This window comes from Saccopteryx bilineata, chromosome 2 (genome assembly GCF_036850765.1).
Source record: "Saccopteryx bilineata isolate mSacBil1 chromosome 2, mSacBil1_pri_phased_curated, whole genome shotgun sequence".
NCBI classification, from domain to species: domain Eukaryota; kingdom Metazoa; phylum Chordata; class Mammalia; order Chiroptera; family Emballonuridae; genus Saccopteryx; species Saccopteryx bilineata.
The window spans coordinates 3,685,318-3,960,365 of record NC_089491.1 but is presented as its reverse complement, the minus strand read 5'-3'; the positions used below and the strand labels follow the sequence as shown (position 1 = coordinate 3,960,365).

At 57.5% G+C, this 275,048-nt stretch overlaps 9 protein-coding genes, 3 long non-coding RNA genes and 1 other non-coding gene across 57 annotated transcripts in view; 5 read left to right on the top strand and 8 right to left on the bottom strand.

The window, feature by feature from the left end:
- AK8 (adenylate kinase 8) overlaps window positions 1–37,205 on the bottom strand; it is a 121,777-nt gene extending 84,572 nt beyond the window's left edge. The window contains exons 1-8 of one of the 5 annotated variants that reach the window (XM_066254615.1): window positions 37,082–37,205; window positions 34,527–34,611; window positions 28,066–28,115; window positions 25,022–25,135; window positions 17,791–17,859; window positions 1,845–1,926; window positions 600–671; window positions 311–511 (exon numbers count right to left, since the gene is read on the bottom strand). In XM_066254615.1, coding sequence (XP_066110712.1) covers window positions 311–511; window positions 600–671; window positions 1,845–1,926; window positions 17,791–17,859; window positions 25,022–25,135; window positions 28,066–28,115; window positions 34,527–34,611; window positions 37,082–37,165 — 757 coding nt within the window. In that variant the 5' untranslated portion in view covers window positions 37,166–37,205. Of the gene's footprint in view, window positions 1–310; window positions 512–599; window positions 672–1,844; window positions 1,927–17,790; window positions 17,860–18,379; window positions 18,535–25,021; window positions 25,136–28,065; window positions 28,116–33,777; window positions 34,011–34,526; window positions 34,612–37,081 lie in introns of those variants that run through there. The other 4 variants (XM_066254617.1, XM_066254616.1, XM_066254618.1 and 1 more) reach the window with 4 other exon arrangements.
- Window positions 37,206–37,726: 521 nt separating this feature from the next.
- Window positions 37,727–48,495, top strand: SPACA9 (sperm acrosome associated 9). 3 transcript variants are annotated; one of them, XM_066254613.1, is made up of 5 exons: window positions 37,727–37,758; window positions 43,471–43,684; window positions 45,986–46,188; window positions 46,939–47,086; window positions 47,982–48,495. In XM_066254613.1, the coding sequence occupies exons 1-5, from the start codon at window positions 37,733–37,735 to the stop codon at window positions 47,991–47,993; spliced, it is 603 nt and encodes a 200-aa protein (XP_066110710.1). In that variant the 5' UTR covers window positions 37,727–37,732; the 3' UTR covers window positions 47,994–48,495. The 3 variants fall into 3 exon arrangements, with proteins under 3 accessions (XP_066110710.1, XP_066110708.1, XP_066110709.1); XM_066254611.1 differs by having other exon boundaries at window positions 46,939–48,495; XM_066254612.1 differs by lacking the exon at window positions 37,727–37,758 and adding an exon at window positions 37,820–37,935 and having other exon boundaries at window positions 46,939–48,495.
- Window positions 48,496–48,977: 482 nt separating this feature from the next.
- Window positions 48,978–103,159, bottom strand: TSC1 (TSC complex subunit 1). 13 transcript variants are annotated; one of them, XM_066255866.1, is made up of 26 exons: window positions 102,961–103,159; window positions 88,823–88,885; window positions 82,747–82,938; window positions 82,426–82,536; window positions 80,666–80,855; window positions 79,196–79,381; window positions 76,891–76,994; window positions 74,975–75,127; window positions 72,900–73,044; window positions 71,617–71,771; window positions 71,234–71,307; window positions 68,435–68,610; window positions 67,663–67,778; window positions 67,198–67,309; window positions 66,807–66,925; window positions 64,682–64,751; window positions 64,129–64,233; window positions 63,315–63,873; window positions 62,086–62,129; window positions 61,299–61,468; window positions 60,388–60,570; window positions 58,503–58,613; window positions 57,455–57,577; window positions 53,930–54,117; window positions 53,686–53,847; window positions 48,978–53,306 (listed from the first exon to the last, which is right to left on the bottom strand). In XM_066255866.1, the coding sequence occupies exons 6-26, from the start codon at window positions 79,299–79,301 to the stop codon at window positions 52,793–52,795; spliced, it is 3,489 nt and encodes a 1,162-aa protein (XP_066111963.1). In that variant the 5' UTR covers window positions 79,302–79,381; window positions 80,666–80,855; window positions 82,426–82,536; window positions 82,747–82,938; window positions 88,823–88,885; window positions 102,961–103,159; the 3' UTR covers window positions 48,978–52,792. The 13 variants fall into 13 exon arrangements, with proteins under 13 accessions (XP_066111963.1, XP_066111961.1, XP_066111964.1 ...); XM_066255864.1 differs by having other exon boundaries at window positions 82,421–82,536; window positions 82,747–82,855; XM_066255867.1 differs by having other exon boundaries at window positions 80,662–80,855; window positions 82,747–82,855.
- LOC136327594 (small nucleolar RNA SNORA79) lies at window positions 94,565–94,705 on the bottom strand. Its single transcript, XR_010729781.1, has one exon. It is a non-coding gene; the product is annotated as a small nucleolar RNA SNORA79 (small nucleolar RNA).
- A 16,434-nt stretch (window positions 103,160–119,593) lies between the features above and the next one.
- GFI1B (growth factor independent 1B transcriptional repressor) lies at window positions 119,594–130,254 on the top strand. Of its 4 annotated transcripts, XM_066254609.1 has the most exons (8): window positions 119,594–119,719; window positions 125,221–125,340; window positions 125,803–125,946; window positions 126,314–126,585; window positions 127,169–127,306; window positions 128,747–128,912; window positions 129,452–129,626; window positions 129,910–130,254. In XM_066254609.1, the coding sequence occupies exons 2-8, from the start codon at window positions 125,241–125,243 to the stop codon at window positions 129,932–129,934; spliced, it is 1,020 nt and encodes a 339-aa protein (XP_066110706.1). In that variant the 5' UTR covers window positions 119,594–119,719; window positions 125,221–125,240; the 3' UTR covers window positions 129,935–130,254. The 4 variants fall into 4 exon arrangements, with proteins under 4 accessions (XP_066110706.1, XP_066110707.1, XP_066110704.1 ...); XM_066254610.1 differs by having other exon boundaries at window positions 129,452–130,254; XM_066254607.1 differs by having other exon boundaries at window positions 128,648–128,912; window positions 129,452–130,254.
- A 16,146-nt stretch (window positions 130,255–146,400) lies between these two features.
- Window positions 146,401–175,642, bottom strand: LOC136323895 (uncharacterized). Of its 2 annotated transcripts, none has more exons than XR_010729019.1 (6): window positions 175,396–175,642; window positions 167,891–168,051; window positions 167,421–167,607; window positions 166,361–166,566; window positions 165,475–165,600; window positions 146,401–150,061 (listed from the first exon to the last, which is right to left on the bottom strand). It is a non-coding gene; the product is annotated as an uncharacterized lncRNA (long non-coding RNA). The 2 variants fall into 2 exon arrangements; XR_010729020.1 differs by lacking the exon at window positions 146,401–150,061 and adding an exon at window positions 160,488–161,218.
- Window positions 150,386–166,505, top strand: GTF3C5 (general transcription factor IIIC subunit 5). Of its 2 annotated transcripts, XM_066255859.1 has the most exons (11): window positions 150,387–151,269; window positions 153,754–153,967; window positions 155,283–155,481; window positions 160,286–160,481; window positions 161,384–161,488; window positions 162,444–162,558; window positions 163,014–163,094; window positions 163,288–163,385; window positions 164,270–164,352; window positions 164,785–164,927; window positions 165,843–166,505. In XM_066255859.1, exons 1-11 carry the CDS (start codon window positions 151,117–151,119, stop codon window positions 166,025–166,027), a joined length of 1,572 nt encoding a protein of 523 aa, XP_066111956.1. In that variant the 5' UTR covers window positions 150,387–151,116; the 3' UTR covers window positions 166,028–166,505. The 2 variants fall into 2 exon arrangements, with proteins under 2 accessions (XP_066111957.1, XP_066111956.1); XM_066255860.1 differs by lacking the exon at window positions 163,014–163,094 and having other exon boundaries at window positions 150,386–151,269.
- LOC136323897 (uncharacterized) lies at window positions 151,280–154,970 on the bottom strand. Its single transcript, XR_010729022.1, has 3 exons — window positions 153,991–154,970; window positions 151,587–151,673; window positions 151,280–151,469 (listed from the first exon to the last, which is right to left on the bottom strand). It is a non-coding gene; the product is annotated as an uncharacterized lncRNA (long non-coding RNA).
- Window positions 156,197–160,269, bottom strand: LOC136323896 (uncharacterized). The gene is made up of 3 exons (XR_010729021.1): window positions 159,364–160,269; window positions 158,122–158,185; window positions 156,197–157,122 (listed from the first exon to the last, which is right to left on the bottom strand). It is a non-coding gene; the product is annotated as an uncharacterized lncRNA (long non-coding RNA).
- A 2,045-nt stretch (window positions 175,643–177,687) lies between the features above and the next one.
- CEL (carboxyl ester lipase) lies at window positions 177,688–186,081 on the top strand. Of its 3 annotated transcripts, XM_066255813.1 has the most exons (12): window positions 177,688–177,847; window positions 179,881–180,031; window positions 180,119–180,241; window positions 180,548–180,745; window positions 181,280–181,410; window positions 181,628–181,735; window positions 181,856–181,973; window positions 183,054–183,240; window positions 183,685–183,888; window positions 185,152–185,349; window positions 185,614–185,896; window positions 185,930–186,081. In XM_066255813.1, exons 1-12 carry the CDS (start codon window positions 177,782–177,784, stop codon window positions 185,993–185,995), a joined length of 1,833 nt encoding a protein of 610 aa, XP_066111910.1. In that variant the 5' UTR covers window positions 177,688–177,781; the 3' UTR covers window positions 185,996–186,081. The 3 variants fall into 3 exon arrangements, with proteins under 3 accessions (XP_066111910.1, XP_066111908.1, XP_066111911.1); XM_066255811.1 differs by having other exon boundaries at window positions 185,614–186,081; XM_066255814.1 differs by lacking the exons at window positions 177,688–177,847; window positions 179,881–180,031 and having other exon boundaries at window positions 180,237–180,338; window positions 185,614–186,081.
- A 6,637-nt stretch (window positions 186,082–192,718) lies between these two features.
- Window positions 192,719–239,269, bottom strand: RALGDS (ral guanine nucleotide dissociation stimulator). Of its 7 annotated transcripts, none has more exons than XM_066255809.1 (18): window positions 238,944–239,269; window positions 206,940–207,050; window positions 205,816–206,009; window positions 205,193–205,291; window positions 204,039–204,232; window positions 202,865–203,811; window positions 201,562–201,777; window positions 201,125–201,228; window positions 200,449–200,533; window positions 199,880–199,948; window positions 199,377–199,463; window positions 198,838–198,870; window positions 198,420–198,541; window positions 198,057–198,152; window positions 197,549–197,750; window positions 197,182–197,424; window positions 195,785–195,899; window positions 192,719–194,087 (listed from the first exon to the last, which is right to left on the bottom strand). In XM_066255809.1, the coding sequence occupies exons 1-18, from the start codon at window positions 238,959–238,961 to the stop codon at window positions 193,912–193,914; spliced, it is 3,111 nt and encodes a 1,036-aa protein (XP_066111906.1). In that variant the 5' UTR covers window positions 238,962–239,269; the 3' UTR covers window positions 192,719–193,911. The 7 variants fall into 7 exon arrangements, with proteins under 7 accessions (XP_066111906.1, XP_066111905.1, XP_066111901.1 ...); XM_066255808.1 differs by lacking the exon at window positions 238,944–239,269 and adding an exon at window positions 223,587–223,754; XM_066255804.1 differs by lacking the exon at window positions 238,944–239,269 and adding an exon at window positions 222,472–222,657.
- Window positions 239,270–241,694: 2,425 nt separating this feature from the next.
- GBGT1 (globoside alpha-1,3-N-acetylgalactosaminyltransferase 1 (FORS blood group)) lies at window positions 241,695–262,247 on the bottom strand. 13 transcript variants are annotated; one of them, XM_066255838.1, is made up of 8 exons: window positions 262,227–262,247; window positions 251,258–251,542; window positions 250,480–250,661; window positions 249,674–249,739; window positions 245,423–245,473; window positions 245,300–245,335; window positions 244,644–244,778; window positions 241,695–243,087 (listed from the first exon to the last, which is right to left on the bottom strand). In XM_066255838.1, exons 3-8 carry the CDS (start codon window positions 250,557–250,559, stop codon window positions 242,403–242,405), a joined length of 1,053 nt encoding a protein of 350 aa, XP_066111935.1. In that variant the 5' UTR covers window positions 250,560–250,661; window positions 251,258–251,542; window positions 262,227–262,247; the 3' UTR covers window positions 241,695–242,402. The 13 variants fall into 13 exon arrangements, with proteins under 13 accessions (XP_066111935.1, XP_066111934.1, XP_066111936.1 ...); XM_066255837.1 differs by lacking the exon at window positions 262,227–262,247 and adding an exon at window positions 261,954–262,047; XM_066255839.1 differs by lacking the exon at window positions 262,227–262,247 and adding an exon at window positions 261,676–261,694.
- On the top strand, window positions 262,228–273,420 carry OBP2B (odorant binding protein 2B). Of its 2 annotated transcripts, XM_066255856.1 has the most exons (9): window positions 262,228–262,291; window positions 269,291–269,438; window positions 269,676–269,745; window positions 270,669–270,846; window positions 271,020–271,159; window positions 271,445–271,683; window positions 272,073–272,187; window positions 272,717–272,945; window positions 273,302–273,420. In XM_066255856.1, exons 6-8 carry the CDS (start codon window positions 271,479–271,481, stop codon window positions 272,835–272,837), a joined length of 441 nt encoding a protein of 146 aa, XP_066111953.1. In that variant the 5' UTR covers window positions 262,228–262,291; window positions 269,291–269,438; window positions 269,676–269,745; window positions 270,669–270,846; window positions 271,020–271,159; window positions 271,445–271,478; the 3' UTR covers window positions 272,838–272,945; window positions 273,302–273,420. The 2 variants fall into 2 exon arrangements, with proteins under 2 accessions (XP_066111953.1, XP_066111954.1); XM_066255857.1 differs by lacking the exons at window positions 262,228–262,291; window positions 269,291–269,438; window positions 269,676–269,745; window positions 270,669–270,846; window positions 271,020–271,159 and having other exon boundaries at window positions 271,385–271,592.
- Window positions 273,421–275,048: the final 1,628 nt, after the last annotated feature.

Genomic DNA, 275,048 nt, shown 5'->3' with positions numbered 1-275,048 from the left:
TGTAGTTTTAGTTTTTACAGCATTTCTCTTCCTTCTCCTTCACCCTGAAGATAAAACTTGCTGTCCTGTCCCTCCCAGCCTGTCCCAGCCTCTCCTCGTCCCACCCCCACTGTCAGATCAGCTGTTCGTACGGAGCGGAGCGTGTCGGCCCAGGGCCTCCGAGCCGGGCACTCCCAGGGGCCCCGTCCCGTAGGGAACCTACGACTTGGCTATGACAAGCACATCCCGGACGCTGGGCACGGCCAGAGTCAGTGACCTTCGGACGAGGAAGGCCGCAGCGCACGGCAAACCTACCGCCTGCCGTGCTCACCCTGGTAGAAGACGTCCACGCACGGCTGGTCGGCGCTGAGGACCTTCAGGACCTTGGGGAAGGAGGGGAGGACCCCGACGATGTTCCGGTGGTGCTCCAGCAGCCTCCGCGCCGTCTCCGGCTCCGAGATGCCCGCCGGCGCCCTCAGCCGGTTCTGGATTTCGGGCTCGGGCGGCCAGTCAAAGGTGGTGTGATAGATCTCTGCAGGACAGAGGGCGCAGTCAGGTCCCCGCTCAGGCTGAGGATGGCGAAGCAACCGGGGTGGGGGGGTGAGGGGGCGAGGCCGTACCTCCGGTCTGCGGGTCGACCCTCTTCCCCACGTTCCTCTCGATCAGGACCGTGTCAGGAGCCGTCAGCACGACTGGGTGGAGGACAGAGACCGGGCGAGTCAAGCAGCGGGTCTCAGGGACCTGCAGCCTGTCGGACATCTCTCGCTATATAATGACATGAATACCAGCACCGTCCCCACCCGAGAGGTCTTCTCAGCACCGACCCCTCGGATGGAGCTCAGGACCAAGGACGGGCACACACATGCCCTTTCGGCTGCTGACAGTGCTCACGGTCGTAAACGGCACCGTGAGGAACATCTCCGTGCCCCACGCTACTGCCCCATTGCAGGTTATTCCTAAGGAGAGCTCCTCAGATGTGGGATTCCTGGAACAAGGAATCGCCAGCGTCAAGATAGAACCCCGCTTTTTCAAGAACAAGCCCTGAAATGCATTAGGTTCTCCTGTCCTGCACGGTCCCCGGGCTGCCGGTGGGCACTGGGGGGCGGACTCAGAGCGGGCGCTCCCTGGCACTCCGGCGGGCACTGGGGGGCGGGCTCAGAGCAGGCGCTCCCTGGCACTCCGGCGGGCACTGGGGGCGGACTCAGAGCAGGCGCTCCCTGGCACTCCGGTGGGCACTGGGGGGCGGACTCAGAGCGGGCGCTCCCTGGCACTCCGGCGGGCACTGGGGGGCGGGCTCAGAGCAGGCGCTCCCTGGCACTCCGGTGGGCGCTGGGGGGCGGACTCAGAGCGGGCGCTCCCTGGCACGCCGGCGGGCGCTGGGGGGCGGGCTCAGAGCAGGCGCTCCCTGGCACGCCGGCGGGCGCTGGGGGGCGGACTCAGAGCGGGCGCTCCCTGGCACGCCGGCGGGCGCTGGGGGGCGGGCTCAGAGCAGGCGCTCCCTGGCACTCCGGTGGGCACTGGGGGGCGGACTCAGAGCGGGCGCTCCCTGGCACTCCGGTGGGCACTGGGGGGCGGACTCAGAGCGGGCGCTCCCTGGCACGCCGGCGGGCGCTGGGGGGCGGACTCAGAGCGGGTGCTCCCTGGCACTCTGGTGGGCACTGGGGGGCGGACTCAGAGCGGGCGCTCCCTGGCACGCCGGCGGGCGCTGGGGGGCGGACTCAGAGCGGGTACTCCCTGGCACTCTGGTGGGCACTGGGGGGCGGACTCAGAGCGGGCGCTCCCTGGCACTCTGGTGGGCACTGGGGGGCGGACTCAGAGCGGGCGCTCCCTGGCACTCCGGCACTGGCCCCGCAGGGGCTACTCACTGACGTGTCTGGGGGCGATCCCCAGGGTCTGGATCATCAGCGCCTGCACACGAGTTTCAGGGATGCCGTCCAGAATCCAGCCCTGGCAGAGAATTTGAAAAGGTGCTTGTCTATTTCCTTCCTTCCTCCCTCCCTCCCTCCCTCCCTCCTTTCCTTCCTCCCTCCCTCCCTCCCTCCCTTCCTCCCTCCCTTCCTTTCTTTCTTTCTTTCCTTTTTTTTTGATTTTTTGGAATAAAGGAATGTGATCGCTTTATAGAAAGACTGGAACTGTTAAGACAGAAGAAAATGTTTCTGGTAGCCCCCTCCCCCAGCCTACTGACTGCTCTCCTGTTATGTTGCCTTCCGAGTTTTGTGAGGACTATGACCACCTCATACGAATTTCAAGTCCTGAGTTTCCCGTCGCGCACACACGAGAGCCTCCGCAGCGTGCTCTGCTGTCGCCACGCCTCCTCACGGCCACGCGGCGTCCCGCCAAGTGAGCGGCCCACAGCTACTACTTAACCCCACACCGAAACACTTCGGCCGCTAGCCATTTTAAGTGTCCTACATCACGCCGTGCGATGAACATCGTCATGCAGATAGCTCTTTCCACATCTTAATTTCCTAACGACAGTTTCTCAGATACGGGGTCCCGAACCAGGAACCCCCGAGGTCCAAGCCAAACCTCGCTTTTCTTGAGAATACGGCAGTGAGAGACCTGAGTTCAAGTTCCCGTTCTGTAGCACACGGGCTACGCAGGGCTGACATCGCTCAGGCGTCAGGCCTCCTGGGTACAGATAGCTCAGGAACTCCAAGTCCAGTTGTCAAAGGAAGACACAACCACTGCACACCGTACAGAAACTACTGAGACACTGAAACGAGAGGTCCAAGCCACCGCCACCGACCCAAACCAGCACTGCACTGTCTGGTACACCTCCTTCCAGCCTCCGCACACAGACTCCTCTTTTCCTGGGGGGTGGGGGGGCCCACACTATAAATGCTATGCGTAGCCTAGGTTTTTCTGGTAGACAAAAACATGCCATGAATGTTTCCCACCTCCCTAAACGGCCCTCCCCCAGGAGTTTTCCCAGCTGCCGCCAACGTTAACATTGTTGCTCACTTGGCCTCACTGAGGTTTCTGACTGTTACATGCAAAACAAAACAGGCTGGATGCTGGATGTACACCCTGATGCACGTGGCAGAGCCACCAGGTGAACTGCTGAAAGCTGACACCTTTCTCTGTGACTTGGCCACATCTCCCCAGGAAACTGCCTGGCCCTGGGGCTCCAGTGGGCTCTGTGGGTGTGCCGTCCCACGGACAGCGGCCGCTGTCAGCAGCAGGCAGCGCCCTGGCAGGGGAACGCTGCTGCCATTGCCCGGCCTGGCCTGGCACTGCTGCTTTGTCTGCATGCCTTTGATCGTTAATGAGGCTCCGCCGTGTTCCCATATGTTTATTGGCTATTTGAATTTTTTCTTTCCTGAAAAAATGCCTATTCGTGCTGGCTCTCTGCTTTCCCCTGGGGATCTTATCCTTTTATTTATTTACAAGAGCTCTTTACATAGTAAAAACATAAACCCGTGTTGGCAAACACTGCCACAGAACCCTGGAGGCGAATGACGAGGTGGCCAGTACCTTCCGCCCGCAGGTTTGTCTCTGGCCTTTTAGCTTGTGTAGGGTGCTGCTTTTACCGCATGTGTGCGCGCATCTGGCCAAACCAGCCAGCATTCTCCCTAGCGGATTTTGGCGTCAGCTGGGTATGTAAAAAAAGCTTTCTGCACCGCAGAAGCTAATAAATATTTGCTTGCACTTATATTGTGTCCTCTTACGGTTTTTCGTCTTTCTATGTTTAAATATTTAAAGGAGCCACATTTTATTCTGAAAAGGACGTGAGGCTGTGGTCTGACTTGTTTCCTTGTGGCCCACAACTGTCCCAACCTCTCCTGTGCAACAGCTTACGTGTCCCCCGCTCGGTGACGCGCTACGTGTTGGCTCTGGCCGCTTGCCACCTGTAGGCACTTGTATCATACCCACCCCACCGAAATTGTTGCTGTTTTATAATGTATTGTTATATCTAATGGGACACATTCCTCCTCCTTTGTCTTTTTTTCCAAAAGAAAAAAAAATTATCTTCCAAGTAAAGCAGCAAAAACATTTTGTCAGGTTCCAAAACAGGAACTCTACCAGTGTTCTGTGAGAACATCAAATGTATACATTTATGAAGAACCGGCATTTTTACCGTATCTCGTCAACACAGTATCTTCCACTTGCTTAAGTTGTTTTGTTTTTTTAACGTCCCTCAGCAATGTTCACATTTAACAGTATCTAAAGTCTTTTTGAGTCCCGTGAGTCAAGTTCACACACACACACACACACACACACACACACACACACAGTTTAATACATTCAACTTGACAACCGGGGAAATGAGGGAGAGCTTCAGAAGAGGGAAATAAAACCACAAATAGCTTCAGGTCTCTGCCCTGCAGTGAGGGGGCTTGGATGGAGGAGGTTCTAACATAGACCCCCGCTAACCACAGAGCCCTCCCCCCCCCCGTCGTTGTAAGTGCTGGGTTGCCATCAGGGTCGGAGGATGGGCTGACTGGGTAAGCTCAGACTCCAGGTCACTCACAACCCACAACACAGGATTTACAGAACACCGTGTGTGGACGGGGGCAAGAAATGTCTTTCTTAAAAAAAAAAAAAAAAAAAGGAACGCAGAAAAAAGCCTGCATTTCTTCAAAATTTAAATATTTAGGTTCCAACAGCCTCCAGTGACAGTTTTTTTTTTTAAGTGAAACAAATCTACAAGAGTAAAGAGTGTTGGGAAAACCAGGCGTGCTTTATTAATTTCTTAAATTATGCAGGGAAAACGCACAGCCACGGAACCCCTGGTTTCTGAACTAACGAAGCAGAAATGCAAAAAAAAAAAAAAAAAATTTTTTTTTTAAACAGACTTTTGCTCCCTCAAGTCCTTGTTATAGACCCAGCCAGGCGCTGGGCTGCCGCTCTGAAAACGAGCGAACGTCTACAGATGTGAGCGCCGCCGCGGGAGCTGGGAGCCGCGGTGCCCGGGAGCCCCTTTTCCTGAACTTCAGCTACATTCGGACCCGTCTCCTTCCTTTATTGTTGGGGAGGGGCTCGGAGCCCGCCACCTGCCCCTTCCCGGATGGGAGGCTGCCGCCTGTGTTCCAAGTCTACTTTTTGAAGCTGGGAGAAGGTGGGAGCTCTGTCCACACTCAGCGCCGAGACAGGCCTCGGCGTTTAATATTGCATTGCGGAGCGATCATTAGCATCTCGCCCATAAATTTGCAGCTGATATCAGTATGTGGTCCAAAGCTTTTAGAACTATTGAGGGGAACAGCTCTCACCGACTCCTCGCTGGAGAAAGCAGGCTTCCAATTACACAGGAAAAGTGCAGCAAAATGAGGAACATCTCCCTAATTAGCCGGGCCTCGCAGGCGCATGGCGCCGGAGTGGATCTGAGGCTTAGAAACCAGGAAGGCGGGGGCTCTGGAGTGAATCCCAGGCCACCAGCTGTCCGGGGTGCTCTTTCAGACTCAGGAAGACAGTCCCGTCCCCCAGACGCTAAGAAACGAGGTCCCTGAGGGCAGCTCTCACACCCCCTTGGCGCAGCCCCATGTTCTGTGGGGACGACAGCCACGGGGACCCTTTGTCCCTGCACCGGCCCAGGTGGGTCCACCTGGAAAGCAGGGGCACGGTGACCGAGGCGCTGCCTCCTCGGGGTGGGAGCCCCGGGCTTTGTGCCGGGAGGTCTTTCCCAGAGCTCCTGCAATTACAGAGGGTCCTGCCACTGCCCAGTTGCAAGATGGACTGTCCTTTCGAGGGAAACAGCCATTTTGGCTGAGAGTAAGTTCATGGCTGCAAAGTCCAGCAAAGCAAGAAGTTATAAATCGGTAACAGCCACTGACCACCGCCACGACGGGCCCTTGCTATGCTAGCCGTGCGGGGGGGGGAGGGGGGCAGGGGCAGGAGTGGAGGCGTCAGCCCACGCCTCATTAGAATAGACTGCCCATCTCTCTGACACTGCAGTGAGGCGTCTCGCCCACGCCAGAGCGGGGCTTTGTTCCGAGCAGGTTAATTGATATTCTGATGCCGGCGCCCGCCGTACCCCCGTGGCTTGGTTCTGTTTTATCACACATCAAAAAGGCCGTCTGCTCAGGGCACCCCGTGCACCAGCGCGGAGCTGGAGGTCTGCACAGCTGCGAGGGGTATGGGATCACAGGAGGGACAAGCACCGAGCAGATGTCACCGATGAGAAAAAAGGGAAAGGAAGGCAGCCAGCCAGCCTGGGGACGTGGCGAGGCCGGCAGAGCGCGGCCTGACGCGGCGCGGGCTGCGCAGCTCTCTGTGAACGCGAGCCTTCCCTGCCCTCCTGACTGCTATTAAAGCGCAATTAGCCATTGCACGTGGTAAGACTCTTGCCCTCTGGGTCCTCTGCCTTTTTGATGCATCGCTCCTCATCTCCTCCCCTCCCCTCCAAAGACCAGAGAGCGGGGCTCCCCTGGGTTTCCCTGCCCCCCCCGCCCCCCCCTACCCCCCCGGCCAGCTCCCAGCTCCAAACGCAGGCTCCAGAGGCGTTCTCCGGGGCCGAATACCGACTCCTCCCGGCTCCAAGGAGGCTGCCTAGGCTGAGGGTTTGGATTCAATGAATCAGATTCACTCAGCTCCAAGTCAGAACCGGGGAAGAGTCACTGGTGCATCGTGGCCCTTTTTATAATAAAATGTTACATGGTTTCACAACATACAAAAGAGGAAAAAGAAGATCTGTTATAAGCCAGAAGAGAAATGCATCTTAAAAGATCAAGCTTGGCACGTGGCCATGTCCTCAGCCGTCCCTTGGTATCTGCGGGGCCCACCCTGGCGGCAGGACCCTGTGGACACCAACACCCAAGTCCCTTATATAACAATGCGTGCTGTTGACCCTCTGAAGACACAAACTCCCAGTCATGGAGTGAAAACGCTGTGTTCTGCCCGCAGTTGGTAGAATCCATGGATGCAAAAACCAGAGATATGGAGGGCCACCTGCACAGTTATTGAAAAACACCCTCACAGAAGTGGACCCGAGCAGTTCAAACCATGTAGTTCAAGGGCCATCTGTATCCTGATGACTAGCAACATTTTTTTTTAAGCGAGGGAGACAGAGAGAGGGACAGATAGGGACAAACAGGCAGGAAAGGAGAGAGATGAGAAGCATCAATTCTTTGCTGTGGTTCCTTAGTTGTTCATCGATTGCTTTCTCATATGTGCCTTGACTGGGGGGCTACAGCAGACCGAGTGACCCCTTGCTCAAGCCAGCGACCTTTGGGCTCAAGCCAGTGACCATGGGGTCATGTCTATGAGCCCATGCTCAAGCCAGTAACCCCACGCTCAAGCTGATGACCTCAGGGTTTTGAACCTGGGTCCTCCGTATCCCAGTCCAACACTCTATCCACTGTTCCACCACCAGAGGCGGATTAAGGTTGATTGAGGCCCTGGGTACAAAAGAAAATATTGGGCCCCTTACATCAGAAAAAAAAGCGTAAAGTTGGGGTTTTGCGGGGCCCTTCAGAAGTTGGGGTCCGGGGTGCATGCCTGGTGCACCTGCCGTTAAGTCCGCCTCTGTCCACCATCTGGTCAGGCAAGAACTCTTTTTTTTTTTTTTTTTTTGTATTTTTCCAAGCCAGAAACGGGGAGGCAGTCTGACAGACTCCCACATGTGCCCAACTGGGATCCACCTGGCACGCCCAGCAGGGGGCGATGCTCTGCTCATCTGGGGCATCGCTCTGTTGCAACCAGAGCCATTCTAGCGCCTGAGGCAGAGGCCACAGAGCCATCCTCAGCGCCCGGGCCAACCCTGCTCCAGTGGAGCCTTGGCTGCAGGAGGGGAAGAGAGAGACAGAGAGGAAGGAGAGGGGGAGGGGTGGAGAAGCAGATGGGCGCTTCTCCTGTGTGCCCTGGCCGGGAATCAAACCCGGGACTCCTGCACGCCAGGCCGACGCTCTACCACTGAGCCAACCGGCCAGGGCCCAAGAACTCATTTTTAAAGGTAATCTCTTGGGCCTGACCTGTAGTGGCGCAGTGGGTAGAGCATCGACCTGCAACGCTGAGGTAGTTGATCTGAAACCCCAGGCTTGCCAGGTCAAGGCACCTACGAGAAGCAACTATGAGTTGATCCACTCCGGTGAGTTCAGCCATTGGCTGTTTCCCGGCGGAGGCCTCCCCCATGAAACCACAGCAAGAGCCACGGGGCCTGCCGGCCTTGGGAACAACAGTCGTGCTGCTGCCGTGGCATAAGAGCTGCACTAGGGAGACCTGGGACCCCTCCGTTTACCCGCTCCTCCCCCTTCCACTCATTAATCCATCGGGGCATTGATCCACCACCGCCTGCAGTACCTGGGCTTCCATACTGGAGAGCGCAGAGGCGTCTGGGGGGGATGAACTGTCTCCCATTTACTTAGCCAACAACCCCCAGCCCTGGCTTACCCACTCTTCCCGCAAGTGGCCGTTGGAGGAAGAAGGCCCTGGACTCCATCTGTGAAATGAGAGGGTTGGCCCGCGTGGCTCCTATGCAGGGGAACCGTAAGATTTACGGTCTTATGCGGACACGGTGAGCATAAACAGGTGCGCTGTGGGTAAGTGTGCAGGAAAAGGAGGCATCGACCAGGGAGAGTGGCTGTCCTGCCTCTGAGGGTCTTTGGACATTACAACACCTGGCCTGATGCCCCTGCTCTGCCAGCTCCCTAAAATCACGAGAACAAGGGGAGACCCTGGGGGAGTCAGGTGACGCAGGGGAGGCCCGAGGTCTGGCTGACAAGTAACACAGCCGCTCGGGGGACCCCCAGTACGCCTGCAGTCAGGCACTCTCAGAGGCTGCAGTGTCCCTGGTCCACAGACCCCAAACAGCGGCTCAGACCTGGTTCCTTGTTCCCAAACCGCGGATCCAGGCACAGCTCACAACCCAGGCAGCCAGCCCGGCTCCCGGCTCCCGGCTCCCGGCTCCGTCCCTCTCACCCTGGGTCCCCCATGCCTCTCCGTCTGGGCCCTGGGGCAGAGAGAGCGCTGGCCATGGACAGAGTTGTGACTCAGTCCACATCTCAGCTCTAACCTCGGCGCCTCGTCATCCCAAATTACCCCACCCCACGTTTCGGGGTCCTCCTCCGTAAGGTGGGGACAGTGGGCCCACCCGCGAGAAAACCACTGAGCCGACTGCTGAGCTCGCCGATGACGAACGTGACAACAGTGTGTCAGACGTGGGCCCCTCAGACCTCAGGTCCTTTCTCCTTCCCGGAACCACTGGAAGGGCGTTGTCACTCCCACAGGACGGAGAAGGCTGAGACCCAAAGGGGTGGCTTTGCAAAGCCGGCACCTCGGGCCCCTAAGAAGTGGACGACGGTTTGGTGGACGCCCTGGGCCACCCCTCAGGAGGAGCAGCTGTCCCGCCGTCTCCCCCCCCCCCGTGGGAGCTGCCTCACGTGGTCACTGCCCGTCCCCCTCTCCGCCACTTCCAGAGGCCAGACCCCATTCTGTTGCTCCAGGAAAAATCCAACCTCACCAACTGTGGCAAAGGGGAACGTGAGGGGGTCTCGCGTGTCTTCAGAGGAAAACTCACCAGCACAGACGCTAGTGAATTTGGTGTCTTAATTAGAAAAAAAAAAAAAAGGCATGCCAAACCAATAAAATACACATTTATATTCCAACCGATACTTATTTATAATGAACACTATAAGTTGTTGGGTTATTTGTACTGAAAGTTGGGGTAGTTAACATGTCACAGGTGACAGCTAAAGGTCATCTATTTTCGTCTCAACCCTTTCAGGTCCCACTGACTGCCGGTACCGAGCCAGCAGGGGACCCAGGTCCCCACTCGTCAGCTGTGGGCGGCTGACTGACAGTGACGCTGGAGCTTGCCCGTGGGGCGCAGGGACAGCTGCCCCCTGCGAGGCGCCCGGCTCCCGGGGGCAGCCCCCACTCCCCCGGGTCAGCACTCGGGCCGCGGGGCCGCGCCGCCCAGTCCTCCCGCCTTCGCAGCACAGTGCTCGCTGGGCCCCTCTGCTGCTCAGACGTCAGGCTCTGTCCTGCATCTCCACCATCTACTTTTCTCTCCCAACAGCAGTGAGAGGGACTAAGAGACATATCGTGACTCTGCACCCAAGGGCCAACTCACTAGCCCGTGGCCTGGACCGCAGCAGGGTCCGGCAACACCCACAAGCGAGGAACCCACGCGGGGGTGCTCACTGGGCGCCGCCCCACACCCAGCCAGGCCGCGGGTCCCCTGCCACGCCCTGGCGCAGGCCAGCAGTGTCCTGAGTGGGCTCAGACCTCCCCTCCGGTGCCCTGCAACCCTAACTGCGTCTGCATTAGAGAAACACACAGCTTCGGGCCTCCGCAGAGCTGTTGATCAATAAAACCGCTCCCCTCAGAGGCTGCCAGGGACATCTATAAACCCGTGAGTGTCAGAACAATGGCAGGAAATCCCGTGTTCCTCCTGCCCGTGGATGAAAGCCGGTGATGAACGCCGGCCCAGAGACGGCCAAGGACAAAGAGAGCGAGCAGCCGGCGCGTGGTGGCCCGGAGCGGGTCCTGCACGGTCTTGCGCACGCCCCACCTCCTCCGGAGACCCCGACTTCCAGTCTGCGCGGGCCAGAGTAAGTCTGCGGCCGGGGAGGAGAAACGCCGGGAAGAAAGGCTCTAGGGACCTGCCAGGTAAACCTGAGAGCGGAGGACAGCGTGCGACCCGGTCTCCTCCTCCGTCGGGCAGGACGGCAGCGTCTCTGTGACACTACGTGAGATACAAGTGAACTTGAGAACACAGAGTGTAAGTTTGCCTTTGATGTGCAATAAAGGAACCCACCCCCGCACTGTCAGTTGGGGGCCAGGGGTGTGACCCTGCATCAGGTGTGGTCAGACCTGCCTGACTAGGAGTTTGGGGGGGAGGTCAAAGTTCAGTGGCACAAAGCCTTGCACTGAATGATGCACCCTTTCTTCCGCTCAGGAGGGGGATTGTGTCCCTTAGGAAAGGGACCCTGGCTGCTCCTCCCACTCCTCGTGCGTGAGGAAAGCTCCTTCCCCCTGCCCAAGCGGCCCTCGGGGCCAGGCCCACTGCAAAGCTCTCGAAGCTCTCGGCTGGGCCATCTCGTCCCATCGTCTCATTGGGAGAGCGAGCAGCCCTCAGGGGCCCTGCAGACCCTGGAGCCCGCATGGCCTGAGTTACCGGGTGCTGCGAGGTCCAAGCCCCTCTCCCCACGGGTCCCTCTGCCTGCCCCCTAACTCTGTCACCAGCCCAGAAATTCAGGGGACAGCTCAAACCAGTGAAGGTGGACACAAGCCATCTGCCGCCCCCATGAATCACATTCCTGCTGCATGGGGGCGTCTGCCTTTTCGTGGGAATAAGACTCCCACCGTCTGACAAGCCTTCATAGCTGGGCCCATGCCTTTGCTCCTCCCCACAGCTGGGGAGGAGGGTGTCCACCACCGAAACGCTTCTCCTCTTCCTCTTCACCAGATATCCGCCTGCCCAACACATGCCCTGGGCCAACAGCAGGCCAGGGCAGGACCTCACTGTCCCGCGGGGCAGAACGGGGACTTATCTGAGGGCATGCAGTCATTCGTTTTGTTAGTATGTCCCGAGCTTGGAGTCTGTGCCAGGTACCGTGTGAGTTCCTGGGGGGTTCTGCAGAATGGGACAGATGGGGTCACCACCCTCCCAGAACTCACATTCCTAAGGACAGCTGTGGAAGTTCAAGTGCAGAGCAGAAGTGGGGAGGCCGTGACCCCAGGTGACAGGAAGCCCCGCCTCACCTAGTGCCAAGCCAGGTCAGGCAGGCAGCTGCCTTAAGAAGTGACTCTTACCACCTTGGCCAGTTAGCTCAGTGGTAGAGCATTGGCCGGCTTGTGGAAGTCCCAGGTTCGATTCCCGGCCAGGACACAAAGGAGAAGCCCATCTGCTTCTCTACCCTCCCTCCTCTCCTATCTCTCTATTTCTCTCTTCCCCTCCTGCAGCCAAGGCTCCATTGGAGCAAAGTTGGCCCGGGCGCTGGGGATGGCTCTGTGGCCTCTGCCTCAGGCACTAGAATGGCTCTGGTTGTGACAGAGCAATGTCCCAGATGGGCAGAGCATCACCCCCTGGTGGACATGCTGGGTGGATCCCGGTCAGGCGCATGCGGGAGTCTGTCTGACTGCCTCCCTGTTTCCAACTTCAGAAAAATACAAAAAAAAAAAAAAAAAAGTGACTCTCACCTAGACCGAGGATCGGGCAGCAGCTGCCCAGGTACAGGCGGGGTTCCCCAGGCAGTGCCGAGAGCAGGCCCCTCTGCCCTCCACAAACTGTCTCAGTCTTAGCGACTTAACACAACACGCTTGAGGACGGAGTCTGGGCAGCTGTGCCGCGCTCTGCTCTCGGCTCGGGGTCTCACCGGCAGCCATCCCGGTCGGCCACTGGGCTGCACTCCCCTCTGCAGGCCAGACTGAGCTGGCGCGTGACTGCGGCTCCGCTCTCTCCCGCGGGGGACCCGCCCGTGCGGCCTTCTCCAGTGTGGGGCTCCCTCCTCAGGCCCCGAGGAGACAGGCGCCCTCTGCTCTGCAGGGGCGGACACTGGCATCCTGTGCTGTCATCAGGAGAGTGGCACCTCATCACCTTTGCCCTCTTCTATTGGTCCTGCCCCCACTCAAGGGGTGGGGAGGTCCACCAGGCATGGACCCCAGGAGCAGGGGAACCACGGGCACCCCCCTCCCGGGGTCTGTCCACCACACAGCACAGAAGCCCCGAGTGGGGCCGGGGCCAGCGGAGCGGCAGGAGGCCCAGAGGCAGTGAGCGCAGAGGCGGGAGGAGAGGCGGAGGCTGCGGGCAGAACATCCCCCACACCGCCCGGGACTTCACCGTGCCAGGAGGGAAGGGAAGCGGTGGGCGCTCCCTACACAGAACACCCCCACACACACCGCCCGGGACTTCACCGTGCCAGGAGGGAAGGGAAGCGGTGGGTGCTCCCTACACAGAACACCCCCACACACACCGTCCGCCCCGGACTTCACGGTGCCGCCCGCCCGGGACTTCACGGTGCTGGGAGGGAAGGGAAGCGGTGGGCGCCCCCTACACTGGAGGGGGGACAAGGACAGGCTGTAGAGAGACAGAGGCTTCCCTGTGCATAGAGTGAGTTCAGCAGGATGTGTTACCACCAGTTAACTGTGCTGGGCGGAGGCTCTGGGACCAGGCAGCTGGGGACAGAAGTACAGGGGGGCTTGGGCACCTTCCGGGTGAGCCATGGGAACAGACTGCAGCCAAGAAATAAGTTTGTTCATTTTTAAAAGTGGTCCCTCCAGTGACGATATGAAGAGGACGGGGAGAGGCGGAGCCTGGCGGGTGCCGGGTGCCCAGGACGGGGTAGGACGCCCAGCAGCGCGGACACACAGGGAGGCTCGCAGCCCCTCCGGTGCTGAGCCTTCCCCCTCCGCATCCCTGGACTCGCCACCTTATTTCTCAGCTTCCCTTGGCCCTAGAGATGGGCTTCCAAAGAACTGGACACTCCTGGACTTCAAGCACAGCACGTGGCTGTCCCTCAGAAAGGCCAGTGGGTCCCCAACAGGTAGAGCCCTCCTGCCTTTGACAGGGCCAATACAAAGCGCTCATTTCTCGTTCTCTAATGCGTTTGACGGTCACTTCAAAGAGATTCTTCAAAGAGACTGCACTACACCGAAGGGGGGGGGGGCACCGACAGGAACTACGGAGTCCTGATGGGCTATGAATGCTATGAATGCATTATCTTTCCCTGAACACTATCCCTGCATCTCTTCTGTGCTCCAGATTACCGATTCCAGTCCCTGTGTAGCTAAATAACAATAATTACCATATAAATGAATATGCATATGTGTCATTTTTCTCCCTAAAAGCAAGAAAGCCTGTTTATTTTGGATGAGGGTCTGTCTTGTGTTTGAGCAACCACTGAACATAATGAGGCCCTTCCCCTCTCCTCTGCGGTCCTGTCTCCACCGGGGAGAGATGAAACGGGGCCGGGTGCCCCTTATCGTGCGGGAGAGAACTGAACACAGATGAAAGGAGACTCCTCTGTGCTCGGCAGGGAACAATGGCTCGGACAGGGTCGACCAGAACCAGGACTGTGAGGCCGCAGGAAGGGACGCGCCCGCCAGAGGGACACGGTGAGCGCCGGCAAGCAGAGAGCAGAGTGGCCAAAGCGTGACCCCGTGCGGGCATCTCGGTCCTGGGGCTGAGCGTGGGGCCGTGGGCAGGACCCCATGGGTCTCAGATTCTGCAGCCCTCACGCAGGGTGACATCCTCCCGCCTGCACTGGGCTGTCCTGAAGGTTAAATGAGATCGTGGACGCGGCACGCAGCCCTGAGCGCCCAGCCGTGGTCACCGTCCACGGGACGCGGTCGCAGCCTCTCTACACAGCGCGCCTGCAATGTGCCCAGAGAGCCGGACTGCGTGTCCCACTCGCCGGTCATCAGCTTGGTAGCACCATGGCCAGCACGGCAACAGTCATGGTGATTAGTATCAGTATCAATATTAGTATAAATGGTAAAAATTCCACCAATAGTATTAATTATGAGGCACAACGCAGTCATAGAGTATAACAGCAATAATCATTTATAATTAACAATACCAATAAGAAATGTTATTACCATTTGATGTTGGTGGCAGCTGTGGCAAGGACCCGGGTCCCCTCACACGGGGCCTATGTCTCAGGGCCCTGTGCAGAGAGGCTGTGCGGACCCAGCTCTTAGACGAGCTCAGAAGAGGTTTATAGGAGTTCAACACGTGTTCGAGAGACTGTGTAGGTCGCGAAGGGTGAGTCCGGGGCACCCAGCAGCTCACAGTGAACAGTCTGAGATCAGAGGAAAACACACTGCTCAGATCAGATTCTGAGACCCAGACAACAGCTGCTCTCCTCTCCTAAGACTGACACACACATGGCTGAGGACCACGCAGTGCCAGCCTCTGAGAACTACTTTTTGCTCACATGTGCACTGGGGAGATGCCCAGGTACCTGTCCAGAGCTGAGACACTCAATCCACTGAGCGAGGGTGCGTGTGCGTGTGTGTGTACATGTTCACATATGTGTATGTTTTTTTAAAAGTACACAAGTTCTGGGCCCTGGCCGGCTGGCTCAGCGGTAAAGCATTGGCCTGGTGTGTGGAAGTCACAGGTTCATTCTCGGCCAGGGCACACAGGAGAAGCGCCCTTCTGCTTCTCCACCCTTCCTCCTCTCCTTTCTCTCTATCTCTCTCTTCCCCTCCTGCAGCCAAGGCTCCATTGGAACAAAGTTGGCCCGGGCGCTAAGGATGGCTCCATAGCCTCTGCCTCAGGCACTAGAATGGCTCTGGTTGCAACAGAGCAACGTCCCAGATGGGCAGAGCATCGCCCCGTGGTGGGCATGTCGGGTGGATCCAGGTCGGGCGCATGCGAGAGTCTGTCTCTCTGCCTCCCCACTTCTCACTTCGGAAAAAAAAATTAAATAAATAAATAAATAAAAAGCACACAAGTTCTGGTGCTGGGCAGGACAGGACGCACACCTCACACCATCCCTCCCTCTGAACGCTGCTGTAACAGCGGGCGGAGCACATGGTTCAGCCACTGAGGACTCAGAACTAAGTCTGCAGTAGCAAGTAAGTCAGGGAAGAAGAGCAGAATTCAGAAGAGCACCCACCAGCGTTCCCCAGCCTGGCCTCAGGCAGCCTGGAACCTGAGAGGGGCAACAGGCAGGGACAGAGAAGGGCCAGGTGGGCCTGCGCCTCCTGGCTCGGGCAGCGGCAGAGGAGCGCGCAGGTCCTGACACTGCGCGGGCGCCGGGGACCCTTCCTCTCCAGGCTGGAGAGGATGAAACAGCCCTGGTGACGTCTGCACGCCGGCCCGGCCTCAGGTGCTAAAATAGCTCAGTTGCCAAGCAACAGAGCAGCAGCCCCAGATGGGCAGAGCAATCCACGGCAAGGGGCTTGCCAGGTGGATACCAGTCCGGGCACAGGCGGAGCCTGTCTGTCTGCCTCCCCACCTCTCAATAAAAAAAGAAAAAAATACATTCGATCACTGAAAGCAAAAATTATAGCAGTGCGAGCTGGGGTTTCCGGTGTATACAGATGGAACACCTAAAACAAGGACAGCATACAGAGAGAAGGGAAAAGGGACCACGTTGCACATTCTGTTTGAAATTATTCTAAACAGACTGTGAGAAAGCAAGTAATTGTTAGATCATCCACTAAAAAAAACTATACAGGCCCTGGCCAGTTGGTTCAGTGGTAGAGCGTCGGCCTGGCGTGCAGGGGTCCCAGGTTCGATTCCTGGCCAGGGCACACAGGAGAAGCGTCCATCTGCTTCTCCACCCCTCCCCCTCTCCTTCCTCTCTGTTTCTCTCTTCCCCTCCCACAGCCAAGGCTCCACTGGAGCAAAGTTGGCCCGGGCGCTGGGGATGGCTCTATGGCCTCTGCCTCAGGTGCTAGAATGGCCCTGGTTGCAATAGAGCAATGTCCCAGATGGGCAGAGCATCGCCCCCTGGCTGGCGTGCCGGGTGGATCCCGGTCGGGCACATGCAGGAGTCTATCTAATTGCCTCCCCGTTTCCAACTTCAGAAAAATACAAAAAATAAAATAAAATAAAATAGAAAGAAAGAAAGAAAATAAAAATAAAAAAAACTATACAAAGAGATATAGTAAGAAAAAAATACAATTGGTAAATTAAAATGGATAATTAAAAAAAGTTCAAAAAATTGAACTTTTCTACTTAGAATCAGAAAATGTGCTCTGTGAAAGCCACTGGTGTGAGAACAGTAAGACCAGCTGGGGACTGGGAGGAGATACTGGAAATCACACAGCCGGACCTCCGTTTTCTCATCTGTAAAACGGGGAAGTAACGGTGCGGGCCGGAGAGGGTTCCTGTGAGGCTCCGAGGAGCCCGTGTGTGCGACGCCCCCACCAGGCACCCGCTGGTGCACAGCAGATGCTCACTGTGCCTCCATGTCCCCCACCCCCTCTCTGCCCCTCATTTCGGGTTCCAGTCAACGCTTCCAATGTGTGGGGGGGAGTTTCCCACACCACCACCAAGCAGTTCTAGACACCAGCTGGAGTCTGTCCTAAGATTCAGTTCAATTCTGACGCTACCTACCCAGAGATAGCCCTAGATTCCAGAGGTTGAGAGCTCAAGCCCACTTCAGACAGAAAGCTGCCAACCCAGACGGTCACCTGTGCTTCCGACCCGCTGCCATTAACCGGAGCTCCCAGGACGCCCTCCCTGGGCTCCCTCAATCTGCTAGACTGGCTCAGAACTCAGAGAAATGCTTCACGGACTAGCTCACGGGTTTGCTACAGAACGGCCCAGCTCAGGAGCGGCAGGGAGGTGACGCCGGGCGGGGCACGTGGGGAGGGCCCGGCATGCCAGGTGCTGAGTGCCACCCTCCCTGCACCTCCCCGTTCACCAGCCTGGAAGCTCTCCGATCCCAGTCCTACTGGGTTTTTATGGAGGTCTCCTAACAAAAAGTACAATTCATTAAGTCGCTGACTGGCCAGTAGCAATTGATTCAACCTTCAAAGAGGGCACAGGAGGGCGTCAGAGGATGGAAGGTGAGTTTGGGGTGCCCTCAATTCTCCCTATGCCCCCCAGGTCCAGCTCCCCACAGGGCATCTCAGATGCTTCGTCAGCACTGGTTGGCTGCCCTATCCACCCTCTACCCCCACTTCCACAACTGTCCCCACATTGAAGGCTCCCCGTGACCCCGTGACCCCATGCACCTGCCGGCTCTTTCCTACAGGCGCCCAGATCAACGGCCCAGAGTCCACCTGGTCATTTCCCCCCATGCAGGGTGAGACCCCCACCCGCAGACTGGCCTTGACTGGGTCCCTCCCTGCAGGCCCTCGGTCACCGCTGCTCTAGGACAGGAACACATGCCTCTCATCCTCCCCCTGCTGGAGAGGAAGCCCCACCGCCCTGGGAGGGGGCCCCGGGCTGGCTCTAGCCGGCTCTCTTACCCGCTTGACGCAGTCGTCCTCACTCAAGCGCACCTGGACCAGTCTGGCGAGCAGCATGCTGGGCAGAGACTGCAGGGAAGAGCACACAGGACAGGAGTCGGGGGCTGGACGTGGGTGCTGAGCTCAGGGCTGGACGTGGGTGCTGAGCTCAGCAGGATGCGGTGGGCAGGCCCGCAGGCTCAGCTGAGATCCGAAGGCCCAGACTTGTCGACACCATTGCTCCAGTCCCTGAGCAGTGCCCCGTGGCCTCTGCACGGCCAGGCCGCCTTGCGAACCCTGCCCTGGCCCTGGCTCCACTGGCCCTTCCCTTCCCCGAGCTCCGTTCCCACCGGCCACCTCTTTGATGCCCCCCCTCCCACCGCATGTCCACAGGGACTTCCTCCGTGCTCTTGCTCACCTGTGCCCCCACTCAGGTGTGCTCCCACACCCACACCCCTCCCCCACCTTCCTCACGTAAAGCAAAGCCCCGGCCCATCCCCAGCATCAGGGCTCCGCCCCCCAGTCCCGGGCCCAGGCTGGCTCCAGTCCTGGTCAAGCTCCCCCCTCCCGGCTACAGAGCGGCTGCTGCCGCTCCAGCCAGTGTGGTGACCTGGGGCAGGTCTTGACCTCTCCGGGCCTTACACAGGAGCTGGCTGGCGGCAGGGAGTTTACGACACTGTAGTTTCTGCTTTTATCTTCTGCCCCCGCATCCACACTCCCCTCTTCCTCTAACACAGACCCCCAAGTTCCTGTAAGGAGCCTCCCTCTTCAGCTGCTATGGTTTCAGTGGAGTCAAGCGGACACGCCGATCCAGAGGAGGGCCCTGATTGGTCCGAGTTGATCAGGATCTCCCACCCCTAGCCACTGTGATTGATCCAGGGGTTGCCCGTGACTCAATCCCAGCCAGTGAGAGCCAGACCCAGGACCTGGCTGTCACGTCAGGGCAGGAACCCTTGCTTTTCCCCTTTCCACTGGATCCAAAGCCGAAAGAACGTAAGAGCTGGAGCTACAGCAGCCACTCTGCAGATCTGAGGGGGATGCAGGGGAATGGAGCCGGAACAAAGGGGGAGAGAGGAACTGAGTCTCTGACCCCCAGGATGGCCTTCCCAGAGACATGGGGTGGAAAGAGGAAGGCAGAGCAGGTAGGGAGAGGCTGAGGAAGGGGGCGCCTCTGTGGGGAACCAGACTTGTCATGGGTCCACTTGAAAGTTAGGGGGGCTACAATGACTGCTACAAAGTGGGCAGCAAGAGTTAGCAGGAGAGAGAACGAATGAGTGGATGAGTGATGAATGAGTGAATGATGTGTAGGGGACAGAGGCCCAAGACAGACACAGATGGGAGTCTAGCCAGCACTCAGTCCCGAGTTTCATTACCTCGTGAGACACCTCTGTACCCCCCAGCTCACCAATTCCTTGCATAAGCCAGTCATTCTCAACTTGGACATGCACCCCGGAAGGGCTTGTTAGAGCACCGACCTCTGGGCCCCGCCCCTCAGGGCTCCTGCCACAGCTGCTCTGGAGTGAAGCTGAAAATCTGCATCTCTAACAAGCTTCCAGGTGATGCTGCTCATCTGGGAACCACCCCTGGTGTCTTAAGCCAAGCCAACCACTGGAGAGCCCGGCCCCACACGGGAGAAGTTGCCGGAAGGAAGGGTGTGTGTCTGCCGGTGCCCGTACCCTCCCAGCTATCCCAAGAAATGTTCCCAGGCTGGCAAGGGAGGGGGGTGGGCAGGGAGCAGGCCTGCCCCTCCCCTCCTCACCACCCCCTCCTATCCTTGCCTGACCCCTCCTGTTCCCTCCTGACCCAGACAGAGCCAGTTTACATCCTGAGGCCAGTATCCTGAGATCCGTCTCCCTTCCCTGACAACACCCACCCAGGAGACAGCATTCAAACAGGTGCTGGGACGGGGGACACGGGGACATGGAGGGGGACCAGGTGGAGGGTGTGCAGAGAGTCAAACGTGGGCTGTGAGGCGACAGGTTCGGGCGGGGCACGGCAGGGGACAGGCTGGTGACTTTGAGCTGGGCCACCCTGGGTGCCCCCTGCGCAGGTCTGTCCCGACGCCAGCTTTGATGTGTCAGGCAGCAGCAGCCAGGGCTCCCAGGGTGCCGCTGCGCAGAGCCCTGCCAAACTGTCTTCCCGGGAACCGGGCTCCCCCACTCCGGAGCTGTCACGCTCCCCACCCCAGCCCCGCAGAGAACCAGGGACCCATGATGGAGCCCACTGAAGCCCCTGTTGGTCACAGAGACGGCCCAGCCTAGGTAAAGCCCCTGGCCCCTCACCTTGCCACCCATGTCAAAGTGACACCCACCCTGCCTCCTTGCTGTCGAGGGCAGCATCGGCTCCATGGGTTCCAATTAGGAGCGGAACCCCAGGCGCTAACCTGGGGGCCCCTCCCCTGGAGACTGAGCCGGTGGGCTGCAGGTCCCAGGCAGCCGGCGGCGGAGGCTCACCGTCTGGCTCTGTGCCCGGAGGCCCCTCGCCAGGATGACGCGGCCAGAGCGGTCCGTCACCAGGCCCCCCTCTCAGGGCCCCTGATGTCCCCGTGTCACCTCTGGGTGACGCCTGCTCGGGAGTCCTCGGCACTTTGATCTCCAGCACGCACCTCCCTCCAGAGCGGGGGGGGGGGGGGGGGAGAGGAGCGAGTCTGGTCTGTCAGACTCCCACCCTCCCCCAAAGGGTCCTGAGCTCGCTGAGAACTGGCCAGAGAATCCTCTCCAGGTGAGTGTCGTTTCAAAGTTGCTGCTGCTTCTCAGGGCAGCCAGAGCAGGGGCCAGGGCTCACAGAGCAGGGCCTCTCCCAGCTCTGAGAGGGGGTCCCAGGCAGTGTGGGGAGGGGGGGTGGGGGTGGAACAGGGCCGAGGCTTTGAAGGAAGAACACAGTTTGACCCTGACTGGACACTGGAGAAAGATCAGAAGGTTTTCTAAATGTGACACTGTCTGTTTAATGAAAAAGAGCTCTTATGTCTTGGAGTGTGGAAATAAATGACCACCCCTGTGAGAAAAACAGAGGCTCCGGGTCAGGGCTGGTGCTGGCGGAGGAGCGGCCACCGGCCACCGTCGCCTGGTTTGGCAGAGACTCAGAGGCAGGCCGAGGAGCGGGGGGCTTCCAGGGGGAAAGGGGAGGCTCGGGGGCGTCCTCATGAGGCCGCACCTTCCCCGGCCACCCAGGAGCAGGCGTCCCACGTGCTTGGTTACGGGAGCTTCCACCGGTTGGTCATAAGGCAGAAGTAGGGACAAAGATTGGCAAGCCAGCAGCTAAGTCCTGGTGTTTGGGACCAACTGTTACAGGAGTCATGGTGGGGCTTCCTGGATCAAACCAGAGACAGAGGTCTGAGCTCCCCAAGTCCGGGTGTGGACCAGCTCACGGCTGCCTGTTTCCTGACGGCCCACTGCCTCCTGGGCGGGTTCTGTAGAGAGCAGGTTGGGTTCCGGGTGACGGCCCGCTGCCTCCTGGGCGGGTTCTGTAGAGAGCAGGTTGGGTTCCGGGTGATGGCCCGCTGCCTCCTGGGCGGGTTCTGTAGAGAGCAGGTTGGGTTCCGGGTGACGGCCCGCTGCCTCCTGGGTGGGTTCTGTAGAGAGCAGGTTGGGTTCCATGACAGGTCACTGCCGGTTGTGGGTCAGGGACCTATTTTTATATATGCAGCCTGGTCGTTTTCTGTCTGCACTCGGTCTCTCCACGGAGGGAGACTGAACTGTCCCTGGACACGATGAGATGTGGGTGGGTCGGCTCTGAAATAACCCAGAGCAGGCGCTGGGCCGTCAGGAAACAGGCAGCCGTGAGCTGGTCCACACGAGTTCTCACATGCATCTCACTGCTTCTGGGCACCTTCGTGGTACTTCGTTAAAAACAAACAACACCTGTGTCCAGTCCATGGTCCCGTGAAGCCCCGGCGCCCACAGGCACAGCCCTGCCACATGGGCTTGGTGGCACTTGGCCTGACTCTGGGCTCTCGGCTGCGCGATGGCCCTGGAGCCCCGAGGCCTTGCAGCCGTGCGCTCTTCCCAGCCTGGAGCCAGGGCCCGGGACTCAGCAGCGGCTGCAAGAACACTTCCGGGGCAAACTGCGTGCCGGAGAAGCTGCGGGCTGCATGAAGTCTCCAGGCCCCGTATCCCGGGTAGTGCTTGGCTCTGTGGCACCTTGGACCCCCGAGGCTGGAAGCTCCCTGGCTCTCCCACGGCACACGGGTGACTAGGACGTACGGCAGAAACCATCTGGAAATGCCTACGGCGGAGACGTCTTGGCCAACAGAATTATGCGTAAGAGGGCAGAGCCCTGATTAACAGGAGAAAATCTGGTTTCTGGAGTGTCATTGTCACTTGTAAGAAAGGACTGTAAAGGCTCCAAATCAGCAGATGATCTTCAGACGACACTTAACGAGAGGCCTGGCCTGGCGGGAGCCACCTGTGACAGCGCCACACGCGGCCGCGGCCGCGCAACCTCCCCACCCGCTCCTCCTCCTCCTCGCACCTGCTCCTCCCGATGGGTCCCCTCTCCCTACCTTTCATCCTCCCTCCACCGGGGCTGCCAACCAAAGAACCCCAGCAAGACGTCCTTGAAAGCACTGTGATGCGGTCTGAAATATGCCATAATTAGCGTAATGAAACCCGGGAGGAATTTCCTTAAACTCCCTCTTCTCCGTTGAATTTTATAAACCTAATAAAAGCATCTTTATCCTGGAAATAACTCTGGCACCCCCACCAAATAAGAAAAAGTTTATCTTCTGCAGAAAATGAGATAACCACTTTCTTTCTAAGACCTTAGTCCTACGCCTCAAAGCTAGTGTCCCCTCACACGATAAGCACACATTCTGGCTCCTGCAGGTCCGTGGGGACAGGAAAGGCAGGGGGAGGGCAGTCAGGGCATCGCTGCCCCCGCCCAGAGGGCCAGGCCGGCCACGGGGGGGGGGGGGGCAGGATGTGCTCTGGATTAACTCGTTCAGAGCTGGCCCTCTCTGGGGCGGCTGACCTTGCTGAATGAGGCCCCCTCTGTTCCATCATGTTCTGACCAGCAAACTCATGGTGGGAGTCTGCTGAGGTCACACCCCGCGACTCCAATGCTGTCGCCCCACCAGGGCCCTGTCAGCCGTGTCCACGCTCTGCGGCCTCCCCGAGCCCGCGGTGCACACTCCTCTCCAGGGCTGACCAGGCCCTGGGGACAGCTGGACAGCTGGCCCATGCAGATCCTGTCCTGAGAAACGGGCCTTGGCAGACTCTGTGGACAGTTGGAGCCTGGGAACAAGGTGGTGGTCACGAGTGGCCAAGAGCAGCTGGAAGAGTGGGGACAGAAGGTGAAGCAGTTCCAAGAGGCAGGGGAGGCCTGGCGGCAGCCCGGCTCCTGACCACAGAGCCCAGGAGGGGGTGTTCCCTGTTCTGGTCCTGGGGGTCAGTGCGTGTGTCTCCCTTCAGACCCTGCACACTGGTCAGGAGAGCTACCCTCCAGCCACCATTCACTGGCGGCCATGGGGCCGGGAAACTCACCGCCAACTTCCTGGAGGAAGTGACCACGTGGCCACGGGGTAAAGACCTTTCTCAGTGAATGCAGATGAAGACAGGACACAGTGACCTCCGAGCACAGCCTCCACCCTCCGCAGAGGTGGGGGCGGCCCTGGGCACCTGCGTCACGCCTGCTTGGGACACTCACAGGCCTGAATCCCACCCGGGGCCGGGCGATTCCTTAACCTCCACAGGATCTGTAGGCTGGTAACACCGCACCTTACACACCTGTGCTCAGCAACACGAGGACCCTGCTGCTCTCAGCTGTCTTCCCTCACAAACAAGGGACAGCCGGGGTCTCGGTGAAGGCCACCCAAAGGGGGCCTACCCCTCCTGCTGAAGTGTGAATGTTTGTCTTCTGACCCCTCAGATCATATGTTGAAATCTTGACTCTCAAAGTGACAGTGCTGGGAGGTGATGAGATCGTGAGGGTGGCGCCCTCGTGAATGGGGTTAGTGCCCTCCTGAAGGGAGCCCCAGAGAGCCTCCTTAACCTCTCTGCCACGTGAGGACAAGGAGAGACGCTGTCACCAGATGCTGGACCGCTGGTGCCGTGATCTTGACTTCCAGCCTCCAGAAAGACCTGCTGTTTCCAAGCCACCCCGTCAGTGGTGCTTTCAGACTAACACACCTGCTCACGGTCCAAAGGGGTCTTTAAAAAATATTTCAAAGTCTCTATTTGTATCAAAGAGGAACAATATGATCAAGCCCTACACTTGCCTTGTTAAGAATGCCTTTCAGGCACAGGGCTGGTGGGATTTTAGAAGCAGAACTCCCACCCTGTGGGATGTGTCAGTGGGACACATGGGCTGGGACTGCCTGATCCAGGAGGGCGGCTCCAGCGGCGGAAGGAGGCGCCCTGACAGGGCTCACCGGGGTCTTCACACTCTGGGGACACCTGGGCCCCGCCCCTGAACCCTGCCAGCTCGGCCCTCCTGTCCCAGTGCCAGCCAGCGGGCAGGTCATCTATGGGCCGGAGCCCCCACCCCACCTGCACCCATGGATTCCACTCGGGTGCTCCACCGGTACCAGACAGGCTCCTCACTCCACTCAGGATCCCTTCCTGGCACTAACCCCGCACCTCCAGCCCACCAGCGTGGCTGCCTGCGCGGCCCTCTCCCCCTCCTCCGTCCGCCCACGCGGGCCCCCTCCCCCCCTCCGTCCGCCCACGCAGCCTCTCCCCCTCCTCCGTCCGCCCATGCGGGCCCCCTCCCCTTCCTCTATCCGCCCACGCGGGCCCCCTCCCCCCCTCCGTCCGCCCACGCAGCCTCTCCCCCTCCTCCATCCGCCCACGCGGGCCCCCTCCCCCCCTCCGTCCGCCCACGCGGGCCCCCTCCCCCTCCTCCGTCCGCCCACGCGGGCCCCCTCCCCCTCCTCCGTCCGCCCACGCGGGCCACTCCCCCTCCTCCGTCCGCCCACGCGGGCCTCTCCCCCTCCTCCGTCCGCCCACGCGGGCCTCTCCCCCTCCTCCGTCCGCCCACGCGGGCCTCTCCCCCTCCTCCATCGCGCCCACGCGGGCCCCCTCCCCCTCCTCTATCCGCCCACGCAGGCCCTCTCCCCCTCCTCCGTCCGCCCACGCGGGCCTCTCCCCCTCCTCCGTCGCGCCCACGCGGGCCCTCTCCCCCTCCTGGCAGGTCCTGCCCGCGTCTCACAGTGCCGCAGCCATGCCTCTCACCTACCCCACCAGGGACTGGGAGCTGAGTGGGGCTGTGGCGGTGGGGAGCCCCGGGCGCGCTGGCTGCCCCAGGCCAGTCCTACCTTGGTTTTCTGGTACTGCCTCTTGGCGCCGTCAGACAGGAAGGAATAGCCTTTCGCTACCAAGTTCTCCACGGTGAGGAGACTGCTCTTCAGGTGTTTGCAAAGCCACATGGCCTGCAGACAGGACGGAGGAAAAGAAGAGGTTAGCGCCAGCTGTCACGGAGGGAACTCCGTTAACGTGCCGGGTCCTGCCCTAACGGACTGGCCACAGGGCATAAGGATTTCTGGCTGGAGGGGGCACACTTCCCCCCCAGCACTCCCAGCCGAGGACCTCCGCTCAGATGCCACCTCTCCTCCACCCACCCACTGCCTCCACACCGCGCTGAAACCAACCAACGGGCCTCGCTGCCGCTGCCCGCGGTGAGCCTTTCCAAGTCTGTGGACCAGGAGTTGTGAGAACAGGCAACGAGAATAGGAAATGCAGGGACAGGGCCTACGTGGGGGTCACAGCCACACTCCATATGGACTTTTTCTTAAACATGGGGAGATGACCTATTCTGGCCAAACGCATGACCCCATATACAAGGAAAGGATACATTTTAAGAACTAGTCATGTAATAAAATGTTAATACCAAGCTTATACTGATGACCATTTGGGCATCCAAGATAATTCTGAGGGCCCTGAAGGTCCCCTGAGCAGGTATGCACTTCACTTCTCTCTGTCCTCCTGCCAGACAATGTGGGGGTGTCACAGCAAAGAGCACTTTGAGGCCCTCTGGATTTTACTCTATACTGTCTACCGTGAAGTTAGATTCCGTGTGTCCCCACACAGAAGTAGCGGGGGACAGTGAATTCGCCTGAAGGCTTGTAGCTGAAACACAGGGCAGGCAGCGCCATCGGGCCCCGCCTCTGGGAGGCAAAGTCCATTGCTGCAGCCAAGCTGGGACTTCACAGAAGAAGGTCTCGCTCCTGAGTCACAAATGCTTCATAAATTCCACCGTGTGATTGGAGAGGAGCTGGAGGGAGGGAGGGAGGGAGGGAGGGAGGGAGGAAAGGAAGAAGGAAGGAAGGAAGGAAGAAGGAAGGAGAAAGAAAGAAAGAGAGAGAGAGAGAGAAAGAAAGAGAGAGAAAGAAGAAAGAAAGGGAAGGAAGGAAGGAAGGAAGGAAGGAAGGAAGGAAGGAAGGAAGGAAGGAAGAAATGGAAGGATCCCCGGGTGTTGAATGTCTCTGAGACAAAAACCCTTTGCCAAAGGAGCACCCTCCCGCTGGGGCGCCTACGTCCCTTGAAGGGCACCCTCCCGCTGGGGCGCCGACGCCCCTTGAGGAGCACCCTCCCGCTGGGGCACCAACGTCCCTTGACAGGGCTCAGGGAGCCTAGTTCAGCACAGCAGCGACCACCCTGGCCTCTGAGCTCACTGTCCCCTCTGTCCTCCCCAGGAGAGGCTGGTTTGGCCAGTCAGCAGAAGCGGACCCTGCCTTTCCAGAGCACCCTGGTAGTGCTCACAGCGACCAGGGCCGAAAGCCCCGGGGATCCGGCTATGAAACAGCAATCTGGGCGGGAGGGCTGCAGAAAGGGGACAGCCTGCAGCCCGGTCCTGTGGAATAACGTAGAAAATTACAGACAGAGGGCCGGCCGGCCGGCCAGGGAGATGGGTGGACAGGTGGTGGATGGACGGAGAAATGAACAGAGCAGCCACACAAACTCTAAAGCAGGGCAGACGCAGGTTACTATGTGCAAGGACTGGCCACCGTCAGCACCAAGCCCATCAGGAGACGGCCCCACACGCCCAGGCCCGGGCAAGTGCCCAGTGGTGACAGTCCTTATGGGAGGTGGACTGAGGCTAGCTAACTGGGCTTTGAAGACAGAAAAAGTCCTATCTCAGGTGACTAAAACTGCACCAAGTTTTTGTCCCTTAAAAAATAGGATGGCTCAGTGGATGGGGCATTGACCTGGAACGCTGAGGTCTCCAGTTTGAAACCTGGGCTTGCCTGGTCAAGGCACACATGGGAGTTCATGCTTCCTGCTCCTCCCCCCCTTCTCTCTCTCTCTCCTCTCTAAAATGAATAAATAAAATCTTTTTTTTTTTTTTTTGTATTTCTCTGAAGTGAGAAGCGGGGAGGCAAAGAGACAGACTCCCATATGCTCCCCACCAAGATCCACTCGGCACACCCACCAGGGGCCAATGCTCTGCCCATCTGGGGTGTTGCTCCATTGCAGCCGGAGCCATTCTAGTGCCTGAAGTGGAGACCATGGAACCATCCTCAGCACCCGGGCCAACTTTGCTCCAATGGAGCCTTGGCTGCGGGAGGGGAAGAGAGAGACAGAGAGGAAGGAGAGGGGGAGGGGTGGAGAAGCAGATGGGCACTTCTCCTGTGTGCCCTGGCCGGAAATTGAACCCGGGATTTCCACACACCAGGCCGATGCTCTACCGCTGAGCCAACTGTCCAGGGCCAATAAATAAAATCTTTTTTTTAAAAAAAAAAGGAGCTTAAAGATTAAACCCACAGGTAGGATGGGGCACACCAGCTACAGGACAGGGCCACCTCCAAGGAGGACGAGACCGTGGTGGCACATCCACTGTGCCTTTAATCTTGTGCTGTCTTTGGACTGAAAGGAGAATTGTCACAGCGTGGCAACACGATACGTCCCTACAAAGCCCGGGAGCAGAGCGGATGCGCCCCTCTGGTCGGCTGCCCTAGTTCGTGGTCGAGACGTTAGGAGTGAATCGGAAGATGCCGTGCCGGGTTCTCCGGAAGGGCTGTGCTGTTTGACCACCAGCACCCCTACCTCGCGAGTCACCCGAAAACAACCCCCAGGTGTGCAAACACGGCGTCCCGGGGCCCCGAGAAAACCCTGGGAGGTGCGCCCCAAAACGTTCATGCTTGCCTCTGCGTGGTAGGGATGTTACATTTCTGGGCTGGTTGGTTGGTTTTTGTATTTTCTGGGTTTTCTACTATGAACACACACTGCCTCTTGCTACCAGAAGGAAAGTTAAGAAGCAGGAAGAGCTCGGTGGTGATGGAAACCCGCCCAGGTGCGGTCTCGGCCCAGCTCTGCGGGATGAGAGATCGCAGAATCACGACACTTAACATGATACACTTACGATCGTGGTTTTCCCCGAGGCTGGCGGACCCAGTATTGCAATCTTCGGCACTGTGGAATAAAAAGATCTGAATGTCACCGCTCGACATGACAGGGCAGCCTCCCGTGCAACAGCCATCGCAGGCCGGAGGTATTTATTTCTCTTCTCCCCGGATTTCATTTTCTGCAAGTGACACGGCCGTTTGTCACCAGAGGTTCCGAGATGCTCCCACCGTAGAGCCTTCTCTCTGTGTTTAGAGAGGTAAGTGATCACCCAGATGGTTTATTTTTCTGTCTCCAGGAAGACACAGTCACGGGAACTTGTTTGCCAAACTAATAAATATCAGGAACAATTGAGATTTCAAACGCCATAAAGCATTTTAAACAGGGACTTTGTCTCTGGAACATGCTCTCAAATAAAGCTGTATTTTATGTAAATTGACCTTCAAAGCTTTTTTTCTTTCTTTCTTTCTTTTTTTAAAAAATATTTATGCCCTTTTATTTAGCAAATTGTATTCCCCATCATTTTGCAGAGGGAAGTCACGGGGAAGAACCTGAAGTGTGTGTCCAGATTTATAGAACCCCAGCCAGGAAGGTCTTTGTTTGCAAATATGGGCATTTCTATGCAAATGGGAACACGGTGCTTGCTTCAGAGACAGTCCCTCTCCGGCAGGTTCCTGGTCCCGCAGAATTCCTAAGGTGGCTGCCCGAGGGCCAGGGGGCTGCTGGCCGCTGGGAAATACCAGCCTCTTAAGAAGAGCGTGGAAGGTGTGTGCAGGGGTCAAAACGCAGGAAACAGAACGTGGCGCCTGGACAGACGAATCGCTGACCGTCACCTTGATCGTGACCTTTCCCCCTAACAGTGGGGAGCAAGGGGCACAGAACCGAGGTCAGGGACAGGGGACAGATGTGCACCCCAGCTCACCTGAGCCTCTGATGTCTACGTGTAGAGCCCATTCCTGCCCAGCCACCAGGAGGGGACCGGCGTGTAGAGGACGGACGAGCACCATCTCTAGTCCGGGAGTGGACACTGAGGAGGATTGAGAGGGTCCCTCTGGGCCAGGCAGGGAATGGTCAGCACACCGACGCCCAGCCAGGCTGCTTGGGTTATTAGCCCTCTGCCCAAATACACAGCACCTTCTCGTTCTCAGGGAAAACGCAGAGGGAAAGCGCAAGATGATTCAGACTCGCTCCGCAAATACCTCTTCTGTGCTCGGCACTGGGTCGGACGCTGCCCAGAACGGCCAGGGGAGCCCTGGTCCCTGGGGACAGTCACGGGGTAACCGCATCAGACGGACACTGACCAGAGCAAGGACTGGTCCTCCTCCCTCTGCTGGCCTCTGATGAGGAGTTGCTCTCTCCTCAAGAACACGGCTGATGTTGGACACACCTCGTGGCTTTCTGCTGCTGCATGATTTTCACATGTCGCCAACTGACTGCTCTAGGACACTGTTGTTTTCTGTGCCTCCAGACATTTGTGAGTCTGGTTCATCAACCCTACCGACGTGTGACGTGCAGGGAACCTGCTTCTCTGCCACCCAAAGCCTCTCCTGTGGGTGGTGATATGAGGTGGGGGTGTGGGGCAGGAAGGGGCAGACAGGTGCCCTGGAGAACCTCCCACTGCCTGGCGCCTGTCAGGACATGCTGTGATACCCCAGCTCAGCACACGTCCGCACACTTTTCTCTCAGAGGTAGGCTTGGCCGCCATGCGTCCTGCCCCTCAGTGTCATGGACTCGGCTTCACTATCCTTTTTTTTTAAGTTAAAGGAGGGGAGATAAAGAGACGGACTCCTGCATGTGCCCAACAAGGATCCACCCAGCAACCTGTGGCTGCGGCTGATGCTTGAATCAACTGAGCTATTTTTAGTGCCTGAGGCTGACACTCAGACCAACTGAGCTATCCTCAGCACCCAGGGCCAATGCTCAAACCAAGCAAGCCACTGACTCCGGGAGAGGATGAGAGAGAGAAGGGAGAGAGGGAGAGAAGCAAATGGTCACTTCTCATGTGTGCCCTGACTGGGGATCAAACCCAAGATGTCAGCTCACTGAGCCCATGCTCTATCCACTGAGAAAACTGGCCAGGGCCTGATATATACTTTTTATGTATTGATTTTAAAGAGAGAAGAAGGGAGAGAAAGAGACAGGAACATAGATCTGTTCCTGTAAGTGCCCTGACCAGGGATTGAACTAGCAACCTCTGCGCTTTGGGACAATGCTCTAATCCACCAAGCTATCTAGTCAGGGCAATTGGCTTCCACTGTTCTTCTGGCTAAAGGGCTCTGAGTCCCTTTAAATCCTCTAGGACCTAGCAGGGCATGACCTTAACAGAAGGCTGGGAGTGTCCCAGTCATCTGAATAGCTTCGCCTTGCTGGGGTTCCTGCCCGCCTGCCCGGCACCCCAACCCATCCCCTCCCTTGATCTGGAGCCGCCTCATTCTTCCTGGAGATGTTTTCCACGTTCCTACCTTCCCACTCATCACTTCCCATTGGGACTGTCCTATTCACCCCAACCCAAGTGTTGTGCCACAGCTGAACCGCTGGTGGTATCGCTGACCCCATCCAACAGCCGGCTCCCCGAGGAAAGGGCCCAAGTCTTAGCCTCCCCTGCCGCAGTCAGGACTGTAACGAGCCACACACGCAGTGGGCCTGCAGCGGCCTCCTGCCTGGCTGTCCTCCTCACTTGCTGTGGTCACTGAGTGGTTGTCACCTTTGTCACCACCACGACTGCCTCCTGACAAAGGTGCCCTCTGCCACTTGGCATTCTCGGGCTCTAGCCACAGGAAGCAGATACGGTTGAGTCAGAGACCAGAGAGACTCACGGAATCCTGCCCAGGCAGGAGCCAGGCCCACGGCCACCTGCCGGGAACAATGCCCCACGTGGTGCGGGAACTGGGGACAGCAGCGCTGACATCCTGGGGACCAGCCACTGCAGCCGTGCCCGGAGTGGTGTCACTCACGTGGGCTATGGGGCTGACACCGGACATCATCACTGTCACCTACAGGGCCCCCAGGGAGAGCAGCTCCCAGCCCACATCCCTAGCTGAGCTCACCTGACCAGGGAACTCAGAACACCATCCTCTGCAGAGCCTGCAGCCTAGGGCAAGACCCTCAGGGTGCGCCACCTGGACGCAACCAACAGGATGGGTCTGGAGACGAGGAGGCTTGGGAAGCGTTGGTCAGGGGAGATAACGAGGACAGACTGGGCTGGGGTGGGTGCCATGGAGGGTTTCGGGGAGGGAGAGACGGCGTGCAAGCAGCTGGGAGGGCAGTCGAGGGTGGAGAGGCCCGTGCACTGAAGCAGAGAGCGTGCTTGGACCGTGCGGAGAAGGCCTGCTTCCCCAAGCCAGAGTGGGGGCACGGGGGGGGGGTCGGCCCATGTGCCTGTCTCCCCGCTGCCCCTCTAACCTGAGCGCTAACCGCAGGCGTGCGCCAAAGCTCCTCAGAACTTGGGCCAGACCCGCGGAACCCGAGGCGAAGGGAGCTGCACCCCGACAAGAGGGCTGGGGGACAGGCCAGCTCCCAAGTCGCCCGTGCATCCCAACCTGGTGCCAGGGTTCAGAGGCTGCTGGGGAGACCGCCCCTCCAGGCCCCCGCAAGTGACCCCCAGATCGCACACGTCTGTGGAAACGCTTGAAAAGGGAGCACACCACGGCCCCCCCACCCCCGGCTCCTCGCACATTTATCTGATTAATTTTCAGTTTCTTAAAACCTAACACCTTGAAACTCCAGCCCTGCTCATGAGTAATTATTTATAAACAGTGTCATAAAAGGCTGCTTGACTGCCAAGCGTAATCAACTTCTTCAAACCACTTCAAAGGAAATCAAAAAACCTTTCCATCCACAGATCCTTTTGAGGTTTAACTAGGAGCATGATTTAAAATTCACAAGAAAACCCTTAGGTATTGGAGCTTTAATACACAGCTTTCCTGGACAAACGTTTGATACGAAACGAAACGCACCATTATATACACCGTCGCCCGCTTTAATATTGCCCAGGGCTACTGTAAATGCTCGCTTTGTACCCGCTCGGCTTCTCTCGCGCCGGAGGGGCCGCCAGCCTGCGTGCGGTGTGGCTCCCCTCACCGCCCACCGCACGCCCGCTCTCTGGGACGCGTCCCGAGCCTTTTCTTCCGCACCACCCACCCGGCACCCGTGCCCCGGAAGCAGAGGGTCGAGGGCCAGGGTCCAGGTAGCACAGGCCACTGTGTGGCTAGGAGGAGGCATGACGATCTGACCCGCCGGCCCAGGGCAGTCGAGATGCCCGCAGGATGTCAAGGGGGCCTCCACACGCCTCCTGTCTTCTGAGCAGAGCGTCCCCCCACTTCTAGAGAAGTCACAGAAGTGACGTCCTCTCCCCTGCCTCCCCACTGCCTCCCACGTTCCTGCTTCACCTGCAGGTGGAGGCCTGGGCACGAGGAGGGAGACCCGGGCACGAGGAGAGAGACCCACACACACCCCTCTCTTCTTTTCACTTGAGCAGTTAGGACTTGAGCTAAAGGGCAGAGAGGTTCCCACGTCTATGAGAGCTGCTGCCCAAGGCCTAGGAGGAGTGGTGGAGGGCTGTGCGGAAGAAGTCAACCCCCGGAACAGTGGTTAGTGGGACCCAGTGACTGACGGAGCAGGTGGCCACAAACTGGCCTGCAGCTGAACCGTGCAGGTCTGGGTGCCTCGCCCAGGCCTGAGAGCAGCGGAGCAGGGACAACATGGAGAAGGGGTCAAGGCTGCACGGAGGGCAGCCTTGGAAAGCCACGGGACCCAGGTGGGTAGAAAGGGTGTGGAGGCGGCGGCAGGCGGTGGCTACGAGGCCAGCGCCCCAGATGACTGTCCAGCCAACGACGGCTGCACTGCATCCAAAAACAGAAAGGTGGCCCTGGCCGGTTGGCTCAGTGGTAGAGCGTCGGCCTGGCGTGCAGAAGTCCCGGGTTCGATTCCCGGCCAGGGCACACAGGAGAAGCGCCCATCTGCTTCTCCGCCCCTCCCCCTCTCCTTCCTCTCTCTCTCTCTTCCCCTCCCGCAGCCGAGGCTCCATTGGAGCAAAGATGGCCCGGGCGCTGGGGATGGCTCCTTGGCCTCTGCCCCAGGCGCTAGAGTGGCTCTGGTCGCAACAGAGCTACGCCCCGGAGGGGCAGAGCATGGCCCCCTGGTGGGCAGAGCGTCGCCCCCTGGTGGGCAGAGCGTCGCCCCCTGGTGGGCGTGCCGGGTGGATCCCGGTCGGGCGCATGCGGGAGTCTGTCTGACTGTCTCTCCCCGTTTCCAGCTTCAGAGAAATACAAAAAAAACACAAAAAACAAAAACAAACAAACAAAAAAACCAGAAAGGTGATGTTTGACCTTAACAATTCTGGTGAAGTGGATGGTCTGACCCTGCAAGTGATCTCTGCACACAGAGGTGCAAGATCGAAACGTAGAGATGGAATTGGCCCCAAGTTCCAGGCTCTTGAAGAGTGGCTCCGGCCGGGAACACAGGAAGGCAAGGTGGGTGGCGGAGAAGGTGGCCCTCCTGACCCCACGAGGTCCCAGCTCCATGTCCACCGGGGGAATACGGGCTCACAGTCAACATCCATTCTCAGTGCTGCCCACTGGAGCCTCAGAAAGGGGCAGCGGGGGGGTTCTCTTTGAACCACTTGGCCGAGGTGTGTGAAATGGCCCCTCGATCTGGTGGCCTGTGGCCACGCCCGAAACCATGAGGACCTGCGGGCAGAGGTCGCCGGGAAGCCCAGGTGTGCCCGGCTTACCTGCAGGACTGGAGTCTCCTCTTACTTTCTTTTTCTTAAAGTTACTCAGCGTCCATTCTCATTGGGCCTCTGAACCCCACCACGAGGCATCTCAGGCCTCCGTCTGTCTCAGCTGCAGCAGGTGCTGATCTCACTGGTGTGCTGGTACCTCCTTCAAAGCGGTTCCGGCTCCAATGAAGGAAACATCAAAGCTCCATGAGCCCAGCCCTCCTGGCAGCTCACACAGGACGGCACGAGCCTCCTCCACCAGATCAACTGAGGGGCGGAGCCTCTTCTCCCCACTCCCAGGTTCTGTGCTCTGGCCGTGGGTCCAGCTGACCCGCACTCGGGCCAAGGTGTGGGGAGCCCTGGGACTCATCGGTGGATGCCAATAACGAGACCATCAGGAACACCCAAGTGCTGCCTGTCTAGGTAGACCAGAGACCAAATTTACACGTGACAGGTGAAGAGATCACAGAGCGTACACCCCACAGGCGACCTCGCTGGGGCATGTGAAAGCACCGATAATTGATTCCATGGGCCACTCGAAGTTTCCCTTTTAATAACTCGGCGAGAAAATTTTTATTAGTTGTGCTCCCAAGGAAATTAAAGCATTTCTCAATTAACCACCAGCTCAAGCTGTCAAAACTCCTCCCACCCTGTTCTGACCTCCCTTCAGACGCAGGAGGACAGAATGGTTCACAGCTGTTCCTGGGAGGAGGAGGGAGGGGCCCCCCCCCGGGCCCTCCCCCCCTCAGCCAAGTGCTCACCGTTATCATTGTCTTGCTGCAAGTGACTGAGCATGAACGCGATGGGATCCTTGGGCTGGTGGATCAGGAGTTGCTCCAGCATGTTCTGTGGGTGCAGGGCAGACACGCAGGTGGTTAACACCAGCAAGGGCACCCACAACCCCCAGCTCAGGTGGCCCGGCACCCTGGGCATCCTGGGTGATAGCTATGAGGCCTGCTCTCTCCGCTGCACCCCACCAATACGCCTTCAACTGGGGACCCACTCCCTGCCCCGCTTGGGCCCCCGTGAGCAGGGGCACGAGGGAGGGGCTGTGTGGGTTTTCTGGGAAGGCACCCGGAGGGACGGCGCTCCTGACTCAGGGCCGGGGCCCTCTCTCCTCGGTCCCTTTGCACTTCGCAGTTCTGCACCCGAGCCTGCACAGATGCTGCTGCCTCGGCTGGGAGCCGGGCCCCTCAGTCCTCAAGTCTCGACGCAAACGTGCCTTCCTGACCACATGCACTAGGTGAACCCTGCCATAGGCTCCCACAGCCGCCGCGCGGCCCGTCTCTGCCTCTCCCCTGTCCCCTGGCTCGGTCACAGTAAGTACCCAATCCAGATGTCTGCAGGGCGACACGGCCATCGCTGCTACCAAAGTAGCTCTGGAGTGCGACAGAATATTTAGCTGCCAAAATCCTAAACAGTCCTGGGATGCCTGGCCATTTAATTCCAATGGAAAGAGCTTCCAGGGAACGAGAACAAAGGCATAGGGGTGGACAGGGCAGCTGAGAGGAGCTGGTGGTACAGCAGGGGCTCCCGGCAGCCCTGGCGATGAGCACAGGGTGCTCCGCCCCGTGAGGCAGAGAGCCCTGAGCTGTGAGAAGTCCTAGCCCCACTCCAAATCTCACCAGCAAGTCCCTTTCCTTCTCTGGGCCTCAGCTTCCTGTTACACCGCATGGCTGCATGAGCCTCCTAGTCATAGATCTCTGGTGAGACGGTGGGACATGATTTTACATGGTTCACAGATGAACAGTCCTAATTTCACTTTCAAATAGTTGCATACCTAATGTGTATTAGAAAAATACATCAGACCTATGATCTCAAGGATATTGCTCAGGACGAGAACATTACTTTGTTTTTAAAAAATGGGTTGACTTAAATGATTAAGTTAAATGAAAACATGCTGGTAGTTACATGAATCTATACGGGTGATACAATTTCATAGAATGGTGGGTACACCAAAAAACAAACAAACAAAAAAGAGTGCAGATGAAAATAATGAAATCCAATTAAAGCCTATAGTCTGGTTAGAAGTCTTGTACCAAAGTCAGTGTCCTGGTTTTGACGATGTACCAATAGTGCTATTAGATGTGATCACTGGGGGAAACTGGGGGAAGGGTCCACCCGCACTCCATACAATATTTGTAACTTCCTTTGGGTCTAAAAAATTTTTTTATTTTAATGGAAAATGTGGAAATGGTAAAAAACCATGGAGGGACACACAAATGACTAAGGACTGGACTCCAAGAATTCTGGGACTGCTCCTTCCAACAGACACTATAGCGATACACCAAGTTCTCTAGAGCAGACCACAGTGCCCCCTGGAGCTCCCCAATTCTGCCCACTGCCTGATAGCTTATAACTCAACCAGCCACTTGCTTTATAATTGTCACTCAAATTTCTCTCTCTCTCTCTCTCTCTCTCTCTCTCCCTTTCCTCTATTAGTAAACACCTTCCAAAGGAAGCATATGTTTGCTGGAGAGATGGAGACTCGTTTCTTAGTCTAAGCTCTGTTCTCCCATGTGCAGGTCAGAGGTTCAAATGACCACAGGTGTGTCACAGTGATGCTTCTGGGATGAGGAAGACCCAGAGGAGCAGACAGATGCTCTGGAAACTGGGCTCCAGCTTCCCTTTGGCCCTCAGCATCTGAGTGGCTGGACAGCTCCTGACAGCGTTTCTCTACAGGAGGTGCAGCAGGGACCCCGGAAGCACACGCCGGGGCAGGGCTCTGCTGAAGGTCATACAGGGAGTGGGGGCCTAGTCCGGCCAGGAACCCAGGAGGAGAGCTGGGAAGCTGCCAGCAATTGCTGGCCCTGAAGAGGAAGGGGCAGGTGGGAAATGCTGCTGCTGTCCACACCAGAGGGATGCTGTCCCAGGAGGCGGCCACCTCAGAAGATGAGCTTGCCAATCTTGAGCTCGGACACTCCCCACCCCGCTCGGAAACCAAGGCTGCAGACAGACTGAATTGTCAGCGTGGGGATGAGCCCTCTGGAAGCCACCTCTTGCAGCCCCTCACTTCACAGACGGGGAAACTGAGAACAGGAAGGGATTTGTTCCAGGTCATCCCGCCGGCTGGCGCAGAGCCAGGGTCAGAGGGCTTGCCCCCTTTCCCCCGCTGGGTCCGTGGGACAGGGACAGAAGCAGGGGTCCCTCGGGGTCCCGACAGCACAGGAGTCAGACACTCCAAGTTAGGCAGCCTCGTGGGTAACAAACGTGGCCCCCCAGCTGCCGGGTCGCCGCCGGCGCGCACCCTGGCACCGCGACAGAGGCTCCCTGGCCGCTGCCCAATGTCGCGACAGAGCAGGGCTGCCCGGGTCACCTGCATCATCTCGAAGATGTGGTTCGCCTCCCCGTACTGGGGCATTTCCGGGGGGATGCGGTGCGGCGCGGTGGTCGCGTCCATGCTGCGGTGCAGCGCGGTCGCTCCCTAGTAACCGCCGTCGTTAAGGGCGCCGCTCCTTAACGTCATCGGCGCGCGCGCCGTTCCCTAGTGACCGCCGTCGCTAGGGGCGCCGCTTCGTGACGTCATTGGCTCGCGCCGCGGGGCCTGGACTCGTGCTCCTCGCCCCACGCGTTCGCCCAACATGGACAAGTGTTTTCCGCGCCCGGCCGCACAGTCCCTTTTGCGTGTCCCAGCGGGGCATCTCAGGTTGCTTCCAGCTGTGGCCCCGGGAGAGCCCCCCCAGTGTTGAGACACCCGACAACAAACACCCCGAGGGCACTTTGGCGCCTCCCCACCTCCCACCAGGGGGCAGGAGGCCGATCCTGCTTCTGGTTCTGCCTACGCGCCCCGCCCTGGGCGTTAGGTTCTCTGGCCTCAGTTTCCCCATCTTTAAAATGAAGAATAAAATAAGAGGAGTTCATGAGTCCAGCCCAAGGGCCGAGGGTCCCAGTGAAAACCTCCCGCCCAACTCGTAGCTTCTGAGCCCCAGGAAACCCCGCCCGTCGGATCCAGGGGCGGGACTGTCACATGGCCCGATTGCTATGGCACCCAAGGTAACAATCAGACCCGTGGCCCCGCCTCTTCTCCCCGCTGCCTTCCCACCCTATACCCCACCCACCCCCCAAGGACCTGGGAATGGCCTGCCCCGCCCCGCCCGGGCCCCAGGCACCCACGGAGGGACTTCAGCTTTAGGGCGCTCTGTGAGTGGAGGCAGCTCTGGAACAAGCAAGGTTAAAGCTCTGGGTTTGGAAACTGGGGAGGAGGTGGAGGGGAGCAGAGAGTGCAGGGCACCACCGCTGCTGCTGCTCAGGGAGGCCGGGAGGGTGCGACGTGGTGCGGAGGTGCGGAGTCGCGTTAATCCCCGGGGAGGGGGGACCAGACCAGACAGGTGTCGGACGCAGCACTGAATTGGGAGCCCCAGCTCTTGTTGCCATTCTTAGCGGGAGCTACCGTTTGTGAGCTCTGTGTGCTTTCAACGTTGGTGTCTGTGCACGTTATGGAGAGGGTGTTAATCAATACGTATTGCCCAAAGTTCAAATCCTGATGACCTCTTACTACCTTCGTTAGCCTGCCCTATGCCTCACTTTCCTTCTCTGTGAAGCAGGGGGTGAGGGGGTGTATAGAAGGATCCCATGAGCTAATATATCTGAAATATTAGACAGTAACTGGCATCTAGTAAGGGCACACTACATAGGAGCTATTAGTATTGTCTCATTTAATCTTTGCATCAACTCTGAGAGAGGGGTACCTTCCTTCCCATTTTACACATGAGAATTTGGAGGATCAGAATGGTGAAAAGGAGTTGGCTGAATGACTTTGGGGAAGTCATTTCCTCGTTTCTGGAAATCATCAGTTGTTGACTACAGAGCATTAGAATCCCAAAGCCCCTTGAAGAGCCTCTAAATTCAAACTCCTTCCTTTTATCGATGGATAAACTCAGGCCCAAAAAGGGGGAAATTGTTGGCTAAGGTCACTTGTTAATCCAAGGCAGTGCCAGGACTGGAACTAAGTGTCCTGGCTCCTAGCCAAAGCCACCTCCCGTCAGTCGCCAGCCCTGGAGGGCATGCCAGCCCTGGAGACATGCCCTCCAACAGTGAAAGGCTGAGTTCTGCTTCCTCCTCAGAACGGCTTCCTCAAAGCATGCAAACCTTGGTAGGCTTGTCAAACCCAACTGCAAAGACAGCTGGGGAAGAAAAGGAAGCTGCCTCCCCCTGAAAGAAGAACACAACAACCAGGCCTGCAATTTGCACTGGAGAGGTTCATTTTGCTTCCTGGACATTTCTGAAATGACTTGCCTTTCTCCTCATTTATTTGAAGCCCTAGGCACTTTTCATACCAGGATGTAATCTTCTTTAGCAGTCTAGGAAAATACAAATCAATTAAAGCCAAAAACCTATTGGGTAATCATTTTTTCCTTCCTCCTTCCCCAAATCGAGAAGTACCTGCACCCTGAGCCTTTCATCCCGACTAATTTGGCTGCAGTGACTCTCGTTCAGGGGACAATCACTTTGGATAGCTTATTACAGCTCTTCTCACGACATTCCTGGCGTGCATGTCACAAGTCTCTAGGATCAAGAACCAAGTCAGTTTTTTCTCTCAGGGGCTCTTGGGGCCACCAGCCAAGGTAGCGCCGTATCCCTGGAGGACTGGCAGCCCCCGGAATCCCCAGGAGGGTGGCAGGGAGCCAGGCTCACAGGATGGCCTCTGACTGCTAGTCCTCATTGCTTTGGGACGGGGAACAGAGAGCAGTCACATGAGAGTGGAAGCAAAGTCCAGGGGTCCATGGAGGACTCAAACAGCACTCCAGGTCCTTGGTGTCACCCCCACGCACACACACCAGGACCCCCAATCACAGTCAGTCTGATGTCTGGCGTGTTCATCTGTGTGGACCATCACGGAGAGAGAGAGGGCTCAGACTTTATAAATCAGGCAGAGGTGAGCGGGAAACCCTGCCTTGCTCACTTCCCAGCTGTGTGATAGCAACTTCATCATCTGTCACATGGTGATAACTGTGGTACCCTGATCCCAGGGCCATGGCGAGGGCTTGAGGTAGGTAGAGCCTGTCCAGGGTTCTCCAAGAGGCCCAGAGAGTAACTTGCTATGAGGAAGACCAGGGCGAGCCGTCCAGGCTCTGGTTGAGGACTGGACCACCTGCGCTGCCCCCAGCCACCTCCTGCAAACGCCCCTCTGGCAGACTGTGGAGCCCCTCGTTCCTGACACCCCACTCCACTTCCCCGCTCCTCTTTCTCTTCAGCTGTGTCATTGTCTAAACTACTCTCCATTCACTGATCTTTCTGGTCCACCTCCCTCTCCAAATGGTAGGTCCTCCAGGGTAGGGAAGGTCACCTGTGTTGTTCAATGTCATATAGCGCAGCACCCTAAATAGTGTCTGGCCCACGGTAGGCACAGCAGTGTGAATGACTGAATGAACTTGGCTTAGGCGCCTTCAGTGGTCTCGAAGTGCTCTGCCTGACACCTGGCTCCCTCGGCCTTACCTGTCCACTGCTCTCTGTACTTCCCACAAGATTCCCACACCCCCACCTCTGCCGTCTTTTGGGGTGCACACCATGCCTGTGAGGCAACCCCCTGTCATCGCATGTGCACTGTTTAATGACGGTGGCTTTGCTTTGACGACCAGGCACTACCATATTCCTCGGGGCTCCACACCTCACACCTCTCATCTCGGGTATGCACGTCAGGGCTCTGGGGTTCAGGCCAAACAGCTTGCCCAAGGCGAGCAAAAAAACCCGGTGGGATGAGGATTTGAACCCGGGACTGTGTGACTCTGGAGCTCAGGGTCTCACCCAGCAGCCACAGCTCCCAGCACCCTGGGACAAGTCCAGGCTGACCACGCACACTCCCCTCCCCGAGCTCCCGCCTCTGTGCTGCCCTCTGCCTTTCCCAGGTCTCAACCCCCGGGTCAGATTGGTAAACCCTGGGGCCCCAGCTAGGTGAGGCCATTTGCCTCCATGCAAAACTTCAGGGGGGACCCCAAACCTCAGTAATCAAGAAGATAACATTTTAGCACAATATTTTTTAAAAAATCATAATCAGTGCAAACATTCATTCAGTATAAAATATCACAGATTTTTTAAAAAAGACGGGATCAGTATTACTGAGTTGCCCCTTTGCCTCAGGCTCCATGGTGGGGGGCACAGCCCCATACCCTAGCCTGTCTCTATTTTAAATTCTGACATTTTGTTCCTCAGGGACTTTTCCGTGTTAGCTTTTATTTTATTTTTTTATTTAGATTTTTATTCATTTTAGAGATAAGAGAGAGAGAGAAGGGGGGGCAGGAAGCATCAACTCCCTTGTGTGCCTTGACCGGGCAAGCCCGGGGTCTTCAATGGGCAATCTCAGCATTCTAGGTCGAGGCTTTACCCACTGTGCTACCACAGGCCAGGCCAGCTTTTACGTTTTTAAATAGAGCAGGGGTTGGAAACCTTTTTGGCTGAGAGAGCCATGAACGCCACATATTTTAAAATGTAATTCCGTGAGAGCCATACAACTCGTGTACGTTAGGCATTATCCAATAAAAATTTGTTGTCCCGGAGGACAGCTGTGATTGGCTCCGCCACCATGAACATGAGCAGTAGGAAATGAATGAATTGTAATACATGAGACTGTTTTATATTTTTAACATTATTTCTTTTATTAAAGATTTGTCTGCGAGCCAGATGCAGCCATCAAAAGAGCCACATCTGGCTCGCGAGCCATAGGTTCCTGACCCCTGAGATAGAGCATTAACTATCATCTATCTTTACCCGTCTGGATCGCTGAGTCACCTGGCACCCCCTGAATTTTGCACGGCGGTGTGTCTCCCTGGCCTCCCTCAAGTCCAGGCCCCCGTGAGCGTGAGCGTGAGCAGGCCAGGGGAGGCACAACAGAAAACCTGGATGCTGGCTAGCCACCAGGAAGCCGGGGGCCTAGGGGGTCCGGGGCCCAGGCCAGGGGAGGCACAACGGAAAACCAGGTCTGCCTTCCAGGGCAGGCGGTAAGCAGAGGGCAGACACCGTGGCTGGATATGGCAGGTGCTCCACAAACAGAGGGCCCCCACTGCGTCCCCACCCCCGGCTCCCTTCCTACTAGCCCACTTCGGATGGGGTGGTGCTGAGTGGTTAGGAGGTGGCCCCAGCCCAGCCGGTCCCCAGGGGAGCTGCGCTGCTCTGCTGGCAAACAGAGGTGCTATGGCTCCCAGGGGCGGCCTCAGAACGCTGCAGCTGAAGCGTGGTGCTCCATTAGATTTACAGTGGACCGGCCCGGGGTTACCAGCCCGGGGTTACGGGGCGCCGGGGTCAGGGCCCCTTCCAACGCGGCTCCCTCGCTGTATGCCAGCTCCTGGCCCCTCCCCCAGCCTTCCCAAGCTCTGTGCTTTACTTCCTCCTCTAGTCACGGTCACAGGGCCACCTTATGGTCTGTTCCCCTTGCTGTTCCCTTTCCTCCCTGTTGCCATCTCCTTCCTCTTGCCACAGAGACACCCTCTCGGCTCCAGCCCTGCTCTGGGCTCTCGGCACTGAGGGGCACAGAGCAGAAAGAAATGCCCTCCAGCCCCTCCTACCCGTTCTCACTCCTCTCCACCCGAACCTGCCAGGAAGCCTGGACCGACCCGTCCTCCCGACCCGTCCTTCGTGTCCTCTGGACCCGTCCTCCCCTTGTAGCATCTTACCTGGACACCCCCCCCTCAAGAGGCACAGCCTTCTCAGAGCCCTGCTCGCATGGGGTGCATCCAGGCCTGGGCTCCAGGTGTGCTGGTGCCTTGAGGTCGAGGGACAGCCAGCTGTGGCAGCTTGGAGGATGCTGGCTAGCCACCAGGAAGCCGGGGGCCTAGGGGGTCCAGGGCCCAAGCCTGCTGGGACACCCTGGGTATCCGACCCCCTCCCCCCGAAAGTAAAGGAGTAAAGGAGAGTTGATCTGCTGATGTTCCTTCCAACTCAAACATTCCACAGACCTGTTACCTGGAGTCTTTTTGCCTGTGCTTAGCAAAATTATGACATCATAGAGGGCAGAACCCACGGCTTTTGTCCCCAGAGGAGATTCTAGAGGAGCTGTGGACCGCCTGGACCACACCCGGGACAGTGAGGCACCCAGAGAGAGCATGCCCCCGGGCACTCGTGTTTCCAATCAGGGTCACTCTGCCATCAATGTGGGAGGCAGGGAGGAGGGGCCAGCAGCCAAGCCCGGTCCTGGGCCGGGCAAACCCCAGATCAGGGCCCCCGCCCGAGGTCCTGCGCTGCCCCTGCCCCTGCTTGGCCCCCCGGGAAGAATCCCACCAGCTGCAGTGGCAGATGTTTTAAAACAATTTGGCCCAAGCTGTTAAAATCAGATTGTACACACTGTGGCACATTCCTTGATCCCAGCTGTTGCTGGCACCGCAAAAAGGCATTGGAGGCTGGGTGCTTGTGTGTGTGACCCTGAGTCTGGAGAGACTAAGGACCAGAGAGATTCTTGTTCATGGTGGCAGGAAGGAAGTCATCTTTTATGGCAAATACTGTGTGCTTGGCTTGGGTCGGGTTCAGGTCTCTCGTGGACAGCCTTGGGGGGTGGGGGGTGGGGGGTCTTGAGCAAGCGTCTTGCATGAGAGGGACTCTGTCCCTTCTGTGCAAAATGAGGGTGACAGCAGTCTCTGCTCGCAGGCTGTGTGTGGGGGGCTTTATGCAGGGCTCCCCCACGAGGCGGGCTATGAGCGTTCTGCAGCCGACTGACGACTCACGGAGCTGGGTCTGGGGCGGCCCCGGGGACCTCAGCGCTCCGCCTCTCCTCCCCAGACTCCTGTTCCCCTGGAAGTGCGCACGGAACGGAGCAGGGAGCAGGGAGCAGGGAGCAGGAAGGGCCGTCATGAACGAGCTGAAGGAGTCCCTGCGGAGCATCGAGCAGAAGTACAAGCTGTTCCAGCAGCAGCAGTTCACCTTCATCGCGGCCCTGGAGCACTGTCGGGAGAACGCCCACGACAAGATCCGGCCCATCTCCAGCATCGAGCAGGTGGCCCTGCTGGCCGGGCGGGGGGTGGGCAGGCAGGTGGGCGGGCCAGGACCCCGGGAACCTGCCCGGCCCAGAGGGTCCTAGGCAGCACCAGGCCCTGGCTCTGGCTGGGACGATGAAAAACAAACAAACCCAAGGCCAAGAGAGGGAAGCACATTTGTGCCAGGACTCGGGTCCTAGCTGGTGGATGAGGGGTCCGTTCTTTCCCTCGCCACGAGAACAAAGCGGTTAAAGATGCAGGCTCGAGACTCAGCGGCTACTTTCCCTGGGCCACCGGTGACCTCGGCCAGTGATGTGCCGCTCTGTGCCCCCCTAACCAAGGGGAACGGCCACCCCTGCCAGCCACATCCCTTTAGAAAATTGTTTTCTGATTTTTTTGTTGTTGTTGTATTTTTCTGAAGTAAGAAGTGGGGAGGCCGAGAGACAGACTCCCACATGCGCCCGACCGGGATCCAGCCAGCATGCCTACCAGAGGGCTATGCTCTACCCATCTGGGGCATTGCTCCATTGCAACAGGAGCTATTCTAGTGCCTGAGGCAGAGGCCATGGAGCCATCCTTAGCACCTGGGCCAACTTTGCTCCAATGGAGCCCTGGCTGCAGGAGGGGAAGAGAGAGACAGAGAGGAAGGAGAGGGGGAGGGGTGGAGAAGCAGATGGGTGCTTCTCCTGTGTGCCCTGGCCGGGAATCAAACCTGGGACTTCCACACACCGGGCCAACGCTCTACCACTGAGCCCACTGGCCAGGGCCTGTTTTCTGATTTTTGTAACTACTTCTTCCCAGTTTTTTAACTTGAAAAATTGTAAACCTACGGACTATGGACACCCATATAACCTTCACTAGACCCACCAATCTGTAACACGTGGCCAGGTTTCCGGATATACTCCCCGTCCCTGAACTGTGTGGGACTAGGTTGGAGGCGTCCTTTCCAGCCTACCCCGCAGCGGCTCGGACATCCAAGGGCCCCGGACAGGTTTTCAGTAGGAGACCCGCCACCTCTGCTCAGAGACTCCCCAGCCCCTCTGGTGGCCTCAGGTTCAGCGAAGGCTTCCAGTCAACAGTGGTCCCACAACTGGACTCTCCACCTCAAGTGCTGGCTCTCCTCTCCCCCCCTGCCCTCCCCAGCCAGACACACCCACAGGTGCCATGTGCACAGCAGGTGGCCCGGCGACATTGCTCTGTTGTGGTTACAGCAAACACTCCTACAGCACCCACGGCTCAGGGCAGGTGTGCCAGGGAACGGGTGAGCGCTAGGTGTCCCAGCCTCTTCCCCCTCGCAAAGGGACACTTCAGAGATCGTTGGGGGAAGACACCCATTAGCAACAGATGGCGGTCCACAGATGGTGACACCAGGAAGGCCTGGTTGAGACTGAGAACTTGATGGTGCTGGAGTGGGGGGTGGGGGGAGACGTCCCTTCACCAGATAGCGGAGGGCAGGGGAAGTATTTGGCGGGGAAATGGGACGGGAATCCCCACCCCACCCCCAGTACCTCCCCAGCACAAGGTCACTCTGCCCTGGTCCGGCCTCAGATCCAGAGTCACTGGGTGGGCCCAGGTCACTCTGGAGAGACAGAACCCCCGACCCAGGAGAGAACCCCACACACACACTGGAAGGATCTGAAAGTAGGTCAGCTGCAGCCCTGTCCTAAGCACCTGAGGGACGGTCCCTACTCCTGCCTCTGCAACACATTCCCGGAGCCTCAGCTGTGTTCTTGCTATTTCTGTGCCTCACCCACTGCAGCTGACTTGTCTATGGTGCGAGGTAGGGACGTTGGTGTCCTCACATGGACAGTCACCTCCCCTAGCCCCACTGCCTGACTGTCCCTCCTTACTCTGCTGGGGACACACAGGATTTTGGTCTGCCACCTCCCCCCTATATCCAGCAGTCCTTGAAGTGGGACTGTGGCATGGAAAGTTGACAGTGAGCCCACTGCTCGAGGCATCGGCACAGGGCCGTGGGGGCCAGTGGAGGTACGGGCATGGAGCCCCGCGGGACCAGGTCCCCCACCTCTCTGAGCCTCCGCCGTCAGCTGTGAAGTGAGGGTTGACGAGCTCCCCCAGTAGCGCTTAGGTGCGGGTGTGTGAAACCAGGCCCGCGCTGCGCCCGGTGCTCGGGAGACTTTGCGGTGTTGGCTCCACACAGCGGCCCGGACGTCCAATGCCCCGGTGTTGCTGGCCTGGCGCCTGTGACCGTGGGAGGCTGAGGAGGCCGGGTGGAGCCCCCAGACGTCTGCCCAGAGAAGCAGCGGCCGGGCTGGGAGGGGGTGCCGCCTCACGGCTCGCTCACGGCGCCGGCCCTGCAGGTGCAGAGCTACATGGAACACTACTGCGTCAACTCCACAGACCGCCGCGCGCTGCTCATGTTCCTGGACCTGTGCACGGAGCTGAGCAGGCTCTGCCAGCGCCTCGAGGCCCTGCACCCGGGGACCCCGGTCACCAACAACCTCCTGGAGAAGTGCAAAGCCCTGGTGAGCCAGAGCAACGACCTGAGCGTCCTGAGAGCCACGTAAGTCCCCCTCCTCCCCGGGCCCCTTGTTGAGGCCTCGGTGAGCGGTGAGCGCAGGCAGGAGGGAGACAGGGACAGAGATGGGAGGCGGGGCTTCTGCTGAGCGGGCAGTTCAGTCTGAACTGACAGAACCCAGGGGTTGGCAGGGGGAGAGCTTAGGTCCACTGATGTCTTGAAATGACTCTGACCCAATTGGTTCGAGTGAAAACAAGGGACCCTGAAGCCCTGACAATGGGGCACAGAGCCTCTTCTGGGAGCAGCCCCAGGCACCGGGGTGGGGTGGGGGCGTGGGGGGCTTGCCCAGGCGTGGCGGGGAGGCACTCCTACAGCCTCGTTGCCACAAGCCACAGAGCAGCAGGGCATCTGGAGCCCATTCCCACGGGTGTCGGCACCACCAGTGGGGTTCCCTAACCCTGAGTCCTGCGTAGACTCCCAGATTCTCCAGAAAGCTAGACAGACACGAGGGCAGGAAAAGTCAAGGGGACAGACAGCACCCTGGAGCTATGAGAGTGGGTTTCCCCAAATTGAGGGCAAGTGGCTCGCAGCTCCCTCCTTTACACCAGGATTACGTGGGCTCTTGGGCCCCCAAACCTGCTGACCCACAATGTTGGAAACGGGGAGCCTGGCCTGGTGCATGCGCAGGGCTGACACCTCCCCAGGGGAGTCCGTGGGAGGTCAGGGTGAAGGCGCCCTGCCCGGGCTCTGGTCCCCTGGAGTGGGGGCTCACCCGGCCCAGCCGCCCCCCTGCAGGTACCCCCACGATGTGGTGAACCACCTGAGCTGTGACGAGGCCAGGAACCACTACGGGGGCGTGGTCAGCCTCATCCCCCTCGTGCTGGACCTGATGAAGGAGTGGGTGGCCCACTCGGAGAAGCTGCCCCGCAAGGAGCTGCAGCACGTGAGTGAGCCCCGGCGGCGCCAGGGGGCGGCCACGCCAGCCGCGCAGCCCCCCGGGACCAGAGGCCCCCAGCCTGGGTTAAGAAAGCACCAGTACAGGCGGCTCACGAAAGACAGCCTCAGACTCAAGGGGAAAGGCAGAGGGTGTTCCAAGCCTCCCTGGAAACCTCCCGGTGGGAAACTGTAACTGAGCCGCGTGACCTGCTCGCCCGCCCCGCCCTGGTCCGGCCCCTGGGGACACCCGCTTTGCACTGGGTGCTCCATCTCCACCAGCACCCACGGTCCCTGCCACTCGTTAACCTCAAAGGGGAAGGCCCAATATACTGTTGAAAACCTCGCTCCCTCTCTTGCTTTAAACTTCTGCTTGTCCGTGCCTCCGAGAGCAGGCCCTGTGCCAACGCCCAGGAGCCCCGCGGGTGGGGTGCGGGGCACAGGGTGTCCTGGGAGGCTGGGAAGGAGCGAAGGCCCCAACCGTCCTACCTGGTCCTCTCTGAGCTCCCACTGCGCACGCCACTGGGCCGCCAGGCCGCAGGTCCAGCCTTAGGAGACCGCACAGCCGCTGTCCCGCCGCAGTGGGAACCGAGGCTGGTGCAGCTCTGGGCCAGACGGGGCCACTCCCGCCAGCCAGCCAGGCTCCTGCAGGGCTGGCGTGCTGAGCATCCTCAGGGCGACCAGGTCTCTGCAAAGCCCACAGGGGACGAGCCCGCCTGCCCTCGCCTGTCCGTGGGAGAGGGAGGCAGCGGAGCCGGAAGAGCTCTGACCGCGGGGCTCCTGTCTGGCCGGGCAGCTGCCTGGTTTCCCCGACATGACGAGGCCCAGACAGCGTGAACCGTGTCGCAGGCTTCCGAGCACGCAGGAAGTGCTGTCTCTCTGACTCTCGGTTTTTCCCTCCACAGGGGGCGGCTTAGCTTCTGTGTTCTTGCTTCCCTGGGGGCTACACTCAAGAATAAAAGTTGTTCTACCACCTGTCTGCCCAGCTTGGCTTCCTGGGCTTTCTCTCTCGTAAGGAAAACCACGTGTCCTCAGGCCTCGGCGGATGCCAGGCAGCACCCGTTAGCACAGAGCAGCCACTACAGACAGACAGACGCCCAGCTCCAGAGGGTGCTTCCCAGAGGGTCTGCCAAACACACCCAGGAAGCCGTGTTACCCCCCACCCACCCCATACATTAGAGACCTGCCTGGACAAGGACTCCTGAGCTTCCCAGACAAAATTAAAAACTGCCACCTGAGCCTTTGTCTCAAAGGACAAAGGAGCTGCTTCCACCCGTTAACAGGGAAGACCACACCCCTTTCCAGGGCAGCAGGCGGGGCACAAAGCCAATGGAGCTCCGACCCTGCCTCCAGATGTCCCGAGAAAGAAGCGGTAAGGCCAGGGCAAATCTAAGTCATTTAAAGGCAGTTTCTTGCCTTCTCCCCCATCTCCACCCCACCCCCTGGCACACGGAAGGTGCTGGGTGCCAGCCGCACTTTGTCCTTAACACAAAACACACTGGGCAAGGCTCAGGGTCAAACAGCCCTTGAGCAGTGAGCTCACCCTCACTGGGCTCCACCTGAGGGTGCGCTAGCCCAGCGTGCCCTCCAGCCTTTCGGGACGGGATGCGGGCGCACACCGGCCGGGTGGCAGTGCAGGCCTGGCAGGCCAATGCTTCCCCTGGTCCGGGTCACCTCCCTCCTTCCTCCCACCCACACTCTTTGGGGAAAGGGCATGAATTGGAGGCAGGTCATTTCAAGGATGTGTGGCTGTTGGCCAGGTTCTGAAATTTGTCAGCACCCCCACACACATGGGACGTGGGGACCACCTCAGACCCAGACTTCAAGGTTCCCACATCCCTGGACGCCTCCCGACTCAGCCCCCAGCCCCTCAGGGGCCCACTGCATGCCGCACCGCAGAGTAGTGCAAAACGATAGTTTTTATTTGTTCACAGTTAAACACAAGCAACTGCCGTGACATTTTAGAACATTCTAAGGACAGCAAACCCTTTTGATTCCAGTCCCCGCTCACTAAGATTGTACCTTTTCTCTCGCGGTTCACGTTCATGGCGTCTGATGCGGATTGTTTGACATGCTTTTATAGGACGGAGGCGGGGAGGTTTAGACCTTTGACAAGAGATGAGTTTTTAAAATTTAAAAAGTTAAAAAAAAGAAATCTGTTTCTGTGATGGGACCTCTTTCACTGCGAGTGAGCCACTTGGGCCATGATTGAGTTATAAAACTAGATTTCTGTTGTACACCGTCCCTCCGTAATGTACTTATGGTCCACAGAAGTCTTCGGAAAGGTGATCGCTGATTCTTCCTCGTGCAGGACGCCTGGCTGCCTCCCTGACATGCCCTCGGGCCCAAACACTGCATGGGGTGGGGAAGGGAGGAGGGGTGGCCTGGGAGGGGGCTCAAACTCTCAGGGGTCTCCTCAGAAAGGCCTGTTCCAACAGGTCAGCTAGCTGACTGAGCCCAGAGGATGGACAATTTTGTGGCACTGGGGTGGGGAGGGAGGGGAGGGAGGGAGGGGTTCCAGGGGAGGTGGGGGCAGGGGCAGAAAGCTCCTCTGCCCTCACAAACTCATTTCAAGGCTGAACGCAGTCGTGGGCACACGTGCTCCCTGTCCTAGGCTGGCGTCCCGTGTTGCTCCGCTCCTCTCCTCAGGCGAGCACACACAGACGCTGGGATGGCCTGGCAAAGGCAGACACTGCACTCCCAGGCCCATCATGGCCAGGACATGAGCCACTCGGGGACAAGGGTCACAGCAACAGCCTGGAGCCAGGCCTCAACCTCAACTGGTTCTTTCACCACCGGGGAGAAGCTTGATCAAGTGCAATCGATGGGGGTGGGGAGCGGGGGCGCGGGTCCCAGAACTCTGGATGTAAACAGATACACAACCGTCTGCAGACCGGGAACATTCCTACCACTCCCTGCCGGTCAGTCTTAAAGCCTGTACCTCAAAGAGTAAAAACACAGCCGAGTAAGACGTGATGATTTGGGTCATCCCACAGGACAGCCAGCCCTCTCTCTCCTCACAGCAGACACACTCCTGGGTGGGACCGGCGGCCCCAGGAACCGCTGGCACGCCCCTGCCACGCAGCAGCTTGGTGCTCCAGCTCTGGAAGACGGGCGTCTACACAGAACTGCCTCTCATTTGTTCTCGTAAAGCCCCCCCAGCAGCAGTCTGCCTGGTGCTCGGTGGCCCCCGTGTGGGCTGGTGTGGTAGGTGCGCTGGCTTCCCCACAGTCCCCCACAGCTCCACGTCCGCCTCACGCATCCTCTCGTCACCACGAGCACTTTATCCATCCTCTGCTCTGGGACTGCCGCTCCCAACCTTCCAACAGCAGCCGTGCTGCCGCGGAGGGGTGGCGCCTCCAGAGCTGTTTCTTGTCTCCTGATCCGCCCGGGTGTATGCCGGCCTCTGGCCGAGCTGGCCGGGGGGCTGACCTTCCCAGTGTCAGTGGCTTCTGGGACCTGACTCTGGATTGTAACAGCTCACCCTGCAGGAAGGGTTGGACCGTGTCCCCCTGAAGAGGGCACACACATTTTGGCTCAAGCAACGCACCTGCCGCTCCGCCCCCACCTGCAGTCCCTGACAGCCGTCAGCTTCCACAGCTCCTTCCCAGGGGCTCGCAGTGTTCCCTCCTGAGGAACTGCGGACGAGCCCCGGGGTCCCTCCCACACACCCGCTTCTAAGGCTGGTCACTTCATCTCCAAGGATGACTCTTAAAACCGCTCAATCCAAGAAACAAATGGCCTTTGCTTCCTATGTCTGGACTTCAATCGGTTTTCTTACTCGTGACCGGTGTTTCTTCAAACGCCACAGTAACGATGTTTACACGTAACAGCGGGGCCTTGTCAAAGCTTTCCTGAGCCCACATGTCCATGTCTGACATAGGTCCGTGTGCTCAGAAACATGCTCTCTCTCCAGACACCAGCTCCGGCCCGCCTGACCCAGACCGCCCTGCAGGCTGCCTCCTACATGTCATGCTGCCCAGGAGCGGCCCCCAGCCCCTCAGTGTCAGGAGGGACCAGGACACCGGCCCTAGCGTGGGGTGGAGGCTGCCTGGCCCAGCACGTGTGAGCACCACAGCACCCCCTCAGCCCGGGCTCTGACCCCTGCCTTTGCCTTGCCTGCCGCCAGGCCGATTCTCTGGACTTCCTATGCGGTCCCCTCTCCCTCCTGAGAAACGCCGCGGCAGAACCAGCGGGCAACCTGCCGACGCTGTTGCAGGTTCACCCATCCCAAAACCAAACCGAACAAAACCTGCTGCTGAGTCCTCGGTGATGGGAAAGCCCACGTCTTCAGATTGGGAAACTTCCACCTGAGCCCAGGCTCGACCCCCAGCCCCCAGGACCCAGAGGGGTCCGAGCATGGCCCCTTGGGCTCAGCCACGGTGATGAAGCTGAGCCCACAGACACTGGGCCGCAGGACTGCCGGGCCCCGGCGCAGAGCCTGGCACAGAGACGGGCGTGGAGACCGGGCCGCAGTGCGGAGATCAGCCCGGAGATGGGCGTGGCCCCAGCCTGCTTGACCACGCCGCTTCCTGCCCTGGATCTTCACAATCTGCCCGTTTGTAAAACATTTCCCGTTCTTTACAGGGGCCTCCCTGCCTGCCAGTCAGGGAAAAGGCTCTGATGAACGCACCTGCCGTCTGTCTCTCTCTCTCTCGGGCCAGGAGGGTAAACATGTAGAGGGGGTTTCAGTAGTTATCCTGTAATGTTTGTTTTCCTTCCGAATCCGTTCATTTTCCTTTCCTAATTCTGAACTCGGCAACAAGAATGCATTCGTCTTTCCACCCTCCTCTGGACATCGGTGACCAAACAGGCGGGGACACCGTGTGGGACACCGCAGCAGCCTGGAGCCGGGCCGGCAGCTGCCCCTCGCAGGCTGGGGCCGGTCAGTGAGCCCACAGACCCTGGCCCGGGAGGCTGCTCCCCACACAGCGTGGCATCTGCTCCTGTCACCACCCTCCCGCCCTGCGGACGGCTCACTCGCCCCCACACCAGCCTGTGTCGGAACAGTACCAGCTTTTGAGCCAACACCAAATAAATACGAGGTAGTGGGGAAGGGGACAGAGCGTTCCCAAAGGGGACTACAGTCTCCCCGGTGCCAGCTGCAGCTTCCAACAACAGGCCTGGGTCCACATAGAACTTTCTAGGAAGCTTATCAGAACTGCCAAAGAATGTGAGGCGACTGAACCGCCGTTTTCTCTGCTGCTGCTTTCGATGCTGAGTTCAGAACCGAGAGCTGCCTGTGTCTCCCGGAGAAGCGTCCCCGTGAAGGTGTCGGCTTCGCACACTTTGTCCACAGAGGGCGGAGACGGCAGGCTTCCCTGCAGGGTCACCTGGCTGGCGGGAGCCGGCCCAGCTGCCTGGCCTCGGAGGAGACAGGCTACTGGGCTCAAAGAGAAATCTGGCCTCATATTGCACTGGTTCATAGGACGTGCCCATGGGGGGAACAGGAAGAAAACAAGCGACTGAGGAATGCAAACTGGCCCTCGGATTAGCACACACTGCCAGGCCACTGGGGGGGGGGGGGGTTAAGAGGCATTTCAATGCCAGCTCCAAAAACCGTTCCGCATTCAGAAAACTGTCCAAAGGACCTCCAACCCATTTCCACTGCGTGAGCTGCCACTCAAACCCCGGAAACAGGAAAGTTTTGAAACATCACCCACGCCTCCCGGTCTACGCCAGCCGCACACAGGTTAACACTGATTGGCCACCATCCTTAGCTGTGTCCGTGATGAGTCTCGTTGTAGTCCATGATACGGAGCTGCCCAACACTGTCCGGGTGAGGGGGACACGGGCGTGGGCCGTCAGGGCTCGGGGGAGGCTTGGCTTCCACACACACATCTTTGCCCGGTTCTGTCTTTAGGGCCTCAGAGAGGCTGCTGACGGCCACGCTGTCCTCATCACACTGACTCTCACTCTTGTTACGAAATAACTCTCGAGCCTTCCTTCCCAGAAAACTCTTGGAACTGGGAAGGGAGCCCACAGTCGTGGGGATGCTGCTCGAGGGCTCGCCCACGGCGGTCTCCCACCAGCTGCTGAATGGGCCTGCCCTCTGGGCCGGGGGCTTCTCCGGGCTGGAGAGCTGGCTGCTGCTGCTGCTGCTGCCGCCGCCACCTCTGCCGCCGCGGGCACTGCTGGGTCTGGGGGGTTTGGTCTCGCCGTTGCGACCAGGCGTCTCCTCGCTGTGGCCTGTCACAGAGTCTAAGCAGCTGTCATTGCAACAGTCGAGCCTGTAGGAGACCCAGGGAGGAAGGGGAAGTGCAGTTGGTGACCGTGGCATCCGTGTTCAGGGGGCATGGGACAGTTCACGTGGACTCGGAACTCTGCCAGTGTGCTCCACATTTCACGACAGAGGTCGCCGCGTGAGGTCCCATCAGGGATGTTAGACGGCCATCTTAAATATGGACGCTGCCTGGGACCACATTAAGCGACTCGGGCCCAGGAAGTGGAACCTGCAGAGGTCCCTGGGCATTCTGAGGAAAGGGGCGCCAGGGGGGGGCTCTCTCAAGGGGATGGGCACATCTGACCGGGCTGCCACATGCCCACACCCGTCACGCACTCCTCACTCTGCTGGTGGCAACAAGGACGGGGCTGGTGCTGTGTCCCTACCTCTCCTCCACGGCTTCCGCCGCCTCTGTTTTCTCATCTTCAAGCGCTCTCAGGAGGCCGTCCTTCTCCAGCCTGCCGTACAAGTCTAAGATCTGCAGCTCAAACACCTGGGTGACCCTCTTCTGAGCCTCATAGCGGCTCTCCGCAGCCTGCAGCTGTCCCCTGAAAGACACAGGCCAGCTGGCCATGGGCACCCGCGCCCCCCACACCACGCTGCCGCAGGGGCCTCTCCCGACGCCCTTACCTGGCCTGCAGTTTGACATCCTCCAAGTACTTCTTCTGCTCCAGGAGGAGGTGGTCCTTCTTGGCCAGGAGAGACTCCAGTTCCAGAACCCGCTTCTGGGAGCCGTCGAGCCTCTGGCTCTGTTGCAGCACGAGGGAGCGGTGTTTCTCCAGCTCCTTTCGATATGCCGCCTTCATCATCTCCACCTCCTGGGAAGACACAGGGCAGAGGCGTCGGGGGACGAGTGTGTGCACTGGCGACGTCGGCAGCAGGCATGAAGGAGGCGCTGGCACACTGGGCGGGGATGTGTCCGCACAGCCCTCCTGAGAGCGAGCGGGCAGCGGGCAGAGGCGCTCCCCTCGGAGCCCGTTCTCGGGCTCAACCCCGAAGGAAATCACCCCAGACATTTTGGCACAAAAAAGGATCACTGCAGCATATTTAGAAGAGCAAAAATCTAGAAACACTGTTAGGTCTAATGTAAGGGAAATAGTGAAGCAAACAAAAGGGCAGCTTATACTCGTGAGTTTTAAAAATGATACGTAGATCAGAAAAAGGATAGAAAAGCAGGTGACAAAACCATGGGAACCGTACGATCAATGGTGTGAACACTGACATTAACGAAACACCCCAGGAGAGGATGCGGCCTTTGGCAGTGGGCCTTCAGCCAGCGCCATCGCTTGGCCTCGCTGCGTCTTCTCTCATACCCCCACCCCCACCCCCACCCCCACCGGCTACGGCACAGCCGGAGAACACACCAGAAAGAGCAGGCCTCTCAGCAAAGCAGCCTCTGCAGATGAGGTGCCTGAAAGGTCATCGTGTATGCCAGGCCGATGACCAGCCTGCCACAGAGGGACCAAGCTGAAACTCCAAAGGTAGTGGTAAAACACGCTTGATAAAATGTACATTTGTTTTGTAAATTTCTTTAGGCAAGAGAGAGAGAGAGAAACAGATAGGCAGGGAGAGATGGGAAGCATCAATTCTTTGTTGTGGCTCTTAATTATTCATTGAATGCTTTCTCATATGTGCCTTGACCAGGGGGCCACAGCAGAAAGAGTGACCCTGGGCTCAAGCCAGCGACCCTAGGCTCAAGCTAGTGAGCTTGCACTCATGCCAGCGACCTTGGGTCTCAAACCTGGGTCCTCTGCATCCTAGGCCGACGATCTATCCACTGCACCACCGCCTGGTTAGGCTGTATTGTAAATTTTTTAAAGTTGATTTTAGAAAGGAATGAGAGACAGGGAGGGAGCAAGGGAGGGAGGGAGAGAGAGAAAAAGAGAGAGAGAGAGAGCAAGACTGATTTGTTGTTCCACTTATTCATGCATTCATTGCGTAATTCTTATATGTGCCCTGAACAGGGATTGAACCCACAACCTAGGGGTATCGGGACAACAATCTAATCGACTGAGCTACCTGGCCAGGGCCCACATTTATTTTTAAAAAGAATAAGCCGTGAGGAGTGGGGAGAGGAGCTCCCATAAAAGCACCCCAGCCTCAAGAATGACTAGTAAACTGGCGCTTCCTTGGCATGGGTGCGGGCAACTGAAGCTCAGAACTGGACACCAGACAACAGGCATCCCAGCTGTGCCTCACGGCTGCAGACGGCAGCACCAGTTAGGGAAACAAATCAGACCTTCGTCATAGCGACAGTAGCGAGTTATGGGGACAGAGACATGGCACCAGCCAGGCACGCCCAGTGCTCCCACCAGCCCCCACAGCTGCTGTGCCCCACACCGACCGCTGTTCCCTCCTGCTGAACGGGAAGAAGTCTACCTCTGGGTCCGGGGCAAACCCTGGCAGCTATCAGGCAATGACTGGCTACAGACGGGCATGTGACACCATCCTGGCCAAAAACAAGGGTGGGAAGCCTGGGAAAAGCTTCCGGGCAGAGAGACTCGCAGAAAGTGACGCTCTCCCTCTAATGGGTATCATGGCACCCAGCTGAGGCAACAGGAACCCCACACACCCTGCCACCTCGAGCACGGCCAGCCTCGGGCAAGGCAGACAGGACAGTCAGGCAGCCAGGGCAGCGCCTGAGCCGACTCCCTGCTGCGGCACCTCCCCTGCTGACACGATCAGCCTGGGACTCTCCTGCCCGGGGGCTTCTCCTCAAGTGAAACACGACATTACCTACTGTCCAGTCAGTTCAGTGTTTCCTGTTGCTGCTTACACCCAAAGACATCCCCTTACCTGGCGATGACGGTGAGACGCTGAAGCGCTAGGCAGGCTTGCTCACAGCCCCACAGGTCCACGGGCCGGAACCACAGGACAGCACCACAGAAGCCCGTTTGCCTACACTCCCCAGGAGACGCCAGGGGTGCATCTGAGCAAGCTTCTCCGGGGGCCTCGTGTCCTGTAGTTCTGTCTCCCCGCTCTCCTCCCCCAAAGCCATTACACTTCCAAGACGGGTGATGGCTGGTTCCCGGAGAAAGTGCCACATTCCACTTCCTTCTAAATGAATCTGGACCTGAGCCTGAAGCTGAGGAGCTGGGGAACGAGGCTCACCCCATTATAAACGCTGCGCTGCCCTGCTTCTGAGACTACTCTCTACGTTGGGTTAGAAGAGACACTTTATGAAGCAGAAACACAGCAATGTGACAAAGAAACCCACGTGCGATGGAGAAGTTAGTGACAGGAAACATCTGAGCGTTTACTATTAAAATTCCATTCCCAACTCACTCACTGACTTTACCCGAGGCTATTTATAAAGTAATGCAAAACTCCTGCACTAGGCCCTGGCCAGTTGGCTCAGTGGTAGAGCGTCGGCCTGGTGTTCAGGAGTCCTGGGTTCGATTCCCGGCCAGGGCACACAGGAGAAGCGCCCATCTGCTTCTCCACCCCTCTCCCTCTCCTTCCTCTCTGTCTCTCTCTTCTCGGAGCAAAGCTGGCCCGGGTGCTGAGGATGGCTCTGTGGCCTCTGCCTCAGGCTCTAGAATGGCTCTGGTTGCAGCAGAGCAACACCCCAGATGGGCAGAGTATCGCCCCCTGGTGGGCATGCCAGGTGGATCCCGGTCGGGCGCATGCAGGAGTCTGACTGCCTCCCCGTTTCCAACTTCAGAAAAAAAAAAAAAAAAACAACTCCTGCACTAATTAACGTAAGATCCTCCTGATGCTGGCCTTGTCGCCAGGACCAAACCACCATCTGCTGAAACTACATTCAACATTACGAGGAAGAAAACGAAGCATACCAGTACCCCCCAGTCCTGAGGGTCACATTAGACAGAGCCAGCGCCATCGTCCCCCTTCATCAAAGGGCGGTGGGTAAGAGGAGGGAAACACTTATCCCCTTCTCTGTACCAACTGCCATCAGGTGCATTCACAGACACCTGTCTTCACCTCAAAGAAACCCGACCAGACAGACAAGCTTGCATGCTGGCTGGGCTGTGCCCGTGCCAGTACCGCTGCACCAGAGAGAGGTGGGAATGGCCGCCAGGACCGCCATGCCACCTTTCCGAAGACGACACACAAAGCCAGGCTGTGACCCGCAGTAGACAGCCGCTGGGCCCCCGCGAGCGCCCCAGCGAGGGCCCGGCTCCCGGCCCGGCCTACCTTGGTGGTGTCCGAGTGCTTGTTCTGCAGCTGCTCCAAGTACAGCTCGTTGACCTCCCCGAGCACCAGCAGCTGCCGGTTCAGGAACTCCATCTGCTGCTGCACCGACTCGCTGTTCGAGAGCTGACCAAGCACAGGGACGAGCGGCGTGAGAGGCCCGACCACACACCACAGGCAGCAGCCACTGCGCAGGGAGCCGCTAGGGGCGTACTACGTCAGCGCGGGGGTGGACCCACAACCCCACGTCCCGAGCTTCCCCCCGCGTGGCTGGCACGGGGAGAGCACCAGGGGCAGGGAGCCGCTAGGGGCGTACTACGTCAGCGCGGGGGCGGACCCACAACCCCACGTCCCGAGCTTCCCCCCGCGTGGCTGGCGCGGGGAGAGCACCAGGGGCAGGGAGCCGCTAGGGGCGTACTACGTCAGCGCGGGGGCGGACCCACAACCCCACGTCCCGAGCTTCCCCCCGCGTGGCTGGCGCGGGGAGAGCACCAGGGGCAGGGAACGTAGACAGAGACGCCCTGAGAGCGTGCTGGCCCAGGGGAGATGTTCACCTGTGCCACAGCCGAGGTGGCCACTCCAGGACACCTGGAGGAGGTGGGTGTGCACAGGACCCCAGCAGGGACATCAGGGCCAGGGGACAGAGCCCCAGGGAAAACTCACCCACCCCTGACTAAGGGACTCCTAGCAGTGCGGTGAATCCCAAACACAGACGGATCACAGCTCAAACACATGAACAAGCAACTTTGCACATTATGCAGCCAGTGTGCAAAGAGAGTGCTGGCTTGCACACAGTCAAGGACTCAGGCCGGGTCACTCTGCTGTGGAGACCGTCCTGTGCGGGGGTTCAGTAGCACCCCTGCACCTACCCACTCTATTTCAGTAGCACCAAAACCATCAACAGAAATGTCTCCAGACGTTGCTGACTGCCCCCCGGGCAGGAGGGGCCCACCTGCTCCCCGCTGGGAACCCGTGACAGACACGCCCACATTGAGAGGAAGAGCATCAGCAGAGCGGGGGCGGAGGGCAGCCCGGCTGGCCCGCGTCCTACCTTCTGGGACACCTGGCTGAGCAGCAGCTCCGTGTGGCACACCTTGCTGTTGGCCTTCTTCAGCTCCAGGCGCAGCTCCGCCACCATGTTCCTGCAGTCCTCCAGCTTCGTCTGCCAAAGAGAGGCCGCGTGGTCAGAGCGCAGCGGGAGGCCCCCGAGAGCCACGGAGCCCAGCTCCTCAGTGAGCCACCGGGAAGTCATCCTCAGTTTTTTGTTTTTGTTTTTTACAGGGACGGAGAGAGAATCAGAGAGAGGGATAGTTAGGGACAGACAGGAATGGAGAGAGATGAGAAGCATCAATCATCAGTCTTTCATTGCGACACCTTAATTGTTCATTGATTGCCTCCTCATATGTGCCTTGACCATGGGCCTTCAGCAGACCGAGTAACTCCTTGCTGGAGCCAGTGACCTTGGGTCCAAGCCGGCGAGCTTTTTGCTCAAGCCAGATGAGCCCGTGCTCTAGCTGGCGACCTTGGGGCCTTGAACCTGGGTCCTTTCGCATCCCAGTCCAACGCTCCATCCACTGCGCCACCGCCTGGTCAGGCTCATCCTCAGTTTTAAAAATAACTTATGGTGGATTTCGGAGTTCCTGATTTGTTTAATAAAGGGACAAGGCCTTAGCCTCCCAGGGACCAGAGTGCAGAGAGAGCACGGGCTGCACTACAACCTCCCACGGAGCTGTGGCTGTCGTTTTTTAAGGGAAACACAGCGACATCTGTTGGTTGTCACGAGCACTACCGGTTGGAGGTCGCTGTCTCCGTAGGACACATTCCCACTCTGTGGATGACATCATCCTTTGCAATGGTGCACTTCAGGTGGTCAGCGTGATAAAAATCACCAGGCAAAAACCAGTGTGAAATAGAAAATGAGGGTGATTCCAGGGTCTGAGACTGCGCGGTGCCCCAGAGGTACACACACAGCATTGGTAGGCAACTGTGTCATTTAAAAAAGGAGTTAGCCCAGGCCACAGGCACAGTGGATAGAGTGCTGACATCACTGGTTTGAGCCCAGGGTTGCTGGCTCAAGCCCAGGGTCACCGATCCTGAGGTCATCGGCTCAACCCTGGGGTCACTAGTCAACCCTGAGGTCGGCAGTTTGAGCCCCATCAGGGCACATAGGAGAAGCCATCAGTGGTACAACTAAGCAGAATGAGTTGATGCTTCTCTCGCTCCCTCATTCTCTCTCTCTCTCTCAAAAAATTAAAGAAAAAAATTTAATGAAAAAGGAGTTAAGGCCCTGGCTGGCTGGCTCAGTGGTAGAGCGTCAGCCCGGCATGTGGAAGTCCCGGGTTCAATTCCCAGTCAGGGCACACAGGAGAAGCGCCCATCTGCTTCTCCACCCTTCCCCCTCCCCCTCTTCTCTCTCTCTCTCTCTTCTCCTCCCATCCTTAGCCCCTTGGCCTGGGCACTAAGGATGGCTCCATGGCCTCCACCTCAGGTGCTAGAATGGCTCTGGTTGCAACGGAGCATCGCCCCAGATGGGCTGAGCATCACCCCCTGGTGGGCATGCCGGGTGGATCCCGGTGGGGGCACATGCAGGAGTCTGTCTCTGTCTCCCCTCCTCTCACTAAAAAGTAAAAAAATAAAAAAAGGAGTTAAAAAATGTTGACATGTATGTGTATTGTTTCAAACAGCTACCAAGTTGTCAGAATAAACCCTCCTGAAGCTGTTTCCAGCGCTCGCTGAGCAGACAGCCAGGCGTGTATGTGGGGTGCAGGGCATCAAGGGCACTGACGAGAGGGCGCTGGAGCCTGGAACCGCGGGAGCTGGGGGCCTCAGCCCTGAGGTCCACCCACCACGGCACAGAGGGAAGAGCAACTCATCTTTGTTGAGACAAACGGGGTGCCCTGTGCCCTCTGGGCGTCCGCCCAGTGCTGGGCGCATACCTGCAGCTCCTGGCTCTGGTTGTAGAACTCCTCCCGGTCATGCTGCAGCTGTCGGATCTGGCTGTGCAGCTGGGCGACCACCGTGTCCCGCTGCTCCTGCAGCTGGCTGTATCTGGCCTGTTCTTTCTGCAGACTGACCTTCCACATGTGGATGTCCTTCTCCTGTAGCTTCAACTGGTCTTTCTAGCAGAGACCAGAGATGTCACCACATTAGCTGCCTTCCAATATGGGCAGCGGTGCTCAAGGTCAAAGACCAACATTTCATCTAGAGCCGTAGCTATGCCAGAAACTATAAGGACAGGCCCGGCCGGACAGCTGACAGCTCGCTACTGTGTAACCCAGCTTCGTTGGCTCAAGGGCTACTAAGTTTCACCTTTGCAGATAGACATTAAGTTATTTGAAGACCTTTTCTCACCCAGCAGCACTGCTGCGGCATGAAGGTCAGCACGGTGATGGATGTTCACGGAGCACTCACCCTGCACCGGGCACCAAGCAAGCACTATCACTGCTCCCAGGTTACAGACTGGGCCAGGCTTCAGGAGGCTACAGTACTTTCCTAAGTGACAGAGCCAAGGTCCGGTCTCCAGGTCTAACTGGCTTCACAACTGTGCCACAAGTTTTTAGCCATAAAATAGCTTCAGGAGAGCTGGTATCACATTTGGAGAAACAATGATCTTTTGACCCTGGTATCGTCACAGCCAATCACACAAACACACAGAAGATCAGCTGTCTCCACGTTTCCAAGAGTCGCGAGGGAGCTCAGAGGCACAGCCCACTCACCGTGTTAGCCTCAGACCGTGGAGGCCTGCCGCCCTCGCCAGCAAGCAGAGCAGGGATGGACCCGACTCGGCTCAGGGGCAGCTCTTTAGAGACAACGGAGGACCCACCCCACGCCCACCCCGCAGGCTCACCATCGCGGCGTTGTGCTCCTCCAGAGCCGCTGCTCTGATCACCCTGCGGAGGAGCCGCCTGTTCCGGACGGCGTGCTGCTGCCTCTTAAAACGCTCATAGAGCAACTGGTTGTGCAGTAAAAGCAACTGGTTACGGAGGGTGCGGATCTCATCTGAGGGAGGAGAGCCTGCTTTTGAAGCAGAGGGAGGTGGCAGAGATGCCTTTTACATATACATCAACCAAGCCCCCAACCCGGTTTGTCAGCTTAAGAAACCGATTCTCTAAGGAACACTTCACCACGCGCTTGGCAAGCGCCCACGTGGTTCCCAGCACCAGCCAGTCCTTCATCAGGAGACGGGAAGTAGTTACCACCGGTCTCCCTTTTAAAGGATCGCAAAGGGCTCAACATGGGTGAGTCTCTGAAAGCGTTATTTTTCTCCACAAACTGGAACCATATGTATTTAAGGTTCCTGTTCTCCCTTTCCTGGCACGTTTGCTGCCAAGATCTCTCCCCAGTACCGATTTCTTCGTGTGGGGATTCATCTAGGGAAGCCTGGCGTGAGGGCTGTCCTCTCTGCAGTTCTACTGCAAAGTGCCAAGTGCGTGGTATTTGCCACTTTTCAAAGATAGGAGATGCTGACTTGGCCACACGTAAGACACTCTTCAGCCCCGCGGACAGATGAGCAGCTGGGACAGGAGCAGCATGGGAGGTCTGCTTCCCACAGGACGCCTCCCTCAAGGACAGAAAAGGCAGCAAGCAAGCAGGGTCCCTGTGGGCTGAATCCAGAACTAAAGTAACAACTTTACCTCCAAAGTGGGTCCAGTCCACAGACTTGCTGGGTAAAGACAACCTAGGACGAAAGGTTTTGAACGCGAGTTAACAACGCTGGGGGTGGGGGAGGCGCCGGAGGGCACAGGGGGATGAGTCACGATGAAAGGGAACGTGGGGGGTGAACACACACGACACAGTGTACAAAGGACGTGTTGAGGGACTGTGCACCTGAAACCTGTAACATTCTGTTAACCAGTGTCACCCCAATAGACTCAATAAAGAGAGAACACAAGAGTTACGGATGGTACCTAGAAGAAACTTATCTAGACCTCTCACTGCAGCGAGGTTAGGTCACTTCCCCAGGGAACGAGAAAGTCTCAGACTAGGAGTCCGCAGAGTCAGAGGAGGAGCCTCACAGCCCATGCATCTGACCAGGCCAGCGTGGCGGGCCTCCCGCCGAGCCTGCTCTGCAGCCTGTGAGCCCAGCTCCACTCTCCCTGGAAACTGGGTGACCAGGCACACAGCGAGCCGCCTGCCTCTCGCCCTCTCTGCCGAGACACATGGGGAGGAGCTCTGGGTTGGGAAGCTCCTGTCACCCATGTTTAAGGAAAAAGTAGGGAATTTACTTGAGCTCATCACAGTGAAGTTCTTTAAAAAGAGATCTTAAACGTCACAACCTCTGTTGAATCCTATGTCAGATTACTGAAAACATGAAAAGGACCCATTCCCCAGGAACCTGCTTAGAAATGGCAGAGGATTCAACTCCCCTTCACCCTTCCCTTTGGATACCCTTTGAAAAGGGCCTCAGACAGACGTGGTCTGGAGAAATCGCAGGCGCCGCCCTGGGGGAGGGGCCGTCTGCACTTGCACTGAAAGGCTGATCTCATCTTCCACCCAGGGAACCATGTGACCAAACAGAAAACCTCTGCAGCTGGACAGCGAGGGGCGCTGACAAACACTCCTGCATCTGAGTGCGAGTGCCACCCGCTGGGCCTCCAGTTCTGAGAGCAGACGTGGGAGGGAGCCTCTGGCCTTCCTGTAAACGCAGGGGCATAGAGGGCCCTGCGTACACACTCCTGGCAAAACGGGACTCTACTTGAGGAACGGACTACGCCAAGGCTTGGCGTACGTCTGGAGGGCACACCGCCATGCACACAAAAGGGGCAGAGCGGAGGGATCTGAGGGACAGAGCGGAGGGATCTGACCAGACAGGAGGAGCGCAGCCCGGGTGCACCCCGCGGAGGGGGGCACCCCGCCCCCTTACTTGCTCAGCTCCTTGCCGTGGGCGTCGGCTCCCTGCTGGATCAGCTGGTCCAGCACTTCCAGGGGGGAGGTGGAGGGTCTGCAGTCCTCCTCGGCGTGAACTCGCACTTTCTTTAGGAGTTCCTCGGTCTTCTTGCTGATAAAATGATGAGCAGTCTTTGGCAACGCCACCTCAAAAAGGTGATCGTAGGGGGGAGGCTGCCCGCCCCCAAAGCCCCTGCGCCTGTGTGGTGGGACTGTATAAGGGCTGGGAGTGAGGACGCCGGTCTGCAGCGGGGTCTGGCGCTCCCTGCTGGCGGCAGGGCCCTGGTCAGCGCCCCCGCAGGGCAGCTCGATGGGCGTGAAGGCTTGCTTTGGTGTATCTGGCCCCAGTTTGTCCAGGGAGGAGCTTAAAGGCTCGGGGAGCATGCCGGTGCCCTGAGCACTGGAGGCGGCTGCAGGGGTCTTCCTCGGACAGCCCGCGAGCCCGTCTTGGTAGAAGGGAGAGTCAAAACCTCTTGGAAGAACCAGAGGCTCAGCATTGGCCGTGGTGATCTCAGAAAGTTCTTTAGATATTGCCGCTGAGGAGAGAGGAAGAGAAACGCCACAGTAAACAGGCCATCGGGGAAGGGCAGGCAGGGGGTGGCATGCCGCCATGTGCCACCCAGAGGGACACATACCGAGTGGCATCCCTTTGCCTACACTGGACCTGGAATAAAACTCCCAGCTTTTCCCCATGAGTGGAAAAAGTGAGCAGCCAAGCGCTTGGACACTGCGCCAGCCCCAGGGCTGCGCCCACCCCCCGCAGCCTCACGGGAGCCTGGCCACAGCATTACCTTCCTCTCGGTCTTTCTCAGTGCTGTCTTCCTCAGAGGCCAGGTCACCTAAAAACACTGGAAGGTCACTCAGCGTGACAGATCCTTTGCTGCCAGAAAGTTCTTCTAAAGAGAGAGACAACTCGTTACAGAAATGCGCCAGAAACTGCCACCACGGTCCAACTGCTCCCACGACCACAGAAAGTGCTGCACAACTCTCCCTGCTGCACGAGAAGGCCCAAGAGGGCTCTCACCAGGCCTCGGCGGAAAGCTAAGACACGATAAATACTCTAACTAAAGGTGCCACAAACACCAGCCCCCTGGAAAATAAAATTCTCCATTCTTAATGCTCAGAGAACAGGTAAAACCACACAGCTTGAGCTGCTTAACACTAGCTGCTTCCTTGCAACGGCTCAAAAGCTTTCCTTGCTGTTCCTATTAGGTCGGCCTTGAGAATTAAGCCCATGTTTCGTTTTCGCTAGACCTGTGTTTTGCCGTACTCCAGAACCCCCCTTCCTGCACATAGCCCAGTAAGAGGAGGCCAGCATGGGCTACCGCCGCGCAGGGACATTACCTAGTCCCCGGTCGTTCGGGAGGTGGTGTTGTCTGTGTAGACAGGGTCGGGATGAGTCGGCTCTCTCTTCCTGAAAAACAGGCGCCACTTACATCACACGGTAAAGCTGAGAACGTAGTCTCGAATATAAGAGAAATATCCCAAATATCTACATTTGTAGTATGTTAAGAAGTTCAAAGGTTGGCCCAAGGATTTTTAAACTGTTCAATCTCAGGATGCCTTCATAGTCTTAAAAATTATTGAGGATCCCAAGAGCTTTTGTTTATATGGTTGTATCTACTGATAGTTGCCGAATTAGAAATTAAAACAGGAATTTAAAATATATATTCATGAATTCATTTAGAAATAGAAAAACCCTTATATATAAACATAAGCAACATTTTTATGGGGAAAAAAAGACAAAAACAAAACCTGTGCTTCCCAGAACAGAAATAACTGAGGGAGGCGAGCAGAGCAGCCGCCGTTCTGCGACCTCGCTCACAGCCAGCAGCTTAGAGAAGAAGCTGCACTCTCCTGTCTGCCTCGGCCTTCACCTGCTGCCGTCGGCACTCTGGCTCAAGGGTAAGACAAAAATTCTGGGCCCCACAGATAGGTAGTGGTAAGAAGTGAATGTAAGATAACGAGACCTTTCAGGTAACTGTGGAAACCATCTTTGACAGGACACCCAGACTTGACGGGGTTATTCTTACAGGTGAGTTACAAGGTGCAATCTGAAACCATGGCAATGAACTTGCTACACTGTGTATCGTCCACCAGCCCCCCGTGTGCCCTGAACGCACCCTTTACCTATGCATGAGCCTATAGCATCCTACTTCAAGCATTCTGAAGACTGCTCACCAAGTTAGGCAAATATATTGAAACATTTTGCTGCACGATTTGAAAACTCAAATTATTACTCAAGTGTCCCAAGATGTTTCAATCTCATCGTAAAAGTTGAGGGAAGCAATCAAGCTTCTGCTGCCAGATACCATGGCTTTAATATTCTAATTTCATCTGAAGTTGAATTGTATTATTGGCCAACAAATACTGTCAGTTGTTTATCTTGATGGGCCAGGCTCAGTTCGTCATGTATGACACTAACAGCCACCCATATGCACAGGTCTGAATAACCCTCGTTTCTCAGTCAGCTGTTTTTTAAAATAAAACTGGTGCTGCCTTGGCCGGTTGGCTCAGTGGTAGAGCATTCGCCCAGTGTGTGGAAGTCCCGGGTTCCATTCCCGGCCAGGGCACACAGGAGAAGCACCCATCTGCTTCTCCACCCCTCCCCCTCTCCTTCCTCTCTGTCTCTCTCTTCCCCTCCCACAGCCGAGGCTCCACTAGAGCAAAGTTGGCCCAGGCGCTGAGGATGGCTCTCTGGCCTCTGCCTCAGGCGCTCGAATGGCTCTGGTTGCAGTAGAGTGACGCCCCAGATGCGCAGAGCATCACCCCCTGGTGGGCATGCCGGGTGGATCCTGGTCAGGCGCATGCAGGAGTCTGTCTCTCTGCCTCCCCGTTTCCAACTTCAGAAAAATACAATAAACAAATAAATAAATCAAACAAAACCGGTGCTTCACAGACAAAAGCAGCCAGGTGGCCGGGGCCTGCAGTCACCGCCACACTTGGGACACAGCGGTGTCTGTGTCTGCTTCCTTCTTCCTCACAAACTCTACCACAGGGACATGAGCTCAAGGGCCAAGATGTAACAAAATTAACCATTTTTACTGCTTTCTACAGAACTCTCTTAAGTTAGTGTTTCTAGTTTGCTTTCTTTTCCTTTCACACTGAAGAAACGTGTTGAGGAAGAAGCATGCGACGCCTACAGGGACACCGGAGCCTGCCGGGATTTGCATGAAGGGGCAGCTGTTGGCTCGCTGCTGTTTCTATAGCGCACGCTCTGCACAGGCGGAGCCAATGACAGCTCAGTGCTGCAGTGCACAGGCTCCCGACCCAGAGGGCTCCCTGGAAGGGCTCTGGGACCTCCGCATCAGCCCATCACACCGGACAGCTGCTGGCCAGTCTATTTTCAATTGTTCTGACTCACACCCATCACATTTTAGGTCACATTCTATCTGGCACAACGAGCTTCACAGCGAGTCTGTGAGCGGTCCCTGTGCCTGGGCGGGGCTAGCCGCCGGGACCAGCGCACCTTCCTGGGGGGCGTGGCAGCGGGCTGCGGGAGTGGGCCCTGCATGCAGTCATCCGGGTGGCAGGGCGGGGCTGGAGGAGGAGAGGTCGCTGGGGTTCCCAGGGGAGTTCCTTTTCCACCTGCTCAGAGACGGGGACAGAATACACACAGTCAGTGAAAGAAATTACTAGAAGAGCTGCCCAACTATTACCATGAAGGGAGCTGCTGGAGCTAACTTTCTGAGAATTTAGGCCACTCTTTTTTTGGGTCATGTTTCACGTCCTGGAAATATCAACATCAGGGTGACCATGGCAAGTGGCCCCCAAACTCACTGTTACATCTAAGAAACAGTTCCTAGTCAGAAAAGACAGGCCCACACCAACCAACCAAATCCAACCCAAGACATACGTACCAGTTGTACCAAAGATTTTACTGTAAGGGTGTGGTAAATCAGACGGGACGTTTCCAGGAGAAGTCGGAGGAGTGGTCATTCCACAGACCACAGACGGGCTCCAGAGAGTAGCCTGCGGAGTTAACGAGGCATGTCAGCCATGAGAAGCAAACACCACGTCACCCAAGGTTTACAACCATGACCAATGGGCACTTCAAACTGGAAAAGGGCACCTTATTAAAGCTTTGTCAAGAGACAAGCGGCATTTTGTAAGTCTACACTTCAAGAGGAACCCAAGTGGGTCCTGCTAATAGAACACAGCCTTCAAAACACCTTCGTTTAAAATGAGCAGTGTGAGAGCTTCCCAGACCACGTGCTAAATCCTGATACAAAGGGTCAGCATCAGCGGCGAGCAGAGAGGGAGGCAGGCGAGCGGAGGGGACCACGGCGCACGGAGGAAAGCGGGCACACGACTGGACACCGTACTTGGGGCGGCTCAGTGGACAGCCGGGTCGAAGGGGAGCTCAGAGCTGGAGGCAGCTGCCCTGGCGTGCTGGCCGACGTCAGCCGGGAGGCGGAGAGAGGGGTGGAAGTCACGCACTCTGAGAGGACAGGGAAAGAGCACGCAGTGTCAGTGTGCGGCTTTGACTATTCCGACTCTTTTAAAACGTATGATCCTCTCAACCTTCAATCACATTCTGTTCTCTGTATATATAAAATATCTGAGGGGACTCCTGACATCCAAGCACCCTGGAACTGACATTCAGTAAGGTCAGCTGTCTGGTCACGCTTCAGGAGAACCTGGAAACGGACAACCTGGATGACAGCTTCAGTGAGTGCTGCCTACAGATAAGCCTAGACGTTTACATAATCCAATCGACATTGTCCAGACTCATCCAAACCTGGCAGAGCTGCAGCCCAGGGGGCCTCACTACATGTCTGAAAAGTAGGAAGAATCCCTTATGAGGTGGAGCCTGGAAGTCAAGTTTTTCATCCATTTTCTTTTCCAGGAACTGATGACCATCAGGTCTGCTGGCATGCGATCAGGCGGGAGGTCAAGGACACAGGACTAAATTAAACTTGAAGGAGGGAGTAATGAGGAGAAAACGGAGGCAATCAAATTGTAAGTATTTGGGAAACAGCTCCTAGGAGCTGAACTAAGTCTCATTCTAGGAAAAGAAAAATAAAGTCAACAAAAATCAGCAGTGCTTTCCAGAGACAAGGTAGCGACGCAGAGAAGCAGCGAAGCCCCCTTTACCGTAGCTATTCTGCGTGTCTGTGTAAGGGCTTGTGGGGACGTCCGCCGGCCGGTGAGGAACACGGGCCGAGTTCCGGTGAGACACAGAGTAGCCGTCTTCATAGGAGGCTTCCATGGGATCCAGAGAGATTTTGGCACACTCTATTACAACATCGTGGGTTTCTAATTTCTTCCACCTGTAAAAGGCGAAGCAAGTCAAGAAATGCATATTATAATGCATTTAAATCAATCAAATATATGAGAGTACTAACTCCAGCCAACCACTGACCTATGATTACCAAAGAACAAAACATAACCACACCGGCTCAAGTAGTAGTAAAAAATTAGCCATTCATGTCACAAACCTATATCCTCCTTATCTGAAATGGTTACATCAAGTTACCAGAAACAAATCTGAAAGAAAAGTTGCATCAGCAAAAAGACTAGGCTGCGCCCTGACCAGTGGCTCAGTGGATAGAGCGTCAGCCCAGTGTATGGACGTCCCAGGTTCAGTTCCCAGTCAGGGCACACAAGAGAAGGGACCATCTGCTTCTCCCTCCCCTTCCCCTTCTCTCCCTTTTCTCCTCCCGCAGCCAGTGGCTCCATCAGTTTGAGCACAGCCCCGGGCACTGAGGATTGCTCTGTCAGAGCACAACAGCTTCAGGTGCTAAAACTAGTTCAGTACTCAAGCATCGGCCCCAGATAGGGTTGCCAGGTAGATCCCAGTTGGGGCACATGAGGGAGTCGGCCTCACTGTCTTGCCTCCTCTCACCTAAAAAAATTTAAAAATAAGATAAAATAAAAAAAAAGAGAAAGTAGGCCTAGTGTTCACACTGGCCCAGTAGCTAAGCTGATTGAAGCGTTGTCCTGACATGCCAAGGTTGCGAGTTCAATCTCTGGTCAGAGCACACACAAAAATCAACCAATGAATGCATAAATAAGCAGAATGACAAATCAGTGTCTTTCTCTCTCTCTCTCTCTCAAAAAAAAAAAAAAGCATTCAGAGAAGTAAAAAACGTGGTAGAAATGTAGCTACAATAGATGCAATAAAAACTAAAGATAAGGACATCTTCAGGGAACAGAAGAAAATATCAGAGAACCATGCTGGGGTCCCAATTGGAATATCAGGAGTTCTGGAAAAAAGAAACGATGGAGAAAGGGAAATCAAGTCCAACATAATTAAAGAAAGCATCTTAGAACTTCAAGTTTTCAGACTGAATGATGAGAAGACTCACACCAAGGGACTGCATGCACCAGGAAATGTCAGAACATTATGGAAACAGCAAAGACCATGCAGGCTCCCGTAAACACAAATGAGCAGAAATCAGAACACCTTAATTTCAACAGCAGCACTGGAAGTAAGGTGGCAATGGAATGATGCCCTCACACTGCTGAATGGGAATGACTCCCGACCTAGAAGTCCACACCCAGCCGAGAATCTGCATCCTCTCTCCAAAAGCTACTAGGGGACGTATTCCGTGAAACAAGAGTGAGCCAAAAAGGAAGATACGAGACACAGAAAACGGGACAGCAAGCAGAGCGGAGAACATGGAAGCCCCAGGAGAGTGCGCGGCACGGAGGACAACCGGTTCACATTAGCACAGACACGCCAGGGGACAGCCAGGTGGCGGCCACTGCTGGGGTGCCACCACTGTGCTGCTCTGAGCTGGGGGACAGAGCTAGGTCTCAGTGGCCCCGGCCTGGATGACTTGTCTGCCCTTAGCTTGTCTTGGCCTTGCACGGATGAGGTCCCCGCTCTCCTCCCCTGCCTGGACCAGCTGAGCACACTCACTACACCACAGGCTTCTGCTCTGACCGGCCCCTGAAGGCAGCGAACAGAATGGTCAGCTCCTCTGCCATTATTCCAGAAGCACGCAGCCTGGCCGGAAGCTCTGACTGGAGTACGCCTGACCTTGCCCAGGACTCACGGCCTGGCCCTGACTCCCCCAGAAGGGGCGCCCACACACTCTCACAGAGGGGCAGCTGGACCGAGACTCAGACACCATTATTCCTCTCGTCTCCTAGGACCCTTCATCTGACAGTGACAAGATTACCTTTTCCCGAGCCGGGCTTTGCTTCCCAACTCGTTTTCCAAACAAAACAATACATACAGCAACACTATGAAGAAAGAAAGAGAATGACCAATACAGAGAACAGCGGCTGTCTCTGAGGGGAGACAGGAAATAGGGAAATATGGCTGCCACCAGGGAGGGTCCTGTTCCGTTTTTGAAGTGGGGCAGTGGCCACACAGGTCTGCGTGTGTCATTACTAAGCTTTGCACGCCCATTTTCTATGCTTCTCTACGCAGAGCTCACAGTCAGGTGTGTGAGCTGACTGAGGCTGGCACTGCCTTCCGGGAACACAGGGAGAAGCAGCAGGAGAAGCTGCATTCCCCGGAGCTCCTTCCCAACTCAACCCGGGATCCTCCAACGGGAGCCTGGCGGGTTGTTTCTGCAGGGAGTGAGCTGGGACTTCCGAAGGCTCCACAGAGGATGGGCGTGCCTGGCGGAGCAGAAGAAAGGGATCCAGGGCGCCCACTCAGCGTCCCGACATCCCACAGTCCACTGGTCTCCAGCCACACCCTCTGCCGCCTGCCTCGCACGCACAATCACCGGTACCGCTGTGCTGGTCCTGCAGGGCCAGCACCTGCCCCCACTCCGCTAAGGGAGCGACCAGCTATCTGTCGGGGCGGGTTTCGGAGTACGCAGTTGTCACTGTACACGTCCCAGACTCCCCAGGAACTCCCCAAGAGGGAAGCCTCCGAGGTCCCGCCCTCACGCTGGCAAGAGGCTCCACCATGGGCTGCTGTGCGTTCCGTACCTCCGAGGGTCCAGTTCGTGGTCCTTGGATCCAGTCACCAGTTCCGGGTGAATCCGCACATGCTCCATCATTGGCTAGAAGGGTTCAGGTGACAAATAAAAGGCATCACCACACAACAGAACACTGACACATGCCCCAGCAGGGATGCCCCCAGACACCACGTAGAGAGAGAATCCCATCACAGAGACCGCACGTCAGGGTTTTGCTGATGTGAAATGCTTGTGACAGGCAGGTCTACACAGGCAGGAAGCAGACCAGTGGCTGTCCAGGGCGGGGTGGGGGGCTTGGGGCAGGGGGGTGGGGGCAGATGGGATTTCTTTTACGAGTTCCGTCTACCACGTGACACAAAGCCGCAAGCACCGCCGCCGCGCAGCCCCACACACCTTGACCACCTCCTCGAAGGTCTCCACGTTCTCCTTCATGCTGTAGTGGGAGCGCAGGAAGGAGACGAAGTTGCAGGGGTACATCCCGTAGAGGCGGTGAAAGAGGGCGTAGACGCTGCTATGCAAGTGCACGGCGTAGATCTCCGTCACGTGCCCTGAAAGGAGCCAGGGGGTACACTCGGCCGCTCGCGGACAGACAGACGGGGACCCGGAGCAGCCCACACACAAGTTTAGAGGACAGTTCTCGAAAACACAAACGCGAGCACAGCAGACGCCCCACTGACCACGCACCCGCGGCTCCCTATGGCCTGTGGGCACCCCCCAGGCTGCTGAGAGAGGCCTACAGGCTCTGCCAGATGGTCCTCTTCGGTCACTCCCTACGCAGAGCCTGGATACTTCTTGCCACACTGAACTGCCCTTATCACAGCACTGGCTGTCCCCAGCATCTCCAGCTGGCCTCGCCTCGCTCAGCACGTGCCCCCCCAATACAGTGCCACGTCCCTCAGCCCGCCCTCCCAGCGCCTCGCACTACGCTCGGTGCATAACAAGATTCCAGTGTTTGTGAAGAAACGTGTGAGAACCTCCTGAGAACAGTACACATGTAGTCTTAGCTCTGCAACTAAAGACTGACGAAACCACTACCCTGAAATGAGCTTCAAAAAGAGCTACAACTGGAAGAGCACTCAGTTAACCCAGCCCTGCCTGGACCCGGGGAAACCCCAAGTCCGCCATGTACACAGGCTTCTCCAACAGAATGAACGGACCAGCCCTGGCCTGGCCTGCAGGAAGAGCTGGCGGAGAGGGGGCGTCCCGCGGGCCATGTACGGAGCCACACTCCTCCGTCTCGCAGGGCCCCTACATTTCATTTCTTCGGCAGGAACAGCTCATGCTGGGATTGCCAGGGTTCCGACTCTCACACTTATACTCCTGAGACATTCCGACAGAACTGTGCTAGCTGCCGAGATGGACAACAGTCCGGTGCACTGGATACGGCACGCCACCAGGACGCACTACTTCCCCCTCTTCCTGCACACACATGAACAGGTCTCAGAGCCCACAGTGTGTTCTGTCTCAATAGGCCAGCGGACTAGGCAAGATCAACAGTCCAGCCTCCAGTTGCTGCCTACAGGGGGCGCACCCAAGCTCCGTCCTCATCTGGCTAGTGACCACAGCCAAGTCAGCTATCCAAGTGTCCACGTCCTTCCCTTCCAGCTCGCAACCTGTCAACCCATAATGACAGCATCCACCTGGTGGGCCACGACAGGTTCACACGGGGACCTTACCTGGTTTCTTCAGGCACCACGACGAAAGACGGCCAAAAATATCAAAGAAATCATGAAGGTGCTGCTTCCCTGACTGTGGAATCATTGGCAGCATGGTTATCAACACTAGGACCCCTGTCGCGAGGACGATGACGTCGGTGTCCACCTACAGAAGGAAGGGCCGAGCAAGAGGAAACGCCAGTCAGGAGCAGTGTTGGCATCAGCAGTGCGGCGCACGGCAAGGTCCTAAATGCCAAGGGTGCTCAAAGGAGAGGGTCACTCTGACTCATCACCCTGTCCCGAAGTCCCTAAGGGCTGTAGAGGGACCACACAGAAACGGACGCCACAGGAAAACTACTCAAGTCCAGCTCAACTGTGGGGTCTGAAAGGACCACTTGGCTGCACCTGGACCCAGGCATCCAGAAAAGGAGCCTGAACTTGTCTCGTGACTCCCAAGTCCTAAAGCCCCAGGACGTCCTGGTTACAGTGCTCGGAGGAAGCTGGAGAAGCTGCTTTTAACAGAACGAAGAAATGCTGCCGTGTTTGTTCATTCAACCAAATCCTAAACGATTTACTTTTATAAAATCAATTTAAAAAAAACACAACATATCAACAAGTTACACACTTTTTTTTTAAAGGATTATGACGGACATATTGTAAGAAGAAGGGAATGTGGCACTAACAAGTCTACCTAATGGCTCACCTTCACGGTATGTAGAAATCAGCAAATAAAAGACAATACAGTGACCTCTGACCATGTCTATAATTCAAATATCGAGTCATATTAACTTCAGGCTAATTGAAGACACTTAATACCCAATGGATAATGAATCACCTAGGCTAGCTGCAGCAGCTCTCCTGGCCCATGATTAAGTCATGACTGTTTGCCAAGTAACTGCTCTTCAGATTTAAGAAATAATATAGAGTGATCAAAGGCTCGCATGGATGCTAAGACGTTCATTATTCTTACTAAAAAAGAAAATAGAGTTTTAAAGAGATTTAGTTTTTCCATCAAGCACCATAGGTGCTGTTATGGAAGACAGTGAAGAGAACAGAAAATACTGGTAGGAGAATATAGAATGAGGTCCAGCAGAAAGGACCAGCACTAATTCGTGTTCTCACTGCAGGCCTGGGTAGCACCCCAGGAGTAATCTTCAAGGCTCACCCTTTTGGAAAAGATCAAGCAGTTTTACAATCTGAACTAAATGCTGTGCCTCAAAATTGGGTCATATCCTCATCAATGCAGCTGCTTAAAAAATTAAGTTGTTAACATTGTTCCTGTTTTTTCCCCAGTGTTACAAGCATGTCTTTATGATACTGTATCAATGTGACTCCTGGGGGCCCACCTCAGGGATCATAAAGCAGTGAGCTCCCTTTCCGGCAGAGACAGAAACGACTTGCACGGTGCTGTACCAGGTGAGCCCAAAGGCACGGCCAGCCCGCGACAGATACTGCTGGGGCTTCCGTGTCTCTGTGAGGCACAGGCACTTCGTGTCAGCCACATTTTCTTACTTTACAGGTAGGACACAGTCCAGGAACTGAAACAGGTTAAGCAAAGAGGCCTGAGAAGTTCCACAAGCCACTGTCAAAACTCAAACCATAAGGTTCTATTTAGGGTTTGACCCCCCATGTAGAAAAACTAAGGTTAGTGCAAAAGAGTAGAGGGCACCTTGGCGGGCACCCTGATCAGAGCCGTGACCAGATGTGCTCCTTATAAACGGTCAAAAGGGCTTTTGAGCCCTTATTCTATTATCCCAATTCCATTATGGAATTTAGACATGGGGGTTTCCCAAAGACAAACTAGTGCACTTTTAACTAAAGGAAGGTTTGACAAGGGTGACGTCGAGGACGGGTGGGATAAATAACGCTGAGCTACCCGGATGGCAAGGTCACCACACCTGCTGGGACAAAGCTATTCAAACAGTCAGTTACGCACTGAGAAAGGAGCTCAGCCCCAACTCTGTGCTCAGAGAGAAACACTCAATGCCTGCACATTCTCAAACTCTCTAGTTAAAATCTATGTGCTTGCTTTGAGTTACTTGCCATTTCAGAAATGATACAAAGCCGTTTCATTTGAACCCTCACGAACCTCGTACCTTGAGACATTTTAGCAAAGAAGGCAGAAGAGGTGCTTGAGAGAGCTTATGCTTCCAGGACGGCTGCAGCCTGACGACGTGTCCCAGCAGCGAGAGGGTGGCGAGCCGGGAGGCCACTTTGCCCACGCATTCATTCATCTTGTCCAGGAGGTGCTAAAAGGTTGGAGAGCAGGGAAGTGCATCTCAGGAGGGCGAGGAGGGGGTGGGGGCAAGGAAACGCAGGGAGATCCCTGGGAGAATGCATGAGGCTCACACAAACACAGGAGGCAGTGATGGACCCCAGGCCCCCAAGGCTTCCCTGGATGTCTACAGAGCAAGGGTTACACAGATAAAGAGATCAAATTCAAGACTTTTTAACCACATTGGCAAAGAAAACACTGCAGCATCTGGCCTTAGAGAGGACAGCCAGTCTGCACTCGCTGACCAAGGGTCTCCAAACACAGGTTTTCCTGGCAGAGGCAGGGAGGACACTCCACGGTGGACCCTCTTCTCAGGTACAAATCAGTCCCTTCTTGCCATAACTACAGGTCCCAGCTGAGGGGGCCCTGCTGGGAGCAGCCACTTATTGCTACTGTAGCCTCCATGGTTTGGCCCCAAATATAAATTGGTTGGTAGAAAAAGTTAAAATTTAGCCCAGAGTGAAAACCACAAAACATACTGTAAAAGGCAGACAATGGCAAGGCCTTCAGATTCTGGTGAAGTCACCAGTGTGCTGACTCAGAACGTCCCCAGTCTGTCGTTACAGTGCCGTCAGCTACAGACAGCAAACACACAAACGCAGGGACCTCCCAGTGCTAGGAGACAGGGTTCACCCACCAGCCCATTAGCGACCTGCACTTAGGGTTGCCTCACATCAATTAAAAGTCAAAATCCTATTCAAAACATGGTTTAAGGCCCTGGCCGGTTGGCTCAGCGGTAGAGCGTCGGCCTGGCGTGCGGGGGACCCGGGTTCGATTCCCGGCCAAGGCACATAGGAGAAGCACCCATCTGCTTCTCCACCCCCCCCTCCTTCCTCTCTGTCTCTCTCTTCCCCTCCCGCAGCCAAGGCTCCATTGGAGCAGAGATGGCCCGGGCGCTGGGGATGGCTCCTTGGCCTCTGCCCTAGGCACTAGAGTGGCTCTGGTCGCGGCAGAGCGACAACCCGGAGGGGCAGAGCATCGCCCCTGGTGGGTGTGCCGGGTGGATCCCAGTTGGGCGCATGCGGGAGTCTGTCTGACTGTCTCTCCCCGTTTCCAGCTTCAGGAAAAAAAAAAAACAAAAAAACATGGTTTAAAGAGGGGCACTTTATGGATCAAACTGGCTATACAATCACGGCAAGATCTTAAAAAGCTTCTAAAATTTATTTCAGTCTGTCAACTTTTCCAGAAATGGAGATCTGCAAACGATTTTTACATGTGGTTGTAATCTGGGAACGAGGTCATCTGTAGCCAGCAGAAGCTGGAATAGTGAGCTCTGGAGCCAGCGCGGTGGGCGCGCAAGGCCGGCTGGTGCAGTGGGTACTCAGGGGAAGCCGGCACAGTGGGTGCGGGTGCGCAGGGCCGGCAGGAGCAATGTGCGCAGGGGAAGCCGGCACAGTGGGCGCGGGTGCACGGGGGAAGCCGGCACAGTGGGTGCGGGTGCGCAGGGCCGGCAGGAGCAATGTGCGCAGGGGAAGCCGGCACAGTGGGCGCGGGTGCACGGGGGAAGCCGGCACAGTGGGTGCGGGTGCGCAGGGCCGGCAGGAGCAATGTGCGCAGGGGAAGCCGGCACAGTGGGTGCGGGTGCGCAGGGCCGGCAGGAGCAATGTGCGCAGGGGAAGCCGGCACAGTGGGCGCGGGTGCGCGGGGGAAGCCGGTACAGTGGGCGTGGGTGCGCGGGCTGGCCGGCACACCACCTGTGAGAATCTCTCATGCTTGACCCTACACCATGGCCGTTACCTTATCATGTGGCTCTTGCAAGGTAGTCAGGATGTGCAATACTGGCTGAGAATTGGTTTCCAGGTAATAATCCACCAAGGTGTTCACAAGCATTGGACCACGGTCTAGGGAGAGAAAAAGGCCGTTTCTCAGAGCTATTTCTTTCAACGTTCTGGATTCCCCTCAAATAGCTGCCTGTCACAAAATCCAAAAAATGTTTATGTGCTACCCGAGGTCACACAAAGCATTCTATTTCCTTACACTAATTCAGATTTGACAATATGATAATACCGGGTTTATTGCCTAAATCTCCATAAAAGCATATAAAATGCTATCTTCTATTTTTGTTATATCTTTAATTACAAAAAAAAAGAATCCGCCTGACCAGGTGGTGGCGCATTGGACTGAGATGCGGAGGAACCAGGTTCGAGACCCCAAGGCCGCCAGCTTAAGCGCAGGCTCATTTGGCTTGAGCAAAAAGCTCACCAGTTGGACCCAAGTTCGCTGGCTCGAGCAAGAAGTTACTTGGTCGACTGAAGGCCCACGGTAAGGCACAATATGAGAAACCAATCACTGAACTAAGGTGTCGCAATGAAAAACTAATGATTGATGCTTCTCATCTCTCTCCGTTCCTGTCTGTCCCTATCTATCCCTCTGACTCTCTTTCTGTCTCTTGGGAAAAAAAAAAAAAAAGGAATCCCTGTCTGTTAAGAATTCAGATTATATGAAAGGACATAAAAATGGAAGTTTCCTCACCACCTGCTTCCCACACCACTCTGCAGAGAAACACCCTTGACTTTGGTACATGTCCTTTCAAATGTTTCCTATGTGTAGAAGGTCCCCCTGTCTCCCCGTGTCTTCCACACAGAGTCCCCAAGTCCACACCCACAGCCCGTGCATGTCCATGTTTTGTCCACTTACTACAGCGGGCAGACCCCTTCCCATACTGGCACCCACGACCCACTTCCTTCCCTTTCCCACTCTGCTCTCTACTGCACGGCTCTATGTGACTCACTGAACCATCCATCCACGGAAGGACACCTGGCTTTCCCTAATGTTTCGCTGTATTTCATTCAAGGCTATGACCAAATACAGGTTCTTGGAGGTAGGCAAATGGTACATGTTTCTAAATGGACGCTACGTACTGCAAAAAGGCCAAACACCAATTTATTCTCCTGCTACCAATATCTATTTCTTTGATCAATATTTGACTTTTACCAACCTGGTAAGCAAAAACAGATACTATTTAAATTGTATTCCTCAGATCAAAGAAAGGTTAAGCATTCCTCATGCTAAAAATCACTTATACGACTTACAGGTGGAAGGATAGAGCTGGGATTTGTTCTAAGACGCTCGGGTGTCAGGGAGGTTAAGATGAGGTAAAAACAGCCGAGTCTTGGCACCGGGTCCATGGGGTGCCCAGGGGTTTCCCACGTCTCTGTCTGCACTGTGCCCATCAGACTCTTCTACAGCTAAGGCTGAAACACTCAGGGGCGCCCCCACGTCTCTGTCTGCACTGTGCCCATCAGAACCTTCTACAGCTAAGGCTGAAACACTCAGGGGCACCCCCACGTCTCTGTCTGCACTGTGCCCATCAGACTCTTCTACAGCTAAGGCTGAAACACACAGGGGCGCCCCCACGTCTCTGTCTGCACTGTGCCCATCAGAACCTTCTACAGCTAAGGCTGAAACACTCAGGGGCGCCCCCACGTCTCTGTCTGCACTGTGCCCATCAGACTCTTCTACAGCTAAGGCTGAAACACTCAGGGGCGCCCCCACGTCTCTGTCTGCACTGTGCCCATCAGACTCTTCTACAGCTAAGGCTGAAACATTCAGGGGCGCCCCCACGTCTCTGTCTGCACTGTGCCCATCAGACTCTTCTACAGCTAAGGCTGAAACACTCAGGGGCGCCCCCACGTCTCTGTCTGCACTGTGCCCATCAGAACCTTCTACAGCTAAGGCTGAAACACTCAGGGGCGCCCCCACGTCTCTGTCTGCACTGTGCCCATCAGAACCTTTTACAGCTAAGGCTGAAACACTCAGGGGCGCCCCCACGTCTCTGTCTGCACTGTGCCCATCAGAACCTTCTACAGCTAAGGCTGAAACACTCAGGGGCGCCCCCACGTCTCTGTCTGCACTGTGCCCATCAGACTCTTCTACAGTTAAGGCTGAAACACTCAGGGGCGCCTCCGCCACCGTGCGCGCTCTGTCGGTGGCTGTAAAGACTCCTGAGAAGACAAAAGCCGTGACTCCTGGCCGATTCTAGTCACCTCCAGACCAATCACTCCGATCGCAGACGAGCTAAAAGGAACACGACCTTGCTCACCAGAACTGAGGTTCTCTTTAATGGCCGCTGTGACGTCATCGCACACGCTCAGCACGGGGGAGTCCAGCATGGAGAGCAGCTCCCCAATATTCGCCTGTTGGGCCATCTTCTCACACGGACGTGCTGTGCCGGGTCCAGGGCGTTCATTCAAGACTCTGATGGCTCTTCATTGGTGCCACTACCAGACTGAGGAAAAGGAAGACGACAGTGTGACAAAATGGCCTCATTTCCCCACAAAACACTACATGCAAGACAAAGCAGCGCCATGTTGAATGCCACAAAAGTGTGTCCAGAACTTTGTCGATAAAAGCAGCTGGGTGCATGAATAATTCCACCCGTGACAAACTTATGAAGGATTCTACAGAACGTAACAAGCAGAGAGAAACCACAACACTGACAGCAGTCAGAACAGATTGCCACAGCAACTTAATCAAAGAACCAAATCTATTGATCTTTTTTGTTTACAGCAGAAAGAGAGAGAGAGAGGAAGAGAGAGAGAGAGAGAGAGGGAGAGGGACAGACAGGAAGGCAGAGAGATGAGAAGCATCAATTCTTCACAGCAGCACCTTAGTTGTTCATTGATTGCTTTCTCATATGTGCCTTGACTGGGGGCTACAGCAGAGCGAGTGACCCCTTGCTCAAGCCAGCGACCTTGGGCTCAACCCAGAGACCAAGGGGTCATGTCTCTGATGCCACGCTCAAGCCAGCAACCCTGCACTCAAGCTGGTGAGCCCGCACTCTATCTAGCCTAATGAGCCCATGCTCAAGCCAGCAACCCTGGTGTTTTTAACCTGGGTCCTCTGCATCCCAGGCCAACATTCTATCCACTGTACCACCGCCTGGTCAGGCAAACCAAATCTTTTATTCCTGCTTCTGATTCTACCTTGCGTTTATGGCTAAGACCATATTTATTTTTTAAATCATCTACCTAAAAAGTACATGAACTATTTGCAGAAAAAGAAATAAAAGCATAGTGTTTTCTTCTTGATAACTGTGTCAATGTTGAAAAGTCAGTACAGCCTGACCAGGTGGTGGCGCAGTGGATAGAGCATTGGACTGGGATGCGAAGGACCCAGTTTCAAAACCCCGAACTGCCAGCTTGAGCATGGGCCTATCTGGCTTGAGCACGGGCTCACCAGCTTGAGCATGGAGACACTGGCTTGAGCATGGGATCATAGACATGACCCCATGGTCTCTGGCTTGAGCCCAAGGTCACTGGCTTGAAGCCTAAGGTCACTGTTGAAGCCCAAGGTTGCTGACTTGAGCAAGGGGTCACTCGTTCTGCTGTAGCCCCCTGGTCAAGGCACATATGAGAAATCAATCAATGAACAATTGATTGAACCGCAACAAAGAATTGATGTTTCTCATCTGTCCCTTCCTGTCTGTCCCTCTCTCTGTCTCTGTCACACACACAAAAAAAGAAAAGTCAGTATAACTGGTCAAGTCACAAGACCCTAAGGTCAAACCTACTGAACGGGGTCATTCCTCTATTGGGCGCGTTTACTCCACATGCTGCTGGCTACAGGCGAGTGGCAACCTCCACACACTCAGTCCCCTGTGGTCGCAGAGCACTGCGTCATCTTCACACACAGGACAGCAGCTCGCTCGCAGGCTGGTCACATGCAGGCACGCACTTCTCGCCACCCTGGCCTCTAGAGCTCTATTTTCAAAAACAAGTAAAAACCGCTACTATGTCAGAGCAGCACTGCACATCTTCCCAAACACCATCGCATAGACTCCTTTCCTAGTACTGCAGACTGGTTCACTGGTCCCCGTTTTTATAAGGATAGAAACAGGTCAGGCTATTCGCTTGGGATCACAAAGCTAGCAAGAGGCAAAACCAGGGAAGAACTGAAATCTGAGCCCAGATCTGCCTGACTCCAAAGCCCCAAACTCCAAAAAGCGGGTTTTGACTCTCACAGCAACTCTGTGAGGTAAGCAGACGTTATCTTTATTTTACAAATGAGGATATGGATACTCAAAAAAGAATACATAACTTGGCCAAGGTCACATGGTAAAGTAGAACACTGGTCCAGTTCCCAGGCCAATGAACATATATGTCATTTGCAGTCACATTTTAAAAAAATATATTTCTTCCTATGTGTGTTTCTTTGAGTAAGCTAAACTAGTTCTCAAGAGTTAGTGTCTATCAAAATCACTTGGGATGCCTGTTAGAAATAAAATTTCCTGGGCCCATTCCAGAACTGAATTTGGGATTACGGAATCCACAGTTTAATAAGCAGCCCAGATAATTCTTATCTGGCTGATAAATAAGCCCTGTTTGAGAAACACCATGCTAAAGAGTTACAGTAAGCTCTTCCTGTAAGAAGACCAAATTTAAAGCAACAATGACCCCGACACTGGCAAGTATTAACTACTAGCATATATGTTCCTGTTTAGTTATAGCCTGGTAGCACTCACTGAGTGGCTTTGGTGAATCAGAAGTTCATTAGCTAGGGAAATCAATTAAAAAGTCTAAATGCATTATTTTAAGTGAGAGAAGGGGAGATAGAGAAACAGACTTCCACATGCACCCCAACTGGAATCAATCTGGCAAGCCCCGTCTGGGGCCAATGCTCGAATCAACTGAGCTCTCCTCAGCACCCGGGGCTGACGCTCGAACCAATCGAGGCACTGACTGTGGAAGGGGAAGAGGGAGAGGTGGGGAGAGGGCAAGGCGGGGAGAGGAGGGGGAGAGAAGCAGATGGGCACTTCTCTTGTGTGCCTGACCAGGAATTGAACCCGGGACAGCCATACGCTGGGCTGACGCTCTATCTATTGAGCTAACTGGCCAGGGCTCTAAATGCATTTTTTATAGCAAATCATGAAGTAAGTAACTGCTGGGTCACACCTATAAACAAAGTTTACAGGTAAGTCACCAAGGAAGTAAATTTCAAAGGGCTTAGAAATCTTACAATAACTGGTAAGGTTTTTTTAAAAGATATTATAAGTTTAATTTTTTTAATTTATTGATTTTAGAGAGAGAGGAAGAGAGGGTGGGAGGGAGGGGAAATGAAAAGGGGAGAGAGAGAGAAACATCAATTTGTTGTTCCACTTATTTATGCACTCACTGGTTGATTGTTTTATGTGCCCTGACCAGGGATCGAACCAGGAACCCTGGTGTATGAGGATGATGCTCTCATCAACTGAGCTACTTGGCCAGGGCCACAACTGGTAAGGTTTGTTATAAAAAAGTTCAAAACTGAGAAGAGAAACAAATTTCACCTGACCGTGAGCAGGATGGAATCGCCCTTGGAGGTGAAGACAATGGCACCCTGTCAGAGCTGCTTCCTCCTCGAGGACTATGTGAGAGCGTGCACGTCACCACGTCACCACAAGACCTGGCACAAACACGCACGCCCTGAGCGGTACTGTACACCAGCAGAAGGAACACCGGTAAAAATCTTTGGGACACCACTTTCAAGATGACTCTTTCAAAGCGCATCAACCACCCTAGCCCCATGTTCATTTCTACTTCAGGTAAATCACAAGTGAGTCTCAGATTTAGAAGTATTTTGTCCATCAGGTGTTCCCATAAAACGTCTACTTACCTAGTCTTGGTCTCATGAGATGCTGTCTTTTGTGTCTCCAGAGGACAGTCCTGTCAGAGCTGGTCCTCCAAATGCAGGCAGCCCAGAGCACACTGACATGAACTCAATTCTAAACAAAGATGGCGACCATCCAGTCAACTTGGCAATGGTCAGGGCTGACCAGCTTGGACTATCCAGCTTGTTTTTCAGTTCCTAAGTATAATTTAGGCATAAAAAGCTGGTTTCTAAAGCCTACTCTTACCAAATGCTTTACAGAAGGCAAATATATGGTTTTAACTAAAACACATTAGGACATTTTTGGCAACACAAACGTTTCTCTTTGGTTATAAAATTCTACTTTTACCCATATTTTCTAATTTTCCCCAGAAGGAATATATAAATATTGGGCTTTGTGTGACATTCTTCATTTAAGTGACCCAGGTTCAAGGATTCTAAAAGGCTTTCATGAGAGTTAAATCAAAGCTTTGGAATGAGTCTCATGATTAGAACATCTCTCCTTTTTAAACTCATTCAAATACTTCTTGAAGGCCTAAGTGCTGGGTGCTGCAGGGGAAGAGACTCAGCAAGCGCAATGGGGAGATACAGGTGCACATGTAGGAAATGGCGTGGTTCATGGGCGCACAGCGGAGCTCGAACCACACTAGTGGGGGGGAGATGCACACGTTGAACACGCTCCACAGCCCAGGAAGAGCTGCTGGAGACAGACACTTAGAGGTCAACACCACAGACACAGGAAACATCCACATAGAGCCCTCAGTCTCTCTTCCATTTTGGAAACAACAAAGTATAGAAAATAGATGAGCCTGACCAGGCAGTGGCACAGTGGATAGAGCATCAACCTGGGATGCTGAGGACCCAGGTTTGAAACCAACAGTCACCATCTAGAGCGCAGGCTTGCCAGCTTGAGCGTGGGATCATAAACACAACCCCATGCTTGCTGGCTTGAAGCCCAAGGTTGCTGGCTTGAGTCCAAGGTCACTAGCTTGAGCGAGGGGTCACTACTCAACTGGAGCCCCCTATCAAGGCATGTATGAAAAAGCAACCAATGAACTAAAGTGACACAACTTTAAGTTGATGCTTCTCATCTCTCACTTCCTGTCTGTCTCTAAAGAAAGAAAAGGGAAGAAGGGAGGGAGGAATGGAGGGAGGAAAGGAGGGAGGAGGGAGGAGGGAGAGAGAAAGAAGAAAGAAAGAGAAAGAAGGAAGGAAGGAAGGAAGGAAGGAAGGAAGGAAGGAAGGAAGGAAGGAAGGAAGGAAGGAAGGAGGGAGGGAGGGAGGATAGAGGAGACAAGAGAAGCCAAACTCTGAGTTAATACGCTCTGTATCCTCTTTAACATCACCTTTAGTGACCACACGCCACAGCACACTGCTACAGATGATGCTCTTAATACTAAGGAGCCATGACTTCAACAGCCTCCACCCACCCAAAACCTGTCCCTCTGCCCGTCTTCTGGGTCTCAGTAAAACAGCACGACCGTCAGCCCAGAGCAAACACAGAGGTGATATCCTTGCCACTCCCACCACTCTGACCCTCACGTCTAACCCGTCAGCAAACCCACTGACTTCACATCACGGTCCCTGAAGACGAGGGAACAGCACCCCCCGCCCCACCTTCCTGCTTGCCTTCCTGCCCCCTGCCACTCATATGCCACCAAACAAGAGGCTGTGGAATACGAAATTGGAAGCTATCACTCCCATTTACAACCCTTCAGTGGCTTCCCACGGAGCTAACAAGAGCCGAGCTCACGAGTGGCCCAAAGGCTCTGCACGACTTGGCCTCTGAAGAACTGCCCAGCCTCCCCTCACTCATGCCACTCTGCCTCTTCATTTCTCGGCTCTCATCTGTCTTCTCAACCCTCTCAACCCCGGAAAACTACTCTGTGCCTTTGCACTCACCGTTCCTGCCTTGCCCGGACTGCTCTACCCCACATACCCGCATCGCTCACTGTCTTTCGGGTCTTAGTCTAGACACTTGGCCAAAACCTGGATCTCGGCTTTGGCGTTGGTTTTCAGGTCTGAAAGATGAGCTGTCAACTGCCTACCTCAGCAGCATTTCTGGCATCCCTGACTGTGTGTGTGTGTGTGAGATCAAAAACTGTGTGTTCATGTTGTCACCATAGCACCCAATCTACGTGATGTCAGTCAAGTGGACAAGGCATGTGTTTAGAATTACTATTCATATCTGAATAACCAATTTCAAATAAAGGTAAACATTCTAGAAGTAACACGCAAGTTTTGTATTTCATAGGTTGAACTTATGTCAGTTTAGTATAAATGTATATTTTTAAAACCTTCGGAGCCCTGGCTGGTTGGCTCAGTGGTAGAGCGTCGGCCTGGCGTGCGGGAGCCCTGGGTTCGATCCCCGGCCAGGGCACACAGGAGAAGCGCCCATCTGCTTCTCCAGCCCTCCCCCTCTCCCTCCTCTCTGTCTCTCTCTTCCCTTCCCGCACCAAGGCTCCATTGGAGCAGAGTTGGCCCGGGTGCTGAGGATGGCTCTATGGCCTCTGCGTCAGGCGCTAGAATGGCTCTGGTCACAACAGAGCGACGCCCTGGATGGGCAGAGCATCGCCCTCTGGTGGGTGTGCCAGTCGGGTGCATGCAGGAGTCTGTCTGACTGCCTCCCTGTTTCTGGCTTCGGAAAAATACAAAAAAACCCACAAAACCTTCGGTTAATGATGTAATTTTTATATTCAAAAACAAATTCAGATTTTTCAAGTAGTTGAATATATTAATAATATGAATGTTAATAGGGTAGATTAGCTAGATAACTTTATAAATACTAATTATTCTTTGAGCCAAATATTTACAAAAGTTTTAACAGCACATGGCTAGCCTGACCAGGTGGTGGCGCAGTGGATAGAGCCTCGACCTGGGACACTGAAGACCAGGTTCGAAACCCTGAAGTTATAGGCTTGAGCGCAGGCTCACCAGCTTGAGCATGGTATCGCCAGCTTGAGCGTGAGATCATAGACATGACCCTAGGGCACTGGCTTGAACCCCAAGGTCACTGGATTGAGCTAGGGGTAACTGGCTCAGCTGGAGCCCCCGGTCAAGACAGGTATGAGCAGCAATCAATGAACAACTAAGGTGCCACAACTACGAGCTGATGCTTCTCATCTCTCTCCCTTCCTGTCTATCCTTCTCTCTCTCTCACTAAAAAAAAAAAAAAAAAAAAAATAGCACATAGCTAAATGACAGAAATTACATTTTAACGTTCATAGAAAAAATTTTAGCATTTATTACAAACAAAATAACCTTAAAAACTGCATTTAGGCCCTGGCTGGTTGTCTCAGCGTTAAGAGTGTTGGGCCAGTGTGTGGAAGTCCCAGGTTCGATTCCTGGCCAGGGCACACAGGAGAAGTGCCCATCTGCTTCTCCACCCCTCCCCCTCTCCTTCCTCTCTGTCTCTCTCTTCCCCTCCCGCAGCCGAGGCTCCATTGGAGCAAAGTTGGCCCAGGCGCTGAGGATGGCTCTGGATGCAACAAAGCAACACCCCAGATGGACAGAGCATCGCCCCCTGGTGGGCATGCCGGGTGGATCCCGGTTGGGCACTTACGGGAGTCTGTCTATCTGTCTCTCACTTCAAAAAACCACAAAAAACAAAACAAAAAACTGCATTTCGTTTCTAGTCTTTCAAGAAAAAGTCGTATTTTGGAAATATTTCACATCTTGTGAGGATTAATAAAAAATGTCTACCTGTCACCTCAATTTTAAGTCATGAAAAAAGTCCGAAATCACACTCAGCAGCATCAAGGACAAAGCTCCTTCAGCCACACATGAAGAGCATCAAGAGTATGAGGAAAACAATGTCAAGGAAAAAGTAAAATACATTCTGTACTCACATCAAATTTCAAAACAGACTTTACAAAAGCACTTTACAAAGACAATTTCTTGTTGGTTTGTGTCCAGGAACGCTACGATGTCAACACAAAGCTTGTGGGAATGACTGCTGGAGACGGGAGGGGCAGCAGCTGGTGGTGAGGGGCCTGAGGCCGCCCCCGCTCTGCCGCCCGAGCCCTCCCTCTGGAAACCATCCTCCAGCCACACCTGCCCCGAGTTACACCTGCTCTTCCAGGAAGAGGGGTGACGGGACCACGGGGACCGCCAACGCTGAGCGCCTGCGCAGTGCCACACTGGGACCAGCAACCCCGGCACCAACCTAGCAGCTGACCGTGGGGACAGGATTCATCCTGCCTTAAAATTTCAAATTTAAAATGTGATACAACTGTCGCAACAAAAAATGTGTCATAACAGTTGAGGTGTAGAACGTGTGATACTCAGCTTGGGCCTTGATGGTATGAACACCTGACCATCTGACACTGGGTTCAAATTCATAGTCCGCGAATTTCTAAGAAAGGAACTACACACAAAAAATTTTTAAATGAAAAGAAAAACTTAGAAAGCCTCCCCTATTTGTCAGAGAACAATGCTTCCACCTTTTCATTAGACACTCTACAATCTACATTGTCCTTGTCATTGAACAGACATCAATCTTTAAGACAAAAGTCCTCACGGGTTTCACAGTTCCTACAATGTCAGGGGAGGCAGCCATTGATGGAGTGTAGTCAACAGGAACCCATGGGCTGTTAACTGAATTCTGTGTGTGAAGAGAACCGACCTGACCTTCCACTGACAGAGTGCTGCTCCGCTGGGAACTCTGGCTGATACACTCACACCTACCGCTCAGCAACCTCAGGTCACCGGCAGAAATACCATTGCCTTAATCCTTAGGAAGGGCGTGTCCTGGGACTCTTGAGAACCCTCCAGGTCCTAGAATCCACTATAACAGTGGTCGGCAAACTGTGGCTCATGAGCCACATGTGGCTCTTTGGCCCCTTGAGTGTGGCTCTTCCATAAAATATCATGTGCAGGCGCAAAGGCCAGATTAGGAGTACCCTAATTAAGTTAATAATGTACCTACCTATATAGTTTAAGTTTAAAAAATTTGGCTCTCAAAATGAATTTCAGGCCCTGGTCGGCCTGGCGTGCAGGGGACCCAGGTTCAATTTCCAGCCAGGGCCCACAGGAGAAGCGTCCATTTGCTTCTCCAACCCCCCCCTCCTTCCTCTCTGTCTCTCTCTTCCCCTCCTGCAGCCAAGGCTCCACTGGAGCAAAGATGGCCCGGGCGCTGGGGATGGCTCCTTGGCCTCTGCCCCAGGCACTAGAGTGGCTCTGGTCGCGGCAGAGCAACGCCCTGGAGGGGCAGAGCATCGCCCCCTGGTGGGCAGAGCTTCGCCCCTGGTGGGCGTGCCGGGTGGATCCCGGTCGGGTGCATGCAGGAGTCTGTCTGACTGTCTCTCCCCATTTCCAGCTTCAGAAAAATACAAAAAAAAAAAAAAAAAAAGGAATTTCAATCATTGTACTGTTGATATTTGGCTCTGTTGACTAATGAGTTTGCCGACCACTGCACTACATATCATTCACACCCAAAACTAATGAAAACAATCACCCAGGAAAGCCATGCTGAGACGTAAATGCTAACTCACCAGCTCAGGTACTCTCGGACCAAGATGTCCATTACAGAATCCTGGGGAGAGGGGGCCGAATCTTGCGGCCTGGGCCCCGCTGCAGAGCCGGCTCAGGGGTGGGGTCCAGGTAGGCTATGTACAGACCCAAGCTCACATCTACGGCACAGGCTGGGTTGACAAGCTCTGCACTAATTATACAACTCGCTCCAACTAATTTCAGTTTAATTTAGTGATTAAAACCAAACTTTGCTGTTAGAACTGATTTGACCCATGAGCCCACCAAGTACTGGCCATATAACCTTAGGAAAATTAGGTGACGTCTCTGGGGCCAAGTTTTCATGTGTAAAAAGGAAACACACCAAAAGTGTGGTTGTGACAGAGAAAAGCAGTGCATTTAACAGTGTCTAGCCCTGAACAAGCAATCAATGATCATCAGTAATCCGACCAATTGCTTCACGTCAGAGACAGCCCAGTTCCTGGCAAGCAGCTAAAACCATAAATGTTAAATCCTGCAAGTAAAGCAACATCCCTACAGCAGTGCAACCAGGAACAAAATGACCAATTCCCCCCTGCCCTCCCCAAGCCAGCGGACTGAGCTGATACCTTACCTGTTCTGGGGACACTTGGTAATTCAGTTTCCAGTGCTGTCAACCTGGTGCCTTTCATGGTCACTGGAGAGAGGAAAACACATATAGGAATGCAATTTTTTTTTTCATATTTCTGAAGTGAGAAACAGGGAGGCAGAGAGACAGACTCTCACATGCACCCGACCAGGAACCACCCGGCATGCCCAGCAGGGGGCGATGCTCTGCCCATCTGGGTTGTTGCTCTGCTGCAACTGGAGCCATTCTAGTGCCTGAGGCAGAGGCCATGGAGCCATCCTCAACGCCCAGGCCAACCTTTCTCCAATGGAGCCTTGGCTGCAGGAGGGGAAGAGAGAGACAGAGGGGAAGGAGAGGGGGGGGGGTGGAGAAGCAGATGGGTGCTTCTCCTGTGTGCCCTGGCCGGGAATCGAACCCGGGACATCCACAAGCTGGGCCAACGCTCTACCACTGAGCCAACCAACCAGCCAGTGCCTTGTACACAATAATCTTATAATGAAGTGAACTTAAACTCAACTGGAGGAAGCTCAGAGTTTACCTGGTTCCACTTCCTTCCTATTCTGGCCCTGACAGGTGGCCAGGTAGCCATCTGCTCTTGGCTGGAACGAACACTTACAATCACTGGCCACACTTGCTTCTCCCTGCCTATATTTCTGATCTACTGATTACTGAAAGACTCTTTATATTGTGTGGAACTTGTAAGCCCTGCCTTTGTTAACTGTTTATTAGAGCTATAAACAGAGAAACAGACAGCAAGTGACCAGGACAGGCTCTAGAACCAGAGGGCTCGTGTTGAAACCCATGCTCTGCTGTTCATCAGCTGTGGAACTCTTGGTGATTTTTCTTAAGTCTCTGCTGTCTAACCTGAAGCTGCCTCATCTGTAAAGCAAGAAGAGTGACAGCCTCGTCCCCACAGGGCTGTGTGGGGACTGAAGGAAATGGCGCATCCCGTGGCCCTCAGCTCGGAGAGTGGCCAAGCACTCCATCCCAGAGGCCCGTGAGGCAGCCCCGAGAGGCACAGAGCCAGCTCCCCCAGGCCCATCACCTCACACGCCACGTCCCCCCACTCCCCGGCCCCACTGGTTTCTCAGTCTCTCAGCCAAGCCACTCTCACGCCCACTTCAGGACCTGCTGCCCCCTAGGTAAGTCTCTGCCCTTAAACTTCAGCTTACAAGTTCCCTCCGTCAGAGACACCCTCCCCTCCCTCCGCTCCCAGGACTCCGAGGTACCAGGTCCCCTGTCAGGTCCTCCGAGCAGCCTGTGTTTCCGCATGCCACTGACCACAACCCAATCAGCTGTGTGATCAGTCACTGAGCACACCTCCCTCACTGCACTAGACGGGCCACCAAGGAGGAAAAGTGGCCTTTCAGGACTGCGTGTCTGGCGGTTACCACAGTGCCCAGTACAGAAGGACTTCGAACCACACCTCGCTTCCTCCAACATCATCTCCTTATTATGACAAGATGCCGCAGGAACTCAACTTGTTTATACCAATTAGCATATAATAAAAATGGTTACATTATATCACATTTTGCTTAAAGTTGCAGAATCAACATTAAGTGAGGACTTTCTGTCCTTGATAGAATGACTAGTATTCTTAAATGTACAAGCCAAATTCTGCCTTCAAAGAAACACGACCTTAATCTAACCCTTCCACATGACAAGCATAAAGTATTTGTGAAGAGCTATCATTTCTCTACTCTCTTCCCCTTCACCCTACTTTCTGCTACATGATCTCAATGTTTGACATGAGTATATGTAAACACCCAGATTCCAGCTGGCTTTAGGTATGGACTGCTCACTGGACCAGACGCTCCATAAGGACAGAAACCACCCCATCCCCTAATGGCCACCCAGGGCCGATGCTGGCATCTGCCAAACAACAGGCAAATAATCCTGTTCTTGTGAGCAAAGCTGTCAGCTTCTTTGATAGCCGTTCAGGGGTGCCTGTGGGGGAGGGAAGCTGAGCCTCATACACTAGAGCAGTGGTGGTCAACCTGGTCCCTACCGCCCCCTAGTGGTGGTCAACCTGGTTCCTACCGCCCCCTAGTGGTGGTCAACCTGGTCCCTACCGCCCCCTAGTGGGCAGTTCAGCTTTCACGGTGGGCGGTAGCGGAGCAACCAAAATACAAATAAAAAGATAGATGTAACTATAGTAAGTTGTTTTATAAAGATTTATTCTGCCAAACTTAGCAAAAATCCGACATAAAGTACTTGGTAAGTAATTATTATTATATGCTTTAACTTGCTGTAACTCTGCTTTATAAATTTTATAAAGTCAAGTGACAGTGACTTCCCTACTTTATAAATCACCATTACTGTGGAACCGGTGCACGGCTAGAAAATTTTACTACTAACAAGAGATACAAAAGTGGGCAGTAGGCATAAAAAGGTTGACTACCCTGCGCTATACTGTATACCCCTTATTCTCCTGAGTGCAGAAAAGTCTGGGAACAAGCCCTTCAGTACCATCCCGGTCAGAGTCAGACCGGGGGACCGAGTGACTCTCTAACACAGTGATGGGCAATCTTTTGAGCTTGGTGTGTCAAAATTCACCAAAAAACGAGCATAATACGGGTGGTGTGTCACTTCAAGAAAAAAACCATAATTTCGCGATCTTTATAGTTTAAATAACAAAAATGTATAATTGTAATATGTAACTATTTAATAAACCAAAAACTAATTCTTTAACTTACCTGCTTAGTGACTTCTTTGTTCATCTGTCAGTCGGTTTCTTTTGTTGGTCTTGATATTATTAACTTGTGTGGGGTGCCGTGAACTAAGATAAGTGAGGGGGAGGGGGAATTCTTTAACTAACCTGCCTATTAGTGACATTTTTGTTGCTGAATTTCATTGGCTAAATCTTCAATTGAAGGTTGGTATTTTGTACACTTCAAGCCCAAGCAAGCGCTACTAACTTCATCTGTCAATCTGTTTCTTTTTGTTGGTTCTGATATTACTTAATGCTGAGAATAAGGTCTCACAAAAGTACGTAGAGGGAAAAATTGTGAGTTAAGCCATTGCTATATTTTTCAGGGTGCTAAAAGTGTCTGGTAATCGGTTCCAGGCACTCCAAATTTCCTGTTCGTAGTGGCACTCCTCTTGATTCTCCAAGCAGCACCTTTCCAGATTCTCAAGCTTTGACTTCAAGTCGACAAACACCTGAGCCCAGATGCTGTCTTTGAAATTCTGCAGGTTGCATCTTATGTAAACCAAGGTGACTGCCGCTATTTCTAATGGCGGGAAATGGCACCCATAGCACAGGCCCTCGCCTCTCCCAGCCTCCCCCTCACTTATCTCAGTAATGATGGTCAGTTAGAAATCCATGACACCCCAGAACAGTAGATTGGGTGATGGTTGCTGTGGTTATGTGGTTGCTGGTGATGGCGATCACAGGGCCCCAGAGATGCGTCCCCCCGTGGCATTCCGCTGCTCCCTGCTCCGCCGGCTGGAAGTGAGGTCAAAGATCCCCTAACGGCCTAACTGGAAGTCCCAGAACTAGACACTCTGTGCCGGAGTTCTGTTGATTTGGCTTACAGACCTCCCGCAAAGAGCGTCTACACTACAGCAAATGTTTTATCCTCAGCTACCACAGCTGGTTGTTCAGGAGCCCAGGATGAAATGTCCTTCTTGGCATGCGGCCCCATACTTCTCTGGTATGCGGCAGCATGTCATTTTAAATGGCTACACGTGTCAGTGCTAACACGCGTGTCATAGGTTTGCCACCACGGCTCTAACAGTGAAAATCTCCTGCACAGACAACAAGTGGCTCTGTTTCCCCAGGGAGCGTGCTCCAGGCACTAACGCCACGCTCCTCAACGGCACATGCAGATGTGTGTGCAGTGCGGGGGGTCAGGCTGGCCTCTCCAACAGGCATCAACGCCACGCCCCTCAATGGCACATGCAGGTGTGTGCAGTGCGGGGGGTCAGGCTGGCCTCTCAGACAGGCATCAACGCCACGCCCCTCAATGGCACATGCAGGTGTGTGTGCAGTGCGGGGGGTCAGGCTGGCCTCTCAGACAGGCATCAACGCCACGCCCCTCAATGGCACATGCAGACGTGTGTGCAGTGCGGGGGGTCAGGCTGGCCTCTCAGACAGGCATCAACGCCACGCCCCTCAATGGCACATGCAGATGTGTGTGCAGTGCGGGGGGTCAGGCTGGCCTCTTGGACAGAGAGCGTTTGCCTGGCCACAGTCACCCAATCAGCAAAGGGCTGGAATTAAACATGAGAGCCTCTCATCTTCCCAATCCTTAGATCAGCTGTGAGTCCACTGAGTCATGTACACATCTTCTTGCAATTAATCATATTTGGATCTTTTATCTGAAAAGCAGTACCTAAGCGAGGGTGAAATTAGGATATGTACAGGATGCGGTCTCGCAGCCTGCGTAGCCAACACCACTGCCGTGGACGAAGGTGCCGGCACAGGAGAGCAGAACGTTTCTGTCCAATACTCACCATGAAGGCTGCTCAACGCCCTCATATCTACACTACAATTTGCAAGGGCGATAAACCAGCATCACTCTAATGTTAGCATGTCAAAGGTTACCTGCCATTGTTAATATTTTAAGTATTTACTTACTTATTAATTTATATTTAAGCCCTGCCCGATAGAAGTACTAGAGTAGTAGACTCACTGTGGTCAGAAAAGTGAGACGCGACCTATGAATTTCCTGACCAGAAGAGAGTAAGGGAGAAGACCCTCATCAAAGAAGTTCACACCCCCCAAGGGGTATAGATGGAAACACCTGTCAGAGCAGAGCAGGGTCAATCCATGTTCTTAGCTTCAAAGCTAAATTTAAAAAGAAACCTGCCACCCTGGCCAATGGTGCAGTGGATAGAGCATCGTCCTGGGGTGCCAAGTTCCCCGATCAATCCTGGCATTGCCAGCTTGACCTCGAGGGCGCTAGCTTGACCCCAAGGTCACTGGTTCAAGCCCCAATCAGGGCACTTATGAGAAGCAATCAATGGGCGCACAACTAAGTGGAATGAGTTGATGCTTCTCTCTCTCTCCTTTCTCTCTATTCTTCCTTTCTCTCAAATCAATGGGGGGGGGGGTGAAAAAATAAATAAAAAGAAACATGCCCCCAGATGCAGCTTTTCCCTTTTCACAGTTTGAAGTGATGCTCTCCCCGGAATGCACCTAACTGCACTTCTGCAAGCAGCCTTTTTGAATAAAAATAAAGGGCAGGTTTGAGGAAGATGAGGGCTCTGCACTTTAGTATTCTGCGATTAAACAGAAGGAACACGGGTCAGTCTGTGTTCGCAGTTCACCCTCATCCCCTACGTCAGGTGCTCAGACTGATGGCTCCTCTACCTGGGACTGCGAGTAGGTGTCAGTGCAGGACCTGCACACACCTGTCCCGGATCTCTGCCCTCGACAGGATGCGTGGCGGCGCCGAGGGCCAGGAGCCGTGTGTACCTTTGTGGACACTAGTGGCGGGCACCTCACAGGCCTGTACAGAGTATCTTCTCTCAGCCGGCTACTCAGAGTTTTGGAACGCCAGTGTCAAGGGTGGCCTTCTACCCCTAGGAGTCCCAGAACTGCCAGTCACACAAAACAGGTAACTGCACAGCATATCACCTGAGATAATTTGGTACACAGCTGTCTGTGATATAAAAACAAGTGCGGGAGTAAATGAAGGCAGATTCCTTTTCACTATGCTTGTTTTGCATCCTCATGTTAAGAGACACTATCGGGCTGGGTTCTGAGGTGATTTCTTAGAGCAACATTCTTTTTTCCCCCCATAGTGTTTGATTCCGCAAATTTCAGAGAATGAACAGATAATCCCATTATCCTAACATTCTCTGAATGAAGAAAATCAATCTTAATGTATGATGACTTAAAATCCTAGTGCCAGGCCTGAAGGCAATAGGAAGAAGTCATCAATAGAGTAACATTCTATCAAGCGAAGTTGCCTTCAGCACAAATGCATCCAGAAGGGCGGAGCCAGCTCCGATTCCCTCTTCCTATCAGCGCACAGAAGGAAAGCGAGAGGGACAGGAAGTAGGATGGAGTGTGTGAGTAAAACAGCTGATGGCCAGACCTGCCAAAGCGTGTGCTCATGTGTGACTGAAATGGTCTCAGCAGGGTAGTCCTTCTCAAGGTCACAGCAGCTGGGGCAGCAGGGCTCTGGATTCTCCATTCAGAACTCTGCCAGCAGGGAGCTTGATGGACAATTTGCTGAAGCTGATATCCTATTTCAAAGGTTGCCTGCAGGGACAGAGCTTGACTTTGGTAAAGATATATTTCTTCTGTAAGTAGTATTTATGTCTTGGCTGGCTTTTTATTTATTATTATTGAGAGTGAGGGAGGCAGTGTGACACACTCCCACATGTGCCCTGACTGGGATTCACCCAGCAAGCCCCCTGTGGGCGGCTGCTCTGCCTATCTGGGGCTGCTGCTCTGTTGCTCAACAACCAAGCCATTTAAGTGCCTGAGGCAAGGCCTTGGAGCCATCGTCACCGCTTGAGGCCAATTCGTTCAAACCATTTGAAACATGGCTACAGGAAAAGAAGACGAAGAGAAAGAGAGAGAGAGAGAGAGAAGGGGGAGGGGTGGAGAAGCAGAGGGGCGCTTCTCCTGTGTGCCCTAACTGGGAATCAAACCCATGCTGGGCCAACCAGCCAGGGCCTTGACTGTCTATTAACACGAAAAAAATTACTTACCAAGAAAATACAGACAAGACAGATATCATATATCTGTCAAAAAGTCACTATACAGAGCTTCCCTTAAAAGAAATCTGAGCAAACCATAGATTTCTTTAGGTTTTAAGCTCATAAGACTGAAACCGAAATATCTATGAAATAAGGCATAGGGTTTGACAGTCAAGGACAGTGGTTCTCGAATGTGGTCCTCACACCAGCAACATCAGTATCACCTGGAATCTGAAAGAAACACCAATTCCTGGGCCTTGCCCAAGCCTCTGAATCAGAAACTGGAAGGGAGTCTTCTAGGTGATTCTGATGCCCAGGGAAGGTTGAGAACCACTAGCCCAGGGAGAAGGATGAAGTCAAGAAACGTTAAGTGTATACATATATATGTGTGTGTGTGTGTGTATTATATATGTATACATATATGTGTGTATATATTATATATATGTATACATGTGTGTGTGTGTGTGTATACACACACACACAAAAGTTCAAAGGGAAAAAAATAATGCAAAGCCTTGGGGAAAAACCCAATGGAATTCTGCCAGGTGCCAGAGGTACCAGTATAGACCAAATGCCAGGCCTGGCAAGCATTTGGCAAGTGACATACCTGAGTTCTCCACTTCTGACTTTTTTTAATGTGGCACCTAAAACTGCATTTCCAATGAAGTGTAAAGACTCTTTCATTATAAAAGTTTGACAGGATGATTTATAATACAAAGAGTACATAGGCCCCTCTTTAAGAGTTGGGCCTTTCCTACCTACTGGTTAAGAGAGAGAGAGAGAGAGAGAGATTGTTCTTAGTAAAGTCCAGCTTTACTAGCAGTAACCTTTCTAGCTCAGCAATTTTCAACTGGTGTCTACAGGAACTTTAAAACCCACAATACCCAACTGACCTCTTTTAAGTTAGATTGTCAAATTAAAACATGACAACAGCTGCCTGACCTGTGGTGGCACAGTGGATAGAGCGTCAGCCTAGGACAATGAGGTCGCTGGTTCGAAACTCTGAGCTTGCCTGGTCAAGGCACATTTGAGAAGCAAGCAATGAATAACTTACCTGAAGGAACTATGAGTTGATGCTTCTCGCCACCCCACCCCCCACCCACCTTTCTCTGTAAAATCAATAAAATCTTAAAAAAAAAAACCAAGGCCCTGGCCGGATGGCTCAGTGGTAGAGCGTCAGCCTGGCGTGCAGAAGTCCTGGGTTCAATTCTTGGCCAGGGCACACAGGAGAAGCGCCCATCTGCTTCTCCACCCCTCCCCATCTTGCTTCTCTCTCTTTCTCTCTCTCTCTCTCTCTCCCTCCTGCAGCTAAGGCTCCACTGGAGTAAAGATGGCCCTGGCGCTGGGGATGGCTCCTGGGCCTCTGCCCCAGGCACTAGAGTATCTCTGGTCACAATAGAGCGACACCCAGGAGGGGCAGAGCATCGCCCCCTGGTGGGCGTGCCGGGTGGATCCCGGTCGGTCGGGCGCATGCGGGAGTCTGTCTGACTGTCTTTCCCCATTTCCGGCTTCAGAAAAATACAGAAAAAAAAAAAAAAAAACCCAAAATACTTCATTACCTTAAAAATTAAATAAACAAATGGCCTGACAGGTAGTGGTGCAGTGGAGCACTGACCTGGCACACTGAGGTTCCAGGTTTGAAGCCCCACGATGCCGGCTGGGGCACGGGCTCATCTGGCTTCAGCGCAGGGTCACTGGACCGAGCGTGGGGCCACTGACTGGGCTGGAGACCCCCAGCCCCTCTACTCCCCCATCAAGGCACGTATGAAAAGAAATCAGAGAACTAACGTGACGCAACTACAAGTGGATGCTTCTCATCTCTCTCCCTTGCTTAAGAAAAAGGAGGGGAGCAGCCCAAACAACAGCCACAGGTGTGAATGAATCAAAATTATACCTTTTTAATAAAAATTTTTAAATTTTTTAAAAAAGATTTTATGTTTTGATTTGCTGGGGGGAGTGGGGGGGAGGAACAGGAAGCACCAATTCGTAGTAGTTGCTTCTTGTATGTGCCTTGACCGGGCAAGCCTGGGGTTTCAAACCAGCGACCTCAGTGTCCCGGGTCGGTGCTTTATCCCCTGCACCACCACAGGCCAGGTTTTTTGTTGTTGTTTTTTTTGTCAGATTGGCAAAAAAATTTTTTGGGGGTGCCAAAGAATTTTAGTAGCTTATATGTGCCAGGAGATTAAAAGACGGTTGCACATCGCCAGTCTAGAATGATCAGTCTGTGGAGTTCCTGAAGCCATCCTCAATACTTCATATCTCCATAGCTATTTTTGGTAGTGAGGGGACAGGAAGGGATATTTGGTCCATAGTTTCCCCGGATTTCGAGACAGGATCTAAGCTTCAGGGTTCAAATCACAGCTCAGCCACGTGACTTTAAACCTGTTTCCTCGCCTCCCTATCCCATCTCTGAAGGTTGCAGGATGTGTTGATGGGATCATGTGTGTCAAATACGTAACAGAGTGTTTGCCTTGTAAGTACTCAATAGACATAACCTTTTTATAACAATTATCAATACCCAACAAAATGGACTGCTGGATACATAAGGCTCGGCAATCTATCTACTCCAAGTCCTGTATTTGAAACATTGATAAAGCAAGTCTGTAACTTAAAATGCACACAGCCAGTTTGTTACTATTCTCTGTGACCCACGCAAAAGCAGCCCGCAAAAGCAGCCCGTCCAGATGACTGCAGACAGTAAGGTCACGCTGCATGTGCTCTCCCTCGTCACTCCCCACTGTGTCTTTCATCGCCAACAGAAGGGCCCACTTGTCCCTCGTTATTCAAACACTTCATGGTCTTCACTGCCATTATCTTTACACACTGATCTGTGAGTTCTAGGCCAATAACCGCCCTGCCTTCATTTTGTATTCAACCTTGGTTTTTAAGGCACTTTCCTCATTAGATGACAATCTGAATTCATTCAACCTTTAAAAACATCGTTACCTTTTACAACTTCCCTGGGTAGAGCAAAAGTTAACACTACACAAGAAAAGGGAGGAGAAAAAATTAGCAAGGTCCTGAGACTGGATAGATATATATGTGATTTTTATTATTCTCCCCCCAAGAGAAACATTAACTTAATTACTAATTTCTAATCACTATAGGCTTTAAAAATAAATCAGAAACCTGCTAATGATGGACCTCTTTCAGACCAACTTAAATGGGGAAAAAATGAGTATTTTGAGCAAACTAAATTATATTAAACACTGAGGGAAAAAAACTCAGTGTTTATGTATATAATACATATATAGGCCCTGGCTGGTTGGCTCAACAGTGGAGCGTCGGCCTGGCGTGCGGGAGTCCCGGGTTTGATTCCCGGCCAGGGCACACAGGAGAGACGTCCATCTGCTTCTCCACCCCTCCCCCTCTCCTTCCTCTCTGTCTCTCTCTTCCCCTCCTGCAGCAGAGGCTCCATTGGAGCAGAGATGGCCTGGGCGCTGGGGATGGCTCTGTGGCCTCTGCCTCAGGCGCTACAATGGCTCTGGATGCAACAGAGCGACGCCCCGGAGGGGGCAGAGCATCGCCCCCTGGTGGGCATGCCCGGTAGATCCTGGTCGGGCGCATGCGGGAGTCTGTCTGACTGCCTCCCCGTTTCCAGCTTTGGAAAAATGAAAAAAAAAATAAAAAATAAATAAAAATAAATACATATATATGTATTATAACTATATAGTTAAAGCAAAAAGCTACTGGTTTGAATGCTGAGTATAGTTTTCTGTTATGACTGCAGCTATTTAAATGACATAGAAAACTAACATAAGTAAAACTACTCTCTGAAAGAAAGATTTTTTTTTTCATTTTTTTTTCTGAAGCTGGAAACAGGGAGAGACTGTCAGACAGACTCCCGCGTGCGCCCGACCAGGATCCACCCGGCACGCCCACCAGGGGCGATGCTCTGTCTACCAGGGGGCGATGCTCTGCCCCTCCGGGGCGTCGCTCTGCCGCCACCAGAGCCACTCTAGCGCCTGGGGCAGAGGCCAAGGAGCCATCCCCAGCGCCCGGGCCATCTTTGCTCCAAGGGAGCCTTGGCTGCGGGAGGGGAAGAGAGAGACAGAAAGGAAGGGGGGGTGGAGAAGCAAATGGGCGCTTCTCCTATGTGCCCTGGCCAGGAATCGAACCCGGGTCCCCCGCACGCCAGGCTGACACTCTACCACTGAGCCAACCGGCCAAGGCCAAGATTTTTAATATGAGGAACAGGGAATCGTCTTTTCAAAATAATGGGATCCGGCCCTGGCCGGTTGGCTCAGTGGTAGAGCGTCGGCCTGGCGTGCAGAAGTCCCGGGTTCGATTCCCGGCCAGGGCACACAGGAGAAGCGCCCATCTGCTTCTCCACCCTTCCCCCTCTCCTTCCTCTCTGCCTCTCTCTTCCCCTCCCACAGCCGAGGCTCCGTTGGAGCAAAGATGGCCCGGGCGCTGGGGATGGCTCCTTGGCCTCTGCCCCAGGCGCTAGAGTGGCTCTGGTCGCCGCAGAGCAACGCCCCGGAGGGGCAGAGCATCGCCCCCTGGTGGGCAGAGCATCGCCCCTGGTGGACATGCCGGTGGATCCCGGTCGGGCGCATGCGGGAGTCTGTCTGACTGTCTCTCCCCGTTTCCAGCTTCAGAAAAAAAAATAATAATGGGATCCAAAGGAAAAGATAAACAGGTCACCACTCAACCACTCACACGGTAAGCCACCAATTTGCTTAGCTACTATAAAGCCACGAACACTTTGATTCAATCAATTCAGTCAGAACGTTTAACTGAACCCCCCATAGGACCTTAAATCACAGAAATTCAGACTTAGGAATACTCTCATTTCCAATCCAACTCTTTATTTCACAGATGAAGAGATTGAGGCTCAGAGAACTTCAGTGACTCTATTCAGAGTTGAAAGCTACCTGACTTTCAGAAAGCTTGAAATGGTAGATATACTGCTGTATCCGGCTCATCTGCATCTAAGAATATCCAATTAATTTCCAGGAGAAGCTAATTTTAGTTCATTATGGCCCTGAAACCTAGAAAAACATACCTGTACCCTAACAAACTTGAAAAGAAGACAGAGCTATACCAGATCATGTCAGCTGTAACTCAGAGCCCAAAATTCACCCTACTACAACACATCATGGGTTAGATACTATTTTTAAAAATGCCTCTGTAATAAATTAATTAAAAGAAATAGAGCCAATTGAAACTTTAAGGTACTAGTGGTCTTCAACCTGTAGTGCACATCAGAATCAGCACCTCTGATTTCTTCCCAAAATAGATATATATATCCAGGGTGCCCTCAAAGACTGCATACATCCATCTACCTATGGTGAGGTCTAACATCTGAAAAATGCTGTTAGAGATGCTGTTTCCAGGGATTTTATTATTCTGTAAACATCACACAGACAGGTATATATATTTGATTTGTCCTGGTAGGACTATTTAATTCATTTTCATTTCACAAATGAAACCAGGCGTGCACAGAATGGATTGTTACACCACACAACAGCAGCAATACCAGAGGTCTTTGCTCTTAACCCAGGGAGGAAGAGTACAATTGAGTCAAAAGACCTGAGGCACTCCCATCTAACACAAACAAGTAAGAAGGCTTGGGGCAGCCTAGGAACCTAACTAGGAATCCAGGAGCATAACAAAGCCTTTAAGACACCAGGAAACAGCACACAGCAAAGAACGCTTACATCACCACCCTTGCAGCACGTGAGGCCAAGAGTGTTTTGGGTACGATATTAACTTGAGTAAGTGTGTATTTTCCACTGACTTCTTCTATAAATACCCCTTAAGTTTGCACCAGGTGGTTAGAAAGACTCTCCTGCTCCCCAGGGCAAAAGCAAAGAGCCTCTCAGTATTTCTAAGGAGCCTCATTTCGCTGATGCAGGACTGCGAAAGGTGCATTTCCCCGCACAACCCTAAATCAGAGTTCCCATTTGCATACTGCAGGTTGACTCAGGAACGTTCAACTTAAGAATCGCAGGTGGCTGCTCGGTAAATCACCGGCTCCCAGAAGATCCCGGTTTAGACTGCCTCCTGAAATTTACAGCTCCGCTTGGCTCGCACCTTTGAATTCAGATGACTCCAGGTTGATCCCGAAATTATAAATCAAAGTCTCTCAGAAGCATATCATTTTATTTTAGAACTTTTACGCTACGTCAAGTCAAACGTTATTTCTCTGCTTCCTATTATTAAAAAGAAATTCAGCAAGGGTTTTAGTGGGACTTCTTTCTGCAGTCAATCGATCAGTTTTACACATTTAAAAAAAAAAATCGGACACTCCAGTCTAGCCCAACACATTTACACACACAACGCTGTCATCCCAAACAAAAGCAGAGGCGTGCACACAACTGCATCCCTCTGCAAAATCTCACACACACACACACACACACACACACACACGGGCGCTGGTGCACAAGCTTCGGCCAACTGTGAAGAATGACAGGCCGGCTTTGATCAGATAACAGATCAAGGCGACAGTCACGTGCGCCTATCGGGGACCAGTCGACCCCAGTTCCAGTCCTGGACACTCCTCCAGCGTCTTGACCTTAGGCCAAGCTACCCTGACCTGGTCTCTGGGCCTCAGTTTCTTCATCTGGGAAATGGAGGCGCGCACGGTGCCTGTCCGCTTGCCTGCAAAGCACCCCCCCGGAGAGCACCGCACAAAGGCGGGCTGCTGTTATTAGGAGGACCCCACCCGCCAATCCAGCAGAACACACCGAGCCCAACTCTTTCCCGGGGCAACACAAAGAGAAAGGGCTTTTCGTGCTAACAGCTCCGACTGCCGGCCCTTCGCCCTCCAGCTCCTCCGATGGCCGGATGGATGGATGAATGAATGAGCCTGCAGGGGTGGCTCTGCGAATAGCTGTCCCTCCAGAGCCACCGCCGCCGACTCCAGGTAACTGTCCCGCCGCGTCCCGGAGCCACCCACGGGCACAGCCCGCGCGCGCCACGCGGGTCCCCGCACCGTCCCCGGCGCGCCCTCCCTCGGTGCCCGCAAGCGGCCCCCATTCATTCCGCCCCCCGCGCGCGCGGCCCTCGCGCCCCCGGCCCGGGCCCCGCCCCCCGCGCCCCGCGCCCGGCCCGGCCCCGGCCCGGCCCCGCCCCGGCCCCGTGGGGCCCGGGTCCCTCCGCCGCCGCCCCCCGCGCCCCCGGGGGCCTGTCACCCCACCCGGTGCGGGGCCTGCGGAGGAGTTCACCTCCCCCCAGCCCGGGGCGCCGCGGGCCCGGCCGCGCTCCCGGGCCGTGCTTCCCGGCCTCCAGGGAGCGGCCCAGGGCCCGGCCAGGCCCGCCGCTCGGTCCCGGGGCCCCGTCAGCCCGGCTGGGCCCCACCGGAGACAGCGCGCAACCAGAGCGAGGGGAGCGCGTTCCGAGTCCCCCTTCCCGGGGTCTCCTCCCCAGTCAATGAGCCTTCTGCCCTCGCCCCTCAGGAGCCCCCCGACTGGGAGTCATGGTGCCAGGGCCGCCCCGAGAAGCCCCCATGAAAAAGAAGGGGGCGACACCCCCATACTCACCCACCGTCTCCTCCCCCTCAGCTGTTTACCTCACAGTTCCTCCGGCCTACAGGGCGCCGCCATCTTGGACGTACAGCACCTCCCCCTTCGTCGTGAAACGTCCCCGGTCAGTGGCAGCCTCCGCCGCGAAAAAGAGTCTCACAGCGGGGTCTCGCCTCTCCCTCCAGTGCAATGACCGATGACCGCAGTCGGCAGCCAAAGCTGGACGGAAGAGACCGTTCTGCTCATGCCTGATGATGCGAAGCGGTTGAGATAGAAAAGACGAGAGTTTATAAAGTGTGGGAGGGGGGGCGGGGACGGGCGGAAGGATCCCGAAAGGAGTCTTGTGACTTCGAAGGAGGCAGAAAGAAGGGCCGGCGCGGTGGGCGGAGCCACGCGAGAAAGAGCGAGGGGGCGGGGCAGAGGTCACGTGGCCCGGCCAGCGGGAGGAGCTGTGCAAGAGGCGTAAACAAGTTCTCCGGGACTGGGTGTGGTTGGGGTGGCTCCTGGGTCCTCTGTGCTTCTCCCTGGCGACTACCGTGTCCCCCTCCGGAGCCTCCGTGGCCCGCGCGGTGGAGGGTCTGCTCTGCGGCCTTGCGGGACTGGCAGCTCCCTAGGGAAGGAGGGAGGCGCTGCCGCAGGGCAACCTTGCCTTTGCAGAGTGTTTGCAGAAAGCCCAAGTCTAGGGACTGGCTTCTGCCCTCCGGTTGCTGACACTTAACGACCAGGTCGCGGCGTCTATGGCAACCACCCTCATCAGACCAGGCGGCTTCATTCATTTCTTTTCTTTCTTTCTTTCTTTCTTTCTTTCTTTCTTTCTTTCTTTCTTTCTTTCTTTCTTTCTTTCTTTCTTTTTTAAGAACTCTGATGAGTTTATTACAGCCAGATTGACAATTGCGAAGAAGCAACATCTCAACAGATGTAAAAAACAAAAAAATAATTTGCACCCCAGGGCAGGTGGCTTTAAATCAGAACCCCTTGACTGAGTTCCTGCTGAGCTACTTCCTGGGTGTGTACGCCGTGGGCCCAGTCTGGAAGCCCTCTGAGCCTCAGTCTCTCCCTCTGGGAAGTGGACGTGACATTGGCGCAGGTGCCAGGAGATAAAGGACGGGGCTAGCAGCGCAGTGTCTCCTGCAGGGGCCGTTGTCAGAGGCAGGATAGGAGCGCTGTGACAGACCCACAGCTGCGCGAGAGCAGCAGAGAGTGAGGCAAGGTCTCCCAGCAACGGTCTGAAAGGCTTGTCGAAGGAGTGGACGTCATCTGGGTCTTTTTTTTTTTTTTATGCTCAAAATATTCATTCCTAGTGTTTGCTGGGGTTATAGTTGGTTCGTTCTCACTGCAGTACAGTATTTCATGGTGTAAGTGTACCACAATTTGGGATCCATTCTAGTGTATGTCTGTGTGTTTAATTTATTGGGTGGACATTGGTTAATAAAATTATACCAGCTTCAGGTGTGCAGTTCTCCGATCCATCATCTGTGTATTGCATTGTGTGTTCATCACCCCCAGCCAGCGGGTTTTAAAGGAAGGACAGGCAGGTTTTACTAAAATGAAATGGTAGAGGTGGTTGGGAAGGAAAAGGCATTCTAGGCCAGGAGAGCCTAAGAAGCAGGAGGTTGGAGGAAGGAAAATGCTGGGTGAGTTCTAGGAAAAACAAGTTTTGTCATGGTAACCAATCGGGTCACAATGCAAGGCAGAACATGACTTAAGGGGCCTGGCGTGTGAGTGGCCAGCCGGCCTGGTGGGCTTTTTCAGAATGCGCGGAGGACCAGCCGGGTCCGGGGGAGGGCTGCTGCAGCCTGTATGGTGTCTTTGTGAGACTTAGAGAAAAGGCACCCCCCTCTGGGCCCATCACCCGGAGAGCAGAGCCCGGCTGTACTTCTGCCCTTACCCACTCCCCCCCACCCCTCCTGGGGCCCCTGAGCAGTGCACAACCTGTCCAACGATCACCATGCTGGCCCGTGGGGAGGGAGCAGTGAGCTTGAGATAAGTCACTAGTCACACACATGGTCGTGGAGGCAGCTGGGGGGAAGCCAGGCACTCCTGATCCAAACACACCCGAGTTGGAATGCAGTTCTCCATCACCGTAGTAACTGGGCGAGCCTCAGTTTCCTCACCCATAGCATCAGGGTCATAGTCATGCCCGCCTAATGGAGATCCGGGGTGGATTCAATGAGATACTCCATCGAGCTGTAACCAGTGTGGTGCCTAGGGCAGTCAAGGTCAGTTTGGTTACTGTATCAGCTGTGCTCACAGCCAGACTCGCTACTCCCAGGAGTCTGTTCATCAAGTGCTAACTTCTGTGTGTCCACTAAAGCAGAGTGGGCTTGGGGACCAGAGATGGAAGGGTTGGGGGAGGGTGCGGAGGGCCTGGGTTCTCCCACTTCCTCCGGTTCACAAACCATTTTGCCTTTGCATTCACACCTGGGCAGGGACACAAGTACATTCAAAGGTTTTTGAGATGAGCAGTTTAAGTTAAGGGGTGGAGTCTGAGGACAGGCACTATTCCAGAGCTGACCCAGGAACCCCCTCCCCACCCTCAACTTTCCTGGGCTTGGTGACCTCATCCTGCTGGAATGTTCTCCTTGGAGGAAGAGGAGTTCATTAGCTCAGGGCCCTCAGGGGACCAGGACCACATTGCTACTGGAAGAAGACAGCAATTGTTCTCTCAATACTAAGGTGACCAATCGTTCTTCTTTAGGGAGGACAGTCCTTCTTTTGTAAGCTCCATCCTCCCTTGAAAAGTGTCCTCCTACATGTCCTCCTTTTTTTTAAGGTTTTATTCATTTTATTTTTTTAAATATTTTATTTATTGATTTTTTAGAGAGAGGGGAGAGAGAGAGAGAGAGAGTGAGAGAGAGAAGGGGGGAGGAGCTGGAAGCATCAACTCCCATATGTGCCTTGACCAGGCAAGCCCAAGGTTTTGAACCGGCAACCTCAGTGTTCCAGGTTGACGCTTTATCCCACTGTGCCACCACGGGTCAGGCCTTAAAAAAAAATTTTTTTAATATTTTAAATTTAGGCCCTGGCCGGTTGGCTCAGCGGTAGAGCGGTAGAGCGTCGGCCTGGCGTGCAGGAGTCCCGGGTTCGATTCCTGGCCAGGGCACACAGGAGGAGCGCCCATCTGCTTCTCCACCCCTCCCCCTCTCCTTCCTCTCTGTCTCTCTCTTCCCCTCCCGCAGCCGAGGCTCCATTGGAGCAAAGATGGCCCGGGCGCTGGGGATGGCTCTGTGGCCTCTGCCTCAGGCGCTAGAATGGCTCTGGATGCAACAGAGCAACGCCCCAGATGGGCAGAGCATCGCCCCCTAGTGGGCATGCCAGGTGGATCCCGGTGGGGTGCATGCGGGAGTCTGTCTGACTGCCTCCCCGTTTCCAGCTTCGGAAAAATGAAAAAAAAAATTTTTTTTTAATTAAATATTTTAAATTTATTCATTTTAGAGAAGGGGGAATGGAGGAGGAGCAGGAAGCATCAACTCCCATATGTGCCTTGACCAGGCAAGCCCAGGGTTTCGAACTGGCAACCTCAGCATTTCCAGGTCGACACTTTATCCACTGTGCCACCACAGGTCAGGCTACATGTCCTCCTTTTTTTTTTTTTTTTTTTTTTTCATTTTTCTGAAGCTGGAAACGGGGAGGCAGTCAGACAGACTTCCGCATGCACCCGACCAGGATCCATCCGGCATGCCCACTAGGGGGCGATGCTCTGCCCATCTGGGGTGTTGCTCTGTTGCGTCCAGAGCCACTCTAGTGCCTGAGGCAGAGGCCACAGAACCATCCCCAGTGCCCGGGCCATCTTTGCTCCAATGGAGCCTCGGCTGTGGGAGGGGAAGAGAGAGACAGAGAGGAAGGAGAGGGGGAGGGGTGGAGAAGCAGATGGGCGCTTCTCCTGTGTGCCCTGGCCGGGAATTGACCCGGGACTCCTGCACGCCGGGCCGACGCTCTACCGCTGAGCCAACCGGCCAGGGCTCCTCCTTTTTGATATTCGAAGACTAACCTATCAATGCAGAGTCAATCCATTGTGTGTGATGTGAGGTATTTGTATCTAAGTGAGTACTTTTTTTCTTACAATTATTATTAAAAATTAATAGGCATGTAAGCATATTTACAATATAAAATATTACAAATGTTTTTATTATGAACTTATATTATAGTGTATTATTGTTGCAATGAATAAAATGTTTCTTTTAATTATGATATTGTTTTCTTCAATATTTTTTTTGTCCTACTTTTCACTGTAAAAAAGTTGGTCACCTTACTCAATACGGACCACCAGGGGCTACTGGGAAGAGGCTGGAAATGTCAGGCAGAGACACCTGCCGCCATCCCCACCACTGCCCAGTCGGGGCTGCCTGGACACTTTCCACTTCCCTGGGGTTGATCTCTGTCCCCTGCTAAATAGATGTCAATCAGACCATACCCTCCAGGCCCCCCCTGGAGCCTCCCTGTGGAGGGCTTCCCCACCTTGTAGGCAGGTGGTGCTGACTCATGCTGAGCCATGCCTGGGGTGCATTTGTCTCTGCAGTATCCTCCTTCCCCTTGCTGGGGACCATAGTGCCACCACAGGCCCCAGGCACATGGACTAGGCCTAGCTAATCCGAGATGCCCCTGACTTAGCCAAAGTGACAAGTCTGTTCTATATGCACATATTTTTAACTCGTGTAAATGGACCACTATTGATGGCAATCCGTGTCTTACTTCTCCCCACTCAGCCTTCGGTTTTGAAGCCCCATGCACATGGCTTTGTGGACGTCTAGCCAGTAGCTTGTACCTGCTGACAGTATTCCATGGTGCCATCTACCCTGCATTGTTCTCCACTCCGCACCCCCTCAGGGGACCGCCCAGGGCGCCACCAGAAACAACACCGTGATAAACATGACCTGGCTCCTTTGCTTGTGAATTTGGCTGAGAATTTCTCTGGGATGCACAAGTAGGGGTAACACTGTCGATCAGAGAGTGTGCACAGACTTACTTTTTGTTGTTGTTTTCAGGGAGTCTTTTAGCCCCATTGAGGTAGAACTGATACACAAAATATGACAGCATTTCATGGATACATCTTGATGACTTTGACTATACAGTATGCAAGTATCCATGACACCATCACCACAGCCACAGTTCTAAACATATCTCCTACCTCCAAAAATTTTGCACAGCCTTACTTTTTTATTTTTTATTTTTTGGATTTTTCTGAGAAGCGGGGAGGCAGAGAGACAGACTCCTGCATGCACCTGACTGGGATCCACCGGGCATTGTCCACCAGGGGGCGATGCTCTGCCCATCTGGGGCATTGCTCCATTGCAAGCAGAGCCATTCTAGCACCTGAGGCAGAGGCCATGGAGCCATCCTCAGCACCCGGGCCAACTTTGCTCCAGTGGAGCCTTGGCTATGGGAGGGGAAGAGAGAGAGAAAGGAGAAGGGGAAGATGGAGAGGCAGATGGGCGCTTCTCCTGTGTGCCCTGGCCAGGAATCAAACCTGGGACTTCCACACTTCGGGTTGATGCTCTACCACTGAGCCAGCCGACCAAGGCCTTGTACAGACTTACTTTTAAGAAACACCAATTGTCTGGCTGCCCCAGCCGACATTCCCACTACAAGTCCACCAAAGCACCTGCAACCCTCCCAACACTTAGCTTTGACTAGTTCTTACGATGTGTTTTCAGTACTATAGAGCTGTGATGACATGCTTGAATTCACTTCTGGGTTTCTTTATAAATGGGTGTTTTTTATCTTTTGACTATTTTTCCCCCCAGTAGAGTTACTATCTTTTCTTTGTTGATTTGCAGGAGTGCCTTATATATTCTAGAAATGAGTCCTTTGTTAACTAGAGATATTTCTAGTGTCCACCCCTCTCATATTTTCCTATTAACTGTATTGCAATTCATTGGAAAAGTGACATTCATTTTGATGTAATCATATTCATCTTTTTTTCTTTTTCTTTTTCTTTTTTTTACTTACACATTCGGTTTTTGAGTTGCTGTGTGTAAGATGGCCTCTTCCAGCCAATCTTCTGGTGTCTGCCAGCAGTCATTGATGCCCCTCGGCTTGTCACCGTCCACGGCACCGCCTGCCTGCAGAACACAGGAGGTGGCTGAGTGGTGACAAAGTTCTAGCCCACAGGTTGCTTCTTTACTCACCTTTATGATGGCGAGAGCTGGCCACACTTATTCTCGCTCAGACGGGAGGACCTGACACCAGGTCCTCCCAGTGCCACAGAGCCCGCAGCCTCACCTGCAAAGTGCTCTTACCTAAGACATTTCACCTGAATCCAACTGAGCCTGGGCCCTGTCTTCCCGCGGGCGTGGGATGGAGGAGCAGGTTAAACGGCACCGTGAAGAGGCAATAAGACAGAGCCAGGATGCAGGTCCCCCGGATGGGTCTGGATTCTTAGAGGGGCAGGGGAAATCAACGTCAAAAGACAAGAGTAGAGGGCACTGTTCTATCACCTGGGTCCTAGGATGCGAAAGAAACAGGCAACTGCAGTGCTCGAGTTGGGCAGGATCCTGATTCTCAAAAGAGCAGCTCTAGGCCCTGGCCGGTTGGCTCAGTGGTAGAGCGTCGGCCTGGCGTGCGGGGGACCCGGGTTCGATTCCCGGCCAGGGCACATAGGAGAAGCGCCCATTTGCTTCTCCACCGCCCCCCCCTCCTTCCTCTCTGTCTCTCTCTTCCCCTCCCGCAGCCAAGGCTCCATTGGAGCAAAGATGGCCCGGGCGCTGGGGATGGCTCCTTGGCCTCTGCCCCAGGTGCTAGAGTGGCTCTGGTCGCAACAGAGCAAAGCCCCGGAGGGGCAGAGCATCACCCCCTGGTGGGCAGAGCATCGCCCCCTGGTGGGCAGAGCGTCGCCCCCTGGTGGGCGTGCCGGGTGGATCCCGGTCGGGCGCATGCGGGAGTCTGTCTGACTGTCTCTCTCTGTTTCCAGCTTCAGAAAAATACAAAAAAAAAAAAAAAAAGAGCAGCTCTAGAAGAGAATGGGGGGAAGCTGCAAAAATGTGCATATAAACCGGGCATTCGACAGTATTGGGGAACTATGGACAGTTTTCTTAGGCGTGATCATGACTCTGCAGGGAGGTGACTAGGTAAAAAACATCCTGGGCCTGGCCGGTTGGCTCAGTGATAGAGCATTGGACTGGCATGTGGAAGCCCCAGGTTCAATTCCCAGTCAGAGCACACAGGAGAGACGACCATCTGCTTCTCCACCCCTCACCCCTTCCTCTCTCTCTCTCTCTCTCTTCCCCCCTCCCCCCGTCCTGCAGCCATGGCTCAAATGATTCATGCAAAGTTGGCCCCGGCCACTGAGGATGGCTCCCTGGCCTCTCCTCAGGCACTAAAATAGCTTGGTTGCTGAGCAACACAGCAGTGGCCCAGACAGTCAGAGCATCGCCTGGTAGGGGGCTTGCTGGGTGGGTCCCAGTCAGGACGCACATGGGAGTCTGTCTCTGCCTCCCCTCCTCTCACTGAATAAAAATAAATAAATGCTTATATTTTAGGAGATACAGGCTTGATCAAATATAGTGTGTCCGTAAAGTCATGGTGCACTTTTGACCAATCACAGGAAAGCAACCAAAGACGATAGAAATGTGAAATCTGCACCAAATAAAAGGAAAACCCTCCCAGTTTCTGTAGGATGATGTGGCAGCATGTGCGCATGCGCAGATGATGACGTAACAGTGTGTATACAGCGGAGCAGCCCATGGCCATGCCAGTCGAGATATGGATGGTACAGAGGAAAGTTCAGTGTGTTCTGTGGCTTGCTAAATTTGAATCCGTGACCAAAGTGCAATGTGAATATCGGCGCGTTTATAACGAAGCGCCACCACATAGGAATAACATTACTCGGTGGGATAAGCAGTTGAAGGAAACCGGCAGTTTGGTGGAGAAACCCTGTTCTGGTAGGACATCAGTCAGTGACAAGTCTGTAGAGCCTCTACGGGATAGCTACCTAAGGAGCCCTAAAAAATCTGTGTGTGAGCCCACATCGAACTGCACTGAATAGGTATGAAACTGGGAGAGTTTTCCTTTTATTTGATGCAGATATCACATTTTTATCGTCTTTTGTTGCTTTCCTGTGACTGGTCAAAAGTGCACCATGACTTTACGGACACACTGTATTTGTGGGTACATGATGTCTGCAATACACTTTCAGAACATTCTATCAAAATAAAATGTGTATGACAGAGTGTACAAATACATGCACACAGATGATACATTTGGCAAATGCTAACTATCATTGAACACAGCTGGGTGAGTGTTTGTGAGATGTTTCATCTGCATTTCTTTCTGAAAGTTTTTCATAATAAATACTTGAAAACTATTTGAGGATTGAAAAAATAATTAGAGTAGGCCCTGGCGGAAACTCTGAGACCTTGGCCATGAGGTAGGGAGAGCCTCGGTCCCGGACATGCCTTCCCCTTCCTGCACCTCTCCTCCCCTTGCCCCTCCCCCCATGAAGTGAAGGACCAGCAAGATGGTTCTTCTAAAGTGGGTCAAGTACACATCCTAGAAAATGTACCATCTCAACCCTTCTTAAGGGGTATCGTCCAACGGCATTAAGCACACTCACACTGTTGTGTAACCCCCCCCCCCCCCCCGGTCTAGTCACTTATCTTGCTAAAAAGTTGAAATGCTGTCCCCGCTAAAGAACTCTTCATTTTGGGAGACTGCAAGTGGCAAAGCTCTTGTAAGTTTGAGGCTTAGCAAAAGACTAACTTCCCCACCCACCCTCACTCCTCCAAATTGGCTATAAAGCTGAGTATTTGCACTCATCCCAACCCCCCACCTCACTTGCTTGCTTAAGTTGCTAAAGACTAAGTTTTTCTCCACACCTCCACGCTAGCTGTGGGGCTGGATTGTTTGTACTCATCCTATCCTCCCTGTCCCTCGGAGAGACTGGAGGCAGTTTCCTGTTTATTCTTTGTTTTTGTGAAGTTAAGATGTTATGCAGGGTGGAGGGTTCTCTGCACTTGGGAGAACTCTTGGGTTGCCTTGGAAATGTGACTTTGTTTTAATGATCACTTTGATTTGCTAATGACCTCACTTTGCCGTATAAATAAAGCAGATACAGGGGGTGGAGACTCGCCTTTTGCAAGCTATCTTCTGCGTAGCAAAGAGTCCTCACTAGCCCACCTTTTTTCTCTTTAAGCCAATTTTCTTAATTCCGCGACATTCCCACTCAGGACCTGGAATTACTATCCGCTCTGGTTTGTGGTACTTCACCCCTCCCTGCACCTCTGGGAACCCACCTTCTCCCTTCCGTTTCTATGGATTCGACTTCTCCAGGTACCTTGTACGAGTGAAACCGTAATAGTATCTGTCCTTCTGTGTCTGGTTTATTTCACTTAACACGATGTCTTCGGGGCTCCTCCGTGTGGTAGCAGGTAGCAGGCTCTCCTTCCTTTTTAAAGCTGGGTCACATTCCGTGATGTGGAAGGACCACATTCTGTTTGTCTCCGCCTCTGCTGGTGGCCACGTGGGTGGATGCTTTGAGTGCTGCCGCCGCGAAGGTGGGGTGCCGATGTCCCTTTGAGCACCCACTGCTTACAGAGGCAGCCCCAGACGTGGTCGTCTGGGCCCGCGCCGGGGGGTTGTAAAGGACCCCTTCCTGCTTTCCTGACGGCTCACTACCGTCTTTTAACTGCAGCCGTTCACCTTGCAGAAATGCATGGACGGATCACTCTCCAAGGCTGTGGCGACCGCCGACTGTCGTCAGAAGAGCCCCTAGGTCTCCCCTCTTTCTCCAGCGTCGACACTATTTTCTTCTTTCGTTCGGCAGAGGGGACCTCCCTGCGGGCTCACAGGTTGAGGAGAAGCAACAAAGGGGAAAATGCTCATTCTTCTCATTCCTGAGAAAAATACTTATGTCTGACGACATGGTGACTTGAAAAATCTCTGAAAGCAGCAGGTACATGCAAATCAGATGTAAATTGCATGCAAATCCTGGTGGGCGGGAGGCTGATCCCACCCAGCATGCCCTGCATCAGGACATCGTGCTAGTGCTGACCAGTGTTGAGCTAGAACCCCCAGTGTGGGAGGAGGGTTTTTTTTCCCAGATGACTGCACCTCTAGTCCTCTTTGAAGGTGTGTGGTCCCCTCCAGTGTTCTTCCTAGGGTCCCTCACTGCTTGCTTGATACATTCACTGCAGGCTCCACTTCCTGGGCCTGGAGACCAGTGCCCCACCCCAGGTCGGGAGCCCCCTGACCCGAGTTGGGGGTGAGGGGACACAGGGCCTCTCCCAGCTCGGCATCACTGCAAACTCCCCTGTTGGCTGCAACTACCCGGGCACCATGGTCGTCACCCACTGGGGACGCTCCTTGCTGGTGCTTTACTAGGGAGCTGAGGACCTGTGGGGAGATTGTCACCCCCCCTCAGGCTGGCTAGTGGACACACACACACCCACATGCTCACCGCATGCCCGCGCGCGCGCGCACACACACATGCGTGCGCACACTGCTTGTTGGGGAGAACACAGACTTGCATTCACACATCACACCCTTGCTGACCCTGTGATGTGCGGGGACCCTTTCCCCCTGGGCGAGCCCCTCTGGTTCTCCCCACCTGATTTCTCTCATTCTCTCTTTCCTTCAGCGCTTCTCTGAGGTCAACCAAACACTTTGTGATGTGAATATGCCCCATGGTCTTCCAGCAGGACACGGCCTGTCCCCCTGTTGAGACTCATGGAGGGTTGAGCTCACAAATTGGGGGAGATAGATATTGCTTAACTATGTGAGACTCACAGCAAAGGGTCAATAAAGATTATTTTTAGAGCTCCTGGCCAGGTAGCTCAGTTGGTTAGAGCATTGTCCCAATACTACAAGGTTGCTGGTTCGATCCGTAGTCAAGGCACATATAAGAATCAACCATGGGCCCTGGCTGGTTGGCTCAGTGGTAGAGCGTTGGCCTGGTGTGCGGAAGTCCCGGGTTCGATTCCCGGCCAGGTGAAGCGCCTATCTGCTTTACCACCCCTCCCCCTCTCCTTGTCTCTCTTCCCCTCCGCAGCCAAGGCTCCATTGGAGCAAAGTTGACCTGGGCCCTGGGGATGGCTCTGTGACCTCTGCCTCAGGCGCTAGAGTGGCTCTCTGGTCACAACAGAGCGACGCCCTGATGGGCAGAGCATCGCCCCCTGGTGGGCGTGACGGGTGGATCCCGGTTGGGTGCATGCGGGGGTCTGTCTGACTGCCTCCCCGTTTCCAGCTTCAGAAAAATACAAAAAAAAGAAAAAAAAAGAATCAACCATGAATGCATAAACAAATGGAACAACAAATCAATGTCTCCTTCTCTTCCTCCCTCGCTTTTCCCCTTCCTCTCTCACAGGGGTCTCAAACTCAGGCCCGTGGGCCGCATGCGGCCCGCCCACCAATTTTGTGCGGCCCGCAGACTGGCCCGCAGACTAATCCACGAAGTTTGATTAGTCTGCGGGCTGCACAAAATTGGTGGGCGGGCCGCGAGTTTGAGACCCCTGCCTAAGAGCAATAAATAGATTATTTTAACAAAGATATGTTTGAATTCGAAAATATTATACACACGCTTCTTATGAAAGGGAGGTGGGGGGGAGGCAGGACGGGCGAGGGGAGAGGGAAAGAGGGAGGGCATGGGAGGGCAGGAGGGAGGGAGAGAGAAAAACTATACACATGTCAGGACAGAGGTGCATATTCTTTTTTTTTTTCTACTACGATCATGTATCCCTTTTGTAATTCAAGCAGTAATTAGATACACTAGATAAATGATACCTACCTACCTACCTACCTACCTACCTCTTACCTACCTCCATACATATTATACATACATACCAGACAATCAAATCTTTGTTTTCCAGTTTTTGCCAGAGGAAAGGAGCGCCACCTCGTGGCGAAATTATGAATTGCGTCCTCTCGCTAGCACAGGCGCCTGGATGCTGGGGTGGTGAACCCGCAGGACAGTGTCAGCACCCGACCCCCAAGCAGTGTCAGGCAGCGTTTGCAAGCAGGGAACCCTCTACCTCAGCTGCCTGTGGTTCCCAGCAAGGAACCTGGGCTTGGAAAGAACTCCACAGTTTCCCTGAAGGACTGAGTCACAGCAGGGCGAGGCGGACAGTTGGGCGTGTATGTGGGGGTGGGGGGGAGGCAGTAGAGGAGGATGGGTCCAGGGTCCAGGGGGCTCGCTGGGAGCCCGCACCTCCACCCTCGCCCACAATGCAAGAACCACCGGGCCCATCCTTGCACTCGGGACAGATGTGCTCAGCTCATGTTAGATGCATTCCTCATTCTGTGGCCATTCTGAGCCAAGGCCAGGACCGTGCCAGCTGGACCTGGACCCTGCCACCCACCCAGCACGGCACAGTCACACCCACCCCATCTCCCACAGAGCTGGCACCCACAGTACCCCACCCCCGTCTCCCACAGAGCTGGCACCCACAGTACTGGCCTGAGATGTGTGTGTGTCCTGAGAGGGTGGGGGCTCCGCACACTACCCCCTGCTGGCCCTTCATGGCGGTGGGTCCGTTTATTCAGCCTGATCGGGGTTCCTGCAGCCCCGCAATCCCAGGGTCGGTGCTTATTGCCCACTGAGAGAGGGCTGACTCCACAATGGCCTCGCTCTCAGACGGCCACTGGTCTCACTGAGAAGCAGCGGAGTGTTTGTGACAGACAAAACAAGGCAAGAATCCAAGAGCTGTCCCCGGTAGGCTGACTTCTTCAGACCACCAGTGGCCCCAGGGGTTGTGGGAGGTCTGGGAAGGGTTTCCAGAGAAGTTGAGAGCTGGATTGGGCTGCGAAGGAGAAGACGGAAGAGAAAGGACATTCTGGACAAGCGGAACAGGAAAGGCAAAGGCAGGAGTTGGGACAGGTGACAATGAGATGACAGAAGGAGGGAGACAGCAGTTTTAACCCCAAACACCATTCTGGCCTTATTCTGTGGGGAGAGAACTGCTCTTTCTTGCCAAACTTATCCCTTCCTGCCCTCTCTTAGTGACTTAGTGTGGTTTTGGCAGGAGGATCTGTCAGGTCTGGCCAATAAGAGAGACTCTTATCCTATGGGAAATCTGGGAAAGAGACCGCTCAGGCAGAGAGGACAGCACATGCAAATATCCTGAGGCAGAAATGAATGTGATCCGGACAATGTCATCTGAGTGTCTGGATCCAACCATGCCTGAAGCTAAAACTTTTTAGCAATATGAACTAATTGTTTTGTTGTTATTGAATGAGTCTCATCAGGTTTCTGCAACTTGCACCTGAAGGAGTGCTGTCCTTTGAAAGAGCTCTAACACTGTGGAAAACACCACAGTGTGCTAATCTCTGCAGCTGAGATTTGGGTCCAGTTAGGCAAAGGGAAAAATCACTGCAGGTTTTTAAACCGCGCCACACTCATCCTGATTCCGATGCTTCTTTTTTTTTTCTCGGCTCCTGTCTCCAGTGTCCCATCCAGTTCAATCAGTCTCCACCCTTCTGTCCACACTGAACTAGGCTGCCTCCAGCTCTTTGCACCTGGTGCTCCTCTTTTTTAGACATTCTTCCCTACTCTCCTTCTCCCAAGTTTTAGCTTCAGGCATGGTTGGATCCCTACGCTCAGATGATCTCTGGATTCATTTCTGCCTCAGGACATTTGCATGTGCTGTTCCCTCTGGCATCAACTTAGACATCACTTCCTTCATCAGCTCCCTGGGTCAGGGTCTGTTTCCTCACACCCATGCCCCTTTGCATACCAAGCTACCTCACAGCTGTTTCACTCCCAATTGTAAATTTCAGGGTACTCTATCTCATCTGCTAGGCCAGGAAGGAGCTTCTGTTTGGTTCTGGTTTGAAACCCCAGCATCTGGTACCCAGTAGGCACTTAATAACCATGTATTAGCCAAGGGAGTGTTATGGACTGAATATTTGTGCCTCCTCCCCACCCCAGCTCACATGTTGAAGCCCTAACCCCCAGTGTGATGCTATTTGGAGGTGGGGCCTTGCAAGGCAATTAGGTTTAGATAAGCTCATGGAGGTGGTGCCCATAATGGGATTAGTGCCCTTATAAGAAGAGAGAGAGGCCCTGGCTGGTTGGCTCAGCGATAGAGTGTCAGCCCGCCATGTGGAAGTCTCGGGTTTGATTCCTGGCCAGGGCACACAGGAGAAGTGCCCACCTGTTTCCCCACCCCTCCCCCTCTCCTTCCTCTCTGTCTCTCTCTTCCCCTCCCGCAGCCAAGGCTCCACTGAAACAACGTTGGCCTGGGCGCTGAGGATGGCTTCATGGCCTCCGCCTCAGGTGCATGAATGGCTCCAGTTGTAGCCAAATGGGCAGAGCATCGCCCCCTGGTGGGCATGCTGGGTGGATCCCGGTCAGGTGTATGCAGGAGTCTGTCTGCCTGACTCTCCACTTCTCACTTCAGAAAAATTTAAAAAAAAGAAAAGGAAGACGAGAGAGAGAGAGAGAGAGAGAGAAGCTCACCCTCTCTGCCATGTGAGTGAAGGCACAGCATAAGGGGGCCGTCTGCAAGCCAGGAAGCTTGTCCTCACCAGACACTGAATCTGCTGGCACCTTGATCTTGAACTTCCCAGCCTCTGTGGGAAATAAATGCTGTTTACGTTGCCTAGCTTATGGTATTTTGTTATGGCAGCCGACGGTGCTAAGAGAGGGAGGATGCAAGGAGGGAAGAGGGGGGATGGAGAAGCCTGGTATATGAAAGGAACCAACAGTGACTGAATGAATGAGTAAACGAATGAGTGGGCACAGGGAGGCTGAAGTGACTTAGCCTCCCCCTTGGGACAGGCTAACTACAGGCATTTCCCTGGGCTGTCCACTAGGGGGAGGGGTGTGGGCCCTGTGGGCAGCCCTGGCGGGGATCGACTCAGAGCCTGGGAGGTCTTGGGCTGCAAATATTGCCCTACGCTGTGATACTGCCCGGGGCTGGAGGTCTGGACACTTCTCCAGGGGAGGCCTGTCTTTACTTCTAGACTGGGGTCCTGGTCGAGGAAGGGAGCCCCTGAGTTGGCCACTCAAGGGAGAAGAGCAGCTGTATTTGCTCCATGCGGCAGCTTTATGTTAGAAAACACCCCACAAATACATGCCCCAGTTGGAGAAAGTGATTGGCAAGGCAAATCATTAAAAAAAAGAAAAGAAAAAAAGGTGAAACGATCAAATGTGTTAATAAAAGCCCCAAGAAAATTTAGGAGGCACTTCACCCAAATCACATTCAGTGGGAAAAGAAAGAACCGGGGTCCACAATAGCACCGGGTGGGCATGTGCGTGTGCGCGCGCGCGCACGATGACGTCAGACGGAAGAAACGGGGCTTTTTTTTGCCACGTTGAGGGGGAATGCTTTCTCAGTGTCCTTGATTTACTCTTTGAAGTTTTCTGCATAATTTCAAAAGGTTTTAGCTGACCGTTGGCAACGTGCAACATCCAAAGAACATTCCAGATGCTTCCGCTGATGTCCCTCCAGCAAGAACAGTGACCCAGGGCTGGGGGCGACTGTCTCCCGTGAGCCCTGAGCCCCTGTGGGATCACATGGCCCGGCCCGGGTGACAGCCTCCCTTCAGGGCCGGTTCCGGTGCAGAGCCCTGGCCCGAAATCCCCTTGCTCTCCCTGTCGGACCTTTGACTGGCAGTTTCAGTTGGAGCTTCCTCTCACCAAACTCGTTTCTTTTATGAGGGAAACGCAATCTCTCCGTACACACCGTACACACCGGACTAGGAGAACATGCAAATCAGCCTAACAGAGCCCTGTTTTGTGAGTTCTTGTCTTATGCAAAACTGCCTCCTGAAATAAATGAGTCATCCCCTGAGGTTGGGGGGCCGAGGAGGTGGAGATGTGTGTGTGTATGTGTGTGGGGTGAACCGGGAATGGGGCTCTGTGCTCAATGGGATGACAGGTCCGACCCTGGCCTTCCCTGATTTCCCCCTGGTGATCGGGGACACGCTGTAGGTCCCTGTGGATCTCCCCCGTCTTCTCCGCGGCCACCAGATGGCGGCACAGGCAGGCCCTGGGACCAGAGTGTAACCTGCAGGTGGACTGGAATGGCTGAAGATCTGAAGATCCGGCTGAGCGCTCACTCCCACACCTGACTTCCTTCCCACCTCCCCGGCCAAGTCCAGGAGGCATGGATTTGACTTGTCCTCTCAAAGGGGACCTCTGAAGGACACGGGGACTCTCTAAGAGTGTCTGCAGCACCCTCGCCAAGTAGCCAGGTGCCTCCTGGCTGGGGATGTTGAACTTGGTGAAGGAAAAAAAGGGAAAGGGGGAGGGGGAAAAGGAGGGAGGGAGGGAAGGAAGGAAGGAAGGAAGGAAGGAAGGAAGGAAGGAAGGAAGGAAGGAAGGAAGGAAGGAAGGAAGGATATAAAAGAAAAAACTAAAAAAGTTTTAAGTTCTTGACACAAAATCAGATTTATAAGTACATGCTTTATCTCAAACATTAAATTTTTAAAATGTAATAGCTTAGCCATCATTTTCTGTTCAGACAAACTCTCAGAAAGTTTCTGTTAGTCAAACTTTCCAGAGAAAGGGCGTGCACCGGCCGGGCAGCACGGAGGGCTGGAGTGAGTGTAGAGCCCCGTGTCCTGGGAGGCTTTGATAAGCAAATACAGCCCGGCGCGCTCGCTATTGGCTGTCCCCTCACCGCCAGATTTTTGACAAATAATCAGATTGAAAATCAGGGAGGGGAACAGAAGAGGAAAAAGAAAAAAAACACACACACACACAAACAGAGAGAGGGGGGAAAAAGGAGAAGTATCTATTTGCACAGAGAGTCACAAGCTGACAGAGTGGAGCTGACTGATCCCAGAGCGTGGCAGGGCGGGCGCTGAAGTTCCCACCGCAGGACCAGGGCCCGCAGGACAGGTGAGTGTGGCCGACCTCATCCCGGACCTGTCCTTTTGATTTGCATGTCTGACTTCTCTTGTGTCCGGGTGGGTTACCTAGTCCCGCGGGCAGTTCTAGGAAGAATTGAGGTGGGCTGCAAACCTTTCCTGTGAGATGTAGCTCTCAGACCCCGCACCCGGGGAAGAAGGGTGGTGAGCGGCCGTTATATCAGAGCCTCCCTGAGTCAGTGTTAGGCTGACCGATATCACACTCACAACCCAGCTGTCCCAATGACCTGGGCAGGGGGCAGGGTGGCACGGCATGACACATGCTGAGGACCTAGTGGGTGTCCCCCTTGGGCACAAACCGTCCCCGTCCTCAGGGCGCTGTGAGCCCTTCTTGGTCTATAACGTAAGCCCAGGATTGAGAGAACTCTGAAGGAAGGTCCATCCCAGCGTCCCCCAGTCCCAGGCGACCTTCACCCAAGTTCCCGGGGCGCTGAGTGTGAGTTGCCCGCCATCCAGAGCCTGCCGCGGGGGGAGGGGAGGCTGTCTTCTCTGCATCCCCCCCCCCCCCCAGCCTCCAGGAACACTATGACTGTAGATGGGGACCGGTGTCACAGCCTTTTCTACCTTTTTTGGGAAGAAAAAAACCAAGTTGGAGTCTGGGTGTCTGGGGAGAAGCGCTTGTTCTAACAGGGCTTGTCCACGGGGACAGTCCACAGAATCACTGCGGGTACATACACGTCGGTGTCCTTCTTTAATGGGGAAAAAAGTCCACCGCTTTCATGAGATTCCGGGGGTCAGAGGGCGCGGGATTAATTTTCAGGCTCTGGACTCGGATCGGGTAGGAGTTGGGCCAGCTGCACCTGCCCTCTGTGGCACACGGCTCCCGGGCACCGCCGAGCAGGCCGGGAGAAGGTCTCAGTCTCAGCGTGGTGGCGGGATTCTGGTGCTCGGAGCTGGTGGGACGCTGCAGATAAGGAGCTGAGCGCGGTTCTCTTCCAGCTCAGATTCTGGGGTGGCTGTGCCGGTCTCCTTGCAGGAAGTTCTCGGAGAGCCTCAGCAAGTTCCTGGGGGCAGGTTTGATGGATGGAGACCAGGGGAGACCCTTTTCTCAAGTCTTCCAGGAGGGTGGGGTGGGCTTGGGGGCCCTCACGGAGAACACAGGACCCCCAAAGGCTCTGGGGCCAGATCACCCCCACCCCCGGGGAAATAGACAGGTCACCTGTGATGCTTCCCTGGGGGGACACAGCCACTCCGCCCTCTTCAGAAAGAAGGGAAAACCTGATGGCTTTCACCCTTCGTCCTGAGGCAGGTTTTCTTGTGGTTGGTCCTTTGTTTCCAAGGGTTCCAACCGGTAGGAGCTATTTCCTGTCTAACTCAGAGGGGCTCAGGGCTTGCCTTATCCACCCACTTTTGTTTTTACTGCGATGAAATGTCCCCCTAGCATGACACCGACCGTTTTAACCATTTTAAGTGCACCATTCGACGGCATTGGGTACATTCACGACGGCATTGGGTACATTCACGACGGCATTGGGTACATTCACGACGGCATTGGGTACATTCACGTGGCTGTGCAGCCAGCACCACCATCGTGCACAGAACTTGTGTTTTTCAGTCTTGCAAAACTGAAACTCGGTGTTCATTAAACAGTAACTCCCTGTCCCCCTCTCCCAGCCCCTCCTTTGGGTCCCTGTGCATTTGCCTGTTGTTAGATAATAATGCAGATGAGCAGAATCCAGCCGTATCTGTCCCTCTCCGGCCGGCTCGGCATAACATCCTTCATTTCCATCCGCGTCCTAGCCAGTGTCAGGATGGCTTTCTTTTTTCAAGGATGAGTAATATTCCACGGTGTGGCTCTATCCCATGTGTTCATCATCCGTCGATGGACACTTGGGCCACTTCCACCTGTGGGCTACGTGTGAATGGCGTGGCCGTGAGTTGGGGCGTACAGGGATCTGTCTGAGTCCCCGCTTTCCACTCTTTGCAGGGGGGAAAACACCCAGAAACTGATTCGCTCACTTCTGGACGTGGCATTCTCTGAACTTAGAGGGGGAAGCGTTTTGAGAAGGAACGCCTTCCAAAATTTCAAATAAAAACAATGGCCGCTCTCTGCTCTGGTCCCTAAGATGACCTGGGCTCACTTCCTCCTACTCCTACTTGGAAAGAGGTTTTTGTTTGTTTGTGTTTCCCCTGAAGCCACGGCCTTCAGACAGAAAGGAAGTCCAAAGGGTCCTCTGTGAGCTGACTCTGAGGAGCAGCGGAGTCTTACCCAACCTGCCCAAAAGGGGAACCGGCGTGATGAGTCTCTCTGTCAAGGTGGGCCCGTCAGTCCCGCGCCGGCGGTCAACGGACCGTGCGTGGGATTTTAGAGCAAAAGGGAAGTGTAGAAATCTCCGTCCAACCGTCCCTTCTGAGACAGAGGAAAACCAAGCCCCAGGTTGGCAGCTGATATGGTCGAGCTCAAGGTCACCAAATTAGACTCAGCCCCACGGGAGGCCGGAGGCGCCTGGTGTCCAGAGGCGGTCACAGGCCTGGGGCTGCAAATCCACCTGGAAGTCGGGGTGCAGGGTCACCCCCTGCTTCAGAAGTTTCAGCCGCCAAGACTCTGATTCAGGGTCCGGGGACCCTCTATCGGGATTGAGGGTTTTCGAAGAGATGTTAACAGCGAGTCTCTTTCCGGAGCCCGATACCATCACGGCCTCTGTTTTGTGAAGAAATCTTGGGTTTCTTTCACAATCTCTGCTTGTAGCTCTTTCTCAGAACAGGTTCATGGGAATCAAAACGACGTAGTTGTTAATTAACTACCGTATAGGTGATTGGTTCCTGTTTTGTTTTTTTTTCCAAACTCAGCTAACAGGGGCCAAAAGGAAGTTCTCTGGGTGCGGTGGGCCACATGGTGAGCTCATGACCCTGAGAAAGGGTTTGTTCTGTTGTCCTGGGTCTCCTCAGGCCCGAGCCCGAAAGAAGACCAAAGCTTCCCCAAGGAAGTCTGTTCTCTCACCAGAACTCTTTAGGGCCTGACATGAGGCCTTCGGGGTCTGGAAACCACACGAAGACCAGGGAAACTGGGTGATGCCCCCCGTTTGCACCGGCAACCAGCCTCCCCCTCGCTCCACCGGGCAGGCTCCTCACAGGGCGTGGATGTGACACGCCGAATGCTGGGCCAGAGGTCAAGTCCTAGCTGGACAGGCGCATGGGCCTGACCTGGCTGTGGGACCCTGGCAGGCCGCTTGCCTCTCAGCGTCAACTTACCCCTGGGACCCGGGGAGACAATCGCTGCTCCCCTTGCCCCGGGGGGGTGTCAGGTCTGCTGACCTAATGCACACCGGGGAGCACAGAGGCTCCCCCCCCCCCGGCGTGTCTGCCCCATTCCCTCCGCACTGAATGAGCGCCCACCCGGGGTCTGGTGGTCAGTCGGGAGCAAGAAGACCCGGGGCCGGGTGACCGGGTCCTGCTGCACCTTGCTCTGCCCTGGGATCGCGAGCTCATCTCTCAGCCTCGGTTTCCCCTCTCTAAAATGGGGTGGTAGCGACTTGGCAGGGCACCACGCTGCCCCCTCTACCTGTCCCCCTCCAGAGGGGTCAGGGTTAACGGAGCTGGGGCTAGGCAGGTCGCGGCTGCGAGGATGTCCTCCCGTTCCAGCACGGCAGCCTTAATGCCTGCCCTTGATCCTGTCGATTTACTAATAAAATACTATGTAAAAAAAAAAGTCCTCTTCTGATAGAGGGACAGACCACGGTGCTGGGAGGCTCCCCCAGAACAAAGGGCAAGGGGGACCCAGCTCCCCAGCCCTCCCCCCACGTGCAGGGGGTCTCCCCTCGCACTGCCCAGGGTCTGGCCTCCCCAGCGCACTCCTGAAGCCCAGAGCCAGAAGGGGGAAGGAAGGGGGTTGTGGGAGCCCTGGCGGGGGCAGAGGGGTGCAGGGGCGGAGGCAGGAAGAAGACTGTCCCTGGGAGATAAAGCTACCGCGGGCTGCCCGGCATGCCGGGGGAAGACAGCGGGCTGGCCTTGTGAGGTCACAACCTGACAGCTGGATGGGACCCCGGAGGCCTCCACGTCCTACCCCATCATCTCAGAGCCCAGAGCGGGGAGGGCCTGCAGCGGGGCCCCCGGTCCTGCCCCTGGTCCCGGGCTTGGCCCCGTCCTCACACTGTGCCTGCTGTGGGCCAGGCGCTGGGGTGATGTGGAGGGAAGGCACAGGGCGGAACTGAGCAGGGCCTACCCTCTCCATGCTGCTCCTTCTCCCGGGGGCTGAGATGCCGCAGCCAGCGCTCCCCACCGCCCGGGCGCCATGCCGGGCGCGCCCCATGCTCAGCTGTAATAAGTAAAAGCCCTTTCTCTCCCCAGCACTCTGGGCTGTGATCCCCAGGTAGCAGCTCTGGGCACTGAAGCAAAGGACAAGGAGGTCCAGGCCTGGGCTGGCCCCGGGGCAGGGTGGCCACTGCCCAAACCCCTGGTGGCCCAGTTCGGGGTCCCTGTCTGCCTGGCTCAGGGTGGTCCCCTGGGTGACTCCAGCCTGCCCTCTAATCTCCCCCCTCCAGAGCGCTGCTGGCTCGCACCTTATCGCCCAGCCCTGGCTGTTGTGCAGAGCAGCCGTGACCCTTTTCCCGCGCTTGGCCCTGTGGCCCGCAGCCCCAGGGAGGGGGGACTCCTCCTCCAAGACCTGGATGCCCAGCGTGCAGAAAAGGGAATTGCCACAGAGAGGTTAATAGTCTGCCCCACACCGCACAGCCGGTGAGCTGGGATTCGAACCCGTGAGCAACTATCTCACTGCACCACCTGAGCTGAGCCCACCCTTTCCTGTGGCCTCTGGAGACAGACCCAACCAGGATGCACATGCAGCTTTCTGGGTGTGGGGGGGCCCACAGTGTGCCACATATGGGAGACCCCCCCTCCACCTTCCTTCTCTGCCCCCAGCGCAACTGGGGGCCTGTGGGAGGGAGCAGGCGGCCCCGCCTGGGGCTTTCTAGAGGTTGGTGTTCATTTCCCAGCTAGGCGTAGGGAGGGAGGTTAGGATTTATAGTTAGCCTAACCAAGTGCCACAGACCAGGTGGCTTAAAACAACAGAAGTGTCTTCGCTCAGGGTTCTGAAATCCAGGTGTCGGCCAGACCAGCTCCTGGGGTTCTGAGGGAGTGTTTTCACGCCTCTCCCCTTCCTTCTTGGTGGCCTTCTGGACACTGGCAAGCCTTGGCACCCTTGGCTTGTGGCTGCATCAATCCAATCTCTGCTTCCACCTCCACATGGCCTTCTTGTGTCTGTGTCTGTGGCCCCTCTTCTTCTAAGGACACTAGTCGTATTGGATTTAGGGTCCCCCCTAATCCAGGGCGACCACATCTTGATCACATCTGCAAAGACCCCATTCCCGATAAAGTCACATTCACGAGTTTTGGGCGGACACGAGCTTTGGGGGTGGGGGGGGACACTATTCAGCCCAGGACAGTGGGTTCTGACTTCAGGAGGCGGCTCCGACGCACGGAGGGGTACCGTCCTCCTGACCGTCCTCCTGACGGCCTCGCGCCCTCCGCTTACAGCTGTGGGGTGCACGCGGACCATGCCACGCTCCTTCCTGGTAAAGAGCAAGAAGGCCCACACGTACCACCAGCCCCGCCTCCACGACGATGAACCCCTCTGGCCGCCTGTCCTGAGCCCGGGTGAGTGACAGCTGGCCCCTGCCGCACCTCGCTTGGCCCACGGCCCCAGGCACGTGATGGGGCCTCAGCAGCTCCTCCCCCCACTTCCTGGTCTGGGAGCAGGAGGAGCTCGTCCTCAGTGGCTGAATGAATGAATGAATGAATGCTCCGACCTCTCTGAGCCCCTGGGGCAGTGAGAGCTCACAGGGAGCTGGTTGCCAGCAGCCGCTCACCAGGACGTGTGGGTCCCAAACAGGGTCCGATCGAGGGCTATAGTCGGTGCTCTAAGAAACTGAGATCAGTCCAAGAGTTCTCGGGGGGGGGGGGTCTCCTCTTGGCCTCCAGCTGGCTCCCCTCGCTGGGCCGAGCCCCTGAGCGTGGGCAGCCAGAAGCAACGGCAAGCAGGACTCTCCTCCTGGGCGGGGAGCCCCCTCCTGGCTCCCTCCCAGGGCGCTGGCGGCTGATGGTCTCATCTCCCAACAGTGGCCAGGGACCAGGTCCCGAGCAATGACCCTGCTCTCAGTGCCCTGTTCCCAAGCCAGTACCTGGGCTGGACGGACCTCAAACGGGAGCCAGAGCCGAAGCCGGAGCTGGACCAGAGATTGACCAGGACGGTCTTAATACCAGGTACCTGGCCCAAGACCCCCCACCCCCACCATTCTCCAGTGGGTACGAGGGAGGATGGAGGGGCTCCTGGAAGCGGGGACCCTTGGCGTCAGGAAGAACCAGCAAGGTCACGGGGATGCTGGGCTCTCGGGCTTCTGCTTGGACCCCTCCTGGATGGGAGATCATTTCCAGATGAGGACTTCGGTGTGGGGGTCCGAGGGGGCAGCTGGGCACCCTGGGAGGGGGGGGCGGACAGTCTGGCCTGGGAAAGCCAAGGAGCCACAGTGGGGACCCAGACCTCTCTCACACACCGCACCCCTCAGCACGTGGGGGGAATGGGCGCCCCGTGTTTCAAGTTGTCACCAGGCATGTGTCCCATTCTTCACAGACGGTCCTGCCGTGATGCCCCAGCCCCAGGATGGGGACTCGCCCCCCTCCGACTCACCCCCGTTCTACAAGCCCAGCTTCTCCTGGGACGCCCTGGCCTCGTCCTACGGTCATAGCTACCGGCAGGCCCCCTCCACCATGCAGTCTGCCTTCCTGGAGCGCTCCGTCAGCCTGTACGGCAGCCCGCTGGTGCCCAGCGCCGAGCCGCCCCTGGACTTCGGCCTCCGCTACTCACCGGGTCTGGACGCCTACCACTGCGTCAAGTGCAACAAGGTGGGCGGTGAGCCGGCGGGCTCGCGGGCCCTGCTCTGCGTCCCGTCCCGTCCCGGCACGCTGGCAGAGCAGGCGCTCAGAGCTGAGCGCGCCCTGGTGAGGCGGGGGACTCACAACTTCGTCCTCCTCGCTGTTCCTTCAGCTCCGACCCTGTGCCCAGCCCTGCGCTAAGCACTTGATGTGCAGGAGCCCAGGGAGGCGGACGCAGGGCTAAGGTTCAGAAAAGTTGAGTTACTTGCCCAAGAGCAAACAGCAAGGTAGCTATCAGAACCACGTTCAAACCGGGCTCTGACCAACTTTGCTTCTTAACCCCTAGGCGGGATGTTCAGCCTCTGGAGAGGGCTAGGAGGGGACTTCCAGATGCCCCCAGCTTCCCTTTTATAGCTAGGAAACCCAGCCCCAGAGGGCCAGGGGCCTCCCAGGACACGGCACGTGCCGGCAGAGTTGGTGGGCCAGGGCACCTCCTCCCGTCTGCCCACCCGTGGTTGGAGCTGGGCATGGGGGTGGCGTGCCAGAAGACCCAGGCAGGGACCCCCCTCTGCAGGCACCCGGCTGTGGCCTCACGCTCTGCCCCCACCCCCAGGTCTTCTCCACCCCCCACGGGCTGGAGGTGCACGTCCGTCGCTCCCACAGCGGGACCCGGCCCTTCGCCTGTGAGGTCTGCGGCAAAACCTTCGGCCACGCCGTGAGCCTGGAGCAGCACACACACGTCCACTCCCAGGTGGGCAGCTGGCTGAGCCTGGGACCCCCCACACACATACACACCCCCTCCTGCTCTGTGCTGCTCCCAGAAAGACCAGGAGCTGTGGCTAGCGTCTCACCCTGCCCCCGAGGGTGACACGGGTCGGGGGCCCCTCACTCTCTGCCGCCCTCATCGGCGTCTCCAATACCCGCTCTTAACACCCTTCCCTCCTTGATGGACCAAGCCGGCTTCGCGCACACTGAGAAGAGGCTCTTGGCCCTGGACGGTTTCGGGGACAGCACAGTACCTGGGAGGCTCGGAAATGGCCCCGTCTCCTGGGGCTCAGGGCAGGTGTCCTCACCTTTGACGGGCCCTGGACTGAGATGCTGAGTCAGGCTCGCACGTTCATCTCGTCCACGTCGCCTGACCTGGGGCGGGAACCCTTTCTCCAACACGCCGTTCTGGGGAAGCGCTGGCACCTGGGTCGCCCCACGGGCTCGGCTGGGAAAAGCAAGGAAGATCGCTGGAGCTTGCCCCGCGAGCTGAGCGTGAACCACGGGCTGGTTCTCTCCCGCCACCTCCCCCCCACACACACACCTTTGAGGTCATTGCTATTGCTGTTCCAATGTTCAGATGAGGACACTGATTTTCAGGGAGGTTAAATGACTGGCTACTGTCACGTGGCTAGGAAGAAGCAGAAGCCAGAAGCAGGCCCCAATAATTCAGACTTTTTTTTTTTTTTTTTTGTATTTTTCTGAAGCTGGAAACGGGGAGAGACAGTCAGACAGACTCCCGCATGCACCCGACCGGGATCCACCCAGCACGCCCACCAGGGGGTGACGCTCTGCCCACCAGGGGGCGATGCTCTGCCCCTCTGGGGCGTCGCTCTGTTGCGACCAGGGCCACTCTAGCGCCTGGGGCAGAGGCCACAGAGCCATCCTCAGCGCCCGGGCCATCTTTGCTCCAGTGGAGCCTTGGCTGCGGGAGGGGAAGAGAGAGACAGAGAGGAAGGAGAGGGGGAGGGGTGGAGAAGCAGATGGGCGCTTCTCCTGTGTGCCCTGGCCGGGAATCGAACCTGGGACTTCTGCACGCCAGGCCGATGCTCTACCACTGAGCCAACCGGCCAGGGCCAACAATTCAGACTTTTAACCTAACCACTGCACAGCCCTAGGGAGCACACCCCGGGATGAGGGACATATAATGTGAACTCCCTAAAAAACTCCCAGACCAGTTGGTCCATCAGTCAGTCAACCAATGTGTGTTTTGTTTGTTTGTGAACGTTTCAAGGAAAAATCCCACAGGAGGCCCCTGGGAGGCAGCAACGGGGAGCCCTGAGCCCTGCTGCTCCAGGCCACCCCAACAGAGTGTCCTGTTCCTCAGGGGATCCCGGCCGGGTCCAGTCCTGCGCCCAGCCTGGCCGTTTTGGGTCGTGAGGCCCCGCCCGCGCCTGACGCCCTGGGGCCTCGTTTCCTCCGGCAGGAGCGCAGCTTCGAGTGCCGGATGTGCGGCAAAGCCTTCAAGCGCTCGTCCACCCTGTCCACCCACCTGCTCATCCACTCGGACACGCGGCCCTACCCCTGCCAGTTCTGCGGCAAGCGCTTCCACCAGAAGTCCGACATGAAGAAGCACACCTACATCCACACCGGTGAGGCCGCCAGCCCAGCGCGCCGCACGCCCAGCCTGTGTCCCCGGGCAGAGCCCCTGGGAGCCCCCACCTTTCCCTGAGAAAAGTTCCTGGCTTCAGGACGGTGGGGTCAAGTTCCACAGGGGCGGAGCGCCCCTCCAACAGGAGTGCTGAGTGCACCAGGTTACCTAAGGTCACTTAAGGTATAGAGGTCACTCACTTAGGCATAGAGAAAAATACCGGGAGGAAACAGCAGCAGGCAGCAGTGAGACTCGGGTAGAAGTGAGACTGGCAGGCGAACTTCCCATTCACTCATTCCTTCCTCCACGAATTCATTCTTCCCTCCATTCATTCATCCCTCGGCCTCTTTCGTCCCAGGCCTTGTGCCCGGAGCTGTGCTGGATTGATAGTCCCTGCCCTCACGTGGGTACAATCCAGTAGGGGCGGGAGGGGGGGGGGTAGTGAGATAAACCATGATAAAAGTTTGGAGAACAAACACAGGGTGTTGGGGCAGCAGGCCCGGCGCGGACGGCCCTGACCCGGCCCTCGCTGCCCCGCAGGTGAGAAGCCGCACAAGTGCCAGGTGTGCGGGAAGGCCTTCAGCCAGAGCTCCAACCTCATCACCCACAGCCGGAAGCACACGGGCTTCAAGCCCTTCAGCTGTGAGCTCTGCAGCAAAGGCTTCCAGCGCAAGGTGGACCTGCGGAGGCACCGTGAGAGCCAGCACAACCTCAAGTGAGCCCGCGCCCGGCCCCTGGCCGGCCTGCCCCGGGGTCCCGTCCCCGTCGCCGTCCTCGGGAGGGAGGCCAGCCTCACGCACCCAGATCCGCAGTCGCCTGGAGGCAACCCCGGACGGATGGGAGTCTTCCAGCTCGTGTTGAGATTCACAAACTCACTGCGCAACTTTGGGCAGATTGTCTTCCCCTCTCTGGACCAATGGTTCTCCTGCTGTAAAGTGAGGAAGCCGGGTCAGGTCTTCTCTGAGCTGAAGGTGTAAAAACTTGGGTGTCTTCCCCAGGGCAGAGTCCGGATGGCCAGAGTAGCCCCACATGAACAGGGATGCCGTGAACAGACCAGAGCTGGAACCCACAGAGAAATCCTACCGGCGCCCTCAGCCCAGCATGCTGGGATCTGGTCCTCTCGGTTTTTAGGGGGCCTCTTGCAGGCTGCCGGGTGGTCAGAGCTGCCTCCTGCCCCAATGGGATGCCTAGCACCCCTCTGCTTCAGCCAGACCTGCTGGCTACCTGCCCCCGCTTCTGACTGGCACTCAGCTGGGGTCTGGTTCTGCCATCAGACCGTGGGGCTGGAGAAACCAGCAGTTACTGTCGTCAAAAGCCTGTTCGCTTAACTGCTGTGAATAGAAATAAAGACACACTTATTTACATGTGACCGGCATTTATTAAGTGCCTACTGGATGCAGGCGAGTGTGCGAGGCTCTGGGGAGGGGTGCTGGGAGCTTTGAGAGGCAGAGGCAGCTGTGCAGCGGCCCTCAAACAGGTCGAGAGCCGAGGACGCAGGCCGAACGGCTAAGCGCTGGGGCACAGCCTGAGACAGGGCGCCACGACAAGACCACAGGGCAGGGCCAGGCTCGGGCAGCCGCTCCGGCAGCTTCCTGTGGCCGCTCTCACAAACCACCGCGAACTCCGTGGCTTCCAACAGCACAACGGTGTCCTCTGACAGTCCCGGAGGCTCGCTCGGAAACCTGACACGATTCTGCTGGGGGCTCAACTCAAGGTGTCGTGAGGGTGCTCCCCCCCGGAGGCGGCCGCCAGGGGAAACCGTCTCTGCCCCAGATTCCAGGGGGGCCAGCGCATCCCTCAGGTTCCACGGCTCCCTCCCTCCGTCCGTCCTCGAAGTCCTCAGAGCGCGTGGAGCTGGCCTCTGCTTTCCCTCCCCCTCTTCTCTGCTCGTTCCGCCTTCTCCTTCCTGCCTGCCTCCTGTCGGGACCCTTGTGCTCCGGTGGGTCCACCCGGCCAATCCCGGGGAAGCGTCCGTGTTGAGTCCTCGCGTCATCGCTGTGGTAGGCTCGGTCCTGGCCCCCCAGGGTGATGTCCACGTCCCTGTCCCTGGAACCTGCGCATGTTAGCTTTGCAGACGTGAGGGAGCGGAGCCTGGCGCTGGCCCTCGCTATCAGTCCAGTCCTGTGGGTCACTGGGAGTGCTCCCTGGGACCAGGAGCTCGCAGCAGTGAGCGGCTGCCAGCCTGCGGTAACTACAAGTCCCGCTCAGATGCCGCCTCCTCCCGTCTCCATTCGACCCCGAAGTTCTCCCACTTCGAACACTCGTCTCCTTGGGCTGCCTGCATGCGTGCAGCTCAGGGCCCACTGACCTGAGCGGGCAGCTGCCTGTGGGCGATGTTCCCCTCTGCTAGGAGGCGTTTCTCTGGGCTCTCGCCCTCAGCATCAAGCCCAGGCCTGGCCCACAGCAATGAGCACCTTAAATGAGTCACTTCCCGGCACGGAGCCGGGCTCACGGTGTCCACACCACACTCCCTCTAGCCTGTGCAAAGAGGTGTCTCTATCCTGTTTTACAGAGGGGGCAACTGAGTCTCAGAGAGGTCAGCCAACTTGCCCAAGGTCACACAGCGGGCAAGTGCAGAGCTGGGATTAGGACATCTGACTCCAAGTCTTCGACTTCAGGCTTCCATGTGCCTTTGCTCCTAACGACGACACCTGCAGGCCCTTCCCCTCTGTCCTCGCCTCCGCTTTGGTCCTGCAGGGGACTGCGGGCCCCTTGGGGAACGGGAACTCCCAGGCTCTGGGTTTTGCTGGGCAGGACCCCTGGCATATGTCATTCCAGAGGTTCTTCCTATTTACCTTAGCCAGAATCCCCTGAACAAACCTGTCCGGAGTGCCGAGGGCAGAGTTGGGGTTGAGGTTTGCGTACCAGGGGTCCCCAAACTTTTTACATAGGGGGCCAGTTCACTGTCCCTTAGACCATTGGGGGGCTGCCACATACAGTGCTCCTCTCACTGACCACCAGTGAAAGAGGTGCCCCTTTCCGGAAGTGCAGCGGGAGCTGTATAAATGGTTTCAGGTGGCCACGTGCGGCCCGCGGGCCGTAGTTTGGGGATGCCTGCGGTGGTCTGGCCTCCTCAGCCGGTTCCCAGTGCAGTGTCCTGGTTCTTGGCGTCAGAGGAAGAGGGCCCCTCACAGTCGGCATGCCAGAGCCAGTGAAGCCTCAGGGACCACCCGCACCCTCTCTCCTGTCCACGGAAGCAGCGAAGCCCAGACAGGGGCAGTGACTTGCCCAAAGCCACCCAGCGGGGGACAGGCCTTGAATGGGCTCCTGACCCCTGGGTGAGGGGTCTCACCCTGCACCTTCTGGGTCTGGGGAAGTGTGCGGGTGGGTGCTAGACACACACATTCACACACACACACACACGTACACGCACAGACGTGCGGGCACACACACACGTGTACACTCACACACACGCACACACACACGCACACGCACAGACGTGCGGGCACACACGCACGTGTACACTCACACACGCACACGCACACACACACACGCACACACACACGCACAGACGTGCGGGCACACACGCACGTGTACACTCACACACTCACACACACACACTCACACACACACACTCACACACACACACACACACACACACAGAGGAGTTGCTTTGCATATTCCTTGTTTGCTAAACAAAACTGCACCAATACCAGGATTTCAGCCACTTCTGCGTCGGGGCCGTGAGCAGACAATGTGTCTTTCTTCCTGGGCTGAGGTTCAGGGAGACTGGGATTGAGCGTGTGGCCCCTCCACGGAGTGCAGTGCAGCCTCGGGGCAGTGGGGGCCTGAAGCCCCCTGTGCACACTGCAGAGAAAGGGGGCCGGTGTGTGGGCAGCTCTGGGGGGACTCCGTGAAACCTGCCTCTCTCGCTCCTCTCCTCTCTCCGCAAGCAGAAGGCAGTCACTGGGGTGGGGCTGCTCAGAGTGCACCTTGCTCCGTTGCCCTGGCCCCTTCCCCACATCCCCCGCCGCTGCCAGAACCCCCCCCCCTGGCTGTCACTGGAAGGATGGGCTTCGCATGCACAGCTGTGGCCTCTGAGAGGCCTCTCGGACGGGCACTGGCTCACAAGCCAGCAGCAGTTTTTAGGTCGTGGACAGCGAGCAGAGCTCCCTGTCCAAGTTCTGTCCTACTCGTCACACTGGGATTGGTGGCCCGGCTCGGTGGACACAGCGGGGTGCCACCCACTGTCTGTGGTCGGAGGGGGGTCGTCACCCTATTCTCTGCTTCTCCTTCCCCTCCCACTCCCCACCTGTCAGGAATTCCCACCATCTGAGTCACAGTGTGGGAGCTGGGAGGCAGTGTCCAGCCCCGTGTGGAGGACACGGCTTCCCTTTGCCACACCAGGGCACAGAGACGCAGGTTTTCTGACCGCCCCCCCCAGGCTGGTGGCCTTGCCACCAGGCTATGGGACTGACCGACCTCACAATGGCAGGGCACTCTGTTTATATAGGCCAGGGTGTGATCAGTGGCCTCTGGTTGCAAGGTGAGACGGAGGAATGTCACACTGACCCACCCCCCGCGGAGGGCTGAGTGGGTGTGAATGTGGCCACATGGGACTTCAGGACGGTGCTGGTGACTCCACCTGAAGTATCAGTTTACTCAACAGTAAATAACCAAACCAATATTTTACTATTAAAACCAACGGGTCTCCTGAGGGAGTGGTTGGAAGGCAACATCTGAAGTAATTATTGGATAAAATGTCCCGTCAGTGGTGGCAGCCTCAGGCTACCTCCCCGGCCACTATGCTCAGTATCCTCCTGAGTGGGGGTCATGTGACCCCGGAGAGCAGGTCACACCCCAGCAGGGCAGCCAGGCCCCACCAACCCCAGGACCAGGTCCCCCCTGAGGGACAAACTGGGAGATGCCCAGAGGAGGTCTCCATGGAAACCACCGATAAGGATGGAAATGTGTCTCCCGGGGTGGGCCCGGGCACTGGTGCAGGGCTGAGTTGGCACCAGCCTGTCTGTCCGCATCTGCCACGGTCCGGATTGGAGAGTGCTGGTCTAAAGGAGAGGGTGGGTCAACCGGGTGAGGGGAGGAAGCAAGGTCTGGACGCTGGGTCAGCAGGGCCGTGGAGGTTAGGGTTCTGGATTATTTGGAAGAACAGGTCCTATTCTGAGAGTTCCTTAGAGACCAAACATGGCTCTCCCCACCCCCCATCGACTAAAGACTCAAGCCCCAGCCCCCGGTTCTGGCCTGATCTTTGCTGTCCTGGGTGGGCTCCCACCCAGTGTGGGTGCAGGCTACTCCAGAGTGAAGGGGCAGGACAAATAGGGGCGGGCTGGGGTGGCAGGGGGCAGAAGAGACAAGCCCAGAGAATGGCAAAGGAGCGAGAGGAGTCTGAACCTGGGAGGGCCACACATGGTGGGGCAGGGCCCGGCCTGGGCCGGGGCAGCAGGAAAGACTCAAGGCCCAGAAGAGTCCCCTCAAGTCACCAGAGCCGTTGACTGCTTTGCAGAGCAGGGAAGGAGCCCAGGAGACATCAGGCGGAGCTCTAGAACGATGACCCATGGCGGAGGCCCGGTGTGGCCCGGGTGCGGGAGCCCCGCGGGGGCGCTGGGGGCTGCTGGAGGCCAGTGGCAGTCAGCGTCAGCAGTGACAGCAGCGCCCCACACCCGCCCCGGCTTCCTGCTGAGGCTGGTGGTGGAGGGGAGCCCCCACCCGTGGAAGGGAAGACGCAGGAGCACATGAAGGCTGACCTCTCCGCTTCCCTGGGACTCCGGACAGGCAGCAAAGTCTTTCCTGTTATGCCCCCACAGGGCCTTTAGGGAATCCCAGATGCCATCCTCACCCTCGTGCCTCTGCCCACGGTGCTCCCTGCACCTAAAACTCCCTCTCCCCTCCCCCAAACCCTTGACACCCAGCTTGAGTGCCTGCACTTTCCTCACGGGCTCACCCCATGCTCCCCACACCACCCCCAGGAGCCCGAGTCAGAGAAACTGTCGTGGGTGGGCACGCCCAGCAGCTGTGGGACCGTCTCCCGAAGCCCACGGGGAGTGGGGAACTGTGCTAAACTCACGCAAGAGGAGGCTGGCTGCGTGACCAAGGACACATGCGTCCGGACAATGGCTGGGCAGCCATGGGAAGGGCACGACGGTGCGCTTTCCAAGGACTGACCCGGAGGGGGCCCGGCGCTATGAGGAATGAAAAACGCCGTCTCCCAATGGCGTGTGCTCTCGTGAAAACCGCACAACGCACGTTGGCAGGTGCTCGGGGAAACAAATCTGCAGGAAGTCCACTCGACCCGTGATCACCGTTGTTTCTGGGCTAGAAGGAGGGTGGGTTTCGCCCTCAGTGCCGTCTGCACAGAGGCTTGGATCTGTGTGTGTGTGTGTTTGTCTATATCTACATATATTATAAACTAAAAACACTGATGAGAAATAGATTTTCCAGAGGGAGTGTGTCAACAGAGGAAGCTGGTGGTGGTATCGCAAGTGAAAAGTGGTTTAAAAATCAGGGTGCCCCACACGGCCCCTCGTGGCCCGCTGTACGCGCGTGGGAGGGAGTGCGTGAGGACAGAGAGCGGAGTATCCACAGCAGCTGAATTCAGAGGGGTCGTGCTCATTCTTTTCTCCTTACTGTTCAGGGTGGATGTTGTATTTTTCTGCAATGGGCGTGCATGATAACATTATCAGTGGCATTAAGAAGAGACTCCCTCCGCACAAGTACCCATCTCCCTGCCTTGGCGTTTGCCCCTCTGCCCCTCCCTGCAAGTAGCTGGTGTTCTGGGTGTCCGTAGGTGTCCACACCAGCTAATTCCGTGGGGCAGGCTCCTTTCTCCTTCACAAGGGCCGGCTGGCTCGTCCCCAGACCCCCAATCCTCTGAACCATCTCCCGACAGAGACTGAGTTGAATCCTTTGTGTCCTGACACTTAGCTGGGGCCGAGCACCTAGTAAGTCCCCGATAAGTCTAAGATGGACACACACTACTCCGGCAGGGCCCCTGGGCCTCCTCGGCAGGTGGGGCAGGACCCCTAAGGTAGAGTCCTTGGCTTGGGAACAGTGGGGTGGACCCTGGGCACACAGCCCTTTCCAGACACCAGGCTGTTCCCTGTGGCCCTGGCGGAGGGCCGGTGTCCAGCTGCTATTGGGCGGCAGCTGGGAGCCAGGAGGAGCTCAGGGCTCGGTGGTCAGGCATAGGGGCGGGGGGGGGGGGTGGTACAGGAAGGCAGGAGGAGGGAAATCTGAGGTAGGGGCTGTGCTGAGTGGCCGGGCTCAGGTTTGGCCTGATAAGTTTATCAAACGGTGCCGGCTGCCAACCGTCAGCATGGAGCAGGCCCTGGCTCGGGCAGGGGGAGGCTCCCGGCCGATAGCGCCTTCCAAGTGTTATCAGGGGCCTGGTGGCCCAGAGAGCGGGAGCAGGGGAGCAGGGGAGAGACACACACACTTCCAACCACTCCACCCCAACAAAAGAGCCAGGGAGGAAGGCTCCCAGTTCCTTGGGGAGGGGGGGACTGGGAGCAGGCCCCATGCAGGTGCAGGCTGGAGACCCCACTTCCCCCCAGTCATAGTCTTCCCAGCTTCCCTGCAAGGCCTAAGAGAAAGTTTCCTTTTCTGGAAGATTCTACCCCCCCACATAAAGGAGTGAGCGAGAGGGGGCACTTCTCCGCCATTCAGCCCACACCCTGAATTTAGGGAGCCCCCAAATGTCCAACCTGGCACTTGTCACTGTCCCGGGGATCGCCACTCAGGAAATCGGGGATGTGATCATCTCTGTCTCGTGAATGAGGAAACTGAGTCTCATCCTGAGTGCAGATGACGAGCAAATGGATGAGGACGCAGGAGTCGAGGGCTGGCGGCCACCCCAGCTCCGGGGGTCCTGTGGGACGTGCCCGTGACCTGCCACCCCAGCTCCGGGGGTCCTGCGGGACGTGCCCGTGACCTGCCACCCCAGCTCCGGGGGTCCTGCGGGACGTGCCCGTGACCTGCCACCCCAGCTCCGGGGGTCCTGCGGGACGTGCCCGTGACCTGCCACCCCAGCTCCGGGGGTCCTGCGGGACGTGCCCGTGACCTGCCACCCCAGCTCCGGGGGTCCTGCGGGACGTGCCCGTGACCTGCCACCCCAGCTCCGGGGGTCCTGCGGGACGTGCCCGTGACCTGCCACCCCAGCTCCGGGGGTCCTGCGGGACGTGCCCGTGACCTGCCACCCCAGCTCCGGGGGTCCTGCGGGACGTGCCCGTGACCTGTGAGGAGAGCCTCACCTGGGCCCACAGCACAGCTGCCCAGGTGGCCTGACTTCAGTGAGACCACCTGTCGGAGGGAGGGGATCCCAAGGTCTGAAGGGTTATCTTGAAGGAAGGAGGGAGGCACCATGGTAGATTTAAATTTTTTCTTTATCTAGTCTTTTCCTGGGTTTTCCATAATTTCTGAAACAACAGAGTGGAGATGTGTGTTTGGTGGGGAATGGGTAGAGAAAGGTGATTTGTTTGTTTTAAGAGGGAGAGAAGGAGAGGGGGTCCCCTGCTGAGCTCTCCAGCCCTGGGCACTAGCTGCGGTCTGACCTGCCCGTGACTGCAGAGAGGCCCCAGAGGGAGCAGTGTGTCCCCTGAGTTCCATAGGACAGGCAGGGCCCAGGACCCTTCCAAAGGCAGGAAGACCACCCTAATGGGTCGGACAGCATTCACTCATCAACTCCGATTTGTTAAACCTGCCACATGCCAGGCACCATGCCAGGTGGTGAGGCTAGGTAGGGCATTGGGGAAAACGGACAAAAGGCCCTCCTTCTCGGAGCCCATGGGGGATGCCAAGGAAAGGCAGACGGAGCCAGGAGACAGGACAGGGTGGACGCCGGGGAGGGGTGTCCTCGCGGGGATCGCTGCTGACACGGCTGGCCCGGGCGGCGAGCCTCCCTGAGAAGCCCTGAGCTGTTCCCTCCTGCAAGAGAGGGACAGGGAAGGAGAAGGCCCTGGATAGGGTGCTGGGGGCAGGGGCTGGGATGTCACTCTGGCCCCCACTTGGCTGGGTGACTTTCGGGACTTCCATTTGGGCCTCAGTTTCTCTGTCTGTAAGGTGGGACCTGTGGTCCTTGGAAAGGTTTAGATTAGCCTGCACACTACAGAGGCCCGAGATGCCCTTTCAGCCGCTGGGGCAAGGGACTGGAGGGTGGGGCTGACTGGGGGGGAGAGTGGGCTTGCACACTGTGGGCCTGAGGCAAACACGGGTGCAGGAGAGTCCACACAGGAGCGTGAGCTCGAGGGAGCTAGAAGAGCAGCTCCTGCCACCTCCTCGTAACTTAGATCTCTGCGTGGTGTTGCTGAGCGCTTAGGAAGGGCCAGAATCGACAGCAATGAGCTCTTTGAAGGAGGCATTATGATGACGCCCATTTTCCTGATGAGAAAACTGAGGCCAGGGAGTTTAAATAACTTGGTAGGTCCACAGGTGACTTACTGTTGCTGCCACCTGTCCATTCCATACCTCTTGACTCTGACCCTCTGTTCTTTCTACACACAAATAAATGTGCGGGGGGTCCTTGCATTATGACACAGTTCCGTGCCTGTGACAGTAACCTAACCCGAATTCTAGTGTTAAGTCGAAACACACACTAGCCTAAGTCATTTATCTATCCTAACACAGTTGTAAAATCATGATCTAGAACATAAAAGCACAACTAAGCCACAGAAAAAGAATTCTGCATATTCTTCTCCCATGCTCAGCCAAACTCGTTCACTCACATAGTCCACAAGTATGATGCTAAAGGCGTAAGCCGAAACACATCTCAATTTTTGAAAGTTTTTATGGGAGTGAGCGTTATAAACTCGAAACATCATAACCGAGGGCCCCCTGTCGTTGTTACTTTCATTGCCAAGGGCTCTGATCCTGGGGCACAGGCCCAGGGCAGGATACCCTGGCCAGCGTCCTCCGTGCCACCGTGTAATGAGCAGAACTGGGCCACACTGCTGGGCTGTCCCTGCTGACAGCTGGAGCCACAGACGCCTGGCTGAGGCTCGGAGCTATTTCTGCAAAGGGTGACTTGGGACTTCCTCCCGGATCTCTTAAAAATAAAAGGGTTATCGTGGTGCCCAGGCGCCTTCCTCCGCGCGAGGAACCCTGACATGATTTCTGAGGACGGCCGGAGCCCCCCGGCCTCTCTCGGCCCGGCCAGGACTTATCTCTGAGCTCAGCTGGGCAGCAGGAAGGCAGGGACACGACCACCGCGGGCAGCTCTTCCTGCTCCAGAAACCCCTTTTTGGAGCAGCAGGGGATGTGGCCACTGACTCAGGGGCGTCAATCACCCCTGTTCCCGGGGTTGTGGTTGCCCATCCGACGCTGAGGGGAATCAGAAATCAGGGGACAGACAGGGTACTGGGGAAGCCTCCACCAAGCCCGCCCGGCCTCCGCTCCTGGCCCTCCCACTGAACCCAGTGCCACCCTGTGTCTGTATGGGACCCACCGCCACTTGGGGCTGCTGGGACATCTGTCTCCACTAGAGTCCCTGCAGGGGCGAGGGGGGGGCAGAGCACCTGAAGGCCAGGCCACTCTGCAGGGGGAGAGAATGGTGATGGCCCCAGGAGGCGGAGGCTGTGGGAAGGCAAGGCAGAGCCTGGGCTGTGGCCCCTCTCCCTGCCAGGGTCCACTCGGCTGCAGGGGGGTCCTGGGCAGCTCGCCCACCCCCTCTGGGGATTTCTTCCTGTCTTGCAGGCCCCAGACACTGAGTCTCAATGCAAGGCAACTCTGGTAGGGCTGTGAGGAGAGAACCCAGGACTCTGTTCAACTAGCGTTTGCTGGGTCCGCCCCAGGCTGGGCCCTGGTGGGTCAAGACCCAGGAGAGGGACACTTGAGGACGCTGGGAAGCTGAGGGGTCACCAAGCCCAACCTGGGGTCAGGGAAGTTTTCCTGGAGGAAGCAGACATCTGAAAGATGAAAATAATCTGATCTGTCAGAAGTGGGGAGGACACCCCCCCCAGCCCAACCCCCTCCACCCAAGACCTGGGGAGCTAAAAGGTCCCGGTCTGCCCCAGCTCCGTTCCCATCTTGCTGGGGCATTGGGGGGGCAGCCAGTGCCCCCCCCAAGCCTGCGGAGGCCGATGTGTAGAGCAAGGGTGACCTGGTGGGGTCCATGTGCCCCCGGCCTGGCTGTTGCCTCTCAGGGTCCCTACCATCCAGTCCCTGATGGTCAACAAGATGGCCACCCACCGCCCAGCCCTCCTCTGGACTCCTCTGCGAGCAGGTCAGAGCCCCTGAGCTGAGTGTGCCCTGGGCAGTCCTGCAGAGCAGGTCAGAGCCCCTGAGCTGAGTGTGCCCTGGGCAGTCGTGCAGAACAACAATCTTAGCTGGAAACTGTCACAGTCTGGGTTTCCTCCCCAGCGCCCCTCCTGGGGCCTCAGACTTATCACTGCGCTCCAGCCGCTCGCCCCCAGCCTCTCCAACCACCTCCCCCCAATGACTCAGCAAATCTTCCCTCTCTGGGGGGGAAAAACAGGGTGAAAAAAATCACAATGTCAGATTACAAAGCCCCAACTGTAGTAGGGCAGGCCCCTGGCAGGGAGATAAGGGACCTGCCCCCCTCAAAACCCCTCTGGTAGATAAACCTTCTAAAGTGGGGGGGGGAGCTGCCGCAGGTGTGGGTGTGGACGCCTGGCCTCCAGGAAGTCCAGCCGGGCAGACAGGCCGTTGGGTGGGCAGGCCACCGCACAGCAAGCCGGCAAAGAGGAAGCACCCACTGCGGGCAGCCGTGTGGCCACCCCGCCCCCGCCCGGGAGGGAGAGGGAGAAGGGCGGGGACCTTCTTAGAAAGTTCACTGGGAGGGTGCCCCACGAATGTCCTCCACCCGGTCCCTGTGCACTGCACGCCAGGCCTGCAGGCCAGGGTCCGCCTCGGGCCCCGCTGTGTTGAGGGTGCCAGTCCTCTCGGAGGGAGGAGTGGGGATGCCACCCTGGCCTGGGAGCGTGTCTCAGCCCCCTGGGCCAGGGAGAGTCCCCAGGGGAACCTGGCTCTTCAGGCCTGCAGAGCACACTGGGGCCCGACTGCTCCTCAGGCCTCAGGACGTGGGAGGAGGTGCGGAGTGGGGCCCCGAGCTTCCTTCTCTGGTGGGGACAGGTCAGAAGGATGGGTTGGAAGTTAGTCCTGGGGACAGTCCCAGTCAGTTCCCTACTCTGGGCCCTTCCTTGCTTGTCTGTAAAGTGAGAGGGATACCCTCCCCCCACTCCCCACATCCCCCACCCCGCAGGGCTGGCCCGGGAGGAAGGTGCACAGGGCAGGCTGGCCCGGGAGGAAGGTGCACAGGGCAGGCTGGCCCGGGAGGAAGGTGCACAGGGCAGGCTGGCCCGGCCCCAGACAGTCTCTGGTCTTCATTTCCAGGGCTTGGGGGTCAGCATCAGGTTGGAGTGGGGGCGGCTTGGGGATGTGCTTGGCACACTGTGAGGGCTAGGCGTAGGAACTGGAACTCTGCAGAATACCCCCGTGTGCCAGCTGTGCGCAGGGCCCGAGGTGCTGAGGCAGAGACGAGAACAGCAGGGGCGCTTCTGGCAGCACGCCATTCACGTGAACCGAAAGGGAAAGCAATCAAGTGTCCAGTGATTGAGGGTGGATACACACAATGTGGTCCATCCACGCCATGGAATATTACTCAGCCTTGAAAAGAAAGGAGATCCTGACACCTGGCTACGACCGGGATGAAGCCTGCGGACACTATGCTCAGTGAAATCAGCCAGTCGCCCAAGGACGGATGCTGGACGACTCCACTCAGAGGAGGTCTCTAGAATAGGCAAATTGACAGAGACAGAAAGTAGCAAGGCGGTGGCTGGCGCTGCGGGGGATGAGGGGGTGGAAAGTTATTGTTTAACAGGTAGGGTTTCAGTTTTGCAAGATGAAGAGTCCTGGAGACGGACTGTGGTGATGGGTGCACAACCGTGTGAGCCCACTGGATGCCAGGAAAGCACGCACACTAAAAATGGTTACAGGAGCAGTTGTAGTTTATGTATACACTTTAGCACCATAAAATCAAACAAACAAAAAAACCTTGGTGGATACATGTGACCTTGATGTTTGCTGAACAAAGGCTTGAGAACCAGAGCCCAGCCCCAAACAGCTCATGGTCCAGGGGGAGAGACAGCAGGAAATGTCCCCTCACTGAGGCCACCAATGCAAAGCCCACCCTGGGCTGGAGCAGGGAGGGAGCTTCCAGGCTGCACCTGAGCACCCAGGACTCAGCACCCACACCAGAAGCCCCTCCTTTCTTCATGCACCAGGTTTGCTCCGTCTTTATCTGTTTTTAACCCACAGGGGAGGAGGCCTCGCCTTGGGGGGGGGGTAGACTCTCACAGCCCCCAGTGATGGTGATGCTGGTCGCCCTTGTGGCTAACAGCTACATGCGCTATTGCCTGAACACACTCTGGGAAGATCTGTGCTGCTTCCCCAGCAACCTGCAAATAAACACTTTGCAATGGATGGGGGAAGAGATGGACAGATGGATGGCATACAGAGGAACGGGCCCGACCCCTCCCTGTCCCAAAGGACAGGTGGTGCACAGTGGTGGGTACACACTGGTGGGTACACAGTGAGGACCCAGGACAGGGTCTGGGACTGGGGGCTTCCTAATCTTCGGCCCAGGACTGAACTGCAGCTCAGAACCACAGGCGCTGTGGACTGTGGACTGTGGACCTGTCTCAGAACTGCTTCCCTGGGGACCCCGGCTCAGAGCTGCACCTGGGGGTCAGCCCCATAGGAGGCGGAGCCCTCATCTGATCTGACCAGCTTGAAGGCCCGTCCAGTGGAGCCCTCCTCCACCCGAGCCCTTCCTATCCCTGATTTACAGCGTGGAAAGCGAGGATTCATCCTGTCGGGTAACCCCGCGCGCCGCTTCGCAGCAGAGGCCCCGGGCCGCTGGGCCCGGGGGTCCCGGCTTGCGGGTTCCAGTCCGCGCAGCGCTCGGCGCCCCCTGGTGGCCGCGCAGGAGGCCGCGGAGGGCGGAAGCGCGCGCCGCTCCCGGTGCGGTTCTCGGTCCGTTCCTGACGCGCTCTCCCGTTAGCCGCACCGACTAGATGTCTGTCTGTCCCTCTGGGACAGGCGCCGGAAACGGGCCAGAGACCTGGGCATCCACAATCGGGGGGGGGTCGGGGGGGCGTCTTCAGAGTCGGGGGCGCACCCCCCTTCCCAGGGGTTACCCGGGCTAAAGGGGAGGGCGGGGGCAAAGGCATCAGGTCCCCAGGGCGGGGCAGAAATGCAAGGTTAGGGATTGGCGGGGGGCGGGTAGGGGAGCAGGACCCCCAGGATCTCTGTTAAAGGGCATCGATCCCATCCCCCAACACCCCTCCATCCCGCAACGGGGAGCCTCGCAGGTCTGAGGCCGCGCGGGCAGGGATCCGCTTTGCATTGGAGGGAGAGAGGCGCCCCCTGGCGCCTGGGAGGGGGAGGCAGTCTCCGGGGAGCCCCGCGGAGGCGGTGAATTCCTGAAACAACGGGGTGGGCTGCCAGGGGGTCGACCCCAAACAGCTCCTGGCCTAGGGCCAGTGCTCGAGGGCAGATTAGAAATGGTTGTGGCCCCAAGGAGGGAACATTTAGTGACGACCTAACAAAATCACAGAGGCACACACCCTTTGACCCAAACAGGACCTTCCAGATAGCTAGCCCAGGTGTGAGGTGACACACGCCAGTGATTCATTGCTACATTGTATTTGCAGACGGTTGGAAACAACCTAAGTGTCCCTCGCAGAGGACTGATAAATCAATCATGGTCCAGCCCCACACACAATGGAATAGTGTGCGTCTGTTTGGAAGAATGAGGAAGCGGTGAATTGATGCGGAGTAATTTCCCTGATATATGGTCAAGTGAAAAAAGGAAGGTGTGGAGGGGAGTGTATTGAAACTACCATTTGTGGTCAATTCGGTTTTAATCGACTCTAACGAACCAAGAGTCATATTATCATCTCCAGGGAAAGCCAATGAAAACATGTGCAACTGCTTGTTAGAAGGGAAACGGAATGACAAGCCCAGTGGCCGGCTAGCTGTCCACTTCTTAACGGGATGAAGAACGTATATACACTTTTGTTCCTAACTAGGTAGATTCTCTCCAGAGGCAAAAACAAGAAACTGGTGACCTCTGTCACTTCCAGAGAGAAGACGGTCCTCGGGTCTGGGGACAGCAGTGTGAGGAGACACCCGGCTTCCGTGTCTCGGGTTTGTGTCTCGGGTTTTGAGCTATGGGTATCTATATAGTTTGCCCATCACCCTGAAATAGAGACAGGAGTGGGCGTGGTCGAGAAGGGACGTGAGCTGAATGGGATGATGGAAGGGTGGGAGAGAAACTGGTGCCCTGATTTAGGAGGTGGAGCAGACGCTAGGCAGCGAATGGATGCAGGTGCCAGGAAGCATGGAGTCCAGGGAATCCAAGAGGAGGCAGGCTAGGGAGGGCTGGGGAAGATGGGGCGAGTCCGGTTTGGGCGGCATTTGTCTTTTCCCCCCTTTGACTGTCTGGAATCTTTTCCATCCCCCTTCTGGAGAAATTTTGCCTTGTGGGTGGTCTCAGGGGGACGGCAGGTCCCAGCACGACCCTTGCCTGTCGCAGTGAGCCCTGGGCTTGGTTAGATGCCTCCGCCATCACCCACCAGAGCCTTGGGCCGCCCATGTTTCTCCTGCTGGGTTGGGGAGGCTGCTCACCACTAAGGGATCTGGGAAGATTGAAATATATATATTTTTTTACAGGGACAGAAAGAGAGTCAGAGAGAGGGATGGATAGGGACAGACAGACAGTAACAGAGAGAAATAAGAAGCATCAATCATCAGTTTTTCGTTGTGACACCTTAGTTGTTCATTGATTGCTTTCTCATATGTGCCCTGACCGCGGGCCTTCAGCAGACCAAGTAACCACTTGCTCGAGCCAGAGACCTTGGGTCCAAGCTGGTGAGCTTTGCTCAAACCAGATGAGCCTGCGCTCAAGCTGGCGACCTCAGGGTCTCAAACCCGGGTCCTTGGCATCCCAGTCCGACGCTCTATCCACTGCACCACTGCCTGGTCAGGCATGATTGAAATATTATGTATCATGACTGAGGGGTGACTATATCCATATATCCGCAATCTCATTGAACTATGCACCTAAACTGGGTGTATTTTATTGCATGCAAATTGTACCTCAATGAAGTTGATTTAAAGTATACACACATACTATATGCAGACATACGTAGTGTGTCATGGTAACAACAGCACAAAAAACCAGAAGCGTCTAAATGTGTCGTCTTTCCATTGTCATGAGCATGGTAAAATACTAATTTATGTTTGACTTTAATAAATCAAGGATTCATATAATCTCTAGGGTAACCAGTAGAAGAAAAATAGAATAATAAAACATAATCAGTATAAAAGAGGAAGAGAAAAAGGAAGAAAAGGAAATAGAACAGATGGACAAATAGTGATATGAAAGATTTAAACTTAAATTTAAGGTGTGGCAAAAGTAGGTTTATGGTTGTGAGTACATGTAACAATTTATTCTTATATTATTGTATTATTTTCCATTTAAACAACAGTCAACCTACTTTTGCCCCACCCTATATATTAGTATTACATTAAATGTAAAACAAATACTGCAGTTCAAAGACAAAGGATATTAGACAGGAGGTAAAAAAAAATAAAACAATAACAAAAAAAAAAAACTATGTCCTGTTTACAAGAGACAGACTTAACATAAAGAATGAAGATTTAAAGTGAAAAGATGAAAAAAGATATATATTGTGAAAACATTGACCAAAACAAATCTCTTGTAGCAATATTAGTATCACACAGCCTGACCGGTGGTGGCACAATGGACAGGGCATCGACCCAAAACGCTGAGGTCGCCAGCTTGAGCAAGGGGTCACCGGCTTGAGCAAGGGGTCACTGGCTTGAGCAAGGGGTCACTGGCTTGAGCACAAGGTCACCTGCTTGAGCAAGGGGTCAATGGCTTGGCGTGAGCTCCCCGGCCAAGGCAAGTATAAGAAACAATCAATGGACAACTAAAATGAAGCAACTATAAACTGATACTTTTCTCTCTCTCTCCTCCCTCTTCTCTCCCCCCCTTCCTGTCTCTCTCTCAAAGTCAATAAAAAAATATTAATATCACACCATTTAGACTTTCCTAGCAATAAAGAGGAACATTTTGTGATGATTAAAGCGCCGTTTACCAGAAGTATGTAACATTTCAAAATTAATATACATAACGTAGACCTCAGTAACAAAGTCAACAAATCTAACAGGAAAAATAGGCAAATTGGCAGTTATAATGGGAAATTTTAGCACATTTCTCATAGAATGAGCAGACACAACACACATACTCACACACACACACACACGCGCACACACACACACACACGGGGAAGGACAGAGGACACTGCCCCTGACCCTCGCTTTCTGATGTACCTGGACACTTAACATGACTGACCCCCATGTTGGGCCATAAAGCAAGTCCTAATAAATTTTAAAGGAAGGGCCTGACCTGTTGTGGCACAGTGGATAGAGCGTCAACCTGAAATGCTGAGGTTGCTGGTTTAAAACCCTGGGCTTGCCTGACCTGTGGTGGCGCAGTGGGATAAAACGTCGACCTGGAACACTGAGGTCGCCGGTTCGAAACCTTGGGCTTGCATGGTCAAGGCACATATGGGAGTTGATGCTTCCTGCTCTTCCCCCCTTCTCTCTCTCTCTCTCTCTCACTCCTCTCTCTCTAAAAATCAATAAAGTATTTTAAAAATAAAAAAAATTAAAAAAACCCTGGGCTTGCCCAGTCAAGGCACATATGGGAGTTGATGCTTCCTGCTCCTCCCCCTTTCTCTCTCTCTTTCTCCCCCCCCCTCACTAAAATGAATAAAATCTTAAAGTAAAATAAAAAATAGGCCGTGGCCAGTTGGCTCAGTGATAGAGCATCGGCCTGGCGTGCAGAGGTCTCAGGTTCGATTCCCGGCCAGGGCACAGAGAAGCGCCTGCTTCTCCACCCCTCCCACTCTCCTTCCTCTCTGTCTCTCTCTTCCCCTCCCGCAGCCAAGGTTCCATTGGAGCAAAGTTGGCCCGGGCACTGAAGATGGCTCCATGGCCTCTGCCTCAGGCACTAGAATGGCTCCAGTTGCAGCAGAGCAACGCCCCAGATGGGCAGAGCATCGCCCCCTGGTGGGCATGCGGGGTGGATCCTGGTCAGGCGCATATGGGAGTCTGTCTGCCTGCCTCCCCGCTTCTCACTTCAGAAAAATACAAAAAATACCTCCCCAAAATTAAATAAAGAAATTAGTGGAAAAAAATTTAAAGGAAGGATTGAAACCCTACAGAATCTGTTATCTTACTATAGCGGAATTAAACTAGAAACCAGTAACAGAAAGGTAATTTTCAATTCCCCCAATTTCTGGATATTAAACCAACAGACTTCTAAATAACCCACAAACCAAAAAAAGGGGAAAAGAATCACAATGGTGGTTGGAAACATTTCAACTGAGGGAGGGTTGGGGAGGAAGAAGCGGAAAGAGGGTCAGAAGGCAGTCAGACCCGAAGAGAAGTTTCACTTTCATTTGGGATATAGGAAATCGTGTAAAACAGCTGATCCCACCAAAACAATGGAAAAAAATGGGCTGAACTAAAACTAAAATATTTTCATGGACTTGAGATGCAAGAAAAGATTTCTTGGGACCCTGGAAAAGGAACCATACTCATAAAAGGAACAAGGGGTTTCTGGGATGCAGGCAACGAACGTTCTACTGCTCGGTCTGGGCAGCGGTTGCCCAGGTGCGCTCCCCTGGGAGCGACTCATCCAGATGCACACTCACGCATGCACTCTGCTCCGGACGTTATCCTTGCATTGAAGAGTTTGCTTTCTAAAAAGAGAGAGATGTCACCAACACCATGGAGCAGGCGCAATAGAGACCTGGAGGGCAGGAGTCACAGAGGCTGTCCTGTGCTCCAGGCCGGTAGCAGGGAGAAGGTGCCAGGCATGGGCTTTTTCGCCTTGCCAAACTGAAACTGTTCCCAAAACATTGTGTTCCTCTCACCCGGAGCCCTGGCAACCACTGGTCTACTTTCCAGCTCCATGACTGACTTCTCCAGTAAGGGCAATCGTATGGTGTCTGCCCTCCTGTGACTGGCTTAGTTCACTCAGTATAATGTCCTCAAGGTTCATCCATGTTGTCGCAGGTGTCAGAATATCCTTCTTTTTTTGAGGCTGAACAATATTCCATCGGGCGGATGGACCACGTGTTGTTTATCCATTGCCCCATTCTCCCTAGGGTCAGACAGAGAGGGAGCAGGCTGCTAGCCCCCCACCCAGCAGAGGCCTCTCCAGACGCTCAGCTCCCTGCATCCCAGCTCATTTCTCCTCCTTCAGGGGCCACTTTGCCCTTTGGTCCAGGTATCATGAGCAGGGATGACTGCCACACACACAGTCGTGTTGCTTAACAGGATGCTCTGTCTCCATCTTGTGGCCAAAAGTGAACACTACGTCTTCTCCTCTGTCCTTAAGATGCAGTGAGCATCCAGTCCCGCCTGGAAATATTAAACACCCACTGTGTGCTTCACAGCCTGACCGGCGGCAGCCCAGGAAGAAATATTCAAACTCTGGAGCCCAAAGAAAACATTTTCCAAAGCCCTCCTTGCCCTCGGTTAATAGAAGATCAGTAACCTTCCCCACCCCCACAGAAGGGGCTGCCCAGCCAGTATTCAGACCCTGAACCAGACTGAGACGCAGGGGGTTGAGGGGTGGCGAGGGGTGTCAGGCCGCTCCCCCCCCCAGTCCCCATGGGATTTGCCCCTGCCAATCAGCCAGCAGCCCCCTTCTAAGGCTCTGGGCCCCTCTAAAGACAGGACAGCTATATTCTCAACCAGGGAGCACAAGCTGGGACTCAGTCGGACCCTTGGACACTGGGGCTGCCGAGAGCTCCCCTCACTCCACAGTCTCCAGGGGACTGGGGCAGGGAGTGGAGGGGCATTGGATGTGCCAGCCACCCCACTCACTCCTGTTCTGGGGTGCCCAGCTGCACAGGAAGGATCTGAGCCTGTGCAGACCTGGTAGAGAACTCACTGTGACTCTCTGGGGTCAGAAGTGGCGGGGAGGGAGAGGGGCACATTGGGGAAATGCACCCGCAGGCCGATTGCAGGAAAACAGCCGAAGGCTTGTTAGACTCTAGATGCGACTGGGCCACCCAGCCCTCACGTGTGACAGTTAACGCTTGGCTGGGATGATGGCACTGAGGCAGCCCCTGGAGAGAGTCCCCAGTCTGAGAAAGGGCCCAAGGAGTCTATGATGTCACCAAAGAGCTAAGGGACAAGGGGGAAGACTGCCACATAGTGGATGACTTCGTGTAACTTGAGAGAAGAAAAATCACCCATTCATGATAGAAAAGAGTATCATTCAAAAACAAGTCCCGAAAATGCTTTAGAAACTCCAGGACTCGCTGTCCTCTGGTATTTAGTGTCCCATGGCCGTAGTAACAAATTCCCACAAACCAGGTGGCTCTCCCAGTTCTGGAGGCCAGAAATCCAAAATCCAGGTGTCACAGGGCCACACCCCCACTGGTGGCTCTAGGGGAGGGTCCTTCCAGCCTCTCCAAGCTTGCAGTGGCTGCCAGCACCCCCAGACTAGTGCCCACATCATTCCCATTCTGCCTCTGCAGTCCCACGGCCTCCTCTCCCACATGTGTCCCGTCTCCTCTGCCTCTCTCTCCTGAGAAACCTCTCATTGGTTTTAGGGCCCGGCTGGATAATTCTGGAAGATCCCCTCTTCTCAAATTCCTACACTCAGTTAGATCTACAGAGGCCCTTTTCCCAAATAAGGGCAGATGTATAGGTTGCTGGGACGTGAACATATCCTAGGGGCCATCATTCAGAGTCTGCAGGACGTGAGGATTTTGTACATATTCACTATGCCTCTTTTCTCCAGGAGGGATCTATTGCTGGGGCCTGCTCCTGGGCCTGTCTCAGAGGGAGGGTCTCCGAGTCTGGGAAGCACAGCTCAGCCCCGAGGGTTGGCAGCGGAAGGCGCACCCTTCAGCGTCTTGCACGGGAGTGCCCAGTTTTTCGCTGGGTAGCAAACGCTGGTCACCAGTACCCCAGCATCCTTCACATCTGCATCTCTCCTGTGTGGGAGTGGTGTGTGCAAGCTGTCCCCCAATCCAGAGGTGGTGAGAGTTGCAGAGACCCCTGAGCGGGTCTGTCCAATGGGAGGGAAACTGCCACCCTGCGGGGAGACAAGGGTAGGGACGGAAGGCCCTGAAAAAGGCAACAACAAATCAGTCTGTCTCTCTCCCTTCCAATCTCTCTAAAATCAATTTTTAAAATTAAAAAATGTAGATAGATTGTTCATTTTTGTCAAGGATGTGTTAATAACCTAGATGCACAAAACAATGGACAGAACTGGCTTAACACAAAGATAAAAACCTTGTACTAAAGAAATGATGTGTCTCGGGGCATGACTACCCACATTTAGGAATTGATGATCAGATCACCCCATCAGGTTATTTCTCACCCACCGCTTCCTTTGACAGCCCCTGACCCTGCTTCAGCTCCCCCCCCGCACCCGCACACAGATGCTTAGGTAACGCTTCTCCCTGTTGGGTTCTAAGTACTGTGGTACCCAGCACGCAATCGGCGTTTAACAACTAAGGACTAACACGGGCATGGCAGCATTCAAAGCGCAATTCCCTCGCGCTCGCCATTTCCAGATCCCACACCAGCCACGAGCTACACGCGCAGCCACAAACCCTTCCTGGGGCTGCGGGAGGTGAAGGATTGGTGGCCCCAAACCCCAGGAAACCCGCTCAGCCCACTCCGCGCCTTGGAAATCAATTCCTTGCAAGAAGACCAGCCGGAAGTCTGCCTCGGCTTGCCCCGAGCCGTCACTGGTTGGAACCGAGGAAGGGGCGGGAACTATGCCTAGGGATGGCTCCTTACTGGCTCAAACTGTGGAAGGAGGGGTGGAATTTGACTTCCGCCTGACTGCTCATTGGCTAAAAATAAAAATAAAAAAATTCTCGGCTCGCCTACGGGTTCTCATTGGCCTAAGGTCGAGAGCTGGGCGGTGTCCTACGACCCTCCCCGGTCCCTCGCGGGCTAAGTGGAAGAGACAAGCCGTCGTCCCGATCTTCGGGCAAAGCCCTTCATTTTAAAGACACCATGTTGCGGATACAAGGGTAGTTTACCCCGAAACCGTGGAGAGACGCGAGCGGGGAGGGAGGCCGGAACGAATCCTCCGCGGAACTCCTGACGCCAGGCCTCCGGGAGACGTGGAGGCACCGACCGCGGCGGGCCGGGCCGGAGCCACCCGGATGGCAGCGGGGATGGCCGACGCGGGGCCGGGGGCCGCCCTCCCCGTGGAGCTGCGGCGCGAGCGGCGCCTGGTGTGCGTGGAGTACCCGGGCATGGTGCGCGACGTGTGCAAGATGATGCAGACGCTGGGCGGCGAGGAAGGCGTCTCTCGGGTGAGGCAGGGGGAGGCCCCGGGACCCACGGGGAGGGACCGAGTGGTGGGACGGAGGCCGGGGGGCGGGGCCCGCCCGGGGAAGTGTGGTTTCCTAGACAACGGAGCTTTTCAGGCGGGCTCCGGTGCGAACCGTGGCGGCGGTGGTGGTGGGTGGGGGAAGCTTTGCTTGGGACTTTGCCGGGAAGGGACCGGTTTTCCCTGGAAGCAGAGGGGACAGGACTGCATGGGAGATCCAGAGAGGGAAGGGGGTGTCCTTTCCAGCCCACCCGCGGATAAACCCCAGCCTCGGCGTCCCTTGCCGCGAACGCAGCTCACCTGCAGTCAGTCCTGCAGGGTGAGCTGGGCTGCCGCTTCCTCTTTTCCCAGGAGTAGAAAACTGAGGCGCACGGAGATTAAAAACCGCTGAGAGGGGGACAGAGTGTTCTGTTATTAGGGTGAGAGGTAGTAAGTTAACTTATTCTGGACCAGCCTGACCAGGTGGTGGCGCGATGGAGAGAGCATCGACCTGGGATGCTGGGGACCCAGGTTCAAAACCTCCATCGAGGTTGCTGGCTTGAGCAAGGGGTCACTGGCTCAGCGGGAGCCCTCAACCCCCCCCCCCACGGATGAAAAAGCAATCAAGAACAACTAAAATGCCTCAACTATGAGTTAATGCTTCTCATCTCTCTCCTCTCTCTCTCTCTCTCTCTCTCTCTCTCTCTCTCTCGCTTAGAAAAAAAAGAAAACTTATTCTGGATCAGTTTTAGGTGCTTTCCTTATGTTCTGTCCTCATTAGAACTCTGCCAGGCGGGAACTGTCATTATTTCACATTTGCAAGGAAGCCAGGGCAACTTGTTCACGGTCACCCAGGAAGTAGGGGAGCTGGGGTGAATGACCCAGCACCAGGCTCTGTGTAAGTCCTTTACACGCACCAGATCTTGAACTGTCTCTTTAGAGAATCCTTCACAGACAACCCTAAATCAGATGGCCTCCAGCAGTTAATTCCTGCCTCCTGGAACTGTTTATTTCAATCTGAAACTATATTTTAATGTGCTTATTGTCTGTCTGGGCCCCTGGGCTCTAAGACTGTAACCTCCACGAGAGCACGAGAGCAGAATGTTGTCCGTCTGGCTCACTGCTGTAGCCCTAGCGTCCGTAGCAGTGCCTGCTTCCAGACTGTGTCAAATGCTTGATTGAGTCTTCACCACAATCTAGTGAGCTAGGTACAACTATTACTCCCACTTTTCGGGTGAGGACACAGGTAAGAAAGGTTGGGTTAAACAAGGTCCTACCTGGTGCAGTGGGGATTTGAACTCATGCGTACCTCCTCTCTGAAGCCTCAACTCTGAACTTCTGCTTCCTTATCCTGTGTGAATATTGAAAGACCTAGAACCTGTCATTAAGCACAGGATGCTAGTAGAGGCCCCGTCGGTCATGCTTTGTTCTTTCACCCTGACTTATTTACTGTGGCATTGACAGGACCCTTAATCTCACTAGCCCCAACTTTTTGTTCCCAACTACAACGTGAGCCTTTCGGGAAGAGGCTTGGTTGTTCATTCATTCCATTCCTGTTTCTTGAGTGTCTCCTCTGTGCCAGACCCACAGCTGGGGTCATTCCCAGCCCGGCAGTCTCAGAGACCTGTTTCCCGAGAAGAGATTAATCAGGAGGAGGGCGCCCTTGAACCTTCGTTCCCCGGATGGCTCACGAGTACCCGCCAAGGGCCAGGCCCGGTGCTGGGCACTGGGGAGCCAGCACACTAGCGAGTCAATGGTTTGGCACAGTGAGCACTGCCAGTACTTTCATATGCACACAGCTGGACACCCCCCATGGGGCAAACACTCCTGTAGGTGACAGGTGTTGAATATGTACCATCAGCTAGGTGCCAAGCTAAGTGCTGTGCATCTATTTTCATTTAATCATCGTAACACTCCTATTAGTAGGTGTTCTTTTCTTTTACGTCCATTTAAAGGAGAAGGAACCAAGGCTTGCAAAAGACAAGTAACAGCTCCTCAGAGCCAACGTGCTCATTACTGATGGATTCAGACTCTTTCGTACCTAGAAGCATGCACATGAGACTGAATACCAAGATCCTCGGGGTGTGTCGTTCCTAGAGTAGGGAGCCCTGGAGAAGTGGCATCAGTTCCCTCCATGGTAAACCTGGTGGTGATACCTCCGTGAGCGCTCCCCGAAGAGTCACGTGATTCCCCGCACTGACCGTGCACTTGACAGTGGTGGCCTGACATAGCTAGCAGGTATTGTCTCCTGCCTCACTACCCCTGAGCAGGAAGAGGTGCCCGTCCTTTTCCCTGCCAGATAAAAACTAAGGTACTAGGCTTTGAAAAGCGAGTCCTGTGGGAACTACGAGCTCAGAGTGAAACATGAGCTTCCTGGCCCTTCCTCGGGCACCCGGGTCCCCACTAGGCTTTTGCTGAAAGAGGAACAGTTCCCTGCTGGGTGCTTAGCTAGCCACGGCTTCGCCCATCTCCCTTGGTCCCGCCACAGATCTACACAGACCCCAGCAAGAGGCTGGAGCTGTACTTCCGGCCCAAGGACCCCTACTGCCACCCGGTGTGCGCCAACCGCTTCAGTACCAGCAGCCTGTTGCTCCGCATCCGGAGGAAGACGAGGCGGCGGGTGCCAGGGCCCGAGGCCAGCCCCGAGGTCACGTTCGACGCGGAGATCCTTGGCATTGTCTCCACCACGTACAAGTTTCAAGGTAACTACAAAGTGCGTTCTTACCGCACTGGGTAATTTCAGGGTCGGTGTCCCAGCTGCCTACAGGAGCCTTGTGGGTCATCCACACGGTGATGTGAGCCAGGATGTGCGCAGGCGCGAGGGGCTAGGAGTGAGGGAGCCCCTTCCCTCCAGCCGGCCGCTCCCCACCGCCGTGGGCCCTCTGCTGCTCATTCCTGCATGCTTAAGAGAAGCTAGGGTTCCACAAGAGGCGTCCTGATGGTTAAAGTGATTGTGTGGGGCCAAGTACAGCTGTCAGCAGGCCTCCGGTTCCCAGCCCTGGAGTTTCGGAACCTCCTCTGATCTTCACTGCCACTGGCGCTGCCTCCCCTCGGAACCCCCCAGATCACCTCAGCCGCTTGGGACCTCGTGTTCCTTGAACTCTTAGCCAACTGGATGTCTCCCATGGGTCCCCACTCAAGTTTGCCACCCGCAGGGAGCCCCAGTGAGCAGGCGGTCAGGCGGGGAGGGGGAGCAGGAAGGCGCGTGGACTTGGGACTCTGGCCTTCCTGGGCTCTGCGAGTTCCTGCACGCAGGCCGCTTGGCTCCGCACCTCCGTCTCCTGTCAGGGCCGTGAGGCCCACAGTTCGTTAGGCCCTCGTGAAGATTCAGGGAGATGGGGCCATGGAGGGCCCGGCCGGCCACACGGGGCACTTAGAAACCTCTGGCTGCAGCTGCCATTCTCAGACCGAAGAGAGCAATGATTCAGAAGCTAGCGGGGGACAGAAAGAGACGGGAAGCTCAAACAGGACCTGGGACCCCCCCCAGGTTGGCATGTTGACTGTCGGTTGTTCCAGTGGGGTGTGGTGGTCACCAGAGAGGGCTGTCCTTGCTGGCACAGGCTTTCCAAGTGGGTTCACTTGTCATCTGTGCTGAGCCAGCACCACACCAGTCAGTGTGCGTCCCTGGACCGTGGCACCTGCCTCACCTGGGAGCTTGTTAGCAATGCGGCATCTCAGAACCCGCATTTAGCAAGATCCCAGGTGAGTCCCACACCCCTTACATTTTGAAAGCGCCGACCTAGACTTGATTCTCACGTATCACGCCCCCCCCCCCCCCGCCCGATACTATTTATCTGTGACTTGGAGAGCATGGGGCAGGTTCATGGAAGCACTTGGGGAGGCTGTGGGTTTGGCTTCAGCCACCCAGGCCTAGCAGCCCCTGCCACTCGGCCTGCTCAGCACCTCCCCGAGAAGACGCGGGCGTTGGTGTGTGGCAGCAGCCCCTTCCTGGGCAGGTATAATAGGGAGAGTTGTCTCTTGCTGCAGTGTCGGCCATCTGTCTGCCTCTCTCTCTAGGGATGTCCGACTTCCAGTACTTGGCCATACACACGGAGGCGGGCGTCAGACACATGTCAATGTATGACAGAGTGCTCATGCTCAAGCCCGAGAAGGAGGACTTCTTCCATCAGGAGCTGCCACTCTACATCCCCCCGCCCATCTTCTCCCGGCTGGACACCCCAGTGGACTACTTCTATCGACCAGAGACACAGCATCGGTGAGCCCCACCCCTGCGGCGTCAGGGCCAGAGCAAGGGCCCTGTGGTCAGAGGGCCCGGGTCTGCGACATGACTCTGCTCCTCGGGAGTCGGAGACCTCAGGCACGCCGTTAGCCTCCCTGACCTCAGCTAACCACCACCTCACAGACAGGATAGTGAGTACCTACCCAGCACCCAGCAAGGGCATTAGAATTCCATTTAAAATGCACGGGGAGTTTCAGCACAGGGCCAAGTACAGAGAAAACCCTTGCTGAGCGGTGACCGTTGTGCTCACGAGCTGAAGGACTCTTAAATGGACAGAGAACTCGGCTCTGGGACTTGGTTCCAGCCGAGAAGTGGGTGTTTTAGCTTAGTCCCTGGTCACTGCCACTGTCTGGATCTTGCTGTCCCTGGTAATGACATTACACAGGAAATTCCCCTCCTGGCCAGCCCGTGACCTGACAGCCGTCTTTATAAGTCATCCCTGCTATGCCATCTCTCTTTGACGCACACCTCCCGACGTCAGCTGCATTCTGCCCCAGCTCTCTGCCATCCCTTGGGGCCACGGCCCTCCTGGTGGCTGTGGTCTTGCTTTCTGCATGCTGGGTCACCATCTGTCTGCTCGCGAGAACCCCGCTCCTGAGCACAGGGACACACCTCTCCCGACGCAGGTGGCTCCTCTCGCCCTGGAGTTAGGAGAGCCAGGTGGACGTGTCATAGTCTGCATCCCAGCCCATCCCCCAGCCCCACCGCCATGTGCCCCCAAGACCACGTGTGTTTAGACGATCTTGACAGTAAGGAGAGGTCCCTCCCACAGTGGTTATGGGCAGGACGGGCCTGGGCATGTCAAATGTTCATTGAAGACCAGCCACAGAACGACAGGAAGGAATGGGGTTTCCTTTGTGTAAAAGCCAAGACAGAGTAGTATTAAAAAAAAAAAAAAAAAAGAAGAGAAAACCTTGAGTTTGAAAATGCCCAATTCGAGAATAATACCATGACCACGCCCACAGCCAGTGATTGGCATCTCGGTGAGGGCAGCTCTGTGCACGTTTGACAGACGTGACCGACCCAGGACGCACGGCAGCCCGAGCCCCCGATTTCCTGACCCCCGGGCCTCCCTTATTGCGCACTGTCCATATCTCTACATGCTTTACGTTTTCAAGTTACACACAAAGAGACAAAAGTTTTCTAAATGTCTCCATTTTAGGGTAAGCTCCTTGAAAGTAGCAATTTGGCCTCTTCTGTCCTCTGTTGTAACCCTGGTGTCCAGAACAGCCTGGCCCGTGGGGGGGGGGGGGGGGCGCTTCGCAAGTATTTGTGAACCCAGTGAAAGCAGCTTTGGGGTAGCAAGATTGGGAAAAGAGAGCTTGAAAAATGGGCCATAGGTGGTGGTATTTGTTAGAGTTATTCATAGTATGGTTTAAGCTTCCAAAAATGTAGAGGGTTTGGCCCCTGCTGACTTGGTAGCCGAAGGTCACCTCCCCTCCAGCTGGCCAGGGGCGGCCAGCTGCGCTCAGGCCCAGTGCCCAGGGCCTCCAGAGGCAGAGCGGCTGGTGACAAGGGGCCCGCACCTTCCTGGAGGCCTTTCTTGGGGCTGACCCCACACCACGGAGACAAGATGTTGCCCTTGGGACTTGAAGACTCATCCCCAAAAGTGTGCACCTAGAGGTGCAGAGAAACAGACACCCTCCTGCTCTAGGGTCCTCAAGAATGAGGTCGGCTTTTTTGGTGAACAATTTGGCAAAGTCTGTTATAATTTTTAGATGTTCTTCCTGTTCACCAAGCAGTCCCACCCATGGGACTTGATCCCACAGTGACTCTCGACTAAGAGCTCGAAGGGGGAGCAAGAAACTGAGGGCCAGGCATGGGAGCCCAGACTGGTGCCAGGCCCATGACCTGGCCCGAGTGAGCCCTGACCTCCCGCCCGCCCGCGCCCCATCCGTGAGGGAGATGGTACCGGTGCGCCCGCCCTGCATTTCAGGACAGCTCAGTGGCTGCACGTCTGAGATACAAGAGTGAGTCCCTGGCAAGTCAGGGATCAGCCCCTTAGCAGGGGCGTGGTTATTAAATTAGAGCCCGTCTGTCCCAGGGAACACCGTGCAGCCTTTAAGAGAGCTGCCTCGTGGCCTAAAGTGGTGCATGGCCAGGGTACCCAGCTCTATAGAAAAGGCTGGTGTACCCTGGCCAGTTGGCTCAGTGGTAGAGCGTCAGCCTGGCGTGCAGGAGTCCCAGGTTCAATTCCCAGCCAGGGCACACAGAAGAAGCGCCCATCTGCTTCTCCACCCCTCCCCCTCTCTTTCCTCTCTGTCTCTCTCTTCCCCTCCCGCAGCCAGGGCTCCATTGGAGTAAAGTTGTCCCGGGCACTGAGGATGGCTCCATGGCCTCCACCTCAGGCGCTAGAATGGCTCTGATTGCGGCAGAGCAACACCCCAGATGGGCAGAGCATCACCCCCTGGTGGGCGTGCCAGGTGGATCCCGGTTGGGCGCTTGCGGGAATCTGTCTGACTGCCTCCCCATTTCCAACTTCAGAAAAAAAAAAAAAAAGGCTGGTGTAGAGCAGAGTCTGTGGTATAAAAATAAACTCATATGATACTAGAAGCTTAGAGAAATCTGGAAAATTGGGCCACAAACCGTTATCTCTGGATGGGAACTTTCTCTTACCTCATTAAATGTTTTCTTCAACAAGTAGCGGCCACCTGTCTTGGCCCCACACACTTCCCAGAGCCTGGCGTCAGGGAGAACGGGACAGATAAGGTTTCTGGCTGGGCCAGGGTGGGGGAGCTGGGCAGGACACGTGTGAATGATGAGTGTCCAGTGCATGTGTGACAGGTGGGGTCTAAGATGTCGGAGGGCCCTCAGAGCGGCTGCCACCTGGGCAGACATGAGTGACGGCAGTGCCGGGCAGCTGGGGATCTGGGCAAACTTCCCAAACCAGGGGACTGGCCGGTCAAAGAACAAGAACAGGCACGGGGCCGGTGACCCCAGAGCACAGCCAGAGAGAGGCAGTGTCAAGGCCTCACAGATCACGTAAGGGGCCTGATTTCATCCTAAGGAAATACGTATTATTCTCTTTCTATAAGAAAAATAATTTTAAAAAGCTCCAAACACACCCAGAAGTAGAGAGACTTGTCTGCTGGACCCCCACCTACGTCAGCAGCTGCAGTGACGACCAGTAACCTTCTGCTGCTCCCTTCGTCGTCACCCCCCCCACCTCAGCGTCACTGCACGTCCTCAAGAAACAAGTCACAGTGTCTCTAACAGGGCAGGACTTGTTCTCAAAACATAACTGCAGTCCTGTTACCATAGCGTGCTAATTTAGCGCTGTTTCTTAATGTCCTGCAAGACCCAGTCCTTGTTCAGTTTCCCTGGCTGCCTCAGCTGACTGGGGGCACGGCCACCGCGATGACGGCTCGGTGTCCTGGGCTGGTGAGCCCGTGACATCACCCCCAGCCCTGCAGATTGCAGGAGCAAGTCCCTCTTGTTGGAAAGAACAGGACCGTGCAGCTAAAACCTCCCGCCCCACCCTGCTGAAACCCGTGCACGTGGTGCGCTGTCTCTGTGGGTGTCAGCGTCAGCACAGCCCAGCCTGAGGCAGAGGGTGGCAGGGTCCAGTGTAACCCGGACATGAGTCTGAGCTGTTTTGATTCTTTTTCCCTCACAAGCATTTTACTTACAGTCCAAAACAAACAAAAATGCATAGAAGAAGAGAGTAGAGCCCCCCACTGCACATTGGCCCTGGCTCCGGTTACAGTATCTGAGTCAGTTCCCTGTCCTGTGGGTCCACAGGCAGCTGTTCCCAAGCCCCTGGGAGGGGACAGGAGAGGAGGGCCAGCTGCCCTGGAACACTCAGCCCCTTTCTTTGCCATGTGCTTATCGATTTTCCAGCACACAGGAGGAACCTGCCTTTTCTCCCAGGGCTGCGATCGATGGTTCTGCTGCTGGCCTTCCCAGGAGCAGGGCCATGAGGACTGGCGGGAGGCTGGCCTGCCAGGTCCCCCTCCTTGGGGAAGCTGGAGTCGGGTGGAGGGAAGCTTGCTGAAGCGGATGCTGGCTCACGGGGAGCTCTTCGTCCGTCCTCCTTGCTTGGTTTGACGTCCCCAGCACCCCACCTGAAGGAGGTTACATTCTGGGGTCTTGGGACGCACTAGCCAGGGTGTGTTCCGTGCCATCATGAGAGACCCAGCGTGACTGGAGCGAGAACCCTGGCTTGTTACCTCTGCTGTGGGAGGACGCCACTTGTTCCTGCCCCCGGGCGGGGCCCAGGTGTCTCTGGGATGGACTCACGCTTCCTCCCAGGGCGTGAGTTCCAGCCCTGACTCGGGGCCGGTTCAGCCCTGTGTCCTCGGTCACTTCACAGGAAAAGGGGTCCTCCCTCGTGGGTTGTTCCGAGGGTTGAATAAGGGAACTGACTGGAGCCCGTGGGCACAGCTGCTGACAGCCGATCGCTCGTGTCCCGGGTGGCTGTGTGTTAACGGACTTCACCAGTCCTGCCTGATGGGCAGTTAGGTTATTTCTGGTTGTCACTGGCCGGTCGGTGCTTGCACGGGTCGAGTTAGTCCTGAGTCCAGCAGCCTCGTGACAGGAGCCCTCCCCCACACCCAGCCTCTGGGACCTTTAGGCCTCGCCCATCTTTAGGGCTAGACTCCTGCCTTCAGGAGCCGCACTGAGACCCTTTGGGACCCAGACTTCAGGGAAAAGCACAGAGACCTGGGCCTCAGGTGTCACAGGCCTGGGGGGCGGGCGGGCGGGCGCCCTGCCTGGCCTGGCTGGGCCTGTGCCCGGGGTCATCCTTGGTGCCCGGCCCTCACCAGCCCTCTGCCCCCAGGGAAGGCTACAACAACCCGCCCATCTCGGGCGAGAACCTGATCGGCCTGAGCAGAGCCCGGCGCCTGCACAACGCCATCTTCGTCAACTTCGAGGACGACGAGGTGCCCATGCAGGCCCTCGAGGCTGCGGTCCAGACCTGGAGGAAGGTCTGCACCAACCCCCTGGACCAGAAGGTGGAGGAGGAGCTGCGGAAGGTGAGCGCCGCCGCCCGGCCGCCCGTGGGCCCTGTGGGCTCGTCCTCGTCTGTTTGCAGTTGGCTGTGCGGACTTGTTCTAAACTGGTTCGTTAGCACGTGGGAAGTTTCTCCTCCAGGTGCCATGTCTGAAAGCCACACCAGAGTAAGCCCGGGTTCCCCAGGTTGGAGACGCTGAGAACTCTCCGCAGGGCCCCTTAGGGATGTAGTTTCAGGGCCGCCCCAGACCCGGGAGCTTTCCTCTGTTCATTCATTGGTCTGCAACATGACAGACGGGCACAGCCTCCTCGTGCCAGGCCCAGGCTTCCTCCAGGTGGAGCCCGAGGATGGCCGTGCCCTGGGGCAGAGGCGGCCATCTGGCTGGCCGGTCTGGAGGGACACAGGTGGGGGCTCTGCTCCTGGTAGCCCCGCAGGCCGGGACAGCAGGTTCTCAGTAAGGCCATCACTGCTGACTGGGGCACGCTCCTTGCTGAAGTTACCTTCCTGGGATGGGGGTGTTTCTAGCCGTCGTGGGCGCCTGGGCACTGTCTGAGGCTTCTCGTCATCCTCGGGACGCAGCCAGTCCTCGCTGTCCGGCCCTGCCTTCCGTCCTCCGGCCACACTGGCCTCTGCAGGCCTCCCCGGGCCAGGCCAGGCTGTCCCTTTGGCTTAGGCCCCAGCCTCTCATTCCCCTGCTGCCCTGTGAGCTGCAGAGGGACAGAGGCTGTGCCCCCGTGGTCATTTCAGCCACACTTCCTCCTGAGGGAAGGGATGAGGGATGCACGTATTGGCTCCCGGAGGCTGGTCCCCCCACGGACTCCCTTCCGGAAGGGTCGCTGGGGCCAGGCCACGCTGGGGGGAGGTGAGGGCTGGTGGCGGAAGCTGCTGTGCTCACCTTGGCCTCTGCTTGATGCCCCCCCCCAGCTGTTTGAGATCCGTCCCATCTGGTCACGCAACGCCGTCAAGGCCAAAATCAACGTCCACCCTGACAAGCTCAAGGTCTTGCTGCCCTTCATGGCCTATTACATGGTGAGTGTCCCAGCCAGCCACCTTGGTTCCCCCAGGGTCGTGCTGGGCCCCGATGTGACCTCTCAGGAACAGGCGGTCCTACCCTGGCACCCCCTAAAAGGGCCTCCACAGATCCTCAGGAATATGGTTAGCCATTTGGGGTGACTAGGATTAAAGAGTGATTTCATAACTTTTCCATGAAGGGATTATACATCTTAAATGACCTCATGCTGAGAATTTAGGAGCGGCTCTGGGTTAAGTGCTTTGTGCCCAGCTTGGCCTTTTCTCTTCTCTGGGCGTTGCTGGGGCGGGGGGGCAGCAGGACTCCCTTTGCATCTCTAAGGAGGAGCCTAGGCTCAGAGAGGTGCTAGAGCCACCTGAGGTTCCAGCCTGTCTAACCCTGGGCCCCTAACCACTGTGCCACCGGCCCCAGCTCATTCTGCCTGGGTGAGTGGGCTGTGTGGAGAACCCCCTGGGACTCAGTGCCAGCAGGCATGACGGTGGGGCTGTGAGTCCCGAGGTTCCCATGGTGCTGAGGGGAAGCGATCCTTTCTGACAAGATTCCCCTCAGAGCTTCGCAGGGCCAGCATAAGACGTGATGTGACAGTGACAGTGACAGTGACATGGGAAGCATGGGTGGCAGGGCACAAGAAAGGCTCATCTCTCCTGTGCTTGGACCCCAGACTTGGGAGAGTTGCTGTCTGACTTTTAGCATAAGGACCTCGGGAGTACCGTCTGGGACAGTACATCCATCCCTCAGGACAGTGATAACACTTGCCCTGTGCCAGGCACCGTGGTACAGGCTCTGGGGGCCTCGTCGCATTCACCCCTCACAAAAGCTGCAGGAGGGGGCTCGTGTCACACCAGGTGACCTCTCCAGGGTGACAGTGCACGAGGCAGAGCTGGGCCCACTTGTCCGCGGGAGCTGGGGTCCGGCCTCAGCCCCGCTTCCCACACCCACCTTTTCTGTCCCCAGATAACAGGGCCCTGGAGAAGCCTGTGGATTCGATTTGGGTACGACCCCCGCAAACACCCAGAGGCCAAGATATACCAGGTCCTTGATTTCCGAATCCGCTGTGGAATGAAATATGGTAAACATTTCTAAAAGCTCTTCGCCTCTTCCTGTCCTGTTCCTAGCATTCTCTTTGGTAAGGAGCATGTGTCCATACGGTGAGGACAGAAAGCCTTCCCCCTGGTCAGGGCCAAACCGACGTAGACATGAGGGGCCAAGCTCGAGTCCTGGCTCCGCGGTTGACCCTCGGGCCACTGGGCCGCAGTCACTGGTCCATTCGGTTGCTCCGCAGTCTCTGTGGCTCCTGTGGCACAGGTCAGTCCGTGCCCAGCCCCCGGGCCCGCAGCCAGCCTCTGCGCACAGAGCCCCAGCACATGGCCCTGCCAGGGCGGTGCTGGGACGCGGTATGTCCCCCACCCCAGGCCCCGTCTCAGGAGCTGGCCCCAGTGAACACTGGGTGCCTGTAGCGCCAGGCCAGTGCCATGTGCCAGAGGGCCCTGCCCACCGCACCTGACACTTCTCCCTCGTCTGCAGGCTATGCCCCCAGCGACATGCCTGTGAAGGCCAAGCGCAGTACCTACAACTACAGCCTCCCCAATACCGTCAAAAAGACTCGTGAGTGCCTCGGGCTCGCGAGTCAGGGCCGCCTGGTCCTCCCCCGTGCTGAGGACAGCGGTGTCCCAACTGCGGGAGGGGGCGGCGCCTCCCCAGGGCGACATCTAGGGCCCCGCAGGCCAGGGCTTCCTGGGAGGGGGTCGGGTGGGGGGTGAGCCCCTGTATTCCAAAACACTTATGTTGTCCCTGGCAGCCTACCAGCTTGTCACCATACACGACCTGAAGCACGGCCTGGGCCCGTCGGGGACAGCTGGCCTCCAGAAGTCGGCCTCCGACAAGTACAAGCTCAAGGTGCGTCCCCCAGAGCCAGGGCGAGCGGTTGCCGGCCTGGTTGAGGGGAGAGCAGGGTGGGGAGGGCACCTCCCTCGTGCAGGCCTGGCGCAGCCCCCTCAGGATCCGGGTGCTGGTGCGGCTCACACTGTCATTAATGTAGTCACCCGGCAGTGGGGGCGGTTCCCAAAGGCCTTTCCCACGCGGCTGCTGCGAGCTGCTCCACGGTCCTGGTCTGGAGCAGGAGGCGGCCCCACCCGGAGCCTCCGGCCCCACGTGGGGCGGCGGAGAGTGAGTGCCGCCGAAGGGGGGGACACGTGCTGTGCGGGATGTGGCCAGTTTCCAGGCCTCTGTGCCCCTTTTCCCGAGGGGCAGCTGGGCCATCGCCCAAGCCGCTGGGCCCCTTGTCGAGGCCTCTCACTCTAGGTCGCTGCTCCCCGCTGTAGAGCCGAGTGGCTGGGTAGGGAGCAGGGGCATGGAGACTCCGTTCCCCTGCGTCAGGTCAGGCGGCGTGCAGGCTGCACGAGATGACCGGGGACAGACATCCGGGCGGGCTGGCAAGGCTGGACTGCGCACAGCACGGGAAGCAGAGCCCGGCCCCAGGCACTCTGGGGCACCAGGCTGTGGGACAGCCACCATCGCACCCTGCTTGCTGGGCAGGCTGCTCCGAGTTCCAGGGTCCACCTTGCCCAGAACCTCCCATGGACCCGGAGCTGGTCTTCTGCACAGTGCTCCTGGCCCTGGGCCTGTGCCCCACCTGGGTCCATGGAGGAGACCAGCCTGCCGGGCTCAGGGACCAGCCAGCTCCTTGGAGGTGCTGCGGCCCCGAGGGTGGGGTCTCCGCGTCCGCCCACCCCCAGGGGAAAGCTCCCCCTGACGCACCCGTGTCTCCTCTCCATTCCCAGGACTCGGTCTACATCTTCCGGGAGGGCACCTTGCCGCCGTACCGACAGATGTTCTACCAGCTGTGCGACCTGAACGTGGAGGAGTATGTGCAGGGCCCCTTCCTCGTGCGGCCCTCGGGCGCGGCATCTGGTCCGCCGTGGGCCACACCTGAGTGGCCGGCTGTTCGTGTCCCGGGCCCAGCGCTGGGCTGGCCGCAGACATGCCTGTTCTGGGGTCTTTGCCTCCTGTCTGTCGCCCATGTGGGGCTTCATGACACGGTTCCTGACCCTTCGGAACCTTTCATCTGGTGGTTCCTAGTGGTGTCTGTAAAGTGCGGGGGTAGGTGGGCATGGTAAACACAGCGAAGGTCTGCTGAGAGCTGTGACCCTCGTCAGGAAGATGGGGGTGCACCCCGCCCTGTGTGCAGTGTGGTGCTCTGGGGCCGTGCCTGTCCCCCCGACGTCGCTCTGGGTGCCATGTTCCTAAGCACAGCCCCTCTGCCACACCGCCTGGAACACGGTGTCCACCCCCACAGGTTACAGAAGATCATTCACCGCAACGACGGGGCCGAGGAGACGTGCACCGAGCGGGACGGGTGGTGCCTGCCCAAGACCAGCGACGCCCTGCGCAACGCCATGTCCCTCATGACCCGGCAGGCCATCCGCGCCAGGAGGCCCGGTGAGCGCCGCGGGCTGGGGGCGGGGAGGCCTGGGAGCTGGGACTCAGCCCGGCGGGCTGGGGTTGGGGGGCCTGGGAGCTGGGACTCAGCCCAGGCAGGCTGGGGGCGGGGGGCCTGGGAGCTGGGACTCAGCCCGGGGCCGGACCCCAGCCCCTGGCTGCCCGCTGCCGCTGCAGACCCCGACACCCTCCTCCATCTTCCGGCTGCATGTGTGTGCCTGTCCTCCCAATGGGCGCTGCGTTCTGCCACCCTGCGTGCCTGCCCGGGGCGGGTGGCACAGAGCCCTGGCAGCGGGGCCTGTGAGGAGGGCATGAGCACTCGCTGGGCTGTGGGTCTGATGAGGCCAGCGGGGGGGCAGAAGGGGCAGAGTAAGCAAGAGGGCCCCTCCTGGGGTTTCTCCCTGGTTCAAGGAGGGGGCATCCCAGAGCCCACCTTCCCCCCACAGGGCTGACCAGAGCAGAGGTTCTTAGCCTCGTTTGGGACACAGCCCCCTCAACAATCTAATAGTCAAGGCCATAGACCCTTTCCCTAGAAGAACGCACTCACAAAATGTGCACACTCTGGCCAGATAGCTCGGTTGGTTAGAGCATCGTCCCGAAGCAAAGGGGTTGCCAGTTTGATCTTCAGGGTGCATTCAGGAATGGATCGATATTCTTGTCTCCCTTCCTGTCACTGAAATGAAAAAAAAAATTTAAAAACGTGTGCACACTTCCAGGGATTCCCTGGACCATGAAGCCCTAAGCACCTGCAGGGACGTGGTTTGCTCAGTGGCCTGCCGCCATGTTCCCCGGAAGCGCCCGAGTCCCCGGTCCCCGGGCTCCTGCGCTGCAGCCCCTGCTGGGCCCGGGAGCCTGCTCGGGGGTCTGGGCACTGCTGGTGCCAACTTGGGACACAGGGCTTGTCTCCCTCTCCAGCCCTCTTCTCCAGCCCGGCCAAGGCCAACGAGGATGGAGAGAAAGAGCCACTGACCTGCGAGTCCGGGGAGGATGAGGGGGAGGACGGAGAGGAGGACGAAGAGGAGGAGGAGGAGGAGGAGGACTTCAAGCCGTCCGATGGGAGCGAAAACGAGATGGAGACTGAGATTCTGGACTACGTGTGACGCCTCCCTGACCAGGCAGGACGAGCCAGGGCTCCTAGTGCCGCCCATGGTCATCGGAGCAGCCCGGGAGGCCTCTTGGAGGAGGGCTGGGACCCCAGCACTGGGGCAGCTGACCTGGTCCTGCCTGTGACCCGCCGCTCGGGGCTGCTGTCTGGCCTGGTGCTAGGGGACATTCCCAGAGGTTGTGCCCACGCTCCCGCAGCCACGAGCCAGTGCAGCATCCAGTGGGCTGAGCTGGCGCCCACTCCACCGTCCGGCTGAGATTGGCCAGACCCGGGGGTGGAGAGGATCCGGGTGGGGTGGGGTGGGGGGTCAGTCTCGGCCTGGGCTTACCTGGTGGCAGGGACAGCACAAGGAGCCTGGTCCATGGTCACAGGTGGCAGGAGACTGTCCTTGGTTTGGACCCGCCCTTTTGGTGTGGCCCGGTCAAGGCCAGGCCTAGCTGGACTTGTCCTCATTAAAGACATTTTCCCAGGGAGACGTCTCAGAGAACTCTTGCCTGGGGCTGGGCTCCTTTCCGTGACCTCATGGAGGCGACCCTGGGAAAGGTGGGTGGGGCGAAAGCCACCAGAAATGACCCCAGACCCCTGTCCCAGAGAAGGCCACACCTCGCATTCATCCCTTCCTGCTCCACAGGTGCGTCTGGATGGGCTCAGGGGAAGCAGACCCTGGTGTCCCCAGCTGCTCGCAGTGAAACCAGCCCTGGGGGTCCCTCCTGGGACGGACCAGGGGCTAACAGTCCTAGGGCCCTGCCTTGTAGAGAAGCTGGCCACCCCTGTGGTCCCACTCCTTGCGTCTGGGGACACAGCCAGCACTGCCAGAGTGGCTCTTCCCAAAAGACCGGGTGCCATGCCCAGTGCACCCCCTTTCCGCCCTGGGCATTTTCCTTGGGCCTCTGCCAGTGGTCTCAGTAGGGCTCTCCCACTTCGGAGCTGTGCTGCAGACCCTGGACCTCGGTGGGGGTCTAGGTTCTGGTCCCCATCTCCCAGGAGCCGCTTGGTCCCTCTGGAAGGGGACCTAAGGAAGGTGGCCTGGGGCCAAGACCTCACCACCCCCACCCCCTGCCGCAGAGCCATCAGTGTCCCAACACAACAACCGGCACACCAGCGCTGTCACCACACCCGACAAGTTCTCGCAATACAGGGGCAAGCCCTCAGGCAGGGGGCAGCCCTGTCTCCCTGTCCCTCTAGCACCAGGAGCCTTGACCAGCAGGGTCAGGTGTTGTCACCCTCACCCGTCGGTCCGTTATCTCATGGTGTTAACAGCCATGGTGAGGGCCTGGATCTAATAACTTCCTTAGGGGTTGCGAACGTGACTTCTAGAATGTTCTGTCTGTATTTACGAACTGGGACTATGGAAAGGACTCTTTCTCCATACCTCGGTATCCACTTACCCTGAGACACCACTGGGGCCAGAAGAACCGGAAAAGGCCCGTTTCCTCCTTTGTCCGTTTGCAGAATCATGGCTTGGCACCCAGCGATGGCCCATGGTGACCGGGGGATGTTTCTCCCTTTTAGCTTCAATTCGTTTCAAACAATCACGGTCATGCTTTTTGATGCCCAGCTTGTCCCAGTTGTGGCCTGAAAGTGGCCCCAGGTTGCCTCCTGTGTCCTTGGACACAGCCCCTGGCTGTCACTGCCCGGCCACCACGATGGCCCAGGCTCCTTTCTGTTTCTTGCCCCAGACCCCGCCCAGCTGCCACCCATGAAATGGTGTTTAGAGACCCCAGTCTGGGCACCAGAGGCGCGTGTTCCTGGGTTTTCTTCTACAACTTTTGAATGCACACAGCTAGGAAATGTGTTTGTCTTTTTAACAAAAAAGCAAATTATGAGTTTATATAGATAGTTCCCAATTAAAATGTACCTTTATAGGATGACTTCTCTGATCCGACGTATACTATGTAAGAGGTCTTGGAGGGAGGTTCAGAGGGGAAGATGCCAGGGCTGGACCTCCACCTGTCTCTTTCAGTCTGCCTTGTGTGATGTCAACCCAGGTGGGTTTGCCCCCACGGAATGTGCTCCAGCCTGGGGGGGGGGGGACCCATTTAAAAAAAAAGTGTTTGACTAAGTTTTATGTGCCAGTAAATCAATTGAGTGAGTTTCTTACTTTGTCCATCATATCAACTCAGAACTTGATACTTCCAGCCTAATCATCCAGATTCTCTTACAGAATTTGGGGGAACTCATAGGCCTTGCCAGCATCCAATAAATCGTGGAATCTGGCCCTGGCCGTTTGGCTCAGTGGTAGAGCGTTGGCCTGACGTGCGGGAGTCCCAGGTTCAATTCCCGGCCAGGGCACACAGGAGAAGCGCCCATTTGCTTCTCCACCCCCCCCTCCTTCCTCTGTCTCTCTCTTCCCCTCCCGCAGCAAGGCTCCATTGGAGCAAAGATGGCCTGGGCGCTGGGGATGGCTCCTTGGCCTCTGCCCCAGGTGCTAGAGTGGCTCTGGTCGCAACAGAGCGACGCCCCGGAGGGGCAGAGCATCGCCTTCTGGTGGGCAGAGCGTCGCCCCCTGGTGGGCATGCTGGGTGGATCCTGGTTGGGCGCATGCGGGAGTCTGACTGTCTCTCCCTGTTTCCAGCTTCAGAAAAATAAAAAATAATAAATAAATAAATAAATAAATAAAAGCCATGGAATCTTCCCACAGAAAAATATGCAAACCCACAAGTGTGTGACCCCCGGTTTAGAGGAACCACAGGTCTGTCCTTCCTAACGGGTCCATGGGCCAGGATTCAAAAGTCCCATCATGTCAAGTTATTTCACTGTGAACTATTTTAACCTCGTTTGGCAAGCGCAGGGAAAATAAAAATGGATGCCCATAGGATAGGTTGGTAACTCAGAAGGCGGCTGCTTTTGTATTAAATCAACAATATTTTATTTTTTTATTTTATTTTTTCATTTTTCTGAAGCTGGAAACAGGGAGAGATAGTCAGACAGACTCCCGCATATGCCCGACCGGGATCCACCCGGCACGCCCACCAGGGGCGATGCTCTGCCCACCAGGGGGCGATGCTCTGCCCATCCTGGGCGTCGCCATGTTGCGACCAGAGCCACTCTAGCGCCTGAGGCAGAGGCCACAGAGCCATCCCCAGCGCCCGGGCCATCTTTGCTCCAATGGAGCCTTGGCTGCGGGAGGGGAAGGGAGAGACAGACAGGAAAGCGCGGCGGAGGGGTGGAGAAGCAAATGAGCGCTTCTCCTGTGTGCCCTGGCCGGGAATCGAACCCGGGTCCTCCGCACGCTAGGCCGACACTCTACCGCTGAGCCAACCGGCCAGGGCCTAAATCAACAATATTGAATGCATCTTAGTGATCTTATTGACCCAAGAGTCATGTGAATTTGAGAAACACTTGAGTCCGTTTCTGTACTGAGAGCTCGGGGAATACTCAGTTGGTGGAAGCGTTTGTTTCTCTCTAAGCCAATTGGAAGACAGCTCCTTAAAGAATTCTATACATGCATCTGGTATCAGCGTCGGCGGTGGACAAAGATCTCGCATACGAACACACGTACATGCCTACACGCACGTAAGCACACACACAAATACCTTATAGCTCTGATTCTAAAATTTTAGTCCCAAGTCAATAAAACATACAACTCACTGGTTTGTCTCCACTTTCCGTTTTTATCCAAACTGGCTGACAAGTTGGAGCAGTGAAGGTAACCCGCTGACCGATACCTGTGACAGCGACCTGGAGACTTCCTTTTGCCCCAGGATTGATTTCATCTGGGGGTTGGAGCTATCTGAGTGGCTAAAACCTCCTGTTCTGTTTCCAAACAGTCTTTGCCCCTTTTCAGTCTCTGGTGGTTGCTGTCGGGTCCCTGACTCCTTAAGAGCCTTTGATGGAGGGAGTCGGGCTGAAGTTCAAGTGCTGGGGGTGGGGGGGCTGGAGGAGGACAGGAAAACCTGGCAGGGATGGGCGGGGGTGGCAGAGGTTAGGGGGGGAAGGTGGACACGTGGAAGGCTTCAGGGGAGCTGGAGGGAGGGTTCCAGGTGGTGGAAGAGCAGGCAGAGTGGACGAGATGGGAAGGGAGAGGAATGCTCCCCAAAGAGGCCACCAATCAAGTTCCAAATTGGCCTCAGAAGGCACGAAATGGCAGTAGACAGAACAGGTGGAACCTATAGTCAGCAAGGATTAGTAGTTTTCAATCAACAAGAGCTTCATGTTGCTAATTAACCCTACATTTATATTAACGAGCAGAGGAGGCGCGGGACTCTAGCATGGGGACTAGCCTCTTACAAAGAGAAGCTAGACTCTAACTCAGCTTCTCAAAGAGAACTCTAGGAACCTGGCTCAGCCCCTGTTGACCTGCGACTCTAACTCAGCTTCTCAAAGAGAACCCTAGGACCCTGGCTCAGCCCCTGTTGACCTGGAACTCTAACCCAGCTTCTCAACGAGAACCCTAGAAACCTGGCTCAGCCTCTGTTGACCTGGGACTCTAACCCAGCTTCTCAACGAGAACCCTAGAAACTTGGCTCAGATTCTGTTGACCTGGGACTCTAACCCAGCTTCTCAGAGAAACCTAGGACCCTGGCCCAGCCTCTGTTGACCTGGGACTCTAACCCAGCTTCTCAGAGAAACCTAGGACCTGTGGCCCAGCCTCTGTTGACCTGGGACTCTAACCCAGCTTCTCAGAGAAACCTGGGACCCTGGCCCAGCCTCTGTTGACCTGGGACTCTAAGCCAGCTTCTGAGAGAAACCTAGGACCTGTGGCCCAGCCTCTGTTGACCTGGGACTCTAACCCAGCTTCTCAACGAGAACCCTAGAAACCTGGCTCAGCCTCTGTTGACCTGGGACTCTAACCCAGCTTCTCAGAGAAACCTGGGACCCTGGCCCAGCCTCTGTTGACCTGGGACTCTAAGCCAGCTTCTGAGAGAAACCTAGGACCTGTGGCCCAGCCTCTGTTGACCTGGGACTCTAACCCAGCTTCTCAACGAGAACCCTAGAAACTTGGCTCAGATTCTGTTGACCTGGGACTCTAACCCAGCTTCTCAGAGAAACCTAGGACCCTGGCCCAGCCTCTGTTGACCTGGGACTCTAACCCAGCTCCTCAGAGAAACCTAGGACCTGTGGCCCAGCCTCTGTTGACCTGGGACTCTAACCCAGCTTCTCAGAGAAACCTAGGACCCTGGCCCAGCCTCTGTTGACCTGGGACTCTAACCCAGCTTCTCAGAGAAACCTAGAAACCTGGCCCAGCCTCTGTTGACCTGGGTCTCTAACCCAGCTTCTCAGAGAAACCTAGGACCTTGGCCCAGCCTCTGTTGACCTGGGACTCTAAGCCAGCTTCTCAGAGAAACCTGAGACCCTGGCCCAGCCTCTGTTGACCTGGGACTCTAACCCAGCTTCTCAGAGAAACCTAGGACCTGTGGCCCAGCCTCTGTTGACCTGGGACTCTAACCCAGCTTCTCAGAGAAACCTAGGACCTGTGGCCCAGCCTCTGTTGACCTGGGACTCTAACCCAGCTTCTCAGAGAAACCTAGGACCCTGGCCCAGCCTCTGTTGACCTGGAACTCTAACCCAGCTTCTCAGAGAAACCTAGGACCTGTGGCCCAGCCTCTGTTGACCTGGGACTCTAACCCAGCTTCTCAGAGAAACCTGGGACCCCGGCCCAGCCTCTGTTGACCTGGAACTCTAACCCAGCTTCTCAGAGAAACCTAGGACCTGTGGCCCAGCCTCTGTTGACCTGGGACTCTAACCCAGCTTCTCAGAGAAACCTAGGACCTGTGGCCCAGCCTCTGTTGACCTGGGACTCTAACCCAGCTTCTCAGAGAAACCTGGGACCCCGGCCCAGCCTCTGTTGACCTGGAACTCTAACCCAGCTTCTCAGAGAAACCTAGGACCTGTGGCCCAGCCTCTGTTGACCTGGGACTCTAACCCAGCTTCTCAGAGAAACCTAGGACCTGTGGCCCAGCCTCTGTTGACCTGGGACTCTAACCCAGCTTCTCAGAGAAACCTGGGACCCCGGCCCAGCCTCTGTTGACCTGGGACTCTAACCCAGCTTCTCAGAGAAACCTAGGACCCTGGCCCAGCCTCTGTTGACCTGGGACTCTAACCCAGCTTCTCAGAGAAACCTAGGACCCTGGCCCAGCCTCTGTTGACCTGGGACTCTAACCCAGCTTCTCAGAGAAACCTAGGACCCCGGCCCAGCCTCTGTTGACCTGGGACTCTAACCCAGCTTCTCAGAGAAACCTGGGACCCCGGCCCAGCCTCTGTTGACCTGGGACTCTAACCCAGCTTCTCAGAGAAACCTAGGACCCTGGCCCAGCCTCTGTTGACCTGGGACTCTAACCCAGCTTCTCAGAGAAACCTGGGACCCTGGCCCAGCCTCTGTTGACCTGGGACTCTAACCCAGCTTCTCAGAGAAACCTAGGACCTGTGGCCCAGCCTCTGTTGACCTGGGACTCTAACCCAGCTTCTCAGAGAAACCTAGGACCTGTGGCCCAGCCTCTGTTGACCTGGGACTCTAACCCAGCTTCTCAGAGAAACCTAGGACCCTGGCCCAGCCTCTGTTGACCTGGGACTCTAACCCAGCTTCTCAGAGAAACCTAGGACCTGTGGCCCAGCCTCTGTTGACCTGGGACTCTAACCCAGCTTCTCAACGAGAACCCTAGAAACCTGGCTCAGCCTCTGTTGACCTGGGACTCTAACCCAGCTTCTCATAGAAACCTGGGACCCTGGCCCAGCCTCTGTTGACCTGGGACTCTAAGCCAGCTTCTGAGAGAAACCTAGGACCTGTGGCCCAGCCTCTGTTGACCTGGGACTCTAACCCAGCTTCTCAACGAGAACCCTAGAAACCTGGCTCAGCCTCTGTTGACCTGGGACTCTAACCCAGCTTCTCAGAGAAACCTAGGACCCTGGCCCAGCCTCTGTTGACCTGGGACTCTAAGCCAGCTTCTGAGAGAAACCTAGGACCTGTGGCCCAGCCTCTGTTGACCTGGGACTCTAACCCAGCTTCTCAACGAGAACCCTAGAAACTTGGCTCAGATTCTGTTGACCTGGGACTCTAACCCAGCTTCTCAGAGAAACCTAGGACTCTGGCCCAGCCTCTGTTGACCTGGGACTCTAACCCAGCTTCTCAGAGAAACCTAGGACCTGTGGCCCAGCCTCGGTTGACCTGGGACTCTAACCCAGCTTCTCAGAGAAACCTAGGACCTGTGGCCCAGCCTCTGTTGACCTGGGACTCTAACCCAGCTTCTCAGAGAAACCTAGGACCTGTGGCCCAGCCTCTGTTGACCTGGGACTCTAACCCAGCTTCTCAGAGAAACCTAGGACCCTGGCCCAGCCTCTGTTGACCTGGGACTCTAACCCAGCTTCTCAACGAGAACCCTAGAAACCTGGCTCAGCCTCTGTTGACCTGGGACTCTAACCCAGCTTCTCAGAGAAACCTAGGACCCTGGCCCAGCCTCTGTTGACCTGGGACTCTAACCCAGCTTCTCAGAGAAACCTAGAAACCTGGCCCAGCCTCTGTTGACCTGGGACTCTAACCCAGCTTCTCAGAGAAACCTAGGACCCTGGCCCAGCCTCTGTTGACCTGGGACTCTAACCCAGCTTCTCAGAGAAACCTAGGACCTTGGCCCAGCCTCTGTTGACCTGGGACTCTAACCCAGCTTCTCAGAGAAACCTGAGACCCTGGCCCAGCCTCTGTTGACCTGGGACTCTAACCCAGCTTCTCAGAGAAACCTAGGACCTGTGGCCCAGCCTCTGTTGACCTGGGACTCTAACCCAGCTTCTCAGAGAAACCTAGGACCTGTGGCCCAGCCTCTGTTGACCTGGGACTCTAACCCAGCTTCTCAGAGAAACCTAGGACCCTGGCCCAGCCTCTGTTGACCTGGGACTCTAACCCAGCTTCTCAGAGAAACCTAGGACCTGTGGCCCAGCCTCTGTTGACCTGGGACTCTAACCCAGCTTCTCAGAGAAACCTAGGACCTGTGGCCCAGCCTCTGTTGACCTGGGACTCTAACCCAGCTTCTCAGAGAAACCTAGGACCTTGGCCCAGCCTCTGTTGACCTGGGACTCTAACCCAGCTTCTCAGAGAAACCTGGGACCCCGGCCCAGCCTCTGTTGACCTGGGACTCTAACCCAGCTTCTCAGAGAAACCTAGGACCCTGGCCCAGCCTCTGTTGACCTGGGACTCTAACCCAGCTTCTCAGAGAAACCTAGGACCCTGGCCCAGCCTCTGTTGACCTGGGACTCTAACCCAGCTTCTCAGAGAAACCTAGGACCCTGGCCCAGCCTCTGTTGACCTGGGACTCTAACCCAGCTTCTCAGAGAAACCTGGGACCCCGGCCCAGCCTCTGTTGACCTGGGACTCTAACCCAGCTTCTCAGAGAAACCTAGGACCCTGGCCCAGCCTCTGTTGACCTGGGACTCTAACCCAGCTTCTCAGAGAAACCTGGGACCCCGGCCCAGCCTCTGTTGACCTGGGACTCTAACCCAGCTTCTCAGAGAAACCTGGGACCCCGGCCCAGCCTCTGTTGACCTGGGACTCTAACCCAGCTTCTCAGAGAAACCTGGGACCCTGGCCCAGCCTCTGTTGACCTGGGACTCTAACCCAGCTTCTCAGAGAAACCTGGGACCCTGGCCCAGCCTCTGTTGACCTGGGACTCTAACCCAGCTTCTCAGAGAAACCTAGGACCTGTGGCCCAGCCTCTGTTGACCTGGGACTCTAACCCAGCTTCTCAGAGAAACCTAGGACCTGTGGCCCAGCCTCTGTTGACCTGGGACTCTAACCCAGCTTCTCAGAGAAACCTAGGACCCTGGCCCAGCCTCTGTTGACCTGGGACTCTAACCCAGCTTCTCAGAGAAACCTAGGACCCTGGCCCAGCCTCTGTTGGCCTGGGACTCTAAGCCAGCTTCTCAGAGAAACCTGGGACCCTGGCCCAGCCTCTGTTGACCTGGGACTCTAACCCAGCTTCTCAGAGAAACCTGGGACCCTGGCCCAGCCTCTGTTGACCTGGGACTCTAACCCAGCTTCTCAGAGAAACCTAGGACCTGTGGCCCAGCCTCTGTTGACCTGGGACTCTAACCCAGCTTCTCAGAGAAACCTAGGACCTGTGGCCCAGCCTCTGTTGACCTGGGACTCTAACCCAGCTTCTCAGAGAAACCTAGGACCCTGGCCCAGCCTCTGTTGACCTGGGACTCTAACCCAGCTTCTCAGAGAAACCTAGGACCCTGGCCCAGCCTCTGTTGGCCTGGGACTCTAACCCAGCTTCTGAGAGAAACCTAGGACCCTGGCCCAGCCTCTGTTGACCTGGGACTCTAACCCAGCTTCTGAGAGAAACCTAGGACCCTGGCCCAGCCTCTGTTGACCTGGGACTCTAACTGATCTTCCGGAGCACACTCAGAATCTTGAGAACCGAAACCCTTCCTTACCATGCCTCATGGGCTGTCATCCGGAGCTAAGGCTCAGGGGTCCGCCTCACCAGTGGTACCTCCCATCCATCCAGAGTGAGGACAGAGTCGTCAGAGGTCACATTCAAGGCCACGGTGAGAGGTCTGGGCGTCCAGTGAAGTCTCTGATCTTAGCTGAGTCATGGCACCCTAACTGTCCAAGAAAAACCAGAGCTGGACAGAGTCAAAGTGGCAAGAACAGATTTTATTCAGGACTATTGCAATGAGGAGAAGCTGTCTCCTGTGGCCCCGAGCTCAGTTCTATAGTGTGGGCCAGTGGGAGGGACCTCCAAGGAGCCGTGGGGGAGGGGGAGGGGAGAGTCCGTGGACGGAAAATTACTCCCAGGGCACCTAGGGGTAAGGGACGTGCTGGCTAGACTGACCTGACAGGACTCCTGCTGCAGACAGGCTGGGGGGAGCAGACGTCACCGGTGGCGGTGGACGGTGGCGAGCAACCCGAGGTGGAGGGTGGGGGCTTCTAGCTCAATCTGCTCTGCAAGACTTCCTCAAACTGCCCACCGCAGGGCAGCGTGGACCGCCTCCGGTCAAGCAGGGGGTCTTTGTCAGACCTCAGACGGTGGCCAAACCCTTTTCTGGGTGAAGTGAATGGCCCTGAAGTCAGTTCTCTAACACATTCAACTGGTGCAGCCGGGAAGCCAGCTGGCACTGCTCCTCCTGGTGGGACGCTGCTAGCCTCTTCGGGCACCGCCGGGCCTGCCCCCTCCCGTCACCGCTGCCTGCTCTGTGCAGGCCCGTGCAGGCCCCGCGCTGGTAGATTTGGTAAATGAGCAAGCACCCCTACCATGAACATGTGGGGCTCTGCCCCCTCCTCCCCTCCTCGCCCACTGTGAACAGCACTGTGCTGAGGACTCCTGGGCACACGGGGGTCCCTATCCCCCCTGCTCAGAGCTCCCTCCTTCCGGGCGGGCTCTCAGAGTGGGGCTGCCCAGGCAGGAGGCGGAAGGCGTGCTGACCAGTGCCCTCCCTTGGCCCCTCGGCCCCGACGGCGCCCCTCAACCCTTTGAGCTCCCGTCCTCACCCGCCCGGGCCGGCCTGCTGTCTCGACCTCTCCTCCCCTCCATCACTAAAGATCCGGGCACTGGATCAGGCCGGCAGACAGACAGAGGCACCGACTTGTGTCTGTGGGTCTGTGGGGTGTTGGTGACAGCCGCAGGCATGACCTGACCTAAGGGGGCCTGTGGCCAGCGTGAGAAGCACCAGCGCCCAGGCAAGGGGGCTGCCGGGCCCCAGGCTGAGGGGCTGTCGGGCCTGGGAGGGCTCTCGGGCTGTCCCCTGGCTGCTCCTGAACGTACCCCTGTCCCTGGACAGGGCTGTGCGGCCAAACTCCTCCAAGGCAGCGAGAACCGGGAGCACTGGGCGCGCTGCTCTGTCACTAACAACCTGCTCTGGCTCCGAGTCCGACACACTCCCGAGGCCAACGCAGGAGGGGCCTTCTTCACTGTCACCGCACGCTGTGCCCAGATTCTCTCTCGGCCTCTGTCTGTCTGTCTGTCTGTCTTCTGTCTCTCTCCCTCCATCTCTCTCTGCTATGGCCCAGGGTGCTTCCTGTCTCTGAGGGAAGCCCCCCAGGCTGGGCTAGCACCCCCTCTCTCGCTGCCCGTGGTCACCAGCACCGCCCCTCCCAGGACTGCTCATGCTGCGTGCGTGAGGATTCCCCGCACCCTGAGGGCAGGCACGCCCTGTGCGGCTCTGGGTCCCCAAGCCCAGCTCGGACTACCCCCCAGTTTGCCTTCGGTCACAAGGGTCAGTCCCATGGGCTGCCCAGTAGCACACAGGCCATTTCTCTGTCCTGGAACTCACACGCCCTGTCCTCTGTAAACTCCCTTTGCTGAGCACAGGGGTTCGGCGGGTGGAGGCAGGCAGGGCGTGGGGACGAAGCATGCCCCCTGGTCTTAGGGCGAAACCAGGCCCCTGTCAATGAGCCAGAGTGCAGGGCACTGGGCACCCCGCCAGGCCTCTGCCCTTGTCCCCCTTGCTCTGGGCCACCTGCCTTTATTCCCAGGAACCTGCCCAGGTGCACCTGGGGCACTGGGACCCAGGCATAGGCAGCCCAGGGAAAGGGCACCATCCCTGCAGCCCCGTGTGTGTGAGTGCGAATGTGTGTGTACACAGGCACCTACATGACCTTGGCCTCCTGACACCCCGCGGGAGGTGGGTGGGAAACGGCAGCTGTCTGCTGGCCCCTGGTTCGCCGCCCGGAGTGTGGCCAGCTGGGAGGAAGGGGCAGAGGCAGGAGGAGGGAGAGGGGCCTGCCACAGTCAGCTGCCAGCTCGGGCTCCTGGCGGCCCCCGCCCCATAAATACCCAGGCTCTAGAGGCAGGGCCACCCGGAGGCAGGTACGCACACCATGGGGCACCTGAAGCTGGTCGTCCTGGGCCTCGCCTGCTGCTTGGCGGCAGCGGGCGCCGCAAAGGTAAGCGAGAGCCCGCGGAGGGGCAGGGGCCTCTCTCCTGCCGCTCACCCAGGTCTGGAAAGCGGGGACAGAGTGGAGGGAAGACAGCCAGCGGAGTCACAGGCAGGGAGAGCGGCCACCCCAGTCACAAAGGCATTCCCAGGCGCTGGTCCCGGGACGCAGGTGCAATAAAATACAGGACGCCCGATTAATGTGAATTTCATAAACCACGAGGACATTTTTGGAGTAGGTATGTTCCCCACAGTGTTTAGGATATACTTATGCTAAAAACACCCCCACACACAAATCACTATTTATCTGGAACTCAGATCTACCTGGGCATCCTGAATGTTAATTTGCTGATTGCGGCAACTGGCCCCCGACACCCCCGGCTCCTTCCTCCCTCGGGGGATGGCAACATTGTGCCCTTTCACAGCAGGGAGGCGGGGTCCCTGAGCAGGCCAGCAGACTGCCCAGCACCACACAGCCCCCAGGGTCTGAGCAGCAGTCTGGAACTCAGTCAAGCGCAGCTGGAGTCTGGCTTTAGGTGGAAGCTCCTTCTCCGGAGAGGGGGTTCACCCACATGGCTGGGGCCCGTCCAGGGGGTCGGAGGCACCCGTGGAGTGTCTTTCCTAGTCGTCTTTCCGTGGGTGTGAGGGCCAGGGCAAGGGAGGTGCTTCCAGGACAGAAACCCCAACAGCCTCACGCCAGCTCAGCGGGGGACCCCGGTGTCCCACCACACTGGTCCCCAGCCTGCTGCCTGTCCATCCCTCATCCGACTCTCTCAGCCCTGTTCTCCGCACCCCCCTGTGCCCGGGACCCGCCCCTGGATCTGGGGGATTCAGAGATGGATCTTGGGTCCCTGCTGCCACCAAGACGAGGTCCTTCTCTTCCTTCGGGGGAGGTCTTTTCCGGGAGCTGACGGGACTGGGTTTTCCCACGCTGCCCTGGCAGCCGGCTCACCCCACACACACACACACACACACACATCCGCATGGCCAGGACAGCCAGGGTCCCCGAGCCCTTGGCCCTCTCCCCCGAGGCCCTCAGGCCAATCCCAGTCACACAGAGACACCTCCGAGAGGTGACTTCCCAGTCCTCCAGCCACTGACCTGGCCCTCTGCCCCAGCCCAGCAGCCAGGGAGGGTGGCCAGGGAAAATGCCTGGAGGCTCATCCTGGGATGAGGGAGGGGGGAGGGGAAGGGGGAAGGGGGAGAGAGAGAAGGAGAGAAAGAGGGAGAAAGAGATGGAGGGGGGGGGAGAGAGAGAGAGGGAGAGAGAGAGGGAGAGGGAGAGGGAGAGGGAGAGGGAGAGGGAGAGGGAGAGGGGGAGGGAGAGGGGGAGGGAGAGGGAGAGGGAGGGGGGGAGAGAGAGAGAGGGAGAGAGAGAGGGAGAGGGAGAGGGAGAGGGAGAGGGAGAGGGAGAGGGGGAGGGAGAGGGGGAGGGAGAGGGAGAGGGAGGGGGGGAGAGAGAGAGAGGGAGAGAGAGAGGGAGAGGGAGAGGGAGAGGGAGAGGGAGAGGGAGAGGGGGAGGGGGAGGGAGAGGGAGAGGGAGAGGGAGAGGGAGAGGGAGAGGGAGAGGGAGAGGGAGAGGGGGGAGAGAGAGAGGGAGAGAGGGAGGAGAGAAGAGAGAGAAGGGCCCCCTGGGAGCTCGCAGCTGGGTATAAAGGATTCAGTGCGCTGACATGATGGGTCCACCACCGCCAACAGCAGGATGAACTAGCAGGCCAAGCAGGAGACACTGCTGTCACCCAGCTTATAGATGGGGAAACTGAGGCTCATGGTCACACCATGGACAGAATCCAAACCTCCACCCGCCCTCCCAGCCTTGTTGGAAGGCTTCCTTGAGTGGGAACACACTGGTGGAAGCAGCTTCCTCTGAGTTTCGGGGCAGGACACCTCCGGGGCAGGGGACGCCAGCAAGCTGCCGCTTTAGGAGCGTGAGCAAGCGCGGGTCGGGGTCTCAGGTGCAGAAAGGCCCCTCCCTGAAGCTGTCTCGGGGCCCCTGGGGCCGCCCAGCCTGAGCCCCCCTGAGCCTGCCTCCTCACCCCCCAGCTGGGCGCCGTGTACACGGAAGGGGGCTTCGTGGAAGGTGTGAACAAGAAGCTCGGACTCTTCGGCGACTATGTGGACATCTTCAAGGGCATCCCCTTCGCCGCCCCACCCAAGGCCCTGGAGAACCCCCAGCGACACCCCGGCTGGCAAGGTGGGAGCGGGTGGGGGCTGGGCAGGCCCCGTGGCTGGGGGTGGGGCGGGGCCACCATCCTTACGCCAGGCCCTCTGTTGTCCACAGGAACCCTGAAAGCCAAGGACTTCAAGAAGCGATGCCTGCAAGCCACCATCACCCAGGACAACACCTATGGGACGGAGGACTGCCTCTACCTCAACATCTGGGTCCCCCAGGGCAAGAAGCAAGGTGTGCCCTCCCTCCCGTGCCCTCCAGTGCCTCCCGGCTCCCTGAACCCCGAGGAAGCCCCCAGCCCGTGCCAGGGTCCCCCAGGGCAAGAAGCAAGGTGTGCCCACCCTCCCGTGCCCTCCAGTGCCTTCCGGCTCCCTGAAGCCCGAGAAAGCCCCCAGCCCGTGCCAGGGGCCCCCGCCCCGCACCCTGGGTTGTGTCTGGGGCTCCAGAGCTGAACTTCCCTGAAACAGCATGCAGAGGGAGAGGAGGGCAGGGGAGGGGGTCAAGGGGACCCGGGGTCACCGGGCTGGCCTCCCGCCTCAGTCTCCCGGAACCTGCCTGTCATGATCTGGATCTACGGCGGTGCCTTCCTCATGGGGTCTGGCCAGGGGGCCAACGTCCTCAAAAACTACCTGTACGACGGGGAGGAGATCGCCACGCGGGGCAACGTCATTGTGGTCACCTTCAACTACCGCGTGGGGCCCCTGGGCTTCCTCAGCACCGGGGATGCCAACCTGCCAGGTCCGCGGGGCACTCGGGGTGTGGGGGTGAGGGGGCGGGCCGGCGGGGACGCCTCCTCTGTGTCCCTCGGTCCCAAACAACTGACAGCGCCCCCGGAAAGGCCCAGAATCCCATTCGCAGAGCCAGGAGCCCTTTGGCAGCTGTAGCGAAGGAGACAAGGCTGCCAGACAGACAGACGGACAGACAGAGACCCAGAGAGGGACCACGGAGGGGAAAAGGGAGCTGAGTGAACAAGACAGAAGATGAGACTGAGGTGGCCACTTGGGGGAACACAGGAGCCTCGGGACAGACAGACAGACAGACAGCGGGAGAGACTGTGGCAGGGAGAGCGATGAGCAGCCTGGCCTTTCTGCTCCCGGTCCCCTACCTGAGCCCCCACACTGCCTTCAGTACCCCGTTCAATCTCCCGGCGACACACCGGACCCCCTCCCGGGGCTTGACAAGGGTCCCCAGGCACGGAGGATACTCTCCAGCCGCCCCCAGCCCCCGCGGGAGGCGCCTGATGAAGGCCCCCGCCCCGCCCGCCCACCCCAGGTAACTACGGCCTTCGAGACCAGCACATGGCCATCGCCTGGGTGAAGAGGAACATCGCCGCCTTCGGGGGGGACCCCAACAACATCACCATCTTCGGGGAGTCGGCCGGAGGCGCCAGCGTCTCCCTGCAGGTCCGGGGGCCGGGAAGGGGAGGGGCAGGGCTACCCCCAGGGGGCTGGGAGGGGCGGGGCTACCCCAGGGGGCTGGGAGGGGTGGGGCTGCCCCCGAGGGGGCTGGGAGGGGCGCAGCTACCCCGAGATGGCTGGGAGGGGCGGGGCTGGGGTCCGCGCTTGGGCTGACCCGGCGGGTAAGGCGAGGCCGTGCTGACAGGATCTCTGTGTGCTGCAGACCCTCTCTCCCTACAACAAGGGCCTCATCCGGCGAGCCATCAGCCAGAGTGGTGTGGCACTGACCCCCTGGTCCATCCAGAGGAACCCTCTCTTCTGGGCCAAAAAGGTAGAAGGGGCTCGGTTTAGATGCCCGGGGCGGGACTTCCTCTTTTCCGCTCTCTGTCCTGTCCCTGCTGCCCGCTGCCCCAGCACTGGCCTCACCACCTCGCCTCCCCCCACCCCCCAGATCGCCAAGAAGGTGGGCTGCCCCTTGGACGACACTGCCAGGATGGCCAAGTGCCTGAAGGTGACCGACCCCCGCGCCCTGACCATGGCCTATAAGATGCCCCTGGCCGGCATGGACTGTGAGTGCGGGCTCCGTGGAGGGAGGGCCCTGCCCTCAGGAAGGGGGGACACGCGGGGTATGGGGCTGGGCCTCCCTCCGTTCTGCCACCGCCCTCGCAAACCTCCGCGGCCCCCACTGAGGTCTCTCCTCTCAACCTCCGTGGGTCACGACCCTTTTGGGAAGCTGATGAACATTTGGGGCCCACGGTCGCTGGCACACAATTTTGGGGACCCCCAGACCGAGAGCCTTTGGACTAGATGACCGTTCATTCTCTCCTCCACTCATTTATTCAACCAACACTCACGGAACAACCGCTGCAGCATCTGGCCCGTCCAGCTCTGCACTCTGGGCCCCGGGGAGGCGCGGGGACCCTCAGGAGCCTCGGCCATGTCGGCGGCGGCGGCCCAGGAGGCTGCCGTCTCTCAGGCCCAGTACAGGGCCCCATGGGTGCGCCTCCCTGTCCTGCATTCAAGCCACAGGTGCTGGGTAGGATAGATAGAACCCAAGCAAACACCATGGCCCTGAATGCAAACCAACCGACTCTTTCCTCCCCTGGAGGGAAACTGGCCTGGGCATGGCAAAGGCCAGTGCATCCACCGGTCCCGAGCCAGCCTCAGGGTCCTGTCGGGGGCAGTTCAGGGATCTGGGGGGCAGCGTCCGGCGGACAAAGTAGAACAAAGCCCTCCCTTCCTCCATCGGCCCCTCCATTGATCTTGGTCCCCCTCCTCCCGATTTCAGCCCAGTGAGAAGAGAGGGAAAAGACAGGGTCATCCACCGCCGTGAGGACACAGACGTGACCTCTCGCCCAGTGGCTCTCAGCCTGGGCAATTTCGGCCCCAGGGACAGAGTGTCAGAGAGTCTGGGGGCAGTCTGGCTCATCACGCTGGGGAGGGGATGCCGCTGGCTGTCAGGGATGGGGGGTCTGTCGGGGCTCAACACCCACAAGGTAGCCCCACGCCAGAATTACCCCGCCCCAAAGCCAGAGTGGCGGGCTGAGGACCCTGGTCTCCATCCCAGGAGGCCGGAGTTCTCCACCTGGGCCGGGGACTGGCCCGGGGGCTCTGGACGGAGGTGTGAGGACCGGCTGCTCTTCACACAGATCCCCTGGTGCACTACCTGGGCTTCGTCCCCGTCGTTGACGGAGACTTCATCCCCGATGAGCCCATCAACCTGTTTGCCAACGCGGCTGACATTGACTACATTGCTGGTACCAATGACATGGATGGCCACATCTTCTCCACCATTGACATCCCGGCCGTCGACAAAGACAAGCAGATTGTCACAGAGTAAGGAGGGCAGGTTGTCACAGAGTAAGGAGGGCAGGTTGTCACAGAGTAAGGAGGGCAGGTTGTCACAGAGTAAGGAGGGCAGACTGTCACAGAGTAAGGAGGGCAGACTGTCACAGAGTAAGGAGGGCAGGTTGTCACAGAGTAAGGAGGGCAGGTTGTCACAGAGTAAGGAGGGCAGACTGTCACAGAGTAAGGAGGGCAGACTGTCACAGAGTAAGGAGGGCAGGTTGTCACAGAGTAAGGAGGGCAGATTGTCACAGAGTAAGGAGGGCCCAGGGCCCAGGGCGGTGCCCAAGGACGCTGGGGGAGGCCTCAGCTGAGTGAGGAGGCCGGCATGTACGTGTGTAGAAGGCCCCATGCAGACCCCTGGGGGTGTGGGAGGGGAAGGTCCCCTTCCTCTGGCCCTGGGAGGAGGCTCCAGTGTTGGCTTGGTCTCGGCAGGGAGAACTTCTTCAAGCTGGTCAGCGGGCTCACCACCCCTAAGGGGCTCCGGGGCGCGAACGCCACCTTTGACATCTACACTGGTCCCTGGGCCCAAGACCCGTCCCAGGAAGCCAAGAAGAAGACCATAGTGGACTTTGAGACTGACATCCTCTTCCTGGTGCCCACAAAGGTCGCCCTGGCTCAGCACAGAGCCAATGCCAAGTGAGGACCTGGGGGAGGGGGAGACCCACCTGGGGCAGACCCACCTGGGGGAGACCCACCTGGGGTTACGCACCTACCCACCGAGGCCTCAGCAGCGGGCCGCCCGGCCCACAGAGGTCTGGGCTGCCCGGGACAGCCGCGGTCGGGTCCCCACCGGTGCCTGCATCCACCCGCTTTGCCCAGGCCTGACAAGGCTTGAGAGGGCCCCTCTTCCCCTTCCAGCCTCTGAGGGCTCTACAAAGCCCTCCCTCGGCCCATGGGCCTTTGCCTGGCAAAGTTCTTGAGTCTGCCTCCCACCCCTCGCGCTGCGTAGGAGAGAACCCTGGATGATGGTCTCTGATATGGGTTTTGACTTTGCCCACCCTCAAAACAACTTTGGCCCGCAGCCGCATGGCAAACCTCCACATAATAATGGCCAAGGGAAATAAAATAAAGTGAATTAGGAACACATAACACGTAGGAAGATAAAATGATACCCACCTGTCTACTACGAAAGCTTTGCGGCTATTAAGCTCTGAGCTTCCCGTCAGGGCAGAAAGGGAAACACGCCTCATCCCATTAGAGGAAGAACACAGATCAATCTTTCCTTTTTTTTTTTTTTTTTTTTTTTTTGGTATTTCTTTGAAGTGAGAAGTGGGGAGGCAGTCAGACTCCCGCTGTGCGCCCGACCGGGATCCACCCGGCATGCCCACCAGGGGGCGATGCTCTGTCCATCAGGGCGTCACTCTGTTGCAACAAAGCCATTCTAGCGCCTGAGGTGGAGGCCATGGAGCCATCCTCAGCGCCCGGGCCATCTTTGCTCCAATGGAGCCTTGGCTGCAGGAGGGGAAGAGAGAGACAGAGAGGAAGGAGAGGGGGAGGGGTGGAGAAGCAGATGGGCGCATCTCCTGTGTGCCCTGGCCAGGAATCGAACCCAGGACTTCCACACTCCAGACTGATGCTCTACCACTGAGCCAACCGGCCAGGGCAGGAAACAATCTTTCTTGATACTGAGTTGTAGGAGGAAGACGTCTCGACACATTCTGTGGAGAGGAAGTATACACACAGTTGAATCGTAGAGTCCACACACCCTTGAGTTTGGCCTATAGCTTTCCCTTCTCCAGGTTAAGCATCCGAGTTCTTCAAGAGTCTGGAGGGATTCCCGACCCCTCCCTGCCCCCCCGCCCCCACCCTCACCCTGCGGCCTCCCTCCAGGGCCCACCTCTGGGCTGGGGTGCCCAGGTGAGCACCCTGCCAACCTGGGGGTTTCCCTCCCCTCCTCAGGAGTGGCAAGACCTTCAGCTACCTGTTCTCCCAACCCTCCCGGATGCCCGTCTACCCCAAATGGGTGGGGGCCGACCACGCGGATGACCTCCAGTACGTCTTTGGGAAGCCCTTTGCCACCCCCCTGGGCTACCGGCCCCAGGACAGGACTGTCTCCAAGACCATGATCGCCTACTGGACCAACTTCGCCAAAACTGGGTAAGGCGGGCATGAGGCTGGAGCCAGGGCCTCCTGCCCCCTCGACCCTACGGGCCTGGGTCCCACGCCCTCTCCCCTCCCTTCCACGTGACCAGCCAATACCCAGCCAGTGCCCAGGATACAGTGAGATGCCTGATAGCTCGGGTCAGCAGGGGAGGCAGGGGACTTATCCAGGCAAGCCGGGGCCAAGCCTGGCCCAGGCACAGGTCTCCAGGCCCCTGTGAGCCCCTGCCCCCCACAACAGCCTTTCCCCTCACTCTGCAGGGACCCCAACATGGGCCCCTCAGAGGTGCCCACACACTGGGATCCCTACACCCTGGAAGATGGCAACTACCTGGAGATCAACAGGAAGATGGACGGCACGTCCATGAAACAGCACCTGAGGAGCGAGTACCTGCGCTACTGGACCCTGACTTACCAGGCGCTGCCCACGGTGACCGAAGATGGGGCTGCCCCCGTGCCCCCCACGGATGACTCTGAGGTGGCCCCCGTGCCCCCCGCAGATGACTCTGAGGTGGCTCCTGTCCCCCCCGTGGATGACTCTGAGGTGGCCCCCGTGCCCCCCACGGATGACTCTGAGGTGGCCCCCGTGCCCCCCACGGATGACTCTGAAGAGGCTCAGATGCCTATAGTTATTGGCTTCTAATGTCCTGTGGCCACAGAAGGCCGCACGGTGGGGCCCCAGGGAGCCGCCTCCCTCCCGAGCTCTTCCTGAATAAAGCCTCAGCTCTCTGTCTGGCATCTTTCCTTGCTCTCGTGACCTCGGTGCGCCCGCCCTGGTCTCCGGTGGTCTCCAGCACTGGGTAGAACGATGCCACCCTCATTCCAGAGGAGGAGACAGGCTTGGAGAAGTGCCAGCGCTAGGGCCGGGCCTCGGGGGCCGGTCCCTCCACGCCAGGCTGCTGGCTCTGGGGGCTGGGCTCTGCCCAGAGGGCCACACCTGAGCAGGGCAGGTGGCCACGGGAGGGGCCCGGCTGCGCGCCGTCCTCTGGGATGTGGGGGTGGCTCTGCTCTAACTGGGTCTGGGGACCTGGCCTGGGAAGAGAAGCCGATTCTGCCTCCAGCTGCACCCAACTCAGGACAGCAAAGCGTCACCTTGGACTGCCAGGAGCAAAGGGGGCAAGAGGACTGGGCCCTGGGTGCCCGGCTGGCAGGGGCCACGGCTGGGTGCCCGGCTGGCAGGGGCCAGGGCTGGGTGCCGACAGGCAGGGGCGAGGGCTGGGTGCCCGGCTCTGGCAGAGTCCGAAGGGGAGTAGGAGGCAGAGGTCCGAGTCACGGCCATCCCCACCTCTGCGAGGTCTGGGCCTGAGCACTAACCTCACCAGGGCTTCACCACCCTGACCTCACCGTGGCCCCACGCGGTGGGCACTGTGAACACCACCCAACCTCACCGTGGCCCCACGCGGTGGGCACCGTGAACACCACCCCGACCTCACCGTGGCCCCACGCGGTGGGCACCGTGAACACCACCCCGACCTCACCGTGGCCCCACGCGGTGGGCACCGTGAACACCACCCCGACCTCACCGTGGCCCCACGCGGTGGGCACCGTGAACACCACCCCGACCTCACCGTGGCCCCACGCGGTGGGCACCGTGAACACCACCCCGACCTCACCGTGGCCCCACGCGGTGGGCACTGTGACCACCACCCCGACCTCACCGTGGCCCCATGCGGTGGGCACTGTGAACACCACCCTGACCTCACTGTGGCCCCATGCGGTGGGCACTGTGATCACCACCCTGACCTCACTGTGGCCCCATGCGGTGGGCACTGTGAACACCTTCGTTTTGGACAGTTAGGGTATTCAGGGAGAAACAGGCCCCGAGAGGGGTCATGTGTTGAGCAAGGCTTCATCCAAACTTAGGTCTGAGACTCCAAAGCCCACAACCTCGGGGTGGGTGTGGGGCGGGGCTTGTCCCCCCCTCCCCATTCTTTAGTCACTGTGGGACAGCCATGAGGGCTCAGGGGAGAGAACATTCTGGAGTCTTTTTTTTTTTTTTTTTAATTTATTGATTTTTAGAGAGAGAGAGAGAGAGAAGGGGGAGGAGCAGGAAGCATCAACTCCCATATGTGCCTTGACCAGGCAAGTGCAGGGCCTCGAACCAGCAACCTCAGTGTTCCAGGTCGACGCTCTATCCCACTGCGCCACCACAGGTCAGGCCATTCTGGAGTCTTGAGCAGCTCAGCCCAATGGGTGTATGGATGGGGAACCAGCCGGCCACTCTCTGTCCCTCCCTAGCCCACAGAGACTGAGGCCTGTGGCCCCAGCCCAGAGCTGGGCAAACCTGACCCCTGGAGGGGCAGGGGGTTCGGGCTGGCCTGTGACCACCTTGCCTGCCCTGGGCTTTCGGGCTTGGTGAAGGGCTCTCAGGTGTGAAGGGGGGTCCTCGTCAAAGACCGAGGGGGAGGGACTCTCACTGAGTGTGGGCCGCTCCTGGTGACTGTCCCTGCTCTCAGCCAGTGGGGCCCAAGGACGCAGCGACGGGCCGGCTCCCCGCCACATCCGTAGGCATGGACTTCTCCGAGTGTTTCCACCTGCCCAGTCTGCTCTCTGGAGCCTACCTCGCCGCAGAAGAAAACCCCTCGGACTCCAGTGCCTCCTCCAGAACCTGGGACGAGGCCCTTCCCTCCCCTGTTGGGGAAAGCACGGTCCTCGGCCCATCGTTTGGGAAGACACGTCCCTGGATTGTCAGGAGCCGATCCACTAGTGCTGGCTAACAAGGTCACAGCAGAAGAAGATCCACAACTGCTGGTTAGTAAAGTCACCGCAGTGAAGACTAACAGCTGCAGGTTGACAGTCACCGCAAAGGAAAGGCACAACGATACTTCCCCCTTTGACCTTTTTGAATTAATCTGGCCTTATATCCCCCCTTTTTCTGGGTGTGTGCTATCATTTATGGCACAGGGATAATAGTACCGTACTTTCCCTGTAGATTCATAGTAATATCTTTGGAAATGAGACAGAGGGTGTGAGTTCCACAGAAAAGCCTGTAAGCCCCTTGATCTGGGCTCATAGACATAAGGGGCTGGCTATGATATCCCTCATAAAGGGTTAAGTTGGTAGGAGAACTTCTTCTTATTAATCATGTTAGAAAGAATAGATTGTGACTTATGAATAGGTAGGAAACAGTAACTATACACAGAGCACCTTTCAGCCTTCACTTAATTCATCACTTTTCCTCCCTAGCCTTCTCATGTGGTAGAGTAAAGAAACTTTCCATTCTTCTTGCATACCTGACCTGCAGGTGGTGGAACACTCTGAGAAAAGTAAAGTTAGAACTTAATTAGTGTATGAATATAGTAATAAATAAAAATTGACTAGACAATAGTATCCTAGACAAGGTAGAGTTATTAATCAGTACTGACCTTTTGGAAGTTTGTATCAATATTGTTATTGCTGTTCAAGTTATTGTATAATTGTACTTTGAATGACTTACAGTTTATAGAAATGAATTAACTGTTACCTAGAAAATAGTGAAACCATAGTGAAACAAAAACAATGATTAATCAATGTATTCTGAATATCATGTGATTGTAACTTAGTGTGTGTGCATAAAAGGAAAGCTAGACCAGCAATTGAGAGAGATGCCTGGCAGTAAATGCTAACTGGAGAATAAAGAGAAAGAAAAGAATTCGGCTCTCTCACTCGATTCGTGCCGACACCGTCTCTTCCTGTGGGACCCCTGGATTCCCCCCGGGGCTGGACCCCTTCACTGGATGGCTAGGTTGCATCAGAGCGGCTGGGACTGTCGAGACCCAGGTGTGAGCTCGGCCCTGGGCTACACGGGGGCCTCTCCAGCAGAGGCGAGCCACTGGGATAATTCAGGGTGGTCCACAATTCATCTGGCTCTACCTTCACAGGCGGCATCCAAGGGTTCAAGTTGAAAATACTTACCAAGATGCAGGCTGGGGGGTGTCCAGGGTCCTGGAGGCGCCTGCTGGGCCAGGTGTTTCCCCGCCGCTCTGATCACGGAGGAGCCCTGGACGGAGGGCCCCTGGGCGAGCTCGGGACCGCGAGCTCCCACCTGATGGGGAGTTTCATTGGGGAGGCTGTGCCCGTGGGTCAGCAGCTCAGCGGTGCTCCTTCCTCCTCCTACCCTGCATCTTTCCACCTTCCCCACGAGAACGGCTCAAACCACCCACCTGCCCCACGACAGAACCAAAGCTCAGACCCCGACCAAGAACACAGCCCTCCCAGAGTGCTGCGCGCTCTAAGGGCTCCAGCCCACCGCCCCTGTTAGCCGCCGACGTGGCTACCAACACGACTGAGTCTGAAAACCGGTGATTGCCCCAGAGACGGTGGACCCCAGAACCTCTCAGCCCTGGAACTCATCCTGGCCAGAGAGGGAAAATGTGGGGGCGCTTCACCGGCAGGAGTCGGCACCATTGTCCCGGCAAACCCACACTCGCCTGGGATTCCTCGGACCTGAGCCAGGATGAGCGCCCCCCTCCCCGGCCGCCCTGCCCCGCAGAGAGAGGCGAGGGGCCTTCCGGCACCTGGGTTTCTGGGTGCACTTAATTGTATGTACGCAGAGTTACAGGGATGTGGCAGAGCCTCGTCCACAGGCTGTGACCTTTTAAAAGCTGCATCAGGCCTGACCAGGTGGTGGCGCAGTGGATAGAGTGTCAGACTGGGATGCGGAAGGACCCAGGTTCGAGACCCCGAGGTCGCCAGCTTGAGCGCGGGCTCATCTGGCTTGAGCAAAGAGCTCACCAGCTTGGACCCAAGGTCGCTGGCTCCAGCAGGGGGTTACTTGGTCTGCTGAAGGCCCACGGTCAAGGCACATGTGAGGAAGCAATCAATGAACAACTAAGAAGTCGCAACGTGCAACGAGAAACTGATGATTGATGCTTATCATCTCTCTCCGTTCCTGTCTGTCTGTCCCTGTCTATCTCTGCCTCGCCTCTGTAAAAAAAAAAAAAAAAAAAAAAAAATTAAAGCTGCATCAGGAAGCCTCCCGCTAAACACAACACCAGCCGGAAAGGGAATTCCAAGGCCAGAGACAGGATTCCAGGAGGATCCGAATCCAGGTCAAGGATGGGCCGCGGGCCCCTCGGAGAGAACCGGGGATGCGGAGTCCCGCCTGACAGAGTCCACCGGCGAGGACGCTCCCCTCGCCTTCTCCGTCCCTCGTGGCACGCTTTGGTCTGTTTACCATGTCCCTCCCGCTTAGTGCTGATGGAGTCCAGCTTGAACTTGAAATCTACAAATTCTTTATTGTAGAAACCACAGGATAGGCCAAACTCTTGTCCAAAACTCCCTCCAAAAGAAAGTCAGCCATCGTCCTGGGTCAGGAATCAGTCCTTGCCACTGATTTTTGCTATTATTTTTTTAATTGGGGTAAAATATACATAACATAAAATACACTAATTTAACTATTTTTAAGAGAGCGTTGGCCTGGCGTGTGGAAGTCCTGGGTTCGATTCCCGGCCAGGGCACACAGGAGAAGCGCCCATCTGCTTCTCCACCCTTCCCCCTCTCCTTTCTCTCAATCTCTCTCTTTTCCTCCCACAGCCAAGGCTCCATTGGAGCAAAGTTGGCCCGGGCACTGAGGATGGCTCCCTGGACTCACCTCAGGTACTAGAATGGCTCTGGTCGCAACAGAGCAACACCCCAATAGGCAGAGCATCGCCCCCTGGTGGGCATGCCGGGTGGATCTTGGTCGGGCGCATGCAGGAGTCTGTCTCTGCCTCCCTGCTTTTCACTTCAGAAAAACACACACACACACACACACAAAGAAACAAGAGCATCATTCAGGCCCTGGATGGGTAGCTCAGTTGGTTAGAGTGTCCTCCTGATAGATCATGGTTGCGGGTTTGATCCCTGGTCGGGGCACACACAAGGATCAATCACCGAATGCATAAATAAGTGGAACAACAAATCTCCCTCTCTCTCTCCCTTTCCCTCAACTCAAAAAATTTAAAAAATAGTAAGAATACAATTCAGTGACATTAATTGCATTCACATGATTATGATGGTTACTACCACTGTCTAGTTCCAAAACTTTTCATCTCCAAACAGAAACTTTGTACTCGTTTGGCAGTAGCTCCCCCCATGACTCCTACTATTCCAGTCAATTTGCCTAGTCTAGATATTTCTCACGAATGGAATCACGTGTTCAGGGTCCCTCCCTGTCGTATGTAGCGTGGGTCGGAACTGTGGCTAACATTCCAGTGTGCGTTGTTGACACGGTTGTGCCCAGGGCTCTTATAAACCTTTTTATTTCTGTCGAGTCATTAGTAGTTAGGAATACCACACCAGGGGGCCCTGTGCAGGGGGCCCTGGTCAGTAATTTCAATGGCTGAGGCAGTCTGTCAAGTACCCCCCCCCCCCGCCCCCGGGAATGAGCCGTTTCCCTGTGCTTTGTCCAGCATAGAGAACGAGGTATTGAGCATTAACATGGTAACTATGGAGATCGGGATCTCCCCCTCCGGGGGGGGGGGGCGTTCAGTGCCAGCTCAGGGATGCAGCCCTCCATTGCTACAGTAACTTTCCCAGACGATTTCTGCAGAGCCTGTATTTCCTGTTGTGTATTGTCTCTGGCATCTGTCCCCTGGTCTCTGCGGTCAGCATGTGACCCAGACTTCCTTGCCTGTTCAACTTCAGCGGCCTGGCCCTCCGTCCAGCCGCCCCCGTCTGTTGTCTGATGAAGTTTCAGAGTCCCAAATGTGAGGATTGCTGGGAGCCCCCCAGCCCTCATCTTTTTTTTTTTTTTTTTTTTGGTATTTTTCTGAAGCTAGAAACCGGGAGAGACAGTCAGACTCCTGCATGCGCCCGACCAGGATCCACCCGGCCCGCCCACCAGGGGGCGTCGCTCTGTCGCGACCAGAGCCACTCTAGCACCTGGGGCAGAGGCCAAGGAGCCATCCCCAGCGCCCGGGCCATCTTTGCTCCAGTGGAGCCTTGGCTGCGGGAGGGGAAGAGAGAGACAGAGAGGAAGGAGGGGGGGGAGGGGTGGAGAAGCAGATGGGCGCCTCTCCTGTGTGCCCTGGCCGGGAATCGAACCCGGGACTTCTGCACGCCAGGCCGATGCTCTACCACTGAGCCAACCGGCCAGGGCCTTTTCTTTATTTTTAAAGGCACTCCAATTTCAGAGGCGGTTGCTGTGCCCTGTGAGACACCTCAGACCTGTAACACATAAGTCCTGAGGATCCGTCTCAGCTCGCTGCCCCAGTGAGCGGTGCTCGAGTCAACACGTGCTCTGCGGGAGGCGGGGTCTGGTGTTTCCGCAGGAGCCCGAGGAGCTGGGCCTTGTCAGTCACCCGGCTTCTCCTTACCGGAGCACAGACAGTGCGCGCCCGCCCGCCCGCCCGCCCGCTGCGGACATTAGCACAGGAGACGAGAGAACGAAAGCACCGTCCTGGGCTAGAGTAGAAACAGGAATTTTAATATAATATTCAAGTCTAGCGTTTACTATTTACAACAAATAAATATTGCCCCTCCCCAAACTAGTAAACATGTTTTTTTGTGGGTTTTTTTGCCTTTTATACAAATATTCAGTCCCCTCTTCTCCCCCAAATCCTTTCCCACCGACCACCGTCCCGTGCGGCCTCGCCAGGCCCGGATGCAGCGGCGAATGGCACTTGCAGGGTGGCGAGACGTCGTCACGTCACGTCACGTCACGTCGGCGGGACTCGGCTGAGACCGCCCTCACGCGCTGGGTGGCGAGACGTCGTCACGTCACGTCGGCGGGACTCGGCTGAGACCGCCCTCACGCACAGGGTAGCGAGACGTCGTCACGTCACGTCGGCAGGACTCGGCTGAGACCGCCCTCACGCACAGGGTAGCGAGACGTCGTCACGTCACGTCACGTCACGTCGGCGGGACTCGGCTGAGACCGCCCTCACGCGCTGGGTGGCGAGACGTCGTCACGTCACGTCGGCGGGACTCGGCTGAGACCGCCCTCACGCACAGGGTGGTGAGACATAGTCACGTCGGCGGGACTCGGCGGAGACCGCCCTCACGCGCTGGGTGGAGGGCGGCCACAGAGTGGGTCTCGTCTCCGCGGGAGGGCCGGGGTGGGGCGGCTCCCTCACTCAGTTGGCCCTGAAGCTGGAATCTTTGGTGCAGCCCGAGGAAGGCGAGAGCGGCAGCCAGGGGCCCGGTGCCCGTGGGCGCGAGGAGAGAACTGCAGTGGTCAGACCTAGTGGATGAGCAGGTGCCCCGGGGTGCCCGTGGGCACAGGTGGCAGTGACCCCACACCTGGCAAGGCGTGAGGGAGGCGTAGCGAGGGCGTGCCCGGTGGTGGGCAGGGCTCTGTGCCCCTTGGCAGCTCTCCTTGGCAAAGTTGGCGAGTCCTCTGGTTCCAGAGAGCAGAAGGCACCTAAGGTAGCGAGCGGTCCACAGGAGGCCAGGTCAGCCCGTCGGCGGGCGGGCGGGCGTCAATCCCGGCAGCAGGAGAGGTCCAGGGTGAAACTGCTCCTGGGGGTGGCCTGGGCTGGCAGGCTGGGCAGAAGGTGCCCGCCTGGCCTGGGCCACTGTCGTCTGTGAGTGCTCTGTTGCCCGGCCAGCCCACCCCTGGAAAGGCGGTCCTGTGGCCGGGCCAGCACCAGGGACCAGCTAGAAGATGCCTTTGGCGATCTTGAGTCCCTTCTGCTTCATACGGGGGAGGGTGGAGCTGGCGCCGTGCCTGACCTTTGCCCCCTTGGTGAAGGTCCGTTTCTTCAGGACAAAGTCATAGTTGGCAGTAGAGTTCATGGCGTAGAATACATTGGCATTGTCGGGGATCTTCAGCTCTGGTCAGGGGACGGGTAGAGGGAGAGTCAGTATGAGAGGCCCCAGGGCAGGCCTGAGCCAGAGACCGAGACTCCCAACCCAGCTCCCGGGACCTCCGAGGACACCTCTTCATGACACTGGCCCGAGGAGACTCTGGGGGCCTGGTGAAACCTAACAGCTCCTGTGTACAAAGGATCCTGACTCCTCGAGTCCCCACCTTGGGAGCCGGCCAAGGGTCACCCACACTGCCCCCCGGCTGCCTTGGCTGGTCAGGGTCTCACATGGGAACAGGTTCTGCAGAACCCAGACCCCTGCCATGAATCCCGCCTGACTCAGGACGGGAGCTCTGGGGCCCAGCGCGGAGCAGGCGTCCACACCGCCCAGCAGCCCGCAGGTCCTCACGCTCGGCCCCCATGTCCCACCCGTCCGTCCTCGCTGGCCCTGAGTCTGCGGTGCCCCCCCCCCCCGGCTGGGCGGGGATCTGTGCCCTGCTCCATCGTGGGAAACAGTCACTAATAAATAATAAAAGAATAAACTCTCTTTTGTGCACTCAAAACGATAACCCTGCCTGACCTGTGGTGGCGCAGTGGATAAAGCGTCAACCTGGAAACACTGAGGTCGCCGGTTCAAAACCCTGGCTTGCCTGGTCAAGGCACATATGGGAGTTGATGCTTCCTGCTCCTCCCCCTTCTCTCTCTCTCTCTCCCTCTCTCCCCCTTCTCTCCTCTCTAAAATGAATAAAGAAATTTAAAAATGTATAAAAAAAGAATAAACTATTAAAAAACAAAAAACAAAAAAAACCGATAACCCTACTTCCACCCAGCCCGGTACATTCTATCTTCGTCGAGGGACGAGAACACAGAGCTGCAAGCATGTGCCCGAGGTCCTGGGCCCCCTTGCTCCGGGATCCCCTCCGTCTGGCTCCCAGTCGGCGAGACTCCCGCCCCGGTTTAGAACACTGAGCTGCACCGCGGCAGCCTCTGCTGTGAACTGAATGTCTGCGTCCCGGTAAGATGACTCTAGAAGTCCTAACTCCCCGCGTAATGGCATCAGATGAGGCTTTGGGAAGGTGATGAGTTCATGGGGGTGGAGCCCTTGTGAACGGAATTGGCGTCTTTCTAACAGCGGCCCCAGGGAGCTCCTCGACCTTCCCCACGCAGGACACAGCCGGACACCAACAGTCCGCAACCTGGACGGGGGCCCTCACCCCGCCGTGCCAGCTCCCCGATCTGGGACGTCTGGCCTCTGGAACCGTGAGAAATACATTTCTGTTGTTCCCAAGCCACCCGGCCTGTGGTGTTTTGTTATGGCGGCCAGAATGGAACGGAGACTGTGTCATGTGCGTGTGGATTTTAACATACACGACACTTTGGTTCACGGCAGTCACAGTTCTTCCGACACACGTGTCCCACCCCGGCGAGAAGCTGCCCCTTGGCGTGGCCTGTGAGCTCAGCCATCTGGCTGCCTGGCCCCAGGACAAAAGCCTTTCCTCTTCGCTCCAGCTATCAACGGGGTTCACGGCCTGGGGAAGGGCACGTGACAGGCCCGGCAGCCGGCCCAGCAGGACAGTGGGGAGACACTGGGGTGTCCGGGCCTGGCCCAGGGCAGGGTGGTATACACACAAAGCCCGACTCCCCGCTGCTGGTGCGTGTTCCAGGGCTGTGGGCCTGGGGCTGTCTGGCGCCCCCCCCCACTGACAACCCCCTCCCCCGCTTACTTCGCTCATCCGAGATGACCTGCACCAGCTCGTAGTTCTCGGGCAAGTCCTCCTCCAGGTTGTGTTTGTCCATGGCTTTGCGGATCACAGCCGGAGCCTTATCTTGGCTGGTCACCTGGATGGGGGCAGGGGACAGGCCATCAGGGCAAGGGGCGCGGAGTATCTCCCTCGGAGTGCAGCGGCCAGTGGCCCTCGGAGACACCCTGGCCGGGTGCTGGGTCGGTGGGGGTCACACCACCTTCTTCTGTCCCCTGGGGCGGCCCCCACACAGTGATGAGGGGTCTTTCCCAATCAAGCCTGTTTTTTATTTTATTTTTTAGTGAGAGAGACAGAGAGAGGGACAGACAGGCAGGAAGGGAGAGAGATGAGAAGAATCAATTCTTCATTGCGGCACCTTGAGTTGTTCATTGATTGCTTTCTCATATGTGCTTTGAGCAGGGGGCTACAGCAGAGCAAGTGACCCCTTGCTCAAGCCAGTGACCTTGGGCTCAAGCCAGCAACCTTGGGCTCAAGCCAGTGACCTTGGGCTTCAAGCCAGTGACCCTGTGCTCAAGCTGGTGAGTCTGCGCTCAAGCCATAGAGAGACCCTGGGGTTTCGAACCTGGGTCCTCCATGTCCCAGTCCAACACTCTACCCACTGCGCCACCGCCTAGTCAGGCTCTCCTATAAGCCTGTTACCCCCCCCCACACACACACACACACACACTACCTGAGGAAGCCGCTTGTCCCTGGGGGCTGCTTCCCTTGACCTTGACCCTCCAGCAAGTTACCCAGGAGCCTGGGAAACAGAGCCCTGGGCCACCCAGGGGCTGCCTGCGGTCGTGGTCAGCACAGGCTGAGCCCTGCTGCCTCCAGCCCAGGCTCCAGAGTGCCGGAGGGCCTTAGACTCGGGGTCATCGGGTGACTGTGCCACGGGGCACCTGACCCAGTTGTTGGGGGGTGGGGGACAGCAAGCGGTTCATCTGTAGCCACGTTCTGGAGGGTGAGGAGGGCCCCCTCCATCCCGACAGATCAATCCCGCCGGCCTGATCTCAACCTTCCAATCACAGGCAGCGCCTGACACCACCGGCCGCCTCCTTGGCCCCAGGCCTGGTGCAGCCGCTGTTCTGTCCCCGAGCTGCAACAGCAGCCTCCTACCCTGCCAGCTGGCCTGTCCCCTCCCCTCGGACACGGCCCCTCCTCAGGACACCGCCTGGTGCTCGCCCCAGGTGCGTTATAGCGAGGCCCTCCTCGGCTGTGACCTAACCTACACCTACTGCCCTCCCCTGACCGCCACCAAGCTCTGTCCTCCCTGACCCCCCGGGAAGCCGCTCCCGGAGGGCAGGACGGTACAGGGTGTCCAATCCCTACTTCCCGTCGGGCCGAGGGGACCAAGGGGACCGCCCCCGCCCGCTCACCAGGATGCTCTTGTACATGTTGCCGTTGTCCACGTCCAGGCTGACTCGGATGATGCAGCAGTCACCCACCTGCTGGTTGTAGAGGGGCAGCGCGGAGCCGTAGCTGCTGACCCCCGAGACGGAGCGGCGGTGAGTGCGGGTGCTGGCCACGGGCGTGGTGGAGGCCGAGGAGGAGGAGGCACTGCTGGAGGCGGAGCTGACACCCGAGGTCTCCGGGGACGACTGGGAGGCGCACTCCCAGCACTGTGAGGAAGGCACGGTCAGTGGCAGCCCCGAGCCCTGCAGGCCGCCCCGGGCTGGGGCCCAGCTCTGGGGGCTCCTGGGAGATCTGTTCAGCTCCTAGGAGCTGGTGGGGTGGGGAAGTCACCTTCTTCTCCGGGCCGTCGGGGGACTCGGGGACGAAGCTCACGTTGATCTCTTCCACGTCGGAGCTGGAGGAGCCGGCTGAGTGCACGCTGAGCGCGTCAGCGACGTCCCCGCTGCCGAGGTAGGGGCCGCACCTGAGCTGGTCGCAGGACTTGGAGTGTGAGCTGCCGCTGCTGCTCAGCTCCGTGCTGGGGGCCTGGCGGCTGGATCGAGGGCTGGGTTACTCGGGGGGAGGCCTGCCTGGGACACGGCCCAGCCCTGACCCCCGCGCTCTGCGCCAGGCACTGTGCCAAGTGCTCAGTCGGTCACCGGCACCCCGTTCGCCTCGGCTAGCTGACATCACTTAGCATCGACCCCACCCATTGCAGAGGAGGAAACGGAGGCCCAGAGAGGGGAGGGGAGGTGACTCCCCCGGTGCCAGGGCTGCTCAGGGAGGACTCGCTGAGACCCCAGTGCCAGCTGTTGGCCCTGCTGCACCCCGAGCGAGCCGCCCACCCGCGGGCACTCACTCGCTCCAGCGCTTGACAATGGCCGTGTTCTTCTTGGCTTTCAGGGTGTTGCTGGCCGACTCGGAGGGGGGCTCCAGCTCACACGACAGGTTGTAGCTACGGGACAGAGTGGCGGCTGTCAGGTGCAGGCCAGTAGCGCAATGGATAACGCATCTGGCTGTGGATCAGGGTAGCCACTGTGAGCCACCAGGAGCCACAGCCAGGTCCCCCTGCCAGTGTGTGCCAGCGACTGGAGTCTGGACACCCAGCCATCTCACCAGGCAACAGGGTCCAATGCTGACCAAGGCCCGTGCCACAGGCTCTCTGGAGCTGGCTCCGGGGACGGCCCACCTGCAACGGGCCCGACGCCGGCCCCAGCCTCACCTCTCGGCCTCACTGAGCCGCTCCATGGACCGGAACCAGGCCCCAAACTGCTCCTCGGGCTCGATGCTGTAGTTGTTGCAAGCTGACTGGAGCAGTTTGATCTGGGCAATCACTTCGAATTCCTGGGGCCGGAGGGAGGGAGACCAGGACGCTGACGGCCCGAGCGGGGTGCTGGGCAGGCCCGGGGCCAGCCTCTGGGTGCCCCTCCTCTTCTCTGCTCTCACCCGAGCCACACCTGATTCTCAGAGCTAGACAGCCCCTCCCCAGGAAATCGTCCCCGATCCTGACCTCCTGGTTTCCCTACTTTGTATCCAACCTCCCCCATCAATGTAACAGGAAGGGGGATAGAGCCAAGTGTTCCACCCAGGGGGCACCTCTGATTTCCACCACCGCCAAAGCGAGGGCTGTGACTACTCACCTTCCTCCTCTTCTCAAAGTTGATCAGTCTCCCCTGGAAGGCAGAGAGCCAGCATCCATTAGAAAGTGTCCCCTTCTTACCCATAACTCCTAGCACCCCCTCAGGCTGCACTACCGACAGCATACACCAGGGGGCAGCCTATGCACACAAGCTTGGACCCAGGGCGGATCCGGGGCGCTGGGCACAACTTGATCACCCAACCCTCTGAGGACAAATGGAGAGACTAAGGCCTCGGGCCAGAAGGCCTGGCTTGGCCACCACGTGCCTGACCTTGGAGGGTCTGGGCCTTGCTCGTCCATGGGCACCACCTGAGGGAGTGGGCTGTGTACAGCTTGGCCAAACTCTCCTGCAGCTCTGAGCCCCACCAGCCGGATGGGGAGCTGGTTACCCACTGAGGAGCAGGTGCCCTGACACTCAGGGGCCAGGGGGCTCTCATGAGACAAGGTGTGCCATGCTGGGGGCTAAGGGCTGGGTGAGGGCACTCTCCTCTGGGGCTTCAGGGCCCCGGCCCGGCCCCGCCCAGCCCCCGGCTCACTCACATACAAGTAGTCCTTCATCGCTGTGTCCAGCATCACCAGGTCGGTGAGGAACGTGCCCAGGTAGGGTATGGTGCCCTGGATGACGCCCTGTGACATCGGGGGTGGGAGGTGATAAGCAGGGCCCCTGGCTGGTCCCCTGGACACCCCTCAGCCCCAGCCCCGAGCCCCAGCTCCGGGCCTCCCCCCTGGAGCAGCCTGGGGACACTTAGGCTCTAATCTTCCTCTTAGTGTCCATGGGCCCCAAACTCCCTCTAGTAACCCTCAGCCTGGCATTTGGCAACTCCCCCGATTCTACCCCTCGGGCCCTGCCCCTCCTCAATCCCCCGAGCCCAGCTTGTCCAGGCCTTGCTCAGTGGCCACAACTAGTTCCCCCCAAGATACCAACTGGTCAGGCAAGGCTCTGCCAAGGCCCATGGGGGCGAGGTCTAGGGGCGTCAGACCCGACAGCAGTGGGAGGGGCCTCGGGAGGCCAGACCCGCCTCTCCGTGGCCACGCACACTCACCGTCTCCTTGGGCCGCTTCTGGGCTCTCTTGGGGTTCATCTCCAGGGTGGCAAACTTGGAGGTCCCCTCCTGCCAGGGTTGAGGATGGGGTCAGGGAGGCCTTCCTCCCATTGCCCTCTGCCCCCCTATGCACCCAGATGTCTGGCCATTTGACAAACGCCTGGTCAGCCACTTAGGGCCCTGGCCCTTGGGCATACCCGGCAGTGCCCTGTCTCTGGGCAGGCGGGTGCCCTTCCTCTGGAAGTGAGTTCAGACAGAAGGCCTGCCCGGGGAACAGGCTGGTCTGGTCTGGGAGAACAGGGGTGCCCCCGATGCCGTCCACCCAACCAGCCCGGAGGACACGAGTGCCCGTGGGAGGGGCAGCGGGAAGCAGGAGACTCACCTGCCAGCTCACCTACCCCTTCTAGGAAAGCCTGCCGCCCACAGGCCACCCCACTCCTGGGTCTCCTGTCCCCCAAACTGACCCCACTGGCCCACGGACCACACAGATCCCTCTCTCCCCGAAGGTCCCGACAGGCCAGGCCTGGAATTTTTCAAAGAACCCCCCACTGAGAAAGTCACCCCCTCACCTTGATGAGCAGCTCTCTGCTCAGGGAGTAGTTGTTCTCGTCGGAGAAAATCTCCGACAGCTTCTGGAAGACCCGGAGGCTGTCCCTGGGGATACGACGGGGAGGGGGGCTGAGGGCAGGTCCATCTCCCTGGGGGACCCAGAGACCCAAACTGCCGGGCGGGGGTTCCACTGGGTCCTCGGGGCTCTGTGGGCTGGGGGAGGGGAGCTCTCATGTTGGTCACCTGGGTCCCACTCCCATTCCTACTGAGTGGCCTCTGTTGTCCCCAGTTTTGACTTCATGTGGTTCAATCGGTACCTGACAGATAGGGAAACTGAGTCCTGAAGCAGAACTGATGGCCTAAGGCCAGTGGACACTTAGAGACTCTACCTACTGATGGGTCCTGGCCGGGCTCAGGCTCACGTGGGGACATGGGTCCTGGCAGGGCTCAGGCTCACGAGGGGACAGGGGACAGTGCCTAGCCCAAGGGGAGGTCCCTGGCGCACCGTGGAGCTGCTCCAGAGAAGCCTGTGGACGCTTAGAGACTCTACCTACCGATGGGTCCTGGCCGGGCTCAGGCTCACGTGGGGACATGGGTCCTGGCAGGGCTCAGGCTCACGAGGGGACAGGGGACAGTGCCTAGCCCAAGGGGAGGTCCCTGGCGCACCGTGGAGCTGCTCCAGAGAGGCCTGCCTACCTGGAGACTTCTTCCCACGTCTTCTTCAGGCGGTGGATGGAGTTGCTCTGCAGAGCAGAGAGGATGGCATAGAGTGACGAGAAGTTCTTGAGGACCCGGCACTCCTGGCAAGGAAAGAGGGCAGCGTGAGGCTGGGTGGGAGTTCCCGTCTGCACCAGAGCCAGGCCCCCTGGGCTGGGACCTCCGTCCTGGATGAGACAGATGCCTCGGGGAGACCCTGAGGGGACCTGGGCCCCGATGAGTACCACTTCAGGGGGGTAGACCTGAGCCCAACCCAGGAAGGAACCCAAGGAGGAACTGAACGCCCAGACAAAGGTGGGGTGGGCAGACGAGGTCACTGAGCCCCTGAAACAGGCCTGGGGTCTCCGCAGGGGCATGCACCACAGACCACAGCCCCGAGAGGGCGTGAGGCAGCAGCGGGCCCCTCCGAGGCTCACCCTGGCCACCTCGATCCAGTGCTCCACCACCCTGGCCCTGTCTCGGGCCGTCACACTCCGGTCCCCGAGGCAGGTGGTGATGACGCAGTTGGCCACACTGTTGAACTGGGTGACGGTGGCACGGACGGTGGGAGCCAGGTGCTCCTTGCCCTTCTTGTCCCGCTGGGACCAGATGGAGCCCAGGCAGTGGTAGGGCACTACCTTCTTGAACAGCTCCTGGGGAGCAAGGGGAGTGTTACCCATCTCTGCCACACCCCAGCTCAGCAAGCAGAGTCCCCCCCACTGCAGCCCCCAGGCCCAGAGAGGGTCCCTGGTCAATGCCGGAGCTCTGGAAACTGAGGATGGCTTCAGCTCTGCATGGGGGTGGGGGGCCTCTGGGTTTTGCTCCTGGGCCCCTGTGGGCACCCAGAGCGCGAGGGAGCCCGGATGGAGCGATGGCAGGAAAGAGTAACCCTCAGTTACTCTGAGCGCCAGACAGTGCCTCCCACCCGCACACAGCAGGTGAGCCCCCCCCACCACCCCTCCCCCCACCATCCCCCGTCCAGATGCTCACACGCTGTGGGCCTGCAACGAGAGGCCTGGCCTGGTGCCTGCCAACCTGTCAGGTACACATCAGGTGCCTAATAAGTGCTGAGGCTGGTGAGGCCTCCTGGGCACGTGGGGGGTGACCCCTGGAGCCACCTCAGGGCGCCCCCCTCCCACAGCAGACAGCCAGGCCCACAGTGTTCTAGTGTTCCAGCTCATTCCACCCTCGGTCACTCTGGGCAGAGGGCCGGGCCGGGGGTGGGGCCCCAGCTCCACAGTCCACAGGGAAACCGAGGCCTTGGGATTAAGAAGCTTGCCCAGACTGACCAGGTGGTGGCACAGTGGATAGAGCGTCGGACTGGGACACGGAAGACCCAGGTTCGAGACCCCGAGGTTGCCAGCTTGAGCGCGGGCTCATCTGGTTTGAGCAAAGCTCACCAGCTTGAGCCCAAGGTCGCTGGCTCAAGCAAGGGGTTACTCGGTCTGCTGTAGCCCCCTGGTCAAGGCTCATATGAGAAAGCAATCAATGAACAACTAAGGTGCTGCAATGAAGAATTGATGCTTCTCATCTCTCTCTCTTCCTGTCTGTCTGTCCCTATCTGTTCCTCTGTCTGACTCTGTCACAAAAAAAAAAGCTTGTCCAGATCACATGGTTTTTAATGCTGGAGCTGGGCTTTGGGCCAGGACATCAGCTCTGGACCAGGGAACAACTGGTCTGGGCAGCAGACGCAGAGGCGGGTGCCCCCTCTCTGCCCACTCACGGGGAAGAGCTGCTCACCGCATCCATCAGGGTAAACTGTTCTGCCACCAGGTCGGGAGGGAACACCAAGAGGTGAGGCTTCTCCTCGCTCAGCCCGTTCTCAGCAGCCACAGGTGAAGGCCAGGAAGGCTCTGGTGCCGGAGCTGGCTCCAGCTCTACAGCTTGCGGCAGAGTAGGCTCCAGCTTTGGAGCTGGTTCGAGAGCTGGCTCAAGCTCTCCAGCCAGCACTAGCTCTTGCTCTGAAGCCAGCACTGGACTGGGGACTTGAGCTGGTGCTAGAATGGGCACTAGAGCCAGTGCTGGACTGGCGACTGGCTCTAGCTCTGGAGCTGGCACAGAACTGGGCGCTACAACCGGCGCTGGAGCTGGATCTAGCTCTGGAGCTGGCACAGGACTGGGTGCTAGAGCTGGCACTGGACTGAGTGCTACAGCTGGTGCTGAAGCTGGCTCTGGAGCTGGCACTAGAGCCAGCATAGGACTGGGCGCTAGAGCTGGTGCTGGAGCCGGCTCTAGCTTGGGAGTTGGTACAGGCCTGGGCACTAGATCTAGTATAGGACTGGGCGCTAGAGCTAGTACTGGAGCAGGCTCTTGCTCTGGAGTTGGCACAGGCCTGGGTGCTAGAGCTGGTGTTGGAGCAGGCTCTAGCTCTGGATTCGGCACGGGTCTGGGTGCTACAGCTGGTACTGGAGCAGGCTCTAGCTCTGGATTCGGCACGGGTCTGGGCGCTACAGCTGGTACTGGAGCAGGCTCTAGCTCTGGAGTCGGCACGGGTCTGGGCGCTACAGCTGGTACTGGAGCAGGCTCTAGCTCTAGAGTCGGCACAGGTCTGGGTGCTAGAGCTGGTACTGGAGCTGGCACTGGCTCTGGAGTCGGCACAGTCCTGGGCACTAGAGCTGGCACTGGAGCAGGCTCTTGCTCTGGAGTCGGCACAGGACTGGGCGCTGGAGCTGGCGCTGGTGATAGAGCTGCAAGAGGAGGAAAGCTCAGCAACATGACTGTTTTTCCAAGACAGAAACCACACCACTGCCTTCCCGAGAGGCCTCAGTCCAGGACCGTCTCCCCAACCTGCACTCCACCAGATGGGGGATCAGAGGCCAGTCTTCGCTCCTGGCTCAAGCCAGCCTCTGACGGCCCCTCCCTGTGTACCCAGCACTGACGTCCCACATGCTCCCCACCGCCCCATTCCCCTCACCGTCCAGCTCTGCCTCAGTGAGCTCTGCGTGCTCCAGCTGAGCCAGGAGGAGGTGAGCACGGCGCTCCAGGTCGGAGCCAGGCATGTTGAGCTGCACGTAGGCCACCAGCTGCTTGAGGCAGGGGAAGTCCGGGGGCTGGCAGAAGTCCTCCGAGTACTGGTCCAGCCAGGTGCCCAGGATGGAGGAGATGGCACTGGGGGGTCAGCAGGGGGCAGCAGAGTCAGAGGCCTGGCCTCTTCCTCCATGTGGCCCTCCCAGGGCACCCCTGCGGGGGCTGGACTCTGAGCCTGTCCCTGCCCATCCAGAGGCCGGTGCACCCCGCCCACTACCCACCGGCACTGGGCTGGCCAGGCAGGGCGGGCCTGGTGAGCAGGGAGGGACTGGCAGTCTCCAGGCAAGGGTTCCCTGCAGCAATGGTGTGACCCCATCCCCTGCTTCCGGGAAGCCTAACACGCTCTGTCTCTGGCCCTCCCCACTGGAAGGTAGGCTCACGAGGGCAGGGAGGGCTGGCCTGCTGTTCATGGCACCAACTGGCACACCACGGGTGCTGCATAAGCATGAGAGGGATGAGGGGACACAGGGTGTGCCCTGCCCGGTCTTCACAGACACTCGTGCACCTCAGCCTCAGCTCATGCCCCGTGTGCTGCCCTACTCTGCGGCACGTGTGGGCCTCGTCATCCCTCTGACACTGTTCCGGGGACCTGGGCACAGCCCGCCCCAGCCCCACGCGCAGCTGGGTGTGTGGGGCTGGAGTGGGGTCAGTGCGTCAGCGGGGTGGGCGGGGCTGCAGTGGGGTCAGTGTGTAAGCGGGGTGAGCGGGGCTGGAGTGGGGTCAGTGCGTCAGCGGGGTAAGCAGGGTGCTCCCACACCCCGTCCTGGGCGCCTGCACGGGGATGGGGGGCGAGCAGGGCTGGGGCGGGCTGTGGTAGGGACGGGTTCTCTCTGCGTCCCCAGCCTCCCTCTGCTCCATGGAGACAGGGCCCCCCGTCCTCGGCTCTGACTCCTTTCCTGCCGCAGAAGCCCCCAGACCCAGGAGACGCGGGAACCACCAGAAGTATGGGAGCCAGGGCCCCGCCCAAGCCCGCAGCCTTGGCCCCCAAACATCCCGCTGAGGAGACAGGCGGCCCTCCCGTCACACGCGAAGCCCGCTCACTTTTTCAGTTGGTCCTGGGGTCCGCCGTCCTCGTGGGAAAAAGGGAGGATGCATCCATATCTAGAGGAGGCCGTGAGGGCGTCACATCTACCGTACCTGCTATGATGTCTCGAGTTATTGGCTGGACCCCACCCCCATCCCTGTGACCAGGAGGGCAGCCCTGGAAGGCAGGGAGTTTTCTCTGCTTTTCTCACTCAATTACTTCACGTGCCCAGAGCACAGGAGGGGCTTTATACGTATTTGTGGAATGAATGAACCCTGTCGGGCACCTTACAGATATCTGAGTGGGTCTGGGGCCCCTCAGCCAGCCCTCAGGGGTCCCTGCTCTGGCTACTCGTGGAGGGGACCCCCAGATAGAATCTGGAACCTCCAATCAAATGGGAAGACAGTGTCACCGAAGGGCCCAGGACAGCGAGGCCGGAGGCACAGGGCTCTCCGGCGGGAGAGGAGTCAGAGTAAGAACCAGCCCAGCCCGGCCGCCCCTCTCCCCACAGTCCTGACAACCCTGGGAGGTCGGTCCTCTGAGCGCCCCAGTTCTCACACGAGCACACCGAGGCTCAGAGAGGTGAAGTGACATTCCCGGAGACACACAGCCGTGGGTGGAGGGGGTAGGGCGCCCTCACCTTTTGAAGAGCAGGTCCAGGACCTGCTGGGTGGTGGTGAAGGCCCGGTAGGTGCACAGGAAGATGGTGACGTAGGAGAGGTCGCTGCCCTGGAAGGCGGGCACCAGGTGCTCCACCAGCCGCTCCAGCGTGCCGGCCTTCACCGTCCGCACCTTGCAGGTCTCGTACAGGTGCAGGGCCGACTCACTCTCACACTGGGGTGGGACAAAGGGAGGACAGGCGGTCAGCAGCAGCAGCAGGGACCACCAAAAGGGTGGGGGCTGGGGCTCAGAAGAACTCCCAAGTGTACAGTGACTTTGGGTGAGAGATGGGACAAGAGTGTCCCCGGCAAAAAAAGGTCCTCAGGCTTAAAAGCAGAATTTGAGGTGGGGGGGTGATGACAAATACCAGCGCTTGTAGGTCGTTTGTTTGCTGAGTAATGACAGTGCCTGCTGCATTGAGAGGCCTCCCCCGTGAGCCTGGCGGGACAGCCCAGTCCAGAGCCCAGGAAATGGGCTGATCGGGGCGGGGTGGGGAAACCACAGATTAGGACACGCAGGACATTCGGGGCAGCACTGTGGGAATGGCCACTGAAAGAAAGCAGGTCCCCGGGCCCTGAAGGGCTGAGCCACCGTGGTAACTGGCCTCCTTTCTGGAAGGTCAGGCCCCAGCTCAGAGCTGGAGGGCCCCCGGGGCTGTGCTCCACGAGGGAGCAGGCTCCCGCAAGCTGTACACCATCGCCTGAGCCCCCACATTTCTGGGATGAAAACAGCCCTTCCGATGAAGCGTGGTGACGTTAAACCTCAGAGGAGGTACAGAAGGTCTGCGGGGCTGACAGCCCCAGGGGACAGCTGGGGGCAGCAGTCACAACAAGGAAAACTAAGGCCAAACGCAGAAATACTCCCATACTAGCATGAAGTGAAAACAGCCTGTCTTTTCTGAGGTTCATACACATATGCAGACAGTGACTGCACTTGGCCAAGCCCAGGGCTGGACAGTAAGGGGGGGGCTGGTTCCTTTGGGAGCTGGACTGTGAGACCCACAGGCAGCAAAGCCCTGGGAGGGAGCCTGGTGCAGTCACGGAGGTGGCACCCGGAACCCAGGGCAGCCCAGGGGCCGGGCCGGCAGCCCCGTGCCACACTCACCCCGAGCCAGCGCTGGCCCTTGCTGGTGCCGTGGTGCAGCTGCACCTTGCGCAGGGAGATGGAGTAGACAACCCCGTTGACCAGCTCCTCGCCAATCTCCTGTGTGGAGCTCTGTAAAGACAGCGCCGGGCCACAGGGCGGCCGTGTCAGGGATCACCCTGGCCAGCCAACGCCGCAGGGGGTGTCCCCTGCGACCTCTGTTCCCCAGATGAGACCCAGGATCCATGACACACAGACCGCCCGTCCAGAAGGAAACGGGACAGCCGGGATGGGACTCAGAGCGGCGCCGTCCCCTTCCAACCCGCCAGCCGTCCCCTTCCAACCCGCCAGCCGCGATGAGCTGGGTGTCGGCAAGAGGAGCCCGCCAGGGTGTCAGCAAGAGGAGCCCGCCAGGGTGTCGGCAAGGGGAGCCCGCCAGGGTGTCAGCGAGCCCACCAGGGTGTCGGCAAGAGGAGCCCACCAGGCTCCCAACCCCCCACAGCATGCTTCTGCCCAGGCTGCCCCTGCCCCTTCCCGCCCAAGACGGGCACTGGCCCTTGGTCATTTCACGGATGAGCACGCAGAGGCTGACAGAAGAGCAACCTGGCTACAGGCACGCCTCTGCAGGTACGTGGCAGAGCTGGGACCCCACAGCCCTGACGCAGCCGACTGCACCCCGGGCGTACGGGCCTCCTCACCACTATCCCTCCTTTGCCAGTGGCCCCCCGACCCCCAGCTGACCTGGCAGGGTCGCAGCACCCCCCAGCCTCCATCTGGAGCTCGCAGCGCAGGTCTGGGGCAGGTGCGGGCGCCCTCGAGGCCACGAGACCACTTCCTTCCCCTTCTGCTCATTCATGGCCTTGTGCCTTCTTGGGCAACAGAGGACTTCCCAGCTCCCTGTCATCACGTGCATGGGACTGGGTGAGAGAGAGGCCTGTGCTGACGTGCGGACTGCTGGCAGGGGGTTCCACAGAACCCTGAGGCCATGGGACTTCGGCTGCGCCAGGAAGTGTGGTCATCCGGCTGCCAACTGGACTCCGGGCAGAAAAGGCCCTTGTTTTAGGAGGCAGTGGCCCCGTCCCGCCTGGCAGGCCGTCCTGGGGGCTGTGTCATCAAGGCTGGGGCAAGGTCACTCCGTCACAGCCGAGCTGGGCTTCCCAACCCCCTCCCAGCTGCCCTGTCCACGTAGGGTGAGCATGCAGCAGGGAGGAGAGCCTATGAGTCAAGATGCCAACCTCTGAGGTCTCAGGGAGGAGCGGGGAGGCATCAGCGGGCACGTGGGCACCAACCACACGGTCCATACCGGCAGCCGGGACATGCACAGGTCACTGCCCCAATCAGGGTGGGCGTGGAGCTCAGAGGAGGCCCCGTGAAAAGTGCTGGCTCAGTCTGGGCCCCACGAACAGCCTTGCCCTCAAGCCCTCGGGCTGAGCGGGGTCCCTGGGCAGGAAGCAGGTGCCGGCATCCTGCACTGTGCCCCAAGATGCCAGCACCCCCAGGTCATGGACCAGGAGACCGGGGCCTCTCGCCTCCTGCCCTCCCTGGAGGGCTCTCAGAGGCCCAGGAGCCGTCCTCGAGAAGTCCACGTTTTCTGGCCCAAGGCCACCCTCCCACTCTGGGCATCGTCCCAACGGGAAAGCCGCTGCCACACACCGGGCTCCTGACCCCCCGCTGCCTCCTCCTCCAGGGAGCGAGCCAGCCGTTTCTCGGAAGTCAGCAGGGAACCCAGAGTGGCGGTCCCCCCAGCCAGCGGCACTCCCACCCCCACACACCCCGAACAGCCCACGCCGGGGGAGGGCCAGCACCTCCACCACAGAGGGAAATGCCTCCTGAAGCAGAGAAACCGAAACAGATGCACGCTGCCCCCTCCCCCGCCTGGAAGAGCCCCTCAGAGGGGGGGTGAGGGAAGGACACGGACTTCTGAGGTCTGTCAGCCCTGCCATCTGCCACTCCAAACAGGGGCAGTCACCAGGATGGAATCTGGAACCCAGAACTTTATCAGGACTGTGACGGCCCTGGCCACCCCCCACATCTCCTCAAAGGTCCCCGAGACTGCCTCCCACAAAGCCCTGTCCCTCTCCTGGGGATTTCAGCCAACATCTGGCACAGCTGGGGGCCAAACAGCGTCCTGAGCGCCCTAGTTCTTGGCAGCAGTTTGGCAGTCCGGTGCTGGACCTGCCTGCCAGAGGGCACTGGACGTGAACCCCTTGGGAGTCCACAGCACCTGGCTCCCTGGGGCCTCCATCCAGGCCTGCTGGACAGAGCGCTTCAGGGCCAGGCGGAGCCGTGGGTGGGGCCAGGGCCTCAGGTCTAAATAGCAGCTCTGCAGTGAGCCACAGGCCTCGCTGGCTGCGAGCAGCTGGCTGGCCCCGACTGGGTGTCATGTGATCCCTGAGCCCTTCCCCCACCCAGGAGGGGCCCCCTCTGCCAGCCAGTTGGGGGGCAGGGCTGGATGCTGAGCCACACGTGCTGAGCGAGGGGAGTCGTTGGCCTGTCGCACAGATGGGGAGCTGCTCTAACCGGAGCGGAGCTAATCCTGGCCTCCCTGGTTCACTCATGCAGCAGCAGGAGGAACACACCCAGACGCTTGGAGCACGTCTGAGTACAGGCACCATTTCAACCATCCACCGAGAGACGGCAGAGGGGCAGCTCTAAGCACGTTCCCCGAGCCCTGGGCAGAGCGTGGCAGAGTGGGCCATCTGCTCCTTGTTGTCACCCTCTTGCCAGGAACAGAAGGCAAGCAGGCCCATCGGGGGCAGGAAGGGCAGTGCCTGGTGCCTACAGATGACCCCGGGCACCATTAGCCAAGCAGGCGGCCCAGGACCCCAGGAGCAGCAGCTAAGCGGGCAGCACTAGGCCCCCCAGGGACGCTCTGGTGGGGGCTGGGAGGTCTCAGCCCAGCAAACAGATGTCCTGAGGCCAGGCGTCCACAGGGCAGCACTGAGCTGTCGGGGAAAAGAGCGTCACATGGATGCTGTGTCTTCACGGGACACAGCCTCCTGTCCCACTCGAAGCAGGCACCTGCTGATGTCCCCAGGGCCCTGGGACCCAGCCGGCAGCGACCCCTCACGTACATTGCCTGGCCTCCCACCACCTCGGTCAGGTGGAGTGAGGATGCTGGGTGCCCCCAGGCCCTGGTGAGCAGAGGCCAGCTGAACGGCACCCAGGGGCCCCACACCCCACTGTCCCCCAGAGTACAGTCCAGAGCCCCAGGCACGAGTTGGAGAAATGACCTGGGTGGCACCCGGTCATGTGTCACCAGATCAGCCTTCTCAGGATGATGGGCCAGCAGGTTGCTGGGTCCCCTACTGACTGTCAGCCAATCCCCAATGTCCTCAAAGTAGAACGAGGGGTTTACAGGGCGGGTCCCACCTTACTTGGGGACAGACCTCATGGAACCCACGTCGGAGTACAGGCACCATTTAAACCATCTACCAAGAGATGGCAGGGGGCAGCTCTAAGCACGTTCCCCGAGCCCTGGGCAGAGCGTGGCCGAGTGGGCCATCTGTTCCTTGCTGTCACTCATCCTGCCTTTCCCCATCCTGCCATCTTCCCCAGAAGGCAGCTCATGAATGCACAGGTGAGGACGGCACCGTCCCACACCCCGACCAGTCCTCTGCTCCGACTCAGATGCGTGTTTCCCACGTAAGCGACAAGGGTCCACAAATGCCCCTGGCTGCAGACTGGCTCCTCCCTGAGGGAAAGCGGCTCCGCCTCCTCTGCAGACTCCTCCCAGGCCGCACAGGAGAGAATCCCTGAGCATCAGATCGCCACTCTGAGCTGCTGCTGGGGTCCATGAGGTCAGCCCCAGGCCCTGACCAGCCACCCGCCAGGGGAGAAGCGCATCTCTCCAACAGGCTGATGGTGGCAGTCAAGAGACACCAGCGCCTGGCACACGAAAGCGCCCAGGACACGGGACCCGATGATGTTGCTGGCATGCACGTCGGCCCCCAAGCTGACGATGACCCTTCCCCTCCAGGAAACCTGTGGGACACCTGCCAGGGGCTCCGGGAACCTGGAGGAAGCCAGGGCCCCTGAAAACTCTGAGGTTTGGAGCAGCCCTGCAGCTTTCTGACTTTTTAGCCTTTTGCCCAAGTGCAGGAGCTCAAACATGAGACAGACCAAGACAGCTGCTCAGCCCTCAGGAATCCCAGGGGCTCCTGGGACAGTCTGAACACAAGGTCAGGAACCCATTATACAGAGCGGGAGACTGAGGCCTCGGGGATGATCAAGTATAAAGTGTCCAGGCTAAGGTAAGAACCAGGACTTCTCAAGGCCATAAGCGCAGGGCGTGGAGAATGGATGCGCAGAGCATGCGTGACCTTGTGTGTGTGTGTGGGGGGGGGGGGGGGACGGCAGCTGGGCGTCCTGCACCGAGCCTGAGGGCACAGACAGGGCCCAGGAGGGGACTCCAAGTCAGCCCTTGACAAGGGTGGGTCACACTGCTGGCCCCACAGAGGCAGCCTGGGCTGGGGACCACTTGAGGTGTCTTGTTTCCAGGGCAAACAGAAGCTCAGTGATCCCAGAAACGAGTTGGGAGGGAGGGATGAGTCCCCAAAGAGGGCTGAGCCATCTCCCCACAAACCCTTCTCCCTGCCCGCCTGAGCCCAGACAGTTAAACGGACAAGTGGGGAGGGAGACCTAACCTCCAGGCTGGCCCTGCCCACCACCCACCTTCCTGTCCCTCCAGGTCAGCGGGCCACTAGGGGTCAGGCCTGCAAGGGGCCACGGCTGGTGACGGCTGAGGTGGAGGGAGGCTGAAGGTCCAGTCCCAGCAGCAACCCCACGGGCTCCAGTGTCAGCACGTGTGGGTACTTCCTGGGTGCCAGGCCCTGGGCACACTCGCTGCATTTAATCCTCCCAACGCCTCACTCGGAGGACAAGGAAGGAGCTGCGTGGGGAGCTCGCCCAGGTCGAGAGCCGGGAAGCGGCAGCTGGGGCAGGGACTCGAACCCTGGCCTGCGACTCTCTCAGGCCCTATGGAAACACACCCAGGCCACGTTCTGTTAGTGGCTGCTAGGGTCACAGCCTCAGAACAGAGTCCAGCCACCAGTCACATGGATGCAGGCGAGAGAACAGTGACGGGAAGGACTTCCTCAGGTCACACAGCCGGGCGGGCTGGCCAGGCCCAGCTCCCTCATGCCGGGCCCTCTCTCCGGAGAGGGGATGTCCAGGGCAGCCACAGGCCCTGAGGCCAGCGACCAGAAACAGACCCGGGGCACACCACACTGACCTGGAGCTCAAGGCGCGGGCACTCCCCCGAATCCTTGCCAGGAAACACAATTGGGGCAGCCACCGCCTATCTAGCTCTGGCGCTGTGCCCGGCACTACGGGGACTACTCCTTAGGTTGCCGTCTCCCTTCATCCTCACCAGAACCCTAAGCAGAGACTGGCACCAGACCCATTTTACAGAAAAGAAAACTGAGGCTCAGGGAGCAGGAGCAGGTCCGGGGCTGCAGGGGCCAAGCCAGCGTTCAAGCATGGCTCTCCCCCACCCCCCGCCAGAGCCCAAGCTCCTGACCCCTACACTCAACTCTGTCCCCCGGTTCAAAAGAACAGCAGTGTGCCTCTAGGCGTGATGGTGGAGCAGGCTGGGCAGGCACCCCACACTTCCCGGAGGGGAGAGGAAAATGCCAAGGCAATGCCCGCTCCCAGGTTCCCCACGAGCGGCAGCCTTGGTGCTGGGCACTCCTGCCCCACTCACTCCTTGACCATGGACAGGACGGGCGGGCCAGCCTCCCGCCCTAGGCTGCAGGTGTCAACTCCCAGATCTCAGCACCGACTTGGGGGGGGGGTCACTTCACTGGAGCTGTGTGTCCAGGAACATGGCGTTTCTTGGCCTTCAAGGCTGAGGGCCCTTGCCTGGGACAAGGTGGCCAGAGCACGGTGCCGCTCCGTGAAAGCCATCTGGGCCGCCAGCCAGCAGTCCCGTGGGAGCCAGGCCTCAACTGCCGGGTGCAGCCCCCCGGAACCGCCCCCAGGGGCCCGCTCCGAGGCTGAGGAGGGTCCCTGCTAAATCGACTTCGATGAAGACAGGGCCTGGCTCTGTCCAACTTCCCGGCAGAGGGTGGGACCCCAGCCTTGCCCACAAGTGGTCCAGCAGCTCCCATGACTGACCTTCCTGCCACCCACTCCTGCTCCGGGGCCTGTCCCTGAGCCTCCAGGGAAACAGCTCAGGGCACTCAAGCATCTCCCAGGGAGAACAGCCAGCTGGGTACCCGCCCTTCTCCTGCAGCTCCTGAGATGCAAAGCAAGAGGGGAACTAGAGGGGCTGTGGAGGCCCTGCAGATGGCAGAGAGACACACATGTGTGCATGCATACACACACACACACACACACACACACGTGCGTGTGCACGCACCCCTTAGGCCATGCCTCTGGGCCTCCAGGATCAAAGGCCCAGGGGGTTACACTGAGGACCTGCACACCCTGTGCCCAGGAGACCAGATGACTGGGAGGGAGGCAGGGAGGCTGAAGGAGACTTCCTCCCTGTGCAGCTCCACCCCCAGAACAGAGATGCCCCCCTCATTCTGTCCTGCCAACCCATTCTGTCCTGCCAATCAGGCCTGCCAGCGCACTGCCTGGGTCAGAACCCTGCCTCTGCCGCTAGCTAGCAGAGAGCCTGTGCAATTCAGTTAACCTCTAGTGCCTTCGCTGTTTCATCTGTTAAGTGGACTAGCGGTCGTCCTGAACACAAAAGGACATCATGTACTAATTACTGAGCACGGGGCCTACCACAAATTCTGGCTCATATGAGCTATTATTTTAAACCTTTGGGGGTCCAGCCGTGGGCTTGCTTCTTCCAGGAAGCTCTCCCGAGTGTGCTCTGGCTCAAAGCGCCTTGCCTCCCTCTGGTCTGTAAGCATCCCTGCGCCTCACCCGACCCGGGGGGGCTTCTGGGCTGCCTGGGCCCGGTTCCATTTCCCGCACAGCTCCAATGTCCTCCCCATGAACTTCACATTGTCTCGCTAGCGATCCTTCTCTGATCCCTCTGGTCCTTTGCAGACAGGCACCCAATAGAGAACAATGCCCATGTTCCTGGCTGTGTGTACATTTAGAACCAGGGGCTTCACTTCTCAGAGCTCCAGACCCCTATCAAGTGGGGCTGGCACCTACTCTGGACGGTTGCCAAAGCCAGCTGGAAGGAGGTGGTGGCATCTGCATCCAGTAGGTGCTACAGATGCAAGAATTCCTGCTTGGCCCGGGCAGTGGCCCACCTAGAGGTGCGGGCACAGGCCAGGTGGCCTCCAGGAAGCACAGAACTGCCAGGCTGCACTGGGTCACTGGCAGCTTGGCTCAGAATCAAGATGGTGAGTGAGCGGGCGCCCAGATGTGCGAGGACATCTGGCCGCCCAGAGAGGGAAGGACTGGGCGGAGGCTTGTGGGGAAACGGGGAGCGGGGGAGGACAGGCAGAAACTGCCTGGTGGTTTCCAGAAAGGACAGGGACCACAAGCAGGACGGCTTCAGCTCTGGCACACCACAGCGACCAGGAAATCAGCCCCAGGGTGGGGGCATTGGCAGGAGGGACAGGGACTTCCCCGCCCCCTCCACCGGCCCATGGTAAATGGTCATTGTGTTTGATTTCCGGCAGTGGCCTCCTCTTCTGCCAGGACCCTGGTTTTCCTGCCTCAGCCAGAAGCTTCCCCTTTGACTCTAAACAGTGGCCATGGCCTGGATCTAGTGCTGAGGCCTGGAGAGCAGCAGCAGGAGTGTGGGGAGGGGACTGGAGTGGAGGGGAGTGGAGTGGAGGGGAGGGGAGGGGAAGGGAGGGGGCAGACCCCTGGGCAAGGGTAGGGCTCAGCTGCCTCTCCCTCAGGTCCTCAGGGATGCACATGGACAGAGAGAAGAGGCCAAGCAGCTGGCCCCACCCCGGCCAGGAACCTGCCCGGCCCCTGAGAGTCGTGCAGGCCGGACCCTCCCATGCACACAAAGCCTGCTGGCTGCCAGATATAATGAAAGTCAGATGAGCACTGGGCTGGTATCAGGCCTCCTGGGGTCCTGCTCCAGTGGCCAATGAAAGCCAAAGCTTTGGGTGAATGAGGGTCCCAGGGGGGAAATGCCAAACGCAGGAAGAAAGGGTCTCAGTGCTAGGATTCCCCCACCCAGAGTTCCCCCGACGCCGGCATGGAGACATGCTTGATCCTCAGGCAGATATGCATCGATGCCGTGTCCAGGTACTGGAAACACACAAAGGCACAAGACCCAGGCTACAAAGTGCCCGGGATTATTACCACACACCAGGGCCTAAAGCGGTGGTGGTGGTGGGGGGGAACAACACACCAAGGGGGCCCTAAGTAGCACTGGGGCTCAGGAACTTGACTGTTAAGGCTCAGGCTTGGCCTTGATGTGCGGAGCCCCTTAACACAGGGCTGGCCTCTGTCCAGGCCCCAGGCCCATGCAGAGTCGGGGTGAGGGGCTCGTCCCGGGACCTGCTATCTCTGCTGCAGGTGTCAGGTGCACAGTCAGGCAGGAGGAGGGAGGCATTGCTCCCCTCAACCTGCACGACCTCGTGACTCACGGAACCCCACTGCACAGAGCACACTAGAAAGAAGAGCCCAGCCCTCACCTAGATACCGTGACCCCACCCGTGACAAACAGATCTCCGCTTCTCTGAATCCTCCCAAACACATGGTGTTAGCGCATTTTATAACCAAGCAGAAATGAGTCAGCCACCCCCTCCGGGCATGAGAGGGCCTTGTCCCACAGGTTGTTGGCCTGCGGCCCCACCACTCCCCTCCTCTGGGCAGCTAGCCCTGCGCATCAGATCCTCCGCTGACCCCATACGGGGAAGGTCTGGAAGGCACTGGTTCCAATCACCTCTAAGGATTCTAGGTCTCTGCCACCCTAACCACTAGTTCGTCACCTGTATTGCAAAGCCCAAACTGCCCGTGCAAGCCGGGGCTGGCCACAGAGATGAAACAGGGCCCAGCCCCTGCTGTCGGGAAGCGGGGAGACGTCAACAGACAGTGACAGCCCGCGGAAACAGGTCTACCTGGGCTTCCGAGGCACGTAGCTGGCACACCTGGGCTCAGTGAGGGGCAGGCAGTGGGGTGGATAGAGAGCGGCAGGTAGACCCGGTTCTGGTCCCTAAACTGCTGGACCGGCTGCCCTGGCGGTCCCCACGTCCACCTCGCTGGCCTTGGGGTCAGAGCAACGAGGGGGATCTCTGCACAAGGACCGTCCTTCCGGACCAATCAGGACACAGGACCCCCCACCCACCGCCGCAGCTCACCCACCTCCAGGCGCGGCAGGTCCGGGTCGAGCTGCGTGAAGCTGTGCAGGACCACCGGGCAGCTGTCGGGGCCGCCCACCTCCAGGCGCACGGCGTCCCACACGCTGCGGCTCCGCCATGAGCCCGGAAACAGCGGCTCGCCGCCGCCCGCAGGCCCGGCCGCCTCGGCCCACATGCGCTGCACCATGGGCGGCTCGCAGCGGCGCGGGCGGCCGGCCGGGCGGCGGGACCCCGGGCGGCGCGGGCGGGGGAAGCCCGCGCGGCTCCGCGCTGCCTGCGCTGTGCACGCGCCGCCCGGCCCCCAAGGCTTAGGTCAGGCCGGGGGTGGGGCCTGTGGCGCGGAGGGGCGTGGCCTACAGCACAGGGGGCGGGGCCCGAGGGTGCATGTGTGTGCGCGCGCGCGCGCGCGCGGACGCCCCCGCGAGCCTGCGGGCTGTGTGTGTCCTTTGCAGAACGGGTGTCGTGTGCGTAGTGGCTGTGGGCTCCCTGGTTTGGCACTTCATGTGGGTACGTGCGCTCGTGCGCTGTGTGTTGTGTAGGTGTGTGTGTGACTTGTGTACGTGTTGTCAAGCGGCCCCTGGAGTCAGACCCACCACCCACAGATTCCAGTTAAGCCCTTCCCTAGCTCAATGGCCTTGTTGGACAACTCCCTGAGCCTCAGTTTCCTCATGGAGGGGATCCCGGGGGGTCACCGATGGACAGCACAAGGCTGGTGCCTTGCCTTGCTGTGTGCTCCTGAGGCCAGGAACTGTGACCGTCTCTGGTGCACACCTGCACTTGGAAGGGCTGCCTGTTGGGGGGGAGGGGTGTTTGGTGTGGGGAGAGGGGCCTTTGCTTGCACATCTCCTTTCCACCCTCCAGCCACCCGGAGGAGGAGCACTGAGGGAGGTGAGGGGGGGCCAGGCGTCACGGGAAACACAGATTCAAGAGGAAGAGATCAAGGCCTGGCCAGAGAGCTGGGAGCACAGAGGTTGAGGGTTCATCCCCCGTCAGGGCACAAACAGGAACAGATTGATGTTCCTGTCTCTCCCTCTCCCTTCCTCTCTCTCTCAAATTAAAAAAAAAATAACAAAAAACAAGGACAAATATCAGCTGCCACGGGCCTGGTCAGTGGGGCCCACTTGTGGCTTGAGTCCTCAAGGTCTCGGGGCTGAGGTGAGGCTGAGGGCTGGGAGGAAGCAGGGCTAGGGAGCCTTCTCCTCTCTAGAAACCAGCAGGGTAGGACGAGGGATCCTAGAGTTCACAGCAGGGTCAAGAGACTAGATGGATGAATGAATGGACAACCCCCCACACGCACACCTAACCCAATGCTGGGGCCTCAGGCCTCAACCCTCACTGAGGCCTGTGATCATGATGGGCTTCAGTTTTCCACCTGTAACACAAGAGGGCAGGACCACACTCCACATCCCACAAGCTTATCTTGTGCACACCCACCGGGAGCCCACCCGGGCAGCTTGAGCATCGGGGTGGGGTGGGGTGGGGTGGGGTGTGGAGCATAGAAAACAATTTGGCAGTTTCTATTAAGGACATTAAAAAACCCCAAAAAACGCCATGCTCTTCTGTGTTGGCAATCCCACTCTTAGGAACTCACCCCGCGGTGGCAATCCGAGGTGTGGACGTGGATGTCTGCATGAGCTTGTTTACGGAACCTCAGTTACAACTCTGCCCAGCACAGTGAACTCGGATGCCCTGTGCTGATGGTCGGGGCCCTGCGTAACCCGAGGGTAGACAGCCCGTGACGTGGGAAGGGCTGCTATACTGTGTGTGACCTGAGGAACCAGGGTGCACTGTGTGCTCACAGGCCGTACACCCGCGCTTGTGACTAGAAGGCCCCACCCTGCCAAAGTCACGGTGGTTATTCTGGGTCGTGCTGTGCAGTTTTCCTTTTCACTTCTCAGAATCTTCTCGTATTCCTAAAATATTTTTGTAATCACACGCGGAATAAATGCTGTTTTTGTTTGTGTTTAAGCTAGATTGGGCAGATTGGGTTTGGGGTGGAGGTCCCTAGGAGGCGGGTTAGGAAGCTTCCAGGACCTGCCCCTAACTAAGAAGGGTGGGGGTGGGTGGGGCACATTTAGAAGGATGCCCTCAAAGAGCAACAAAAGGGTGACCTGGATGCAGGGAACTGCCCTCTGGCTAGAAGCTCCTCCTCCCTCTCTTTCTCCTGGGGCCAAGCTCTCGGAAGTTGCCGTGTAAATCCGGCCCCTGCTGGTGGCTCACTCGATCTGTTTCTTCCAGAGAGGGGCCTGGGAAGCTAGCTCAGGCCCATTTTACAGGTGGGAAAAGGGCCCCCAGAGGCCAAGTAACTCACAGGTACACAGAGAAATGCACCTGTCACCTCCTCTCTAGGCCTTGAAGGTCCAGGATGTCAGGCAGGCGGGGGAGGTGAGGCGTGGGCAAGACCAGCAGTACACATGCCCTGGTTCTGGGGCTCCCCTCTGGGGTCCTGGCGAGCCTGCTCATGACTCCGCTGTGTGCACACATGCACAGTCTCACACACACACACACACACACACACACCCCAGTACCCAGCGTGGCAGGGTGGCACAGACAGGTTCAGGCACTGAAGGGCTGGCTTTGAGCCCAGCTCTGGCCTTTCTTACTGTGTGACACCCCCCCGAGCAGTCACCTCACCTTCAAGGAACAGTACTTCCTGTGTAAAGGGGGCGAAAGGAACAACACAGCACAGACAGAGCACCTCACCCAGGTGCCTGGTGCCCGCAGGCCAGGCAGAGACTCTGCCCCAGTTAGTGGCAGGGCATGCGGTTCACGGGGTGCCTCTCCTTATACTCTCCACCACCCCAAACCTGCGGGAAGACAGATGCCTTACCAAGGGCAGGACCAGCCCAGAGCAGAGGCGACCGAGAGAGCTTGTGCCTGTGCCTGCTGCCCTGATGGGGGGGGGGGCATAGAACCAGACATGAATCCAACCGGACCTCTGTGTGTAATCAGCATTTTGGAGGGAGTTATGGGGAACAGAGGGACACGTTCAACACACCCTGAGGAGGCAGCCCACAGATTCCAGACGGTAAGACTCTACAGGACATGCCAGCCAGTTTCCTCAACAAAGTTCAGGGCAAAAAATAAAGGGGAAACTTAGAGATGAAAAGAAAGACGAAAGACAGCAACCAAATGCAACCTGTAGATTTTGGACTGTGGTTTAAACAGGGCAATTATTAAAGCAAAAACAAACAAAAAAAAAACAAAAAAACCAATCCTCAGGGACAACTGGGATTATTTGAACACTACTGGATATCTGACAACATTTGACATCACTTTTGGGTGTGATCACAGGGCTTGGTTACTATTAAAGTAACATACCGGGATATTTACGGATGGGAGGATGAGCCTGGGACTTGTGTAAACATCGTCCACTGAGCAGAGCGGGGGAGGACGTGGGGTAAAGGACAAACAAGAGTGGCCCTTTCTATGGTCATTCAGCTATAGGGGGGGTCTTTATACCATTTTCCCCACTTTTGTGTTCGTTTGGAACTTTCCACATGAGAAGTTTAAAAAGAAAAAGAAAACCACACACAGAGATTCATCCTCTGAGGCTGCGCAGGTCCCAGCAGCCGTTGAGGAAGGGCAACAATCAGAGCCTGGGCCATGACAGTGACACCTGGCCAGCTTCACTGTCCCCTGTGTTCCTTGCCCTGTGCCCAGGGGCCACCCATAGCATCCTTACAACAGAAGGGGCCAGGGGCTTCAACGTGGGGGCGGAGGTGGTAAGCAACCGGGAAACTGAGTCTGCGCAGCTCAGAGGGTGCTGGAGGCAGCGCTACTGATGGGGGGCGAGTGTGAAGGTCAAGGCTAGGAGAACCTTGCCCTTGGAGGGCCTGCTGGGAAGAACAGAGCACAGAACACTCTGCAGGACGCACGGGGCTATTCTAAGTGGGTGTCACTCCTGTCCTCCCATCCTGCTCACCCTGACCCCCGCTGCCCCAGGTTCCCGGCCTTGCCCTGCCGAGGGCACCCGTCCCTCCTTGGGGGGGGGGGTCGCAGAAGCCCCGGAGGACACCGCTCCACAGCTGGGATGCTCCTTGCCCAGGATGCTCGGGAGACAGGCTGTGAACGCACCGCCGGGGTGAGACCCAGGCCAGCGCCAGCACCAGCCCCCCATGTGTGTTTTGTTTGGCTTGCAAAGTGTTTTTCAATTTGAGAGCCAGCACTGAAAAATGTCAGGTGATTTCATATAACAATCCACACTCTGGCTTCTCTCGTAACTTTGGATGACCTGGCCACACGAGGCCTGCGTTCCGTGGGCAACAGGAGGCTTGGGAGGGAGCTGGCGGCCCCTTGTCCCCTGCAGCCAGGGCCTGTCTGGGTGTGCCACAGGCCCCCTGGCTTTCATCACGCCCGCCTTAGAGGCCTGCTGAGCAGCCACCTGCAGTTTAAGGGGAAGGTGTTCCCAGGCCAAACCCGGGACCCCCTTTTCCTTCCCACTTTCATCCCACCATGGTCCCCCTGACGCAAGGCAGCCGGAGAGGTCTTGACCCTCCCAAAGCTCCCCCTACCCCACCTGCCCCCACCTGTCCTCAGGCAGAAGACCAACTGCTAGGTGAGGCCCCAGCTGCACTGGGCTGGGTCCCTCCCACAGTGTCCCTGGGGCCCCAGGCCCAGACCTCCCACCTGCGCCCGCCCTCCCTTGACCAGGTTCCTGACAGGTCAGTCAGGGCCCCAGGCAGCAGCTCAGACAAGAACTAGGCTCAAGGCAATGTTTGGGTGACCAGAGAGAGGCCTTGGCTGTCACCTCCTCCAACCTGGGCTCAGCCAAGGCCATGGAGGAAGCTGGTGGCCCAGTGAGGACCAGCAGCCAGGTACCCAGACTTGGGTCAGGTTGGTGGGAAACCTTTGACCTCTCTCTGGGCAGGTGGAGGTAGGTCACCCTGTCTGTCTGCCTTTTGTGGTCTATATTTAGAACCCAGGGAGGACACGAAGAGGGTGTGGCCTGGCCCGTCTCCTCAGTCACTTCCCTGTACAGACGTCACCATTCCTGACCCGCCTGGGACCTGGGGTGGCCCTCTGTGGGTGGATGAGCACACACCTTGGCAGGAGGTGACACACCCGGGCCTGGCAGAGGGGGGTGGGGGCTCCTGCAGCAGCGGGAGGGCCTGTCTTAGCCCCGCCTCCTCTCCAGCTAGCCCCGCCTCCTCCCCGCCTCCTCTGGGAATCGCCAGGGGCCTCCTCTTCCTCCAAGGAAGGAAGGGATGTTTACCTGCGGGATGCACCCTCCAGACCCAAGGAGATCATTTTGGGTGGAGGGTGTGACATCATCACTACCCAATATCTCTGACCTCACTGGGCATCACTGTCCCAGGACAATCTGAACAAGACACAGCAATGCTTGAAGCCGTGGAAACCACGGCCCTGGGATGCCGTGACCTTGCTGTGGCCTTGCTGTCCTCCCCGGGGAGGGGCGCTCACAGCCCCTGCCTCTCACGCTCGGATGTTGACGGAGACACAGAGCAAATCCACAGTCCACGGTCACTGTGACAAATGCCACCTACGGAGCGGGAATCAGGCTGCTCTGACAACTATCCCCCTTCCCCGGCCCAGAATGCTTAGTGCCCAACAGGCACTAACAACAGACACCTCTGAAGGCCACCAACCCAACAGGGGCCAGCCTCAGGCAGAGGCAGGAGATCAGAGAGAGAAGCAGAGACCTGGACGCTTCCACAGAGCCTGAAGCACGGAGAACAGATGGGCAGGGGGAGAAAGGGAGTCAGTTAGAAATGGGGCCCATGCTGGTCAGCACGGGGCACACATGGCCCTTGACCTCCCCTCCTCCGCTGGGGAGGGGGTCGGCCAGCCACCAGCTGGGAACCGTCCCGGTGCCACGGGGCCTGGAGCGACCCGGTCCCGATGGCGACCCCCTTTCCTGTGCGTTTGGGAGACTCTCCCTCTGTGAAGATTTGGAACCTAGGCTTCTGTTCAGGTCCCTGCTCTGCACCTTCCTAGCCACAGTGTCACCTCCTGAGCCTCAGTGTGTCCATCAGGAAGATGGGGACAATGACCACAATGACAATAACAGTAACAATGCCACCACCTGGCTCTCAGGAGAGCAGATGACAAAACAAAGCACAAAAGTCCTTCGCAATCTGAGAAGCGCCGTCCCTCTGAACTGGAGCTGCTGAGACAGCCCCGGAGCTGAGAAACAGGCCACCGGGTGGGCACACTCGGGCCCCATAGGCAGAGCCCCCCCCCCATTGGCGGACAAAGACTCCCATAGCGGCTTCCAGCCAAACTCCTTCAACCAGTTCCTGCGGGCAGGAGGAACCACCCAGCCTCTCGCAGAAGTACCGGTTGCCCGGGAAACTCACCTCGGTGTTGGCCGGGGTTAGCAGAGGTGTTGGGCAAGGCGTGGGGCTTCGGATTGTAGGGCGGGGACGGCGGGCGACAGCCCACCTCCTGGCTGTCACCACAGAGACGCAGGCCAGGAACACCCAGCCCTTCCTGCCCCTGGGCCCAGCGAGCCTGGCTGTCCAAGCCATGGCGGGGCCGGAGTCGGGCTCCCCGGGCAGCCCTCTGCCTGTCGGCCCGTCTGTCTGCCCGCCCCAGTGCAGCCGAGCACCTGAGTGCCTAGACCTGGTGTCACCCGGGTGGCTGTCATACCTGCTCCTGTGACGGGCAGGGCTAGGAATTCCCGCTCGTACCAGGCCATGCGCCAGGCAAGGAAGTGTGGACGGGGCTCTGGGCTGAGCTGGGCCGGTGGCTCTCGTGGGGAGGGCCCAGCTATCTCCTTCAGCACCCCGGGGCCCCGTACCCATTCCCCCGGCCCGTGGAGAAACCACACCCTGAGCCAGAAAGGGAGCAGGTGCAAGTCACTGAGGTCAAAGCAGGGTTCGGCCAGTGGGACCACCAGGAGGGTGGGCGCCCAGCCAGGCGCTGTGCGGAGCGCAGAGGACCCACTTGCTCCAAGCCAGGGACTCACCCCGGAAGCCTCCCTCCTCTACCAGCCAGAGTTCCACCTCTGGCACCTGCACGCGGGATCGCGTTTTAAACTGCAGAACCAAACCAGGGCTGCCAACTGTTTAGTTTGCCAAGTAGCACACTAAAAAAAACCCAATACTGTCACCAAAATTACCACTAAAGTAATCAACACCAAAAGTAACTAGGAGGGCCGGCTGTTCGGGGGGAGTGGGGGGGAGGACAGTCGTTAAATGAATACATTTAAGAAAAACCCACAGCATGCCTCCATTTTCTCATTTTGCTGCAAAGCAGACGCTGGAAGTCACGGAACAAGTCCAACACCCATTTGACAAATGGGAAGACTGAGGCCCGCAGGGAGCAGGGACTTGCCCAGGACCTCACAGGGAGAGTCCGGGACCTGTGTCTGTACGCAGCTCTGCAGAGCCCACAGCGTTCAGAGCCCGGGTCCCCAAACCCAGAGACACCAGGGCGATCCAGGGGCACAGAGCATGGGCTGCTTCCTTACCCTTCTGGGACCCTGGCAGGCAACAGGCTGAGTACGCAGGATCGCGGTGGCCGGGAGCAGAGGGGCACAGGCAGGGGCACAGGCAGGGGCTCCCCAGCCGGCCTGCAGGCACATGCTGGGCCCTCCTGCGGAGGCCGGGGCCCTGCATGCCGCCCTGACCCCAAGCCCCGCCAGCACTGGCTCCCTGGTTCTCAGAATGTTTCACATCCTCTTCCGGTGGCTTTGTGGGGCGCAGGGGACACGGCTGAGCAGGCGGCTGTGAGCCCGTGCGCAGAGCCCTGGTTCCCTGTGGGACCTGCAGGTTCCTCTCGCTGAGCCCCGGTTTCCTGATCCATGGTGGAGGCAGAGCAGAAGGGGGTGGGGGTGACAGAGGTTTTTCAAACTCACATTCCCCCACCTGCAGCCTCAGCCGGAGCTCTCGACCATGACCTCCCACCACAGGGCTCCACAGAGCTTCCTTCATGGGAGAAAGGACTACCTACACCTGAGTCAGGAGGCCCTGGGACAGGGCTGCCCCAGGACAGGGTTTCCCTGCCGCCAGGACAGGGTTTCCCTGCTGCCAGGACAGGGTTTCCCTGCCACCAGGACAGGGTTTCCCTTCCGCCAGAAAGGTCGTGCTCGTCCCCGGAAGAGTTAAGCACCCTGAGGTGGCATGAGGATAATTACAGATCCACGATCTCAGACACATTTGCTTATGCTCAAAGAGATTTCTGCCTGAACGGTCCCTGAAATAATTCTCCGACTTTCACCGGTCCACAAGCGTAAAAAGGTTGAAAACCGGCCCTGGCCGGTTGGCTCAGCGGTCGGGCGTCGGCCTGGCGTGTGGGGGACCCAGATTGATTCCCAGCCAGGGCACATAGGAGAAGCGCCCATTTGCTTCTCCACCCCACCCCCCTTCTTCCTCTCTGTCTCTCTCTTCCCCTCCCGCAGCCAAGGCTCCATTGGAGCAAAGATGGCCCGGGCGCTGGGGATGGCTCCTTGGCCTCTGCCCCAGGCGCTAGAGTGGCTCTGGTCGAGGCAGAGCAACGCCCCAGAGGGGCAGAGCATCGCCCCCTGGTGGGCGTGCTGGGTGGATCCCGGTTGGGCGCATGCGGGAGTCTGTCTGACTGTCTCTCCCTGTTTCCAGCTTCAGAAAAATACAAAAAAAAAAAAGGTTGAAAACCACTACTCTAGGGGGTGTGGGCAGGCGTCCAGGGATGGAGGGCTGGGTGGGTGGGTGAGTGAGTATCTGAGAAACGGAGCTGGGGGACTCCAGGTGGACCCTGCAGCAGCCGCCTCTGGTGCCCACCTGCCTCCGGTGCCCACCTTTGTGCCCAGCCCCCGGTACATATCCTCCTGTGCTCACAACCCTCTAAGAGCTTCCGTCCCACCCGCAGGAGAATCCAAAGTCCTCCCTGCCCACAGCCCCTGACTGGCCGACCGACCCCCTGTGCTCACCTCTGCCCGGGCACCCCTGCGGGTTCCATCCCCGCTCCTGGCCGGACCACTGCAGCCAGCTCTGCGTGGTGACACTTAACCCTGACCTTCGAGAAACAGGCCCTGAATCAGGCAGCTCTGGGACGCTGGGCCAGTGACTTAGCGTCTCAGGGCCTCGGTTTCCTCATCTGTCAAATGGGCACACGGGTGCTAGATGATCTGACAGGAACTCCGGTACGGGCCAGGCTCGTGGTCAGCGCTCAGGGGACCTGTACTCCGATCATCTCCGTGGTCACGTGCCTGCCCGCCCGCCCCAGGGCCCGGCACGCAGTAAGCCCTCGGTGAACACTGGCAGGGACTGCTCTGCACCGGGACTACTGTAGTGTGTGCTCTGTCCCCAAGAGCAAGCTCCAGATGGCAGCCTGTGGCCTGTCTCCCTGGCGTGCGCCCTGCAACTAGGTCCCAGGGGACAACTCAGAAATGTTTTTATCAAAAAGCAGCAACCCCTGCTGGGGCTCTGCAAAGCCATCCTGGTCCCCAGGCGGGGCGGGGCAGGGCGGGGCGGCCGCCAGCGTGGCACAGAGCCGCCTCAGGAATCCTCCTCCCTGGGTCCAGGCAGGCATCCCCGACCTGCGGGCTCAGTCCTGAGCAGAGGCTGGCAGGACTTGGTGGGATAGGGTGCAGCGGAGCTCCGACCAGGGAGACAGCCCTGGGGACCTGGCCTGCCCCCAACCTGGCCTCTCACGCCTGTGCTGCCAGCTGCCTGGCATGTGACCTCAGGCATCACTTGATGCAGTCTGGCCACCCTGTCCTGTATCCCGGAGCTCTCCGGAGCCTTTGGGGACCTTAGATGAAGTGGGAGGCGGGGAGTCCTTCCCTGAGCTGTGGCCTTCTCATCTCAAGACGGGACCTGGGCCCGGTGCTGTGGAAGGGACGCGTGGGCAGGTGGAGGGCAAGGCGTTTCCACCCGTGTGACTGTGTGTGAGGGTGAGGGAGAGCTTCAAGAGGCCCTGGGAGGCCAGGGGGGTGTGGGGCACAGCCCAGGCGGCCCTGTGGGTGTGCCTGTCTGGTAATGCCCGCAAGCCAGCCAGCACTCACTGAGCGCTTCCCAGGTACCAAGCCCTGCGCAAGGTACCATGTCTCCCCCCACAGCTGCTGGGCCCAAACAAGGCTCCTGGCTCTTCTCCAGCTGCCCGAGCACAGCGGTCACTCCCACACTTTCACTGCCCCAGCCTCCAGCACAGGTCGGCCTTGCCTCAGGACCCACACTGGGGCTATTTCTATCAGAGCCAGGCCAGGCTCAGGCAGCCCCAGGGCAGCGGGTCTGAGTCACAGCCAGGCAGGGGAGGACCAGCAGCAGGAGGGCGGAGCCTGCAGAGGCGGGGCCTCGGGAGGGCGGGGCAGGCGCACCCACCCATCCTCCCCTGGAAGGACAGCAGAAGCCTCTTTGTTCCTCCCTGGCCTGGTGTCACCACATGGCGCTCCATGTCACGACATCACTGTCACCGCCTGGAACCACTGAAGACCAGACCGGCCACCGACCACCGAGAGCCAGGGCTCTGGGGGCAGGGGACAGTGAGGGACCCCACCTGCACCCCCAGCACTTTGCCACGTGCAGGGGTTGGGCCTAGGCAGGACTTCCTTTGCACCTACTATGCATGGAGCTCTGTGAAGCCAGGACGCCTCAAGTGCTCACACCAGCCTTGTCCACTGTCACCACAGGTGGCACCAGTCTCCCCGGGGGGCAGGCAGTGAGACAGACCTGAGCAGAGCAAGGCCAATGGGCCAGGTACCGAAAGCCACCAGGGTGAGAGGCCCCAGGTGCCTAGCAAGGGGCAAAACTGGAATAAGGACTCGCCCCCTGGGGTGACCTTTCCTCCCCTAGCAGGCGCTGGTCGCTGGTCACGCAGCGTGGACCTTCCCCTGACCTCTCCTCCTCGGCCTGACTGACCACTCCCTTTAACCCCTCCGGATAACATCTTGGCCTCAGTTGTGTTTCAGCCCCAGGCCCAGAAAAGCAGCAGAACCAGACAAGCAAAGCCATGGCTGACTCAGGACCTGCTGCAGTGACTGATGACCCCCTGCCCTGGTGCCCACCAATCAGTGGAGACCAGGACCCTGAAAGGACACAGCTGGGAAGCTGACGAGTCTTCTATTGAGTCCTCCCCTGGGACTGTCCCTAAATCCCTCAGCTGGAGGTCCCTGCACAGGCTCTTCCTGCAGGGAGCACACCCAAGCCTCCCCCCACCCCCCACCCCAGGCGTGTTAGTTACCTCTACCCCTCTCTCCTGAGCTCCCAGGGCCCCTTCTTTTGCCGCTGTGACTCCAGAGCTCACTTCTTCTACCTCTGTGACTTTCTAAATAAACGTTCTCCTACAATTTGAGTCTTGCCTTTGAATTCTTCCTTAGCCAGAACTCCAGTACCAGAGTTGCCACACAATGTCGGGTCTGACCCCACCAGAGTGACACCTGATGCCATTCTCGCCACCAGCACTTTCCCCTGTCCCAGGACACCGAGGTCACGTGCCTGCCAACGGCCCCACAGTGCTCTGCCCACCACGCCAGGTGGCCGTGGGAAATCGCACCTGGCCAACCGCAAACCGGCCCAGGCATAACCACGCCCAGCTCACAGACACCTGAGCACAGGTGTGTGCCCGCACGGCCCTCTTTGCAGACCCAAGCCTGGTTTGGGGGAGTGCTCCCGGGGGTGGGGGGTGGGGGACCTGCTGCAGCCCACAACTGCAGGGGCCCCTCCCCCTTCCCAGGCTCCTGGGGGCAGGCCCTGGGGGGCGGGGGTGGAGCATTGTTGATAAACACTGCACGGCTGTCGCTAGGAGCTGTGACTCAGAGCCAGAGTGGTGACTCCTCTCGAAGCTGTTTACTCAGCACGACATCCTGTCCAGGAAGCAGATAGGAGAGGCCTCAGCTGGCTTTCGCTTGGCCTTCCTGCAGCCTCCTGACCTGACTCAGGGTCTGGCTGGAGGTTGGGGGTTGAGGCTGGAGGCAGGGAGGGTGCAGCCCAGCTCCCCCCCCCCTCTTATTTCTGGGAATCTCAGGCCCATGATCAAGTCACTCAATGCACCGTCCCCTAGCCTGGCTCTGTTGAGTAGGGGTGACACTGCAGCTGTGACCCAGCCTTGAACCAGGAGGAGGGCTTGGGTCCCGGTGTGCATCTCTCTACCTGGCCTCTCTCTCCACCCTCTTCGACTCTGAGTGAGAGACAGCTAGGGGACCAGGACACTGCAAGCATGCACCGCTCTGCAGCCTAAAGGCGAACATTGGCCCACATGGGAGGCCCTGGAGACAGGAGCAGCTCCTGCGGCTGCCCCCCACCCCCGCTCCCCAAGAGCCCAGCCTGGCCCTGCCCCAGGTGCTCCTCAATGGGGACAAAGCACTTTCCCACCTGGCATCTGATGAAGCCACTGTAATGACCTCTATTGCAAAACCAAGACAATCAAGGCCCAGAGAGGACAACTGGCTTGCCTAAAACCGCACAGCGGGTCAGCGCCAAGGTCAGGTGCCTGCCTAGGCCTGTCGGCCCCCAGGACAGCCGGCTTCCCCCCACTCTGCACCCGGCTCAGGATCACAAGTGCAGTTGTTCCCGGCAGCACCGGCAGGCTCGGGACTGCTGGGTCCCTGTCGGCCCGAGTGGCTGGTCTGTCCCCTGCATGAGGCCCAGCTCAGGGGTTCTGACTCCCACTTCCTGTTTGCCCTCCCCACCAACCCACGCTGAAGCCGGAGTCGGCGACCCCAGCCCCCCAGTATTCCTACAATTCACGCGTGTGCTGGTGTGAATGGACAGCGTTTCAAGGTCACGAGACATGAGGCAGGTTTGCAGGCAAGCCTGGGGACAGAAGCTCAGAGATGGTGCCAAACTCACCCACAGCCACACAGCGGTCTGGCTGTGAGGCGGGTGCTCCCAACCTTATAAAACAAGAGCCCAGAATGAGTCCATCCTCACGGTGCCCTTCTGCGGGCAGGGGCCACTGCTTTCCGGGCCAGCCGATGGGGCCAGCGCCTCGGGGCCTTGTGGAAGGACAGCCGCCAGGAGGGGGAGACCCTGTCCCCTGCCCCAGGATGGCAGAGCCACAGGAAATACCAGCTGGGGCGGGGGGGGCAGGCAAAGAGGGCTGTGCTTATTTGGGTCGTCGAGGTTTGGTGCCACTCCAGGCAGAAGAGTAACCCCGGGCTGGCTGCTCCTGCTGCTGCTGCTGCTGCTGGCTTCGTACCAACCCACTGAGTCATACAGGTTACCAAGAAGCCGAGGATCTGCAAACCCAGGCCCTGCCCCAGCCGCTGCCACTGGCACCATGCCCGGAGGGAGCCAGCACTGCCAAGGGCCCCGGCAGGCAGCCGCAGCGAGGACAGCTCCCTGCCCTCTCAGGCCTGCCCCCATATCCGGCTTGGCTCTGGCAAGGAGCCCAACCTCCAACTAGAACAAGGAGCGTGACAGCCACCAGCAGGGGCTCTGCCTTCAAACCCCCAGCCTGCCCCCTTGCTGGTTGGGGACCTGGGCAATTACACCCCTTGCTGAGCTTGTCCTGGGCCTTGCACGCATGGGAGGGCCTCTGTCTCCAAAAGCCCACCCGGTTAAATCAAATACTGGCCGGAAGCCCTGAGGACGGGCCATGCAGGGGCTTTGGAGGTGCTGTAACCTTAAGTAGGGTAGGTGAGCTGAGGAAGTAACACAGTAAGGACATCGAGATAATAACTCACCGACTGTGGGACAGCTTCTTGCCCTCCCGCCGCGACCACCCTCCTGGGCTCTCAGCTCCCAGAGAGCCACGGCCACACCTGTCCTGCTTGCCCCACGTGTCCGAGTGCCTGAGTGACACCTGCCCGGTCGGCAGGGAGCTATACTGCTTGCTGATGTGCAGGCGGGCGGCTATCCCACTCACATGTACACACACAGCACGAGTGGAAAGGACACTGGTGTTCTAAGCACGTAAGTCCTTCCCTCTTTTTTTTTACAGACAGAGAGTCAGAGAGAGGGATAGGCAGGGACAGACAGACAGGAACGGAGAGAGATGAGAAGCATCAATCATTAGTTTTTCATTGCAACACCTTAGTTGTTCATTGATTGCTTTCTCATATGTGCCTTGACCACGGGCCTTCAGCAGACCAAGTGACCCCTTGCTTGAGCCAGCGACCTTGGGTCCAAGCTGGTGAGCTCTTTGCTCAAACCAGATGAGCCTGCGCTCAAGCTGGCGACCTCGGGGTCTCGAACCTGGGTCCTCTGCATCCCAGTCTGACGCTCCATCCACTGCGCCACCGCCTGGTCAGGCAGTCTTTCCCTCTTTTTAATTTATTGATTTGAGAGAGAGGGAAACATGAATTTGTTGTTCCACTTATTTATACATTCGCTGGTGGATTCCTGTATGTGCCCTGACCGGGGACTGAACTCGTATCCTTGGTGTGTTGGGACGATATTCTAGCCCACTGAGCTACCTGGCCAGGGCCTTCCCTCTTTTTCAAACTGGAAAAGGGAACTCTGCTCCGACATATCTAGTGCGGCCCCCCGCACCCCGGGGGCTCTCCACCAATACCTGGATGAACAAGTGGACTTGATGTTCCAGATGGTTCCTCCAGCTTCAAAGTTCCTGACTTTGAAAATATTCAGAGTCTAGGACCACACAGTTCCTTCTGGGAAGATCACCAGGAAAGCTTCCTGGAGGAGGTGATGAGGCTGGAGAAGAGCTTGAGGGATGGCAAGGAGGAAGAGCATGGTGCTCTGGCAACCAGCCATGAGAAGTGTGTCCCAGAGAGCGAGGCCAGGAGCGGACATGGGAGGCAGGCCCAGAGCAGGGGCTGGGGCAGGGGCAGGGGCAGCGGGCTTTCTGGGAGGGGCCCAGAAGCCAGTTAGCCCCTGGTCTCAGTGGGGGGAGGCAGGCAGTCAGTTCAGCTCTGGCTTCAACCTGGTTTTTTTCTCCTTCCTACATTTGTGTGTTCCGAGCCTTTGAGTGGGAATGGGTCTCTGCCCACAGGGTAAGTAGAGGTCGCTTCAGTGCCTTTGCACTGGGCTTAGGGGCCCCCCCAGGGCCCGCTGGGGCTGGGGAGAGGGAGCTGAGCCCCTGTGCCCGGCAGAGCCTGGTCACTTGGGGTTTCAGGGCCAGGGAAGTTGGGACAAACGGGCCCTTGTGATGAGAAGGCTGCCGGCTGTGCCAGGGACACCGCGTGCCCGGCACCACCACCCGCCTGTGGGGGCTTAGGGGCTGGGGAGCAAGACTGCGCTTTCAGCGGGGGCCTCCCGAGCTGCCCTGGCCTCCGGGAAGGACTCGGGGCTCCAGCTGGCCCCCGGGAGGCGGCGGGGCCAGTGCCCGTGCCCTCTTTCCCACAGCCTCTCTCCAGCAAGGAAGTTCCCCAGGCCAGGGGCGGCCAGAGCCTTGGGTTCCCAGGGCCCTGGGGCTGAGTGACCCGTTCCGGAGACGCGGCCTTTGTTCCAGCCTCCTGCTACCCACTGCCCTTCTGCCAAACCTTGGACTTTGCCACGCACAACACAGGTGGCACACGATGACACAGAGGGTCAGTCCCTCAAAGCTGCACATAGTCACCAGAAGCACAGCGATGCTCCCCAGACACACAGCCCATCCCACAAGCAGGCGTGGGGTGGCACCGACCCCCAGGAGCCTCGGCGGGCCACGATGGTCAGCCCGTGTCCCCAGCACACGTTGTTCCTCAGGGCCTGCCCGGTGCCAGGGCTACGAGAGGGGAAGGCAGCGTGTGCTCTGGGCGGGATTTTCCAGTCCCAAGAGTCTGGGAAGGAAACTCCCCTTGAAACCCTCAAGTGTCAAAATCGTCCGCTCTGCGAGGGAGGCAGGCGGCAATGCCAGCTCAGCCCTTCCAGGCTGGACAGTTCCCGCTTGCCGGGCCCACAGCTGCCACCTACCTACCTCCCCAGCCACCCAGGGCCTCAGGCCACTCCAGGACAACCAGAGGGTCAAAGGGCACCCTGGCAACTTCCTGCTCGGCACACCCTGTGGAGGGTTCAGGGGCCGGGAACTCCGGCCTCCTCCGGGAGGGAGGCCACCCAGGCGGGGCTCACTGTCTTCCCTGGGAAATCTGCTCAGCTTCTCGGGGTTCCCCACCTGGAAGAACGTGGGCTCAGCCCGGGGCCCGCCCTCAGGTCCCCCAAGGCCGTCGAGGCTGCCCTGTCTTCACAGCTGGTGGGCCACACGGCCATCTGCCTTCCACTGAGGGCAACAGACGTTTCCTGCCACCTGCAGAGGGCCTGGCTGTGACAAGTACCAGGTGCTCTGGGAACATTTCACACACCTTGACATCCATGAGTCCCACAGGTGAGGCAACTAAGTAACACATGGTGGAATTAGGAACCTGCCTGTCTGGGCCCTGCAAGCCCACGTCAGGGCCCCCCATGCACCCCCAGTTTTCAGTCTCTCCGTTCACCTCTGGACAGTCTCGACGCCCCAGGGGCCAGGGCCCCTCCAGATGGAGAGGACGTCCAGGGACAAAGGCCTGTGGTCAGGAGGGAGTCCCGAAGACACGGGTGGGGCAGGTGCAGAAGTTGCTGGACTCTGGCTGCTCACTGGTCAAGGGCACATTCCTCTCCACCGACCAGCGCTACAGTCAGCCAGGTGGACACACTCAGACTCTCAGGCGGTGTCTACAGAGGCCCTTGGGCCCTGCTCAGGAGAACCAACTCTGGATCCCAACCCAGAAGCAGGCAACGGCCTGGGCTGCCCTCCAACCCCAGGGTGGGCTCTACCCCCTCTTAAGATGGGGGTAGATATGAGGAGCCTCATTCTGGTTAATTACGCACCCACTCCCCGGGGAGCAGAGGGTGCATGGGGCCGCCCTCCCATAGGTCAGCATCTCGGTTTCCTCTGGCAGCTGACCGCCTCCTGCCCCTCCTCCCCTGGCCACCACGGGAGGGGGGCTGGCCTCTTTCCCCTCCTGGGCTGCTCTGCCTAAGGGGTCACCTCCTCCGTGCTCAGGCTCCGTGGGGACACCAGCGCAAACCAACTAGCTCACAGGCAGGGGTACTGCCTGTAGCTCCCCCCCACGGCACCCCTGGAGCCCAGCTCCTCCTCCTCCGGGCCCTTCCGCCCCCACCTTGGGCCATTATCTGCGCCTCCTCCTGCCCCTCCTCCCACTGCTGGCTCTAATGGGGGTCGGCAGGGAAGAGTCAGGCTGGGCAGTGTCCTGGGCAGAAGGAACCAGGGAGCCTGCCTCGGCCCGTAGACTCAACGCGCGGGTCCAGTACAGGGCCAGGCTGCCCCCAGCTTCCTCGCGGCTCCCCCGGGACCGATGCAAGTGCAGAGGCGCAGAGCGGTGGGGTTGTGGCACAAGGTCAAACAGAAAGAATGGTCAAGGTCAGATTACAATCCCGGTTCCCTGAGTGGACCCTGAAACTCTGGGAGGAGGGTCATCAACAGCTCCACCCCCACTGCCCACCCCAGAGAATACCTTCCGGCCACTGGACCTCACACCTTTCTTACCAGCTCCCCAAAGTCCAAATCCCCCCTCTCCCCTCCATTCCACCCCTGGGGGGTTTCCTGTGGTCAGGGGTTCGGGCGCCTCCCTCCCCCCTGACTGGACACAGCCCCCATCCTGTCCACTGCTCTGCGGGACACAGGGTCAGCACCCACGAACCAAAGCCGCCCACGGGCCGATTTCCTTCCATCCCCACAGCAACCCAGAGGCGGGCATCTTCCTCAGCTGGGGGGCAGCGAACCTCAGAGGGGTGCCCGCTCTAGGGCACCCACGGGGTCACAGGCGCGGAGCCAGGCGGGATACAGATTCAGGTGTCCCCCTACAAAGACAGTGTCCTCAACCGTGAGGCTGTTACCTACCCTGGGCCCAGAGCCACCGCCCCCTATTCCGGGGGCTCGACCCACCCCCAGCCACACACTGCCCTGCCATCCTGCCCCCAAGCCCCTGCTCAAGGCTGCAGGGTACAGGGGTACAAAGAACAGGGCACCCAGCCTGACCAGGCGGTGGCGCAGTGGATAGAGCGCCAGACTGGGATGCAGAAGACCCAGGTTCGAGACCCCGAGGTTGCCAGTTTGAGCGCGGGCTCATCTGGCTTGAGCAAAAAAAAAAGCTCGCCAGCATGGACCCAAGGTCACTGGCTTGAGCAAGGGGTTACTCGGTCTGCTGAAGGCCCGCAGTCAAGGCACATATGAGAAAGCAATCAGTGAACAAGTAAGGTGTCGCAATGCACAACGAAAAACTAATGATTGATGCTTCTCATCTCTCTCCGTTCCTGTCTGTCTGACCCTGTCTATCCCTCACTCTGACTCTCTCTCTGTCTCTGTAAAAAAAAAAAAAAAAAAAAAGAACAGGGCACCCTGCCCCCACCACTGCTGGCACCTGGTCCCATCCACTGTGCTCTGACTCTGCATTTTCTCACATTCTACCCTGTCACGGTCACCTGTCACTCAGGTATCCAGGAAATAGCCTCAGTTGCTAGGGGACTGGCTTGGGGCCAGGTGGCTAGTTGGCAGGATGAGGTGATGGGGGGGGGGCTGAGATTTCCCTCAGGAAGGATGCAGGGGGCGGGGTGAGGGTTGATCAGCCCTGAGGAGTAGACGAGGTCCACACACAGGCCGTGGGAAAGTCCCCAGCCCTGAGCCTTCCTGTAGGCAAGTATTTTGGGGTCCTGGAGTTGCCAAGCAACTGCTCTGGGTTGCCATGGAAACTCTCCCTTCTGGGGCTTGTCATTTCTAGGGGAATGCCCTCTCCCCAACTTGGCTGCCCTAGGAGGAGGCTCTGGGGTTAAGCTCCCTCCCCCACCCCCACAGGGACCCACCCAGCTGTGACCCTAAGAGAAAACTTCTCAAGGTTCAAAAGCCTAGAACCTGAGCAAATGCAGACCAAAGCCTAAGCCCTTCATTGGGGGCGGGGGGGGGGCGAAAGGGGCTCATCAGCCCTGTTTACATCTCCACCCCGCAGTTAACCACCACCGTGGGGCCAGTCCTGACTGTTGCAAGCTCACTGTAATTGGAAGGAATCTGGTCTCAGCACCTGTGTCCACCCCTTCCAGGTTTGTCTGCACCAGGACAGGCCACTGCCCCACCAGCCCCGCCACTACCTAGCTGTGGGAGTCCCCTCACCTCCCAATGCCTCAGTTTCCCCACCTGTAAGGATGGCTGTGGCACAGTGAGACACTGCAGGCCACGGCCAGGCGCAGAGAAGGTGCCATGGGCCTGTGGTCAGTGCCAGGTCCCTCCACAGCACAGGAGAGGGGTGTGGCAGTGGCCTGGGAGGTCCCTGAATCCAGGTCCCCGGGCTTCCAGCCAGTGCCTTCTCCACAGGTTCTATTACAGCTGGTCCTGCATCCCTGTTCCTCCTCCTGCTCTATGGTCTCGTCCCCTCAGACCGGAGCCAAGGTGCTCCCCACAGAGACCCTCCGGAAATATCAATCAACAAACAACCTGCTGTCAAGAGCGGTGGCCGGAACTGGGGAGTTAGAAGTGTGCAGGGGTCACAGTATAAAATGACCCCCACTCCAGGAGGACTCTGCTCCTTCACTGATGCCCGTGGGAGCCCACTCTCTGGTGGGGGGGCCGGGGCCCTCCCCACTTTGTTCAGGACAGGGTGGAACCCCACCAGGTGAACAGGGGCAGTTCAAGCAGCCCCGCCCTCCTTGGGGCAGGGAGTATCTCGGTGGAAGGAACCCCTCCAGCTTCGCCCTGCCCAGACAGCCAGCCGTTCCCCTCCCCCAGCTCCCTGCCGTGTGCCCCCAGCCTGGGGACACACCCCGCCCTGCAGTGACAGGAGAGCTGTCTGGAAACCACAGGTGTAACCCTAGCGGCAGGGTCCCTAGGACCGCTGAGAAGGGCCAGCTCAGCTTGCAGGAGGAGGGGCTTCTTGGCGGCCCATCCAAGCCGCCACCCAGTGGCCCCGCCTTTTGACTTCCTTCACAGCGCGTCACCCCCAAAATGACTGTGCTCCTGGTCTGTTTCCAGTTGAGTGTCCTCTCCTGGCAGGAAACTGGACGAGTAAGACCTTTGTCTCTGCGGGAACCACGCAAAGCGGCGCAGGGGGCGGCCCCAAGGTCACAGCGCCACCTGCTGGCGCTGCTCCAAAACATGCCCAGCCCGGGGAGCCAGCTGTCTCTAGGCTCCCCCACCACCCCTACCAACCCCCACCCCACCCCGGGCTCCACTTACACCCACAACCCCCAGCCGCAGGCAACTCTCAGAGACTGCCTCTGACCCCAGCTGCCCCTCCTGTACCTGCGGGCACCTGCATACCTGGCCTTAAGGGAAAGAATCATTCCAGTGTCCCTGTTCTGGGTTGAATTGTGCCTATCCAACCCCCACCCCAGTCCCAGCCAAAACAAACAAACAAAAAAAGATACGTTGAGGACCTAACTAACCCTGGGCACCTGTGGCTAAGATCTTCTTTGAAAATAGGGTCTTGACGGTGTAATTAAGACAGAGGTCACAGGGCATTAGGGAGGGTCCTAATCAGAATCAAATGACTGATCAGAAGAGGAAAAGTTGGACACACAGACACAGAGGGCCGTGTGCAGACAGAAGCGGATTTGGAGCGATGAATCGAGAAGACGAGGAACACCGCGGAAGAGGCAGGGAGGGTCGGCTCCTCAAGCCCTCAGAGAGGCAGGGCGCACCCAACACCCTGACTTGGGATTTCTGCCCTCCAGAACAGAGAGAAAAGAAACCTCTGTTTTTTGAGCCCCCCAGTTTGTGGCACTTGGCTTCGCGGCCCCAGGAAGCTACTACGACCCCCACTGGACACACCTCCGCAACCCAGGCCAAGTGTAGCCAAGCCAATGCTCCAGGCCCAGCCCCAGGAGAGCTGGCTGACCAGACAGATGGTGACCTGGGGCAGTGAGGGCAGACACAGTACAGGCGAGTGCTCAAGAGCCCCAATCATCCTCAACGCGCCGTCCTTGAACCAACCCTGACCACAGGACACCTTCTTCTGGAGCATCTCTCTGCACCCACCCGCCCAGAGCAGTCCTGCCAATAGCCCAGGACTGATCCTGGGGACAGAACCCGCCCCAGCAGAGCCTCGGTGGAGACTGCAGCCCCGGCCTCACAGGAGACCTGGAGGCAGAGGGTCCTGTGGAGCAGAGATGGACCCCGGTCCAGAGACTGTGAGACAGTCAACGCTTGGTCTTCTAAGTGCTAAGTTAGGGCAATGCTGTCACACAGCAGGACAACTAGTCTGTCCCTCCAAGCCGGGTAAGGCCCTTCCCTCCTGGCTCCCTCACTCCCTCCCTCCTCCCCTGCTCTCTCTGGAGACCCTGGCTCCTTTCTCACAACCTCTCTGGAAAATTCTTTCCTGCCTCCCCACCTTGAGCTCCCCTACCCCACCCCCACACAATGCTCCCAGACATGTGTGCAGGACTGGCTCCTCTTGTCCTTCTGGTCACAGCATAAATATCACCCTGGAGGCCTTCAGACCCCACCTAGATCGCGCGTCCCTCAGCACCTGTGTCCTTTCCCCACAGCGCGGCTCTCCCCTCCCACCTGGACCTGCTTCTGAGCTCTGCCTTCCTGCCCCTCCAGGCTGTGAGCTCCCAGGAGGACAGGGACCATGTGGGGCCTGTCAACACCGCCCCCAGGCCTAGCGCGGTTCCTGCTCCTGCCTCGAAGCAGCTCACAGTCTGGACATGGAAACTAGTAAGAAATGTGCACGTTGGGCCTGAGGCAGCGGGATGCCCAGAATGACCCCTGCGTGTCCCTTCCCTGCTCCAGCAGCTCCGCTGAGCAGTGGGCACGGCCCGCCCCCTGGTGGTCATCCCAAGCATTGCAACTCCAGGCAAGAAAACCAGGAAACAAAACACACACCTTTGTTTGGATGCGGTCAAGGCAGCCGCTGTCCCTGGCGCCAGAGGGGCAAAGGAACAGGGCTGGCAGGCTCCAGGGGGGATGTCTGGTAGCCCAGAAGCCTCTCTCGCTCCCCTCTTTTTGCCCACTGTCCTGGTGTCCAGTTCATTCCCAAGACCTCCTCACCCCAGCCAGGGCAATAACTCCAGACGCTCTTCCAAATGAGGACCTGGAGTCTCCATCAAGGATGGTCTTGTCCCTGCCCTTGGGCGAGTGGTCCAGCGCTCTGCCCTTTTCTGCACTACCCAGGTCCCAGGACCCCCAAATCCCTAGGCTGCTCAGCAGGACCTGGAGGGAGCAGAAAGCATTTCCCAAGGACTTGGAGCACAGGGGGTCATGGATGGAGAGCCAGGGTCAGCAGACTCTCCTAGGAGCCTGTGGGAACCTCCGTGCCACTCGGTCGATGCACCCCAACTTACAGAGGAATGGGCTGAGGCCTTCTCTCCTGCAGCCTCTCCACACTAGGGAGGGGGTATTTTCCTAATTCCAGGAGCCCAGAGTAGATGACACAAGTCCTCTCCAAGTTGCCCTGGGGATGGCCCCAGCCCAGGCAGACCCCTACGGGCACCCTGGACATCAGTATGGCATCCCCCCCACACACACACATACTGCTAGGAGACTAGTTGCTCCTGCCTAATGGCTGGGTTGCCTCCAGCATCTTTCAGCTTTCCCGTGGCCTCTGCAGTGTGCTCTCCTCCTCTGAACCCACTCCATGGCCCCCACCTGTGAAGCCAACGTGTGTGTATGTGTCTGTGCCCACGTGGGGATGCCCAGAGGAAAGGGAAAGGGCCCGACAAGGGAGAGAGGTGGACAGGGGTTCTCCAGGATCTCAAGGACTCTCATTCCCAAAGGAAACCCCACGGGGCAGTTGAGGCTGGAACCCTCCCTCTTCCTCCGGGCTCTGCCGACCTCGGGGGCCCCGGGCCAGTCCCTGCGTCTCTCCTGGCCTCAGTTTCCCAATTGTACCAGGAGGGGTTGAACGCGGAACTGCGTAAGCGCGCGCTGAGCGTGAAAGTAGCGTCGTGCTCCCTCCCGGCCGGATGGGGTGTGGCGGGGGACAAGCGGTCCTCCCTCCACCCGCGACGCCGGGGAGGGCAGCCAGGCCGGGCGTGGCACTCACCTGGCAATCTACCATCATCCTCAGCCCTGGCTGCGCATCGCCGGCCCCAGAGGGGGCCCGGGACTTGCAGAGGCCGCTCGCCTCGGCCCGCGCGCCGCACAGGGGGGCGCCTGGCTGCGAGGCTCATGGCGCGACCTCCCATCCGCGCCGGGCCCGGGGCTCCGCGGCCCCCGCCGCCAGCGCCGCTCCCATTGTTTGCGCCGCGCCGCCGGCCGCTGGGGCCCAGCCGCTCGGTTCCGCCCGGGCTCCCGGCAGCGGCCGGTGGGCGGGGTCAGCCGCGGACCCGCCCCCGCCCGCCGCAGGTGTGAGGGGCGGGCCCCGCCGCGCGAGCTCGAGAGGCGCACCAGCCTCCCACCCGTGGGTGGACCCCGCCGAGGCAGCTGGGCCTGGAAACCACCGCAGGCGCGCACACGGGCACGCGGACAGCGTGTGCATGTGAGCCCCGCCTTGTCGCGGGCGCGCTCAGCGCACGGGGATCTCCGCGCTCCGCGGAGTCCCGCGAGTCTCCTGCCCTCCCCCCTGCTACGTGCCTCCTCCGACCCCTGGGACCTCGGGCCACCCAAAAGCTAACCTGGCACAGTCCACCGGGTGTTGGGCCACGTGGTCAAAGAGACCTAGAGACACGGGAGTCCGCGCAAATACACCCCCATCCTTTCGTCCTGGTCCCCGTATGCCACCTGCAGAGGCAGCTCGGTGGATGGTTGGGGTCAGGGGGACCCGGAAATGGTAGTGGACACTGAGTGGAGGCAGCAAGGTGAGGCTGCCTCTTCCACCCTTCCTCTACGCCTGCCTGCCCTTTCTTCCTGGCAGGACCCCAGCCACACGGAGCAGCCTGCCCCTGCTGCGGCCCTAGCTGGAGTAAGGGCTGGAGGAGCCCGTGGAGGAGGGGGTCCCACCACCGGATGAGCGAATGTTGGGGGTAGTTACTGTTATTCGGGAGCCGCGCCCCCCCAGCGCTCAGTGCTTTTACCCCACTTTACAAATGAGCAGTGGCCCCAGCACTCAGGGTCACTCGGCGCTGAGTGACCAAGTCCAGCCATGAACTGGGGACTCAGAATCATTGCTCTATGTCATCCCAGAGCCCTGTGCTGACCATCAGAGGCCTTGTCCTGTGTTGGGGCTCCCTGGCCAGAGAAGGTCTCAGGAGGAGGTGGCCCTGCCTTAGACTTGGGGGGGGGAGCCCCTCCATCACTCCCAGCCCAGCTTTGAGCCAGTGTCTCTCAGAACCAGAGCCTTCCCAGCCTTGGCCCACACCCCTGGGGACTATGGCTCACCCGGGTCCCCACCCCAGGGCATGCCCTTTGACACCAGTGACAGGACCAACTCCTGGGACCTAATGAGGGTCCAGGGCACTTCCCTAAAAGGAGCTGAGGGCCTGGGCCGGAGACGCTCCGTGGGCGAGAAGAACTAAAGGAGGCAGCGGCCCAGCCTGGCCCAGCAGGGAAGTGGGAGTGTGGGCAGACAGTCCCAGCCGCTCCTGTCCTCCTGTCCGACAGGGTCCGGTCTGAGCTAAGACACCAGTCTTGCCAGGGGAGAGCAGTTCTGGGTTCTGAAGTTTTGTAAACTGCAGAGGTATTTTCTTTTTTAAGATTTCCTGACTTTGCAGAGGGGGACAGCAGAATGAGAAGTATCAGCTCACACTGGCTTCACTTTAGTTGTTCATTGATTGCTTGTCACATGTGCCTTGACCGGGCTAGCCCAGGGTTTCGAAACTGCGACCTCTGTGTTCCAAGCTGATGCTCTCTCCACTGCGCCACCACAGGCCAGGCCAAATTGCAGAGGTGCCTCTTTAAGCAACGGGCAAAATGACGAGGGCAAGGCTGGACTCGGGCCACCTTTTCAGGCACCAGTGCAATCACAGCCTTTGGGGTCAGATAGACCTGGGTTCAAACTCACAGCAGGGCAGGGCCTGCTCCTCCCACACAGCCCTGCTTCACACTTCTGCCTCCCCTGGGGCAGGCCCAGACCGCCCTGGGAAGGGGCTTCCCACTGCGGACACACTGGCCATGGGGCTACCCTGGCCCTTTGTCCAGGAAGCATCCCAGGGCCTCTCCAACCCAGGCTTTCTCCTCACACTGGTCACTCGGTCTGCCTGACCCTTGTGATCAGCAGCCAAACCGTACATTGCAGGAAGCACGGGCTGGGGGCTGGCACACAGCTTTGCCAGGGGTTGCCCAGCAGGTGGGTAGGTGGGTGCTCATCCCGAGGTGACCAGAGTACACACCTTCCTGCTCTCTCTTCTCTCCATGGCAGCAAAGATGCTGCTGTTCCCAGTGTGTGTGTGTGTGGTGTGTATGTGTAAGGGAACACTGGGTCATCAAGCCCCGAACCCACTCCTACCCCAGGGAGACAGAACCACTGTGAGGCTCTGAAGTCCTCTGGGGCTTTGCTGGCCTCACCGGTCCTCTAACCCTGGGCCTGCAGCACGCCCACCAGTGGCCTCAGAGGGCTGAGGCTGACCCGGCTGCAGGAGGGCTGGCAGACACATTTGTTATCCGCTCAGGGACTGAGAGCCCTGAGGACTGCTGTTCCTCTCAGCTGAGTGGGGGAGTGTGACGTCCGGCAGCATGCTGCACTTGACCGTCTCCCAGAACCAGAGTGACATCCCATCGTAGCAGCGGGCACTAGCCCAGGTCTTCCGGAAAAGCACCTTCCCCCCCTACCCCACAAGGCAACTGCATTTGAGACGCAGGCTGCTGGTATCCCCTATGGCCGGCAGCAGCCACCGGATGCACAGGTGAAAACCCTGGTTAGGGCCTGGCACATGCCACCTTTATTAAAATCGCCCCAACCCTCTTATAGAAGGGGCGGCGAGGGCCAGGGAGAGAGGTCGCCATGGGGGTGGGGGCAGCTGGACAGGAAATCAGAGACAGCCTGGACCCAGTCCATTTCACAGGCTCGCCCCGGGGTCCTGCGTGAGGACCTGGCTCCACGTGGTGGAAGACATCGGGGTACTGGGAGTGCTGCAGCCAAGGGGACCTGGCTGCCTTTCACACCAGTGGCGACAAGTGCAACTCAAAGGGCCATGGGCAACGGAAGGGGGTGAAGGCGGGGATGCTGGCCATGTGTCGGGCGGACTGCAGAGCCCGCCCCAAAGGCACGAAGGTGCGTTTGCTGGGGATCCTGGGGATCCTGCCGTTTTCCCACTGGTCCCCCGCCCTCCAGGCCTGGCCCACCTCTTGGGCCACATTCAAGCTCCGCATTCTCCTCATGTGGGCACAGCCCTTGACAGTTCACAGGGGCCCTTCTGCCTCCGCTTGTCGGTTGGATTCTCCTGACAGACAGGAAGGGCGGGTCTCCGCTGAGGCTTAAGAAGTAAGGCACTGACTGCTGCAAGCTGGGTGCCCGCTGGGGCTGCTGGGTGCCCCTCTGGGCTGAGCTGAGTACCCATTGGGTACCCTGGGGGGTGAGCTGGCTGCCAGGCTTGGGTCCTCATTCACGGCAGCCCTGGCCCCGCCGTCAGCTCCGCAGCCAGTCGCTGTCCTTGTCCACAGTAGAAAAGCGGACCAGCTTCAGACCAGGTGGCCGGGGCTTCCTGTCATCCCAGAGGTACTCGGGGGACAGCACTTTGGAGGGCTTGTGTGAGATGAAGCGGCAGTTCATGTGGCTCTCCTCCTGCCGGGCTGCCATGATGCCGTTGGCCTTGTCCGCCAGGATGGCCATGTGGCAGCCCCTAGTAAACTGGTACACCTTGTCCACCCGCCCCCCAAAGACCGCCCCGCCATAATAGAAGTCCCCCTGGCCATCTGCCACAAAAGCGGTGGACACATGCCTGCGTTCGTAGGGGAACTGCTGGCGAGGTACAGTGTAGTAGCCCGGGTGGATGGCAGCCACCAGGTCTCCCAGGGTCTCAGGGCCCCAGGGGTTCCGGAACACCATGTCCACGTGGACGCAGAAGAGGTAGTCCACCTCCCAGTGCGCCCTCTGGGCAATGTGCTGGCTGATGGTCTCCATCCGGCGCAGGGCGATCTCCTCCCAGCGGGAGGGCTTCCGGATGGGGATGACGCTGAGGAGGCGGTCAGGGCCCAGGGGCAGCCGGGGAATGACCGCAGGGTCATCGGTGAAGACGTAGTAGCACACCCGGTAGCCGCGCATGAAGAACCGCTCGGCCGACTCCAGGAATTGCTGGACGAAGCGGGTGTACCTGGTGGTAAGAACCTGTCATCCACCGTGGCCTCGGCAGGGCCACTGCTGGGTCCCCACTATGGACTGGCAGCCCCTGGGGCATGGGGCCTGGGGTCAGTCTGGCTGGGTCCACCTCTCAGTTCCCCACATCGAGGAGTCACTCAGGTCTGACCCTCGGGGTCCTGGTCTGTCAAATGCCCACAGTCAGAGCACTTCCCTCCTAAGACTGTGATAAGAATGACTCTAGGCCCTGGCCGGTTGGCTCAATGGTAGAGCGTCGGCCTGGCGTGTGGGAGTCCCGGGTTCGATTCCCGGCCAGGGCACACAGGAGAAGTGCCCATCTGCTTCTCCACCCCTCCCCCTTTCCTTCCTGTCTGTCTCTCTCTTCCCCTCCCACAGCGAGGCTCCATTGGAGCAAAGATGGTCCGGGCGCTGGGGATGGCTCCTTGGCCTCTGCCCCAGGCGCTAGAGTGGCTCTGGTCGCAACAGAGCGACGCCCAGGAGGGGCAGAGCATTGCCCCCTGGTGGGCAGAGCGTCGCCCCCTGGTGGGTGTGCCGGGTGGATCCCAGTCCGGCGCATGTGGGAGTCTGTCTGACTGTCTCTCCCCGTTTCCAGCTTCAGAAAAATACAAAAATAAATAAAAGAATGACTCTAAGTAGGGCGATGACTAGTATGCTCCCAGACCGACCTAACTTTTACTGAGCACTTACTAAGTGCCAGGCAGGGCTGGAAAGGGTTCTGCCGTGATCCCATTTCATAGGCAGAGACACTGCAGCTGAGACAAGAAGCAGGTCTGGCTGCATCGGGGAAGGTGGGTGGTGCAGAGTGTGAGAGGCCCAGGTGGGCCATTTATCATCTGGCCAGCACTTGAGGCCTTAGGCCCATCATGGTCCCTCTCTCAAGAGTCCTAGAAAGGACCCAGAGGGAAGCTACCAGGTGGTGGCTCCCATGGGGGGGGCGGGTCAGGGAGGAGAGAGGAAACAGGAGAAACCCAGAGAGCAGGCGGCACAGTGAGAGGGGGAGACGGTCCTGAGGGTGAGGCCAGCTCAGCAGGGGTCTCTGGACCTGCTGGCGGCCTGACCATGGACTCCCATTTTTAAAAATGTATTGATTTTAGAGAGAGGAAGGGAGAAAGAGAAACAGGGACCTCAGTCTGTTCCTGCCTGGGGAATTGAGCCCACAACCTTTGCATTTTGGGACAACGCTCTAACCAGCTTAGCTGTCCAGCCAGAGCCGGACCCCATGTATGCGAGGTGTCCTGTGTGTGTGTGGGGGGGTACTGCTCCTTCGTACCTGCCTGGACTGTTCAGGGAAGCAGAGGGCTGGTCCCCTGACAAAGGCTCCTGCTGATCCCCCACCTGGGCTGCCTCCCCCGCCCCTCCCATGCCAGGGCCAGACCCCATTCCTCCCACCCAGCACAGTCTCCTCTCCACCTTTCCCCCTGGGCAGCGCCGGCTTCAAGGCCTCCCCGGTGCCCGGGCGGGGGGCTGCGCCCAGGTCCTGCCTCGCCCCAGGCTGAGTTCCGGGGGCTCAGAGAGAACCGACCCACCCCCGCCTGCCCAGGGGCTACTCACCTCCCCACAGCGAACACCGTGAGCCCCACGGTCAGGTTCCGCGGCTGGTAGATGTGCTGCAGGAGCTCCCGGTCGAAGGTTCCCTCGGAGACGATGGGCGCCAACCAGGGCGTAAGCGTCAGCAGCTCCGTGGGTCTGGTGGCGGGGGAGGCCGCGGGGGGCTGGGACCCTACTGTGATCGCCTGGGGCGCACCCTGGCCCCCTTCCCCACGCTGTGTGACCCCGGGCAGCTTCGTCCCTGTCCCCAGGGTGGTTTGCTCAGGTAGCTAACGCACCTGGCACGCCAGCAGGCTCCGGCTCCACCCCAGGGAACAGGGCTATCAGTCACCGTCATTAATGACAGCGGAGCGCCCGCCCTGCCCTGCAGTGGGCACAACGCTCCACACGCAGTGGACGAACCCTGTCCCACCTGGTCCTCCAACCTCCTCTGAGGTGAGGGTTACTATCCCTCTGTACAGAAAATCTCGGAGCAGTTGGGCACCCCGCCCAAGGGTCACACAACTAGTGACAGAGCTGGACTGGAACCCAGGCCCCCGTCTACCTGAACGACGAGGCCACCCAGCACCCCCGCCGCCTCGACGTGTCAGTCAGAGCCCTGTCCCTGCACCTGGCGCCCAGGTCTCTCCGGGTGCACCCAGGCCCCCGTCAGCACCTACCTCTGCTCCAGCAGCATGGGCTGAGGGTACCGTGACCTGCAACCGAGAGGGGCCAGTGCTGAGGGAGGGGGCGGCGGCCGCCTCCCCGGGCCCACAAGGAGGGAAGTGGCAGGGTCTGCTCACCGCGTCACGGGCTGGAACGGCTTCTCCCCCCTGTACTGCAGCTTCATGTTGCTGGTGGGCAGAGGCCAGAGAGAGCCGTGAGTGCTGGGCAGTGGCAGAAGGAAGGCAGCTGGGACGAGCCCAGCACCCCACGAGGCCGGCCACCCCAGTCCCATGCAGACTCTGCGACCTGTTCCCCCTGCTCTGCCCGGGCTGGGCTCCTACAGGAGCATCTGTCCAGGGCACCGAGTGGCAGGTGGTCGGTCCCCAGAGCCGATGCTCTCAGGCCTGCCCCTCTGGAGGAGCCCAGCGCTGGGCAGGAGGGTGGAGAAGCCAAGGACCGGTGAGCCCACTTCTGCCAGTTCCTAGCCTGGGGACCTGGGGAGTTACTTAACCTGAGCCCACGGGGAGCTCAGTGGTCAGACCCAGGTACCGGTCAAAATGCTGTGAACGTATATTGTAGATGTGGTTATCACCTGCACCGGCTGACTCTATGTGAAGGTTACCCCAGGTAATGGGTGGGCCCAGTACAATCAGTTGAAAGGCTTTCAGAGCCGAACTGAAGTTTCCCTGAAGAAGAAGTCCTGGTGGGCTCAGCTCCTGACCAAGAGGTCCAGCCGCTCTTCCGGATGGCCTGCCCCATGCTCAGACTGGCAGAGCCACCCCCACAATCAAGCACGCCCTATATCTATCTATCTATCTATCTATCTATCTATCTATCTATCCATCCATCCATCTATCCACCAACCTCTGTGTCTGGCTTCCCCTTCCCTCACTCCTGCTGGTCCTGTTTCTTTAGGAGAACCCTGGCTGCGACACTCCTTTTTCCTCCTCTGTAAAATGGGTCCCCATCCTTAACGCCGAGAGCTGCCATGAATGGAAGAGGGCTCTGATTCAGGGGCTCTCGGCCCACACCCAGCAGCCTGCATGGCCAGCCTCCGCTCGCATGTGGACGCGGCAGGGGTCCGCGAGGAAGGAGGTGGCAGGTCGCAGAGTCCCCGGCCCTGCCGCCTTCCGGCCCAGGGGCGTGGGGCTCGACATCCGACTCCTCTGGGGCTTTGGTTCCCTTCCCCTTAAAAAATGAGAGACAATGAAATCTCCTGCAAAGATTTGTTCCCAAGGGGGTAGAGGTGAGGCCCAGAGGAGAGACAGGGCTGCCCAAGGCCACCCAGGGAGCCAGCTCCGAGACAGGCCTGGTGTACGGCTCACACCAGCTGAGGACACGGTGTCTGCCATTCATTTGGGAATTTTCAGCATGTCCTCTATGATGGCACGGGCTTGAGCCTCCTTCGTTTTTCCTACCTTGTTTAGTTCATGCTTTTCTTCGCGCGTGTGGTAAAATAGACGTAGCACAGACTGACCGTGTGAACCGATTTTAGGTACCCAGCTCGGCAGTGTTAAGGACACTCCCACTGTTGTGTGGCCATCACCACCGCCCGCCTCCAGAACGTTCCCATCCATCTTCCCAAACGGAAGCTCTGTCCCCGTGAAACACTCACGTCCTTCCCTCTCCCGCGGCCCCTGGTAGCTACATTTCTCCCCGTGTCTCTATGAATTTGACCAGTCTAGGAATCTCCCGTAAGTACAGTCACACGGGGTTTGTCCTTAGACCTGTCTGCACCCTGGAATCAACAATTTAAAAAAGTGGGTCCGTCAAAGTGGCCCTCTGCTCTCGTGTCATGCAAACAAGCAGGTGCCTGTGCAGAAAGTGATGGGACCCTGCCCAGGCGGTCAGCAGGGACGATGCTGACACCAGCCAACCCAGTGCTCCCCGCTTTCCTGGCAGTGGTTTCTCCCAGCTCCCCACAAAGCCAGCCAGCTCCAGCTGCCTCAAAGAGTCAGATGTAACACACCAAAGCCAGACGGGCCCTGGCCAAAAGGAACTCCACATGTCATAGCCTTTGATGGTACTGCAACTCCACGTCCAGAAGAGGAGGAAAGATGTGATCAGTGAAACCAAACAAAACCCTCCAACTTCAATCTATGAAAAAAAGGCCCTGGCCGGTTGGCTCAGTGGTAGAGCGTCAGCCCAGCATGTGGAAGTCCCAGGTTCGGTTCCCGGTCAGGGCACACAGGAGAAGCGCCCATCTGCTTCTCCACCCTTCCCCCTCTCCTTTCTCTCTCTTTTCCCTTCCTGCCGCCAGGGCTCCATTGGAGCAAAGTTGGCCCAGGTGCTGAGGATGGCTCCATGGCCTCCACCTCAGGTGCTAGAATGGCTCCGGTTGCAATGGAGCAACACCCCAGATGGGCAGAGCATCGCCCCCTGGTGGGCATGCCAGGTGGATCCCGGTTGGGCGCATGCGGGAGTCTGTCTGCCTCCCCGCTTCTCACTTTGGGGAAAAAAAAACCCAAAAATCTAATTTAGAACTCTGGAAAATTGGAAACAACCCAAATGCCTTAAGTTGTTTGTGGGAAAGGTGGGGAAGGGCTTCAAAAATTCTGACCCAGCCCCTGGGGGAAATAAAACAATGGTGACTACGAAGAGTAAGGACACAGGCTAAAAAAAATGCCACTTCTGGGGAACAGGATAAAAATCACAGCCCTGGCCAGAGAGCTCAGTGGGTTAGGCATCATCCTGAAGCACAGAGATTGCCAAGTCAATCCCCGGTCAGGGCACGTACTGGAACAGATCAATGTTCCTGTCTCTCTATCCCTTCCCCTCTCTCTAAAATCAATAGAGATAAACAAACAAAAAAATCACAAAAAACATTAAGGTCACAACTATCTTCAATAGCAAGTCGCCTCACTGCTTTTAGAAGCAAGCAGATGCACAATTTGTTCATTTAGACAATGCAGGCCCTAGCTGGTGGCTCAGTGGATAGAGCATCAGCCCAGAGTATAGACGTCCTGGGTTCAATTCCCAATCAGGGCACACAAGTGAAGCGACCATCTGCTTCTCCCTCCCTCTCTCTCTCTCTCCTTTCTCTCCCTCATCTCTTCCTGCAGCCAGTGGCTCAATTGGTTCGAGTGCAGACTACAGTCAGCCTCAGGTGCTAAAAATAGCTTGGTACTCAAGCATCAACCCCAGATGGGGTTGCCTGGTGGAAACCAGTTGGGGTGCATGTGGGAGTCTACTTCATCTCCCCTCCTCTTACCTAAAAAAATAAAATATTTTAAAAAGAAAGAAAATGTAGCAACCAACAAGCTGACAACAAACTTTGGGACTGGAACAAATTTCAGACCACTGGGACCAAAGAGAGTTTCTTTTTTTTTTCTCTTACACACACCCAGCTTCCTAAGTTGCTATTACTCTATGTTTTTATAATAATAAGGCACGCCTTGCTAATCAGTCTATGATCCAGATGTTGAACTCTGCTTTAGCTGCCACAGAACACAGAGGATGGTGGGGCCGGATGCCCCCGGAGGCTTTCACAAGCCATTTCTTCACTCTCAACTGTCAAAACATCAGATGCGTTCTGTTCCTTGAATCCACATAGAACACAGAGTTTAGCAAGATGGTCAAATCCTGAAAGTATTTTTCCTGAGCACCCCCTGTGTCAGGTGCCCACCCCCAGCCTGTGCAGACGCCATTGCACTCCCCAATCCCAGTAGCCCGGGAGGGGCACCTCTACCACCCCATCTCACAGATGCAGTAAGCGAGGCTCGGAGCTATGCAGCACGCTCTAAGTCTCACTGTGGAGAGGGTGTTGCAAGGACCCCAGAAGACCGGAAAAGGGCAGCCCAGAAATTACCCAGACACCCCTCATACTGATCGTGAGCTCCGGACCTAAGAAACCGCAGACAAGGCCCCGGCTGGTTGGCTCAGTGGTAGAGCGTCGGCCTGGCATACAAGAGTCCTGGGTTTGATTCCCGGCCAGGGCACACAAGAGAAGCGCCCATCTGCTTCTCCACCCCTCCCCTCTCCTTCCTCTCTGTCTCTCTCTTCCCCTCCCACAGACGAGGCTCCATTGGAGCAAGGTTGGCCCGGGCGCTGAGGATGGCTCCATGGCCTCTGCCTCAGGCACTAGAATGGCTCTGGTTGCAGTAGAGCAACGCCCCAGATGGGCAGAGCATTGCCCCATCTGGTCGCAACGGAAGCGACGCCCTGGATGGGCAGAGCATTGCCCCCTGGTGGGTGTCGGGTGGATCCCAGTCTGGCACATGCAGGAGTCTGTCTGACTGCCTCCCCGTTTCCAACTTCAGAAAAATACAAAAAAAAAAAAAAAAAAAGAAACCGCAGAGAAAGTGTCCTTAAAGGCTCTCCCATCTCCCCCACACCGTGCAGCCCACAGCCCCCCCCCCCCCCCCCCGTTCTCCCAGCCCCATACTTACAAGATCTCTGGGCAGGGGAGATAATAGGGGACATAGGAGAATGGCAGCCAGTTCTCGACATACACCCTGGAAGGGAAAACACCTGCTGATTCAACCGCCAGCCCAGAGGCTGAAAACCCAGTCGGTTCCCCGTTATTGAGAGTGAAGACCCCAGTGGTGCATCTGCGGTCCCCTGATCACTCCTTAAGTCGGGCTGACCTCAGAGGACCAAGCCTCTGGGTCTTCTGGCCGGCAGTCATTAGTCATCTGTGAAGTCACTCATTTCCGGGACAGGAACGCTCTTGACTCCAGGCCTGTACAGAAGAGGGTGTGCGTGTGTGTGTGTGTGTGTGTGTGTGTGTGAGTCACTCATTCCCAGGACAGGAATGCTCTTGACTCCAGGCCTGTACAGAAGGGGGTGTGTGTGTGTGTGTGCGTGTGTGTGCGTGTGTGTAAGTCACTCATTCCCGGGACAGGAATGCTCTTGACTCCAGGCCTGTACAGAAGGGGTGTGTGTGTGCGCGTGTGTGTGCGTGTGTGGCAGCCCCAGAAACTTCACAGAACGATCACACAAGGTGACTCTGGGAGCATGAAGAGAAGCTCCCTCAACCAGTCTCAGAAGGATGGTCAAGGCAGAGGGCAGAGCAAGTGCAAAGGCCAGGAGGTCAGTCCTAGGCAACATTCAGAAGCCTAGTTTGGTCTAACTGGACTTGGGGTTGAGGAACAGGTATGCCAGGAGAGCATACCTCGAAGCGGTCAGGTTTGAGGGTTGAGATGCCAGGAGAGGAGTCTGAGGTGGGGCTGGAGGCTCCATGGGGCATGCTCACCACAAAATGTAGAAGGCCATGCCCACCAGCAGGCAGAACCCCAGGCCCAGGGCCAGTTTGCTGGGGCAGTGGCAGCGCATGGTTGGTGTGTACAGCACCTGAGCCTGGGCACCTGAGGGTGGGCGTGCCTTGGTGAATCAGCCCTCCGCTCTCCGAGGAGCCTGTGTCGGTGCAGGGGACACCTGCAAAGAAATGCTCCTTATCTAGAGGGCAGTGGCCCCATCCCTGCGGACCTGCCCTGCCCTGGGTGGTCCCACCAGGGGGATGTGGACCCCAGGCCCAACTCTTGCTACTCTCGGAGTCAGCTCTCACTAGCTCAGCGCTCAGCCGAAGCCTGCCGCTGCCTCGGAAGAGGCACTCGGGCCAGCCCTCTGACCCCCAAATTGGGCTCTCAGGTCTTCCTCCTAGTTTCTTGCACCGTGGTGAGGAGAGCGTCCCTGGACTCCGGCAACGGCGCGGGGGCGGGGCGTTTGGGCGGAGCTTGCAGAAGGATTCCCAAAGGCCACCGTGAGGCCAATTCAACTCAAGCCCAGAGCCTGCACAGTCCCGACATCGCCAAGATTCCCGGGGCAGGGCGGGGGTGGGTGAGGGTGGGAGGGGGGGACGAGGGGTGGGCGGCAGCGCATTTCTCTGGGAGGCGAGGCCTAGTCACTCCAGGGCACCGTGGGAACGCGCTCAAGCTCTCGCTGGCTCTCCTGTCCCCACCACAGCCTCGGGGATCTCCCTGGACAAAGGGGGCTGGACTGAGGGCACGGCGAGAAGAAAGGACAATACGCACCGCCCCTGAGGATGACGTATAAGGAAGAAGGTCTGTAAAGCGCTCGTCTAGGTCCGGGTAACGGCGAGCACTGGACACAGGGCAGCCCGGCGGGGGTCCGCCCGAGGTCTGAGAAAGAAAGATCCCGGAGCTGGCGTTTCGGCGGCCCCTGGCAAGGCCGCTTCCTCTTCCTCACTCTGCGGGCCGCGGTTTCCCCACCCGGGCCAGGGCGCGCAGCGTCCTCCTCCAAGCCCCCGCATCGACTTCAGTTCCGCTAGTCTAGCAGAACTGAGCTGACAAAGTAAGCTGACAAAAGGGTTCCCGTAAAATGTTAAGTCCAATTTGAAAAGACAGAAAACCCAAGAACTATCGCTCACCTCTTAACCTGGTTCCCTGACATAGTTTTAAGTTTGTTTTACTGAGATGAAGAGAGATAGAGTCTGGTAGGCAGTTAGACCTGAGCAGAGCAAGGACGAACCGGCCACCAGGACGGAAAGCTAGACCCTGCCTCCCGCGGGGCCCGAGACGCCCGGGCCGCTCAGCCCACGCAGAGCCAGGCCTGAGCCCCGTCCACCTCAGCCCGGGGTCCGCACCCAGGAACGTGGGGCCGCGGCGCGCCCCTCGACTCCCGCCTGTCGGTGCGGGCTCCGGGCTCGGGGCGCTGCTCCTCCGCCCTGGCGTGGCGCGGGAACAAAGTGGGGCGCAGGGAGCGCAACTGTCCCTGCGGGGTGCAGACTCACCCCCTGCGGCCAAACTCGCGTTAGGATGGGAGGAGGGGCGCGCCCCGACCCGGACACCAGGGACTCGGTTCGCCAGTGTCCCGCGTTACCTCGTGGCTGCCCAGCGCCTCGTAAAGAGCGTGGATTGGGCCTGACGGAAGTCGGGTGCCGGGAGCGGGGCACGGTGGGTCTCGGAGTTGGCGATACGAGCCGCTAGCCCCGCCCAGTGACCGAGCCCCCTCCCACCGGCCCCGCGTCCCTCCCACTGGCCGCAGGCCCTGTCCCTAGAAGGCTCTGCGCTCCACTAGCCTCTGATCTTCGCTCCAGAACAAAGCAGGCCCAGTCCCCGGGCGAGAAGCGCGGGTTCGGGAACTTGGTGCCATGGCTGAGATGTCAGAGAGACGACTTGGGGGAAAAACTTGAACGTCTTTAGAAGGCCATCAAAACCATCGCAGGACATACCAGCCGGACATCGCACTGATTTTCACTTTAGGATCATATTCCTCCTTTGCTCAGGACCTCTGAGCCTGGCACCTGGCCTGGGTGACCAGGAGCGGCTCCCAGAATCTCCTGGCGCCTTTCTTTCCTCCCCAGTAAACAGGGTTGACCAAACCCTCCTCCCAGGGCCTGTCAGGTAGCACTGACCCTTGTTCACACCCAAACCCTTGGAGCTGTAGGGGGACCCCCCAGCAGCTCCCCCAGGGTAGGCCACCCGCATGGGCTGGAGGGCCGCGAGGCAGAGGCCTCTGCTGAGGTGTGGTGCAGGGGTGAGCATACAGGGAACGAAAAGGGAGGTGCCCTGATGCCCAGAAGGTAGCAGTAAGGAGCGGGTTGTGGGGAGGGGAAACCAGGTGCACGGAACTGGCACGGAGGACAGAACAGCTGAGACTGTAGGTCACAGAGACTCAAACCCAGGTCTGCCTGGCACTGGGGCGCAGCCTCCCAGGTCCCCCAAAGGGAGGTGTTGCCTGGATCCTTGGGGTTTTCCCTCCAGGACGGCTGGGTCCTTGAAAGCAGGGCCTGTTTCTTGGGAGTCTGCAGCTGCCTGGCAGAGGTCCGGAGAGCTGGTGATGTCACCAGGAATAAATACGCTGCATTACTGATTTACCGAAAGGAGTCTGACTAGCCATGAAATAGAGCCACATAAGAACATACTGACAAAGTAAGCTGACAAAAGGGTTCCTGTAAAACGTTAAGTCCAATTTGACAAGACAGAAAACCCAAGAACTATCGCTCACCTCTTAACCTGGTTCCCTGACATAGTTTTAAGTTTGTTTTACTGAGATGAAGAGAGACGGAGTCTGGCAGGCAGTTAGACCTGAGCAGAGCGAGGACGAACGGCCAGGCACAGAAGGCCACCAGGACGGAAAGCTCCAGGTGCCTAGCAACTGGCAAAACTGGGAAACAAGAATTTCACCTTCCAGGGTGACCTCCCCCCCCCAGCTGGTCCTGCGTTTAGACCCCCTGATTTCTTTTTTTTTCTTTAAAGACTTTATTTTTTCCTTTTTTTTTTTTCAGAGAAGGGGGGGAGGAGCAGTAAGCATCAACTCCCATATGTGCCTTGACCAGGCAAGCCCAGGGTTTCGAACCGGCGACCTCAGCGTTCCAGGTTGATGCTTTATCCACTGCGCCACCACAGGGCAGGCTAGACACCCTGATTTCATATCGCTGGTCATGAGGTTCGGACCCTCCCCGGACCTTTTTCCTCTGCTGACACATCACTAGTGATGTGGTTTTAGACCCCCTTAGAGGAGGAACAAACAAGGGAGCTGAAGATAACTCGGCCTCAGCTGTGTTTCAGCCCCAGGCCCAGAAAAGCAGCAGAACCAGACAGAGAGCCATGGCTGACCTCAGGACCAGCTGCAGTGACTGATGACCCCCTGCCTTGGCACTGACCAGGGCCCTGAAAGAACACACCTGGAAAGCTGATGAATAGTCTATTGAGACCCTCCCCTGAGATCTCCCCTCACATCCCCGCCTGTGGGAACCAGGCTGCATGCGGACAGGGTCCTTGCTGCCCACCCCCCACCTCACTATCTTGATTAAGTTGCTAGAGGCTGTGGGAGACTGTAAACTGACCACGATCCTTGCAGTTTAAGGGTTAAGCCAAAGGTTAAACTCTTCCCCACAGCCTCTGATTGTTTAAGTTGGTAAAGGCAACTTACATGCCCTTCCCCACACCTCAGTATTAGCTGAGATGCTGATGGTTTCTACTCCCTGCCCCCCAAAGAGACTGGAGGCACTTTTCTTTTTACCCTTTGTTTTGCAAAGTTAAAATGTTATGCATGGTGGAGGGTTTGGGAGGCTCTTGGGAGAATTCCTGGTTTGCCTCAGAAATGTGACTTTATATCAGAGATCTCTTTGTTTTGCAAATGGCTTTGCTTTCTGCACTCTAAATAAAGTGTTTTGGTGGTGCAGGTTCTCTCTTGCAAGTCATCAGCTTGGCAATGAGGCCTCTGCATCCCATCCTTTTTTCTTTCTGTGTTTATTTTCTAATCCTCCACCGTTCCCACCCTAGACCTACAAAATTACGAGTTGTTCTGTGTTAGTCAAATAAGTTTGTAAATATGATTATATGTTTACTCACTTAGAGTTTGCATTGGGTGTGGGAGACAGGCTGTAAGCTTGCAAGGTCCTTATAGCCTAAGGCTTAGTTTTAAGACTAAGCCTTTCCACCCTTTTAATACTAAGATCTTTTCAAAACTAAGCTTTTCCTCACACCCTTGACTGTTGCATAATGTAGGGTGGTGAACTCTTATAAAGAATCCCATTTATGCCTCAGATAAGTGACTTTGTGAGAGCCACTGAGCCACTTCACCCACAGGTGTTGTAAGGTACCAAAAACTACAGAATTAATATTAATATTTTAAGAGGCTTGGAGAACATTTCATTAATTTGGGTTAAGGTGTGCAGAGAAATTGTGAGAATAGTCTCTGTACTGTGTGATTGGCATAACCAGGATGGCCCTTGGCATTGTATTGTAAATGCAAAGGGGAGGAAAACATGGATTCCCAGACATTCCACCACGCCTGTGGGGAAAAGGGTGAATGGTTAGGCAGGTATAGGGAGAGAAAAGCCAAAATAAACCTTTTCTTATAGCAATGAGCCATTTGCGGGCATTTGTCCCCACCAAAACTACCTCTCCTATGTAAATCCGTGTGGTTAACACGTGTGACTCTGGATAGAGAGATGGCAGATAAACACTAGATAATATAAGAATGCCTTTAATATGTAAAGAGACATCTTTCTGCCATTGTGTTGGCTTGTAAATTTTGTTTTCTCCAAAATGATGTATGGCTTGCAAATTGAACATGGTCCTATCATGTTAAAGGACATATGACTATAACCAATAGTGGTAAAGGGCTCCTAATTACAATTTTTTGCTTCTGTACTTCCCACTTACATGTTGGGCAGATAAAATGTATTATGCTCACTTTGTTAAAGAGGCCGTTGCCCAGGTGATATTAATGTGTGTTGGGGTGGGCTAAAGGCAGGCGGAATCCTTGTAGCGTGGGGCTTGGTTTTGGGATTAAGCCTTTCCTACCCTTTTTGATGTAGGGCGGTACAATCCAATCATGCCTCAGAGAAGTGACTTTGTATTAGAGACTTCCCTGTTTTGTATATTGGATTAAGAGTTTGGATTGCTACACTATAAAATGGGGACGAAGTGGGAGCTTGGGCTCTTGGTTCCTGAGATAATCATTAGAAGAGAAAGCAGAGGAGAGCAGAGAAAGGCCACGTGGAGGAGGCCAGGAGAAGCAGCCAAGATGGCGGAATGTTGAGTGAGAAGCCAATTTGGGCAGAGTTTGTATCTGGGATAAGGAAAGGAGATGGGGAACAGAGGTGAATAAGTCTGGTGAGCTAGAAACCTTTGATTCTAGGGAACTCGGATAAGTCAGTAGCTTTGTGAGCACTGAATGTGACTGGGTTTTGGAGCCCAGTGTGTATTTTTACTTGCCCGCCGGGTGCAAAGCTAGAATTAAAGACTATGGCCCACCAGTTTTTGGCTCCGCTGTTTCTTTGCCGACTGTCCGAATCCAATGCGAACCTGCATGAGCCAGGCAGCTCTGATGCTGGCCATGGCCCTGCCTCCTGGCTTTACACTTACAAAACTATAAAAACTAAGTAGAACAAAGGGCCTGCGCGCTCTCCTGTCAGAGTTGCCGCCGCTTGGCCAAGCTAGCCAATAAAGCTTTGATGTGTAATCGATGGACCTTGTTCGTGTCTTCAATGTTTCGGGTCCCTCCAGATTGGGCTTAACACTTTGTATCAGAGACTTTCTTATTTGTATATTGGCTTTAAGGCTTTCATTTCTACACTATAAGATAAGGCAGACCTGGAGGCTCTCTCTCTCTCTCTCTGATCTTGCCATTAGCATTGCAGAGGAGAGGCAGCCAAGATGGCGGAATGCTGAAGGAGAAGCCAGATTGTGCAGAGAGAAGGAGAGAGGGAACAGAGGTGAATAAGGCTGGTCAGGTAGAAAACTTTGATTCTAGGAATACTCAGATAAGTCAGTCAGTGGCTTTGGGAGTCCTAAATGGAAAGGGAAGTGTTTTACCACTGTGTGTATTTTCTCACCCACCAGATGCAAGCTAGGATTAAAGCTAATGGCCCACCAGTTCTTGGCTCCATTGTTTTATTACCGTCTGTCCGAGTCAAATGTGAACCTGCACGGGCCAGATGGCTGTAGTGGTGGGCGTGGCTACTGGCCTTACTTGCTGGCTTGCAACCCCCACCCTAACCCTTAGGACAGAGGTCTCAGCGCACTCTCTTTTCTGGGAGAATGCCTGCACCTTTTCCTTCCCCCTCCTCTCTCTCTCCTTCTCCCCTAGGGGCATTTTCCTTGCCCCTCTTTTTCTCCTAAGCTCTAAGGGACCCCGCGAGACTTGCAACCAGGGGAGCAGTGGACAGCGGCAGCTCCTCCCAGGCTCACCCCCTGACCCCGTCTCTAAGGTCCCCTATCTTCTCTCTTCCTGCACAGCCAGTACATTCTTCCTTCACTTGCACGGCGCCTTTCCTTCAAGAAGACAAGAATCGAGGTCTTGTCAATCCCCTCATCACATCGTTTAAAACCAGTGTAAGCCAACCGTCCACCTCCCTCGGGGCCAGCCATCCACCTCCCTTGGGGCCGGCGTTGTGCTCTTGGTGCCTGGCCAGTTCCTCCCTTGGAAAGAAGTCACTTCTGCTTCAGCCTGTCCACTCTTCGTGATTCTCTCACTGCCCACATCTCTGGCTGACATAACACAGTGTGTTGCTCTTTATAACCATAATTCAGTCTTACTAGTGTAGTCGTCTTAGTTATGTATTCTGTAGCAAATTCATAGTATAAGGCCCTGGCCGGTTGGCTCAGTGGTAGAGCATCGGCCTGGCGTACAGAAGTCCCGGGTTTGATTCCTGGCCAGGGCACACAGGAGAGGCGCCCATCTGCTTCTCCACCCCTCCGCCTCTCCTTCCTCTCTGTCTCTCTCGTCCCCTCCCACAGCCGAGGCTCCATTGGAGCAAAGATGGCCCGGGCGCTGGGGATGGCTCCTTGGCCTCTGCCCCAGGCACTAGAGTGGCTCTGGTCGCAACAGAGTGATGCCCCGGAGGGGCAGAGCATCGCCCCCTGGTGGGCAGAGCGTCGCCCCTGGTGGGCGTGCCGGGTGGATCCCAGTCGGGCGCATGCGGGAGTCTGTCTGACTGTTTCTCCCCGTTTCCAGCTTCAGAAAAATACAAAAAAAAAAAAAATTCATAGTATATCACCAACCCTGTGCGTTCGCCTCTGGCCAAGTCCTCAGTAGAGTTAGTTAAAAGGCCTGTTCCTCTCTGACGCACATCAAGGGTTCATATCCAAGCAAGAAGAAGAAGCGTAAGCTCCTGCCCGTTCCCTCCCTCCCACCAGGCTGGGGCTTGTTCAGGGCCAAGGAGGACAGCCAGACTGTGGGAATCTGTGGATGTTTGTTCTACGTTCCTCGCTGGCTTCAGTTTCTGTAACAACCTTGAGGAGGACGCCGCCTCTCCGATATGCCCGTTCCGGAAGACACGTGGCCTTCGATCTGTTATCTGAACACAGTGAGCTGGTTTGCCTGTAGCCTGCCTCAGCAAAGAACTCTCAACCCCCTCCTTTAGATTCCTTTGTTCTAGCGTTGCTCACACTCCCTCCTTCTCTCTCCTTATAAAAACCCGCGCTTGCACCAGCAGGGAGAGACGGGTTTTTGTGGACGGGGGTCCCTCCCCTCATCTTCTCAGGCGGCTGGCACTTGAATTAACCTTGTTCCTTTGCACCAGGACCTGTGGTGCGTGCGTGGTTTTCCTGGTGACGGGAAGCTGACCTGGGGGTCATTGTTCCCGGGTTCAGTGAGTATTGGCTGAAAGGTCATGCTTCCATTTTTAGCTGCAGACACTGGTTCCCGGGACCTGGACTGGAACCAGCTGGTTTGTTTTTCTCACTCAGTGTGTTTGCCAAGCTCCCCGGTGTACCTTTCGAGCACTGGTGCTTCCCCCATGACGGCGGTGAGCAAGACGGGCAGGCTGAGCCCTCTGCCAACTGCCACAGCCCTCTGCCGGCCTGGCGGTACACTCTGTCCTCCCCGCCCTGCTCCGCCAAGAAGACAACTTCAGCTCAAGGACCAGCCTGGGAGGAAGGAGCTGGTTGCCAAGGTGGGGTCACACAAAAGGGACCTCCATGTCATATGTATACACAGATACTTTAAAAAACTTTCATTAAATAAATTTTTAGGAGGGGATGGGCTCTCAAGGCCGCCCTCCCCCGTACTGACAGTGGGTGAGATGCGGTCTCACCTGTTATACTGTGAGTTCCAACGGCAGGAGCTGTGTCTGGGGGCCAAGAAAATCCTGGTGGGGGGAAACGGCTGAAGAGGCTTCGTCGCTGGCACCGGAGAGGGAGCTGGAGCCATCTCTCCATGCAGGACAGGAGGTGCGGTGCCAGCCGCTGGGGGCTGGAGGGAGCTGGAGCCATCTCTCCATGCAGGACAGGAGGGTGCAGTGCCAGCCGCTGGGGGCTGGAGGGAGCTGGAGCCATCTCTCCATGCAGGACAGGAGGGTGCAGTGCCAGCCGCTGGTGGCTGGAGGGAGCTGGAGCCATCTCTCCATGCAGGACAGGAGGGTGCAGTGCCAGCCGCTGGGGGCTGGAGGGAGCTGGAGCCATCTCTCCATGCAGGACAGGAGGTGCGGTGCCAGCCGCTGGTGGCTGGAGGGAGCTGGAGCCATCTCTCCATGCAGGACAGGAGGGTGCAGTGCCAGCCGCTGGGGGCTGGAGGGAGCTGGAGCCATCTCTCCATGCAGGACAGGAGGGTGCAGTGCCAGCTGCTAGTGGCTGGAGGGAGCTGGAGCCATCTCTCCATGCAGGACAGGAGGGTGCGGTGCCAGCTGCTAGTGGCTGGAGGGAGCTGGAGCCATCTCTCCATGCAGGACAGGGGGTGCAGTGCCAGCTGCTGGTGGCTGGCAGGAGCGGTGCAGGCACAGGGGATGGTTCTCCCAGCAGGGTGGTCTCGATGCGCCGCCCCCTGGCAGAGCTGCCTCCGCCCACATGCCAGGTGTGAGGGGCCTGGGGAGGACACTCTAGGACAAAGCTCACCAGCAGGTCAGCAACATTCCTTCTGCTACAGGAGGGGCCACATCCACCGGTCACAGGACTGGGAGGAGGCGCTGTCCCTGGTTCTGGTCTGTCGGCCGGCTGGAAGGGCCAGCTTTGCAGTGGTCAGAGCCGTTGTACTGGGACAGTGGGTGCCCGGGGGAGCCTGTGGTCACAGACAGCAGTGGTCTGTACCGGGGAAGGTGTTTGGGAAGTGCAGAGAGGGCGGTGCTCCCTGGGACAGCGCTCCTTGGCCAAAGTCAGCCAGTCCTTTGGATCTCAGAGTGCAGAAAGCATCGAAGCCCCTGAGAGGTCAGACCAGCCTGTCCACTGGCATAGTCACTGACGGCCGAGGGGCCTCAGGATGAAAACAGCCTCTTGGCACGGCCTGGGCTTGGTATGCCTGGCACAGCCTGGGTGGAGGGTGTCCAGGGGGTCAGGTCCACTCCAATCTGTATTAATGCCTGCCAACCCGACAGGCCACACTGCAGGCAGGATGGCCCTGTGGCTGTCTGGTTTTACAGGTGAATTCTTCCAAACATTGAAGGAAAAATACACCAATCCTCCTCAAACTGTTCACAAAAAATTTGAAGAGAAAATAACTCTTTTTTTGTTGTTGTTGATATTTTTGTATTTTTCTGAAGCTGGAAACGGGGAGAGACAGTCAGACAGACTCCCGCATGTGCCCGACAGGGATCCACCCGGCACGCCCACCAGGGGGCGATGCTCTGCCCACCAGGGAGCGATGCTCTGCCCCTCCGGGGCGCCGCTCTGTTGTGACCAGAGCCATTCTAGCGCCTGAGGCAGAGGCCACAGAGCCATCCCCAGCGCCCGGGCCATCTTTGCTCCAATGGAGCCTTGGCCGCGGGAGGAGAAGAGAGAGACAGAGAGGAAGGAGAGGGGGAGGGGTGGAGAAGCAGATGGGCGCTTCTCCTGTGTGCCCTGGCCGGGAATCGAACCCGGGACCTCTGCACGCCAGGCCGACGCTCCACCACTGAGCCAACCGGCCAGGGCCAATAACTCTCATTCTTACAGGGCCAGCAGTTCTCCGCTACCACAGGAGATAACGGAGACCCGAGGTCATGGGGGGTGGGGATGTGCACGGAGCGAGGCCCAGCCCTGGCCCTGACGGCTATGTCACGAGCAGGAAAGGAATTACAAGGACAGAGACGAGCCTCCCGGGACAGTTCCAACCCAGGTACAGGATGGACCTCGAGCCCCTGGAGGGGACTGAGGGGTCAGAGCCCTGCTGACCTGGAGCCCTCCCAGGCGTCACCTCCATCCTGGCCTGTGTCTGCTCACACTGCATGTTTTTATCTCTTTGCTGTGTTTCCTCTGTGTAGGGCTGACGCTATTCCAGAGACTGACCGTGAAAAGTACACGTGCCTGATAGCTATAGCTGGTCAAAGGAAACCCCAACAAGAGAAGCAGAGAATGTCCCTTCTTGCTCCGAAGCGGCAGGAGGCAGCGGCCGTCCAGGGGAGGGACGTGGTCCCGGGGCACTCAGTGGGCGTGCTGCACCAGGGGACGCGCCTGCAGCCCCTCAGTCCCCGGCCCCGGGGGCTGTCTCTGCTCCTGGCCCAGCATCAGGAACTGAAATGGACCTGTCCACGGAGGGAGGGGGGCTTGGGGTCCCCTTCGGGAGCCTGGGAGGAAGGCAGCCCCTTCTCCCCTCTCCCACATACAATAAGCTCATGACCTGGTGAGATTTCTCAATCCGGGAGGAATCCGGGAGTCTGTGTGTCATTCCAGGTCACACAGGGGTCAAGGAACAGAACCGCACTCCGGGGCGCTAAGAGGAGCAGGATTTTAATACCTCCGGTGGCACTTACTGTTTATAACAAGTAGCTGCTGTCCCCCAAGGAGGTCAGCAGGCCCTGAGAAAGAGCCGTCCGGGGGGAGGAGCGGGCGCTTCCTTCTCATCTGGCCTTAGGGGACCCCAAGAAAAGGTCCCCAGTGCCTTTCCATCAGAGCGGGAGGAGCTGGCTCCATGCACCCCCGAGTGACTCGGCTGGGACCCTGCTGCTGAGGAAGGGGCCGCATGTGACCTGCTCTGGACAACAGAGCTGAGACCCCAGCACCTCTCGAGCCCACCCTCAGCCTGAGCCTGAGGGAGCCCTCTCCTGCCCGCCTGCCTGGGCACTCACCCGCCTCCTGCCTGCCTGGGCACTCACCCACCTCCCGCCTGCCTGGGCACTCACCCGCCTCCTGCCTGCCTGGGCACTCACCTGTCTCCCGCCCACCTGGGCACTCACCCGCCTCCCGCCTGCCTGGGCACTCACCTGTCTCCCGCCTGCCTGGGCACTCACCCGCCCCCCCCCCCCCCGCCCACCTGGGCACTCACCCGCCCCCCGCCCACCTGGGCACTCACCCGCCTCCCGCCTGCCTGGGCACTCACCCGCCTCCCGCCTGCCTGGGCCCTCACCCGCCTCCCGGCTGGACGACAGCCTGTTCTTGGTCCTGAGAGTACTTCTGGTTGACTGGGACAGGCTGTCCAGCTGGCAGGACAGGCTGCAGCTACAGGACACAGTGGCACCGGGAGCTATCACAGGACACACTCAGGTCTGCCTCCGGGTAGCTGCCCCAGAAGTCACCCCACGCAACAGGGCTGACCAGGGAGCCATGGCCATAGACCCCCTGGAACCGTCCCCCAGGGACACTCGGCCCCTGCCCTCACCTAGTTCCCGGCCCACCTCACCTCTCCTCCTGCTGAGCCAACTGCAGGGCCCAGAACCAGGCCCCGAACTGCTGCTTGGGATCAAGGTAATAATGATCTGCAGCCACCGGAGGAGCTGATCTCCCCAGTGACTTGGATTTCCTGGGGCTGGAGGAAGAACAGGGTGCCAACTGAGCCTGGCTGAGGGGTTGGGGGAAGGGCTGGGGACTGGGAGAGGGGATGGGACTGTCCTTCCTCCGGTTCCACCCAGCCCTCCCCGCTGGGAGTTGGGTTCAAACACTCCTCCTCCAGTAGGTTGTCCTTCGGGCCAGCCCCTCCCCCCACCCACCAATGGACAGGTCTCTGAGGTGTGTATCCAACTCTGCTAGTAAGTCTAAAACGCAGAGGATGGACCCATGGAGGATCCTACCCAGGTGGGTCTCTGATTTCCACACCCCACCCTCGCCTGCAGTGAGTGTGACAGCTGCTCACCTCCTCCCTTCTCTGCAAGCTGTCCGATTTCCCTGGAAGGCAGACAGACAGCCAAAGTCCATCCCAGAGAGCGCCCAGGCCTAGACCAGCCCTGCATCTCACCCTGCACTACCGCTAGTGCTCACCAGGGGGCAGGACACGCACAGGAAACAGGGCTTGGACCTAGGCCAGGACGACTGACCCGATGAAGTGGAGCATACAGTATTTCTTTAGAGAAATGTCTATTTAAAATGCATTGTGTGTCCCCCCCCCCCCCGTTTGTTTGTTTTTTTTTTGTATTTTTCTGAAGCTGGAAACGGATCCACCCGGCACGCCCACCAGGGGCGATGCTCTGCCCACCAGGGGGCAATGCTCTGCCCCTCCGGGGAGTCGCTCTGCCGAGTGACCAGAGCCACTCTAGCGCCTGGGGCAGAGGCCAAGGAGCCATCCCCAGCGCCCGGGCCATCTTTGCTCCAATGGAGCCTTGGCTGCGGGAGGGGAAGAGAGAGACAGAGAGGAAGGGGGGGGGTGGAGAAGCAGATGGGCACTTCTCCTGTGTGCCCTGGCCGGGAATCGAACCCGGGTCCCCCGCATGCCAGGCCGACGCTCTACCGCTGAGCCGACCGGCCAGGGCCCCCCCCCCCCCCGTTTTTAATTGACTGATTTTAGCAAGAGAGGAAGGAGGACAGAGAGAGAGACAGGAACATCGAGCTGTTAATGTATGAGCCCTGCTGGGGCTGGAACCAGCAACCTCTGCACTTCAGGGATCATGCTCTAACCAACCTAGCTATCCAGCCAGGACTGTAGTTTTAACTGGCCTATTTGTATTTTATTGTTGAGTTGTAAGAGTTTATATTATACTTTTGCCTCTCAACCACTGACATGCCACCCACACCGAGGAAGACCTGGACATTTCGGGTCCACATAAGGCACGGCCCCGGGCACGTGGACAAGCATAGGAAGCCCCTGGGAGGCCGAGGTGATAATGCAGGTGGCTTGCATCGTCACAGGCTCAGCTTTGACAGATATCACCCAGGTTGCTTTGGGAATGCTGGGATGAGGCATCACCACTGAAGGGGAACCAGAGCTTCTGCCCCACTGCCAACTTTGATAAACTGTGGACCTTGGCCAGGGAGCAGACTCCAGTGAACGCTGCCCAGAACAAGACCGGGGCTGCTCCAACCGCTGGGGTGGTGCAACGGGGCGCCTGCCAAGTCCTGGGGCAGGGAGGCTCCCAGAGCAACCTGTTCACTGTGAAGGCCACGTTCCTCCGCAGAGGGTATCGATGGGGCCTGTGTCCTGGCGGCTGGAAGCCACATAGAGGGAAGTCCATTCAATGCTCACTCGTAGCCTGACCAGGCGATGGCGCAGTGGACAGGGCGTAGGACTGGGATGCAGATGTCCCAGGTTTGAAACCCTGAGGTTGCCGGCTTGAGCACAGGCTCACCAGCTTGAGCGTGGGGTCGCTGGCTTGAGAGTGGGATCATAGACATGACCCCATGGTCACTGGTTTGAGCCCAAGGTCGCTGGCTTGAGCAAGGGGTCACTCGCTCTGCTGTAGCCCCCCGGTCAAGGCACATATGAGAAAGCAATCACTGAACAAGGTGCTACAATGAAAAATTGATGCTTCTCATCTCTCTCTCCCTGTCTGTCCCTCTCTCTGACTCTCTCTCTCTCTATGTCAATAAGTAAGTAAGTAAATAAATAAATGTTCACAGTGCTTTTGTCTTCTGGGGGGGGGGTATATTATATATTCGCAATAATAGACCCTGATCAGGTATGGAAAGATTTGCAGATCTGTTCACCCCTTCTGTGGGTTGTCTCTTCACTCTCTTGATAACGTCCTTGGATGCACAAAAGTTTGGTTTTGATGAAGCTCAATCGATGTATTTCCCCTTCAGTTGCTTATACTTTGGGTCTCACATGTAAGAAACCATGGCTTCATCCAGGCCATCAAGATTTAGTTCTCTATTTTCTTCTAAGAGACTTCTAGTTTGAGGAGGTCTTGCACTGACAGCTTTGATCCATTTTGACTTAATTGTTACGTCTGGTGTGAGGTGGGGGTTTGCCTTCGTTTTCCGCAGGTGGTCATCTTGCTGTCCCCAAAATCTTGGGAAGACTATTCTTTCTCCATTGTCTTGGCATCTCGACTTATTCCAGAACCCTTGTTTGTTTGTTGGGTAGGTTTTGGGGTTTTTTTTTTGTTGTTGTTGTTTTCTTTGTTTTTTACAGGGACAGAGAGAGAGGGATAGATAGGGACAGACAGACAGGAATGGAAAGAGATGAGAAGCATCAATCATTAGTTTTTTGTTGCGACACCTTAGTTGTTCATTGACTGCTTTCTCATATGTGCCTTGACCGCGGGCCTTAAGCAGACCGAGTAACCCCTTGCTCCAGCCAGCGACCTTGGGTCCAAGCTGGTGAGCTTTTTGCTTAAGCCAGATGAGCCCCGCGCTCAAGCTGGTAACCTCGGGGTCTCGAACCCGGGTCCTCTGCATCCCAGTCCGACACTCTATCCACTGCGCCACCACCTGGTCAGGCTGTTGTGTAGGGTTTGACTTGCAATTCCTCAGAAGTGTTCTCTCCACCTGAAGGATTTTCCCTAGGCCTTCGGAGTTTCACCCACTGCATATATTGACTGGTCATGAACAAGACAATTATTTTGCATATTTGACAAATTGTCTTTTTGTTTGTGGTGGGCTCGTAAGTCCACACCTTGTTACCTTCCCCCCACCCCATGGCTGGGTGGACCACACTGCACTGTCGTCCGGCCGGATTATTACGGAATCTTTCTAATGGGGTTCTTTGCCTCTGTACTTGCCCCCCGCAATCTACCCTCCGTGCAGCAACTGCAGTGATGCTTTAGATACCCAAGTCACACCTTGATTTTGTGAAACCTCTCCAAGGGCTTTCCGGCTCACCCAGAACAATTACATCTAAAAAGCTAACATCCTTAGGATGAGCTACAAGCTTGACCCGATCAGTCCCACCCTCTCTCTGACCTCGTGGGGGCCAGTCTGCCCCCACACCACGTGCTTCAGGCCCTCTGGCCTCCATTATGGTCCCCCTGGAAGGTTCCAGGCACTGTCCCACCTGGAGACTCTCACCTGATGCTCCTGGATGTCCCACCTGGAGTCCTCCTCCACCGACGATTTCCTGCCTCACTTCCTTTGTGATCATTAATTCTGGTTTCAAATGTCGCCCTTGTGAGGCCGTCCCAGACCGTGCCGCTTAAAACACAAACTGTCCCCTCGATCCAACACTTCCCATTCAACTTGTTCCACTTTGACTTTCCCCCTTGCCACCAATCGCCTTTAAAAATATGTACTTATGTGAATCAGCATCCAATCAGGATACAGAAACCAGACAGTAGGTTGAGCAGGAATAGTTTATCCAATGAACAGCGAGCTATACAAGTTCAAGGGGAACTACAGAGTCTAGCCAAGGATTACAGCAGAGCAGCTAAGAGAGAAACAGTTTGTCAAATATGCTCAAGAACTGTCTTGTTCATGACCAATCCACATAGGCAGTAGGTGAAACTCCAAACGCCCAGGAGAAAACCTTTAGGTAGAGAAAACACTTCTGAGGAACTGCAAGTCAAACCATACCCAGGAAACACGGGTTCTGGAATTAGCTGAGATGCCATGGCTGGATTCACACCTTGTTGGAGAAGCCGTGGTTGCGCCCGAGTGTGGTGGAGAAGTTTGCTGTGTTGTCCAGGGCTATGGACCAGCAAGCAAGGAAACACAGGTTGAGACTGGCAAGTAGGAGACCTCTCTCCCCTCCCGGGGCAGATGGGCTGAGGCTAGGAAACCTACAGGAGTCACAGAAAATCCACCTGTGGGGCTTGGGGTGCCACTGAGTCTCCATACGATGCCGTCCAAGGGATTCTCTGTGTTCAGTGTGGTGAGTGCCGGTGTGGACACCCCTTACACATGCCGGTGCGAGTCGTACAGGAGGGGAAAGAAAGAGAAAACAGAAGTGCCCCGGAACCAGAGGGAAGCCCCTTTGTCCTAAGCCTCCTGCTAACAACGCTTAACCCACGCCAGGTGCAGACAAGCGATGCCTATCGGTCCAGCTCCATGGCTGCCCAGCAACGGACGGTGACGTGTTAATGCTGCATCCCAGGGACAATCTGTCCAATGCCAGTCTGTCGAATAATTCACTTACTTGTTCTATTTTTTCCATGCTTTTACTTTCAGGTTGTCCCTACTGTGATATTTGAAGTAAGTTTCTTGAAGACAGCACATAGTTGTGCCATCCATGGCTTTTAATCCACTCTGCAAATCCCTGTCTTCTCATTTGTGTCTTTAGTCCCTTTACACTTGACGTAATGCTTCTGTCAGGGCTTGTATTCATTTCCTGGGGCTGCTGTAACAAGGAGCTGCAAACTATTTGGCTCAAAACACAGAAGTTCATTTCCCCCTAGTTCTAGAAGCCAGGAATCTGGCATCATGTGAGGTAAAGCAGTTTGAAAATCCAGTAAAGGGAACGTTCATGAGAAGGTGTCCATTGTGAGCAGCTGGGACTCAGTCCCCTGAAGACCGTCTGAAAAACGGGGCAGGACCACCTCAGGTTGGCCCACTGGGGAAGGAAGAGCCCAGGGCATTTTTAGCCCCTCGGTTACCATCCCTTCCGACGGGGTATGTTAATTCACCTGCACATCTGGTCTCACGTGTGTGGGTCGGGAAGCACAGGAGAGGAGAGGATGCGGCCCCGGCCGAGGCCCCGGGCCTGTCAGTGTGCGGGAACGTCTGCTCCAGCTGCAGGCAGGCGGACGTGTGTTGTCAGAACCGCCCACCACAGTCAGCCCCTGGTGCTGATGTTCTCACACTCCAGATCGGATCCGTTCTGGCAAATCCTGGAACGGTAGCTTCAGGGAGGTAACCATGATCTCTAAGCTCATGAAAATAGACGGTCAGTGAAATAAGTCACAGTCCCACGGTCCGGGTGTTCTGTGACCTCAGCGGATGGTCATCTTGCCTCCTCTCCTACCCCTCCAATGTGCCCCTCACACCCAGCCAGCACGCCCTCTGGTCTTGGTGTTTCTTTGGTGGTCCCATCAAAACCTTCTTTTACCCACTGCCCAGGAGAGCCCCAGAGACTGTCCGCTTCGGCGAGACACTGGGCAAGCAGCCTCCCGGAGAGCTGTGCCCACCTGAGCTTCAAAGGCGAGGTCATCCGAGTGCTGAGAGCCAGCCCTGTGGGGGAGGGGCAGCCACCAGCTCTAGACGGTGTGAGGAGCCACCATCATGGAAGGACAGAGTCATCCAGGGAAATGCCTCAAACCAGGGGCCCTGGGGGCAGGAACAGCTCTGCCCTTCTGTCCTGCTGTCTCTCGGTGGTGTCTAACACCAGTGGAACACATCCAGTAGCCAAAAAGAACACAGTTGTAGAATTCAGTCTGCGGGGCACGGGGCAAGCTGGTGGGTGATGGGAGCCCCTGGACCTCCAGGCGCGGAAGCATGGCTTCCGGGGGCAGCTTATTGTCCCTCGGGTGTTGTTCCACCATCGTTTTCAAAGATGGAATTAAATCTGTCAGTGTCATAAGATGCTTAGGTCGGTGACTCCCATGTAATAAGTGACATACCAGCTCTCTGGGACACCGTCAGCAGGAATGGGGCCAGGACAAGCGCTCCCACTGACAGAAACTGCAGGAGAGCCACTAAGCCCTGGTCCCAAGTGCACTGGCCCGCCCGTTCCCCAAGGGCGCCTTTCTGCTCAGCAGCACCTTACAGGCTGGGAGTTAATAACCTGGTCCAGCCGTCCCCTTCAGTCCCCCCGCTGGGGCCAAACAGAGAGTGCTTACGATCATTATTTAGTGAGGACTTGTGGGTGTCCAATCTACAGTGGTGTCCAATCTTGGGCCAGAGACGCACGAACCCGCCCTTGTGTGGCCCCAGCGCCTGCTTACAGGGCCTGGGTCAGCCATGGGTCACAGGAAAGATGATTCAGACCTGAGAACTATGAGGTCAGGGAGGGAGAAGGCCAAGTTTTTGGTCAGGAGGCAGCTGGGGCTGAGGTCAGCCAAGCCATGACCTCTAAGCACAGGCCTGCACCTGGCCTCTTAGCCGTTTATCTGAAGGGAATGAGACGCGAGGTCTATCTAGAGGGCACCTGAGGGGTCCGAGCTGATGCAGGGGAGGGGAAGAATGAAAGTGAAGGAAGCCCTGGCTGGGTAGCTCAGTTGGTTAGAGCATTGTCCCGATATGCCAAGGTTGTAGGTTCGATCCCTGGTCGGGGCACATACAAGCATCAACCAATGAATGCGTAAATAAGTGGAACAGCAAATTGATACTTTTTTCTCTCTTTCCCTCTCCCTTTCTCTCTTTCTAAAGTCAATAAATAAAAGCTTTTTTTTTTAACAAAAAAGAAAGTGACAGAAGTTACGTGTGGGTTTGGACAGGCTCTGACGGAACCTGGTCCCCGGGTCCCACTCCAGGTGGAAAGCAGGGAGGCACCCCAGGTTCGCTGAGGCTGGCAGGAGCCAGGGGAAGGGGCGGACAGGGTGGGGGGTACTCACATGTCCTTTCAGCAAGCCTCACGACGGTCTAAAGGGGTGGAGGCTGTGGGTCCTCCGTGGGAGAGGGGTCGTCAGGGGCACCAAGAGAGTCAGTCCCCTGTTTATTCCCTAGGAAACAACGACAGGGTCGCCTACCATGTGGCAGCTCTTCCTACAGCGGTGACGGTGACAACTGGTGAAGAACCGGCTGCAGGAATCCCCCTGCCCCTGCAACTTCAGTCCTCTCAGTGGGCAGAATGAGCAGGACAGCCCCGAGAGGGGTAAGGGCCCTGCCAGCAACCCTGACCGGCCGTGGGGTCCAGAGGAAAGGGTGGGAAGGCCACCTGGGGAGGTAATACTTAAACTGGTCCCAAGTCATAAAACAGGAAGATGTGGGTGAGCGTCCCAGCCTGAGGGACCAGGGCAGGCGAGAGCCCGGGCTCAGGGGACCCCATGGGACGCGGCCCATCGCAGACCTCCGTCTGTGCAGTTCTGAAGCTCAGTGCCTTTCCCCTCAGCAGGTGAGGTTCCAAAGAACTTGCTGGAGATCCTAACCCTGGGCTCCGGGAGGGGCAGGCTGGAGGGAAGGTGAGGAAGCCATGCCCTTCCCTCTGTGGCTCCCCGCATAGCCACGTCATCATTCTGACGGTGTCCTCCACACGGCTCATCTGGGAGCGGGCACCCTCGGGAGGCGCGAATACGGGACGGCATTATGTCTTCTGTTCGTTGGAGGCATGTAATCACCACCCACCAGATCCCAGCAATCACCACTCACCAGATCCCAGCAATCACCACTCACCAGATCCCAGCAATCACCACTCACCAGATCCCAGCAATCACCACCCACCAGATCCCAGCAATCACCACTCACCAGATCCCAGCAATCACCACTCACCAGATCCCAGCAATCACCATTCACCAGATCCCAGCAATCACCACTCACCAGATCCCGGCAATCACCATTCATCAGATCCCGGCAATCACCACTCACCAGATCCCGGCAATCACCACTCACCAGATCCCAGCAATCACCACTCACCAGATCCCAGCAATCACCACTCACCAGATCCCAGCAATCACCACTCATCAGATCCCAGCAACGATGACATTCCACCACCCAGCGGGGAACTGGCGGGATGGATGCCGAGTGGGAGGGTTGGGTCTGTGCCAAGTGCTCAGAGGCTGGGATGAGGGTATTAAAGGTCAGCCCTGTGGGGAGCCCGCAGAGCCTGGCCCAGAAGCCCCAGGTGACCTGCCGGTGACGGTGAGCACAGAGCCCTGGAGATAAAGGCCCTGTTCCTGGCTGTTGCATTTGGCCTGAACACTGCCCTGCAGGTCCAGGACCCCCTGTCCTTCTCTGGGGGACTGGATGTGAGCCTGAGAAGGCTGCAAAGGGCTGGGAAGTGCAGGGGTAAGGCCGTGCGTGCTTGGCGGGGGGCATTGGGGGGGGCTCTGTCTTAGAAGATACCACTTAGGATAAGCTTTCTGACCCTGTGCTCCTTTCTTGCAAGGAGTGGTCAGGAGGACTCTTTCCTGCTGACTCCGGGAGGTCCCTCCTCAGCTCAGGAGCTACTGACCTGATGCCCTGGGAACCCAAAGACACTGCAGGGCCCCTGGCGTGAGGACTCATCGGGTGCCGCTGATGGTTCCTGCAGAGACCAGAGTCCTGAGCTTGCAGACAGCTCTCCGGTTGGGGCTGGGAGCCCTGAGTGTGGGGCTTGTTCTAACGCAGCTGGGGGGGTGCAGCTGTGTGGGACCCAGGCTGCCTTTGGGGGCTGCAGCCAGTGCCCTGTGAAAGGCGGGAGGTGGGCGAGGTGCCCTGGGCAGTGCCACGGTGGGCTCACAGCCTCTGCCCTGCTTAGCTCACAGGGACATGGTATGTGGAGGCCATGGGGCCAACGAGAACCTGCCTAAGGAGAAGAGGCCCAAGGACCCAAGGAGGTGCCCCTGGTGACGCGGAAGCCCTGGATGGTGGGGACTTGGAGGCCTCGTTCACCTTCACGTGAGGGTCGCCCACCGCAGGCACAGCTGCCCTTCGCTCCACCCCTTCCCCTTCCCCTCCCTGGGCTGCGGGGTGGCCCAGGAGAGGCCCCTCATGAGGCCTTTTCCCACCCGAGGTTGGGGTGTTGGTAAAATGCACATGCTCCTGACCTTGGGGGAAAAAAGTCGTGGGCAGAGTCAGGGGTGGGGGTGGGAGGGACGGGGTCAGAGGTCCACGTGCCAGCTGAGCTCAGGCGGGCTCAGGGGGATTCCCTGAGGGCGGCTCCCACGCCCTCCTGTTCTCCAGGTAGGAGGGGCAGTGCCCCGAGAAGGGGACCGAGATGGAGAGAACGAGGAGGGGACCGAGATGGAGAGAACGAGAAGGGGACCGAGATGGAGAGAACAAGGAGGGGACCGAGATGGAGAGAACGAGGAGCCGGGCAAGTCCAGCACCTGTGAGCGCCCCCTGCCGGAGCCCCCTGCTGGGACCCCCTGCTGGGGCCCGGGCCTCCCCATCCCAGGCGGCCTTGCTGCTTGGGGCTCCTGGTCAGTCCTCCTTCCAGGGGTCCCCGTGTCCCAACATCAGGCACTAGATGGAACAGCAGGGGTGAGGGGGCCACGTCCTCCTTCTGGGTGGCCCTGGCCACTCACCCTGTGGGGAGAGTGAGGTTTGTGGAAGGGGGAGCGGGGTGGTGGGCAGCTGCTGGTCCAACTCCTCTGGTCCCTGGGGACTCCAGAGTTGGATCTGGGATCTTTCCCAGGAGGGGGCGCCCCGCCCCCAGTTTTAGGGTCCCAGGCACAGGCCTGGAAGGGACGCCTGGGTGATAGGTGCTCAGTACAGCTCAGGGCGGCCAGGAAGCCGAAAGGTCCGAGTGTCCAGGGTATGTTTTGCAGGAATGAGGACTAGAGAGCCCCTTTTCTCTCTGTGTCCACAGCTGGGGGCAGGAAGCGCATGGACATTGAGCAGTTGCCCGTGAGGGACCGCTACATCCTTTCCTGTGAGGGCCCGCACCACGGGCAAGGGCTCCCCACGCCCGGGAAGACTCAGGGGTAGGGGCTGCCTCCCCGGGCCCTCGTAGACCTGTGTCTCCTGCCCCTGCCCCACGGTCCCTGCTTCCGGGAGCCAGTGGAACCAGCAGCAGCTGCGCCCGGGCTCGAGTCTGACCCCGCTGCGGTGGTCCTTGTGTGCCTGTCAAAGCATCCCGCCTGGGGCTGCCGGCCCTGCTCCCTCAGTGACCGGACTGCTCACCAGGGGGTTCCGGCCACCAGCGCTTCACAGTGCCCCTTCCTGGGGGTGGGGGGACCTTGCTGACAGAGGCCCTTTTTGGCAAGGGCCCTCAGGCTGGGGGGTGAAGTCCAACAGTTCTCTGGCCAGAGGGCAGCGGAGTTCTTTCAGGCCACTAGGTCCTTCCAGGTTAGGGATGTGACCCTGGAAGTCAGCTTTGGGATCAGGCCTGGGTCCAGGTCCTCAGGGGTCCCTCAGTGGCTCAGAATGTCCCCACCCATGCTACCCCTCTTACCAAGGACCTGTCAGCAGGATGGTGGCCTGTCTCCATACCTGCTCCCCATCCACTTTCAGGGTGAACCCTCCTCTCCAAGACCCGGCTGCTCTAGGGCAAAGCCCCGGGAACTGGGGGAACTGTCTGCTCCCTGAGACCTGGGGCTCACCTGGGCACCTGCCCTGCAGGTGGAAATCCTGATGTGAACCTGGAAACCCTGGAAGCATTTCAGAACTCACTCAGGCCTGACCAGGCAGTGATGCAGCGATCGAGTGTCGGACTGAGACGCGTCATCAGCTTGAGCCCAAGGTCACTGGCTTGAGCAAGGGGTCCCTCGCTCTGCTGTAGCCCCCAGTCAAGGCACATATGAGAATGCAATCAATGAACAACTAAGGAGCCACAACAAAGAATTGATGCTTCTCATCTCTCTCCCATCCTGTCTGTTCCTATCTGTCCCTGTCTCTGTCTGTCTCTGTCACACAAAAAGAGAACTTCACTCAGGGCCAAGGACTGCCACCGGGGGGCATCTTAACGCCTGCCCAGATGGGGGAGGGGACCGCTCAGCCCTTCCCGTGTCCACCCTGAGCCTCCCTGTCCCGTCTCTTTCAGGTCCCTCATGTCCCACCGTGTCCCACTGTGTCCCTTGTATCTTGTGTCCCCCATAGCCCTCCTGCTCCTCCCTCTATCCCCTCTGAGGCGGAGACGTCGGTGCCCTGACATGTCACAAGGACACGAGGGGTCCTTGCTGTTGGAGTCTAAGCTGCGGGCAGTGATGGAGTCGGGCCCTTGTCCAGGTGGTTTTTTTTCTGGTTTCTACAGAAAGCTGCTTTCCTGAAAGTGATTAGAGTAAGTGACCCTTGCGGCAAACAAGATTCCTGAGTTCAACGGGATGTCAAGGTCCAGCAGGGGCACCCTCAAGTGCAGACAGGACGGACCCTACGTGGGCTAGGCAGAGCCTTCTCTGCTCTGAGATCCCCTCCGGGAGCTGGTCATCGCTTCCGATGTCTGTCCCAGACATCATTTCCAGGACAGTTAGGGACTCCTTCCTTTACTCTGCTGAGTTTCCTATTCGTGCAACTTGGGAACAACAGGTCCAGGTCTGTCCCCACCTGTGCACCTGGTAGAAGCTGGATCCTGCCCTCCACCCCGGCTGCAGCCCCAGAGCCCCACGTCTGTCCTGGCCTCACTGACCCTCTCTAGGGCAGGGGCTCCACACTCCCCAGGAGCTCCACCAGGGCTCCACCCCCAGGGTCCCCTCTGCTGCAGGACAAAGGAGGACCCCATGGCCGGGGCCCACCCTGCACCCCCCATCTTGTTCCTCTTTCCCCAGCAGCCCTGGAGTCCCTTGCCACGGCCCACACAGGGAAGTGAAGATCTGAGTGGGGGCGAGGGAGGATGAAGGAAGACACAGAGACACAGATCAAGTCTGGGCCAGGTGGGACAGTGTGCTCTGGTGGAGATACTGCCACTGATCCTGGAAAACCTGTGTGTTTTATATGCTTAAACAAGAGGGTGTGAGGGTCTTGTGCTGGGGGGCGGAGGCGATAACTATGGAACGCTCTATCCTACAAGCACATGGGGACATCCTGAGCCTGTGGTGGCGCTGTGTGCTTGCACCCTGCTTCTGGCGTCAGTGCCACAGACAACCTTCAAGTTGTTTTAGTCACCTGCCCTGCCAGGTCCCTCCAGGCCGATCAGGGCCCTTGCTCCGCTCTCAGCTGCACGGAGGCCGGCACAGACGCAGTGTCTCTCTACGGTTTCTCTCCCAGTTCCATATAAAGAGCTTCAGCAGTTCCTGGTGACTCTGCCTGTCTATGTGGCCCCCCGGGTGGGCAGAGCACGGGGAAGGGGAGAGGAGGCCAGGGTGGGAAGGACAGGGGACCCAGCGATGTCCTGGTTCTCCGTGGTGCTGCTGCAGTCTGACAGGGCAGAGGGCTGGGTGCTGCGGCTCTGCCTGAGGTCCTGGGGGGGGGTCAGGTCTGACACCCACAGAGCTCAGGTTCCGAGTGGTCACATGGTTGGGAAGATGGGGGTGTGAGGATGACAGGGCTGGCTCCAGCCCAGAGGGGGGGGACATGTGAGTAAGTGGGTCACCTGGCCCTCTGGTTCGCCACTGGCTGCAGGCTGTGGCAGGAGGATGAAGACCCCAGTCAAGGGTGCAGGCAGGAAACCAGGCTGTCCTGGGCCCACCAGGATGAGGACAGCAGGACAGTGGGACCCCAACCGGGGTGCCACTCCGCTCCTAAATATGCCATTACCACTGTTTCCAAAAATTATGCGGGGCTTTGCAATAACTGGCCTGACAGCTGCCCACTGGGGCCAGAGTCTCCTGACTCCTGGTGGGAGAGGTGACCCCTGCCAAGCTTCCCTAGACACTAGCAGTGTGGGGAGTCCCTCACGCAGGGTCAGGGC

What these genes read in the sequence shown, in the direction of transcription:
- SPACA9 (XM_066254611.1), top strand. Translation starts at nt 37,733, where the DNA reads ATGGCCCGATTGCTATGGCACCCAAG. An exon ending in CGATTGCTATGGCACCCAAG is followed by an intron (nt 37,759 to 43,470) that starts GTAACAATCAGA and finishes TCTCCTCCCCAG; the next exon opens with ACTCCTGTTCCCCTGGAAGT. An exon ending in CCATCTCCAGCATCGAGCAG is followed by an intron (nt 43,685 to 45,985) that starts GTGGCCCTGCTG and finishes CCGGCCCTGCAG; the next exon opens with GTGCAGAGCTACATGGAACA.
- TSC1 (XM_066255866.1), bottom strand. Translation starts at nt 79,301, where the DNA reads ATGGCCCAACAGGCGAATATTGGGGAGCTGCTCTCCATGCTGGACTCC. An exon ending in CCCGAACGACCGGGGACTAG is followed by an intron (nt 64,234 to 64,681) that starts GTAATGTCCCTG and finishes CTCTCTCTTTAG; the next exon opens with AAGAACTTTCTGGCAGCAAA. An exon ending in GGACTGGACCCACTTTGGAG is followed by an intron (nt 61,469 to 62,085) that starts GTAAAGTTGTTA and finishes CTGCTTCAAAAG; the next exon opens with CAGGCTCTCCTCCCTCAGAT.
- GFI1B (XM_066254607.1), top strand. Translation starts at nt 125,241, where the DNA reads ATGCCACGCTCCTTCCTGGTAAAGAGCAAGAAGGCCCACACGTACCAC. An exon ending in ACTGCGTCAAGTGCAACAAG is followed by an intron (nt 126,586 to 127,168) that starts GTGGGCGGTGAG and finishes CCCCACCCCCAG; the next exon opens with GTCTTCTCCACCCCCCACGG. An exon ending in GCACACCTACATCCACACCG is followed by an intron (nt 128,913 to 129,451) that starts GTGAGGCCGCCA and finishes GCTGCCCCGCAG; the next exon opens with GTGAGAAGCCGCACAAGTGC.
- GTF3C5 (XM_066255859.1), top strand. Translation starts at nt 151,117, where the DNA reads ATGGCAGCGGGGATGGCCGACGCGGGGCCGGGGGCCGCCCTCCCCGTG. An exon ending in CACCACGTACAAGTTTCAAG is followed by an intron (nt 153,968 to 155,282) that starts GTAACTACAAAG and finishes CTCTCTCTCTAG; the next exon opens with GGATGTCCGACTTCCAGTAC. An exon ending in CATCCGCGCCAGGAGGCCCG is followed by an intron (nt 164,928 to 165,842) that starts GTGAGCGCCGCG and finishes CTCCCTCTCCAG; the next exon opens with CCCTCTTCTCCAGCCCGGCC.
- CEL (XM_066255811.1), top strand. Translation starts at nt 177,782, where the DNA reads ATGGGGCACCTGAAGCTGGTCGTCCTGGGCCTCGCCTGCTGCTTGGCG. An exon ending in GCGACACCCCGGCTGGCAAG is followed by an intron (nt 180,032 to 180,118) that starts GTGGGAGCGGGT and finishes TGTTGTCCACAG; the next exon opens with GAACCCTGAAAGCCAAGGAC. An exon ending in CAGCACAGAGCCAATGCCAA is followed by an intron (nt 183,889 to 185,151) that starts GTGAGGACCTGG and finishes TCCCCTCCTCAG; the next exon opens with GAGTGGCAAGACCTTCAGCT.
- RALGDS (XM_066255802.1), bottom strand. Translation starts at nt 216,338, where the DNA reads ATGGTGCAGCGCATGTGGGCCGAGGCGGCCGGGCCTGCGGGCGGCGGC. An exon ending in CGATGAAGGACTACTTGTAT is followed by an intron (nt 198,871 to 199,376) that starts GTGAGTGAGCCG and finishes TCTGCCTTCCAG; the next exon opens with GGGAGACTGATCAACTTTGA. An exon ending in ACATGTACAAGAGCATCCTG is followed by an intron (nt 195,900 to 197,181) that starts GTGAGCGGGCGG and finishes GCCCCCATCCAG; the next exon opens with GTGACCAGCCAAGATAAGGC.
- GBGT1 (XM_066255838.1), bottom strand. Translation starts at nt 250,559, where the DNA reads ATGCGCTGCCACTGCCCCAGCAAACTGGCCCTGGGCCTGGGGTTCTGC. An exon ending in CCGTTCCAGCCCGTGACGCG is followed by an intron (nt 245,336 to 245,422) that starts GTGAGCAGACCC and finishes TCTCGGTTGCAG; the next exon opens with GTCACGGTACCCTCAGCCCA. An exon ending in CCCATGCTGCTGGAGCAGAG is followed by an intron (nt 244,779 to 245,299) that starts GTAGGTGCTGAC and finishes CCCCGCCACCAG; the next exon opens with ACCCACGGAGCTGCTGACGC.
- OBP2B (XM_066255856.1), top strand. Translation starts at nt 271,479, where the DNA reads ATGGAGAGAACGAGGAGGGGACCGAGATGGAGAGAACGAGAAGGGGAC. An exon ending in CTTGCTGCTTGGGGCTCCTG is followed by an intron (nt 271,684 to 272,072) that starts GTCAGTCCTCCT and finishes CTGTGTCCACAG; the next exon opens with CTGGGGGCAGGAAGCGCATG. An exon ending in ACGCCCGGGAAGACTCAGGG is followed by an intron (nt 272,188 to 272,716) that starts GTAGGGGCTGCC and finishes ATCCACTTTCAG; the next exon opens with GGTGAACCCTCCTCTCCAAG.